This window comes from Podarcis gaigeae (assembly GCF_964106915.1).
Source record: "Podarcis gaigeae genome assembly, chromosome: 2".
Taxonomy (NCBI): Eukaryota; Metazoa; Chordata; class Lepidosauria; order Squamata; family Lacertidae; genus Podarcis; species Podarcis gaigeae.
In genome coordinates, this window is record NC_139679.1 from 2107831 (window position 1) to 2365324 (window position 257494).

The window sequence follows — 257494 nt, forward strand, 5'->3', positions numbered from 1 at the left end:
CCCTAGGTTCACCCAGCTCAGTGGTGTCTAGCATTTCAGGCAGAGTTCTCTCTCAGCCCCACTTGGAGATGTTGAGGCTGGAGCTTAATGCCTTGGGCCTGCAGACCAGATGCTCTACCACTGCTGAGCTACATATGGCCCTTCCACTGGTGCGGAGGGGGAAAATATTGAGATGCTATTGAGCTCTGTTTCAGGCAGCACTGAACACAATACACTAGCCTTATCCAAGATTGGTACTGGCATGGAGTCACTTCCTTCAGGACTTGCTGCAGTCATGCTGTAATGACAACCTGCTGGTCTGAACAAGTTTTCTCTACCTCCTTTCTCCACACTGAACTGAGACAGCCTGCATCATTCAGAAACACAGGATGCTACAAAAATCGGAGTCTTGTGCCACCTTAAAGAAGGGTTTCAGTCTGAGGACTGCATTTGCTCATAGGAAATCTGCCAGGGAGGCAAAAGCAGTCCAAGCAAATGGATATGATTCTTTCCTTGGTGTGGTAGTCTACATTCCAACAAAAGTCAGAGGTTTCTCCATTCACACACACCTGTCTACAGTCAGGCAAATGAGACATTACCATAGTTTATAGATGCATCCCAACCAGCGGAAAAGCACTTGAGGCAGGGCATGGAGCAATCTGGAGAGGGGTGTGGTCTGAGGAGGAGGCATGGCCTGTGGATCTGCATTTGGCCCCCAAACTGGAGGTTCCACACAGCTGCAAATGAAGTTTGTTGCGGTTTGGACTTCTTTGACTTCAGCTTCCTCCATCAAATGCATGAATGGTAATTCTCGGTTGGCAAGTGTGTATACAGATACATGTGTGAAGCAGGGGTGGTGAACCCCTTTTTGGACAGAGGGCTACCCACAACCTTTGCCGACCCTCCAAGGGCAGCATACCAGCAGTGGGTGTGGGTAAATGTCACTGCACACAAAGGCCCCCCTCCTTGACTGATCCAATGTGTTTTGGAGCTCTGGAAAATCAAGGATCCAAAACATGCAAAGCCTCCCTGAGTACAGTACAGAAGGCTTCCCTGCTGCACACAGTTCAGGGGAAGAGGCAGAGGGCAATGGAGACAAGGATGGGGAGGGAGGCTGGCACACTTGCGCATGCTCCCCCATCATCACACATTGACAAGTCCTCCTCAAAATGCGTGAACAGGGCTGGTGGCTCCTCCACAACCTGCAGTAGGGTGACTAGGTAAAAAAAGACCCAGGGCTCCTGCATCTTTAACAGAGGTATAGAAAAGGGGATTTTGGCAGGAATATCCTTGCACAGCATTTTTATTTATAGCTGCCCTAACCAGCCCCAACAGCCATCAGGCGGCTTGCTGATAAACGACTGTTTGTTGAAGCAGATCTGCAGAGTTGAAAGTATGAGAAATGGGCTGAGTGCTCCGTCCCAGGTGTGGTGGTGACAGTAGCAGTGCTGGTGCTGGTGCTGAGGGTGGTGGCTTCTGGAGCTCTGCCCAAAAGGTGGGTAGATTTTCTTACTGAGGCTCTGGAACGCTGCTCTTTTCCGGCAGCAGGTATTGATCCGTGGTGCCTATGGAAGTCAGCACACATCTTGCTAAAAAGGAAGGGTGCTGGGCATGGGTGTAACCAGGATTTATGTTGGGGAGCAGGTTTTGGGGGGTGGGGCAGAACCAAGTTATCTGCAATTCAGTTGGTTAGTTAAGTAATTTTTATTTACTTGATTTAGAGGGGCAGCTCTCTCTCTCTCTCTCTCTCTCTCTCTCTCTCACACACACACACACACACACACACACACCCCTCCTCCTGGCAATGCTCAAGGTGCTGAGTCCTCCATTTTGAAGTCATCTTGTGCTGATCTACCTCACCTCCGGTCATAGCAGGGGCCACCACAAAGAAAGCCTTGTTCCACTGCCTAGTTTCATGGCACGATGAGATGGTTTCTTCCTTCCAGGGACTGAACTTGCCTGATCGAAGCAAGACTGGGAAAGTGAGCTTCCTGGCTAGTGGAATTGGCAAGGGTGATTGGGTCTCCTGGGACTTCCTAGGGCCAGACAGAGCATGCATGTGCAAATGTGCTAAACCGTTGACTCACTGATTACCAGTCTGGAATCAGACTCTCTAAGCAGGGAGAGGTCACAAGGTTTAGGTGAGTGTTTTGTTTGGGGTGGGTTGAGGTATGCCAGACCTTATTAAAGAGTCCTGCTGCTGGCTAAGTGGGAAAAGGAGAGGCTGCTTCAGCCTTTGGAGGAAGGGACGAGAGAGCTGCAACAGGAAGTCAGATGACAAGAGTGCGGAGACATTTAATTACTTCCAGACGTGGCGGTGATGTTGTTACACATATTAGGATGCAGGACTGACTCACGCTCGCAGGGGTATCGGGATCGTTAGGGTGCTGGCTGCAACATGAGCCAGAAAGCCAGAATGTTAAGCACTAAAATTCCCTGATTACTAAGAAAGTCTGAGAAATGGAGCATTTTTGACACCCAGAGGTCAAACTCTCTACATCATCATAGAAGGCGCTCCAACACAAAGCCACTTGCAGGAGGAAATGCTGGTTTATGGGAGTTCCAGGGCCCCTTTCACACACTTCACATTCCTGCTAGCCTTGGAAAGTGGGTTGTTGTTTTTTCTCATTGCACCATTATGAGATTCCAGGGTTCTGGGAAGTTGTAGCTTTGTGAGAGGCAAGCTGGGGTCCCCATGGTTCTTTGGGGAGGTCATGTCTTTGAGTATGAACCTGTGGGTGAAAGGAAGATGCAAAGAGTTGATCTCTATTAACGATTGTGACTGTGGACCCAGGGTGCTATTATTTATTACAGTGGTAATTCAGGTTAAGAATTTAATTTGTTCTGGAGATTCGTTCTTAACCTGAAACTGTTCTTAACCTGAGGTACCACTTTAGCTAATGGGGCCTCCCGCTGCTGCCGCTGCGTGATTTCTGTTCTCATCCTGAAGCAAAGTTCTGAACCCGAGGTACTATTTCTGGGTTAGCAGAGTCTGTAACCTGAAGCATCTGTAACCCAAGGTTCCACTGTATTCTTTCTTACTGAGTTTATATACTGCCCTATACCTGCAGGTCTCAGGGTGGTTCACACAGTGCTACTCTTGATTAGTGCCTAATATGTTCAGCTCTCTTCACACTCACAGGTTAACAAAAACCCTTTGAAAGACACACACACACACCCCACTGTGAAATCAGGAAGCTGGCACTGTGAAGATACACAGCAACACCTGACACCCAGGATTGCAGGTTTTGCTATTTATTAACATTATGTTGTGATTCTTGAAAATCCCACATGTACCACCAGCAGTACAAATGGACAAATAACCTCCATAGTTTATTCATGGTCTAGTAATCCCACCCATTTCTCTATAACCACAATTGCTCAGGCCAGAGGTTTTTGCCTGCCATTTTAGTAGGCATATTTTAACTGGAGATTCTGGGCATTTAACCTGCGACCTTATTTGTGCCAAGCATATGCTCTGTGACTCTTGAATGATGGCTTCTCCCAACTGAGGGGTGTATGTTTGTTACACTTTTAGGGGAACAGACAGATGATTCCATGTCATCAGGGGTTCTCCATTTGTGGAGGGGGACTTCCCCAGGGAGGTTTCTTCATAACTCTTCCCAGTTAGCATCTTCTCTGGGGAGACAGATAAATGCCAGCTAGGGTTGCCACCTTTGTATCTCAGATCTGATCTGAACGATAAGAAGACATTCTATAGGTGCAGTATGACAAGGTTGGACCTCAATTTTCAAGCTACCTGCTCTCAGTCACGCCCATTGAATGCGGCTACACTCGGCCTCTTTCCCTCAACTCCTGTCTTTCCCTCCAGGCTTCACAACATCCCTTCTTTCCAGATACCACCCCATTCTGTTGATAAAAATCACCCCCGGCAATGGGCTGTTTAGTTTTCCAGGAACCTCATCAGCCTAGCTTCCTAGGGGGAAACAATATCTGATGGATTTCTGCTTATGCAGCTATTGACATCCTACAGCTTGTGTGTGCTGCTGCAGGTGGGCAGCAGGGGCTGCTTTGAGTCCAGCAGCACCTGGGGGCTGTTCCGCATACCTAAATCTGCCCCCCTCCCAGATGCTTAGCATCTCCTGTGCCTGCTTTTTTGCTGCAAGAGGCTAACACAGCAGCCCTTCTGGGAACTGATTGCATGTTACCATTCATTCTTTCCTTTTCACATATACCACCCTCTCTCCCCACCCCAACCCCAACTCTCTCTAGGTACATTTGTGCAAGCCCTGATCTCAGGCCATAAGCCCATTTTTCCATCTCAAAAGGTAGCCTTGCAGCAAGATGTAGCTACAGCCCACTTAGTGGTAGATGGGGCTCAAAAGTTAAGTGAGATGTGTTTGATTGGTGCAATCTACTCTGAGGTCACAATGGCCTCAATCCATGAAGTGAACTGCTGGGGAAGGATGCTGTGCTCTTGCCTAGGCTTAGTAGAGGAGATGGCAAGAGACAGTAGGAAGCAAGCTTCTCTTAAGAGCTCTTCTAGGAAAACAGACTTGGGGAAATGGAGGCAGCAAGTCCCTCAGTTTTGCAGCATCCTGCTGAATGATGAAAAGTTGCTCAAGGAAGGTGAGTGTCAAGACTGACTTTTGTGGAATATTGGAGCTGTGTTTTAGATTTTGAAAGATGTGTGAATTGGGTTGCTCATATACAATACAATAATATACAAAACAATACATTAATGTTTGTATTGTGATGAATGCCAGGCTAGGTTCACATCCACACTGCACATCTAAAGCCTGGAACTGTATAGCTAGTAAAATTTGTGACCAAAGGGTTGCCAGCATTATTATTGGCAGTCCCTGTACCTTAAGTAGCAACTCATCGTGCAGATATTTAGCACTTTGTTTTCACACCAGGAACAGCTCTCCTTGCTTTCCCTCTAAGTTCCAGGCTCCTGCTGAACCTTTTAAAATGTTTGCTTAACTTCAGCAGTTAAAGGCAGATGAGCAGGAGCAGTTCAGAAAGCTGACAGCCTTGTTGGTAAGGCTCTCTAAAAAACATTCTTGCTACAAAATCACATGTTATATTGGGTGAAGGATGTTGGCTTGTTTTTGAATCCTGGAAAATATATTAGTCTTATCTGCAAACAAGGGCACCATCATAGCTTTTATTGTGTTTTGAAGTGCTTGAGATTTAGCAAGATCCAAACGCCCTTAATTGGGGGGGGGGGTGTTAAACAATTGCAAAACAACTTTTTAAAAAAGTCTCCCTCTGTTTCTCCATATGTATGTTTATACATCTATAGCATTATCAGAGCAGAATAATTACAAAGTACGTCCTTCCTGCCATTTGCAAAGGGATTTATGCCCTTTGAATGTCTTTCTAGGGACCCATATAACCATACATAACAATAGTCATTTGTCTTGTAGAATCAGGGAACTGTTCAAAGATACAGGTGCTTTGTGTTCTTTGAAACAGGAGGCTAGGGTTGCCAGCTGTTTTAACACCCTCTTCAGCTGTGCCTGTATAGCAGTTGGATCTGCAGGCATGAGCCAGCAATGTTCCAGCTGGCAGTGAAAAGCTTCCCATTCCGGTTTTTGCAGATAATCAAGCTACTTCTAAAGGCAAGAGCAGGTGACCCCCTTCCTTCCTCCTCCTATCTGGGAACGGGAACTGTCTGCCTGCTTCCCACACCTCTCTAAATCAGGAGTGGAGAACCTTTGGCCCTCCAGAGGCTGCTGAACTACAACTCCCACCAGCTCCAGTAAGCATGGTCAGTAGCCAGGGCTACTGCTCTCTATGGTATATGTTCCAGTGGTCACCTCTGGCCTCATCCCTTTTGCAAGCCCCCAGTTTATGTACCACAATTCAGTAGGTAGCTTACAAGCAAGGGCTCGGCAGTTATTCTGCCCCCTGTGAAGCAATTCAAAGAACGTGTCAGTTACATTTAGTGAGGAAGTGTCATTTTCCAGCCTTAAGCCACCCAACAAGGGGAATGATGGGATATTAGCACAGTCGCCATGTAACCCTGGCAAAGAGAGAATGTAGAAAGCTGCCTTGGGCCAGTCAGGCCATTTTCCAAGGACTATCAACTCTGCAGGATCTTGGTGGAGAGGGGTTTCTTCCGCCACCCTCAGTTTCCTGATCCTTCTACCTGGAGATGCCAGAGACTGAGTCTGCGACCAGAGCCGGCCCAAGACGTTTTGGCACCTGAGGCATACCACAAAATGGCGCCCACCTCCTTGTCAGTAGTGAGTGAAGATCTGCATCAGGAACAAGGGTGGCAGGAGGCCAGCAGACCTCCTCTTTGCCCAGAGGCCACTGTAGATGCAACATGGGGAGGACTGTCAAGGAGGCAGCAGATCTGGCCTTGAAAGAGTGTGCCACATCTGTCGCTGTCACATGGCAGCAGGCAATGCATTCCTTGGAGGCCGGATGTCTAGGACATTGTTTGCAAAGTATAATCATCATCATCATCATCATCAGGACTTCTATACCACCCTTTATCATAAGATCTCAGGGCAGTTCACATCATGTGCTCCACCACTGAGTTGCAGTCTCTCAATGAAGGCCTTGCATCCTTTGCAGTCCACTGTGTTCAGAAAAAAATGAGTATGTCTGAAGTATAAATTTGAGTTTGTTTTATAGGCTACTTTAAGATTAATGGCTCACCCAGTGCCACAGTTCCTGGGAATTGTGGTTTGGTGCGGGTTCTCAGAATTCTCACAGAACTACATTCTATGAGTCCCTCAGTTCCCAGGGTTCCCTGGGGAGACAGAATGACCACTGCACCACTTACTGAGCCTGTGCTGCTGATAGATACACACCCACCCACCCCAGAAGCATTTGGTTTCTCTCATTTCCCACCACCATATGGTGACCATTTAGCAGCAGTGAGTAGCTGTGTTAGGCAATAGCAAGGTGTGCTTATCCCAATGAGACTTGGGCCAGAATGGGCCATTGTGGGATCACTAGAAGGGGCAAGCTGAGCTCAATGGAGGAAGCTGGGTCTCACCAGGCCAGGGCAGGTCCTGCTTTTTAGCCTTGAATCATAAACTAACACCACCAAAAGTGTAATGCTCCTGAGCACGTACAGAATATGTTTTTTTCTGGCAGCGGAATAACCATAACCCCATTGGGAGAGGAGGGAGTGAGGCTTTTAGAGCTCAAGTCCTTGTTGAAGGAGGGTGACAGGAGATCACCTCAAGAGGATTTAAGTCATTCCTGTTGTTTTGGGTCCTAGTGGATAGCTGGAGGGGAGCAGGTGGAAAGAACCTCCCAGGAAGCAGAAAGCTATTAAAAATAAAACAATTATTCTTAAAACCTGCAAATTCAAAAATAAATTAGCTCATCAAAAGAATTCTAGATATACATTTTGAGATCAGCTTGTTACAAGCAAAAGCAGTCTGGGCCTGCTTTGAGTCACTGCCTCACTTATGTCTGCAGTTCTTCCCAGAGTAATGGTGGAAAGTCTGGATTCTCCATCCTAGATCTCAGCTGGGCTCTCTTCTCCCCAAGAGGATGGTGATCACATTTGGTCTCGTTTTTGAGCTGGTGATGGAGAATCATACACAGTATATGCCCTGAGTTTCTCTGGAGAAGAGTTCCTCTGTTGCTGCTCTTAGGTGAGGCAGAAGCGTGTTACCTGCTGGCCACCTTCCTGAATGGACCTGGAGAAACAAAACCCACAAAAAGAAATCAGTGGCAAACTCAAACTGACAACTTACAGGGGGTATTTGTATGGGAGAGGAACAAACAGCCTGGCCTACAGTATTTATACTGGATGCAACAAGTACTATCACCATGGCTCCCCCCTGCTAAGCAGAACGGATGAGGCCATCTGGGTGCCTGGGTGTTCGTCTCTCAGCAAGTAGTTCATTGCATGGTAAACAAGTTTCTAGCCTCTACTGCAATGGGAGATGGCAGGATTGAATGCACTCAACCCGGCACATAGAAAACCAGTATGTCAAGAAGGGTAAGCTACAACTCTTACCACAATGTGCTAGATTTCTCTGTGCACGGAGGCATTAAAAAATTCATTTGTGCCCTGGTTCATTTTTGTCAATGCCATTATTGTTGGTCGGTATGCTATATATTGCTCTGAAAGTCCTTTGGGCAGAGCTGTATTAAGAAATGCAATGTATAATAATAAAATTCCCTGTCTCCAGTCTGAAGTGATAACAATCAACTGAACAGGTTAAACTATCAGCTGTTTGTTCAGGGTAGTCTCAGGAGGTTAAGCCCAAACCTTCAAGGATGTTGACATATGGAAGACACTGGCCTGGCCTGAAGGTCTTCCTCCTTTTTGCTTCTGTTGGAAACCTTTAACGTCTAAAAGTTGCACCTTCTGATTGGCTGGGCTGGCTCATATTTAGTGCCTCTCTTTCCCCCAGTCCTCTCCAGGGCCTGTTCTCCAAAGGAAATTAAATGCATAAAACCCCTTTGAGATGAGAGAGCTGATCCTTTTGAACTGCATTTCCTTATTATTTAAATGAAAGCAGCTGAAAACCACCATCCTTCCAGGGATCACAAACCAGATGAGGATTATATATATATATATATATATATATATATATATATATATATATGATATATATATATATCAGCAAGTCTTTGTAACTCTATCTTGCTTTAAAGATTTATCTGCTCCTAACGAGTGCTAAGTACCTACAGTCCAGCTCTTTATGTTACAAGAATACTCCACTCTCCAAGTTACATGTAGCACTAATGCATTGTGTAAAGCTATCATCAAAGGTCCCTACACACCACCACACTCCCACACCGGGTCTGGGGTGGCAGGGCTGCCACTTATGTTAAGTGAAAGAGGCGAAGCTCAGAAGTCGTCCTTGCTTGCCTCCTCTTGAGCTCCTCTTAGGAACCACCATCCTCATGGCCAGACCTATATTATTAGGCAAAGTGAGGAGTCCCTGGCTATTGCTGGACTACAGCTCCCATCAGCCCTGACCACTGGTCCGCTGAGGGTTGGAGTCCAGCAATGGAATACAACAAAGCACATTGAAAACAGCCATAAGAGACAGGTAAAACATCAGAGTAAAAGCATCCTGTTGCAATGTTTGTTTGTTTGTTTGTTTGTTTGTTTGTTTGTTTGTTTGTTTGTTTGTTTGTTTGTTTGTTGCATGTTGGCTAATGGGCCAAAAGTAGAGAAAAGGGAGGATCAGACATTCTGAACCTTTTGGGAGCTGCATGGAGAAAGGATTTCAGCACCTGTGCCTGCCAGGCCTGCCAGAGGGTCCTTCCACAGGGCACTTCATTGTGGACTTGGGGCTGCCAGCACAAGTTTCGTGCAGCATCTACACAGCACCCTCATCCAAATGCCACCCTCTTTTATTTTCCAGTTTAATCTTGGTTAACTGTTTCCACCGAAAATCTGATTAAGTAAAATCTTGCTGGCTGAAGGTAACTAGAAGTGGGGCTAGCCAGATCTCTCTTGGCCCGGACTTGTGGAGCCTGGGATTGTAGCCACAGAGAAGGCCCCCGGCACCATAAATCATCAGCACCTACTTTCAATGCCTGCTCCTCCCCATTTTCCCCTCTTGTGTCCCTCCTGGAATGCCACGAAGGAGGAGGAATGGACCAGCTGATGAGCTGCTAAGGCGGTCAACTTTCAAGCATGCCAGTTGGGGCTGAACTACACATGACAGCCTTGGCTGGGTCTGCAATCCATAACTGACGCCCTAAAAGCACAGTTGAGTGTTTTTCCTGTCATTTTTGTGAAAGGCAACAATGCATTTTTAAATGTTCTTATACTGTCATTGTGCATCTTGTGAGTAACTGAAGCACAATACCGCTTCCCGCCGTTTTTGCAGGGGTGTCTGCATTTGGGAATGAGAACAGCTTCCTGCTTCCTTTCTCTTTCATTTATCTCCATACGTATAGAACACTTCCAGAGGAACTGTTTGTGGAGCCTTCGTCCTGATTTGTTTGCAGGGATGTTATACAAGGGAAGTTACTTCATGAACATTCATTCTGGTTTGCTTGTTTGGGAAGGTTGGATGAAGTTGCATCAAAGCAAGCGTTGCCTCACACTTGCCAGTGCATTTCCGTCCATCAATTTCCTTACCACAAAACTCCCATTTTAGTGGAAGTGGGTTTGTTGAGCAAGACCTCCCAATAAACTATAATTGTGCAACCTGAATTCGCTGGTGTGTGATTGGATCCCTTCTGGAAAGAGTGGCAGTGCCCCCACCCCAATCTCTCTCGCTTTTTCGTCTTTTCCTCCCCCAACAAACTAACATAGGAAAACCTTGTCAGTTTTCACCAGTTTCTCCACCTACACCTTTTCTGCTTTCTACTGAAACTGGCAAGTTTAGGGGAAACAATATGGATTTCCCTGATGCCAGTTTCCCTCAAAGTCTTCCTCTCTGCTTTCTCATGAAATTGATCAGGCTTTCCTCAGTCTTGTCAGCTTCACTGCAGAGCTCTGTGTGTTTGAATGGAAGTGTTGGAGCAGGCTAGAAGGATACCTTTTGGGGTTGTTTCCAAGCTTAGATGCAGACATAGGAGCCAACTCTAGGGGCTGTGGGGCTTTGGCCCTCACAATGAAAGTTTATGGGCATTCCCATTGAAATCATGTGTGTGCACTGCATCATGTGATTGATTATGCAGGGCGGGGCTTACCTGGGCCCCCACAATATTTTATTCTAGTTGGCACCCCTGGATGCAGGACAGTGTGAGCCAAGTTCCCACCCAGGGAAAGGGAATGTGATGACACCTGAAGGCGGGAACAGCATAACTTCTGGAAGGGGCCATGCACATTATCTGATGCAGGGGAGAGGGTATTCCAAAGTGCTTTTAAATGCATTTGTGGCTTTTGGCTGATGCTGCCTCTGTGGGCTTTTCCAAAACTACAAAGCAGTGGCTTTTTTCTCCCTGACAACTAAATTCAGGCACACTTAAAAGTGGTGCCAATAGGCCACCAGTGGCAGCATCATATTTGGAGCGCATCTCCTTTAGCCTTTAGAAGATCTAAAATTGCAGGCAGAGGAGATCCACATGTGTTTCTTCTCTCTTGCATTTTCAAACCAACTCAGCATTTTGACTCAGAAACAAAGTTTAAAATACAGGTTGTAAAAAAGAAGAAAGCAACAAGATCACTAACTAAGAAGGGAAAGGAAGTTGAGGAGAAGTTTGGTTCTCCATAGTCATAGGGAATATTTAAGTTTCTGTCTGTCTGATGTGATCAGAAGCTCTTGCTGTACTTGCAGCAGCTTGAGATGCAGTCGGTTGAGTAAAGCTTTTGACACCGTGAGATAAGCATTTGTCTCTGCTGGTGTCTCTTAGAGACACAGTTACAGTGACCATTTTGAAATGGCCATCCTGCTGCTCATCGCATCAGGGGCCACCGTGGGTGGGCGGTGTCCCATCAGAGCAGTGAACTTGCGCAAGGTTGTTGCTCCGACATTAAGCTGCTTGCGTAAGTAATCCATTCATGTCAGCAGGGGCTTTGAGCAAGCGGGATGCGGGCAGATCGTTGGGATGGATTCACTGCTTAAATGTTTTGCAGAGTTTTCTCAAATCTCTTGGAGCTGAGACGTCGGATGAAATAAATGAGTGTGCACACCATATGATGCCTCTAGTCGTGGAACGCTTGCTCGTCCCTGAATCTAAGGCTGTTGAAACCAGGAAGCAGTTGGGCAGAAATCCTTCTTTTGTTGTTTCCCCAGCTAACTATGTCGTGCTAGCAGGTGTTTAAAAGTTGGCACAGAAGGTGCCCTCTGGGTCTCAGTTGGCAGGGGATTCCATAGCACTGGGCCAATGATGCCAAAGGCTCAGTTTCTTGTTGCTCTCAAGTGAGCGCCACCACTCAGGGAATGGCCAATGATCCTCTTCAAGATGATCTTAGTAATCGAGCTGGGGTACAGGGTTCAGGTGATCCCTAAGGTACCCTAAGTCGGGGCTTTGTAAATTAAAACAAGTAGCTTGAACCTGGCTTGATAGTAAAGGGGCAGCGAGTGCACTTGACACTTGTTTCAGAATGAAAGGAAACAGAACCAAAAGAGTCCAGTGCAGTTAAAATTTCAAAAAAGCAAAAAAACTCCACCTAAAAAAATGCCACTAGCCCCAAAACACTGGATCACAGTGTACACAAGTACAATTATAGTTGATTGGAGCTGTTGCACAACAAATCGATTTTCCCAAAGATGGGAAATTGGTGAGGAAATGCAAAGGATCACACTTGCTTTGCTATAAAAACCACCTAACTTCCCTGAAAAGAAATTCAAAGGAATGCTCATTAAATAGCCAAAAGCTCAATAAACGGGGTTTCTGAAAGCACCTGCTGTAAGCAGCCAGCTCTTTAAAGATGATTCTGAGTCGGCAGAACCTGTTTGCATTGTCTGTCAACTTTGCTAGGTTTTTTTTTTTCTAATTGCTGTTGTTTTCGTTAGTGAGATCCTGCTATTATATCCTGCTCTTATGTATTTTATTTTTTGACTTTTACTATCTTGTTTTGTTGAAATCTTTTACATTTCATATTTTAGCGTTTTATGATTGTTTGCCACTTTAGGTTAAAATGCAATATGTGTGTGTGGGGGGGGGCGGTTTAAAAGCATGTTTCCCCACCAGCACCCTCAGATCTTTTGAATAATTGTTTTGGGGTGGGGGATAAAACCCGTTAAGAGTTTTCTTAATGGGAGGCACATTTCTCCCCATTCCTCCACTACAAATGATATATTGATTGATTGATTTTAATACACATTTTTGCTCTGTTCAACTTGTACGGAGTGAGGGAAAGGAGCTGCAGTTAACAAAGCTGGGGGGGGGGAGCCAGAAAAGGTTGGGTGGTAGTTTTCGGGGGGTAGTTGCTGTGGTTTTCCTTTTGGCCTGGGAGCTCTGCAATGCTGGTGCCCTGGACCAGCCCACCTCAGAGATGAAAAATCTGGACAGAGCCTTTGTCCTTGATGGGCAGTTCTTGGAAAGAGGAACAAATGTGCCCCTCTGACATTAAGGCCTGGAGGGGGGTGTCCAGGGGGAAATGCTTTTCCTGGGGGGGGGGATTGGCAGATGGAAAAATAAAAAAAAATGTTCAATAGTAACAACCTTTCTGCAAATACCAACCTTCAGGGAGGGGGTTGTTGGGGTGGTAGCATGGGGGGGGAGGGGGTTACACACCCATGCCATTTGCCAAGAGCCTGATCACTCCCTTCCCGTGAATGCCATTAAACAAGAAACAGTGTAGACAAGTGAAAATCAATCATGCAGTGGAACACATGGAATAGTTTGGCCTTATGTGTAGCAATAACTCACACCTTCCTGCTTTCAAAAGCGAAATGCTTGGGATGAGAGAACGATGCACCAGCCAAGATTTTTTTAAAAGCTCATCCTGGAAACCCCTCTCCCTTTTAATCTCTTTGCAAGATTTCACAAGGCCAAAGTCCCTTCTCCCCACAAAGAAACCCAAGCCAGCATTTACTGAGATGGATGGACCCTCTTTGAAAACAGGCCTGGCTCTTCCCCTCTCAGTCGTCCACATCATGCTCTTTCTCCGTCAGCCCTGACGTGTTTGGGGGGTTTTGGAGATAAGTCCCAAGAGGGACAGGGCTCAGTGTAGCTCTCCATCCCTTGCTGGTATGGTGGTCACTCAAAGCCCCACCCCAAAAGGACCCTACAGTGGCTGTCTTCCAGTGCCACAGCTCTGATTCAAATCTCTCTGCACCCTCAAAGATCCTGCAGACCATGTCTGCTTTTCATAAGAATAAAATCAGATGGGTATTCTTTCCACTCCACCATAATGCAGTTGTTGAACAAGCGATTCTAACAGTGCAATTTTAGGCATGGATTCTTGGGACACTCTAGTTCTTAAAAAATAATAAAATAAAATAAAATCTAGTCTTGTGGCCCTGAAGGTTGAGCAATGAACAAGGAAGTTCTTGGTTTAAATTGTCTCTTCCATAAACTTACTGGGTTCTCCTAAGCAGTTCATTTATTTTTAATTTTTTATAATAATTTTTATTGGTTTTTCCAAATATTTTCCATCATAACATCAATCTTATAAATAAATAAAAACATTTGGCTATATAAGTCCAGAACTTCCCTCCTCCGCGACTAATGGTTTTCCAACTTAATCTCTAATATGCATTTTATTCTTATTAATATTACTATTAGATCCTAATCTTAAATAAACAATTTGTAAATTGCATTTAGTAATAAATGATAATTTAAGCCTACAAAGCTTCTTGTAACCCTATTAGCGATGTCAGTTGTTTACAGTCATCTTTCAAATACAACATAATTTTGTTCCAGTCTTTCAAGAAATTCTGGTCCTACTGGTTCCAAATTTTCCCAGTCACTTTCGCCAATTCGGCATAGTCCATTAATTTCATCTGCCACTCTTCTTTCAATGGTATCTCTTCCTGTTTCCATCATTGGGCTAATAATTCTCACTGCAGTTGTAGCATATAAGAATAATGTTTGATTCTGCCTGTGTGCTTCTCTACCTACAGTTCCTAAGAGGAAGGCTTCTGGTTCTCCTAAGCAGTTTGAGGATGATGTTACTGGTCAACCGTACATGGTTGTTAGGAAGCATCTAATGCATCTGCGCAGTGGCAGACCTGCATTTTTTGGGCCCTGGAACTTGAGTTGTCATGGGGGCCCCTTAGCAACCAACAAGGTTCTCTTCTTCAATGGGGTTGTTGCATGACAGATCACCACACTTTTACAACATCTGTGCTCCTGACTCTCAAACTCTGGGATTGTTGAAATATATACAACAACAAAAACCAATTTGAGTGGTGCTACTTCATGTGAAGGTTGTTTCTGGGGCTCCTCCAGGCAGAGGCGTAGCATGGGCAAGTCTGGGGCACCATCACCCCAGGCGCAGGGTTTCTTTGGGAGGGGGTATTCCACACAGTGTCATCCAGCTGGAGAGTGGGGGAGAAGGACACAACAGGCACGCACCCTGCCAGCCCCACTGTTTTTGCAAGTCTTGCAAAGTGGTGCTGGGCTTGTAGGGCGCCGTGAGTGCACTCCTCAAAGCAGGGTGGCACTGGCTGGGCAGGCAGTGCAGTGCAGTGCGGCCCCACTTAGCTCCGGTGGGTGGGGATCGTTCCAGCAGTGCGCCCTCCCCCCCACAAGGCAGTTCCCGCACCTGGCACACATGTGCCTGCCCTGGGTGCCAGCAAAGAATGCTCCCCCACTGCCTCTAGGACCAGGGGCCCTGAAGCTTTAAGCTTCATTCGTTTCATAGGAGATCTGTGAAGTGCTCTGAGCACTCTGAAGCACAGCGGGAGGGCTAAATATGATGAGCTGAAGTGGAACAGACATTCAAGTAAAACGTGCCATGTTGAGTTGACATGTATGACCGACAGCCATTCACTCTTCTCTCCCCCCTGCCTCCCTGTCCCAGTAGCCCTGGGAACTGTAGCTTAGAGGGTGTTTGGGATTAGCACAGCACCCTAATGAAACCACAATGGGGCGCAGGGAAGAAACCTTAGTAGCTAAACTGGTATAAAAAGTAGCAGTGTGGACGTGCTACAATCTGGGCTGGGAGATGCTCGCTGTTTGCCAAGCTCCCTGTTCTCCACCCCACTCTGCCACCACCTGCTTTTACACAATCTTTCCAGCAGAGCAGCCATTTTGCTGTGCTTCTCTGCCTATTGTCCAGAGACTATCCCACCCTTAAACTGATCATCTAATCCATTGGTCCTTTTTTCTCTGGGCTTCTTTCAGAATAATTAAAAAAAAATAGTTGGTGCCACACTGAATTTTTTATTGTTAACAAAAACAAACAACCAGCAGTGCGTGATTTATAGCACAGAACCCAACTATTTTATAATAAGATCACAGGACAACCAGAAAGTATAAAACAATGCAGCTACAGAGGAACATGAATCATTCCCAAAATATAATTATAAACAAGCCTCTTGCAATAAGTATGTATACAAACTCAGTGAGAGGAGTGAGCGTGTTTTTGCTGTGTAATCTCATTTACATTTGGGTCTTACTTGAGACAAACAAACTCTCTCCTCAACAGAAAGAGAAAGAAGCCTTTCTCTTTTCCAGTCTTTCATATTTGTCCAAGTTGAACATCCCTGTTCACAACAATATGGAGAACTGTAGAAGAATAGCCAATGCTCTTGCTCTCATTTTGAAAAAGTATCCCGCCACACTTGTCATCCTCTCCTGCCACATCCTTTGAGAATCACTGATCTAATCTCCCACTTCACTAGATATCTGTGCAGCGAATGCTGACCTGAGTGGGGAAGCTTCCGGCCCTCCAGAAGTTGCTAGACAACAGCTCCCAGCATCACCCTCTAATAAGCCTTGGTCTTTCTGACTGGGGCTGATGGGAGGTGGAGTCCTGCAACATCTGGAGAGCAAGATGTTCCCCATCCCTGATGTAGATGGACCATAAGCCCTCTGGGCACAGACTTCACATGTTCCATGCGCTGCACCGACCCACTTCATTGCCCTTTAATATGTTGATTTAAAAAGAGAGAAAAGGTAGCTGTGGCCCTGCCTCTTCCTTCCGTGGCCCTTTTGCTTGCCCCTTCTTGCCTGCCATGAAGAGTGGGGAGCAGGTGCCTGAGGGAGGGAGATGCTGAGTACACAGGCCCTGGGAATGTATCCTAGTTGTGTTTTGCTTCTTGCGTCTGGCTAGCTGCATCAGGAGGCAAGGAGACCTGCTGTGTCACCCAGGCCACATCCCTCCAGAATTAGCAAGCTAGGGCTGCTTGTATCTTAAGTCTAAACTTGCACAATGCATAGGAGGAGAGAGAGAGAGAGAGAGAGAGAGAGAGAGAGAGAGAGAGAAGAGAAGAGAGAGATTAGTATAGAATCCAGCATCCCCCTGTGGCTTGCCTGCCTAAAGATAAGTGATATGTGAATCAGGCCAGATTCTGGCCCCACTGTAAAGACTTGAATTGAGCTATACAGTGGTACCTTGGGTTACAAACTTAATTCGTTCCGAAGGTCCGTTCTAAACGTGAAACTGTTCTTAACCTGGGGAGCGCTTTTGCTAATGGGGTCTCCCGCTGCTGCCGTGCTGCCAGCACATGATTTCTGTTCTCATCCTGGGGCAAAGTTCTTAACCCAAGGACAGATCCTGAAGCTGAGGCTCCAAACTTTGGTCACCTCATGAGAAGAGAAGACTCCCTAGAAAAGACCCTGATGTTGGGAAAGATGGAGGGCACAAGGAGAAGGGGATGACAGAGGACGAGATGGCTGGACAGTGTTCTCAAAGCTACCACTATGAGTTTGACCAAACTGCGGGAGGCAGTGGAAGACAGGAGTGCCTGGCGTGCTCTGTTCCAGGGGGTCACGAAGAGTTGGACACGACTAAACAACAACAACAACACTACGTCTGGGTTAGCTGAGTTTGTAACCCAAGGTACCATTGTAGTTTGCTGGAACATTATCTGTGAAACTTGTTTTGAATGCCTGGGGACAACCTGGGAATTTATTAAGCATAATGACAAAACTTTCTGCCACCTGTGCACCTGGTGCCTTTCTTTCATTAACTGCAGCCTGCCCCACAGACGTAGGAAGCTGCCTTGTATCGCATCAGACCCACTGGTCTATTTAGTTCAGCGCTGTCCACACAGACTGGCAGGGGCTTTCCAGGGTTCCAGCCGAGGGATGAGTGGAATTTCACTTCAGAAGAAATGGGTTTTTGCCTTCAATCAAATGCGAACCCTGGAAAGGAGCCAGTGGTCACTTCCAGACAAAGCGAACGTTGAGTAATCTCTTCAATTTGCTTTCACGGAATTTGTGCAGACGTTATACAACATCACTGCCGAGTGGTTTTTATCTTACCACACAAAGTTCTACTTATTTCTTTACTGGAAATGGATCCGTTATGCAATAGCACTGTTTAGCCATTGTTATTTATTGCAACGTAGCCTTTTTCTTTTATGGTGAGTTATGAAGATGCATTCTTATTGCGCAAAGCAAAGGGCGTTATCGGCATCTGCTTGAATATATGTGTGATCCTGGCAGAAAGTGCTAAAGTCCAAAAGCACCCACTATCCTAGGTTTAACAACAACAGCAACAACACAACCCACTGAGAACCAAACCCAGATCTGAGAGGCTTTGGCTTCATCACACAGGGACAAGCCTATACTTCTCTAGGGTCTGAGTTATATAGCAGCCCCCTCCCCGGTGCTCCGTCATGATTTCTGAGCACCCTCTCATATACATGCTAATTCCTTCTGGGAACATAAATGGGCCATTAGCAGTTTCTGCCCTTTATTTTCATGGAATTCTTGCTTTTCAAAACATTTTTGGTAGCTTTGGGTGGCATGGGTGATATTAAGGATTGACAAATACGTCAGTTTTGTTTTGCCTCAATTTCTCATTTTGCAACCTTAAATTCAGCTTTCCACATTCCGGCAGCCATTCGGTGAAAAAATGGTCAGCATTTTTGTGTGAAGTTCACCTAATATTATTGCAAGCAATTTCACCTAATGTAATGCATTTTTTGTGTGGTGTTTTCACAAATGTATGCATTTATGCACATTTCCCCTGAATATATGAATTTTGTACCCATTATTAGGTTGGGGAACTGCATTGCAAAATTCAGAAAACTGCAAATTTCTTGTGTTTGGATTTAAGGACTGTGAATTAGGTAGTCTCTTATTAAAATGCAAACAATATAGAACTTCTCCCACATCCTAGTGGTATTAATATCTCATGGAATGCCTTACGCCATGTGCTTCTGTCCAGCCACCTTGTTTGTCAGGAGAAACCTTTTGAGCAGAGCCCTGTGCTCTTGATGTCCACTCCAAGATAATCGGAAGCAAGGTGTTGCAGCACCTGCCTTATGAAACACCTTTCCTACTTATATTAGGCAAGCACCAGCCGTGTTAAGCTTCAGACTCTTGCTTTGGTATTTTTCTTTTCGGAGGCTTTCCCTGAAATGTGACCTCAGAGCTATGTACTGTGATTCATTTTATTCTGAATTTCATGATAGGTGTTATGCAGCTAAATTTTGCTCAGGGTAGATCTACTGTAATTAAATGACCTTAAGTTTGTTATGCTCATCAGTTTCAAGGGGGTCTACTCTAAGTGACACTTGGTTGAATAGCACCAATTGTTGATAAGGTATGTCATATTCTCTTATTCAGAATCACTTTGATACATAAACTTGGGTAATAATTAAAGTATGGGAAAGTGAGCATGTGTTTGTGCATGTGCTGGGAGCATGCAGCAGGTGGGGGGAGAGTGTTGCAGGAAAACTTTTACCGTATTTTTCGCTCTATAAGACGCACCAGACCACAAGACGCACCTAGTTTTTGGAGGAGAAAAACAAGAAAAAAAATATTTTGAATCTCAGAAGCCAGAACAGCAAGAGGGATCGCTGCACAGCGAAAGCAGCAATCCCTCTTGCTGTTCTGGCTTCTGGGATAGCTGCACAGCCTGCATTCGCTCCATAAGACACACAGACATTTCCCCTCCCTTTTTCAGAGGGAAAAAGTGAGTCTTATAGAGCGAAAAATACGGTAAGTCAAAATGATATTTGCCAGCCAAAAACTGATATGTGCTTCCTACATGCTTCAATGAAGCATTGGCACCATATGTGATCATGAAGGTTGGGAACTGACTTCCACCTAATCTGGGCCCCTTACTATTTGCTTCCCTTCAGCAAGCAGGCTAAAAGTGGGGATGGAACTGGCCTTTGGGGATGCGTGCTGTAACCTGGCATGCATCTTCTGAGACACTTTCCACACACACATTCCCAATTTCCTTGGGATTGTAGTCCAGTTCTCAGTTTGAGGTTAAGATCCTGTGCACACTTTATTGGCATTAAGCTCCATTGAACACAATGGGACTTAACTTCTGAGTGAGCATGCATACGATTGATTGCACCATAAATAACTAAAGGAGAAGGAAAATCACCCTGTTGGTACACTAGAGCCTATTTGAGGGCAGTTTCTCCAGATTTCACCCCTTGATGATGCAACATACATTCAGTGAATCTCACCCCCTATAGACCCCAACTTGTATTTGTAAGGTTTGCACATTTTGGTTTTGGTTTTAAATCCAGTAGCAACAAATACTATGGTTAATCAAATTAGTATTCATCACAGCTGTTCAAATCTGTTCTAGGAAAGAACCATCATTTGTTGGAAGAGTACCAGCTTTGCCAGCAGAAGATCTCCACTTCAGTCTCTGCCATCTCCACGTAGGGCTGGGGGAAAAACCTCACCTGAGACTCTACTGCAGGGGTGGTGAACCCACAGTCTGCATATGGCCCAGGTATATATAAAGGTTGCAAAGCTACTTCTGGTGGCCTAGCAGCCCTTTCCCAAAATCAGGCACCTCCTTCTCTTTCCCCCAATGTTCTTGCAAAGGTGCACCATCTCCCTCTGGTGCGGCACCATCCTCTTTCCTGTGTGCAAAAATCTTCTAGCAGCAGTGATGCTCCTGTTGCAGTGCTAAGCTAGGTTCCTCTCCTAGCCCAGCCCAGCCCAGCGCAGTGATGAGGAGGACAGATGAGGTCTCTTGCTCTGTAGGGACTATTTTCTGAAGATCAAGAGACAGTGTTTCTGCTCCTCCCTTGATTTTCAGGGAACAGTGAGAGCTGCTAGAGGCAGTACTGAGCTAGATGTCAGGGTTTGGCCTAAAGGTACGTGAGGCAGACACCTGGTGGCAGCTAGGCAGGTCTGGAGAGTAGTTTGGATTTGATATCCCGCTTTATCACTACCCTAAGGAGTCTCAAAGCGGCTAACATTCTCCTTTCCCTTCCTCCCCCACAACAAACACTCTGTGAGGTGAGTGGGGCTGAGAGACTTCAGAGAAGTGTGACTGGCCCAAGGTCACCCAGCAGCTGCATGTGGAGGAGTGGAGACTCGAACCCGGTTCCCCAGATTACGAGTCCACTGCTCTTAACCACTACACCACACTGGCTCTGGGTCTGGGTCTGTTTAGTACCTGAATGGGTGACCACCTGGGAGTCCAATGCAGGACACATTGAGTTCCATGATGAAAAGAGGCTGAGATATAAAGGCAGTAAATTTAAATAGATGGGCCAGTGGTCTGACTCAGTATAAATGTTCTGCATTGCAGGACTTCTCTAATCTTGTTCTGAAACATTCTTCCATCGGTAACTTGATGGAATGCAAGACTTGCTACATTTTGGAGGTGGCAGGGAAATGCTTTGCTTGCTCTTTCATTTTAATAGTGAGCACGGATGGGTTAGATGGCTCTGAATTTAGCTCACCGTGTATTGGTTTTGCTATTTTTGTTGCAATACAGCTTCATCTTTTGTTTTTTAAAACTGAAGTCATTTTGCTCCTTGTGCGCTCACTGCCATGAGTTGTTTGATTGGCAGGTTTAGAAATGGCAACAGTCCAGAGGAAAATAAATTTAGTGGGAAAATAAATGAGCAAAATGCCACTTAAACCAAAGGACCCAGGTGGTTAAATGGGAACCAGGTGGCAGGTGGTTCCACCAACTTTCCTCCTGAAAACATCTGAAACTCAAATGTAGTGCAGTGAATCTAGGGTGAGCCCAGGACCACAAGAAGCTGCCTTCTCCAAAGTCATACCGTTGGCCCATCTAGCTCAGTATTGTCTACACTAATTGGCAGCAGCTCTCCAGGATTTTGGATTGAGGTTTCTCCCAGCCGTACCAGGAAATGCCAGAAACTGAACATAGGACCTTTTGCGTGCAAAGCAGGTGCTACGGCTCTTCTGCTGCATGTGGCACAGCGAAGGAGCCACAGGACAAGTGGAGAAGGGGACACTGGGCATGCACTAATTCGGCAGTGCAGAGAAGAAGTCCTAAAGCATGACCTTCGCAAGTCCCATTGAAGTGAATGGGTGCTTCAGTTGGGGAACCAGGCCTGTGGCATAATTACAGCTACTAGCACAGAAGTCTCCCACAGCTTGTGCAGCTCCAGCCTTTCTAACAGAATTTCAAGAGCAGAAAGAACCTATTTGCAGCATCCAGGAGCACAAAGTGCTCCAAGATTTCTTTGCCTAAAGTCTGATTAGGGGACTTCTCTTTATTTCCCCCTGTGCTTTGGATTTGTGAGAGTTGTTTGCACTGCAGAAAGGAAAAAGAGGAAATGTGTAGGGTAGTAATGCCTCTGGTGTCTGTCCCAATCAGATGCTGCTTACTAGGGTAGCAATACGGATTGATCTGAGCAGGACTGAAGATTGTTCCTTATGCACTCACAGTCTGGCCAATGTTAGCTGCTACTTAAGCCCCATGGATTCTAATGGAAGGACTGAGCACATGGACCCCTGACCATTAGGTCCAGTCGTGGCCGACTCTGGGGTTGCGACGCTCATCTCGCTTTACTGGTCGAGGGAGCCAGCATACAGCTTCCGGGTCATGTGGCCAGCAGGACTAAGCTGCTTCTGGCGCACAGAAACACCGTTTACCTTCCCGCTGGAGCAGTACCTATTTATCTACTTGCACTTTGACGTGCTTTCGAACTGCTAGGTTGGCAGGAGCAGGGACTGAGCAACAGGAGCTCACCCCGTCACGGAGATTTGAACCGCCGACCTTCTGATTGGCAAGTCCTAGGCTCTGTGGTTTAACCCACAGCGCCACCCACGTCCCTATATCATGGGACTCACAGGCTACAAAAATCCAGTACGTGCTGTATATATTTGGAACTTACTGTAAGTACTTTGCGCTGGCTTGCAAGGTGCCCATGATCACTGTCAAGGTACGAAGTGAGAACCAACCTAGAGAAAATGGAAACCTCCATAGGCCATCAGTCTCGGGCTTGCATCAGTTCTAACTGTAGCCCAGCTGAGGGGTGTTGTCCTCCTGACTGAATGACCCCGGAGCTAATGTTACCCAGACTCATCCTGAAGGTTGAGGGGCCAAGGGGAAAGACTCTCAGGTTGGTTAGATTCCCCCCCCCCCCATGCTTCAGCTCTCCTTCCTCCGGCAGCAGACAATATTTTTCCAACATATGGCAGAAAACAAAAACTGAATTCACTGTTGTATAATAAAAGGGGGCTGAGCCAAAGGGGGGGCATCATGAGAGGTTATTGCCCTGTGGGAGAGAGTAGCCACAGGGTCAGAGATCAGGCTAGGTCTGATATACTTTCCTCTTTCCGGGTGATACTCTGCCTGCAGCAATCTCAAAGAGCAATCACCGTTTTCTTCGGCATTAATTGCCCTGTTTTCTTTTCATCCCATCCCAGGGGCTTAAGCCATGGATGGGACATGCTAACCAAGAAGATTGTTCCAGCATGTGCAGAGCTGATCCTGGAGTGTGTGCTTTTGAATGTACACTTTTGCGGGTGATGCCACTGTCCGAGGTAAGATTTGGCATTTCCAGGGTTGCACCTACATGGTTCCGAAATTCCTTTGCAGGGTGTTGGCAGGGTGATGCATCAAATTTGTTCCATTGACCCCATTAGGAGGACAGGGCAAGCTACTTAATTCAATCATTTCTCATTATTTTGAAGAATTGATGCCATTTCCTGTTTTTACAAGCATTGATTTTGATATATATTTCTGCTTGCTAGTTTTCAATTTGAAATCAAATGTTCCCATTTTTATAAAGGTGTTGGTCAGCTGCTTTGGGGAGCAGCTGGTCCAGAAAAGCAGGCTATATACTGAAGAAGTCAACAGAATGATCGGAGGTGGACGGGGTTGTCTTTTAAAATGTCAAGCAGCATTCTGCAGAAACCTCTCCTCACTGGGCAGGGGGGAGCCCAGACCTGCAAAATTGGAATATTGACTGTGGAGTTTGTAGCACAATTCTGTGCAGCTTCACTTGGAAGTAAGCCCCAATGAATTCCATGGGACTTAACTAACCATCAAAATGTGTGCAAGATTGCAGCCTTCATTTTTGAAAGCTTCCATCCTCTGCATGCTTACTTGGAGTTTTGGTAGCCCTAAAGTTCAGTGGAACTTAACTTTTGAGCAGGGGAGTATTTAGGAGGTGGTCTAGAGGGCCCATGTCTCGTGCCTTTTGCAGCAGACCTCGGATCTCCTGCCTCCCCTTTATAAAAAGAAATATATATTCACTTTCCCTATTTCATCCTGGTGAGACCTCTGCTCCTCACCTGCCGTTGCAATTTATCAGAGGCATCTATCCATAGAAATCAGCATATGCAAATATTATGCAGAGTTGCGCCATGGGCCTCTGCCCCGAGTCTTTAAGCAGAGTTGTAAGGACTGGGCCACATGAATCCTGGCCTGCTTTCTTTTTTCATAAGGCATAGGAAGCTGCTCCCACAGAGAGAGAGACGCCTGGTCTATCCAGCTCAAGCTCAGTACTCTTGGTACGGATTGCCAGTGGCTCTCCAAGTTTCTGACAGAATTATTTCCAGCACGACCTGGAGATGCCAGGATTTGTACCTTGGGACCACCTGCATGCAAAGCAGATGCGCCACCACCACTAAGTTCTATCTCTTCCCCTACCCTAAGCTTTCTAGTCCTTATGGTTGCAAGACTATGCTTGCTGAACAAGAGTTCTGGCCACCAGAAGACTCGGCTTCCCTGCTCTGTCACACAGTTATTTGCATCACTTCATGATGTTTAGCAGGTGCGGGGAAATGTATGCAAAGGAAGAATAAAATGTAGGATAAATGATGCAAAAGAAGAGAGGTTGTGAAATTTTGCCCATATCTTATATGGGTCACATAATTATGCTTTCCTTGTTGCAGAATTTTGGGGTACGTTAGTGCAAGTTTCCTTTTTTTGGTCTTGGCATCAGATATCTGTTTGATATGAATAAGTAACCTTATAACATTCTTTAACTCCCTGGGCAACCTTAGTGGCATCCAGGGCCAGATTCTTCAGTTTCTAAATGAGAGAAATCCAGGTTGTGGGGGGGGGGCAGGGGAAGGGATCACAGCTAGTGAAATTCTTCCTTCCTGGAAACCCTTAAAGTCACAGCAGACTTGTCAGGGTGTCAAGCAATGTAGCCAACTAGGGGTGTCTAAAACCTGCCGCAGTACTTCTGTCTCCCCACATGCTGATTTACAATTATTCTGTTTTGCAATGCAGATCCGAATCTTTGTTCTGCAGTGCATTTCATGTGCATCTATTAACTGAGGTAGGCATATCTGTGCATCATGCTTCCTGTTCAAGAGCATAGAAGCCTTTCTCTCTCTGATTTGAATCATTGCTGTACATCCAATGTGCGTTTAGCTTGTTTGCACAACACCCTGAAAAAAGTTTGGGTGGCTGTATGTGGATCTGATGGTAATAATCGCAAACTGGCTCCCTGAATATTCAGTCTATGAATTTACAGCAGGAAATTTGCAGTTTAATGCACCAAAACTGAACCAATCATACCACGCAGCAAAGTGATGCAAGCTGCTTCAGACGGCTGAATTTGGGGTTTTTTTAAACCATGTCCAAAGGAACTCATTGCCCTCTGCAAGAAAAGAATAGATGAAGGCAGTAATTTATGTCCAAATGGTTCAGTGAGACTTTTAAAAATGTTGACCCTAACTGCAGAGGGAAGTGGGGTAGCATTTAAGGTCTACTTGAGGCAGCAAGGAGCGCATAAATATTTGTGGCATAAAAAATGATCAGACAACAGCAAATGTTGCTAGCTTTATCAAGGGTGCAATGAGATTAAGGGCCACTATCTGAATGATAATCTTGGCCATTTGATTGCCCTTTTTACCCATTGCTGTCGTTTTTATTTGTATATATTTTATTTGTATATATTGCTTGTTTTATGTTGCTATGGCCGTTGGCTAATGCGAATAAAGTTTATCTTATCTTATCTTATCTATTTGTGGCATCCTAATTTAAAACCATATCTGCAGTGGTGCAGTTTTAATCCATGTTTGTGGTTACACATATGGAGGCAGGAGATGCTAGCTGTTTACATTTACCATATAATGCCAAAAGTGTGGTTTTATTCTGAGGGAAGTATACATCATTTTCACACATAGAAATAATGATCAGGTGCCATTGTTATCCAGGGCAGGCACATGAACAGGCATCCAGGTGATTGGCTCTTTTTATCAACCTCCATTTCCAAGTCTGTGAAATGGGAACAGCAGAGCTGACTTCTCTTGCAGGAACATGAAAAGGGTGACAGATGGTTTGTGCATAATATACAAAAATCAGGATGCCTTTGCAAGTCATGTTATGAAGTGTGTTTGGGGCTCTTGTGTGCCTATTTGTCTCATTATGAATGTGTAGGTTTTATATTTCTATTAGAAATGGATGAATGTAATGTGTCCCTGGTGAAAAATTTGTTGGCCTGCTTATAAAGGCGATGTGGAATGGGTCTGCCTTCCAAACACAAAATAAAGATAAAACATTGTATACAACATCAGTCGTACTCCAAACTGACTCATTGAAATCAGAAGGCACAATTTAGTCCTCTCGATTCATTTCAGTGGCTCTACTCTAAATATGACTGACGTTGGATTACAACCTACAGCCAAAACAGAAAGCAATTTGTACTTAATTCCCTACAATCCAGCTCTTCATTTAAAAGGATAAAGGCATCTTCTGGGCCTGACCATCTCTGAATTTATCTGGATTTGTGGACAAGCCATTGGCAGGAATCGGTATCTGAATGGTGAAGTGAGACTTTACAAAAATGTTGGTCTCGGTGAGCTCTGCTTAGGCACCAAGAGAGGGGTTGAGAGAGAGACCGTCTTGGGCTGGAACTGCATCAGGCACAGAAAATGATACATATTTGTGGCATTTCTGCTTACATAAATACCATTTATAGAAATAAATGGTTCATGAAATTTGAATACACATGAACATATAGGTTGAGCTTAATCAAACACATAAAAATGCCCAGCTCAAGCATGTCGGTTTCAGCTGAGATCCAGCACCTGCTTGGCATATCCAGCAGTTTGTGGTGGATTTTGCTACTGAAATCCAGGAACTGCTCAATTAGGAGGGACAAATAATCAACAGCCCAGGCCTATTTCTAACAAAACAACAACCCAAGTTGCTGACCCAAGTTTACCTCTCCCCCCCCCCCCATCCCATGCAAAGTGCTGCACAGTCCTAAGCACCGTCTTTCGAATGCAAGTCCTACCAAATGCAGAGGGGCTTGCTTCCAGAGAAGTGTGCTTAGGATGCAGTTCTTGTATCCCTGTTCAATGTCTTTATGAAATGCCATGGGATTTTTTTTAAAGTTTTTTTACAGGGGACAAATGACAGTGTGCACTTTGTTTTATGCTGGTGTCTTAGAGAGAGGAGTCATTTGCCTGTAATGTGGTTATTCCTTACCAGATATCTTCTGGCAAGCAGGTCTGGGGACCAGAAGTGACTGTGGGATGAAAGAAAGGCATGTGTCCATTGGTTGTAGGAATGTGCCACTTTCAACTTCCACGTTGTCTCTGTGTAGTCTAAAAACTGCTCAAATCTAAAGACTGTCAGGGTACCATGTTTTTTCAACCTTCTGACCAGAAAGCCCTTATGCCTAGTTGCAGATATCTGGCAGCTGGTTATGGTTGTTCACTGGTGATTAGAAAGATATTTTGCACATGCCCAAAGTTGTGTTTTCTGTATGTGCACTGCAACTTTTTACAGTTAAAGAGCAGTCTGCAGCTAACCATGCCCTGGTCTTGGAACTCAGCCTAGAGAAGAAGTGCAAGGTAGGAGAAGAGCATGGAGCAGGACATACCTTCCCGGTGGGTCTCAGTGGGATGCTGACATGGACCAGGCCCCTTCCATCCTCCAGACGGAGAAGGCGTAGCTGAGCCTCTCGTGGGCCAGGTAGTTGCAGCTGGAGATCTTGTGGTCGAGCTCATCGCTCTGCAGAACCTGGTAGAGGAAGTCGATGTATCGCGCTGCCAGCTTGAGTGTCTGGATCTTGCTGAGCTTGTCGGAAGGCAGCGTGGGGATGATTTTGCGCAGTTCAGCGAAGGCATCGTTCAGCGACTGGGTGCGCTGGCGCTCCCGCACATTGGCAATCACCCGCTGCGTGTGCATGTCCTCGAAGGTCTGTGGCACAGGGCTGCGCTTGCTGCGCTTCCCCTGGGGCGAGGGGACACTGCACTCCTGCAGGGGAGCCGAGGCCAAGGGTTTGCCTAGTTGGGTCCTCTTGCGCAGGCCTTTTTTGGGGACCCTCTCGCTCTCCTCCTCGCTGGTCACCAAGCTCCCCTCCGGGGAATCTGGGCACATGCTTTCCTCTTTCATCCTTTGCAAATCTCCTTCCCTTCCCTCTCAGTAGACGCGGCAAGGACCTGGATCTAACAGGCCGTGGTGCATCCAAACCAAGGCGACCCGAGGTTCAAATGGGGTAACCTTAAGGGTGGGACCCTTCCAAAAAAAAAAAGCCCCACAGCTTCCAGAGCGGCAAAGGCTTTCTGAGTTGCTCCAACCTTCAAGGATCTGCTTATTCACCCTCCTTTCCCTCCACCCTTCCTAAAGGGCTAAAGAGAGGAGGGGCGTTATGAAAATGTTGTTAATGCCCTTTACGGATAGGGTAAGGCGTTCCAGGGGAGGGGCCGTGCACAGACCAATGCAGCCCTCCACGATAATGCAAACATCAAGAGAGCTTATGGGTTCCAGATTGCCTTCCTTTCCTCTTCTCTTCTCCCCCAACATCCTCCCCCCCCCCCCAGCCCTTAGGCACAGATGCTCTAGCCAGCCGTTTGGATGCCAGAGGATGTTTCCCTCACCCACTGTAATTGACAAGGGTCTGCCAGGGCTGACCCCTGCCCACAACCTTGTCAATGAAGATTGCAGTTGTTGCATTGGGTTGGTGCCTTCGCTACTGATCAAAAGATAAATGGGGCAGCATTTGCTGCTGCTGGGTGGACTCTTTGGGGCTACTTACTGCAGTGCCACAAGCTTATAACGATGCAGGCTATTCTCAGGAGGAACAAATCGATATAGATATATCTGAGAGAGATGGGGTGTTTGCCATCTTGGTCACAGGGAATTAATAGTAGGTAAAGTGGTCCCTTCCCTGTGTCAACTTCTATTTACACAGGAACATACAGATTTTAGAGTTAAAGCAAAAAAGTCTGAAAATGTAGGGTTTTTTTCCATTAGAGACACAAGCATTCCAACCCAACCCTATGCTTTTTTTCTCATAAATGTCCCAGGGTTGTCTCTGGGACTTGTAAACAGACTTACGGTACTCTTTACCAAGCATTCCTCTGCAGGTTTGCAGTCCCCATTTTGTTGAGATATCCCCACGTAAGTGAGCACAGGATTGCAGCCTTGCAGAGGAAATGTAAGAAGGGGTGGAGCCACTGCTGTTTCCAAAACCCGGCCAGCTTGTGTCAAGCAGTGCAGAAGGAGCAGGGACAGTTTTCATTGTCCCCCCCCCCCCAGCTGAGGGACCCAAGGTTTGGGCCACTTCCCTTAGCCTGAAGTGTCTGCCTGGGGACTTTCCACTGGCTACGAGTTGTAAGGGATCCAGCGATCGTCCAGCTTCCTGCAAACCCCCTGCAATGAGACGGGCCTTGGGCAACTCCAGAGAGCTGGCAGATGGGGTGGGTGAAGGTGGGTGTGTTGGAATGGGTACCTTCCCAGAACTGGGGCGTGGGAGAGAACCCAGCAAGCCCTTACTGGGCCATGTCAAAGGATGACTTGGAAGCCTCTGTAACCTTACCAAGTCAGCACCCAGTACTCTGCCCTAGTGCACCTCCACTGCAAGGCAATGCAAAATCACTTTTAATATGCATGTATTTCAATGAATCTCGCTCTCTCTTTGAGATGTAGCAATCCTATATGGGGCTTTGTGGGACAGAATGTTTGGCATTTCAGAACATGACTCAGCACTGGGCAGGCCTCTTGTCTGGTTGCCTCTGGTGAGCATAAACCTAATCCAGGGGACCATGCAATCCAAACTCCATTTGACTCTGTCAAGCCACAGATTTTGTCAAGCCACAGATAATTTAGCAGCTATGCTAATAAATCATTGTAGGTGTATGTCATCAGATGGGCTAACAAAACCTAGTGTGGACTAGTGACTCTGGGGGTTTGTCTTGTTTGGCAAGACTAGTGTGGGACATTGGGATCTTGGAAAGGGGTAAGCCATGACTGTTCAAGTGGTATAGGAGTGGGTGGTGTGGAGATGACTCCAGAAGGAGAAAGCAGGAGCAGCAGGAGAGAGGGAGCTGCCAGTGCCCAGCAGAGGGAGAGACGTATTTTGGCACAGCTCATATTCTCAAGTTCACTTTGCTACATTTCTCCATCCATTTGCATTATTAAAGTTCACCAGCACAATGTGCATTTCTCCTTATCTTTTTGTGCAGTTTTGCTTAAAACAATACATTTTATATTACTTTCAGCAAGATGTGCATCTTAAAACACACTTTCCCCAAGTGTACACAATTTTGTTTGCAATTTTTTGGCTGGAGAAATACATTGCAAAATTCGGAAAAGTGTGAATTCTGAAGGATGTCTCTGTTCACAGTATGTTTTTGTTTGTTTGTTTTGTTTTGTTTGTTTATTAAATATTTATTGGTTTAAAATACAAAGATACAAACATATGTATGTTTGTATGTTCCCAGTATTGTTTTGGAATGTAGGTTATATTCAAATAAGAACCAAATCCTCCCTCCCCATTCAACTATTAATTCCAAATATATCTTTTTAAAAGCGGTTTCGCCCATATGATTGCTCGAAGCAATGTTAATGGTGTCTCTGCGATTTAAATTGTTAAAATATGTAGACCTTTTCCAGTCTTAAGAGGTGCAATGTATGGAAGCTGCATTTTCCTGCCTGAGGTTAGCGAATGATTTATGTTATTTCTGGGACCTTCAAGTTGGGAGGAAGTGCCTTTCGATGGCTGGCATTGCAATGCCTTCAAAGGAAGTGATTGGTGCTGTCAAAGCTGGGGAAGCCTGAGGGATCTGATTTTTGGGAATTCCAGTATGAACTGACCTCCCACCGTAATGTGGGATTAGTATGCCTCCCATACTAATGTGGATAAGTTAATGTTTTAATTATGTTTTCATGCACTGCAAACTGTCCATGAGACCTTTTTATGAAAGGACGGTAAGATATATATATATGTGTGTGTGTGTGTGTGTGTGTGTGTTGTTGTTGTTGTTGTTGTTGTTGTTGTTCTTACTGTGGATCAGAATGCAGTTATCCTTCAGATTTTGTACATCTCCAAATTTTGCACTGCAGTTCTCAGAGTAAAAAATGCATCAAAACACATTTAGGAATACATTCAAGAAACTGAAATTCACTTATTTGTGTTTTTTATGGGTTTTTTGTTTTTTAAGCAAAACAAAACACAGATCAATGTGGAAATGGTATGGAATGAATATATGTAAAAGCAACATGGGGCTGTATCTAACGTTATTCCTACTCAAAGTAGACCCATTGAAATGAATGGACATGACAAATTTTGATCCATTAATTTCAATGCAACCTATGGGATGTGGGTTGCTTGTATGTCCTCTTGTCAGTAGCAGTGGCATGCTTTGACATGCTGGATTTTGGCTGGATTTGTACATCCAAATTTTGCAACATTAATAGTTGGATTGTTGGGTGGGGGGGCAGCGGGGTCTATCAAAGATATTTTATGCATCTTGATCCCTCTTCAGCTCTGGGCATATGTTGTACAATCAAGAAATCGCCTCAGAGAGCATGCAGGCACCATTCACAATTCATAAAATCCCAATCTATCAAGTTCAATGGGACCCAAATGAGTGTCTGGGTGCAAATACAGTGCATAGCCACACCTGCCATAACTGTGTTCCAATTTACTTATCGCAGGGTTGGGGAATCTCAGGCTTCGGAGCCAATTTTGGCTCTCCAGCCCTCTCTTTTTAGTCCTGTGGGCTCTGTCTAAGCTCCAACGCTCTCTTGCCCTGCTCCACATCCTCTTTGAGTGCTTTAGCCTGGTTGGAAAACATCCCTGTGATGATGCCCCTTGCTTCCTTGGATGGAGACAGATGTTGTTGTGCAGAAACCAAACTTCTACCTTCATGTGGATCTGAAATGTACCCAGCTGTCGCAACCTACTTGTGCTCCACCTACTTTTGTAGCTAGCCCTGCCCACCACTGCACTGGCATGGCCAACGATGGTTTACCTGGGAGGGTGTGTGCTTCAGAGTCTGCTTTGCCAAACTGTTCCCTGAAGTACCTCCTTTCAACAGCTTGCCTGGGCTGCCTGCCACCCACACTGCTTGTTGGTTCTCCTACCTGCTGTTTTGATATCATTCTGGAATTACATTGGCCACCTATGGATGGCCATGCAAACTGCAACATGATGACAGGCTTACAGTTCTAATACATAGTAAGATACATGTCTTTAATGGCTTTTTGATGGTTGTTGGCTATTAGTTAGCTAGTAATGTGCACAACCTTAGTGGGAGGTAGAGAGAAACAGCTTGGAAGATATCTGAGGTTTGCAGCTGACTGGAGGCTCCAAGCATATCCTTTGGGAGGAACTGATGTTGCTTTCACTACTATAACTGTTGGCCTGGGTGCTTTATTTCCCCTGTATTATCAGCGTTTCTGCTCATGCAGAAAGTACTACATTTTTAAAGGACATCACAAAACCCCACCATTACTTTCCAATGTGCTCTCCTTGCAAGAAAACTCCTGATCCTATTGCCTCTGGAGCTTCCTCGGTGAACTGAGGATCCATGAAAAATGCCACTTCTTTATTTTCTTTTGACAAATAAAAACTTTATAAATGCCCCTCTCTTTTTTTAACAAAAAGGATTTTGGATACCTTTGGATTTTTGTTTTGTTTTTTACTAAGCATCATACAAATTTAACTAGAATACAAATCAGGAAAACATGTCAGTTTTCAACAGAAGACAGGAAAAATGGGTTATGATTTCAAAACACTTCAGACAGATGGATGAGCATTGGACAACATCAGGAATTTTGTGAGCCAGACACCTTCCCCTTAAATAGCTTTATTGCAACAGTGAGGAAGGTGACAGAGAGATTAATAATCTCTCAAGGGCTGAATGCAGAAGAAAGTTTGGGAAGTGGAAAGGAATTTAGAGAAAAAATGAAGGCTTTTTAATGGGTTCCTATTTTTGGTGTAATGATGAGTTAAACTTGGAATTTGCTCCCACCAACTTGGATGGCTTTTAAAAAAGAGTTGGCAAATTCATGGAGGATAAGGCAAACAATGGCTCCTAGTAGGGCTGGGCAATATATCAATATATCATCCAAAACTGATTTGAAGTCCATATCGTGATATTGGTTTCTTAATTTTTGACCTGGCAATGTATTGTGAATTGTGTGTGTGTGTGTGTGCGCGCGCTATGCAAAAATCACAATGTGGAAAAAGTCATGACAGACACTGTGATATATCAGTATATTGCAATGTTTAGCTGGTCATCTATCACGATGTTGAAAACTGGGTATTGCCTAGCCGTAGCTCCTAGCCCCAATGGCTCCCCATATCTTAGGTTCCCAAAATCCAAAGATCCATCAAAGCTACTCTGTCTCTGTCTTCTTCTTAACTTTTCATTCTCAGAACTACAATTCCCATCATGCTGTATTCTTAGTTCACTCACCATTGAGCCAGTGTGGTGTAGTGGTTAAGAGCGGTGGACTCGTAATCTGGTGAACAGGGTTCACGTCTCCGCTCCTCCACATGCAACTGCTGGGTGACCTTGGACTAGTCACACTTCTATGAAGTCTCTCAGCCCCACTCACCTCACAGGGTGTTTGTTGTGGGGGAGGAGAATGTTAGCCACTTTGAGACTCCTTTGGGTAGTGATAAAGTGGGATATCAAATCCAAACTCTTCTCTTCTCTTCTCACTACACCTTTGAGCAGTCCATGGTTTTTTTGCTCCCACCATCAGCTTCTCTTTCAAAAATAGCAAGTGGACTGTGGCCAGCCAATGCCTTCCCCCCACCCCATCTTAGGGAACACCTATTTGCCCTCATACAGCAACTACTACCCACATCTGCAAAAAAGTTTGTCCTTGCAGATCTATTGCATTAAAGACTCTCATCCAGAAGTGGAAAGTAACAGAGGGAGCGCCTGATTGTGACGTAGGCCAGTGTGATGTGCCTGGAGCCACAACAAGCTTGGCCAGAACCAACTCAAAGCTGCATCCCATAATTTCACCCTCAGCCTTCAGCAGGGGCTTGTGACACACCACAGCCAGAGCAGGAGCAACCCTAGAGTCTGGAGTATATTTCAATGGGGAAACCTATGACCCTCCTGATACTGCTAGACTACAACTCTCATCATCCCTGATGATTTGCCATGCTGGCTGGGGCGAGTTGGAGTCCAACAGTTGAAGGGTCACAGGTTCCCCATCCCTGGTAGCGTGTCAGAGCAGCGTTCCTTCTTGCCTCTCATGTGCTCAGTAGACCAGAGCAGTGGCTTTTGCTATGTGCTAGAGAACCCTGGGCTTCCTCAGACACTCGTCAGGGGGGCTTTTGAATGAAAAGATCACTAATGGTGGAGAAGCTTCCCTGAAATGCATATGGGGGTCTGCTTGAGAGTCAAGCACAGGACTCGTCTCTCTGTTACTATTGTGTTGCCTTCCAGACTCCAGATCCCATCAGCCCCAGTCAGCAATGGTCAACAGTCAGGGATTATGGAAGTTGTAGTCCATCAACATTGGGAACCATGTTTGCCACCCATGGGGCAGAGAAGGGAGAGCTAGGTGGCCTAATGATTCTACTTGGTATGGAGCAGCTTTGTATCTTTAAACTGCCCCCCCACTGCCACTTGCACCAAAAAAATGTTCAGCCTTCGCCCTTCTAAAGACATCCAAATCCATACCTTATGAGTGCAGGCTGTTTCTTTCACCAGAAAGCAGTTCAGAATACAAGAGTGATTTCTAATCAAGAAAATCAGGACATCCAGCAGTACCTGGCAGAGAGTCAGAAAATTATCTCTTAAGTGAACAAAACTGGCTAAATGCCTTGCACCAAGAAATTAAAGAAGACATAAATAGCCACTGCCTGGTGGGTGTGATTGTGGGTGTGCGCATGTGTCCTTGTGTGCGTGCATACATACTGGGGGAGGGGTTGTGGGCAGCAGATTTGGGTTTGCAGGTTTTTCTTATTATTCCTGCCGAAAAGTGGAAACATGTGTGGTGTGAATAAAAATGCAAAGCATCCGCTGGAACATGCTGTTGCTCCGGTAACCCCAGGGAACATGGGCATGCAGGATCCCGGGGAGGCGAGCTGTAAAGTCCCTTTGATCCTGGTGCCTGCAGCCCTGATCGATGATGGCCTCACCGTTCATTTCCTTGTCACTGTGACATCTCCTCTATGGAACTCCCTCCCCCGCTGCTTCTCCTTTTTTGGAAATGGATGGAAACCTAAAAGACGCTGGCTAAAGCCATGGTCCCCACCCCACCCCACCATGAGGCAAGAGCTGAGGAAGCTATGAAAGCTTAGCCTAGGCAGCGCAGGGGGATCCTGTGGTCCTCCCAGATGTTGCTGCACTCCAACGGCCATCAGACCGGACCATTGACTATGCACGCTGGAGCTGATGGGAGTTGGAGTCCAGCAATGTAATGAAGGTGCCTGGTTCCCCATCCCTGGTTCAGAGCGGAGGAAGGAGGGGCCCAAGCCACTGGTGTTCCCTTACCCATTTGCAGAAACGGGGAAGCTGTGGTCACCGGACCATAGCTCCTATAGGGCTGAGGAGAGCTGGAATCCAACAATATTGGAAAGTTCGAAGGTTTCCCAGCCTTGCTGCTCTCCATGAGGACACTGTCTAGGGTGGTCTCACCTAGGTCTCACGTTCGACAAAGATAATAATTTTCAAGTAGGCAGTGACACCTGGAATTTCCAGGATTTTCAGTGAGCAGAGGTTCACTATGACTAGCATGAGCAGAATAAATTAAGAAAGATAAATATGAGTAATTTGCACTGTATTGCAAATCCAACTTTTCCTGGTGCAGAATTTTTAATTTATTTAGGTACGTTGGGAAAATAGGAGCAATCTGAGCAAATAGTATTCCTTTGTATTGATTAACATTGTGCATTAGTTTCAAAAACAAATGCAAAAATCAACCAGAGGGTAGCTGGTGTCATACCTTCCAGATGCTTTGTTGTTGTTTGTTTTTACTTTTTATGTTTTTATTATATAGTTTTGTCTTATTTTATTGAATGGTTTTGTCTTATTTTGATGATATAGTGGTATATAAATATTTTTTGTAAATAAATAGACTATAATGCCCATTAGCTGCAGCTAGCATGGCCAAACACTGAGGATAATGTAGGCCAACCACATGAGAGGACACCCTGTCAGCTGCCCCAGAGGTAAAATAATGTAGAAATATTCATTTCAGAGACTTCCAGGTTAGCGCCATCGGTAATGGCGGAATTCCTCTGACCAGGAGGTATTTGCTCTGTGGGAACCGGGTCTGGCCGCCACGGCAAAGGCGGGGACCCCTCAAAAATCACAGGCGGGTGAAGCCTGTGAACGTGGGATTCAGCGGGCACCTTTTGCGCCTCCCCTACTCGCGGGGAAACCCGATTTCGGGGCTCCGGAGCGAAGTGGGGTGAGCAGCGCGGTGCTGTGAATCGACTGCTTTTTCCATGGAGCGAAGCCGCACAGCCGTTGCCGGAGAGCGCTGGCTTTTTCCTGTGGACAATTGGATTCTAAAAGCAACTACCCATGAGTAAAACAAATTAGAAACTCTTAAAGGAAAAAAAGACTCAATTCGGTAAATAGATCAAAGCAAAAAGGCTGCAAGCTAAAGTCCTGGAAAGCTGATCGGAAAGGACTAATTTCTCAGCACCAAAAAATAGTAAATCCCCCCCTTGGAAGCAGGAGAAGAGGGGGGGGGTTGGACTATATATACCTGCAAGAGAGAGGGAAGGAAGCTAAAATTCCACCGCGCAGAACCTGGGAACGGGCTGCCAATAGGACAATAAGACTGCCGTACTGTGCACTGACTGTGAATAGATCATCCGCTGACAACTAGCTCAGTAAGAGAGATACATTGTTTTTAGCTGTCCCCTTCTGATCTTAAAAAGCAGGAAAAGTAACAGAAAATTGAAACTAACTTTCCTGCTTGAGCTGTGTTTTAAAAGACGTTATTTTGGATTAATATAAGTACAGATTGTAACTGTTTCCCCCTAGAGGAAGTTTCTGAAACTGTTACAAGAGCTGGTTCAGGGGAATTTTCCACTTGTAAGATAAAACTGTGGGACTGTGGGACTGACCTTGGACTTTTTAAGTGTTATGGCAGATGGGAAAGAAAAAGTAGATTCATCACTCCCAGACAAAACAAGAAGATCTGGGAAGTCTTGGCAGCGAAGAGCGTCAGCATCTGGTCCTTCTGCCTCACCTGCAGCTGTACTAACACAATCCAAACCAAGAGGAATGTCATCAGAAGAAGCTCTAGCGATTGCATTAGGTAAGATAAATGAATCTTTGGAGCAGCTCAATAAGAAGGTAGATGCGACAAATGTGAAAGTGGATGCGACAAATGCGAAGGTGGACGCAGCAAATGCTAAAATCGATTTAAATACAGAAAGTATAAATAATTTGGGACAAAAGGTGAATGCCAACATAGAAACTATTCAGAAATTGATACAGGAATCTACTTTGATCCGACAGACTGCAGAGGAAGTCAGGGGAAAAGTTGCTGCCGTGGAAGTTAAGGTAACACAATTGGAAACAAAGAGAGTCCCAGATCTACAGAGGCAACTTGAGGACCACAAGTCGATGCTTTCTATGTTTGAGATTAAGGAAAAACAGACGAATTTGAGGATCAGAGCTGTACCTGAATTGGAGAAGGATAGTTTGATAGACTTTCTCACACAGGAATTTGCAGAGTTTGGGGATTTGGATTTGGAACAAGAAGAATTTAAAATTGTGAGTGCCTTTAGACTGGGAAGAGGAGGGAAGAAGAATAGAGTAAGAGACTTTGATTACCCTCCAATCTAAAGAAGAGAGAGGTAAAATTCTTGGTTGGCACTATCAGAAGACCTTGGTAATGCAGCAGTCAAGAGTGGAAATATTCAAAGATATCCCGAAACATCTTTTGGACCTTAGGTCCAATTATGGAGATCTGGTTGTCCTGCTGAGAAGGAACAGAATCATCTTCAGGTGGGAATTTTCCCAAGGCCTATCCTTCAGTTTTAAATGAAGGAAAATAAAAATAAGATCAGTTGAGGATAAAGAAAAGTTTCTGAGTAATTACGAAGAAGATCTGCAGAAGGAACCTGGAAAAGAGCCAGGAGCATTGGACAGAAGATCACCAGATAGAGGACTAGAGCAAAAAGTATTGGACAGAAGATCACCAATAGTGGACATAGCAACACTATCCTTTGGACGGGACGGCCCAGGGAAAGTGATACCAACACCACCGACAGAACAAGAGCAAGCATTGGGTGCAGTTGGAGGAAAATCAAAGTAACTACACCATGGCACTGCAAGCATTAAGCTGGAATGTTAATAGACTGAACTCCCCGGAAAAAGGGCGAAAAGTCTTTCATTTATTAAAAAAAGAACAATTGGACTTGATTTGTCTACAAGAAACACATGTGATAAGGCTACACAGGAAGGTATTGAGCAATAAAAGATTGGGACATGAATTTATTTCATCAGACAAAGTTAAAAAAAGAGGAGTAGTACTTTGTGCAAAGGAGAGCCTATCACTGAAATTTTTATTTAAAGATGACCAAGGAAGATTTGTTGCAATTGAAATCCAATCACAAGGAGAGAAATTTCTGATAGTAGGCATTTACCCACCAAACGAGGGAAAATCAGATTTTTTTAAAAAGTTACATGAGACTCTGATGGACTATATGGATTACAATATGATTCTGATGGGGGACATGAATGGAGTAGTGTCTACAAATATGGACAAGGCACAGAGACAGGTAGTTACTAAGGATGGTAGACTACCAAAAACTTTTTTCAATATGACTGACAATATGGATTTAGTTGACAGGGATTTAGTTGAGAGGGAACTTTCCAAAATGACATGGACAAGAATTGACTAAATTTGGGTAACTAGAGGGCTGGCTCCGAAGACTAGAAAGGTGGAAATTTGCCCTAAAACTTGCTCCGACCACAATGCTGTGAAGATGGAAATGAAACTAACACCAATTGGTTCCTTCAGATGGAGGATGAATGACACTTTGTTTAGGAACGAAGAAGTGATTAAGAAGGCCCAAAAAACTTTGAGAGACTATTTTGAGATAAATATGGACACCACTGTTGAAAAAAGAGTAATTTGGGACGCAAGCAAAGCGGTTATGAGAGGATTTTTGATACAACAGAATGCAATTAAGAAGAGAGCTCAAAATGAGAAAAAAGACAAGATTTTGGAGAAAATAAAGGAAGGAGAGAAGAAACCGAGAGTGAAACCAAAGTCACAGGAGATTCTGAAAGAGATAAAGTTATATCAAGTACAATATTTCAAAATGATGAACCAGGAAATAGAATAGAAAATTAAACAGATGAGACAAAAGACATTTGAATCGGCAAATAAATGCGGAAAACTGCTGGCTTGGCAAATGAAAAAAAGACAAAAACTCAATACCATTACAAACTTGGAAGTGGAAGGAAAGAATATACAGAATCCAGTGGAGATCAGAAAGTGCTTCCAGAGGTACTTTAAACAATTATATACACAGGAGACGCAGAAAGAAATGGACATTGATCGATTTTTGAAAACAAATGGATTACAAAAAATCTCTCAAGAAAATAAGCTAATGTTGAATTACAAAATAACGGAGCAGGAGGTAGAAGGGGCCATTCAGAACATGCAACTAGGCAAATCTCCAGGACCGGATGGTTTGACTTCAAGATATTATAGATCCCTGAAAGAATGGTTAGTACAACCCTTAAAGGAAGTCTGTAATGAAATATTGGAAGGGAAAAAGACACCAGAGTCGTGGAAGGAAGCTTATATTACACTTATACCGAAAACAGAGTCTGAGAAGACACAGCTCAAGAAATACTGCCCCATATCTTTGCTCAATGTGGATTACAAAATTTTTGCAGATATTTTGGCTAAAAGACTTAAAAAGGTACTAGTAGAAGAAATTCATAAAGATCAAGCGGGCTTTCTCCCAGGTAGACATTTGTCTGACAATACGAGGAATATAATTAACATTTTAGAAAAACTACAAGTGAATATAACACCAAAGCAGTTTTGATATTTGTGGACGCAGAGAAAGCCTTTGACAATATTTCCTGGAGTTTCATGAAGAAGAATTTACAGGGGATGGGGGTTGGTCAAGGTTTTGGGAACGGTATAGGTGCAATTTACTCAGAACAAAAGGCTAAATTAATCTATGAATGTCCCGGACACTGTAGAGCATATTCTCCTTCATTGCCCATTGTACAGTACGCTCCATCAACGCGTGCTGTCCCCTCTTTTGGGTGGTCTGGAACCGCAGCAAGGTGAATGTGTGGGTTTCTACCTATCCGACGTTGACCAAAGGGTAACGGCGGGGGTAGCCGAGTTTTTGGTAGCAGTCCTCCAAGGAGCAGGATAACAAGGAAAACCACTGACTCTATATGTATATATATATATGCATTTAGCAAACTGCTGCCTTTTTATATATATTTCAAGGCTTTTATATGTTATTTTCTCTTTTAAGGTTTTATTTCCATAATGCCTAATAAAGGTTTGATAAAGTAGATAGCATTATCACTTGGAAGTCCTTTCAAGTCACTAAAACTTGCAGGCACTTGCAACCACCAGTTTTGTCCCAGCTATATTTAGTGTGTTCTGTGACTGGTCTTCCAAAAAAGGAGGGGGAAATGAAGTCAATCATATCCCTTCTACTTGTCCCACTTATAATTAGCATCATACACTTGAAAGCATTGACACAGGACAGTGTATTGGATGAATGGACCACGTGCTCGAGAACAGAAATGCAGACCACAGAAGGAAAGATGAGTGTCCCAGTTTTATCCAACAATGCAGTCACTGCAAGTATGTCCTAGAATCGTGGCTTCCAACGCTGACAAACTTTCTGTGCTTTGAAGGGGATTCCAAGTAATAATGTTATAATACGATATCCTGTTTGCAACCTGTAGGCTAAGTTCTGTGAGTTTTAGTGAGCTGATAAGCCACAAGAACTATGCCAACAAAGATTCACTACAATAATCTTTACCCAAAAGTTTTGCAGAGTAATAAGTCTTCCCATTAATCTACTGGTACAACAGGGGACCTTCAGTAGAAGGTCAGATCCTCCAACCTTCAGGTGGAAATAAGATGTGGACCTTTTCCCAGTCAGCCAGGGCAATTAATTGTGAATAATGTAGTGACGGAAGAATTTAAGATAGAGAAAGGAACACGACAAGGTTGCCCAATCTCTCCATTGCTTTTTATATCGGTCCTGGAGGTTCTCTTAAACATGATTAGAAGGGACCAATCGGTTAAAGGTATACAAGTCGGAGCTAAACAGTACAAATTGAAAGCATTTGCTGATGATCTGGTATTGACATTACAGGAGCCAGAATCTAGTACTAAAAGAGTACTGGAACTGATCCAAGAATTTGGACAAGTAGCGGGATTTAAGTTGAATAAGATGAAAACTAAGGTTTTAGAGAAAAATCTAACATTGATTGAGAGAGAGATGTTTCAGAAGGAGACAGGATTAACACTGGTTAAGAAAGTGAAATACCTAGGGGTTAATATGACTGCCAAGAACGTGAATTTATTTAAGGATAATTATGAGAAATGTTGGATGGAAGTGAAAAAGGATTTAGAAATATGGTCAAATCTGAAGCTATCATTGCTAGGTCGAATTGCTGTGATAAAAATGAATGTATTGCCAAGGATGCTATTTTTTGTTTCAAACATTGCAAATTGTGGATAAAATGGAGTGTTTCAAGAAGTGGCAGAGAGATATTTCTAGATTTGTCTGGCAGGGCAAGAAGCCTCGAATAAAATTTCAGATATTAACTGATGCTAAAGAAAGAGGTGGATTTGCCCTGCCAGACTTAAAACTTTATTATGAATCAGCCGCTTTTTGCTGGCTGAGAGAATGGCTGCTTCTTGAAAACACTGACGTGCTGGACTTAGAAGGTTTTAACAATGTATTTGGGTGGCATGCATATTTGTGGTATGATAAGGTCAAAGCACATAAAGCGTTTAAAAACCATATTGTCAGAAAAGCACTGTTTAATATCTGGATAAGATACAAGGACTTGCTTGAAAATAAAACCCCAAGGTGGTTGTCACCAATGGAAGCGAAGGCTCAGAAAAAGCTCAATATGGAGGCCAAATGGCCGAAATATTGGGAAATTTTGGAACAAGAGGGAGACAGATTAAAACTGCAGAGTTTTGAAAAACTAAAAAATAGAGTGCGAGATTGGCTTCATTATTACCAGATAATGGAGGCATATAATTTGGACAAAAAAATTGGCTTCCAGGTGGAAAAATCAAAATTGGAAACAGAACTGCTAGATCCCAAAATTAAGAACTTGTCAAGAATGTATAACTGTTGAAATGGAACACTCAGGATGAAACGGTGAAATCTGCTATGATTAAATGGGCACAAGATGTTGGACATAACATTATGATGGCTGACTGACAGTTATGGACCACAGGTATGAATTCACGGCATGTAATGCCTTTAGAGAGAATATTATGAAAATGATCTACAGGTGGTACATGACACCAGTCAAGCTTGCAAAAATTTATCATTTGCCCGATAATAAATGTTGGAAATGCAAAGAGACTGAAGGTACATTCTTTCACCTTTGGTGGACATGTCCAAGGATTAAGACTTTCTGGGAGATGATCTATAATGAAATGAAAAAGGTATTTAAATATACCTTCCTGAAGAAACCAGAGGCCTTTCTCCTGGGCATGGTCAGCCAATTGGTGCCAAAGAAGGATAGAATTTTCTTTATGTATGCTACAACAGCAGCAAGAATACTTATTGCAAAGTACTGGAAGACACAAGATCTACCCACCCGGGAAGAATGGCAGATGAAGGTGATGGACTACATGGAACTGGCGGAAATGACTGGCAGAATCCAAGACCAGGGAGAAGAGTCGGTGGAGGAAGATTGGAAGAAATTTAAAGACTATTTACAGAAACATTGTAAAATTAATGAATGTTAGAAGGATGTTAGAAGGAAATTATGTGGTTTTAGCAGAAATGTTATAAAGGATTAGGAAAAAACAGACTGTTAATTGGTGAAAGGAGGGAAAGTAAAGTTACATTATATTAAGATAAATTACAGGTCAAAAATTGGAAAAGATAGAAAGGATTTACTGAAATAGTTAACCGAACTAGAATACAAAAATGGGAGGTGTGAGGAAGTCAAGGAAACAAGCAAATGAAAGTTATGGGAAGATTTGCTGTGTTTTTTAATGGATTTTATTTTTCTGTTTTCTTCTTTTTCTCGCCCCCCCCCCCTCTTTTTTCCTTATTGCGATATGTTGTTTTGTTTTTGTTTAATATGGTGTTTTTACTTTTTCTTTTTGTAACCTTTAAAACTCTAGTTACAGATAGGTAGCCGTGTTGGTCTGCCATAGTCAAAACAAAAAAAATTCCTTCCAGTAGCACCTTAAAGACCAACAAAGTCAGTTCTTGGTATGAGCTTTCGTGTGCATGCACACTTCTTCAGATACCATCTGAAGAAGTATCTGAAGAAGTGTGCATGCACACGAAAGCTCATACCAAGAACTGACTTAGTTGGTCTTTAAGGTGCTACTGGAAGGAATTTTTTTTCTTTAAAACTCTAATAAATATTATTTAAAAAAAATAATAGAAATATTCATTTCAATATGAAAGTAATGCAAAAACTGGAACAAAGATGGGTGCTCCATTTTAGTTTTTCATGAATTTCAGATAAAGCTTTGCCAAATATCCCTGGGTTTCATGGGACAATTCATCTTCCATGAAAGTGGGGGAATACTTTTTGAATTTGGGACATGAGTGAATTTTGAGAATTTTACACGAGTGTTGGCCTTTCTTTTGGAAAAGAGGAGGCTAAGAGGAGATAGGATAGCCATCTTCCAATATCTCAAGGGCTGCCACATGGAAGATGGAACAAGCTTGTTTTCTCCTACCCTGGAGGGGAGGACTCAAACCAGTGGCTTCAAGTTACAAGAAAGGAGATTCCAACTCAATAGCAGGAAAAAACTTTCTGACAGTAAGAGCTGTTTGACGGTGGAACGGTCTCCCTTGGGAGGCTGTGGACTTTCCTTTCTTGGAGGTTTATAAGCAGAGGTTGGGGTCCCTTGGGGTCCCTTCCAATTCTACAATTCTGTGAACTTCATTCAACCAAACTGGCTCCTTTCAAGTACTGGGATAAGGTGATGCAGAAACCAGCCCTAAAAGAGTGAGCAGGAGATGCGTGCAAGGACTGCTTTGAACTCCATATGCGTCCAAGGTGCAGATGTGCTGTTCCTCCTTATGAGCATGTAAGGAAGATTTCCTGCCTTGGCTTTTTTCCGGGCTGCCTTCACTTTTTAAAAAGCCACTGAAAACATCTCCAGAGCAAAGTTCCAGATGCACTGCTTTTCTTCCTTGTCTTCTGAACCATTTGTTAAAGGCTGGGCAATGGCAGAGAGAGAAAGAGAGACCTCCCCCCCCCCCCAACGCTTTCTCACCCTGCCGCCCCCCCCCCTCCTTCAACATCAAACAGGGTGAAAGTGGATGTGAATTTCCCTCTGGTAAAATCAGTAAAATCCGCTGCTCCTACAGCAAGGCAGCAGCGGTTCTGACTCCGAGACCCCAAGCAGTTTTTCTGCAAGAGATGGAGGTACGGCAAATCTTTTTAAAATGTGTATGTTCCATGCAACTTCTAAACAAAACAAAGCATGTCTGAGAGAAAAATTCTTGTCCAACCTTGTGCTAGAATTGTACTTGTTTCCTACATCAGAAAATGTGATCCCTGCCCTGCGGCATGAAGCAACAGAGTCCCCTCTTCTCATCCAGCTATCTTGATCTGCTACGTGTGCTGACCAGGTCTAAGTGTGGCAAGGTTGTAGGTAGAGCATGAGGTGCGGAGGAGGGAGGCAAATCCAATGTTGGACGCGAAGCTCACTGGATGAGTCGACATTTCCTAGCGCAGCCTGCCTCGCAGGGTTATTATGAAGTTAAAATGGGGGGAGAGAACGTCTTGCTGCGCTTTGCCAACACCTTCCCAGACCACCTCTCCTATTGCTCAAGGCAGGTGACAATTCCCCCCCCCCAAAACCATAAGCTTTCAAAAGCCAGTTGTCAAACAGGAGGCAATAAAATGGCTAACTCAGCAGAATCAAGTCCACCACAGATAAACACCTGTAATGAACATGCAAAACAAATAAGCCTTGCATTTAACAAAAGCAGAAGAAAACACTCAGGAAGGAGGGGAAAAACCTTGCCATCCCGTGTTGCGGCTGCTGCTACCGAGGCATTTCTGCTTCTCCCAATTGCTGTTCTCATTTCTCCATGAAGGAGGGGCTGGCCCTCAGGGCCAAGCTAGGTGTGGCATGCAAACTCTTGTTCTCAAACTTGACCACCGCTTTGTTTATAGAAAAACAGTTTTCAGGAGGAGGTTGTTAACAGCAGGGAAGTAGCAGAGTTAGGTCATCTTCGTTTACCTCCTCTTGTAAGAATTGCCTCTCTCTTGCTTTTAAAACCTGTATGTTTCTCCTCTTATTCTGGGGCTTTGGAATGGAATAGCAGATGTGACCCTATCCCTTCCTGTGTCTTATTTGGCTTGGTTTGCACAATATAGCAAGCCCAAAGGTGGCTTCTTGGGGCCACACAAATCTGCAGGCTCCCAGATAGTTTCTCATTGCTGCTTTGCTCCTCCCTGGTCCTTTTTGATGCCATCCTAAGTGCTAGACCCATCATCACTACACCTTTAAAGCAATATCAGACCACTTTAAGCAGCCATGGCTTCCCCTAAGAACAGTATTTTGTTAAGGGTGCTGACAATTGTGAGGTGATCCTGATTCCCCTCACAGAACTACAGAGTTCCCTGGGAAGAGGGATTGACTGTTAAGCCACTCTGAGAATTTTAGCCTAACAATTTAGCGCTCATAACAAGCTCCACTTCCAGGGATTCTTTTAGGGAAGCCAAGGCTGTGCAAAGGGCTTTGATGCTGCTTTAAATGTGCAGTGCAATCGGGCTTTAAGTCAAGGTTTGGCTCAGTGTGCAATCCAAACTGTGATTCATGGTGAACAAATCCTGGCTACAGCTCAGAGTGAGGGGAGGATTTGGTTCAGTTCACATTTAAAAGTGAACTAATTTACTTAATCCACATCGGCTGAAACAATGTGCAAACTGAAACACAGCCATCCTTCATAATTCACACTTATCTGAATGTTGCAGTGCAGTGCTCTTGCTGAGTAATATGTTGAAAGGAAGAGATACTCCAGTTAAGTGTGCATGGAAATAACATTTAATTGGTGAAAATAATGTTTAAAAATGCATTACATTAGGGGAAATGGCTTTGCAAAAATGTGTATATTGGGCAAACTTGCATACACAAATGTGCATATTAGGAGAAATTAGCACTAAAATGCTGGTGGATTTTCATTTCATCTCAAGAAGGCACAAACTGATACGCAAATGCAGAGGACAGAACTTAAGCTTGGGGAAAATGAGGAACCAAAATTGACAAATTCACCCATCCGTAGATACAGCTTGTGGTGAGTGAAGAGAAAGCTTAATTATGAGTCCCAGTTGAGGGTCTACTGTATTCTTTCAGGTGTGATAAGTTTTTAACTGCTTTAATGTTGTATTTTACATTGTTGTAACCTGCCCTCTTGGTGAAGGGTGGGTGAGAAATGTAAATAATAAGCGTCAGTATTATTCTCTTAAAATGTCAAATAACCACACACACCCCTTCCTCAGCACTGTGGTTCTAATGAGAATCAAGCACCATCTCACTGCCAACACACACACCCAAGGGCAAACATTTACAGGTGCTATTAAAAAATAAAACCTGGAGATCCAGTTCATGGATCTTCTGTGATACATCTAGTTGCCCGTCTCCAGGGAAGCATGAATGCGCCCCGTGAATTGCTCCACTGTTCATATGCCAAACAGCCACAAGGACTCTACTAAGTAGAGAACGGGCAGTCAAGGAGTGTTGCCTGGATCCCATGGGGGCCTGCAGCTGCTGCCATGACCTCCCCCTTCACCCTCACAGTAGCATATAGGCAAGGAGCTACCTTGGGTCACTACTGGCCACTGCTTTGCTAGCACTGGCCCATAGAAAAGCAAACAGCTCTGATGTTTGCGCAGCTGAAATTGGCGCAAAGGCAACCCAGAGAAGGCAGGACGCCCCTGGAGTGCCAGCCCAGCACTACCTTTTGTTCTCTGGTTTGGTCAGGAGGGCAGGATGGAGGAGGAGGAGACTGGGAGTTGGGGGGGAGAGCTGCCTAGGCTTGTGGGCCACCCCCTCTGTTAGCTTTCTCCAGCATCAGGGGAGAAAGACCAAGCCTGGTTCTAAAGACTAACACACACATTCAGGGGGGGACATATGGCACATGCAGTCCGATTCTAAGACTGAGCCACTTCAGAAAATCCTCCCATGGAAAGCTTGTGTGAGAGGGCAAAATAGTCCAGTCTAGTCTCTGGGTGGGGGTGGGGGGTGGTTTTTTTTAAATGTCCACTAATCCAGTAGGGAGAAATACCAAGTGGGAAAATAGACCATTTATCATTAGACTAGATTTTGGGGGTGGGATCCCTGATTGTTTGGACTGTGCTTAATCTGTTCATTTGCCAATCTGCTGTTTTGAACTAGCAGATGTTGCAGGTGTGGGCAGGTGTGAGGAAGCTTTGGCCCTCCTGATGTTGCTGAACTATAATTCCCATCAACCCTGGCAAGCATAGCCAGTGATTAGTGATGGTGGGACTTGTAGTTCAGCACCTAAGGTTCCCCACATCAGATCTAAGACAAGAGTGGGGAACCCCGGGCCAGGGAACCTAAAGTGGTCCTCCGGCCCTCTCTTTCTGTCCCTCAGGATTCTCCTCAACTATTCCCCCTCCCCAGGCCACACCGGCCCTTGCTTGCCTTGCTCTGCACGTCTCAGAGCTCAATAGTACTTTCTAGCTGGGCAAAAGCACTTTGGGGGGAGCCAAGCAGGACAGTGAGGGGACAGACAGGGTTGCATGTGGCCTAATGAGAGTTTCCAAGGGCCACACAGAGAGGGCTGGAGGGCCACATTGGTTTAGATGAAATTTCTACTATTTCCCTTCAAGCTTTGCTGAGGTAGCCTTGCTCTGCTGCCCCCCCCATGCCAAGTCCTCTGAGTGGGGTGCCTGGGCATCTGCCCCCAAGCCCCTGCAGGGCTGGTTGCTCAGAAAGTCCTTCCGCAAGGCATTTCCTTGCTAGCAGAGATTCCACCCCAGGAGGAAAGAAGCCAGGCCTGCTGCTCTGGCCGCTCTCCCTGCTTTCCTTCTCCCCACCAGGTTGGCCCCTGTTGGCATGTGGGCTGTGGAGGGGGAGGGAGAAGCAAAGAGCGTCAGAGCCTGGGGCTGCAGGGGGGCGATTCCCCTTTGTCTGACAGAGAAAATAAGGTTCCATTTATTATGTGCGAGAGAGAAAGAGGGAGAGAAACATCAAAGGGAGACACTTCAAAGGCAACGTCTCCTTCCCTATTAACGCGTTCCACATTGCGCTCTTGTACGGGATCCAGGCACACGATGCCTTGGGGAGGACAGCCGGCCACAGTGCCCCCTCCCGGAGCCTCAGGCATGCACTGAGACACAGGCAGGAATGGCCGGGGTTTTTCGGGTCGCTCAGCTGCCAGACGTACCTGGGTTGGCTTTCTAGTGTCATGGATGGATACCTGCCATTTTCAAAAGGTTGGTTCTTACTACATTGAACAGGTTATTAATCACCAAATTTATTTAACTTTTTAAAAGAACTTTTATTTTTTCAGATTTCTACTTTTTTAAATAAATAGAAGTGAGGTAAAGAAAATGCTTTCTGTTTTTGTAACCGGACTGTCAGACAACTTTGAAATGGAGTATATGCCACACAAAACCAGAACTAACCATGACAGCGTCTTCAGCATTTAGCCTGCCAGTGCAGTAAAGTCACTTCCAGAAGGGCTGTTTTTAATGAGCGTTCAGATGGATTTGTGGGTGGAGAGGTGACACCACATCAGCTGTCTGATGAGCATTTTGCCCAGTTCCTTTGTGGGATGAAGAGACAGCCCTTGAGTCCAGAGCAAGTGTCATCTCCACACTTCCCGGGGGCAAGTGCATTTCCCCAGTCACTTTCCTCATCACAAAAGCTTCACAATATTTTGGGGTGAGTGAGTTTGTTTCAGAAGAACTCCAGATCAGCTTTAATCATGTCATCTGATTTTTCTGGGATGGGATTGAATCACACCCGAAATAGTGAGAGTCTGAAAGCACCGCAAGGGATATTTGTACTAAGATGTTGCAGAATGGAATCCTTTTGCTCAACACTCTTTGCAGCGCTATTTTTTCTAGAAAAAGAAGTGTGAGAACTCACCACGAACACCTCCCTTGTTCTCTTAGAATGACAACCGCATTCAGCTGAGAGGTGTCGGAACTGAGTTCCACCAAGTTCCAGCTGAAAAAGCCCTGCTTGCCAGCCATGCCCTCTTTTGAGACATTCCATCCCATTCCTCACTCCCCTTCAGTTTTCTCTCTCCCCCCCCCCCCCGCAACAGTCATCAGTATTCTATGTCTGCTAAGCATGCACAGTCCTCATTGGGCACCTTTGGCCAGGAGGTGGGGGGAGGCTGTATATTTTGAGTATTTCTGCAAATCTTGTGGTTCCCTTTGACTACATAAGGTTTAGCACTCCAAAAATGAGTTTGCTATCTGTATATAGGACATATGAGAGAGAATGTTTTCTCTATTCATGGTGATAACCAGCAAAGCTGCTGAATTCACAAAAACATAAAACTGCCTACCAAAACAAGTCCATAGCCGGTCCATCATATGAATCTAGCCTGTTTGTAACTCCTATATGTATAATGTGCCCTGGTTTCGATGAGCCAAAATTTTGCTTTGTTCGTATTTTAAAAAAACAAACAAACAGAGTTATTACGAATTAATTCTCTATTTTGCATCTCTGCCTCCTGCACAGCTAGAATGGAAAAGCAGAAATAGTTGGTGGTATTCACCATATTTGCGCATCTGTGGTCACTTACTTTAACCCTTCAATTTCTCCATGTCTATCCAGTGGTCTGTAAACCAGGCACAAGGAAGTAAGAGGCTGGTCTGTTGTGCAATGTGGTGCTGTACCACAAATGGGCAGAAAAGTAATATGATGCTCAAAGTGCTGTGTTCTGAAGGAACGCTTTGATAATGCGCATGCATGAAAAATTCAGCTACAATTCAAATGCTTGGGAAATCAAGGAGTTTTGCACCTGGTGCTGGTAAGTCACATCTGGTTCTGAATTTCAGCAGGGTTGCTTGGTTCACCTGCCCACCAAAACAAGTTAAACCTTGTTTTGAGACACCAGCATACTATAAAGCACTATAAAGCTAAGTACAAAATAAAGATAGAACGTAAATTAGTGCATATGCATGTACAAACCAAATACTCCTGTTCCTGGTCTTCTGAGAAGACAATGTATGGAGGAAAAGAATTTATACAGAAGTAGCAAGGAAGGAAGTGAGAGCTGGACCATAAAGAAGGCTGATCACCGAAAACTGATGCTTTTGAATTATGGTGCTGGAGGAGACTCTTGAGAGTCCCATGGACTGCAAGAAGATCAAACGTATCCATTCTTAAGGAAATCAGCCCTGAGTGCTCACTGGAAGGACAGATCGTGAAGCTGAGGCTCCAATACTTTGGCCACCTCATGAGAAGAGAAGACTCCCTTGAAAAGACCCTGATGTTGGGAAAGATTGAGGGCACAAGAAGAAGGGGACGACAGAGGGTGAGATGGTTGGATAGTATTCTCGAAGCAACAAACATGAGTCTGACCAAACTGCGGGAGGCAGTGAAAGACAGGAGTGCCTGGCATGCTCTGGTCCAGGGGGTCAGGAGTCGGACACGACTAAACAACTAAACAACAACAAAAGCAAGGAAGGGGGGTGATGGGGAATCATTCTGACCCAGTTCCCAGACACTGACACTACAGTCTTGATACATCTTCCTTGGAAGCAAGTACTGTTGAAATCAATAGGCCTTACATCCAGGTTTGGACTCTGATGGTACATTCCATGGGAGTGTCTCAAACCCTATTGCTTTTTTGCCCATTTATATTGCCTTTGAAGTGTTGGGATTACATCATAAAGGCCAGGAATGGTTACAACTGTGGGGTATGCCATGTATTACTATCCTCATTGGGAGACTGAGACAACAGTGACCTGTTTCAAGCCATACGGTAGAATGGCCACTTACACAATGCCCAAGAGAGGACACAGATTTGTACGGAGTCTGCATGTGCTACTTGGTAGGTATAGATAGATATGCAATCCAAGGTAATAGAAATTCAATGCATCTCACTGCAGAGGGGAAGTCTGGGTGTGGCTGCCTGCTCAGTCTGCTGTCCAGGAGTTGCTAATGGTTGATGGGCAACTTCAAGGTCCCTCCCATCTTAAGATTCTTTATCTTTAGATCAGATTTGGGCTGGAAAGCTCTTCAGAGGGCTCTGCTCTGTACAGTAGCACGCAGGGGCACCCTACAACCCAGAAGGTTCATAGCCAAGTAGAAGTTTGAATCCAGCTCACAGTTGTAGCCACTTGTTGGCATCTGTCTCAAGAAACCATGGAGGGTGAAGTCAAACAATTGCATTTGCAGCCCTGAAGTGACCTCCCTGAGGCACAAGTTTGGACATTGTGTATGAAGGTCCTGGGCTGCCCAGATGTCAAGACCCCCCCTCTCGACCTCGCTGATGTGGTCCAAGGGAAAGCAGAGCAAGATGTTTATCACCAGCTGGGCTGCCGCAGTTGCTGGCAGGAGACTTACAAGGTGCCAACCTTAGGGACTCCACTCCAGATTTGTGTAGGTTTGACTCCTGAGACTTTTCTTCTCCAGAAAATTTCCTGCAAGGCAGCAGAGGTTTGGAATCAGAGTTTTCCTTCTCCTAGATGGGCTCCCTTCCCAGGTAGATGAGCCTCATCTGCCCCTCACTTTCCTCTGCAGCAGATGCAGAAACCATCTTTTTGACCATTGGACCTGCTCTTGGTCTCATCTGCTCAATCTGCCAGAACCTGTTTTGCATGCAAGGCAAGTTCCTAACTCACTGAGGGCTTGAGTCCCATTGGCTCCCCTCACCTGGTTTAGCCGGCCAGTTGAAGGCGTTCCTGGGGTGTGGCCACTACACAGCAGCTATTACACTTCACTACAGCTATTCTCCCTCACAAAGAACAGTGGCACTTAATATTTGTTTTGGACATCTCCAGACTCAGTATTTTGTGGGGAGGATTCAAGCACATACCAGGAAATGTAAGTTTATGCCATGAAAGTGGATGCTTTGTCACCCTAGCATGGCAAATCAGCTTTAAAGGAAACATAGCGTATTTTTCGCCCCATAGGACGCACTTTTCCCTCTCCAAAAATGAAGAGGAAATGTGTGTGCGTCCTATGGGGCGAATGCAGGCTTTTGCTGAAGCCTGGAGAGCGAGAGAGGTCGGTGCGCACTGACCCCTCTCACTCTCCAGGCTTCGCGTAGATCTCCGCAAGCCATGGGAGCCAGCGTCGGGCTCCCACAGCTTGTGGAGAGTTGCCTGCATGCCAAAGGCTGGGTGCGCTGAACTCAGTGCACCCAGACTTCGCACAGCTCTCCGCAAGGCGCAGGAGCCCGGCACTGGGCTCCCACAGCTTGCGGAGAGTTGCCTGTTCTGGGGGCTGGGGTCGGGGGAAGCCCGGGCTTCCCCCGCCCCAGCCCCATGCCTGGGGAGAAAATAATTTTTTCCCCTTTATTTCCCCTCCAAAAAACTAGGTGCGCCTTATGGGACAGTGCGTCCTATAGGACAAAAAATACGGTACTTTATGCAGTCAGGAAAGTAACAGGAAAATGCATTGGAAAGGATGGAATGAATGGAGGCTGTTCATTGTTGTATAACTGTCCCCACAATCAAATCAGAGCAAATGCTCAATAAAAACTGGAGCTTCGTGCAGCCAAATTAGGATGAAATAAATAGGTCATGGGGAAGAGCCCTTTACCTTTGCAAACTGCAACCACAGTTGCATTTCAACTTCATGCAAATGTGACACGTTTAAAAAGAACTTTGTCCGTGTAATAAAATGTATTCAGGAAGCAGGTTTCCACTTGGCATTAAACACTGTATACTTTTCCTTTTGTGCAGGTTGGGCACCAGATTATTGTGGTGAACAAACGAGCTGCTGCTATAGGCTGGTAAGTGCAGGATTCCCCCCAATCCAAAAGCATCTGTAGGTTATGGGCACAATCCTGGCAAAGGTAAACACATTTAAAAGGTGACTGTAGACTCTATCCTTTTTTGCAGGAGGGCATCAAGTACGTACCAGGAAAGTTAGATTTGCTGAATTAAAGTGGGTCAAACACCTTATTGCTCTATGGTTGTAGGGATATCGCGGAGTGGGGAGTGGGGTCCGGAGGGAGCACACTTCCCCACCAGCAGGCAGCCACAATCTGCCTGCACGTGTGACCTTGGGGTGCAGGGAACCCCCCCCCCCGACAAGCCACAGCTGTCTGTACATCGTTCCACCTCTGCCTGACCTTTCGCGATCTCAGCAGTTTGCGGTGTCCTGTCTGTAACCTTTTTCCAGGAGACCTTTCTCTCCTACGTCATACACTGTGCAAGGGGAAAATGACGCTGTGGAACAGGTGCCAAAATAGCTTTGTATTACCCCACGATCTCGGTACGGAAGATGTGTAAAGGTCACAGCCCAAAAATGTATCTGACTAGCTTGCATATTTTGTCTCAATAAAAGGAGGCTCCACAGGAATGGTGGTAGCTCGCTCGCTTCAGACCACCTGTGCGCAGCTCACATCATGATCAACACCTGTCTTGGGCCTTCACTTCAATGGTAATAAATCCACTTGAAAAGAAAAGAAAAGAAAAGAAAAGAAAAGAAAAGAGAAAAGAAAAGGAGACTTTTTGCCTTTGGAAAAGAGATGGAGAAATGTGCAGAAAAGGGCAGAATGAACAAATAGCAAACACCCCACAAATAAATAAGCAGAAATGCTTTTTGTCATATAACTGCCCCATAAACAAATTAGAATGAATACTCAGTAAAGACTGTAATAGTGCAACCATCATGTAAAGCTTTCTGCCAGCAAATCAAGATATGCTGAATAAACAGGTTGTAAATTCCATTAATTTACCAGGAGAGTGTTTTGCAGATGCTTAGCAAGCCCTTCAAACTGTTAAATTCTTACCTTTTTTTTTATTTAACACGTACACACACAAACACACATTGCCTCTTCATTACAGTTTTAAAACTGATTCACAAACTAAACAAAAACAATAATCCAGCTGGACTGGATTAAGCTCTGTTTTCAGCCTGTATCTGTATCCGATCTGCATAAAATGAAACCTTAAGGAAGCAATCCTCTGCAAGACTTTCCTGGGAGTAAGCCACATTGAACATATTAGCATATCTTTCTGAGAAAAGCTGCATAGGACTGCCTGGTAAGAGTGGAAATCCTATGTGTGTTTACTAAGAAGCAACTCCGATCTCCAACTGTGTTTACTCTTAGGTAAGTGTGCATAGGATATCAACCTTAGGTTTTTAAGACATCATTTAAAATATATGCATGAAGCAGGTATAAGCCTTAAGGAATTCCTGATGGGTGAAGAAAAATATGCTGTAGTGTGAAATTCTATTGGAAAAAATATTTTCCTCTTGCAAAAACTGCAATTAGTTTGGAGCACCAATGGACACAGTTCCTCTGTTCAGATCTTGTTGTGGTGCCTGCCCTCTTCTGGCTGTCTACGCATCGTCTGCCTTTTAAAAATAAATACAACCCCTACCTTCAAATCTTGCAAGGCCTTATGTGGAAGAGATTCAATAGAGTCAAAGGGGTAGAGACGTGTGCACAATACACTTCTTTTGTTTCTCATACTGTTGTTTTGGTCAGACAGGTTGTGCAGGTTTTCAATGTCAAATCCTATAAAACTTGTTAACAAGGAGAATCACAGGCCACTTTCACACCATGCAGGGAGGGAGCCTTGAACTTGCCCATCAGCAGGCTGAGCAAGCACACACAGGCCACCAGGTCTTAGCCTTGCCCAGCAAAAACACTTAAGCAAAGTTTATGCAAATCGATGTCCTTATTTGCCCCTTTTTGGGGGCAGTGTGTAAGAGCTTTGTGTTCCTCATTTTCCTAAGGAGTGAGAAGTTCCACATCCACTGGTCATGCTGACTGGGCCTGATGGAGTCCAACCACATCTGGAAGGTGACAAGTTGCACAGCCAGCTAGCCCTTAGCCCTCTTCTAAAATGACTTCTATTGCTACCTGGGTTCTACCATAACCGGTCACTTTTCCATTGAAACTGAGCTGGATAAGCATATCAGCAAGGCAGCGACAGCGATGGCTCACCTCTCTGACAGGGTGTGGGAGAGTGTGATGCTAGCATCCAATACTAAGAGAAAGGTCTACCTGACTGCATGTTTAGCACACTGTTTTATGAAAGTAAGCCATGGGCAACTTGCACCCATCAGGAGCAATACCTCAATGCCTTCCACATGTGCTGTGTCAGGAAGATTTTGGGCATCATGTGGCAGAACAGAGTCTCATACAAAGATGTGCTCTTCCAAGCCTACATTCCGAGCAAGTTCACATTTCTGTCCCAGCCACATCAATGCTGGCTTGCTCATGTCCACAGAATGGAAGGTGGCAGGATGTGCTTTATGAGGAACTGGCCTCAGGCACCAGACCTGTTGGCAGGCCTCCCCTGCGTTACAAAGATGTCTGCAGATGCGACACAAAGGTTGGCAACATCAACCCTGACCTGTGGGAACCCCTTGCAGTGTGTGGTGGCAGACAGGTTGCGCATCCATAGCAGTGACCAGAGGAGGAATGACCACTGGGAGGAGCACAGAGAGAAGAAACTCTATGGTGCATTTGCAGCAGCAAAACTGGATGCCTTCTTCCACCTCAGCTGCAATAAAACATGTCTCTCTCATATTGGTCTTTACAGCCATAGCAGGTGCTATAACTATGCAATTCTTTGTCTTTATCCCCGATGGAGCACTCTTCCATTGTCTCTCGAGACAGACAGATTGCAACAATAAGTTACCTAGAGCACGAATTTCTTGGCTTGGTCCCTGCACCCATCCCAGGGTAGCAGGCAATGAGGGATGAGTCACTTCCCCAGTTCCAGTGGGTTCTCTTGCTCAAAACATTCAAGGAATATCTCCAACTATTCTCTAGTCACTGCAGTTCCATTAAAGAACCTTCAACCACCCACCCATTCCAAGACAGTAACATTCCTTTGCCAATCCCCCCAAAACTATGATCCAGCATCACTTTAAAGTGAATCCACAACAGTAGAAATATTGGGTCTTTGTGAGTAAGGCATCTCTCTCTGCATGTGTGCCTGTGTATTTGTGTGTTCTTGTGTTCCCAAACCTACACTTGCCAAATTAGACGGTGGAAGGATAAAACGGGAAAGGCTAATGGGAGGAGGATTTGCAATGGACATTGAAAGACTTAAACTTTTGCACTGTTTTCCCATGTGCAGTGCCTTTCTCATTCACTTTCCAATTACAGTGGTACCTCGGGTTAAGAACTTAATTCGTTCTGGAGGTCTGTTCTTAACCTGAAACTGTTCTTAACCTGAAACACCTGAAGCACCACTGCGAAGTCACAGCGCGATTTCTGTTCTCATCCTGAAGCATAGTTCTTAACCCGAGGTACTATTTCTGGGTTAGCGGAGTCTGTAACCTGAAGCGTATGTAACCTGAAGCATATGGAACCTGAAGTGTATGGAACCCGAGGGAACACTGTAAATAACACTGAGCATTGTATTTAATGGCAAGCAATTGCAGACTGTTGCAATGAATGACCCCTGCTGGCCAGTGCATTACATTGCACATGTATAAAGCAGTGTGTTTTGGTAGCTGAGCAAATCCTCTTTTCCCGTCAGTCTAATACACTATTAATAAGTAAACTTGGGAACTGAAAATTGTGGCGTTTAAATGTTTCATAGTGGTATATAATTGTGAGGGTGAAGGGTGGGTTAAGGGGTTCATATAGTGATAAGATTTGGGAAGAAAGAAAACAATACATGAAGTTCATCTAGGATCTCTATTGTATATAAACCAGTGGTCCAAGTGAGGATGGGAACGAGTATGGCTGCTTGTCCTTCAGCACCACAGTCTGTTCTAATGTTATTTTGTTTTTATCTTGAATAGTTTTAAAACTTTAAAGTTAGTTGGCTCGGCATTTAATGCTAATTGTTACATAGAGGCAAGGAGCATATCTGTTTTATCTGTTTTACTTCTATGTGGGGTGAAAAGCCATGTATTTCAATTGAAGGCGTATGGGAGATACTCTGCAGTTTGGACAGTTTTAACTTTGCGCGAGCACAGACCCATAGTGCTTCAGTTAAGGCATCCAGAACTCCAGTGCCAAATTTAGTCCAGAAATCTTTGCTTGACTATTGTCCCGCTGTTGAATCCACCCATTTCTGCTCTCCATGCATTGAGGCCCCTTGGCAGGCAATAGTCAGCCACAGTGCTGGGTGGAAGATTCTTTTCCTCCAAGAAGGCCCAGATGTTCAAAAGCAGAGTGAACCGGGTGGGGGGTGGAAGAGAGACAGAATTCAGCTGAGCTCTTCCAAACTCACTCCGGTTGTAATTGGCTCCAGACTGCAGCTGGCTGCTGCAGAATTGCAGGGCCAGGGTGTTTAACCGCAGGGCTACAGAGCCTTGGCACATGTCCTGCTCCAGGAACTCTATCAAAGCCGAGAGGCCGTCCCAGCCCTTTGGATCCAAATTCATCCCAAATGTTCCAATTATCGAGGCCTCCCACCAGCATCTCTTGGCTTCTTGGCTCTGTGACAAAAATCCACAGATGAGGAGAAGCAAACATCCACGCCTCATCCTGTCGACGCGCCAAGACAGAGGCTGAGGCCTTGGAAACTTGACTTGAAACAGGGTCTGGCAGCATCTTCTAAACAAATGTTTCTCTCCCCCTCCCACCCAACACCACTTCCCAAGTATGGTGAAGTTGGACATCAAGGTACACAAGCGGGGTGTGCCAAAGTTGCCTTTTTCTTGACCCTAGCCATGGAGTTGCATGGTGTGCCGTGTTCAGACAGTTTGTATTAACTATACCCCAAATTCCTGACTTGCCTCCCTCCCCCTATTCTTCTAGGAGCCTAGGAGAAACTGCTGGAGGCCTGCATTAAGGACCCTGTCAGGGGACAAAACGTAAACCCTTTGTGCTATTAGAAGTCAGAATGGGTTAATAAGAGTTGAAATGCCAACGCAGGCCCCCCCCCCATTTAGTGGCAATTGAGGTTGGCAGCACAACCTTTGGGGGGGAGGTTTCACCCTTCCCCCTGCACCATTTTCTAATGGAAATAGCCCCCCCCCCCCGTCGGCAGCTAAGCTGTGGCTGCTCAGACATTGCTGGACTCCAACTCCCCTCAGCTGCAGGAAGCACGGCCCGTGGTCAGAGATGGTGGGAGTTGTAGTGCGGCAGCATCTGGCAAGGGGGACAAGCTTCCACATCACTTAGGGAAAGCTTTGGGGTACAGAGAAGGGAAATGGTGGAGGAGGAAAGAGCTAGCTAGTAGACACACCCCGGCACACACCATGAATCACACAAACACCCCTCCCCACTGGTGCTTTTATAAAAAATTAAAGAGTGATGTCCATCTGAGTGGGGGTGCTAGTGTACTCTCACTGTATACAAGTTGTACAAGTGACAATAAAGTATTTCAATTTCAATTATGGATCTCTATTATCCGATTCGGTTTAGCCCTTCACTTCAGCAAGAATGCTATGCCACACTCCTTCTGATCATGCCATTTTATTGCTTTAATGCTTTTGTGTAAGACAGAAGAAGAGTGTTTTTGGTCAGGGTTATGGTTGCCAGCTGCCTCATGGAGAAAGGGGGGCTGAGAAAGAAATGGAAAGACCTCCTCGTGTATCTTTGTGGGACTGCACAAGCGGCCTGCTGGCAGATGATCTATGTCTCTTTCCTTAGCAAAAGAGAACATCTGCAAATACGTTACAACTCTCTAGAGCCTCCATGATTCAGGGGCCCATGCTCCTAGTTTAAACTATTAGGAATAAATAACTCTTGCAGGCCAAAAGGCCGGGCAAACCGCATTAGTTACATTTGCATAGTTCTTCTCTCAGACACCTACCTGCCCTCTCCAGAATCCTTCTGTGCCCACTGCCGCTCCACATGGTGATCTGGTTTCCAATATCTGCCCTCAGTTAAATGGGCAGAAGCTCCTACCATTGTTGCTGGACTCCAACTCCCATCATCCCTGACCATCGGGCATGCTGGCTGGGGCTGATGGGAGCTGGGAGTCCAACAGCCTCTGGAGCGCCATATGTTCCTAACCCTGGCAGGGGGGAGCTTGGAAAATATGGGACTGTCCCACAGGATCAGGTTGATGTAATGGGTGGGATGACCCAATACTGCATGGCACAGTCCAAATTTTGATCTGCCTCCTGCCCCCATTGGCTGCTATTTTCTGGAATTTGAATTTATAACAAACAAACAAACACACACACACGGCCAAACAATATATATAGTAACACTTCTAGTTAGACTTTGCAGACAAACTGCCAAACTGAGCCATCCTTTGTAGTTGGCGTCTTTTTAACAGTGCTCTGATCTGCAGGATTAGCAGGCGATCCCATTCCACTCCATCTTGGGGCAAGTGTGATGCCCGATTTCTGCGTTCAAAGTGCTGTTGAAGGGAGCAGGTTCAGGTTTTTCTCTGCCTACCTGGCAACCCTACATTGGTATTGCTGTTAGCATTGCAGGTGTCAGTACACCCCACAGATGTCTTTGCTACATTGTAATTCAGCTTACTATGGGCTAGGGCTCTTTCAAGGCCCCCTCTGCACTGCCAAACCCTCAGCTGAAAAGCAAGCAATACATTGCTTAAGGATTTGCAGCGCAATCCTAACCATGTTTACTCAGAAGTAAATCCTATGAAATTTAGTGGGGCTTGCTTCCTGGTAAGTGAGTTTAGGATTGCAACCATTGAGAGAAAACTGTTACTCAGACTTAGGCACAGCAATTTGGTACAACAGAAGCAAAATATTAAGCCAATTGTATGCATGCTGCATTGAATTCCACCTGCTGTCCAGTTCTGAATAAGGAACACAATGAACATTTTAGCCCATGGCTCAGGTATGATCCAAGGCTGGGTGCCTGGCTGTGCTTTTCAATACACAATTGTGGGCAATGAGAAGCACAAACAGGATTTGCTTTGCAAATGTCACACATCAGCTTTGGAAAAGAACTTATAATGCCACCACAAAACAGCAAACTTTCCCCATCTTCTCTGCAAGTCTCTCGCAACATCTGCCCTACTGCCCACTGCAACTGAACACTGAAGTCCAGCTTCTTGCGACCTAACTAATGTGGGCTTGCAGCTAACCATGGAGAGAAACCAGACCAGCCTGCCCCAACCCTGTGCCCTCTAGCTGGCTGTAGGGCATCAGGTTGAGGACAGCAGAACTAAAGGACTGGAAGCCCTCCACACCCACACCCCCTTCTTGTCATATCTGAGATTCTAAGCTCTTCAAAGGCTGTTTGAAGTTGTTCTGCTCCAATAAGAAAAAGGAATTTGTGTGAATTTACTGATGCCACGAGTTCCCTGCAGCCAAATCCACTGACGGCTTCAGACAGGTAACCAAGACCATGTGTGTACTAGACCAGTTCTTACCAGGGGGGCAAAAACACACTTCCTTGGCTCAGGAGCTCCCCAGCCACAGGGGTTTCTCCCTCCCTCTGCATCTCTCTCTATCTCACACCCACACCCACACCCACACCCACCCACACCCCTCTTGGCTTCCCTCTGCAATAAATACAGTCAGACACCTTGTATTGTTTCCCCCCTTTATTTTTAACAAAAGTGGCATGTGGACAGTCTTCTCCCAGGCAAGCCATTTGTGCACTGACTCCTCAATATCGCCCGTGCACACACAGAGGGGAGAACAAAACACACGCTGGTAAAAGTTATTTCCAAGGGCGGAAGCAGGGGAACAGAAAGCAGCCTATGAATTGTACTGCAAAAGCAGGGCAACATCACAAGGTCCCATCCCCTAATGAGCCGAGGGCCAAAGTTTCCATGGAGAGCAAAGGACAGAAGGTAGGAATGGCCAATCTCAAGCCCTCCAGATACTGTTGGACTCCAGCTCCCATCATGCCTGGCCAGCGCCCATGCTGGCTGCAGCTGATGTGAGCTGGAGTCCAGCATCTGGAGAGCACCCTGTTGCCTGCCTACACCTGCATGCACTACAGATGGACCACCGACTTCCCCTGCTGGTGTGGCAGATTATTTTTCACCAGTGGCCAAGTCCTCTTTAGCTAGTCACCCGCTCTCTCATTATCCCTGCTTGCCCCTCATTCCATCAAATGGGCCACGAGGCAACAGGATTTGCCCTTTTGCTTCTCCTGCATTTAGGCAGCCACCAATTTTCTTCTGTGCTTCTTAAAAGTTTCTTGTTTTCAGGAGGGGACAATCAGTGGACATCATCACGTGCTCCACATGAGGCTGCCATTGGAGATGGTTCAGAAACGTAAAGCTGGCAAAGAATGCCGCTCACCAGCTGCTGGTTGTGGGCAGGAAGTTGGAGCATCACACTTTGACTTGCTAGCTGCACCGCTTGCTTCTAGGCCCAATTCAAATAGATGGGGATGAGTTCTAAAGTCCTAAATGGTTTGGGTCCGAGTTACCTTTACAAACAGCTGTGCCTGCATTAACCTGCCAGTCTCTTAAGATCTACTTCTGAGGCCGTTGAGATGCCCATTTTAAAAACAATGAAGCTGTTACAAAGTGCAGGAGGCCGCATGAAGAATCCAGAATTCACTGAAAGGTGGGAAGAGTTGCTACATCTGTCTTCCTTGGGTCTCCAGGCATGTCGCATGAGAACTGCTTAGCATTCTTTCATAGGCCCAGATTTAGATCTGCAATAAGCTCACATTCAGTGGGTGAACAACTCCTGCATCTCCAAAGGGGACACTTGGTTCTCATCAAGTTGCTTCCAGGCAAACCAAGAAACCACAAGGGCCAGCCACCACTTAAATACCTGGGAAGCATCCAGTGTGCAGGGTCCACACACTCAGAGTATAAGGATGTAAAAAGTTTATAAAGAGTGGATCCATCCCTTAGTCACATTGTCAAGTTTAAGGTTATGTTAAGAAATCCGGGCCCTAGTTTGGATGAGACCCAGGTTACCAGACACAAGCTGATGGGTACAGCTCTCTATTTGAGAAGAGATGGGAAGCACTCAGCAAGCCCTCTGTGCCCAACAGAAAGATCAGCACTGCAAAGGGGAATGGTGTGAGCCGTGGGGTGGAGAAGAGAAATGGCGCCACAGAATCCGGTACTAGCAAAAGGTTCTGGGTTAAGAATCCTAGAGTTGGAAGAGATCCCAAGGGCCATCGAGTCCAACCCCCTGCCAAGCAGGAAACACCATCAGAGCACTCTGAGCACAGTGGCAAACCCTCACATGTGATCAGATGCAACGATTCAGATCCAAGTGATGCAGAGAGATTCCGAGAACCCATTCCTTCTTACAAGATCACACCCATTGCTTGAGAGCCACCTCTGCTCCTGGCCAGGCTTGATCTTAAAAGGTTAAGTGTTACAATAATAAAATGCAGATGTGATGCTATTTAATGCAACCACCAGTGGCTATCTTGGAATTCCTTCGTTGAAGTCCATTTTCAACTGATGGGGGGGAGGGTTTCAGGGGGCCCCCAGTCACCGCTAGACTTCAGCTCCCATAATTCCTGACCCCATACTGGCTGGGGACTGTTGGGAGCTGAGTCCAAGAGCTTCTGGGGTGAAGGGGTACCCCCGCCACCCCCAATCCTCAGGCATGAAACCTCCTCTTCCACTGACCCATCCACACACCCCCACGTGCAAGAACCAAGTGGCTAATTACGTATTTTGGTTCAAAGATATGTGTGAGTCACAGATGACACACTCAGAACTGACTGGAGCATTAGAGTCTAAATAAATGCTTTGTTTCTGCTTTATAATGTAACAGTTTTAGACAATGGATACAAGGAAGACATTAGCAGCTGACCCTTAAAAGGGGGGCTGGGCTGTGGGGTTTGAAGGGTGTTTTATGTCACTCCCAAATTCCATAAGGCTAACCCTCAACAGCAGGGACATAGCTTCACCTGAACCAGGTATGGGGAACTCGTGGTCCACCCGTTGTTGCTGGACTACAACTCCCAGCATCCCTGCCCACTGGCCATGCTGGCTGAGGCAGTTGGGAGTTGGAGCCCAACAGCAGCTGAAGCACCACAACTTCCCCATCCCTGGTCTGAATCTCACTCTGAAACGTCAAACCCAACAATTTAAAAAGGAGCCAGGAGAAGAACTGGGCAGGAGGACTATTTTGGGCACAAAACTCCCCACGTTCTTCCTGCCTCAAAAGCCATGAGCAACAGCAAGACGACAACGGGGTCAGGGCTTCTGTTCAAAATAGCTTCCTCTTAAAATGGATTTGTGCCTTGCGCTTATGAAAATACTTCTCTCTGTGAAAGGAGTCCCTTGCTTTCTTCACCTCCTTGGGCCTTCGCCACACACCCGACAGGCGGCAACAACACAACGTTTATGGGTGGCGATGGTGGCTCTGCCAGTTTCTTCAGCCTTCATGTTGTTCCCCACCGCTCCAAAGTACAAGAGGGAAATGTATTGGGCCCAGGAGGACTTGGACCAGAACCTTGGGTCTTGCTGTGGACCCTGAACCATCCCTCCAAGCTGGAACAAAACGCTGGTGAAAGTTAAAAACACACACATACGCACGAGACTGAGGGGGCAAGGCAGAGCGACAGGCTAAATGGAATAAGGGAGAGCGCCTACGGAAGCCAGCAGAGGGAGGGAAAGCAGAGGTGGACGCAGGCTCCTGCTCTCGGCCTCCTAGGGGCCGTCCTCCTTGCCAGCACCTTCCTGCCAGGGTCTGTCCAGAGGGGGGGCTCCCCTCCTTCCACGTGCCTCCTCTCCTTGCTGGAGTTTAAAAGTCTGGGTCTTTATTAGAAGTCACTGAGAATGCTGATGTCTGCAAACTCATTCCTGTACCGATGAGAGTACAAGCTGAGGAGGAAGGCCCACTTCCAGGAGATGAAGCTCCAGACACAGGACAGGTAGTAGCTCTTTGGGTCTTTCAGGGCTAAACAGAAGAACAAGCACCATTAATAATGTTAAACAAAAGAGAGAGAGAACACAACCTCCCTTGCTCACTACTGAAGACTCCACTGGATGAGTTGCCACAACCAAAGGAAGCCAATGGAATAAATGCCTCCTATGGGAATCACCAGGCAGGATGGACTTCAGCAGAGATGGGGAACCTGAGACCCTCCTGGTGATGCTTGGCTCCTGCTCCTTTCAGCTCCGGCCGGCACAGACAATAGTCAGGGGTGATGGGAGTTGCAGGAGCAGGAGGGTGCGCAGGATCCCTTTCCCTGCATTTTGGAAGGCCGGCACCTGAAGCTTCAGAAGCAAAAGCAATGCTCCCCTTGGCTCCAAGTTGAAGCTAAAGTGGATCAGTGTGACGTGCCTCCCCCTTCAAGGCAGGTTCCCTAACAAATTCCCCTCCCCAGTACACATGGAAACACTAAGTAATGCGAATGGGAATATATGACCTTCTCTTATGCTCAGTTGGACTCCTGCTAGTCCATCTCTCCCAGTATTGTCTATTCGTAACAGTAGCATCCATGTAAATCAGGCTGGTCCAATGCACAGCCCAAGGGCCACATGTGGCCTTCAACGCATTTTCTGGCGGCCCTCAGCATGCCACCTTCCGAAAGTTGGGCAGGTGAGACGCTGGTCTTTGGGAAGGAGGCACAAGGCTCTGACAGGGTCCTAGAGTCTTCCCTCCACCTTCCCAAAGCCCAGTTAGTGCTTTCCCAGCTTTGGAAATGAGGGAGGGAGGGCTCTAGGACCCTGCCAGAGCCTCGTGCCTCCTTCCCAAAGCCCAGAGCCTCATTTATCCACCTTTGGGTAGGCAGCATGGGGGTGCATGCCCAATTTTGGCCTTGCTCTCCCCAACTCCACAACCAGGCAGTGTGCGGCCTGTGGGTTCAAAATACTCTTGCAGCCCACTTGGTATAAAAAGTTGGGCCATCCTTCTGTAAATTCTTAGCCACAGAGACATTTTGGAGCCCTGCTCCCTAAGATTCTTCTGGCTGGAGATACCCAGCTCAGAACCTGAGACATTCTGCATCCAAAGCAGCAGCTGTGGCTCATCCCTCTATCTTTTGCACATGCCAATTTGCCTTGGACCAAGCCAGTCTACTGACCCATCGAGCTGAGTGCAGCTTGCTGTTTCCAACAGCGAGTCGCCAAAGCCTCAGGCAAAAGGTCCATTCCACCCCCACTGCTGCTGGGTGATCCTTTCAAGTGGAGATGCCAGGGACTGAACCAAGGACCTTCTGTGAGCAAAGCAAGTGTTCTGCCACTGAGGATTATGGATTGCAGAATACAGCATTTTCGGGGAGCAAAATTGTTTTGTTTTTGGGGCCACTCAGAACCTACTCAGCTCTTGCTATAGCCGAACAGCAAATGCTCCCCAACTTACACTGATGCTGTGAGATGGCCAGGGCCAGGAATGTGCAGAAGCCCACCAGAGAGATGATGCCAAAGAGAACGCCGACAAAGAGGAAGAACCTCAAGCCTTTCAGCCACGTCCTCCAGTAATCCTGCACGTACATCACATGTGTGATCAGGGTCCAGAGAGCCAGCACCCCTGGGGGAGCAAAGAAGGAGAAGAATCAAGAGCAATGGCAACACGAACTGCAGGGCAGATCATCCATCTCCACACAGGTCTTAGGCCAGGAGTGGGGAGACTGTGGCTGCTGCTGGACTCCAAATCCCATCAGCCCTTGACCATTGGCTGTGCTGAGGATGATGGGAGTTGGAGTCAAGAAACAGCTGGAGGGCACTACACTGCCATTAAACACAACAGAAAAGTCTGAGCAGGAATTTTTTCCCCCAAAAACCCACCAAACACCTATTGTGGTTCTCTTCCACAACAGGTAGTAGTAATAATAATAACAATAATTTTATTATTTCCCTAGACACTATGGGCGGCTTACAGCACATATAAAAACATAGTAAAATGTGAAACATTAAAAACTTCCCAATGCAGGGCTGCCCTCAGATGTTTTCTAAAAGTTGTGTAATTCTTCATCTCCTTGACATCTGATGGGAAGGCGTTCCACAGGGTGGGTGCCACTACTGAGAAGGCCCTCTGCCTGGTTCCCTGTAGCTTCACTTTTTGCAGTGAGGGAATCAGCAGAAGACCTTCAGAAGAGGACCTCAGTGTCCAGGCTGAACGATGGGGGTGGAGACACTTCTTCAGTTATACTGAGCTGAGGCTGTTTAGGGCTTTACAAGTCAGCACCAACCCTGAATTGTGTTTGGAAACATAATGGGAGCCAGTGAAGATCCTTTAGGACCGGTGTTATATGGTGCCGGCAGTCACTCCCAGTCACCAGTCTAGCTGCCATATTCTGGATTAGTGCACACCTTTAGATCTCACCTCTTCAAATAAAATCAGGGAGAGGACACAGTGGAAGGAATGCCCTCCTGTGGTGAAAAACAGCGCTGCAGACACCCATCAGCACTGGGGGGGGGGGCGGGGGACTGAGTGCAAGATCTGCAGCTGTTTCAGGGATCTACTGAGGGATCAAACACAGGTTTGAAGACAAACCTATGTAAAAGTGCCTGAGCTTTGAGAAGCAGCATGGAGGTGATCACTGTTCCTAGAACCAGGTGTTTTTATCCTTACAAGAGGGGAAATTGAGGGTGGTGGTGGGGGAATCCACTTTTACCAGTTCAGCCAGCCAAAAGAGGTTACTCTGTCTGAAGGGCTTGTATTATGTGCACTGATGTGATTTTGGCATTGCATCTCTGGTGTTCAGACCAGGTGTATTCAGACCAGGGCTGGGGAACCTTTGGCCCTCCAGGTAACGTTGGACTCCAACTCCATCAGTCCAGCAACATCTGGAAAGACAGGGATCCCCCAGCCCTGGCATAATTGTTACACCCACCCCAAGCGGGAAGTCTAGCGTGGAATGTGCCCTTGGAGATGCTGCTGGACTCCAAATCCCATCAGTCCTGCCCAGTGGCTGTGATGGCAACTGTAGTCCAAAGAAACTGGAGAGCACAAGGTTGGCAAGGGCTGTTCTGGAAGAGCCATGGATGTGCAATAAGACAAGATTCCTGCAAGTTTTAAGGGGTGGGGAAACAGGAAGTTCAGCAGTGCTTTGCCAGCTCTGAAGAAGGGGACCTTCCCAGATTGCAGGTGCCGATTTCCACAGAGAGGCTACAGAAACACAGGCTTCTGAACACAAAGACCACCACAGCCAACCACAAATGAACAGCCACACCCTGGGCCAACCCCAACCTCTCTCACCACCAAAGGAACACAAGTGAACAGCAGAGAACCTGCACAAGCAACGCTGACACCAAACCCCACATATATTAAGTAAAATAGAAACATCACCACCCGACCCCACCCCCACTCATCTTTCCCCCCTCCACCTCTTTCCCCCTATTCTTCCTCAACAAATGAAACCAATTTGTAAAAAAAAAAAGTTACCTGGAAAAAAATACGAGAGAGAGAGAGAGACATTGCACACACCTTTGTAAATCAAGAAAATCTTTTTTTTAAAAGTACATTAAAAAATACTATTTGCAACACTGCTGACAAACCAAAAAAAGAAAAGAAAAGAAAAAGAAACAATCTTCTGGTCTACATTTAAAATAATATGGATGGTTTTTTAAAAATGCAGGGTCATTCCAGAGGCTGCTTCTCTCAGCAGGAAGCGTGTGGGTCAGAGGCTCCCCCTCACGTGTCAGGAACTGATTCAGCACCCAAGGCTGCCTCCTTGTGTTAGGGGACACCTGACGCTGCACTTCCCAAAAACCATGACTTTGCAAAGGAATCTTTGGAAAGGAAGTCTTCAGGGTGACTTGGCAGAAAATGCTGGGCAAAATGAGAACTCTGCACAGCAGCCTCCAAAATTGAATCAACCCTGACAAACTAGGCACAGGGTTGAAGGCATTGCTAGTAACAGCATTAAAGACCTTTCCAGTTCTCCAACACTCAGATAAACAGGGTTTAGATTGGGGTTTAGGGTCTTTGTTCAGAGTGGTGGCAACCCTTCCCCTGCAAAACATCTGGAGTGTACAAATGCCTCCTCTGTGTCTTCCTGCTACCTGACTCCTGGGGACAACAAGCAATTGTGAGAAGGCTGTTCAGCTGAGCACGATCTATTTGGTCCAGATCCAGGACAAACAAACCCTTGGCAGGCTCAACAGGGCAGATCCACAATACAGTTGTTTTGAACTTTTTGTGTTTCTTTTGGTCCTTTTCTGCAAGCTGGAATGAGATAAGAGGCATCAGCAACTGCCTGGCTGGAAAGGAGGAGGAAGACATTCAAGGGAGGAACCATTCTGCAACCCAGCGCTGCCCCCTAGCCCTAAAGACAGTGATCCTTTTGGCCCACACCCATGCAGCCTTGCACCCGGACTCATTTCTTGGTAAAGTTTCGGCCTGCATTCCTGAAACAGAACGGAACAAGAAACGTTTGAGATCATTGCTCAAGACAGAAGCAGCCTTGCCTCCTTCACATTTTCATGCACCCTGCCAAAAACAACCTTTAAGATCATGCCTCCTGATAAATCTTTGCCCCTCTAGAAGCTCCAGCTGTCAAAGACACCCCCAATTTGAGCATCAACACTCCAGCAACAGCCTAATTTGAGCCCCAGGGCTCCTGCAATGCCCCCAATTCTCACCATGTGTTCCTGTTGGCAACTGTGGCTGTTAGAAATCACCAAAGCAGCCAGCTGGATTAACAGCTTTGACTGCGTGAAGGCACCCTTTGGCACAGTGGTGGCTAAGAAGTGAGCCTGAAGGCAAAACTGAAAGGAGATTTCACACAGAACCTTCACCAATGTGGCATCAGGTTTGACGAGTAAGTCCTGGGAGTGATGAGATGCACGCAGTCTAACGCTGAAGCGCCATCCGGGAAGCCTCTTCTCCCACCCACACAGGGAGCATTTCTTTGCAGAGAATTTTACATATGAGCATATAAAGCAACCTTCTACTGGAGGCTGTTGGCAATTGGAGTCCAACTGCATCTACAGATTCCCCATTCAGTCTACATTGACTGCTAACAACTCTCCAAGGCCTCATTCCAGGTATTCCACAATGCCTAACATTTCTACAGTTGCACATGCTTGTTATACATTTAGGTCCCAAGTAGACAATATTTTCTGGTTTTACAGAATGCTGCCATCTACCTAAGCAGGTGCTGTTGGGCTCCAAATCTCCTCCGTCCCAGCCAGCCTGACGTGGGGTCGGGGTGACTGGGTGACCTTGGGCTAGTTGCCATCTCTTAGCCTAACCTACCTCACAGAGTTGTTGTGAGATTGAAGTAGAGAAGAGGAGAACCATGTACACCTTGAATTCCTTGGAAGACAAAGGTGCTACATAAATGTAATAATTAATAAAAACACCTGGAAGGCCACAGGATGCCCATCCTTGACCCAATCCCTTGAATAACAGGAACCATCTTGCTACAAAACAAGCAGTGCTCAGGGAACAGGCCAGCTTGAAAGGAGTGTGCCCTGTACACAATGCAATCCCCCACTTTTGCACAGCAGACACCATTGTTTGCTTCTCCCGTCTTTCACATCCACATTGAACTTTTGATCCACTTGTCTGGCAACGTCTCCCTTTGGAGAAGATCTTAATCCAAAGCCTTGCTTTATCCAATCGACTGAACTACCTGCCTGACTTAAAAATAGCAAAAAAAGCTTCTTAAGAATGAATGTCATCGTCCTGCTGCTTCATCCCAAGAATCAGGAGTGCGGCTTCCGCCTTCCAGGGCTCCACTCCCCAATTCAGTGGGGCACTTCCTTGAGATCTGAGGGGAGCTCCCATCGCATAAAGTAGGCATGAGGAAACTGTGGCCTTTCCAGAGGAGACTGGACTCCTAATCCCTGGCCATTATGGAGCTATTCACACCACGTAGGTCTCAAAGCAGTGTACAACAATAAAAAACCACCCCATACAATATACATCATTTAAAACCTCAAGAATATAAAACCTCACAAACTTCACAAACTAAAACAAAATGTAAAACATTTGAGGTGCATTCAGGGTGTGAAGACCTTCTGAAATAAGAGTTTTGATCAGAGTCTGAAACTGGGTGGGGGCAGCGCCTAGTTAGGTAGGATAATGTAAGTCAGCACACAGGTCAAGAGTCTTGGTTCTCATGGTCTTGCACTGCTCCAGGCTGCAGGAAAGGGCTCTGATGCTCCTTTCCAAAATACACTCCTACCCAAAAGTCCTTTTCTATGTGGAAGGAATTTGCTTTGTATGGATCAGCATTCAGTCATGTGAGCTGCCATCGGCTGTCTGAAGGAGCACAGCTCCTGGATTTCCCCCTCAACCACTTACTTAGGTTTTTTTTTATTATTATTATTATTATTTTATTTATTTAGGATTTTCTTGTTTTACAGAAGTGTAATGCCTCGTTTTTTTTTTCCCCCCATGTAACATTTTTACAAATCCGTTTCATTTGTTGAGGCATTAGGGGGAGAAGGAAAAAAAAAAGGAAAAAGAAAGGGGGTAGAGGGAGGGAAGATGCATGTGGGTGGGGTCGGGTGGTGGTGTTTCTATTATGCTTAATGTATGTAGAGTTTGGTGTCAGCATGCTTCTGTTGTTCACTTGTGTTCCTTTGGTGGTGAGAGAGGTTGGGGTTGGCCCGGGTGTGATTGTTTGATTGTGATTGGCTGTGGTGATCTTTGTTTTCGTGTGTGAGTGGGGTGGGTGGGTGTTTTGGATCAGGTTAGCCATATTGATTTGTATGCTGTTGGTGGATTATTGTCGTTGTCCTTTTGGGCAGTGTATGTGATAAAGGGGAGCCATACCGGGGTGAAGGTGTCTTCTTCTGTTTGTCCCCGTGTCAGTTTCAGTTTATTAGTTAATTTTTCCAGTAGGGCTGTTTCCCATACTATTTGGTACCATTGGTCCATGCTTACTCCTGACAGGTCTCTCCAGTGTCTGGTTATGGTGTTTCTGGCTGCTGAAAGTAGGTGGGTTATGAGTTCTTTGTGGTGTAAATGGGCGTTGTTGTCTTGGAAGATGTTTAGTAGGGCCAATTCTGGGGTGATATCTAATACTTGTTTAGTTATTTTACATATTTCTCGTATGGCTGTTGCCCAGAATAGTTGGATTTTGGGGCACTCCCACCACATGTGGAGGTATGTGCCTGTGGAGGTGCACCCTCTCCAGCATTTTGGTGAGGTTCCTGGGCGTATTAGCGCTAGTTTCCTTGGTGTTAGGTACCACCTGTAGGTGAGTTTCAGTGTGAGTTCTTTTCTTTTCGTTGATATGGATTTAAAGGGGAGTTTAGACCACATTCTGGTCCATTGTGTGGGGTTAATCTCATAGCCTATGTCATTCTCCCATTGTTTTTTGATTGCGTCTAGGGGGTTTGTGGGATTTTGGAGTAGTATTTTGTATATTGCGGATACCGTCCCTTTACTGTTTCCCTTTGTTGTTAGGAGGAGGTTTTCGAAGGTTGTCAGGGGCCTAGTTGCTGCTAATTTTACTGTTGGGTTGTTTAAGAGGGCATGTAGTTGGTGTTGTGTTAACCAGGGCATTTGGGTGTCTTCTAGTTTGTCTTGTATTTCTTGTGTTGACAAAGGTTTGTTATTTTTATAAAAGTCTATTAGGCGATATAAGCCTTTGGTTCGCCAGGTTTTTATCTGGAGGTTTTGTGCTGCATGGTGGAATAATGGGTGGTACGCCAGGGGGATTAGTGGGGATGGGGTTGGGGATAGTTTGCCTATTTGTGTTTTCCATGCTTTGAGCATGGTCTGTGTGTACCTGTTGAGTGTTGTGGGAATTTTCTTTAGTTTGTTTGGGAGGAGTGGGTATGCTGTGGTGCAGGTATTTTCAATTGTGTCCCTCTCTAGGTGTACCCATTGTTTTGTCTCATCTTTGAGTATATATGGGATTATATGTCGTATTTGGTTGGCAATGTAATATGCTTCTATGTTGGGGATTCCCCATCCTCCTTCTGAGGTGGGGAGGTGCAGGCATTTGGGGCTTATTCTTGGTTTTTTATGTGAGAAGATAAAAGAGTGTAGTTTTCTCTGCCAACTGCGGAGTTGGGTTGGGGGGATCCAGATTGGGAGGGTTTGGAATAGGTAGGTTAGTTTTGGGAGTGTGATCATTTTGATCATGGCTATTTTTCTGAGAGAGTGAAATTCATGTTATTCCATCTCTTTAGGTCTTTGTTAATTTGTCGCCACAGGGGCTTGTAGTTGTGGAGGTGCAATTTATTGAGGTTTCTGGTTATTTGTACCCCTAGGTATCTGAACTTGGTGTGGCAAAGTTTTATCTTGGTGACCTTCGTGAGTTCTTTTTGGGTGTGAGGAGGGGTGTTGAAGCACATAGCTTCTGACTTTGTGAAGTTTACCTGTAGGCCCGACCCCATTGCAAATGTGTTGAGTTCTCTGATTAGGGAGGTTGCTGTGCTTATGGGGTCTGGTGTTGTGACCATTAGGTCATCTGCAAAGAGCCCTAGTTTATAGGTTCTGCCTTTTATTTCTACTCCCTTGATGTCTGTGGCTGCTCGGATGCGGATTGCTAAGGGTTCCAGAGCCAGGATAAATAAGAAGGGAGACAGTGGGCATCCTTGTTTCGTGCCTCTTTGGATAGCTATAGTATTAGAATCCATATTATTAGTTCTGCATCTTGCTGAGGCTTGGGAGTATATTTGTTTGAGGATTTGTAGGAAGTTGGGGCCAAATTTCATGTTAGTTAGTACTGCTAATATGTATTTCCACTCTAAGCAATCAAAGGCTTTGAGGATGTCTAAGGACATAATTGTCAATGGAACCACTTACTTAGTTGATTAAAAGCAACTAAACTGCTTAATATTCTAAAATTGCTGAGCAGAAGGAAAAACAAAGTGCAACCGTTTCATTAAAACAAGCTTCAGCATATCTGTAAACTACTGCAAGACTGAGCTGTAGAGAACACATATGAACAAAAGAAGAGCCTGCTGGATCAGGCCAGCCCTCTTCTCACTGTTGCCAAGCTGTGGGAAACCAGCAAGCGGGATCTGAGCACAAGAGCCCTCTTCCCTCCTGGGGTTTCTGTTCAGAAGCCTTGCTGCCTCCAACTGTGGAGGCAGAGAGCAAAGAGGTTTATTATGAGGAATCCTGTCTTTGCTGACTCTGGGAATGGATAATATTGAAAAAGGCAGATATAATAGATTTGGAAGGACATGAAAACAGATTTGGATGGCATGCATACTTACAGTATGAGAAAGCTAAGGTGCATAAAGGTTTTCAGAATCATCTAATAAGAAAATCAATCTTTCTGGTATGGGAAAAAGCCCAAAACACCTTGGTGGCTTTCCCCTTTAGAAGTAATATCTTTGAAAAAAGCAGATATGAGAATTAATTGGCTGACATATAGAGAGCTGGTGAAACTAAAAGATTATGAATAGATAAGGGATTTAATAATGGACTGGTTACAGTTTCACCAATTAAATGATATATTTAAGATAAATAAAAAGAAAGGTTTTAGTTGTGAATTATCAAGATTTCAAAAAGATTTGTTAGAAAATAAATCATTATTTAAAATCATTAGTTAAAATGTATAGCTTGGTTTTTAGAGCGGCCCACAAAAAATGAACAGGTCAAGTCAGCAAAGTATTTGGGACTTAATATTCAGATGGCAGATTGGGAAAGGTTATGGAAATCAGATTTGAAATTTACGGCACATTGTACACTGAAAGAAAATTATATGAAAATGATGTACCGGTGGTATTTGACTCCTACTAAGTTAGCAAAGGGATGCAGGTGGCACTGTGGGTTAAAACACAGAGCCTAGGACTTGCCAATTGGAAGGTCGGCAGTTCGAATCCCCGCAACGGGGTGAGCTCCCATTCCTTGGTCCCTGCTCCTGCCAACCTAGCAGTTCGAAAGCACATCAAAGTGCAAGTAGATAAATAGGTACCGCTCCAGCGGGAAGGTAAACAGCATTTCCGTGTGCTGCTCTGGTTTGCCAGAAGCGGCTTAGTCATGCTGGCCACATGACCTGGAAGCTGTACGCCAGCTCCCTCGGCCAGTAAAGCGAGATGACCGCCGCAACCCCAGAGTCGGCCATGACTGTACCTAATGGTCAGGGGTCCCTTTACCTTTACATTTAAGTTATCAAAAATGTATAGGACAAGTTCAAATATCTGCTGGAAATGTAAAGAAAAAGAAGGTACCTTTTATCATATGTGGTGGACTTGTAAGGTAATAAAAGCATTCTGGGAGATGATATATAATGAAATTTTAAAATGCTTAAAATAACTTTTGTTAAGAAACCAGAAGCTTTTTTATTAGGAATTACAGGTACTGACATACCAAAGGAGCAGAAAATACTCTTTATATATGGAACAACGGCCACCCGGATGTTATTATCCCAGAACTGGAAAGAAGACAAAGTCCCTACCAGAGAAGAATGGCAAACCAAGCTGATAGACTTTGCCGAGATGGCAAAGCTGACTGGAAAACTCAGAAATCAAAAGGATAAAAACTTTATAAAAGAGTGGGGAAAATTATGTTATTTAGGAGACCACTGTAAGCAAATGGAAACAAGAGCAAGATTTTGACTCACTTGTAGTGTAAAAATTATTATGGACAATATGGTTTGATACGGATGAATATGCAGTTGTGGATGTTTAAAATGAGACCCTCATGGAGGAGATGGGGGGAAGTCTTGAGATTTGGAGAATCTCTTTATATAGATATGTTTTTACTAGTTTGTGTTCATTTATAGTTTGTATAAATGATTTCATAAAAAAAACTCCAAACCAAAACATGTTTTAACTGGCATGCCTCTGCACTGCCAAACCAACCCAAGCTTGATACAGGGTATAAGATTCCCCGTCTGGGCATAGCTCCCAGCTAAGGCACTCCACAGCCCAGAGGTTCAGCAGGAAGCTTTTACTTACAGCTCACGGTGTCTTAAGACAGAAGACTGCAACCTAGCAAAATTTACTTCCAACTGTCAGAATGCTAGACATGGCAGATGGGGAAAAGCTCATTAATGGGTGGGTTCTCCTGCATTCTCTATGGATTTTGCACAAAGTCACATTCATGTCATACATTTAAAGCACGGTGATTCCACCTTCCCCTCCCAAAAGAGTCTGGGAGCTGTGGTTTTTAAAGGATGCTGTGAGTTGTTCGGAGAGCCCAGCTGCCCTCTCAGAACTACGATTTCCAGAGTGACTTACCAAACAATCCCTCTTCACAGGGAGCGCTGGAAAGTACAGTGATGTCAATGGCATCATTGTGCTTTAAATGTATGTTGTGAACGTGGCTATAGTCACATTGCACACAGACATGCGCAGGCCTGTGGGATTCCCATCCCCAGTGAGGGCCAAAACACCCAGCCAGGATGAAGACACAAACTCCAGGATGGTGTCTAGATTTGCTTCTGGCCTTCTGCCTCCAAAAATCAAGCCTATACCTACCTGCATGCTGAGGTCCAAAAGTAGAGCAGGGGTGGGTGCTATTGGCCAGCAACGCCGTCATCCCTGACCACTGCTGATCAAGGCTGGTGTTCTAACAATATTTGGAGGGCCACGGGTTCTCGACTCAGAACACAACACGTTCTAATAGCTTGTAAGAATTAGTGGCGATATATAAGTAGCTGTTTATATATGACAAATGGTAGAGCTCATGCTTTGCATGCAGGTCTCCAACCTCAGTCTCAGGGTCAAAATAGATTTGAAGGATCTGGGGACTGGAAAAGGCAACAGCCCAACACCCTAAAGATTCGCTGTCAGTAACAATAGACAGTACAGTACAGTACCTTGGTTTACAACCATAATCCGTTCCAGAGGTGCGGTTGTAAACCAAAACAGGCTGTAACCCAAGGTACACTTTCGCCAATGGGGCCTCCCCCCAAAAAATTGGTTGTAATAAAAATAAAAATGGGTTGTAATCCAAAAAAAGGGACACACACTTCCGGGTTTGACATGATTGTAATCCAAAACGGTTATAATCCAAAGCTGTTGCAAACCAAGGTACCACTGTACTGCAGAAGATGGAACAGAGATCTGACTCTATATATACAGTCCTTCAATGGCTGTGCTCACTTCTCTCTGGTCGGGGACAGAGGGTGGCACTTGGGGGAACTGTCATCGTGCCACTCCTTGGTGTGTGGAGTGCCGCAGGGTGCAATACTCTCCCCAATGCTTTTCAACATCTTTATGTGCCCCCTCGCCCAGCTTGTCCGGAGTTTTGGATTGGGCTGCCATCAGTATGCTGATGACACCCAACTCTATCTGTTGATGGACGGCCATCCTGACTCGGCCCCAGACACACTGATCAGATGTTTGGAAGCTGTGGCTGGATGGTTACGTGGGAGCCAGTTGAAGTTAAATCCTTTGAAGACAGAGGTCCTATGGCTGGGACGGGACGATATGGGATGGGGGGGCAACTCCCATCTCTTGCAGGGGTGCAATTAGCGCTAGCACCGTCCGTTAAGAGTTTGGGTGTAATCTTTGACACCTCCCTTTCCATGGAGGCGCAGATTGCAGCTATAACAAAGGCAGCATTTTTTCATCTCCGCCAAGCTAAGCAGTTGGCTCCTTACCTCTCTCGCCCTGACCTAGCCACTGTGATCCACGCGACGGTCACCTCCAGACTTATTGTAACTGACTCTACATGGGGTTGCCCTTGAGACTGACCCAAAAACACCAGCGGGTGCAGAATGCCGCGGCGAGACTCCTTATGGGGTCCTTGCCACGGGAGCACATTCACCCGGTGCTATACCAGCTGCACTGGCTCCCGGTGGAGTACAGGATCAGGTTTAAGGTGCTGGTTTTAACCTTAAAGCCCTTTACAGCCTATGACCCTCGTACCTATGGGACCACCTCTCCTGGTATGTCCCACGGAAGACCTTACGGTCTTCAAACAAAAACATCTTGGAGGTCCCAGGCCACAGGGAGGTTAGACTGGCCTCAAGCAGAGCCAGGGCTTTTTTGGTCGAGGCCCTGATCTGGTGGAATGTTCTGTCACAAGAGACTAGGGCCCTGCAGGACTTGACATCTTTCCACGGGGCCTGCAAGACAGAGTTGTTCCACCAGGCCTTTGGCCAAGGCACAGTCTCACCCCCTCCTTTGGTAATCCTCATAGAACTCTAGCCCAATGGTTGCCATTAATTTCACTCTGAATTGATTTTAGAATGAAGTGATTTTAGAATGTATTTCAATTAATTGATTTATGTAAACTGTGTTATTTTACTGTTGTTAGCTGCTCTGAGCCCAGCTTCAGCTGGGGAGGGCGGGATATAAATAAAAATTTATTATTATTATATAGGAGCTTCATATGTACTTAATAAAGAAATGAATATGGAGAAAAAAAGAAATGAATACGGCTGGCTAAATTTCTCAATCCTTTTAAATGTGTGGGTGGGAGGGGGTGGGGTGGGTGGGTGGGTGTGGGGGGAGGTGTAGTGTTTTTATCTTGTATTTTTATGCTGTGAACCACCCTGAGATCTATGGGTGAAGGGTGGTGTACAAACTGGATAAATAAATAAAATGTAATTAAATGGCAGCTGCCTTTCCCCAAATAAACAAAGTCATCAATCCTTCAGAGACGACTGTCAAGTTTTTTCTATTACAATGCAATTTGTTTTACCGTGCTTCTCATTTAACTTGGTAATATCCTTCCTAACAGGGTAATAATGATCAGGTACTGAAAAACATTTCTAGGCTCCAAAGGCAGCACCTGAGTCATCCCCATCCCTTGCAGGACTGGTTATTCTGGTTCCCATTTTACAGACAGGATAGCCAAGGCCAAGGGATCAGTGTCACCAATGTCACAAAGTCAGAGAAGCTGGGATTTGAACTTGTGCTCCTTCAAGTCCCAAATCTCTCTGGTTTAAAGCGGTTCATCATCAATGCTTTCAGAACCATGTTCAGAAATTCACTGGGGATAAAAGAAAGAAAATGAATATGATTCTCATGAAGGTGATAATGAGAGGGTGACAGTTGCCCTGACAACTACTACAGAAGTACAAAAAGAAAGTAGCCAAAATCCCATCATGCCATGCTGTACCCTGACATGACCTGACAATTATACGAGACACACGGGTTTCTCCATGCTGCCTGCCTACAAGAGACGATTGTGATGCTGGACAAAGGGGAAGAATGTATTCAAAAAGGCATCAGGAAAATACATGCATTGCAAACCACAAACAGGCTGCATGCAACTGCACTTCTACATGCAGGGAGAAGAAGTCATGCTTAGAGTGGCCTTGAGTCCAACAGGTGCCAAGTGCTGAAATTCCGTTCTTTTAAGCCCTGTCTTAAAACTGCTACTTGGTAGTACAAAGCTGCTAACAATTTAATGCCAAAACCAAGCTATTTTTAAACATCAACATATCCATATTTTTGTAGAAGGTTGGATCCTAAATATTAGATGCCCTGGTGGCTCTTTAAAGCCTAACAGCCAGTGAGATGCAGCAGTCTGAGTGTCAAACCAGGACCTGGCATACAAGGGTTCAAATCCCCATTCTGCCCCATTCTTGGGCCAGCCAGCATCTCTCAGCCATACCTACCTCACAGGGTTGTTGCAAGGACAAAATGAGGAGAGGGAGACTCACACACAGCATCTACAGCTTCTTGGAGGAAAGATGCAATATACAGTGGTACCTCGGGTTAAGCACTTAATTTGTTCCGGAGGTCCGTTCTTAATCTGAAACTGTTCTTATCCTGAAGCACCACTTTAGCTAATGGGGCCTCCTGCTGCTGCCGCATGATTTCTGTTCTCATCCTGAAGCAAAGTTCTTAGCCCGAGGTACCACTGTAAATGCAGTAATAAACAAAATAATTGTCTCCCCCTCCACGCACACAAATTATCATACTGCCTTTAGTCTGAAGTACCGTATATGTTAGAGTGCTGTTAATGGTTACAGGGATAAGCTAGGAGCTCTTTGGGCATCAATGGGCCAGTTGCTATCTCTTAGCCTTAGTCTTAGGGTTGCAAAGAATTAAAATGTCACTCTGAGCTGTTGGGGTAAGGTGGATAAGTCTAACTAAGGACTGCAATATCCCAAGAACTGCCTCTCTCCATATAAATAGCATCCGAGTCCCTTCTTCAGATATAATAATAACAATAACAACAACCACAACAATTAAAAAACAGATTAGCTACAACTTGTCACATTTATACTCACAAGGGCAACTGGTAAGTATTACAACTAGAAAAAGCACTTAAAAGAATTCAAGTGACCTTTAGCACCCGGGGAAAGAACTGTAGAGACACTAGGTTGTTGTTTTTAAGGCTCTCCGGTTGGGGCAGCGAAGGGGAAATAAATCCAATGTGGATTGTCCCGCGAGGCCAGTTTGCAAATAACCCTCCTCTGGCTGCTCAGAAAGCTACGGTGGCCGAGAGTCCCCCAGGCCCCCTTCCAGCTGTGGCCCCGCCGTAGAAAAGCGAACCCACAGGCTGTGCTGAGTGCTGCAAACTCGCCGCGGACTCGCGACGAAGCCCCGGCGAGAAGGGGAGGGCGCGGGGAGAAAGAGGCTCCCCGCGGCGGAGCGGACCCTTCCGGGGGGGGGGGGCTTGGAAGGCGAGGCTGCGCGGAGAGAGAGAGCGCGTCTTACCGGAGAGCCCTCCGGCGGCGGCGGTGTAAGGCTGCCGCAGGCTGGGCGCCAGGTTCCACACCAGGAAGACCGACAGCCCCGACACGCTCCCGGCCGCCGAGTAGGCCAGGCGGATGCCCAGCTTCCGCGTCACCGCCATCGCCCAGCCAGCCGAGCGAGCGAGCGAGCGAGCGAGCGAGCGAGAGGGCGAGAAGGCGTGCTGCGCCGGTGCCTGTCCGAGGCCGCCCGCCCGCCTGCCCGCCCGCCTGCCGCTGCCTCCCCGGCTCCGCCTCCCTCGCCGCCCCGCCGGAGACGCCCCCTTCGGCAGCGGCGCCCAGCGGCCGGGGGGAGGCTCGGCTTCGCGGCCAGACGCGCCTCGAACTTGCCCGGAGTCCGGGTCGGGGGGCGGGCGGACGCCCAGCCAAACGCAGCGGGGCAACTTGGCAGGTGGACTCTCCTTCCTTGGAGGTTTTGAACAGAGGCTGGAGGCTCGGCAGTCGTGGATGCTTTAGCTGAGGTTCCAGCATTGCGGGGGGCTGGACTGGATGACCCTCGGGGTCCCCGCCAACTCGACAATTCTGTGATTCTATAGTGGCTCAAAGTGTGAATTGGAACCCAGATCTCTCCTCTTAACTGCTTTGCAATCCTAAGTGGTGGTGGTTGTCTTTTTCAATTCCGCCCTGTATCAAGGGGTCGCCTTCGAACTACAAAATTAAAGACAAAAACCAACATCAGATAAGAGCTAGATTAATAAGACAGAGTGAGAAGCGTCAACTGTGCCCCCCCCCCCCACATAAGTATCCATGCTCCATCAGCTTCAACCAGCATGGCAAAATGATAAGGGACTTGTTGCCTAACAATGTCTGGAGAGTCACGGGATCCCTTTTCCTATCAGATAAAGCCCATCCCGAGACCTTGACCAAGAAGCTGGTTACATCAGATGGATTCACAGTGAGTCAAAAAACTACTTAGAAATGGTTCCCTGGTGGCTTCTCAGCAAATTTGAGGGTGTGTCCAGAAGGGTTGCCAGTGCTGGGTTAAACCTTGTGGAGGCCCCATGGCTATAGTGGGATAATATTGAACTAAGAAAGCTTGGTTGTAATTTTCTTTTGTTGTAAACAAAAATTGCCCTTTTCCCTTGTGGGGTATCCAAGAGCCCATATACTGTAGACTCCTTACACAGGTTCCCTATTGGTAGGAGAAAATAACAGAGGCCAACCAGAGAATATTGAGAAGCAAAGCAGCTAGTAAGCCTGATCTTTATTGATCTGTTGCAACAGGGTGCTCCCCTCACACGCAGGAGAGGAGGAGGACCCAGAAAAATGGTGTGCAAGGCCTTATAAAGACTTTTGAAATTCCCACCCTGTAGATCAAGACCACCCCCAGAAACATCATACATACATCACAGAAGGGGTGTAACCTAAGACCACCCCTCAAATATATCACACCTTCACACAAAAAAAGCTGTCTAAAACAGAACATTTGCATGTTGTTTTTCTCCTGTCGCTGTTTATCTCCTGTCTGGCAGGTTACTTGATTGGATTTCCTGGGTAGCCTGGCCATTCTTTTGTAGTGATAAATACTTAGTTCCCAGGCCATGTCACAGGCTCACATCTTATTCAAACATAGACATAGGCTTCTTAAGACAGGATTTGTGAAGGAAAAGACAATGGGGAGGCTTTTCCACTTTGACCTTGCAGAGAAAACATTTGGTCAGTTTAGGAATCAAAATGGTTCGAGGTTGGTCTTCCTGGGCTGATCTATGTATGTGCGGTTATGAACATTACCATATATCTAAGACCATAAAATTCCTATCACACTTTCAAGATCAAATCCATTTTATTTTGATGCATTGTCGCCTAAAAAGTGTCTCCTCTGCCTATGTGGTTATGGGGCACTGAGGGTTGTGTCCTGGAATCATTCAGCACCTCTATACATTTTGTCATCAATTTTTAGATGAAAGCCTGATGGGAATCATTCTGAATTTGTGGATGGCACAAACTGAGAGGGGTAGCTAGCACTTCAGAAGACTAGAATAAATTTCAGATTGATTTTGATAAGAGCGGAAACAAAGGAAAGGAAATTCAACAGATGCAAAGTGTTGCATCTTGGCAAAAATGACCCAGTGCATGACAGTGTACATATGAAAGGGGACTTGGGGATTGTAGTTGATCACAAGCTGAACATGAGGCAGCAGCGTGATGCAGTTGCAAAAACGGCTAATGTACTCTTTAACGCTGAATCAGAACAAATGGCAAATTGGGTTTTCTGCAGGTTGCTCTTTGCTCTGATTCTGTGATAAAGAGTGTTGGATTGATACTTGTTTTATCGCTAAAGAGTGTTTATTTTCTGGGAGAGGAGTGGGGAAGACTGCGTGGACTGGGGCAACCCAATCAGATGGGTGGGGTACAAATAATAAATTATTATTATTATTATTATTATTATTATTATTATTATTAAAATTACGGGGGGCACATCTTTAAAGTTAAATGTTACAAATATTATGCCTGAATGTATCCTTTCAACTTGACAGCTCAGGGAAGTTACCTAGCTTTAAAAATAATATAAAATCATCTCATTTGCCAGTTAGGACGCCAGAAAGTTCCCAGAGGTGACAATTGCTGGGCTCATTGATAGCCAAGGGAAGCCAGATCTCATCACCTGACTTGCCTCAGGCTCCAGACATGCAAAGGAAGTTCTACTGTACTTTTGGGTGGTGGGTACTTAAGACATATTGTCTATGCTAATCTTATATCTGAGTCTTGCCCTGACATGTTTGCTTATGCTAATCTTGTACCAAGGACTTGTCTGGACATGTTTGCCAAGGTTAACCCCTCCCCTTTTGTGACATGTCAGTGATGTAGCAATGACGTAGCAATGATGCTGTACGAACTGTATTCTGGGATATGGTGGGAAAGTTTTAAAAGTCTTTGTCACCCCATCCTCGGGGTTCAAATTTGCTCTTTGAACCTATTGCGCAATAAACTTTGGTCTACAGCTATTTGCTCCGGTTGACTGGACTCCTTCCTTTATTCCGACGAGCTGGGTGACTGAGCAGCCTCACACCTAGATTTTTCCGTAACATTATTATTATTATTATTATTATTATTATTATTATGCACAGATCAAGCAGAAAACTTCTTGGCCCCTTGCTTTCTAAGCACAGCACAAGGGGAAGTGTGGGGGAGCCCATAATTATCCATAATATGCAGATAAAAGCTGCAGATTTTAAAAACAAGTATGCATAACTACATTATATGTCAAGAAAGAAAAGTTGCTGAACTAAAGTAGCATTCCCTTATCATCAAACACATATCCTGCCTTCTAATTTCAGTTGTGCAGGATTTGCTTGTGCTTAGGGAAAGGTACTTTGTACATTCTCAGAGATACTTTTCTTCAGTGTATTTGTCTTTCATCCTGCTCCTGGTCTGGGCACTGACTCAAATGACACCACTGAGCTTGGAAAACAGGTTTTTATTGCTTCCTCCGAACTCCTCAGCACATGGCAGCATTGACTGTCTTGGGTATGTGCAACATACTTAAACTTACCACATATTGGGTTACACAACTGGGTGTTGCCTGGGCATCAGGAGTTTGTGGGTGCCAGCAGGGTGTGGGGTGCCAGAGGGACTGTGGCCCTGGGCATGGATTTTTGAGGGGGCAAGAAGCGGACACCCCCAGCATGGCCCACTTCTCCTCTCCTGGCATTGGAGGAACCAGCGCTCAGGTAGAGGATCAGCTGAACATGCCCAGGTGTCAACACTTGACCTGAAACTTTAAAGAGATTTAAATTTCAGCATCACCATTCACAAGATTATTCAAAGTTATTTGTGTGCTGAAGCATTTTCCTTTGTATTTCTTTCTTTTTTCTTTTTATTAAAGATTTTTTTGTTTTACAGAAGCATGTGTAATGTCTCTCGTATTTTTTCCATGTAACATTTTTACTAATCAGTTTCATTTGTTGAGACACTGGGGATGGGGAAGGGGTGGAGGGGGGAAGATGGATGGGGTGGGGTCGGGTGGCGATGTTTCTATTTTGCTTAATGTATGTGGGGTTTGGTGTCAGTGTTGCTTGTGCAGGTTCTCTGCTGTTCATTCGTGTTTCTTTGGTCGTGAGAGAGGTTGGGGTTGGCCTAGGGTGTGGTTGTTTGTTTGTGATTGGCTGTGGTTATTTTTGTTTTCGTGTGTGAGTGGGGTGGGTGGGTGTTTTGGATCAGGTTAGCCATATTGATTTGCATGCTGTTGGTGGATTCTTGTTTCCCATACTATTTGGTACCATTGGTCCATGCTTACTCCTGACAGGTCTCTCCAGTGGCTGGTTATGGGGTTTCTGGCTGCTGAAAGTAGGTGGGTTATGAGTTCTTTGTGATTTTCCTTTGTATTTGAGAAAGATGATCAAAGATTATTGTATTACTTATTATTGCAATTTAAATAAATTTAGCAGTTTCAGGTTTTGTGCTTTTCATTTTTTCTACATCCATTTTAGCCTTGCCTGGGGTGCAAAATAGTCTGGCACAGGCACTGAACCCCACACTATGACGATGTCTTTCCCAACGCTTCTTAGGCTTTGGGAGTGCAGACGTGGCAATCCGAGTGAGTATGGGGTTGGCATGAGAATCACTTACCTCATACACACTTTGACAAAGTCTGAGAATCTGCAGCCTAAAGACACCTCTCTGCTCCGTTCCCAACAGAGGAGACAGAGATCTGGCACAGTTCCATCTTAGGAAAAAATGTGTCCCCTCGGTATTGACCACTGAGAAGAGTACCAATGGCTCTCATGAGAAAGCTGGGCTATGAAAATAATCTGCTCTGACATACAGTGAACATTAAAAATGTGAATTCACTGTTTTTCCCACAGTAGCTGGGGTTGACCTATGTTGTTCCTAGTCAATTATTTTATGTTGACACTGATTTATGAAAGTGCCCGTGAGAAAACGAAAGCTGGTTATTGAAATAAAAAAAAGTAGGGGTGGCGAGGAGAGTGACAGAAATTAAGAGATTTTGAAGCCAGCTCAACAATTGAGTTATGCCAAAAAACATGACACTGGCTGGGTTCACACATAATGCTAAGTCATGGTTCACACGAGCAGTGACAGATTTAAGGTGGTGTGGGTGTCCCAGCACATGGGGATGCAAAATTGAGAAGATCCATGATTGAGGCGATCCGTTTGAGGGTGCCAAATTTTGGCCTCATACAGGCAAAATAGTATGAAAGATTACCCCTGACATAAACCCAGGTTTGCATTATAAACTGGCAACAAACCTTGACTTATGAGCATGGTCTGTTCATAGCCAATAAACCATGGGTAAAATGCTGGACTACAGGTACAGATGATCGGATGAAACCATGACCCAAAGTTTTGCATTATGTGTGAATGAGGCCACTGAGTTAGTTTTGTCTTGTTCAACTGAAAATGACTAAATTATTACAGCTTAGTATGAGCAGGGCTCCTAAATAGGTTTGGATTTGAAAGTGTTTTTACACATGAAACTGTGTATATACTTGTTTGTGTATATTGAATTTTGTTACATATACAGTAGAATTATTTTGTATTGTTTTTATAGTTCCTTTTGCTGTGAATTGCTACAAGATATTTCATGTGAAGCAATTCATAAATGGAACCAAATAAATCAACTAATTAGCCTTCAAGAGACAACACAGTTATGCGACACAAGTTGTGTAGGATTGCCCTTGGCAAATCTTGAAATAACGCTTTCCTCCCCCATTCCAATTAGTTATGATCTTACTGGAGTCCAGATCACACAGCAGCCTGCTTGCAAGTAGCAAGTAGGGAGGCAGGCTTCCTGATGATGCCCCCTTTGTACAATTCACGTGTGAGAAGGATGTTCAATTGCACACACTCTGGCAAGCCAGAGCAGCGCACGGAAACCCTGTTTACCTTCCCGCCAGAGCGGTACCATGCTTTCGTTATATAGCAGTTTGCAAATGCAATAATTCCACCCCACAATTAAAAAAACAACAATCATTCTATGTCCTTCAAATCAGCCTGTTGCACACACCCTAATTTCCTAACAGTGAGAGATTTCAGGTTTGGTAGACATTGGTTTCCTTGAAATGAAGATCAACAGTTGGTGGTGTGATGTCTTTGTGATCAATGCTTGTATTTGCACATACATACAGACTGAGCACAAGTTGGAAGGGCTCACAGCACTAACATTCCAACAGATCTTGCTCCCCATTAGGTTTCTATCCCCTGCTCCCCCCCCCAAAGCTGTGTTTGTTCCCAGCCAAGCCAAGACTGGACCCAGGTCTATTGTCCTCTTCAGGCAGAGGAGGGGAAAGGCCTCCCTACTGAAACCCAATGATGAAGGCAGGATCAATAGGATGTTGACTGAATCCTTACTGTGCTACTTACTTACTGTGTAAGTGGTATGAGGGTTGCATTTAGCTTGGTGCAAGTGGTATGGGAATGCTGCCTTTGCAGTTCAGGGAGTTGGTGCCAACCATTAAAGAATAATGCCAGCTCACATGCTCCATTTGTTCATGTGATGGGCAGCCCAGGGACAGCCAGGAAATATAATATCTGAATCAGCCTATTGATTCTCATTAGCAAGCATGAGGCTTTAGAGGTAAGAGGAACTGAAACTGCAAGCAATGGCTTAAGGCATGTTGAGACAAATCAGCATTTTGTAGGGGTGAAATAAATATACACACACATCAAGTGTGCCAAATTTTAAAACTGTTAAAACTGCTTACTAGTGGCGTAGCGTGGGTTGTCAGCACCTGGGGTAATTCGCGCCCCTGCCAGGTAGGGGCAGAGAGCTGCGAGTGCAAGCGCGCCCCCCAGATGTTGCGCCCGGTGCGGCCGGCCCCCCCTGCACCCACCACGCTACGCCACTGCTGCTTACTCATACCTTCCCAACCCCTCCACCAGATATCAATGCAGGAAGTTACTACTACTACTACTACTACTACTACTACTAATTTATTATTTATACCCTGCCCATCTGGCTGGGTTTCCCCAGCCCCTCTGGGCAGCTCCCAACCGAATATTAAAAACACAATACAGCATTAAATATTAAAAACTTCCCTAAACAGGGCTGCATTCAGATGTCTTTTAAAAGTAAGAAAGTTGCTTATTTCCTTGACATCTGATGGGAGGGCGTTCCACAGGGCAGGCGCTACTACCAAGAAGGCCCTCTGCCTGGTTCCCTGTAACCTCACTTCTCACAGCGAGGGAACCACCAGAAGACCCTCAGAGCTGGACCTCAGTGTCTGGGCTGAACGGTGGGGGTGGAGATGCTCCTTCAGGTATACAGGACTGAGGCTGTTTAGGGCTTTCAAGGTCAGCACCAACACTTTGAATTGTGGATGGAAACGTACTGGGAGCCAATGTAGGTCTTTCAAGACCGGTGTTATGTGGTCTCGGCGACTGCCCCCAGTCACCAGTCTAGCTGCCACATTCTGGATTAATTGCAGTTTCTGAGTCAGCTTCAAAGATAGCCCCACGCAGAGTGCATTGCAGTAGTCCAAGTGGGAGATAATCAGAGCAGGCACCACTCTGGCAAGATGGTCCACAGGCACGGAGGGTCTCAGCCTACGTAGCAGATGGAGCTGGTAGACAGCTGCCCTGGACACAGAATTGACCTGTGCCTCCATGGACAGCTGTGAGTCCAGAATGACTCCCAGGCTGTGCACCTGGCAGGCACAGTTACCCCATTCAGGACCAGGGAGTCCTCCACACCAGCCCACCCCTGTCCCCCAAGAAGAGTACTTCTGTCTTGTCAGGATTCAATCTCAATCCGTTAGCCGCCTTCCATCCTCCAACTGCCTCCAGACACTCACACAGGACCTTCACTGCCCTCACTGGTTCCGATTTAAAAGAGAAGTTGAGCTGGGTATCATCCGCATATTGATGAACACCCAGCCCAAACCCCCTGATGATCTCTCCCAGTGGCTTCATGTAGATAGATGTTAAAAAGCATGGGGGAGAGAACGGAACCCTGAGGCACCCCACAAGAGAGAGCCCAGGGGTTTGAACACTCATCCCCCAACACCACTTTCTGGACACGGCCCAGGAGAAAGGAGCGGAACCACTCTATAACAGTGCTCCCAGCCCCCCCCCCCAGACAGTCCAGAGGGATGAAATGATTGATGGTATCAAAGGCCGCTGAGAGATCCAGCAGAACTAGGAAGCAGCATTCACCTTTGTCCCTAGCCTGCCGGAGATCATCGACCAGCACGACCAAGGCAGTTTCAGTCCCATGGTGAGGCCTGAATCCCGACTGGAAAGGATCCAAATGGTCCACATCCTCCAGGCGTGCCTGGAGTTGTTCAGCAACCACCACTCAATCACTTTGCCCAAGAATGGAAGATTTGAGACTGGGCAATAGTTGGCCAGGTCTAAAGATGTTTTTTAAAGAAGCGGTTTAATCTCTTTCAGTGGGAGTGGGAAGGCTCCCTCACAGAGGGAAGCATTCACCACCCCACAGAGCCCGTCGCCCAGCCCTTCCCGGCTTATTTCTATGAGCCAGGACGGACAAGGATCAAGAAGACAGGTGGCTGGTTTCACTTGTCCAAGCAGCCTGTCCGCATCCTCAGAGGTAACAGATTGGAATTGATCCCATATAACATGACTAACCAGGACTCCAGCACTCTCCCACCCCAGCCCTGCTCCCATGGTGGAGTCTACCTCCTTCCAAATCTGAGTGACTTTATCTGCAAAAAAGGAGATCTTGGGGTCCCTGCCAGGCCCCAATGACAAAAGGGGTTCCAATAGAGTGCAAATCACCTGAAAGAGTCTCCTGCTGCTGTTTTCTGCAGATGTAATAGAGGCAGTGAAGAAGGTCCTCTTTGCCTTTGCTATTGTTACTTGATAGGCTTGACGTTGAGCTCTAACCCGTGTCCGCTTTGATTCAGAATGAGTTTTCCACCACCTGCGCTCTAGCAGTCTCAATGATTGTTTCATCACCCTCAGCTCCAGGGAAAACCACAGGGCTATCCAGGCTCCATGCAATCGGAGAGGGTGCTTCAGCGCCAGGCAGTTGAGAGCCCTGGTTAACTCAGCATTCCAGTGGGCCACAGGGAATCAACTGAAAGGCCATCAACATGGGACAAAACATCCCCTACTACTCTCTGGAAACCATTTGGATCCATTAGGTGGCAGGGGCCAACCATCCTAATTGGTCCCACCTCCCTGCAGAGAGGAAGGGTCATGGAGAAGTCCAGTTGATCTTAAGTGATCTGACCATGGTACTTCTTTTGTTTCACCAACATCCATAGAGGTAAACACCATGTCTAAGGCATGTCCGCGGCTATGAGTTGGGCCAAACATTCAGGGACAGTCCCATGGAGGCCATGCTTTCCACGAAGTCTCGAGTGGCCCCTTGTAAGGTCGTGTCGGCATGGATGTTAAAATCCCCTAGGACAACCAAACTAGGTGTCTCCAGAAGCACATCCGCCATGACCTGAAGCAGCTTGGGCGGGGAATCCTTGGTGCAGCAGGGAGGTTGGTACACCAAAAGGAATCCTGTACTGCCCCTATTGCCCAACTTCCAGAACATGCACTCAGAAAACTGGGTCTTCCCAATAGGACTCCTGATGCAAACTAATGACTTCCTAAAAATCACTGCAACCCCCCCTCCCTGCCCACATGACCAGGGTTGCTGTGTGTAAGAGAAACCTGGTGGACAAGCAGCAGCAAGGACAGGCCCATCTGCTTCATCCAACCAAGTCTCTGTTACACATGCCAGGTCTAGTCCTCCATCCATGATCAAGTCATGGATGGCAGTGGTCTTATGAATCATTGACCTGGCATTGCACAGCAGCATCTTCAGGTCATGTGGGTTTCACTTGCTGATTTCAGTATCCTTCCAGTCAGGATCAGACCCGGAGGCAGGGATAGTCTTCAAACAACGACTAAACCTGCCTCCTTGGTAATGACATGGTCTGGTCTTAGTGTAACTCCTCCTCCTGCCTGTGATCACTGAGATTGGATGTCCCAGTGCTTCTGCCCCTGTGGAACCTGCCCCAGTCATTCTGTTGGCTGAGGCCCACTCCCCGGCAGCCCTGACCCTCTCCCCTTAAAAAGCCAAATACAAACTATAAAAACAAAGCAAAAAACAATTATGCTCAACGGGCAACCATGTGTTCAAGTCGGTAAGCAATTTGTTTGCATAACGAGGTCTTCATTGCAGGGTTACAGCCCCCCCCCCCCCAACAAAACAAAACACCCTCAGAAACTGGGAAAACACCCTCAGAAACAGTTTTCTTAACTCTAATTAATAAAAACATAGAATAAGTTGATTCAAAAATTCCAAATGTTGACATTTAAATTGTCAATATGAAATTTCAATTTTCAGTGACAGTATCTAACAGATTCAGAAACTGGCCCTCTCCTTGAGATGTACACACTATTAGTTTCTTTTTTCTCTTTTTTCCTTTTAAAAAATCATTTTCAATTTTATAAGATTTGCACATTGACATTTACCAAAATACAAACTGTACGTTTACAATTCCATGATATTATTTCCTCCAAAGAATCCTGGGAAACTCAGTTACTACAACTGCCAGACCCTTTAGAACCTACAGGTTCCAGGATTATGTGGGGGAAATAATGTACACAAACAGCATTGAACTCTTTCCCTTGGAAACCCTGAGATGGAGGAGGCTACCTATCACGCCCCCCCTTGAGGCCATCACTTGCGACAGGCCCTTAATGGAGTGGCTTGTCCAAAAAATACTGGCAAAGACTGGTAATTCCACAATGTTTCCACAAGGGGTCCTCATTCATTGGCTGTTAACATCCTTCTAAAATTCCTTCTTTCGCTTCCTTTGTTCTGCCAGGTTGAGTTTCATGGTCTGCCCAGTCCTGAGAGAGGGAGACTCCTTTCTTTCATTCCACACCTCAACATACATCAGAATCTTTACCACATCCTTCCTTAATTATATTCTGGATTTCCCCCTAACACAAAAACAGCCCAAAGCCCCAGGCCACTCTTTTCTTGTAGAGAAGGAGCCCTGTCTTCTTCATCGGCCCTTCTCTGCACCTCTTCCAGCTCCAGTGTCTCCTGTGGTGAGATGGGAAATACTGGACTTCTGCACTTTATTCCAGATGTAGCTGCACCATCAATTTGTAGAACGGCATTGCAATATTGGCAGTTTTATTTTCAATTCTTTTCCTGAGATTCCCTGTCTTGGGCTGTATTCAATGTATCTTGAAGTCAGCACTAAGTATGGATTACTGCAGTGGGACTTCCTCCCTCCTTCCCTCCCCCCTCCCCTCCCCTCCATTCTAGGGGTTCCTCCCACCCTCCGCAGCAGAATAGGGTTGGGTACAAGGGAAGGGGGGGGGGGTTGATGAAATCCCATTGTGCAAACAATAGTTGTCCTAATGGGACCAGTTACTTGAAGACTGCCTGTTAGATCTTTTCAATTGTTTCAAATACTGAATTAATGTTTCCCATGAACAGTTCGTTGTGATTTCATATACACACACCCTGGTTAGTCACAGCCTGTTCAGACCCATCAGTGTGCATGTGAAGTTAGGAACTTCTGTGTCAATGGGCATCATTGGCCACTCACTTTCCTCAGATCAGGTGGGGAACCATTTACAAACTTCTGGGGGGCACATGCCTGTGGTGAGCAGGGCCAGAGGCAAGGCTGGAGCAATGAATGTGAAGTTTGTTCTGCAGGATAGTTTCTACACACATCCAGGTGCGCAAGAGGCGTTCTCAGAGTTCAGGGACACATTTCAGCTGGGCTAGAAGACTTGGGGAGGGTGTGGAACTGGGCTGGGGGAGGGTGTGATGGAGGAGGGTGGGTGGCCTTCGGAGGATCCAGGATCCAAAACAGAGCCTTGGAAGGGTACATTTGGCTCCTAGGCCTGAGATTTCTTTCCATGTACACACCATGGAGTCCAATATACCCCAAACAACTATTTTGACTGGATTAGTCTCTAAATAAGCATTGCATTAGATTCTAAAGCACATTAGTTCCATACAGCCCAGTCAAACTCCCTATTCCATCCTATTTCTTGAGATGCTGAACATCCACTTTAAAACATTCCCACAAACATTTATTAAAAAACCAATTGCAGGTTTCTCTTTGCAGGGTCCAAATGTAACTGAGGAGACATTGTTTGCTCTGCCTTGCTGGTCACTTAAACTGCAGGTGGAAGTGAGCCTTTTTATTGCCATCCACCCATAATGGGATGCCAAGTACGTCATCTCTAAGTTTGCACATATATTTGCATAGAAGGAAACTTGCCAACCGTTTCTATGAGCTAAAGATATGCCTTATGATTTCAACTTAAGATTTGGAAAATTGAATCCTGTTTCCAAATGTGTAAGAATGAGCATATAAAATAGAATCAAGGCTGCAGTAGTGTGTATGGCTACAAAAATTCCAGCCAGAGATATTGATTAAAAATATTCTAAACCATCCTTCCAGATCCCAGGGCAATGTGCAAAGTGCATGGTTGACTAGTCATACCAAAATAAAATACAGAAACCTAAGCCCTTCCTCCCTCACCCCACTATAAAATAAAGAAAGAAATTCCACATTCTGTAATTTCAAAACAGTGGTGAGAAGTACACAGTCCAGTGTGTTTTCAGTGAACTGAGATGGCGAGTGCTGATAGAAATGGGGCAAAAATTGATCTAAGGAAGGAAAAAAAGGTTGGTATCAGCATACTTAGGAAGGCTTGCAAAATGGGGAGGGGGGACCTTTCCAGCAATCCCAGTACACCAAACCAACAAATCCAGTAAGTTCTTGTGTTCAGTAACAGTGGGAAAATAAAAATAGTGAATTATGAGGCTGGAGGGACAGAATGCAGTTTTCCTGGAGGAAAGTGCTGCTGGCCAATTGGAACTCTTTAGGGAAACTCCTGTAAATTATTGACTAACGACCCATCCTTATTTGGAAAGCACCCAAGGAATGATATTGGATACCCCTCATCCCATTCATTTTCTAACCTCTCTGCCTATTCTCTGTTTTGAATCCTTGTTGAGATGCCTACATTGCAGGGGTTGGACTAGATGACCCCTGGGATCCCTTTCAGCTCGACATTTCTATAATATGATTCTAGATCTCACTTCTGAATTCATAATTGTGTTCTGACAAGAGGCTAGCCCAATGTTTGGAATCATATTAGTCATGAGATCTTGCCAGAGATCATTCCAAATGCAATTTTGTGACCACCAGTGCTATATTTCATTGTGAATTCTTGAGGAACAATGTGGGAGAGAAATTTGCGAGGACCACAAAATTGCACAAGGCTGGTCAAAACTACCAAGCACATTCTTCAGAAGCCAGAACAGTGGACTACACCGCATTTTTAAATCAATAAAAACAATAAAAATCCCTAAAGTGGGATTTGAGACCCGACGCCTCGGGGACATGCTCAGTGTGTTGTTAGTCACCACACTGGCTCTCACACTCTGTGTTCAAGACTACTGGGTGTTGCAGTGAATCATAGAATCCTAGAGTTGGAAGAGACCACAAGGGCCATCGAGTCCAACCCCCTGCCAAGCAGGAAACCCCATCAGAGCACTCCTGACATATGGTTGTCAAGCCTCTGCTTAAAGACCTCCAAAGAAGGAGGCTCCACCACACTCCTTGGCAGCAAATTCCACTGTCAAACAGCTCTTACTGTCAGGAAGTTCTTCCTAATGTTTAGGTGGAATCTTCTTTCTTGTAGTTTGGATCCATTGCTCCGTGTCCGCTTCTCTGGAGCAGCAGAAAACAACCTTTCTCCCTCCTCGATGTGACATCCTTTTATATATTTGAACATGGCTATCATATCACCCCTTAACCTCCTCTTCTCCAGGCTAAACATGCCCAGCTCCCTTAGCCGTTCCTCATAAGGCATCATCCAGGTTTAGGTTAAGGCATTTAGGTTTCATATGCTCTGCTCTTAGTTGGATATATTATTGAATTTTTTGATATTGTTTACTTGTCTCTGTAGTTCCATAATAATTTGAAAACTAATAAAAATATATTTTTAAAGAAAAGAGTACTTTAAACTTCTTAGAGGTCTTTTGTTTTAGTAAGCAAAATATTAAAATAACTAAATTTGAATTAAAATCAGTTCCAGGGCTGATGATTATTCTCACTTATAAAGTGTCCATGGTGAGAGCAAGTGTGCTATAGCAGAAAGAGAGTACTTTCTTGTGAACATGAACCAGACCTGGGTTCAAATCACTGTTAACCCATAAAGCCAGGTGACCAGGCATAATCTCTCATTCTAAGCCTACCTCACAAGATGGTTGTGAAGGTCTGGGGAGGAGAAAACCCTCCACACCACCCTAAATTCCTTTGAGAGAGAGGATTCAAAATGTGATAAATGAGTAATTAACCCCGTTCCTGGCTGTTCCTACTGCCCGTTCCTGTGATGTTTGCATCCAGGCATCCATTGACCAACTTTGGGTGTTTCTACATCATTTGTCCCTACTAAGGATTGTGTGGACTGCCTGGTATGAAGCGCTGGTGCAGAAAAGCCCCTCTCCGTGTCGGACTGTGCGATCCTTTCCGAAGTTTCCTGCACTTCCCCATCACAGTCCTGAAATCCTCCGCCTCCCGCTTCTCAGGTCTGAGTCACAGTCCTTATCTCCCACATCTACTCTAAGGTCAGGAAGCATGGAAAGCAGAACAGGTCACGCCTGTCCCAAGGGAATGAAACCAAGCCAGATTTATTTCTTGTTGGTGGCATTGGGGATGGGGAAATAGGGTTTTTCCAGTTGAAAGGAAATAGCTGCAAATATTTTCCTTAGGCAATGGCACTGGCAAGGCTGAGGTGGCTGCCCTCGCTCAAGCTGCTTCTGGCATCATTCCTACGGTTGCTGTTTCTATTCCGAGGGGTCCAGGGATGGTTGGGGTCCTCTTCTCCAGAAATCATGGGGCGCCCTGATCCTAGCAGGGCCCCTCCTGCAGCTACGTAGAGTGGGGTTGTGGGGAGCTTAGGCCTGCAAGCCAAATGTGGCCCTCAGGACTCACCCTGCTCACCAGTCCTTCTCCATGCCCTTCCCAAATGCTCTTTTGGAAGCCTTTGGGAACAGCTGCTGCTGCTACAATGCGAAATAAGGTGAGAACCAGTGTGGTGTAGTGGTTGAGAGTGGTAGTCTCGTAATCTGGGGAACCGGGTTTGCATCTCCGCTCCTCCACCTGCAGCTGCTGGGTGACCTTGGGCCAGTCACACTTCTTTGAAGTCTCTCAGCCCCACTCACCTCACAGAGTGTTTGTTGTGGGGGAGGAAGGGAAAGGAGAATGTTAGCCGCTTTGAGACTCCTTAAAGGGAGTGAAAGGCGGGATATCAAATCCAAACTCTTCTTCTTCTTCTGCCAGCTGACCAGAAGAAAAACCTGGCTGGACTTGCTCTTGGCCTTTGGCAGTAGTTGATGTATAGAAATCAGCAGGTAAAACTGCCCATGGCACAGGATCACCTGCTAGTTCATGCTGATCCAAGCTGCACTGTATTCACAGGGGCTTGAAGGAAGGTTGGCATCCCAAAGGCATGCTTTGCGATAAAAGTTCTGTTAGCTCAGTTTGCAAAGGGGTGTTTTTGAAAGCTCAGTTTCCTTCTTGAGTTCTGCTATTTGCCCAGGACACACACAGACACTCACACACAAAAACCACTCAAACGTCAACATATTTATGTGATGTTAGCAGCAAGCCTGCCTGGGCCTGTTGCGGCTCTTAAAAAAGATTAATAATTACTCAGATACAGGTAGCAAACGCCAGTTAAATAACCTGATAAGTGTGAGATAGAGCAGAGCTCAGGTACCTGCATTTGACATGGTGGAAAGAGCTCTGTTTAATGGGGCAATTACAGGAAATCAACTGGGGCTGCTGTTCACATCCCTTCCCCCTCCACCCCAAACCCAGCAGCTTTCATTTATTGCTGGATTAGATGTTTGCAATTGGTATAAAAGATGCAGGGTGGACATAGTGGTCAGGACCTAGCAGCTTCTCATTGCTTTGATTTAACAACATAAGAGAAAAAATTATATATAAATACAGATATCCCTTGCACTTCAGCTGCAGACATCAGCAGGTAAAGCTTTTTTGCAGCAGATAGAAACATTATTGCCACCTAATCATAGCTATCAACCTTTCCTTTTTTTGCAGGAAATTCCCTTATTCCAGCACCGTTTCCCGCTGCTTCCTGCTGCTATCCCGGATTGTTAGATATCCCATAGACTGTCCCCGGGACAGGTGAGGCTGCTGATCCTTATTTTCGAGGCTGCTGATCCCTTATTTTCAAATCTGAAAGTTGACAGCTATGCACTAAATGCCTGCAGATCAAGGAGCAAAGAAAGGCACAGTTACAAGCCCAGCTGAAAAATTGGCACTCCTGTACTAAACAATTTCATACCAACCCTGTAGGTATTGTGTGGAGGGGATTAGAAGCAGTGTGTGGTCCCTGAACAGAAGCTTTATTATCTTCATTGGATGAGTCGAGACAAGTGCATAGAAATGAGAGGGTTTGTCAAAAAGTGTCAGGGAAAGGATGGGGAATTCCAGGTGGAATTGGAGTTGTAAGCTGAAGCTCAGGTGGCACAGGAAAGACTTTCCTGGAGACGCTGGTCTTAAAGAATTGCTTTTAGGAAGAGCAGGGGAGGAGACCACCTTGGTCAGGTGCAAAAAGAGGGCATGGCTCCTGCGGGTTGCAAACGTGCCTACAAATGTAGTTTTGTAGAAGAGGACATTTCAGAAAATGTAGGCACTACACCTGCTGAAATCCCCCTTCTACACAACTACCGTATTTATGCAAATCTCATGCACCATCAAATCTCATGCGCACCTCAATTTTTGAAACCTTGAAACCAAAAAAGTATTTGCTGATGAATGAAAATGCACCATCAAATCTAATGCACACCCTAATTTTCACAAAGTAACATGGCCAAAAAAGCTGTGCATTACATTTGAGTAAATACGGTATCAAAGGTGCAGGAGCCCTGTGCTCTTTTTGCATCTGGCAACCCTATGGCTAGCTGTGAAGATTGTACTATAGTACAAGGCAGAGCTTTGCCAACTTTGCCTTTTGAATACCTGAAGAACTTTGATGGGTCGACAAAAGATCCCTCTGGAGCAGCATCCTGTTCAAAAGAGGGACCGTCCAGATGCTTGTGGGAAGGAGGAGGGCCTGCTGTGTGCCTTCCTCCTGCCCAAGCACCTGAGGAATGGAGGGGTTTTATAATGAACTCTCTTGTTGCGGAACATTAGTGCATGTAGTTTTGTTGCAAACTCACCTTGAATGCAAAAACCTCAGGACAGGGGTATATAAATAAGCATGGCAGTTCCATTTGGTCAGGAATTCTGCCAAGAAACCTCTTTTGTTCCCATGGCACCATTTGGGGGTCTGGCTCAGGGCTAGATTACCAAATAGGCAGACTAAGAACATGCTGGGGGCGCCAGCCAAGCAGGGACACACACACACACAAGATAGATAGATATATTGGAAAGAATTTAACATTTGATTTTTTAAAAAAGCATTGGAGTAGTTTTGTTAGACTCCACTGGACACTCTTCTCCCATTTTTATTTTCTTTTTCCTACTTACTTATTTTGAATTACATGAGGAGGCACCTTGATTCCCCCCCTCCCAGTGCTTAAGTTCTCTAAAGGTCCCTGCTTAGGGCAGGAGACTTTGACTCTCTTGGGCCAGCATTGAAGGAAGGAAGGAAGGAAGGAAGGAAGGAAGGAAGGAAGGAAGGAAGGAAGAGACGGTCTCTTAACTTAGTTAATTGACTCACAGGGCACTGACTACCATGCCAGACTAAGTCATTCTCAAAGCACAGCCTTCATCTTGGATGCCCTGTGGAATCATGTACTGATCCAGTTTACAATCCGATTAACTGTGTAATCCTGACAAATTATAGCCATTGACAGAGTTTACAGGCCACTTTAAACCACGGTTATGATTAACTACGGTTTACTATGCAAGTATCATTAGGCCTGAAAACAAAGGCTGCCTCTTTGAAAGCTGCCTCTACAAAAGGCAATTGTCTTACCTGAGACCAAAGCTTGGATCTGTATTCAATCTGTATTCAAGTGCCAGAGACTGGCCAGGGAAAGGGTGCAGTCAGTGGACTGGGGGACCTAAATGTTTCCCTGGCGCCTCCTTCCCAAAACCTAGGAAGCTTCCGCCTGGCTTAGGGAGGGAGGCATCTGCTCCAATGGGTCCAAGAGCCCCCCCCCACTACCCTTCCAAAGCCCGTGCAGCTTTGGGAAGGAGGCCACAGGGCTCCAGCATCAGGGGCGTTTTACCCACAGAGGCACAGGGCGCCAAGTTCTGGAGGGCGCCAGGGAAGAGGCGGGGGCTGGACGCAGCACCTCCCGGCATCAGCTTGCTGCCCTCACCCACCTCTGCCATGCCATGCCGAAGCAGCACTGCACCCGGAGCCTCCGTTTGCAGTGGCCACCGCGGCACGAAGCGGCCAGCTGAGCCGGGAGGCGCCGTGTCCAGCCTCTGCCTCTTCCCCCCAGAGGAGCCGCCCTCCAGCCACTGCCCGCCTCCAGCCCTGCCGTCCTCCTTAAAAAACTCTGGGAAACGGGGGGGGGGGGGTCCGGAGGGAGCTTTGCACCACAGTGCCGGATATGCTTAAGACGGCCCTGTCCAGCATCCTGTCAGAGGCCTGGTGTGTCCCTTCCAAAGCCTGGGAAGCTTCTGGCCAACTTAGGGAGGGAGGCACAATGCTCATGCCTCATAGGACACCTGGAGGTCAAGAGCACTCCCCCTCCCCGTGCAATCCCTCTCACAAGCTGGCACCTCTAGCCCTAACTGTTCCCCTATGAAAAGTTTCAGCGCACGCCACTGCACCCATAATAAAGGCATGCGTCTGCTGAGCTGGGCTGTGGCCTACAAAAACATACAATACGTTTGTATTCAGGGTGGTTTTATTGGGCAGTTTGGGTTTCATTCTCACGTGTTAAATTAGCACGTAATAGCTTGAAAGCCGATGTCTTCAGTGGCTGCTGCTATGAAACTCTGTTCTTATCTTGTATATATTTGGGCCTGACGAAGAAGTGGCACAGACCTGTGTTGTTACCTCTATTCTAGGGAGGGATGACTCTTTCTGTTATACAGCGAAGTCTACCAAAGTCACAATAACGCTGTTAGGCTCTAAGGTGTCATGAGACATTTAGATTTTGCTGGAGCAAATTAGCAGTTCAGTCTGGTGTGTGTTTCCTTCAAAACAGATTTCACTGTGTTCAGCAGGGGTGGACTAAACGCTCATCATCCCTGACTGCTGATGATGCTTGTCGGAGCTGATGGGAATTGGAGTTTTCAAGCAGCAGGAATTAGTGTCATAGCACCATTTCCTGTGGATCAGCAAGGATATCCTTTCTTGGTTGGGTTGCTTTACAAAATAGACAGTTCTGATGGAATCTCAGCCTGTTTTCCCCAATTTGGATTTTTTTCTACAGCAATAGTACATTTGAAGATAGAAGAGAATGCTGCATCTGACAGCCCCCAAGTGTATTCGAGACAAGTATTTTGGAATCTTCACAAACCTATTCTGTCTTTATTGCCTTTTTATTTCTTCCTCTAGAGTTGTGGGTGCACAGTTGGTTGGCTGACACAAGCAAAGGTCCCGTGAGGAAAGGGCTCTTGTGCTCAGGTCACAATTGCTGGGTTTCTGCAGGCATCTGGCTGGCTGCTGTGAGATCTGAATTCAGCAGGGCTCTTCTTATGTTAAGTTCTATCATGCTGCTGTCACTCTCCTCCCTGGCCCTGATTTGCACCCTACACTGCTTTTTGCCTGGCTGGAATGTGTCCCTGAACTCTGACAATGGCTCTTGCGTGCCTGGGGGGAGGAGGAAGAGAGGGGGTGAGTCTGCAAAGTAACTAGCCTACTGGACAAAGGGAGCATCCACTTTTGTTGCTCTGCCCAATTTTGCCTCTGCACACCTGACTGCCATGTACCTCAGGTTTCTGGAATTCATGGTGAGTGAGAGTGTTGTAATTGTGGGCTGAGGACAACAGCACAAAGAACAAATATATCCATCCCATCTAGCACAGCCCCCCAGTGTGGACAGGAAACACTGAGATAGATTAGAGAGGCCTAAAACTGAAATGCTCCTGTGTGGACGAAGATGCATCAACGCACATATGGAAACAGCAACCCAGGATACTAGGATAGCCTAGTATGGACACAGCCAAAATGAAAGGCACAAGCCAAGGGCCCAAACATCCGGCATTCCGAAGGCAGCCTCTGCATCTCTCTCACACACATGCTCCTTCCTTGAAGCCTTTAAGTAGGCTTCCAAGATTTTACTGGCTATTAGAGACAGCGCTATTATAACTGCCTAATCTCCAGACTCAATCTCCTTGTTCTCATTTATGCCAGTAAAAGCTGCCATGAGCCAGGACTGAATGGCCTTCAGTCTGTGCCTTAGGAAACCTGGCGCTTATGTGTGAAATTGATCAATTTAATATTTCATACAGACCAGCTCATCAAATCTGGTGGCTGACGGGTTGGTGTCTCAAGGTGCAGGGGGTGATATTTTACTGGGTGATTGACCTGTGATGCAAGTGAATATTGGAATAGGACTGGTTCAGTTGAGCAATTGCTTTATAAACCCATATGACTTGTCTCAACGTGGTTAACAACTGAATTAATCAGTGAGGTAAGATTGTGACTTGTTTTTGAATATTGTTGATCTGAATCTGATGACTGATTAATTTTTGCAGCTTTTTGAATTTGATTCAAGATAAGTCTGGTGTGTTTCCTCTGTGTTAAGTAAATAAGGCCCCATGAAGGACTGTGTGTTTCTGAGAGATGGGCTTCAGAGCAGAATAGTTAGTACTGTATTAACTAATTGGTTTAGGATATTGGGGATATTCTTCTACCAAATAAAATCTAGCCCAAAGTTGTACCAACTGTGATGCCACGCTGAATTTTCACTGTCTTAGATTCTCTTAACTAAGTTTTGCATTTTTCAAGATGCAGAATTGTTTTGTTAAGGTGAGAAATCCAATTATCCCCAAATTGATTTAATTATAAATTATCTTTCGTATTCTCCCCACTACGTCTTTGGTCCCTGTCTTGGGCAATTAATTCTGTAGATAAAATCAGTTTGGTCCACTGAATGAGGTAACACCATAGCATAAGCAGTTATGTATAAGGTGTTGCATTAGGTCACGGGACTTCAGTGGATGAAATCATGTACTCAGCACCATGTCAAATGTCATTATTCTTGCCCCTAGATGCGGCAAGGAGGAGGGACCATAGTCAGGGCCATCTTACCCATTAGGGTTAGTGGCACCCTGCGCCATGGTGCCTGCCCATCAGGGGCACCCAGCAGCAGGAGTCCGGGACTGACCAGGAACAGCTGCAAGGACATGCTGGGCAGTGGTGGCGGCTCTTTCTACAGCCGGCCACGCTCTCTCACTTTCTGCCTGGGAGAGGAGGCAGTGGCAGCGGCGTGCAAAGCTATGCAACACCCTTCTCCCACCTGCCCACCCTGCGGCAGTAGCAGGACTGCTGAGGAAGCCCATGCGGCAGGGGTGGGGAGGACGGGGAGGGGGAGGGGAGCCGAGAACATTGCCTCCCACCCCTTCCATTGAGGAAAAAGGTGGAGGAGGGATTCATTCAGATTTGAGGCAGTGGGAGGGGAAAGCTGGGGGGCGCGCACTACCATTAGGACTCAATTCAGAGGTAAGGATGGACTCGAGAGCATGCTCTCCATGCAGTTAGTGGTTAAAAACAAACAAATACCGACAAAAAGTCCTTTAAAGACGGGGGTGGGTTTTAAGGTCCTATTAGATTCAGCAGGGCTTACTGTCAGGTAAGTGCAGTTAGGGCTGCAGCCTCTGTGACCCATATTTTGGGTCCTTTTTAGGTTCAGGATGTCACTGCTTTACACCCACCCCCCACAATATTTGAAAACGTCAGCTTTGTACTTAAACACAAATTGGCCGGGAACTTCATTGTCTGTGTCTTTATCAATTTATTTAAAGAACAACAAACTGGTGAGTGCTTTAACTTTTTGATATGTAGTAATTTGAATCATGAGGATGAATTAGAAGAACTGCTGAGTCTTGAATGAGTCTTGCTTTGAAATGGAGGACATCATTAGATTTTTTTCTGCCTTTTCATTTTATTTTGTTCTAGGGACTTGTCAGAGATAATGTGAAAGCGTGGTGTCAGGTCCCTACCAAAAGGTCAACAACTCTCGGGAACCTTTCCTTTAAAAAGGTTGACAACTCTGGGAAATAGGGGGGAGGGATCTTTGCACCACGGTGCCAGATATGCTTACGATGGCCTTGAGCATAGCTCCGTGGTGAACTGCATGATTTGCATGCAAAAGGTCCCAAGTTCAATCCTTGGCATTTCTAGATATGCCTGGGAAAGACGACAGCCTTGTATCCTGACTGGCCCACTGTAGACAACGCTGAGCTGGATGGATCTGCAGCCTGCCTGACTTAATATGTCTGCTTTTGCTGCACATGTGTATCTCTGTGTTTTAATATATTGAGAATAGGAAGTATGTTTATAGGTATTTTAACATGTCCCCCAAGTGACTGGGTGGCTCCCAACAAATTTGTTTATTAAAAACACAATACAACATCAAACATTAAAAACTTCCCTATATAGGGCTGCCTTCAGATGTCTTCTAAAGGTTGTAGTTATTTATCTCCTTGACATCTGATGGGACTGGTTTCTAAGTCACCTTCACTGGTAGCCCCACACAGAGCACATTGCAGTAATCTAAGTAGGAGAGCCAAAGCATGTGCCACAATGTGCAGGCAGGTAGGATCTCATCTGGTGTACCAGATGGAGCTGGTAGACAGCCGCCCTGACCTGTGCCTCCATGGACAGCTGTAAGTCCAGAATGAAAATGTAATTACAGTGGAACCTCGGGTTGTGAACGTGATCCGTGCAGGAGGCACGTTCGCAACCCACAGCATTTGCAACCTACAGAGCCATGTCTGCACACACACGGGTCGTGATTCAGCGCTTCTGCACATGTGCAAAGCGCAATTTAGTGCTTCTGCGCGGGTGCAAAGGCCGAAACCTGGAAGTGACCCATTCCGGTACTTCCGGGTTCAGTGTGGTGCACAACCCGAAATGGCGTAACCTGAAGCGTCTGTAACCCGAGGTACCCCTGTATGTATTAAGTGACTAATTCAGACTAACATCATCCTAAACAAAGGTGGTCCAACACAAGGGGCACATGCTGCCCTTGAGGATTTTTTTGGTGTCCCCCAGCAACATTTGAGGGTCTCCCACCAGCCCTTCCTCTGCCTTCTCAAAGCCAGGTGAGCTGGGCGCTATGGCTTTTAAAATGTGTTTGTGGGAGCGGGGTTTATTGGTTTGTTTGTTTTTGTATTTTTCTGTTGGGATATTTGGATGAGAGGTGGTATACAAATTTTATAAATAAAAAATAAACATAAAACAAACCAATTCCCCCTCCCACCCCTTGTGACCGATATAGCTCTTCCCTGCCTCCTTGTTCGTGATGTAGTAGCTCTTCCTTCACCCCTTCTTCTTTAGCCCGGAGAGGGGGCACATTTTGTGGTCTGCCTGGGTGCCAAAATATCTTGGGCCGGCCCTTGTAGGAGGGCGTTGGGGCCCGTTTCCTTGCTGCTTTCTGAAGGCTGCCGAGGCGCTGGTCCGGCTGCTTCGAGCTCCTCCAGACTCGCTTTAAGCGAAACGTTGCTGCCTGCCAGGTCCCTTCCCCAGCCCCGGGTGGGGTGGCGCGGGCGGCGGGGCGTGGCGCTCCCGGCCTCCGCGAGCGCCTTTTGCAGCCCAGAGCTTCCGGGCGCCGCGCCAGGCGCTCGCCTGCCTGCCTGCAGCCCCGGCGGCGCGTTGTCGCGCTCTTGCTTGCCGGGCTGGCGGAGAGGGAAGGCGCTGCCGGAGCCCTCGCTCTCCGTCCTGGGCACGGCGGGCGGGCGGGCGAGTGAGTGTGGGACCAGGAAGCCCAGAGCAAGATCCTGGTGGCGGCTTCTGCTCAGCGCCAGCGGGCGGGGGCGCGCGCGTGTCTAAGCGGGCCAGCCGGCCAGGGCTGTTTGCGTAAAGCGCGTACTGTACCGGCTCCGAAAAACCGTCGCTTCCAATGGGTTCCGCGTTGGCTTCCTCGGGGCTTCTCCTGCCCGAGGATGGTTCGGCTCGCCTCTTTTCCCCGTAAGGTCATCCATCCGGGCCCCCAAGAGAGCGCCCCCACTCTGGACAGGCTTCTTCAGGCGGGCCGAGTAGGGGGCATGAAGGTGAGTGCGTGGCGCCCGAGGAAGGTTACCTGTTGGCGACAGGTGGGGTGCGGGCTTGGCAGCGCCTCGGATGGATGTGCGGGCGCCGAGCTATAAGTAGCTGAGTTAAAAGCCTGCGAAAAGCGGCATCAGCAGAGGGGAAGCCGCAAAAACAACCCACCTCGTGAAACCTCCAACCAAGGCTAACGGATGTTTGATAGCCACAAGCTTTTGCGGACCAGAGTCCATGGAAGAACGACGAAACGGCACCACTTTTGCCAGATGCCCGGCGCAGCCACCATCTATATTGGCTGGCAGATGAATGAGCTATGAGAACGGAGGCATGCTAGAGTTGCCAGCTGTGAGCCAGGAAGCTCTGAATTCAGATGTCACCCTTAATATCGCTTAAGTGGTAGCCTTAGGCAAGGAAAACTGCTCTTACCTTCAGTCCCTGGAGTTAAGCATTTTCACCCACCTTGCAGGGTTGTCGTTAGGAGTATAAGACAGTGTCGTCAACGTGCTTTAAGCACCCTGGAGTGCTTTGATATTGCAGTAATACAGAAATACAATTAACAACAATATTACAGTACTGCTGTTGGGGGGGGGCAGAGGAACTCCTAAGAAGCCCAGCCCTCCCATTGCACAGGTAGAATGCAGCATGAGCAAAATGCCTTTTTTATTTTCTCACTGCTTCCTTTGCTCCCCAAGGTGGCATGGAGGGGACAGGGAAGAAGGTGGAATGTCGGGCTTCTGCCTGGTGACGTCTCAGACTTGCCCCAGCTCCCCAAGGGGCTCATGGATCCCATCCCAGAAGAAAGTCTTCTCGAAGTGATTTGGAAAAAGATGCACTTGTTCCGCAGCTACAGCTATCAGATCCAGCTGGAGGGGCAGGTGGGCAGCGCCCCCAGGATCCAGGGGATCCGATGGGTGAGTACCGATGCTCTGCAGCTGGATGCTGCATCTCAACAGGTGGTTTTTGTTGTGACTGGGTAGGCAGGTGGCTCTGAAGGACAGGGAGGCTTCTCCTGACCCCAAGTGAGCATGTGGAGCCAGTCAGGATAAGCTGCCTGTTTGTCATTATGCCCAGAGCTGGTTTTGCAGGCTGCTGTGAGTCAATGTGATAGCAAAACCACTGGCACAAACAGGGCCAGGGTTCAGCGTGTTCTTGGCTCCAGAACCATAACCAGAATCTCTCTCTCTCTCTCTCTCTGTGTGTGTGTGTGTGTGTGTGTGTGCATAACCTTTTAGCACAGGGCTGACAAACACTCTCTCAAGTGTGTCCTGGACCAGTGTTCATAGCACCCAGCCTGTCCACTTTACTTCTTTGGTCGCAATTGTTTTCAGTGCTGCACTCTGCAGAAGTTGTGTGGCCACTGGCTTTGCTCGGTTTGTCTCTTTCCACACACACCCTTTCTAATCGTGGCAATGTAGCAAATGGTTAAAGCCACTAGGCATCCAGTCTGTTTTTTCACATTTGTACCTTGCCTTCTTCCAAGGAGCTCAGTTATTCTGCACTGTATCTCTGACAGGAGATTAAATAATATGCACACGTCTGTATGTCTACTCAGAAGTAAGTCCCATTGAGTTCAAAGGGACTTGCTCCCAAGTAAGTAGGGACAGATGCCAATCCCAAGGAATTTTGTCAAGATGTAAGCCCTGTTGAGGTCTATTCTCTACTGCCCCTTAGGTTTTGGAGTTCTAGAATTCCTACATGGACTGCACATTATTATCATCATCATCATCATCATCATTATTATTATTATTTATTAAGCATTTATTTAGAGTTTCTGAGTATGCAAAGTGCTCTGCATACCAGCTCAGTAATCTTCAAAACCACCATGTAGGCTAGGTCAGTATTACCCATAGATTGCACTAGTCTAGGAATGAGCAGGCTAATGCATGTGGAGAACATAAGACAATCCTGCATATGGGTAGAAGCTGTGCTGTGTGCAGACCTATTCAGAAGCATCAACAGGACAAATGTTTAGAAGGTATAGGAGCAAATGTGTCCTTTGGGTCCTTAAGCCCTGGGATCCCTTGCATTCACACACAAACCATGCTGGATCATTCTCACACAAACTGCTTAACATCTCCAACCCACAAGGAAAATCATTAGAGTTTAGCTGTTTTGAGGTGGATCAAGACTGCTTATCCCTACCTTCATCAAAGGGACGTGAGTGGCGCTGTGGGTAAAACCTCAGCACCTAGGACTTGCCAATCGCATGGTCGGCGGTTTGAATCCCCGTGGCAGGGTGCGCTCCCGTCGTTCGGTCCCAGCGCCTGCCAACCTGGCAGTTCAAAAGCACCCCTGGGTGCAAGTAGATAAATAGGGACCGCTTACTAGCGGGAAGGTAAACGGCGTTCCGTGTGCTGCGCTGGCTCGCCAGATGCAGCTTGTCACGCTGGGCACGTGACTCGGAAGTGTCTGCGGACAGCGCTGGCTCCCGGCCTCTAGAGTGAGATGAGCGCACAACCCTAGAGTCTGTCAAGACTGGCCCGTACAGGCAGGGGTACCTTTACCTTCATCAAGATCTAATTACAGATGAGATTGCTTACTCCCACAGGTATGCACATATGAAATCTGGTACCTTCCACTGAATTTAGATTCCTTTAAAAAGAAATCGTTCATTTATTTTTTTTAGAGTTCTAGCTTTATACTAGTGTAGTATCTATAAATCAGTTGCATGGATTGAACCAGAGAGATAACACATGGTTTTGTTTTTTTAAGCCTGCATCTAATGCCATTGGGCTTCTTTACATCTGCTTGTGTGGAAACATAGTTTGAAATGTAATCTTCACTATAAAATAAAAGCTGGGATTGCCAGGAATCTGAGATGGATCAATGAGTCATGGGGTTCATAAACAGCCTTACCTCTTGCAGTCCTTTGCTTCTGATCATAGAATTACAGAGTTGGAAGGGACCCCGAGGGTCATCTAGCCCAACCTCCTGCAATGCAGGACTCTCAACACATGGTCCCCCATTCAATTTGGAGCCATCCCGGACCCCCTTAGCTTTGGTGGAAGTTTTTAAAATTGTTGTACCACTATGCTCATTGGTTCATTGCCGTGGTACATCTGGAGCAAATGAGATTCCCGCTTATTGCTAACTGGTCTACTCCACCATCCACCCCTTTGAGATGATAGATTCCTTTCCTGGTTCTCTGGAGGAAGCAAGTTATAACAAGCACAAGTCACTTTATTTTCCCTCTTTTATTTTAGTGCTAACAGGCAAGGAGGCCACTCCCTGCCCCCAGGACTCCAGCTTAAATGCTGCTGCTGTTTTTTAAACATACCCTTTCGTCTCTAGAATTTGGGAAGTTAACAACAGACCTCTAGAAGAAATGGGACAGTGACAAAATCTTGTCCCCATGCCCTCTCCCTCTTGGACTCTACTGGGAAGGGACACTGTCTTGGATAACTTTGGGCAAAGCCTTGTCACTTGGCCTCCCCTCTCTCACAGCACTGCCATAAGGCAAAAACTGGAGCTGATTTCCTTGGAGGAAGGGTGGGATACCAATCTCTAACAAGCAGGAAAATAAATGCAGCCAATAGCTTGCATCTGACCAGTATGTGAGAGCACTTGAACTGGCTTTCTGAAAATACGAGTCTTCGATGAGAAGGCAGGGAGTCAATACTCAGCGGTGGAAGACAAGCACTTGGTCTCAGAAGTAGCCCCACACTTGGTTATTATTTCCAAAGCTGTTTTAGCAGACCAAGGTTTTCACCTTGGTATGAAGGCAACCAGGAGAAATGAAATTCCTGTCATTTATATCCCACTTTCCCCCCAAGGAACTTGCTTCTCCACTCTCCTCATTTGATCCCCACAACAACCCTGTGAGGTAGGCAGGGCTGAGAGGCAGTGTCTGACCCAAGGTCACCCAGTGAGCTTCATGGCCAAGTGGGGATTTGAACCCTGGTCTCCCAAGTCCTAGTCCAGCACTGTACCACACTGGCTGTCAATGAAGCCATGCAGCATACGTCAACATATGTAAGCAGACAGATCCTCAAGTCCCTGAGTTCTAGGAAGTTGTTCCAAAACCAAGCAAACAGTCCTCATTCCATACAAGCCTGCTTGGTCACCAGCCCAGTCCACCATGCAATCAAACCCAGAGGAAGGAGGCTCCCCAGGGGAATTCTTGACTGTTCTCTTTGGTCTGAGGAAGGGCGATGGCCTTTTGGGGACAGAAGTAGCCAAACATAGCCAGGAAGAAAACGGCAGGCCCCAGGTTTGGCTGGCTGCCCGTGCAGGCCGGATTTCTGGCGACAGGCAGACTCTCTTCTCCCTGCAGCCACGGGCAGGAAAGTGGGGGAGGTGACAGCCCCTTAGGAAGTTGCTTGGACGCTCAGAGCTGGCGCTGCCTGCCGGAAGAACAGCTGTCCTGATCAACAACACAGGGGCTGCAGTCGTCGGGGAAGAGTGGGGTGGGGATGTAAACAATGGGATACCCCAAGGACACAATTGGGGCTGATGCTGTTTCAACTTGCTTGCAACTTGCTTGTATTAGGAAATCAGAGAGGTGAGGAAGGCAGGGTGCTGGAGCTTGAGGATGCTGCCTTCAGAAGACAGAATCCGGCCGCTCACTGCAGTAAGTGGGAGCAGCAATGAATACAGCTTAAATGCAACTTATCAGCTGTCTAATCCTGGGAATCTGGGAATGTTATTTTGTAAGGGCTAAAGGCAAACATATGGGATAGGAACCAAAGGTAGAAACAACTTCAGATTGTGCTTGTTTCCTACAGCAGCTAAGAGCCAAGTCCCTGGTTCATCTCTTTCCTTTTCCTGGTTCATCTCTTTCCTTTTCCATGAGTGAATGCAGCAGCAAGCCCTTTGGAAGGTCCATAGCTAAGAGCACATGCTTTTCATTCTGAAGGCCCTAGGATCACCTTCCATATCTTGTTAAAGGATTGATGTAGCTGGTGTGGGGAAAGACCCTCTCTGCCACAGACCCCTGGAGAGCTTCTGCCAGTCAGAGTGGACAATACTGGGCTGACCTGTAGTCTGACCTGATGTAAAACAGCTTTCCATGTTCCACAAAGCCTTAGCCCCCCTTTCTGTGCAAAATAATACCAGCCCGCCTTGCAGGAATGTTGTAAAGATTCACCAGCCCTGCTGCTGTGGTTTAGAGTCTGCACAAGGTGATACAGGGCTCAGCTCTGCAGTAGGTTTTCTGGAGGTTGTGAGGGCACAGCTGCTACCTGTTACTTCCACTCCTCCCAAGCAGCAGGTGGTGTGGCTGGGTTTGTATGAGGCAATGCTCCTAGGTGCAAAAATATCTTTATCCACTACCTGACACCTAGATTTTCATATGCAGAGAATTAGGGTGTGTTTATGAAGGAGCCTTCAGTTGTTTTGAGACCTCGTCTCATTACTTGAGTCTGAAATGGTACAGTCTGGTCATCACCCCACCTGTTGTTGATGACCACTAGTCCTCTTTAGTACCATGAGGATAAAAGGAGCCCATCTTTCAGGACAACTGTGTGAGGATGAAGAAGAGCCAAGCTTAAGGAATCCAGATACAAACAAAGAGACAGCTCTTGCACCTTTAATAGTTGTGTTGGAATTTAAGCAGGTGTAGCAGGCATGACAAGCTACACCTGTTGAAATTTCCTCTTCCACACAAATATTAAAGGTTCAGGAGGCCCCTGGCCAGTGCAGCTGAGATGCACATTATATTGGACAGGCTCCCATCTTTGCCTCGTGGGAGTTTAAAGACTCTCTTGCTGACATGGAGAAAAATCTGGATAGCAATCAGATGTGTAGGCAAGGAGGAGCCGGTAGGTCTTGCGCTTTCTGCTTCACTCAATTGATATCCCGTCTCAGCAGCTAACAGTGCAATCCTCTGCATGTTTATTCAGAAAGTGTGCATAGGACAGCTCAGTTGGTGGAGCGTGAGACTCTTAATCTCATGAACATGGGTTTGAGCCCCATGTTGGGCAAAAGATGACTGCATTGCAGAGGGTTGGCCTAGCCTCACGTTCGCTTCCAACACTACAATTCTAGGATTCTACTAGGAATGCAGTCACCAGGAAAGAAGATGAGCAATGGTAAAAGGCAGCCAGCCCAAATGTGCCTGAATGTGTGGTGAGGATCCCTTCCAGCTTTCTCTGCATGCACTGCGTTGGGACCCATGCGTGGATGATGGGCTGCCTTCAGATTGGTTAGTCACAGTTGGGCAGGTGTGTGGTGAGGATACAGGCAGCTTTTTCATGCCAAGTCATCCTGACTGGCAGCAGCAATACAGGGTCACAAGCAGAGGTCTTCCCCAGCTCTGCTCCCAGAAATAATTTTAGCCACAGAATGTCATGTTAGGTATTGATGCCAAGCATGTACTCTGCCACTGAGTTATGGCTCCTGAACTGCACCATGGCAAACCTGTCCCTAGAATTTGCTACTACAGATGGTCTGTGACGTTCTCAGGGTCCCCTAGAGGCCCAGAGGGTGATGTGATCAGCTACTCTGCTGAGTCTAGAGGCCCCTTAATGGTCCTTGCAATACAGTACTGCCACACCTACTGAGTCATAGCGGGCAAAAGGGTTCTCTCTCTCTCTCCATTGTTGTTTGACTAGACATGTGGGATGGCATACACCAACCTTGTAATCAACCTAGGCTAGAACACTGGCATTTAAAACAGTAAACATGTATTTATTTCTAGAATATAGTACCTAGAACAAGTAGCCATTTCATGCAGAATACTAAAAGAGAAGTTCAAATATTCTCACCCAGCTTTCCCTGGCTTGGTGACTTCCAAATGTTGTTGGACTCCAAATCCCATCAGTCCCAGCCAGCCTGGCCTGGGGCAGGCATCCCCAAACTCGGACCTCCAGATGTTTTGGGACTACAATTCCCATCATCCCTGACCGCTGGTCCTGTTAGCTAGGGATGATGGGAGTTGTAGTCCCAAAACATCTGGAAGGCTGCCCTTACCTCACATAACGAACCCTGAAAAAGCTACCTTTACTTAGGCTTTCATTATCCCTTCCATCTCATTCACTGGTCACCTCCAGTACTGACTTTGCAGGAGACAGTGAGCTGCATAGAGGAAATTTAGGTTTGTGCCATTAAAGTGGATTGCAGTGTTCTGATGCAACAAATCCACATTAAAAACAAAAACAAAAACCCACAACAGGCTTTATTGCTGTTAGGAAAGTGACCAGTGGACTGTACTAAAAAGTGTGGGATAAACAACTGATTAATGGGAAGACATGTAGCTACCGTGCAAGCAAACCAAAGCGAGTGCTCATTGTTGCATAACCATCACATAAGTAAACCAAATGCTCAGTGAATACAGGGTATCATCTAACCTAGTGTGTAAGCTTTGTGCAAGTGAAGGAGGGTGAATGCTCAATGGACAGGTCTTTTGGATGAGCTCTCTCTGTCCCTCCCTTCTTCCTTCTCTGTTTCTGCCTCTCTCTTTCCCAGCAGCCTTCAACTGTCTTCTTGAGAGACACGGTCCACCTGTCACTCACTCTAACTCCAGCCCACATTCCATCACGCTCCCCTGCTGTCAAACACCCTTCTGCTCCCTCTTCCGTTACACTGCCCATGTGGGACAGGTTCTTTTGTTTCTCAATGTGCACCCACTCGCACTCTGCACACAGAACACTTGCATGCCAAGGATTAAACTAGCGTAGAACTAGGACCACTAAGAGGGGTCCTGCTGCACTGGGGACAAAGCCCCCCTGACTCACATTCTCTACTTTTTACATGACTATGGGAATCTGCTATCTGGCCAGCCCTTCCATTTCTCTCCCCCACTGCCCAGTCTGTGGTGAAACTGACAGTGCTGGGAAAGGCTTGCCAGTTTTGTAGCTGTCTCATCAGTTTTGTGTGCTCATCAGGAGTGGGGAACCTGGTGCCCTCCAGATGTTTAATTAGTCATTCATTTGACTAAGTGGATCATCTGCAACCTCAGTCTATGGTTTACTGTTGCTGGGCTCCAGCTCCCTTCAGTTCCAACCAGTAGAGCCAATGGTCAGGGATTATGGGAAATTGTAGGCCAACCATATCTGGAGGGAGGCAGGGTTCCTACCCTGTGTGTCCCTACTGGTGTACACATCCCTGCCCTTTTAAAGAGCCATGGCAAATTGAAAAGGCATTTCCCCAATCTGATCTGTTTAGTCAGAGAGGTCACCTGGTAGGCAGGTAATGCAGAAAATGGAGAGGGGTGAAGGTCACACACTGTCCAGAATGTCACAAAACATGCCATGATGGAATTGCATCTGAGTGAGGCTACAGTATATTATGAACCATCATCTAGGGAGGCAAATTGGGGAGTGCCTTGGACCTCACTATTTGAGACGAGCATGGTGACATTTGAAGCTCAAAAAGCTTTATTTGTGAATGGTGGTAATACTTGTAAACTGAAAGGGGGGGAGATTACAGAGTGATAATTAAAGCACCTTTAAGGTGCCCATTTGGCTTTGACCATTGTTGCATCTGAAACCAATGTGCATCTCATGTGGGCTTTGCATTTCAACCTACACAGTCTCACCCATTGTAGTGGCACAGCTGGAATCAGCCCATGCACCATGGCGTATCTTTTACAACAGCCTTTTGTTCTGCTGTTGTTTTCTCACACTTCATAAATGTGCTGACGTAAGTGATTCTGTGTGCTAAAAATGGCTCGTCTCTTGCCTCTTTGAGTCTACATTCCTGGCTAGTGCCAAATTTGCTCCAAAATGTTTACAGATACTCTGAGGGGGAAGGGTCTGTGGTGGAAAGATAAAGATCAGTGTAGTTGCTTCAAGGGAAGCAGCACTTTGGTTAGACTGGGGAAAGGACTAGATGCGTCCTATAGTGGTGGGAATTAAGGAAACATGTTGCAGTGACATTTGGGCTGTGACCATGGTTGTAAAAAGATATTGCTAAAAAGGTCAAATCAGGTGGACAGCATTAGCTTGGGAGAAACCTCTGGTTGGAAAAAGTGGGTCTTTCCATAACTAAAAAGATGGCCAAGTACTGGTGATGTGTTGTCCCAGAAACTAAATAGCCGGACCGTACATCTTTCTCAAAAGGATGATGCCATTCTTCTCCCCTTCCTCTGCCTGTTTGTGCGTGTGGAAAAAACAACAGACTGGCTGTCTCAAAGCTGGTTCTGAAAGTGATAGAGAGAAGCTATGGCTAAAGTGCCCCCCCCCCCATTGTTGGGGAGCAGGGTCTGATGGAGTGTTAGTGTACTGGGATCATCTTCCACGTGACAGCCCTTTATGTATTTGAAGATGGCTGTCTTATCGCCTCTCGGTTTCTTCTTTTCCAGGCTAAACATTCCCAACTGCTTCTCATAAAGCTTGGTTTCTAGACCCTTGAACATCTTGGTTACCTTCCTCTGAACATGTTCCAGCTTGTCAATATCCTCCTTATATTGTGGTGCCCAAAATTGGCCACCATATTCCAGGTGTGGTCTGACCAAGGCAGAAGAGAATGGGACTATTACTTCCCTTGATCTGGACACTATATTTCTGCTGATGCAACCTATGATAGCATTAGGGTTTTTTTGCTGTTTGATCACACTGTTGACTCATGTTAAGCCAGACCCCAATATCCTTTTCACATGTACTGTTAGTAAGCCAGGAGTGAGGAGCTTGGTTTTTGTGTGTTTTTGAATCAGTAGCCAACTAAATTTGGCCACATGTCCAAACAGAGTGATCTGATTCTTAATTCCTTGGCAAGCAGTCGCCTCCTGCTTGGAAACAGGACTGATGGAGTTAATTGCTGACGCTTCATCCCAGGCTTTTCTAACAGTCTGGCTAAGAAACAGGTCAGACTGGTCCTCTTCTGGCCAAGCTTTGCCCCTAGGGTGTCTGGCATGTGTGGCTACAGAGTAAAATGCTACATCTCCAGGATATGGCAGTGAAGAAGGATCTGCTGCTTCCAAAATAGCAGAGCCTGTGTCATCTTTTATAAAACTTGGACCCCTTTCTGCAGCTCCAATGGTCTCAGTAGGCATTCACCTGCCTGACCCCGAGGTAAGGAGAGGGAAAATGGTGCCGTTCTCTGTCTCCCTTGGAATTCTAAATATCTATTTAAAATCCGGCTATTTCCTTGGAAAGAAATACCTCCAGGTAATTTGGCCTAAAGGCACAGCTGGAAAAAAAGTGGGTAACTGATGGTGCATTGATAATTACTGGCTACTTTTGTTTTGCTGCGGAATTACTTGTGAAAGTTCCTCTGCCACCTCATCACACCTGATCAATAATGGTTTGGAAATAAATCAGTGTTGGCTTATCTTGCAGTTTACCATGGTTTTCCCTGCTGGGTGTTTGTTGGTGGCTGCAGTGGTTCTAGAGCAAACACGGTTGGGCCACAGGCCATTTTCAGATGACCTTCACAGCTCCATCCTCATGGCAAATGATTAAGGGGGCAGATGCTGGCTTTTCTTTCTAGCGTGGTAATGAAATGTGACTTAATCTCCACTGAAAATCCAGTGTGAGCCTCATAGAAGTGAAATGCTTCGTTAGCACTGTGGTGTAGTGGTTTGTTTGTGGAATTAGACCAAGAAGACCAGGTTCAAATTCTCATAAAATGTGGGGCTGACAGCACTATATGCCGTGGCCCCGATCTGGTGGAACGCTCTGTCCCAAGAGACTAGGGCCCTGTGGGACTTGACATCTTTCCACAGGGCCTGCAAGACGGAGCTGTTTCACCAGACCTTTGGTCAAGGCACAGTCTGACCCCCTCTTTCTGTAATCCTCATAGAACTCTAGCCCAATGGTTGCCATTAATTCGATTCTGAATTGACTTTATAATGTATTTTAATTAATTGACTGTGATTTTATGTAAATTGTGCTATTTTTACTGTTGTTAGCCACTCTGAGCCCGGCTTTGGCCAGGGAGGACAGGATATAAATTATTATTATTATTAATCTTTAGGTCCTTGGAGAAAACACAGGAAATAATATATAAACTAAAGTGAACACAAGGGTTATCAAACTTGAAATATACCATTGCCTGATTAAGGTGTCCTCCCTTTAGGTTGATTTCAGCAGTGCAAAAATTGCCCTTTTAATTCTGAACTTTTCGGGGTGGCAAGCTTTCAACAGCTAGCATTATAACTGAGAAAAGCTGGTTTTCATTAGTGATTTATATTTAGGCTTTATAATTGTTGTTACCCATTATGAGCCCACAGGACTGAGCAGCTTAGGTGTCTTATCACATGGAACTCCCTGTACCAAAACTGGCTCACTTATGGCAGCAGAAAGTAGCTTCTGTGGCAACAGAACTTGCTGGAAAGCAGCTCTGTGTCATGGACCTGCTGGATGCAGAAAAATGGTGAGAAGCAACAGCTAGGGAACCCCCAGGGGAAGAAGGCTCAGAGCCAGGGGACTGGTGGTGGAATGACAATGTGTGGTCAGAAGAAGAGGAAGAAGACTGGGAGGAGGAGGTGTTGGTAACAGGGTTTAGTGAGCAGGAAGAGGCTGTGGCAGAGAGCAGTCCAGAGGTAGAGGCAGAAGTGGAGGCTGGAGAGAAGGGACAGAGATGAGGCAGGCTGCTGAAGAAGCTAGGGAGTCTTCCCTTCCTGCTGTGACCAGGTCTTATCCCCACTGGTCTCCCAGAACACAGAGAGGAATGAAGAGGGCAGAGCAAAGAAAGACAAGATGAAGGAGCCTCAGGTTGCTCGGAAAGGACCCAGGAGAGGAGCCTTAGAGTCCTTCAAGACTTCAGTTCTTGCAACTGCTTTACTGGGACAAGACCTACTGGGAAGAGTTGCTGGGATCACTAGGCCCGAGCTGTTTTGTTTGAATAAAGAGTTAACTTAGTTGACACTGAGTGTTTTATTTCTGACCTGCTCCCGACTCCAGCTCCTGACACTTTGTTTGTGGCTAAGGACTATTCCATGCCTCCAAAATATATTATTTCTTCTAATAGCAAACTCAGGTAGTGAGTGATGATGAAAATGGAGCCAAAGCAGGGTTTTTGAGAAACAAGAGGAATTTATTAGCATGCCCTGAGCAGCCCAAGGCTTGCAGTAATAAGAAAGAAAACAAACCCCACACTTTTCAGGAAAAACAAGCTAAGGGGCCAACAAACGGCCCAGTGAGGACTGAGCAGGCTCACTACCCACTAACCACAGAACACCCAGTGTATTTTTTGGGGGGCGGGGGGATGTAAAACCTGGCAAGGAGCGTTGTTGGGGAATAGAATGGAATGCATTGCTTGAGCACCTTACAACTAATAGTGTTGCAGAGAAGGGCCAGTCTGGTTGGCAGGAACCTTGCACAGGAGTACTCCATGAGATGGTGAGGCTACACTGCAATCTTATGTTGAAGGTCCCACATGTTGTAAATAATTTTGATCATCTCAGCCTCAAACAGGAGTTAGTTCCTCTGCAGTGCAGATGTTGCCCCCCTAGATGCTGAGGACTAACATAAGCACTAGCATGTGCATGGGTGGATTAATTTATCAGGTAGATATGTGGCATGGGCCAATGTGAAGGTGCTCATAAGCTTTGGAAAGAGCTGGTCCAGCTGCACATCAGTTGGGAGGTTGACTCACCTGTGCTTCTGGGCCTAATCTGCTCACCTTTTCAACATTATCTTGGCAAAGCAGGAGGCGGCACAAGGCCCCTGGCACGAATGCTTGGCACGCCTGCCCTGCTGATGTAACAGCTTCTGAGATTGCAGATTAGGCAGGCTTCTTTAACAGAGCTACTGTGATTACAAGGAGTTGCAGTGATTACAGCAATCAGCCATCTTCATCCTTTTCAGAGTTGGGATCCATGTTTAATGTCACCCTAGAGTGTCAAATGCATTATAGATTTGGGGGGACCCTCCTTAAACCCTAGAAAGCAATAAATGGTAGGATTTTGATTATTTGGAGTATTGAAGGGAAGATTGGAGGTCAGTGGAAAAGCACAGGCTAAGATTTCATTCCAAACCAGGCCCTCGCCTGGGATAGAAACATCAACGGGACAGCGTGGCATCTTTGGGACACCTTAGTCCCCACCCCCTTTTTCTGATGCTCCAAGCAGAGCAAGGAGGCTGGCTCTAGCTTCTGTTTTAATTTCCCACAATCCCCCCAAAGCAACATTACATTGAGGCCATTGTGAGAAAGTGAACTTGAGGTTAGACTGTGCTACTTGGAGCACTGTTGCCTCCAGAGATTCACCCACCAACAGAGGAGACCCGTCAGCTAGTGCACTAGTCTCTTCAAACCTGGAGCTGGCCCTACCTAAGGAATGAGGAGAGATGCAACAGAAAGTGGAGTGCAGGGGAGCAGGTGCACTAGGGGAGACAGCTAACAGCTAACTCCATTCCCAACATCTAACAGAGCAGGCGGACAGGCCACCTGGCCACAGCCTTCTTCACTATGCCAAGATGCATTAAAAAGAAAAGAAAAAAAGACAGCAATTACTGTATCGGCCCGAATATAAGCTGCACTATTTTTTCCTCCCAAATTCTGACCGTGAAAAGTGTGGCTTATATTCACAACCTTATGGGCTTATTTGTGGGTGTGGCTTATATTCAGGCCAATACGGTATGTGAAAACTTGCCTCTGTGCCGCCTATATATTATTCTATGCAAAGATTATGCGAATATGAGTTGGGAATATGTGTCCTTTTTCAGGAGGGAGATGTATTTCCTCTTTTGGGGGTAATATGTGTGGCTGCCAAAGCACCTGTTCTGATGAGATCTCAGCAGGATGGGCCTTTTTCAGGTGCTGGGTGGGTCTGTGGGTAACCAAGCTGACCTCTGGCTGTCTAAAGGTGTAGGGAAGATAAAAGAGGCCTAGGGGGAGCAGGTGGGAATTGGAACCTATGGGGAGGAGCTATGCATATATTTAGCATATTTATTACTAGCTCTTCACCAAAGATGTCGGGGTTGAGTACAACAGTAGTCAACCTTTTCAGACCTGGGATTTAGCTGTAGTCCAAACATGCATTTGGAACCCATTAATTAAGTTTTTGCATCACATCTGCATGGTGCTGCTGCTATGACAATCCACCTTGGATCAGGCCCTGACCCACCAGTTGAAGACCAGTAGATTACAATGGCATAAACACAAAAAAATGCAGTAGATAAACAATTAGAACGACAAACCAACCAATAACAACATTTGCAGAAAGGAAACAATCATTGCACATTCCTAAAAGCCTGGGTGAAAAGGTACGCCTTTGCATGTTTTTTGGAAACCCCCAGTGATGGGGGCCAGGTGTACATCAAGGGGCAAGGAGTTCCAAAGCCTGGGGGTCATCACAACACACTCTGCTTTACGCACTACTTTCCTGTGTTTAAATTGTTATTATTAAATTGTTATTGGGCAGGTGAAAGATATCAGCATGAATTAGGTAAGCTCTTAGGGACGAACCCATTTATTTTTCTGCATGCTTTTTGATGCGCGAGGATATTGCTTCAGGGAAAGGCAGGGTGACTTCTGGGTGTCTCACTTTGGCATTAGCAAGCTCTTCTGATCTCTGGGTGGCAAACAAGGCAATGTGATGAGGCTTCGGCAGAATTTGGGGCCTCCCTGGCTGGCTGCCTGCTGGGCTCGGTTGCTGAAGCCTCTCGGGTGTTTCTTCCCTTACCTGCTGAGTCTGGAGGCATTTCTCCAGCTCCTGACAGATGGCAGCCCTTGTGATATTTGCCGTGTAAACACGCCAAGGGGCGGGGTGCTGTTTGTACTCCACAGCTGGGGAAATGAGGAGTCCTGGAGAACTGGCAAGAGACCTTGGGAAGGGAGGCTGTCTTCCTGAGACTCAGGGCATTTCTGCTGCATGGCCTGCCCACTCCCTCTGATCTCAAATGCGTTGATTTTAGAAAGGTGCTAAAATAGGGCCCGTTGGTGCTGTGGCGGCAGTGCTGGATTTATGTGTAAGCTAAACAAGCTATAGCTTAGGGCCTCACTCTTTTGGGCCCCCCCAAAAAAATTAAAGGGGAAAAAGGTGGATGTATATTTCCAAAATATAAGAGAAGAAACAAATTACCTTGATAAAATACATATTTTGCTTTGTGCAAATGGCTTTAGAGACCTATTAGGTCCATAGATTACCATAAAGCATATATTCAACACAAAAAACAGTGACAATTTGTTGTTGACAAAGGACAGCTGGACATATAAAGGGCCCCATTACCTTCAGTAGCTTAGGGCCTCATCAAACCTCAATCTGGCCCTGTGTGGCGGGCTTAGCCCTGGAGCCCATGTTTGCTGTCTGAACTCTGACCTAGAATAAACACAGGGAAATAAAATAATGTTTTGCAGCAGGGGAGGGGGTGCTTTTCAGCCTAGGGGCCATATTTCTTTATGGAAAGCTTCCTGGGGGCCACATGCTGGTTGTAGGCTGGATCAGAGGTAAAAATGGGAGGAGAAAAGGATGTGTTTTTGACCTTTGTGCAATAGGCCAAATTCCTGTCACGCAAAAGGATTTTTTGCACACACACATCCTCTCAGCATACCTTTCTCCATCCCTGTTAAGACCACTCAAGAGGGACATGGAGCAGAGTCTGTCTCTCTGTGTGGCCTGGGCAGACTCCTGAATGCTGGGAAAGGGGCATGGAGGGCTCCGTTAGCCCTCAAGCTGAGGTTCTCTGTCCTTGTCTTAAGAGCATGCGCAGAGCACCTTCCCATCACCTCTGAGGTTACAGTAGCTGGAAGTGCTCCTACTGCAGTAAGCATCATACTTGACAGATGAGTTTTGCAGATGAGGACAGAGGTACTCTGGTGCTATGCTGGCAGAGCAGTTTGTAGAATCAGAATTGTAGAGTTGGGAAGGCACCCTGCGGTCATCTAGACCAACCCCCTGCAATGCCAGAATTGCTGTTGCAATGCAAGAATCTCAGCTAAGTGAATCACAGTTGCTGTGTCTGATGTCAACCTTGGGGTGGAGAAATTACATAAAAGTAGCAGACATTCTTCCAGTGTCCCTGGAAATATCACCTATGCCAACCAATACAAGGACAGCAGTGTGTGCTTGGAGGGAGCTCACCTCTGAAGGCTGAGCTGGAGGAGCGTCGTATCACATTGCTATGCCCCACAGAGCACAAACAAAGCAGAAAACCAGGCAGTGGCTAAGGGATCTTCCACTAGCATGTTCAGGAGTCGCAGGTTGAAATCTCCATCGCACAGAACATTTTCCCTCCCCCCCTGCAGGAGAGGATCCAAACGTAGGAAGCTGCACCAGGCAAAGGGATTCTGTGGTGCAGTTTGCAAAGTAGGCACAAACATACCAGAGAGGTCACTGGTTCAAATCTACCCTGTCATGCTTGTTTATCCTTTCCTACTAGCTATCACTCACTGAGAAGGGGATGGTCAGTACAGCTGCACAGACGCACATGTGCTCTCAAGGACGGTGGTTCAGATATTCCCTGATACTGGCTGGGGGTGGGGATCAGTGCAGCCCCAGGGAGGATGGTAAGTGGGCAAGCAGTGCGCAGCTCCTGAGTGCCAGAAGTCTCATCACAGGAATGTGCCACCCCAAGCCTAGAAACACACAGACCCAAACTTCTTTCCCACTGGTTGTGGGGCAGGGAGAAGGACATGCACACACATTGCTACAGCTACAAGCACACACATTGCTACAGCCCCGCTCCAGCGGAACCTCACTTTGCAGGAGGAGCCCGGCAGGCTTTACAACTGGGTGGCCACATGAAATGTGCCTTTGGGATGCTGAAGATGTGCTTCTGGTGTCTCTCCTTGTCACAATTGAAATTCAGGAGACACAGTGAGGATTGTTCCGTAACTGAATGAGATAGGGACAAGTAGGTCGTGCATTTGGGGCTTTTCTGGTTGCATTTAGGGGCAGAGTACCCTTTCCTGTGCCTGTATTCTCATCAGAAATGAGCTCTGAGAGTCTTCCTCTGTCTCTCTGGATGTTCCCCTCCATTTTGAATATTGTTTAGTGTTACTCTATCTCAGGCCAGGATAGATGCTTCTTGGGGCTTGCGCTGTATTCTCTGTGCTGGGCAGTTTCTCAAGAAACTATTGGTAACTTGGCAAACCACTCAAAGGCTGAAATATTTCTGTGGGCTCTATCATGATACCACTCCAAATTCCAGAGCTTTCTGGCCAGCAAACACTTGAACTAGAGTTGTGTTTGTGTTCTGTAGCAAATCTGGTTCATTTGTAGGAAGTTCCATCTGTAATGGAACACAGAATCCGCTTCTTGGGCTAGCTGCCTCACATTACCTCATTGTAGGTCTGGCTGTGCTTAAGGCTGGTCCCTGGAAATATGTCTATTAAAGTAAGTAAAAAATAAACCATTTATTTAAATCATTTTTATACTGATTTACATTTCGGGGGGGGATCTCTGTAGATTCTGCATAAAGCTTCAGATATGTTTATTTGAAAGTATAATCTTTATTTATGTACTTATTTAAATCATTTTTCTACCTCTACATGGTTCTAAAAAATATCCAAGTGGTTTTACAGCCTATCTTAAAACATCAAATGGAACATGACAAAATGGAAAAAATATAAAATTTCAGAAGAAAATCAAATGCAATGAGATTCCCATTTAAAGCAGCATGATTAGCAGGTAAACAAAATATTCTCTGAGCAAAAGAGTTACAAGTAGGCCTTTTTTCCAGCTCCACCATTTCTCAGGTGAGCGCTGTTGCCATTCTAAGAGAACAAGGGAGGTCTTCATGGCGAGTTCCAGCACCTCTTTTTCTAGAAAAACAGCACTGGTTACAAGTAAGAATCAAATGCTAAAATGCAGTAAAAAAATCCACATATAAAGCATCACTGGCAACTAAATGAAATTTCTGAGACAAGACTTTTCCACCACAGTAACATCTCCTAAAGGCATCCTTATTAATCTTTTACATATAAAACTCATTCCCACCAACCACACCCAGAGCACAGCTAATCTCCAGCCAACCATTTGTCACAAGGCCAACATCTGACAACTATTTTCTTACTCTGTGTGAGTTTCTGCTGCATGCTGATTTTCAGAAAGGGGTGGAGCTCCCTTCCGCTTCTCCTTGCTGTGGGTCTCAGGATGAGTTTGCACCTGCATGCTCATCACATGACGAGAGCAGTATCACATGATGCCTATCAACTGATGCGTATGTATGTGAAGGGACCACCATCACAGCTCAAACAGATCAAAATAGACAAAACTTTTGTATCCCTTTGGACCTTTAATTTATCTTTAATGGAGGCAGGTTGCATATCCAGGTGTGATACTCATCTGCTACCTTTGCCTCAGGCATCTTAAGTTATCAGTTTGTACACTATCAGCATTCTGAGCCGTTCTCCTTTAGTGAATCTCAACCACCGTGCCGTTATGTTACTTCTCCCAGTTCCCCATCAGGTGTAATCATGTGATGGGGCTCAAATTCATGTGGGAAGTCCTACTCAACATTGTGTGAACAAACTTCCTAGCTCAGGAGTAGCTAACCTGTGGCACCTCCAGATGTTGCTGGACTCCTACTCCCAACAGCCCCAACCAGCATGGGGAATGGTCAGGGATGGTGGGAGATGTGGTCCAGCAATATCTGGAGAGCCACATGTTTCCCACCCCAGAGCCAACTCCCATTAGCATTCTGGCCACAGTTGACTTGGCTACCAAACTCTGCCGTTTTTTGCCCAATGAAGGTCAGACAGACACCTGTTTTCCTTTGTCGAAGGCTTGGGGGCATGGGTTGTGGCACCGCATGGCGTTTCTTCCCTTTGGATGTACTGTGCCTCAGTGGGCGCCTAACATGTGACATCTGGTCAGTCTGGTAACTGTCCCCCCCGCCCCCCCGCACAGGTTCTCTTTTGCAGGGATGAGGAACCACTTCCTTTGCAAGGGAGGACGCCTGCCTGCCCTGCTTCTGCACTGGGCTGCGTACTGGGCTAACACACACAACCGACAGCCCCTTCCTCACTTTGTAAATGGACTAAGGAAATGTCCTTGATCTTTTTGTTTTCCAGACCCCTCTTCCAGACACCGAATCAGCCTTAGTGCCTGGCCGCAGCCTAAAGCAGGTAAGTATCAAACAGCCGTCTTGACAGGGACAAAGGAAGCACAGCCTAAAAGTGGGGGCGGTTACTCCCCTCCCCAAGGGCTAACAGGCTTGTGGTATGATGTGTGTCCTTTCACACAGGTCTGTGTATGTATTTCAGGGATGTGTGCAAGCATTTCTTCTTCTTCTTCTTCTTCTTCTTCTTCTTCTTCTTCTTCTTCTTCTTCTTCTTCTAGATTTCCACCCCACCTTTCTGAGGCTTATGCCACATTCATGGGAGCTTTTGCACACTAAAATCCCATTAGTACATGGTGGTGCAGCAAAAGCCTGAAAAGGTCTTTGCTGACAGTGGAAGCTGGCTGGTGGCAGAAGTATAAGAACCTCAAGGGGCAAGGTGTTACATGATGTAGGTGTAGCTGTAGAAAAGGCCTGTCTGTCCCATGGAATTTGAAGCTACAAATCTCTATTTGCATTTTTTTATATATTTAAAAAAGTTCCTAGTCCTCATGATTGTGAAGATCAGTTTGCAGGTGTGCTGGATGATGCCTGGTGAAATCACAACTGCCAATTCCAGTTGCTGGAAAGCACAGATGGTGATGAGCACAGGCTCTGGGGCTCGTCTTCTGCTCCCTGGCCTCTGACAGGCATCTAGTTGGCCTCTGTGAGAACAGGATGCTGGACGAGATGGGCCAGCAGGCTATTCTTATGTTCTTATGACTGTGAAATCAGAAAGCCCTTTCTTCAAGTCTCAGTTCTTGACAAGGATCTGCCACGTGTCCCTAGGCAAACCACTCTCTCAGACTCAGTCCTGCCCCCACTCTGTTCCCCCATATGCGGGAGGCTAACACCCACCTACTTCAGAAGGTGGTTGTGATTATTGAAACAAGGCCATGTTTGTGAAGTGCTGCAGGCAGTCAAAGGGGATATATAGAAATATAGACACACTAGGTATTTATTATTAATATTAAGGCTAATAATCTTATAGGGACTCCATGCCTCTCTTGTTCTATTTGGCAAGTACTTGAGAGGCCTGGTCGGAAGCCTGTGATCCATGTCTGGCTGAGAGCCAATCATCCTAGCCAAGATGCAAGTTGGAAGAAAATCAGATTTTAAAACCAAATTGACAGAGGAGTTTAAAACGAACCTGTTTCCATGTATTCTCCCTTCAAAACAATCAGCTTTTAAAAGGAAATTCTGTATTCAATGGAAACAAGAACGGCCCATACTGATGATCTCTTAGGACTGAACCTTTGAGCTTCTATGAAACAGTGAGTAGAAGGCTGAAAAGAACCAGAGACAAAAATATCTGACTTTGGAGGTCAAGTGTTTATAAATATGACACAATTGTTCATGTATATTTATTATTCTGCAAACGACAACTTGTTCAACTATGCATAACATCCCTTTCCTCTCCTCCCTGCTTTCCCCCAAATCCAAAATTAGTTTTGGGCTTTCCAGATACTGAGTATCTGGAGACTGAGCCAGAAGGTTCATTATCCCAGTGCCTTTGGTGGGACCCTGAGCGGGGAAGCCTGGCTAGCTCTGTCTCTCATCTTCTGCTGCCAAGCAAATACATTCCCATTTATGCAAAGCTTTGACTCACAGGTTGCCTTGTGAATATAGTGTAATTGGTTTTAACTGGTTGCATTCAGCGTTTTTTATTGTTTTATCTGTCTTTTCAATATTTTTCTTACTCTTGAGTGCTTCCCCAAATGAAGCAAAGGCTGTAATCACCAGGGAGAGGGCCTTTTTAGTAGTGGCACCCCAGTAATGGAGCAGCCTTCCTAGGGAGGCTCACTAGCACCATCTTTGTGGTCTTTTCAGTGCCAGATGAAAGCCTTTCTGTTCACCCAGGCCTTTTAAATAACTATATGGCACAGGTCCCTCCATTTTAAAATTGGTGCTTTAACTTTGGTGGTTTTGGAAGTTTTGTCTTATTTTCTGTAAGCTACTATGATTTCTTCCTATCCTATCCTATCCTACCCTATCCTATCCCACCTTCCTTCCAAAAAGTTGAAGGTGGCATCCATACTTCTCCTCCCCATTTCATCCTCACAACAACCCTGTGAGGTGGGTTAGGCTGAGAGACAGTGTCTGACCCAAGGTCACCCAGTGAGCTTCATGGCCAAGTGGGGATTTGAACCCTGGTCTCCCAGGTCCTTCTCCTGCACAGTAACCACTATGCCACATGTAGTCCTCAAATTTTAACTTCAAGCCAGAGGCATACTTACTGGGTATTATTTATTGATACGGACTTTCCTAAAAAATAATAATGATATTTTTCTCTATGCAACAGTGGCAGTGAGGGTTCTTGTAGCTACAATGTGGAAAAAGTGAAAAAGTTCTCTCAAGACAAGAGTGGGTCCAAAAAATGATTGACTATGCTGAATTCAGCATAGCCTATCTGAAAAATTAAAAAACAAACCAAGGAAAGAATTATGGATTATGAAATTTATATTAATTCTCTATGTAAGGTGCAACTGATGGTATTCTCACTATGGTTTATTTTGTCCTTTTTGTTATGTGTTGAGCAAAAACAAACCAACAGCTTTGCCACACGGGTGCTCTGTGTTGTGGAGCAGCGTAGAAATGCCATGAATAGGGGGCAGGGGACCTTTTCATGCCAAGGGCCACATTCCCTTCTGGGCAACCTTCCAAGGGCCACATGCCAGTGGTGCACAGAGCCAAAAGCAAAGTGGGCAGAGCAATTAATGTGATTCCCCCCTTCATGCAATAGAGAGGTTCCCCACCCATGCTGCAGATAAATAGGTGCATAAATACTTGTATTTAATTGTTCCTGCATTTGTTTTGTTGTGTTTGAAATGGTCACATTTGCCATCCTGGAGCACTGGTTGGTGGAAGGGCTGTTTGCTACAAATGTAGCAAGCAAGCAAGCAAGCAAGCTCTTGCCATATTCTTTCACAGGCTTCATCGAACAAAATTCAGAGAGCAGGGAGGCTCCTCTGTGCACATCTGGTCATCTTGTACCCGGACCTAATCCGCGATCACAAGCACCACCTCCGGCTTTACAGGTGTGCATATACCTGTCCCTCTTAGAAGGAGTCAGGGGCGGCTAGTGAGCTGCAGGGTCTGTGGGCGTGCTGCTTCCTCTAGGGGCGGGGGGCTCTTGCGAGTGAACCAACTAGCTGCCCCTGAAATTTCCCCCAAAGTGAATTTCAAAGTGGGTGCACCACTGTGAGTGCTCCCCCACCCCCAGTAAATGGTAGTGACTCTGCGGCTGGGAAGCTATTGCTGCAGTTCTGCCTTCTACAGCAGAAGGTTGCAGCTTCTAAAAGGATCAGTTAACAAGAGGCAAGAAATACCTTTCTCTGCCTGAGATCTCTCTGCCAGTCAGAGTAGACAACACCATGCTGGTTGGACCAACCTAACGTCCCTATTCATCCTGTACTGAAAGCCCAGCTGGTCCTGGGATAGGAAACTTGGCCTTTCAGATATTGTTGGACCACAACTCTGGTCATCCCTAACCATTGATCATGCTGGCTGGGGTTGATGGGAGTTGGAGTCCGACAACATCTGGAGGCCTGCAGATTCCCCATCCCTGAGTTAGTCGAGCAACCCATTCCCAGAGTGACCAGCTTTGGGAAACCATAAATAGGACCTGATGGCAATAGTTACAGGTAGGTAAGGAAGGCATTCTGCCTCTGAACTTGGAGGCTATACATGACTAAATTGCCACTGGAAAGACCTCCCCCCCCCCCCCATGAATTGCCCTTAAAGACAGTGGCCAATGCCGCATCCTATGGCAATGAGTTCCAGAAATTAACTATGTCTTGTCTTGTCCTTCCCAGACAACCAAAAGATGAAACCCCCAAAACCAAGGAAAGGGGGAGGGGGAGCAGAGGGGAGATCTAGAGCTTTAAAACTGGAAATCCAATCTGAAGTTCAGAACTTGCTCATCTAGCTCTGCTGCAGATTGTGGGAATTCTTCCCATGAACTCTCCACTGTTTGATGTCTCCCTTCCAGGCAGTGCTGTTCTGGGAAGGAGCTGGTGGATGCGCTGCTCAGCGCAGAGTTTTCTGTACAGACACGCAGTCAGGCCCTTGGACTCTGCCAGGTGCTGGTGGACGAAGGAGTCTTGGCTCATGGTGAGACAACCAGAGGAAAGAAGGGGGGCCATGACAGTCTCAGGGTCCCGCTGCTCGTTAGGCACTGCTCATGGTGCTACCTAACCAAGCCGGCCCTGCTGTTTCCCCCAGCGAAACCCAATCTGAACTGCTGAATCGATGCAAACAGCAGTTTGGGTTTTCTGCAGATTGCTCTTTGCTCCGATTCAGCAGAAGAGAGCAGATTTCCACAGGGAAAGCCTTGGGGGGCACCGAATTTTGGCATTGCACAGGGCACTGCTGATATTTGAGACCCCAAGGTCTGCCACTGGAGAAGGGGGCTGGATTGGGTGCTCTCCAAGGACCCCTCACCCTTTGGTTCTTTGTGTGCCCACTGGGCTTACCCAGCAGCTGTAATGCCACTTTGCACTCCTTCGCTGTCCAGATAGCTGCCTGTCACAGGGAGAAAGGGAAAGCTATAAGAGGCGACGCAACTGGGAGCAGATATGCTGGCAGGGGGCTCTTCACATCTTCTGTTGGCTTCTTCTAAGGGCAGGGAAGCTGTGACCTTCCAGTAGCTGATGACTACAGCTCCCATCAGCCCCAGCCAACATAGCCAGCAATCAGGGGTGATGGGAGGTGACGTCCAATAGTTCCTGGAGGACCACAGGTTCCCTCCCCATCCCCTTGTGCTCTCTTATTCTCATCCTGCTTTCACCCGCCTTCCCTGTGCAGTGCGGCAGGAGAGCTATTTCCAGGATCGCGACACCCAGTTCTTTCGCTTCGTGGCCCTGGAGTCAAGCGCTGAAGACCGGGATGGGGAGGAGCTCCTGGAGGCACTGGCATTGCTCACCCAACTGGGCCCTACCGCCTTGCTCACCACCATCTTGCACAAACCGTGAGTGTGAGGACTGAGCTATAGTGTGGCAGGCAGGGAGGAAGTGTGGAAGGTTTAAGGCTTTGCTGCTGATAGAACAGCAAAGCCATTTCTGTTTATTACTGAACGAAAGTGCAGATGGATAGACGATAGATAGAAAGAAATGTATATTTTGTTTCCTTGATTATTTCATTCATTCGCTTTATTTAAATCCTGCCTTTCTAGGGACTCATCCACACTTTTGCTTGACCTGTATTTTGATGCTGTTCTTTGCTGATTAATTCCCCTGGGTCTGAGAGCTTTTCTCATTGTTCGCAGTTATGCTTTACAAAAATCTGATATTACGTGCTGAATTGACGCAGGGTTAAGGAAAATCTCTCTTTGGATTTTATGCACATCTGATAAGATCTGATTCAGCAAGTGATTGGCCCCTGTGAGAACAGGATCCTGGATTACAAAGCCCACTGGCCTGTTCTAGCAGGCTCTTCCTAACTTTAAAAGTGAATTTCTCGCCCTCATGATTGTAGCCAAGCTACCTGGCATCTGGCCTCGTGCCAGAGGATATGATGGAGGTTAAGGACGCCCTGCTGCTGCATGCTCTCTTCCTTGTCCTTCCCCATGATCAGAAGAAGCAAGGGGGTTTATGCCATGAATTTGCGTCCTTCGCTTTGAAGGAGTCAGGGTAACGCGCACTGCACTGTCTTGGGGATGAGAATGCGGTGGTGGGGAGTGCTGTAAAGTGACAGGAGAACCTGAGATATGTGTGCCTTACCTGGACACTCTCCTCCAGCCCTGGCCAGCGCACAGATGAGGAACTTGCACTGATCTTTGAGGAGCTGCTGCACATCAAAGCTGTCGCCCATCTCTCCAGTTCTGTAAGTAACGGTCAGATTCTGCCTCATTTGGCCCATCTTTAATTTGAATGCCATGTGTAATGGATGGCTAGGAAACCAATGGGATGGCCAAACAAATCCTCCCCCCCCCCCCGCCGCCATTAGCTATTCCATTTGATAGGATGAACCTATCTAGCAGATTTGTCCTATTTCCACCTGGTTGCTTCCTTTCATTTGTCAGTCACTTCAGACCTGCCCAACTGCTGCCTGAGCCTGCGTCAGACGGGATCCATCTCCTATACAGATGTAGGGGGTGGAAAATACATGCACGTTAGGGGGGGGGGGTGTTTACTGTTCACTCTACCTATCTTACACTAGATGTAAAAAATTTATGATGCTACTTTTAGAATTGGCACCTGTCAAGTTTTCTAAATATTTCAGTTTGCTTATTTGCTCTGCTCACATACTTCCAACACACACACACACACACACACACACACACACACACAGCCATTGCATCAAGAGTCCCTTTTTCTTCAGTTCTGAACTCAGTATGCTTGAGTGACTTAATGGACTGTATTTGATGGGTGATTTAGAGGAGGGGAGCTGTGTCAATTTGAACATGCAAAGCTTTCTAAGCACAGTCCAGAAATCAAAAACGAAAGAATGGCAGCTGGCTGTTAAGTCCACAAATAAGATTAGGTGGTGAGCAGTTCACCACCACCAGGGGCATCTGGTAACCAGAACTTTGTCATCCAGCATTATTAGCAAAATTTGACAAATATAGCACCGTATGTTGATGTTAAGAAATATGCATCATTACATTTTTTTTGTTGACTATAATTGAGTACACATAAATGAGGTGGGCTTCTCTTTAAGAACCACCAAGATTACAGAGGAGTATAGCTATTAACTAGTATGAATAGTATGTAGTAATCAGAACTGTGCTGACCCAAGTGTGGATGTTTCCTCCCTAGAAGCCTTTATGCATGTGTACCTTCCATGAACTTGCTTCCTGCTTGGCCAACCAGTGGCGGAGCTTCATGCTCTGGCATCAGGGGCGGAGAGCAGGCGGGGGTGTGGCTGGCGTGCATCCTGGGGCATGGCACACTGCCTGCCCCCAGCATGGTGCCCAGCATGGGGGGGAAACCGCAATGGCACCCCACCAGGATCACCCCCCCACCCCCTCTTCCTCTGCCAGTGTGGCCAACACCTTTAATCACCAAAGTTATGTTCTGCCTCGGCTGTTTGTGCAAGTGGTTTTCTAGGGCAAGCTCACTGCTTGTCTCCCTCCTGCCACAGGTGAAGAGGGAACTGGCTGCTGTCCTGCTGTTTGAATCCCATGCAAAGGCTGGAACTGTGTGTGAGTAACTGGCTGGCAATTTAAGCCTAGCTCTTCTCTTGACTTCCTGCAAGCATGCCCATAGCTCAGTCTGAGGGCCATGTTCTCATCTCAGCAACCTTCTTGGGGCCACATGGCAGGGGTGGGTGGTGCCCGAGGCAAAAGTGGTCAGAGCAAGGAATGTCAAATTAACCTTTGTGCAAAGAGCTATTTTCTACACACATACACTTTTCTCCCTTCCACCCAGCTATCAACGTGGATCATCAGAGTTGAAGGACGCATTTCAACCAGGCAAACACTATCAAGGAGCAGTATCTTGCAGCCACTATAAGTTGGCTTGTTTATTTATTTCACAATATTTATACACTTCTTGATTGTAGTTAAACCTCAGCACAGTTTACAAAAAAGAGCAAAACAATAAAATTATCAGTGAAAAGCAACAATTTAAAACCTCCAAAAAATAATTAAAACCAACGATAAGCTAAATACCAGATTAAGATATGTCAGCATTCTACCTGTCTTGATCGGCTTGCCTGTCACGGCACTGAAAAAGAGTCCAGTGAAGGCTCCTGCCTGCTGTCATTAGTGGGATGCTGCCACACTAGGGCATCAATTCCTTACAAATGTGGATTGAGTATTAATTATGTGGCACCTGTAACAGTACCAGTTCTGCAGATGGAAGCAGTCGAGTGGGTGTTCAGGGGGGCAAGACGATCGCATAGGTAAACTGGTCCAAGCTGTTAAGGGATTTATATAGTAATAATAACACTTTGAACTTGGCCTGGTAGCAAATCAGTAACCAGGGCAGGTCTCTGAGCAGAAGTTTTATATCCAGATCAGGCGCAAGGAAAGTCCCACAGAGAGTGCATTGCAGTAGTCTTTGGAATGGGGATGGGTCTTGTGTGTTGTTGCTGTGCCATCATCCCAGTGACTTTTGAGAGGGTCAAATGTGACACACAGCAATCTTCTACCCTGTGCAATTCAGAAGAAAAACTTCCTATCTATTTATCTTCCTCCTTTCCAATTCCCTGTGGCAGCTCTTTTGAAGGCTCCCTTGAGAACCTGTTCTTCTTGCTTTGCCCACTTGTTCCTGTGCCCCCCACCCCACCCTAGCCCAAGCTGATCATTTCCTCCTTTGCCTCTAACACAGTGTTTTTCAACCACTGTTCTGTGGCACACTAGTGTGCCGCGAGATGTTGCCTGGTGTGCTGTGGGAAAAATTGAAAAATTCTTTAAAATAAAGTATTTTATAATTTTTCATATTTCTGTTTACTTACTATTTCATAATAAAGTAATTATAAAATACTTTCTTTGTGTTTATTTGATTCCTATTCAAGAGAATTACTTTATATATAGTCAATATAGGCACAGACTTAATTTTTTTAACATTTTCTAATGGTGGTGTGCCTCGTGATTTTTTTCATGAAACAAGTGTGCCTTTGCCCAAAAAAGGTTGAAAAACACTGCTCTAACATGTTGCCTGTGCTTCTTTCCCTGCCCTGCTGTGACTGCCAGATGTTTCAGACTATAATTCCCATTGGCTCCAGTCAACATGGCCATTCTGGCTATCAGCAGGGGCAGATAGGAGTTGTAGTCCCAAACACATTGGGGAAGGCTGGTCTGTGCCCTTGGGCACTCATTTTGCATGTGTCTCAAAGCATAAGTCCCATAGCACTGATGTGAAGGCTTTCCCCCCTCCAGTGTTCAGCCAAGGGGACAAGGGCACATCCTGGTACATCATCTGGAAGGGATCAGTGAATGTTGTCACACATGACAAGGTTTGTATGTTTAATCTCTGGTAAGGGTCAGCTTGGGGTTAAGTTCGGTGTGTGTGTAGGAAATTTTATATCCACATCTGAACTAAGAGAAATCTATTTACGTAGATTTTTCTTGTCATATATTGATGCTTTTAGATCAGATTACATTTATATACAATATAATGTACTTATATGTCCCAAAGTTTCACGGTAGTATGAACACCTTGCTTGTCATATTTGATATGCTGATCCAGCTCTCCCTCTGTTGTTCTTTTAAAAAATAACTCAGTCAGTCAACATGCCTTTGGGGAAGGACTGTGGTTCATATATCTACCTACAGTGGTACCTCAGGTTACATACGCTTCAGGTTACACACTCCGCTAACCCAGAAATAGTGCTTCAGGTTAAGAACTTTGCTTCAGGATAAGAACAGAAATCGTGCTCCGGCGGCGCAGCAGCAGCAGGAGGCCCCATTAGCTAAAGTGGTGCTTCAGGTTAAGAACAGACCTCCAGAACGAATTAAGTACTTAACCCAAGGTACCACTGTATATACATACATAATTTTATTTCATCATCATCATCATATACTTTTATTGGACTAGCCATAGGCCATGGCATCATTCAAAAAAATAACAAAAGGAAAAACAGCAATAACCATAAAATCATCAGGCACTACACATACAATATAAATCACGGCCACAATTACTAAGATTTTTTTGTTGCATAAAATAGAATAGCAGAAGATTCTCTAGTAAAATGTGCCAAATTAAATATCCAAATCCCCTTTGCAGTTGACTGCTATTTTATCTAGTTCTTTCCTCCTGATCTTCTTAGCTGCCAACGCATAGAATGCTACTTTATAAGTTACAAAGTCACATAATTTTATTTGTATGCCACCTTTCCATGGTTAAAACCATTCTCAAGGCAGCTTGAAACATGGAGAGAAATATGTAATCACAAACATATCAAAAATAGTCATAAACAACAAATAAAACAAACAAAAGTACACAGCCAAGTAGAAATGAATTCCACATAAATCGTAAGATCTAAAATAAAAAATATCAGTAACAGCAACAATCCCCATCCCCCCCCACTGCCCAAACCCCCAAACAATGCCCAGCCTATGAGTCAGCAGCCTCAGCTTTAGCAAGAGCGCATGCGTTGCACTCAAAAAGTCCCGAGTTGAGTCTGGAAAGGACACCTGCATGAAACCCTGAAGAGCCCCTGCCCACCAGGAGTGGCTGCCCTGAGACGTAGATGCTTTGCCAGTCAGAGAACAAAAATAAGCCTATTGCGAGGGGTGGTGGTGACAGCAGCGAGGGGAGGGAAAATAAGGGAGAATTGGTGAGTGGCCTTAGTATTCAGTTGCCCTCAGCAGGGTCCCCCATATTTGCCATGGTAATGTCCCTTGGAGCAGTAACGGACGTGGTGCACTCACTTTTCAGGGCTTAGTGTCCACTCTGCACGAGGGTGATGACTTTGGGCAGCTGGCGCTGGTGAACGATGCCCCCCGTGCAGCCACCATCATCCTCCGTGAAGACAGCTGCCACTTTCTACGTGTGGACAAACGGGACTTCAATCGCATCCTCAAGGTGGGCCAGGAGTTGGGTCACACATGGAGGCTGGGGAGAATGGGGTCTTTGCCCATTCCTAGCTGGTCTTCCTCCGCATGCTTCCATTTTATCAGTGTAATGCAAAACGTATGCAAATAGGAATAGTCTGCAAAGCCTTCTTTTAATTGTGTCCAGCTGTGAAGGAAGCTGACTCCCCCTAGTCATTCACCCAGGCTGAAAAGTAAGCTTCAGATATGATTTACTTACACGTGGTCTTGTATTGGTTCTCAGCTACAGCAGCAGTAAAAACTATGCAGGTAAAATACTTACCGTATTTTTTGCTCTATAAGACTCACTTTTTCCCTCCTAAAAAGTAAGGGGAAATGTGTGTGCGTCTTATGGAGCGAATGCAGGCTGCGCAGCTATCCCAGAAGCCAGAACAGCAAGAGGGATTGCTGCTTTCACTGCGCAGCAATCCCTCTTGCTGTTCTGGCTTCTGAGATTCAGAATATTTTTTTCTTTTTTTCCTCCTCCAAAAACTAGGTGTGTCTTGTGGTCTGGTGCGTCTTATAGAGTGAAAAATACGGTATATTTACAGTAAAAACAGCTTCAGACGTATGCCTGTTACTGGAACAAGCAGAGGGCATGTCTGCCCTCATGACTTGACGAAGGAAGAGAGAGATAGGAGGAAAGAGGAAATTCTGTATGTTCCTTGTCCCCCAGGAGAGGAGGGGGAAATGACATCACACAGAGTCCCCTCTACCCATTACATTTCCATGGTCTGAGTCTTTGCCTATCAGCAATACAGCTCTGTGGTTATTTGCCCCTCAACTTACTAACTAGCAAGAATATGCATTGTTGGATTTGACTGCAATCTCTCACAGCAGATATAGCATAGAACTAGAATCCTAGGCCTCTTTCCCTGCTTTACACCATTATGAAATTAGTTGTGTGGCAGAGTGAGCAGACTGGGCTGAGCACTTTGACTTCAGGTGGAGGAGCTGCACGAGGCTAGTATCTTGATGTGATACCCAGCATGGAATTCAGAAGTGTACAACTCACTGATTTTCTGCCCTAAAGGAGGCCCATTAGGATAGCATCTGAGGATGTCATTGGCCTAGGGCCAATGGCTGTTATTCAGCTCCAGTGTAGACGTGCTCGAAGCATGGTAATGCAACCCAGTTCACTAGCTTATGTTTTCCTGACTAGGATGTTGAAGCCAACACTCTGCGGCTGAAGGAACATGGGAAGGTGGTGCTTGTTCTGGAGAAGAATTTGCAAGGCAGCAGCTCCAGTCACCTTCCTGGGACTCCAGGGAGCAGTAGGTACTGCGGTCTGGCCCCCTTCGCTTCCGTGCTCCCTCCTAGAGACAGAGGTAGCTTCTGTCTGATGCACCCACAAGCTCTTTCTGCTTGTTTTTCTTGCCTTCCCCACAAAACAGGGCTGGGTGTACTTCCTGCTCTTGGAAGTGCTTTGCAGGCAGCTGCAGAAGCAGCTCATCCCAACTGCCATGGTGCTTTTTCTAGAGGATCTTAATGTAGCATTGCTGTTGGATTCCACATGAAATAGAATCAGAGAGAACATTTGGAGTTTTCCTGATGCCAAAACATTGGGGCTCCCCACTCCCCCCACAGGAAGATGTATTTAAATTTCCATCTGCTTCTGTAAGATCCACTGGGCAAGTATGGTAGTTGTCGATAGTGTAGTTCTTCTGCATGCTTCGTTGCTCATGTGCAACCTTAAGACTACAAAATATATGATACTGTACAACTGTGGGCAAAAAATATGGACAGGAGATCATCACTCATTGTTTGTGTGGCAATTGTAGACTACAAAGCCTATTATGTAATGTGTTTGTGAGAAAAATATTCATATGCCAAACCTGGGTTGTTGTTTTCCCCCAAAATCAGCTAATGATATGGGAAGGGGGGGGGCATTTACTGCTTCGGTGCATCGCTTGCTTCTGGTTTCCACCTCATTGTCATGCTATCTGAGAAGTTCATGCTTTCCTCTCCTGTTCAGGTACTCAGTGATGTCTGGGACCCCTGAAAAAATACTTGATTATCTGCTGGAAACCATGCGTCCAGACTCTACGCTCTCTGACCCCATAGGTAAGTCGAGGGCCACTTAAAGAGAAGGGTTAGTTAATACACCGGAGAAAACCCCATGCCAGTCCTTGGTTCATGGGCGACTTTAGAGCTAAGAACTGGGGAAAGAAGTTTGAACAGAGGGGCATCTACACAGGCACATTCCTTTGTATTTGTGGAGTTGTTGTCTCCCTTGAAGTGTACACTGGAAGAATGCGCATGGGACTATTTGTCAGGTTACAGGAGTTTAAATGCAGATCATCTAGAAGATCATCTAGCCCTTGTAATAATGTTTCACCATGCTTCTCTGCCATCTCTGTAGACACCTTCCTTGGAGATTTCCTTCTGACACATAATGTGTTCATGCCAACACCACAGCTGTGCAGAGCTCTGCTCCAACAATATCCTTTGTGGTTTGTTTCTCTGCTGGATCCTACAGCCCTGGTCACCAAGCAGTTCTGTTTGGAAGGCCACTTTAGAGGCCTAGTTTGGTGGGCTGCTGGCAAGCTGTTCCCTGTGCATGCCTGCCTTGCCTCTGGGATGCTAAATAGCAGTGTTGGGGAGGAGACTTTGGGGGCCAGATTTGGCCCAGGCTCTGCTAGCTGCTCATCCTTGCACTAGAGAGATCCCAGATGCATGCTCCATACACCTCTAGTGTCCCGGGTTAAGAATGAAAGTGGCTTCGTCTGAGCAGCATACATTTTAATCAGGGCTGTAAATTCTAGTTGATTAATTGGCTAGGTTAACCAATTAATAAACTTTAGTTTGACTAAAAGGGCATCTCAGATTAAGGGACTTAGCCTAAGACCCCCTAAAACCTAGAGCCAGGCCTGGTCCACCTTGCATATGGCTGTGTTTCTGTGTCTCCTTGACTACTGTTCACCTTTCATTCGGAACCGTCGGAGGGCACCGAACAGGACAAAGCCGCCTACATCCTGGGCAAAAGGCAGAAGATCCTGTGGCTGGTGAACCAGTGGGTGTTGCTCTATGGGCGCCTGCTGCAGGCAGACTCCAGCTCTGTGGCCTTCTTGCAGGTAACAGGATGGGTGCAGGGAGCAGTGCTAGAGGTGCAACACAAAGAGAGGATGAGAGGATAAAAGTTGACTTGGGTTGGTGGGAGGCTGTTGCTTGCTTGGCATGAGACTGCATCTGCAGGAGGCTGCTCTGCTCCTTCTTGCTCTGTAGCAACCAGCCTGGCTGCTTCTGCTCATCAGCTCTGGCCGTTCTCTTGCAGAGCCTGTCTGAGTGTGCAGCCCAGGATGCTCGTCTGGGCCCCCCGCTTAGGGAGCAGATGCAGGATCGCCGGAGGAACCGAGTGTGAGTCTTCTACTCTGCCCCAGTTTGTGTTTGCGAGGATCTGGGTATGTGTGGGGAAGATGAGGCAAAAAAGAATGGCAAAATACCTGGTTTCCTCAGGGCAAGTCTTAATGTCTGTAATGTGATTTGATATGTTATGTGTATCAAAATACACATGTGGATGATTGCAGGGTTAGCTTATTTCTTGATTTAGGAAGCATATTAGAGCAGCCTTCAGATGTGCAGCTACTCAGTCAATCAGACCAAAGTTGGTCTGTAAGAGCTCTTCTTACCTGGTAGGTGCTCACCCCATCAGGTGATTGATGGTGATTTCGGAAGACTCTGTGATGACACAAACACATCTGAAGGGAACTCTGACCTTCTGAGAGGCTCACTTCTGCAGACTCTTTGCCCTTCCATCTGGGTGTGGGGAGAGGGAGGTCTACTAATCACAACGATGGCTATGTTTGACCTCCAGTACAACTCAGTGCCAGCCTCTGGGAAGAAGCAGCAGGAGAGAGGCGTACTGTGTTCGAGTCCTGCTTGTGGGCTTCTCAGCAGCATCTGTGTGGCCACTTTGAGAACTGGAGGCTGGACTAGATGAGCCTTTTGCTCTGAGAGGTGAAGGGGAGAAGCAAGGTCAGATAAAATATGGACAAAATGTGTTCCTTCACCCCCACCCCACCCCCTGGCCTTCCTTCTCTACACTAGGTGAGTTATTTTAAATGGTGGGGGAGGTCTGATGTTTGGTTGCACCTGGGGGGCCCTCAATATCTTACTGGTCTCTTTCATTGCTGTAACTGAGTGGTTGCTGCTTTGCTACAGAGTCTGTTTCTCACACTTCTTGCAAATTCAGTCTGCAAGAGCTGAGCCAACATGAATAGCTGTTGAGATCTGATAATATTCCCTCTGTTTTTTAAAAATATATTTTAGTCGATTTTACATTTAACGTTTGCATTCACATGTACAAATAGGATTCTCTGAATCCCTAGATTTCCCTCCCCCCTCATGGGTTCCATAGTTATTCTTTTCCAACTGCATCGTATAATGTTCTCCATATTCCCTTAAAACTCAGCTGTTAACATAGTTCTTGTTACATTGCAAGTGTTTTTAAAATCCTGCCAATGTTTTTAATTGTTTATAGTGTTATTTTTGAATGTTGAATGTGCTTCGGGTTGAGTGCGTTCAAGTTGCGCTCTGTGGCAACCCGGAAGTAACGGAGTGCGCTACTTCCGGGTTTCACCGCTCGCGACCCATGCACGCACAGACACGCCATCACGCCGTCATGCCGTCGCGTCTTGCATTCCGTTTGGGATGCAAATGGGGCTCCGGAACGGATCCCGTTCGCATCCCGAGGTACCACTGTATTTGGCATCAACCAAACCCCTAAATATTTTACTTTTTTAAAATTAGCAGTTCTGTTTTTTGTTGTAAATGTTTTTTGTATTGTTCTGTCACATTTTTTACCAACATTTTCATTTAGTTTTTATTTAACTTAAAACCTGCTACTTGGCCAAACTCAGAAATTCTATCTTACCAAGTATACCCTTGGTATACCCTTGGTATACTTACCATCGGGCCTTCTACTGTTATCACAAGGCCATCCGCAAATGCTTTCAGTTTATTTGCTTTGCACCCAGCTGTCATTATACCTTTTATTCCTTCATCTGATCTCACACACCTCACTGTTTATTCTAGAATAAACAGTGATGGTGACAGGGTCCCTCTTTCCTCTTTGCACAGGTTAGAAAATGGCAGCAACTGTGCATCTCCGAAGCTTCAGGTAAAGTACAAGTCCTTTGCCAGAGAATCAACAATTCTTCGCTAAAGGGAGCTGCAGTTGCAAACAACGCACAGCAGACGAACATGCTCAATTATTTTCATTTGAAAAGGCGGCTCCCTCCCCTCCACTAATTTGAAATATTTTTGTCAGAAATAAAACAGAACTCAAGTTAGGCGACACTCAAGAAAGGACAGCGGACAGACAAGAGTCATGTTATTCCATTCCATGGCACCAGGGGCAGGAGCAGAGGAATTATCCAAAACTCTCCTCTTTTCAGTTTTAGGCAACTTGTTTGGTTATGTATTTCTCAAAATAATGAGGTCTAGAAATGTGAAAATAAAATCTAGGATGGAGCCATCTCATTTGCCCAGCAGAATAAAAAGCAAGATCCAAAAATTCACAGCCTTGCATGTCAGATGGATTCTGGTCTCTATGTAGCCATCAAATAGGGCCTGTTTCCTTCACCCTCAAGGTTTGGGGTAGCTGCTTGGTAAGCATGTGCCACACCCAAGGAGTGACAGTTCATCACATCTCTGAGTTTGTGTATATTTGAGGCAAGCACAGATAACCCCAAATTTCTTCACCAAGGCATCTTGCCAAGACGGAGAGGGCAGAGACCTCTGGCTGTTCTATGGCTGGAATGGAGCCTCCTGTACAGAGGGAAGCGCCACATCCCATGTGCTGCCCACTTTTGATTCTGCCCCCTTCACCAGGGGAATGTGCCCCTCCCTTCAAGCATTGCTCATTCAGGGCAAGCGACTCTCTGACGGAAAAAGATTTCCTACTCTCCAGGTTATTGCTGGTAGGTTTTAGCCTTATTTACAGGCCTGGGCCTGAAGATGCCTCTGGGTGGAAGAGAATCCCATTGCCCCTTCATGCATCCTTCTGTCTTTCCATCACCCCCAGGTGCGAAGTGCAGTGGACTGGTTTGCCAGCCAGGAGGAACCCTTTCTGAACAGCAGCTATACTATCCGAGCCCAGGACAAAGGTAATTTAGCGTTGCTTCCTCACTCACTCGGTCGCTCGCCAAGCCAGCCTGCCCTTTGCTTTGCCCTTTCGTCTGGACAATTCTCAGAATGCCAGGATGCCGCAGCCAACATGGGAGGTACGTATATCCAGCCCCCAAGGTGGCTACAGTAACATGGCTGGAGAGTTCCAATTGGCTGGATTTATTTTATTTTTATTTATTAAGTTTATATTCTGCCCTTCATCACATATGTCCACATAGGTGATGCAGTCCTGCTATAATTGGCATTACTGATGATTGAACTTGAAAGCTTCTGTGAGCAAAGTGTACAAAGCTTTAGCTCCTGCATTAAAGCTGCTGTCCCCTCCTTTTTCGTCTCTTTCCCCGCTTCTCCTATATAGTCCCGTATGACATATACAGGCCAGACTACTCCTGCCTCACGACGGTGCTTCGGGTGAATGCTTCAGTCCAGGAAGTGCTCACATCCCTGGCAGACTGTCCTGGTTGGAGCAAAGAATGGGTCCTGGTCAAGGTCAATTCCGTGGGAGGTGAGTGAGCCTCTCATGGTCTCTGGTGGCGGACCAGTATTGCATGGTGATGCAGGTGATATGGATCCACTTGCAGCCCCCACAACATGCATGATTTCAGCAGCCCTTTCTCAAGGATGAAACAGAAGTAAACTGTTTTGCAGCACTGGGAAAGAATTCTTGCTGTGTTTAATCCAGAGGTGCTTTTGTGTCCCATGTTGAACTGTGAAGTGGTTATTCAGGCTTAGAGCAGAACTGTGTGCATAGAAGGGGCCAGCTCTGTCATTAGGCAGGGTGAGGCAGCTGATTCAGGCTGCAGATTGTGGAGGGCTGCTGCCCCTGTGTTTGTAGTGCTTACCTGTTGCTGGTCTGCGCTGATTGGCTGTCTCCACTTCACCACCTTCTCACCTTTTCCAGAAGCGCCAGAGATGGGGAAAGAGCCCTGTTTAAATGAGCAGGCAAAGAAGCAGCCAGCCCACTGGGAGGCCATGCTGAATTTATCAGCTTTCAAATTCCCAAAATGAAGAGAGCTAAGAACTTGTAACGTGATTTGGGCGTTCAAGATATTTTGGTTAAATTAACATAATTTAGTTTGACCTGCTAAGTAAAATGTGTGTGAAATTGCCTGGAAATCATTAAAAATGATTGCCAACTACTTGTAGTTATATTATATATTAATATTATTTATTTATTATTGTTATTACTTAGCATTACCTGATATTTTCAGAAGGTGAAATTTAAAATTCTTTGCTTTTCTGAAAACAGCCTATGTGCTTTTTCATCAAACATAGACTTACCGATCACAAAAATAATAGCATATTTGAATCCGTCACACCCAAAAACATGTTTTTAAGATCCCTCACTGAAGAAATTTGCAAAAATTAAGCTTCACCTCCTAAAATGACACACCTTGCCAGCCCACACCATAGGGGGTTTTTTTTTTGTGTGTGTGTGTGTGTATCCCTCCAGACATGATTAATTTCTGTACCTCTTTTAAGTTCTGCTTATACTAAGAGAGAAAAGACTCCAGGGAAGTACTGAATGATAGGAATTTTATGAAGATCAACCAGCCAGAGCCAGGTGCAAAAGACATGTAGCTGGAATTAAAGAACAGGGTGCTTCTGACTACATACATTCTGAGCCTTGGAATTTCTTTGCAGTGCCAGAAATAACTTGAGCTAATAGTCCTGCCATGCAAACTCCACCCCGGTTAGCTTTCTGCATCAGTTTAGGTGTTTTGTTCTTGCATTGTTGAATTGGGAGTCGGAACTCATGGCTGATATGTTACAAATCACTCTGAGGTTTACCCGTGATGGCTCAGGACCAATAAACTGTTTAGGGAAGTTTTTAATGTTTGATGTTTTATCGTGTTTTTAATATTCTGTTGGGAGCCGCCCACAGTGGCTGGGGAAACCCAGCCAGATGGGCAGGGTATGTATGTATGTACGTATGTATGTATGTACCGGTATGTATGTATGTTTGTTTATTTTCTCTTCTGCTCACACCTAGATTTGTCAGTTAGGCTTGGCAATAAGGGTACCTTGAGCAATACTGCTCCCTTGTGGCAATTTGGGGGCACTGCCATGTCTCTTGTTCCTTCTTTCTGGCAGATAAAGAGGTCTTGCCCTTGGAGGCCTTTGCTGTGTTTACATCCCTGGGTCTGAACGAGAGACTCTTTGCTGCCACTGTCCAGGAGCTTCACAGCTTGGTGAGTGTGTTTCCCCTGCAGATTCTCGCAAAGCTCTCACTTTGATTCTCTGGCTCAACCCCCTGGACACAAGTGGTAAAATTATCTTCTGCACAATCCCCATGGATGTAACCATCTGACAAAAGGAACCACGCTTGAATTCTCTGCTGCTCATCAGCTGGTGAATGGTGGGTTAAATCCTGCTTTTTTGGCTGTGCACCCCTGTTCGCAGCAGGGGAACTGGCACACATAGACAAACTGAGCAGTAAGGAGGGTAAATCCTTCTGCTTTGGCTCAGCACATCGGTTTCCTGTGGGAAGGAGGTGGGTGCCACTGCTGCAGACTTGGTGCACTCACCAGCTGATGCCCCTCATCCACCAGAGTGGCATCAGCTAAACTTCAAACAACTCAGGACCATAATACCTCTTGGACCCCCTCTCGCCATGTTAACCAACCTAGACCTTGTGATCATCATTGGAGGCCTTTTTGTGTATGCTTTCTCCATGACAGGTCCAGAAGTTGTGTATATTTGAGAGCAGGCCTTTTTTGTGGTGGCTCCCCATTTGTGGAATGGATTCCCCAGGGAAGCTTGCCTGGCGCCTTCATTACACATCTTTAGGTGCCAGGAGAAGAGGTTTCTCTTCAACCAGGCCTTGGGCTGATTAACATTCTATGGCCTTTTAAATGTGTCTGTGGGAGCAGGGCTATTCACTTGTTTTTGTTTTATGTATTTTGTGTTTTCATTTTGTATTTTTGCTTGTGTGAATCATCCTGGGATCTTTGGATTAAGGGTGGTATACAAATTCAATAAATAAATAAACATACCAGCCTATCAACAGTTGGGCACAGTTTTGGGGGAATGCCTTATAGGCCAAATTGCATGCACACAGGCCTGCATGCGCACAGGTGCCCCTGCAGAGTGGCTTTCACTGATTTCTCCTCCCATTTGCACAGGCCCCTCACCCTGAGCAGCAAGGCCCCATGGCGGGTTCTTCAGAAAACCTGGATTTCATCAGCTCCAAGGACCTGGCCACCCAGTTCACTGAGCATGACTGGAACCTCTTCAAAAGCATCCATCAAGTAAGGAGATCTGTTCCCAGATGAAATCTGTTGTAGTGAGGCACCAGACCCTGAGACTGGGGAGATCTTGCTGTGCACACACACTGCAACCTGCCATTCCTCACCCTCATGTCCATGGCATTCTGCAGAGATTTTGACAGCTGCCCTGCATGTCTAAGGTGGAGGAGAGTGGGTTGCATGTCTTCAAGTGGAGCTGAGCCAAAGCATTATATTTTTAAGGTTGGATTTCAGCGGAGACTCTCCTGGCTGTTGTGTTTTTTAAGGTGGAGCTGATCTACTACATATTTGGACCGCAGAAGTTTCCCAATGCAACCACGGCGAACCTGGAGCGCTTTCTGTGCCGTTTCAATGAGCTGCAGTTCTGGGTCACCACCGAGCTCTGCCTCTGTCCTGATGTTATCAAGAGAGCCCAGCTGCTCCGCAAATTCATCAAGCTGGCTGCACAGTAAGAGTTTGGCTGAAAGGAAAGCAGTTGGCCAGGAATGAGCAGGCATCAGGCTTGCAAATTTGAGGCTGTGTTTTGTTTTCACTAGAACCCCAAGGTCCGGAGCTAAGAGCAAAATAGTGGCTCAGGGGAATAAGTTATTTGTGAGACAGAAATGCTTGGCCCAGAAATTTGTTCTCGGTAACTTTTACACTCTGTTCTCTGAAAATGCCATGGGTGCCAACTTGAACAAAACATGGGCACTTATATGGGCACCTCCCAGTACTTCTGCAGAGTGCACCTTCCTCAGCCATGCACAGCTGGGCACAGGCCTCCCCCCACTTGCCTCTCACTCCCCACCTGCATGCAAGAAGTTTCTGCTTGCTCACCTGTCTCCCACTCATCACCCACTCACCTCTCTTACGGTCCTGCCTCTCCCCAGCTTCCCTGGCATAGACACACCTGGAAATGGCACCAAAAGCCAGGAGTCAAGCTGGGAAAGAGGGCAGTGCTCAGTTTGGAGAGAGGGAGGAAGGTAGCAACTGGCATAAAGCATTGGGGGGCTGCCCCCCTAAATATTTTATTGCGGGGGAGGGGCGAAGGTACCATGGCCCCATAGAGTTTTCACCTTTGGAAAGTGCCATTCCTGATTTTCTCCCAAGATCTCTGGGTTTCAGCAGCCTTATTTCATTGATTTTTGAAAAAGATTTCTGAGCCACGCTTTACCACAATATGACACCAGGCTGGGGTAAGTCACAAGAATGAAAAATAGCGAAACCAGAGCCAGATCCCGACACAGTCAAATATATTGAAAGGGTATGTGAGAGAGAGGTCTTAATGTTATCACTATTGTTAAACTATTGGAAAGCGGAAATCCTTGCTGATCTACTGATCCAAAGATCTACCTGTAGGTTTGAACTAGCTTCTGGCCACTCATGTATGTAGGTCACCTCCTTTTTCTAGGAGAGACCATGGCTTTAAGTACTGTGGGAGCAGTAAAGCCTGCCCTGGCTTTCACATGAGAAGCATCTGGGGGTTCACACAAACTTCCGCTTTGAGCTGAGTGCCTCTTGTGTCTTTGTTTTCAGCCTGAAGGACCAAAAGAACCTGAACTCTTTCTTTGCAGTGATGTTTGGCCTGAGCCATTCCACCGTCAGCCGCCTCTCTAGGACCTGGGAGGTACATTTCTGCCACAGAGGGAAGGGAAACAAACTGAACTAACCATGCATGCTTTGAAACTGCTTATATACCAGCCTTCTCCAACCTGGTACACTTCAGATGCTTTGGACCACAATTTCCATCGCCCCTGACCATTGGCCACAAGGCTGATGAAGCTGGTGGGAGTTGTTATCCAAAACATTTGGAAAGCACCAGGTTGAGAAAGGTCATAACAGCAGCAACAATGAGAAGTAATTTGCTGCCTTTTCAATTGCCAGTCCTTGCCACCATTTTGTAAGGTGCCACCATGGATCTAGCATTCCTTTTGGGGGATGCAGGTGAAGGCTGAAGTGAAGGCAGGGCTGCAAAACAGGTGTTGAAAGGGGGAATGTGATTATGTGAGAAGGAGCCTGGCCTCATCATGGTCACATCACACATGCCTGGATATTGCCTGCATCTCCTAGCCTGATAGCACATCACTTGCACAGATTAACTGAATGTATTCTGTTTGAGATATTGCAAGAAAATACTAAAGTTTTATCTGTGGCATTGGATGTGTCAATTCTGCCCCCCCCCCAATGCAAATCCCTTCTAATCAAAGTACAAACGGTGCATGCATGAACTTGCCCTGACTTTCTGCAGTAATTTGTTGGCCATTTCTGAACACCCTCCTGCCTCTGTCTCTCTCTCCTCCACAGAAGCTCCCACACAAGACGCGAAAGCTGTTCGGCACCATGGAGCGCATGCTGGTGAGTGGTGGTCCTGTTTATCTTTGGACGGTGCTGGAGCCTTGTCACTGTGTCTCTCTCATCTCTGCACCATTCCCCATGTGCAAAGTGCTTTGCTATTCTTTACTGTGTTCAGTCTGCGAGCTAAATCGCTGCTCTTCCCATTTCACAGATGGGGAACTGGGGCTGAAAGAGTGCTCTGCACAGTTGCCTTATAAAGTCTATGGCTGAGATGTGGATGTGAGCCCAGATTTCGCCCTTGGGGCTTTTTGAACAGTCCTCTGTGGCTGTTGGCTCATCCAGCAGGAGACAGGCTTCCCAAAAGAATCCCAAGAAGAGGACTTCTGGTTGGCGCCAGCGCTTAATGGCGGTCCTCCCTTCGAGCTCCGGAGGAGGACTGCTTCATGAGTTCGGGTCTGACCGCTACGGCGAAGCGGGGACCCCTAAAATCACAGGCGCAGAAGCCTGTGAACAAGGAGACTCGGTGGGCACCATTTGCGCCCCCCTTTACTGTAAAGGAGCCTTTTTAAAGGTTCCGGAGTGGCATCGGGGGTGCGTGCGGTGCTGAGAGTCGCTACCCAGCCCGTGAAGTGAAGCCGCGTCGCCATAGGCGGAGAGTGCCGATTCCTTCTTGAAATCTGGACTGAAATTGAATACCCGTAAGTAAGATTGGAAAGCTTACGACTTTAAAATTTATTGTCTGAAATTCGGCTGAAAACGGGAAAGGCAAAATAAAGGAAGTCTTCCTTCCCCGGACTGCATGATATCTAAAGCAACGAAATTCCAAAGCTGCAATTGGAGGAGAACTAAATTTGAACTGTTTAACTTTGACATTGAATTTAAATTCCCCCTTAGCAAGCAGGAGCAAGGGGGAAAAGGAGGCGGATTTGGTTTAACCTGCATGGAAAAATAAAGGGAAGAAAAGTTTTCTGCCGTTCTTGTCTCTGGGAACGGACTGCCTGAGTAAAGCACTGAGAAAGTGAGCTGTCAGATAAAGACTTGCTACAAAGTTGGGACCTTATTTGATACAAGTTTGAGACTTTATTGAAACTACAAATTGTCAGTTTGTATATATTGGAAGATTGCTGCCAAAACTTTGTTTCTGTGGGGACTTTTTGTTTTTTTGTTTTTCTGCCTACTGGATACTTTGAATTACTCCCTCTAGAGGGCTGAGTGGCAACAGCTGTAACATAGACTGTAAAAAAACAAGTCAGTGGATTTTTCCATACAAAAGCTGCTCCTGTGAGAACGACCTTGGGATATGAGTGGCCCAGCAGAAGAGATAGCAACAAGATCTAAAGCCAAGGCTGCACAAAAGAAAAGGGGCTCAATATCAAGCATACTGCCAACAAGTGCAGCTGGGCAGGAAAAAGTCGCAAATATACCTATGGATTCAGTGACACAAGCACTACTTAAAATAAATGAATCTTTAGAAGTTCTGACAAAGCAGAGCTCAGAAAATACCAAACAGTTGGCAGAACTTTCTAAAAAATTGGACTTAAACACCAAAAGTATTACATCCAATAAAGAAACTATAAATAAATTGATTGAAGAAAACGCCACAACTCGAAAAATTGCTGAGGAAGCTAAATCTACTGCAGAAACTGCACAGGAAAAATTAGTACCAGTTTGTAAAAAGCTGGATGAACATGAGGCGGCCTTGTCTTTGTGGGAGATGCAGAGGAAGGAGAGGAATTTCAGATTAAGACTTGTCCCTGAAAGTGAAAAAGACAACCTGGTGGACTTTCTCACAAAAGAATTTTCAGAATTCTGGCAGGTAAACTTAGAAGAAGAGGAATTTAAGATTACAGCTGCCTTCAGATTGGGAAGGAGGCAAAATAGGAAGATTCCAAGGGATTGTCTGATAACCTTAAGATCTAAAGAAGAAAGAGATAAAATATTAAATTTACATTACCAGAGATCTCTAGAGATTGAAGATGCTTTTGTGCAGATTTACAAGGACATCCCTAAATACATTCTGGAGGCAAGAACTCATTATAAGAATCTGGTTTACCTGCTGAAAAAGAACAATCTACCTTTCAGGTGGGAATTCCCACAAGGCTTGTCTTTCAACTACAAAGGGAAGAAAGTTAAAATAAGAACAGTACAAGATAAAGAGCAATTCCTGGAAAGAAACGAGGAGGACTTGCAGAAAGGAGTGGTGGAATTGACCCCGGGAGTAGAGATAAGCAACTTGTCATTTGGACTTAAACCATCGACGGAAGAAGAACAGCCGCAGGGAGCAACTGGAGGAACAACTGATTAAACAACAAGATGGCTCTGCAATTTCTAAGTTGGAATTGTAATGGACTTAACCTTCCCAGAAAAAGACGTGAGGTTTTTCACATTTTGAAGAGAGAACAATTGGACTTGATTTGTTTACAAGAAACTCATGTGACTAGGGCACATAGAAAATTGCTTATAAATAAAAAATTAGGGCAGGAATTCATTTCATCAGATAAAGTGAAGAAAAGAGGAGTTGTGATTTATGCAAAGGAGAAGTTGGCCCCAAAATTAATTTTTAAAGATGAACAAGGGAGATTTTTGGCAATTGAAATACAAGTTCAAGGAGAAAAAATTTTGACAGTTGGAATTTATGCACCAAATGAAGGGAAGGCAGAATTTTTTATGAAATTGCATGAGACTTTAACGGACTATTTGGATTATAATGTAATTATGATGGGAGACATGAATGGCGTGGTCTCTACAAACATGGATAAAGCACAAAGACAGGTGGTCTCTAAGGATGGGAGATTACCAAAGACTTTCTTCGAGATGACTGAGAACATGGATCTGATTGACATCTGGAGAACAAGGAACCCTCTTGAGAGAGAGGGAACCTTTTTCTCCGAAGCAAAAATGACATGGACAAGAATTGACCAAATATGGATTACTAGTGGGATGGCTCCAAAGATAAAAAAGTAGAAATCTGCCCAAAGACTTACTCCGACCATAATGCCGTAAAGATGGAGATGAAATTGACAACAGCTGGTTCCTTTAGATGGAGAATGAATGACACCCTATTTAGAGATGAAGAGATTTACAAAAAGGCCCCAAAAACCTTGAAAGATTACTTTGAGATAAACCTGAAGACAGAGGTGGAGAAAAGAGTAATTTGGGACGCAAGTAAAGCCGTGATGCGAGGTTTCCTAATACAACAGAACTCCTTAAAGAGGAAGAGACAAAATGAGAAGAAAGAAAAGATTTTGGAAAAGATAAAAGAAGGTGAAAAGAAATTGAGATCTAAACCAAAGTCTCATGAGGTCTTGAGAGAAATTAAGTTCTACCAGATGCAGTATATGGATGATGAATCAAGAGATAGAATGGAAAATTAAACAAATGAGACAAAGGACATTTGAATCAGCAGATAAATGTGGAAAACTTCTTGCATGGCAACTGAAGAAGAGACAAAAATTGAATACTGTTACAAGTTTGGAGGTGGAAGGAAAGAACATTTTTAAACCAAATGAGATCAGTAACTGTTTTCAGAGTTATTTCAGAAGACTATACGCACGAGGGCCGGAGAATGAAGGAGAAATAGATGATTTTCTTAAAAAATATGGACTACAAAGAATTTCACAACAAAGTATGATGGTTTTGAATGAGAAAATTACAGAACAAGAAATAGAGGGTGCTATTCAGAATATGAAATTGGGGAAATCTCCAGGACCAGATGGATTGACCTCCAGATATTATAAAGCTTTGAAGGAATGGCTAATACAACCATTGAAGGAGGTCTGCAATGAAATTTTAGAGGGGGAAAAGGCACCCGAATCGTGGAAAGAAGCTTTTATCACGCTTATACCAAAAACTGAGACTGAAAAGAACCAGATCAGGAACTACCGCCCTATATCATTACTTAATGTGGATTATAAAATATTTGCTGATATTTTGGCAAAAAGGTTGAAGAAGGTGTTGGTGGAGGAGATTCACAAGGACCAAGCTGGCTTTCTCCCTGGGAGACATATGTCAGATAATGTAAGAAACATAATTGACATTATAGAGCTGTTAGAAGTTAACATTAATACGAAGGCTGTATTAATATTTGTGGATGCGGAGAAAGCGTTTGACAATATTTCTTGGAGTTTTATGAAGAAGAATCTCCATGGGATGGGGGTAGGCCAAAGGTTTGAAAATGGTATAGGTGCATATTCTGAACAAAAAGCAAAGTTAATTGTAAATAATGTGGTCACTGAAGAACTTCTTATAGAAAAGGGGACACGACAGGGGTGCCCAATATCCCCATTGCTTTTTATATCTGTCTTGGAGGTTTTGTTAAATATGATCAGGAAAGACCAGCTGGTTAAAGGAATTCAGGTCGGATCCAAACAATATAAACTGAGGGCTTTTGCAGATGATTTAGTATTGACCCTACAACAGCCAGATACTAGTACGAAAAGAGTTTTAGAAATAATTCAAGATTTTGGTCAGGTAGCAGGATTCAAGCTGTTGAAGTGGAATACACTAGATGAGACAGTTAAATCAACTATGATAAAGTGGGCACAAGACATTGGTCATGACATTATGTTCGCTGACTGGGAACAGTTATGGACCACCGGGATAAAATTTACGGCATATAATGCCTTAAGAGAAAATATTATGAAAATGATCTATAGGTGGTACATGACCCCAGTCAAGCTTGCAAAAATCTATCATTTGCCCAATAATAAATGCTGGAAATGTAATGAGACTGAAGGTACCTTCTATCACCTTTGGTGGACCTGCCCGAGGATTAAGGCCTTCTGGGAAATGATTTATAATGAAATTAAAAAGGTACTTAAATGTACTTTCCATAAGAAACCAGAGGCATTTCTCCTGGGCATGGTCGGCCAATTGGTGCCAAGGAAGGATAGGACGTTTTTTATGTATGCCACCACAGCAGCGAGGATTCTCCTAGCAAAGTATTGGAAGACACAAGAACTACCCACGCTGGAAGAATGGCAGGCGAAGGTGATTGACTATATGGGACTGGCAGAGATGACTGGCAAGAATTCGTGACCAAGAGAAAGAGACGGTGGAAGAAGATTGGAATAAGTTTAAAGTATATCTTAAGAACTGTTGTAATATTGATGAATGTTAAAATGTCAAGATAAAGGAAAATATGGAATTACAGCTGTAATTGATTGATAGATTAATTACCAGAAGAAATTTAAAAAGACAATGTGATTAATTGACCGGCCTGAAGGGTTGTTGAAGAAACTTTTAAAATAGGGAAGCAGAGAAGGGGAGGGAGGGGGAAGTCCGAGAAGTAAGGTTATGAAAAAAAAAGATTTGAAATTATACATGTTTATATGTTTGTATTTGTTTGTGTGTGCTGATTGTTTTGTTTTTATTTGTGTTGAAAATTAATAAAAAATTATTTAAAAAACAAACAAACAAAAGAATCCCAAGAAGGATACCAACCAGCCCTTCAAGCTGGTGCCCAGTTGTCCTTCTACCTTTAGCAAAAGAGTCAGGCTCTTTTGAGAAGGGATGAAAAGTCAATTCTTGTTTATTCTAAGGTCTTTTTTCTGCTTACAAAATGGAACAATTTCCCCTCTCTGTTCCCTGTGTGCTGTTCTGGGGGTTCTCCTGGTGGGTGGCACAGAGGGCATGGGGGGAGGTGGTGGAAAGTCCCGTTAAGCTAGTGTACAGACATCAGCCAACACACTGGGTTAGGTGAAACCAGCCCTTAGTGTGGATGCAGCTGGGGACTCACATAACTATATGCTCCAGTGCCAAAAATCTGGGAGAAGAGTTCTGTGTGCATAGGTCTCTCTTGGGGGGGGGGCAGGGGCGGGGAAGCATGCTATCTTCTAAGCCTTCACCTGAAATGGTATAGTCCAGAAACAGACTTACTAACTTAATCTGCTGTTGGTGAGAACTAGACTCTACTGTCCTGGACAAGCAAAGGAACACCATTAAAGTGTAGCTTTGGGGTGAGGCGCCGTGCGCCTGATGCACACGCAGTTGCAAACAGTCCCAACGCTAATCTTTCTCCCTTCTTTGCAGGACCCTTCTTGGAATCACCGGGTCTACAGGCTGGCCATGGCGAAACTGACTCCCCCCTTGATTCCCTTTATGCCCCTCCTGCTTAAAGGTATAATAAGCTGCATGCTCCTTACTAAATTTACCTTGGCTGTTGGTTTGCATGCATAAATGCTTTTTGTATCTTGAGACCTTAGGGATCTAAACTCACAAAACATATGAAATTTGAAATAATTAAGAAAAAGCATCTAAGACTGGGGTCTGGCCATGGGAACTCAGGCTTGCCATCCCATCTGGCTCAGGGGATTCTCACACATGGTCAGAAGCAAGCTTTGTGTTTTCAAGCCTGTCTCAGTAACAGTACTTGACCCCTGAGCTATGGCTCCTCTCCTGAATGAATGTGTTGGGTAATGTGGAGGTGTCCTCTAATAACCTTTGCTGCCTTGGGAGGAGTTCTGCTCTTGCTCGTTGCATTACTTTGCAAAGGTGGGGCACAAGACTAGATTCAGGGCCCGACTTGAGGGCACATGATGCAGCCAGCCTGCTGAAGTTGGGAAGATCTGGTAAGTGCCTGGATGGGAGACTGTATGATAGTTCCATGTATGCCACCTTGAGTTGCATCATGTAAGAAAGGCAGAATATACTAAATATATAAGCCCATCAGCTCATCTGCTGAACTTCATTGTCTGTACATACTGTGCAGGGGCACCATCGGAGGGGGAGGGAAGGCCCCCCATTTCAATATTCCGTGGTCCATCAGGCCCCATCAGACCTACCTGCAGCTAGTGGAAGACTGCACCAGCCTGCGTGAGGTTGGGGGCACATGTTTGATGTCACATGTGTGCGCCAGGCCCCTTCAATCTTGAGGGCAGCCCAGTGCCTGGGCTACTGTGTGATGAACAGACTCAGATCTTTGTCTCCCTTCGCAGACCTGACATTCATCCATGAGGGTAACTGCACATTGGTGGAGAATCTTGTCAACTTTGAGAAGCTGGTGAGTGGAGAGACATGGCTGGGGAAACTGGGGTAGTCTTACTGTGGCATGGTAAAGGCAGGAGGAGCCAGTATCAGAGAAAGTTATCATTCCCCTGCTGGAGAGAAGAAGCTACAGTTCCCTTTTAGGTGTTGAGAAATTTCAGTTGTGCATAAGGACACTTTGAACATGCTCTCTTGTCCTCTTTGTCTGCAAATAACTCACTTAGGGGTGAGATGAGGATGAAACGATTGAGCCTAACATTAAACCTGTCTGTTCCATGCAGCGCATGATGGCCAAGGCAGTTCGTCTCGTGCATCGTTGTCGGAGTCACCCCAACCGTGAGTGGGGCAGGGGAGCAGGGGCACAAGACAGGTGTCAGTAGGGATAAGCGGAGAAACATTCCTAACATTCCAGAATGGGAGCTGGATGGACAGATCAGCCTAACCTCATCCCCTGCCATTTTTACTGGCACACAATTATAGGTCTGCCCTGTCTTATTTTGTGTGGAATTTTTTAAAGAAGGTTTTGCATTTATATTGTATGCAGTATTGTTATACACATTATCATGCACAGCACTGTATGCATTTCTCTCCACTGTATGCATTTTTGATATTCTTCAGTGGGCTTTTCCATAAAATGCACATTTTTATCTTCATTTAATCATCATCATCATTTTATTTATATGCCACCTTTCCATTGTTAAAACCATGCTCAAGGCAGCAGGCAACATGACAAGATTTACAGCATTGCAAACATAGCAAAAGTCCCAAACAATAAAGGAAACATATCAAAAAGTATTGAAACAATTTCCACATAAATCCTAATAAGATCTAAAACTAAAGATACAAAAATCAATAGCAATGAAAAACCCCAATGAAACAACCTAAACAAGACCACAGCAGTCAATCAGTCTGCCAGGGCCCCTCCCTCCCAAGCCAGGTGGGGAAAGGCCAGCAATGGAGGGAGAAGAACTTCCAGGACCCACAGCCAATATGGTTTCAGGAGCCTCAGCTTTTGTAGCTGGAGTCAGTTTTCCCTCCCAGGCCAGGTGGGAAAAGGCTAGCAAGGCTGCAGACAGGTCTTCCAGGACTCACAAGATAGATATTTTTGTGCACTGATGCTGCATTGCAAAATCTTGAAACATTGCATTCCAACCCAAAAGTTTTGGACCGTCAAATTGGGCTGGTCTTCTGCATAAAGTGGACCAAGCAAATTCCTCCTCCATCCCTAAGGGTGGACCCTCAGGTCAATGCATTTAAACAGATACAAGTGTTGGAGCAGCTAGAATGGCCTCCTCTTTCAGAGGCAAACCATTGTGCCCTACTGCTTCTTTTGCGCTAAGTTGAATTCTTTTCAGAATTGATTAAACTTTCCAGCTCACCTGGACAGGTTGGATTAGGTGACTCTTGGGGTTCCTTCCAACTCTACAATTCTATGATTATATAATTCTAAGGTCTTGGGGCTTATTGGGGGTTTATTTCAGGGTTGATACAGGTCAGAAGACAGAAAAAGTAGGGGTGGGGTGGGGAGGGAAGGGAAGGGAGGGGAGAGGCCATGAAATTGAATTGAAATGTTGCGAGGGCTCTAGTATTGAAATAAGGCCACTAGCCAAAGGCAGGCAGGTGAGTCATAGATCAAACAGACTGAAAGGATGACAAAAAATTAAATGATAATAAGCAAAACGGATTTTAAGCAGACTTTTTTTTAACCCTTCTCCTCTTCTTCCCCACTCCAGTTCCACTCTCCCCTTTGCGGAGTCGTCCTCAGCACCTCCTGGAAGAAGCCCGGGCACTGCGTGCCTCTACCTGTAAGCAAGGGAGGGGTTTTGTACACAGAGTGCTTCCACACCAACCCCTTTTCTCTGATTCTGCCCTCCTTTGTTCACACACTTTTTATGGGGAAGGCACACAACACCATCGAAATAATTACATTCCAGTGTTTCTTTATTGTCTTGAGGCTCCCCCCCCAAAAAAAACCATTATGGGGGTGAGGTTTGGGGGAGGCAAGAGGGCTACAAAACCCAGGTTCAGTAACAGTCATAGCACTGCTAGAACTTCCAGGGGATCCCTTTTATAAATTGCAAGAGCTCATGCAAAAGGTCCCAGGTTCCATCTCGGTAGAGCTTGGAAAAGACTCCTGTCTGAGTCGGCTGCCAGTCAGTGTGGACAGTAGTGTGCTAGATGGACTTGGCATAAGGAATCTCCTAGCTCTAAATAGAAAACTTCCTTTTTTTGCAGGTTTTGCCCATTTTATTGCTTGCCTGAAGTGTGTGTGTGTATGTGTGTGAAAGAGAGTTTTTCCAATTTTTGTCCTCTTTTCTTTCCATTAAACTGAGATCGCAATATTTTGCTTTAAAGGGATAGTTATTAATGAAGACATTGTGACACCATCCATTTTTATATTTAGTCCCTTTCATAATAATCTCTTAGGTGGAATTTGCTTTTTCACTACCCTTGCTTGCTGAGCTGATGTATTCATTAAGCTGCCCAGCCACAACCCCAATATTTCAATTGTGGGGCAGCCACAAGCCATTTCCTATATGAATGCTATATGATGTAGTATTTCTGATCCAATGTGCCCTTACATTTATACTTCCTTACACATCTGCAATTTCCCAGCCCATCTCAGTCTCCCTTTGGAGTCTACAATTTGATTGGCTTTTTCACACTCCTGATTGTGCAGTGTGATTAGCTGTTCACCACCCTGGATAATATAGCAGGTGCCTGAACAATTCAGGATACCTTCCTGAATAGTTCATTTCCTGTGTGATGTGTGCAGAGCTACATTCAATATCCCCTCATCAAACATGTACTTTGCAGAATAAACTGTCAAAACCCTCAGTCCCCATGTCTCAAGGACCCAATCCAACTACAAAAGGATCTCTCCAAACTAAGGAATGGGTTAGGTAAGATTCCAGGTAAGGAAATGATCCAAATAAAACTTATTTTTAGTTTTGAAGATTTTAATTTCTAACCATGAGGAGGATTAAGATGCCATACAGATCACTGAACACCCCCCCCCCCCGGCAATTAGAAATCTCTGTCACTCACAAGATCCTGAATTTTACCTTGTTAAAATTTATGTCCCTAAATCTATGAATTCTTTCAAAATCCTTCCTTGATATTGGGATCTTTTTCTTTCAGGTTCAGAGCAGTCTCTTAGCACACGAAGCCCAGCTGCTACCTGGGCCTACACCCAGCACCTGAGAGTGATCGACAGCCAGAAGGAACTATTGCGGCTCTCACGAGACCTCGAATCCTGATGCTGCCAGAAGCCGAGGCTAGGACCCGGGATGTGCATATTGTCTGACCTGGGCAAAGGACTACTGAGTTAGCCCTACTTTCAAGATGGGGAGATACCAAGCAGATGGGAGAGCTCTTCCTTCTCTTGGTGGTTCCCTTGCTCTCTGTTCTGCAATCAGGATGTAGGTGCCAGCAATGTCCAGGCCAGAGAAAGGACATGTCAGCTGCTACCGATGATGCTTTTGTAGGCTGCAAGGTTCCTGATCCGAAGAAAGACTGCTCTATGGACCACATGTTGCTGCCTTAAGGAGAAAGAAGCAAAAGCTCCCATATATCACTTATCAGTGTTCAATGGAAATGTGGTTTTTTTCTATTAAAAAGGCATACAGTAAGATTTGCTTGTGTATTTCTGGTGGACTGTGACTTTGTGAATAGCTTTCCCACCTTTTATCCTTGTTCTTTCTACTGACTATAGCACTGTAGCTGAGGTGTCAAAAGACATTTAAGGGGCCATGGTTCTAAGGTTGGCTAGAGAGCCCATCCCAATTGTGCTCCGTCTCTGAGAGCTCGTGCCAATGATGCTTTGGCCTACTACTGTCTTAGCACACAGGAATGGACCAAAATTCAAGGAAACTGATTCACCACACACCGGCATTTTCTTACTTGCACCCTGGGAACATATTGATTTTCATAAATCTTTCTTTGCAGTGTTGCAAAGGATCTTGGGATATCAGCCTATGGGCCGTGCATGCAGTCTGATGCCAGGAGCAGCATTCAAACCTCACAAAGGGACACATTCTTTTCTGGACAGCCTTCTGAAGGCCACCTGTCAGTCGTGGGTCAGTCTAGGGTCAAAAGTAAGCAGAGGAACAATGGTAAATGTTACTTTTGTACAGTAGACTGGTTTTTACACACACGTACACACCCTTTTACGTTCTCTATCCAGACAAGGGGTTTGAAGCAGGTCCTGTGATGGGTGTGGCCTATGGAGAATTCAGAGGGCCACATTGAGGGGCCCTGAGGACTGCGTTCAGTCCCTGCGCCAGAGGGATGTGATGGACTTGTGTGGACAGCAAAATACATAATAGCAACAAACAAACTAACAAAACCTCCCATTTGACACATTTAGAAGGCCACAGATGGTTTAGTCAGCCAAATGCCTGGATGAAAATAAACATTTTTGCCTGGCACCAAAAATATTGTTGCATACCCCCCCCCCCCCCAATCTCAACTCTCAACTCTGCCTTATGTCCTTCTCACTACCTGTGAGTTGAGGGAGGGCCACACCCCACCCACTTTCTGTCTGCTACGGAGCCCCTTCATCCCCCTTAGAGGCTCATCACCCAGGAAGCTAGCCTGGCTTGACTGGCTTTTAAGACTAGCTGGATCCAGGGATAAGAGTGGTCTGGCACCCACAGACTCATAACAACACAGTATGTAATGCAGGTGCCACACCAGCTTCCCTGGGGAAAGCACTCCATAGACAGGACGACACTGCAGGAAAGGCCTGCTCTCGTGTTATCATGTGTCAAGAGGGAAGCATGCAAACTTCATTAGGGATGGTCTGAGGAGGAGCCAGAGCTTCTCTCCCAACCCTCTTCAACCTTTTCAGGCAGCCTGCAGAGCCACTTTTGTTTTACCTCTTTGTGTCTGCAGCTTCCTAATTCCCTGAGGCTGCATCCACACCATACCCTCAAAGCACCCTCTAAAGCATCCTGGGAACTGTAGTTTCTTTGAAGGTGCTGGGACCTGTTGCTTTGTGAGGGTTAAACTACAATTTCCAGGATTCTTTGGGGTGGGGGATGTACTTTGAATGTGCTGTGTACTCAGCCACAGACACCTGGCATCTGCAACTTGATGTTTCAATGACTCCTTCCTCACAAAAGGAGGGCTCCTCTTCAGGGTTCCAGCATGCCATTCCTCCCAAGTCATGTTCCATGTGTCTTTTCCAGCAGTCACTGTACATTACACGACCACTGAGCATGCTCAGTCTTCCTCAGGCTGATGTCTTAAAATATTTTCTATTGGCACTCTCCCAGACATGTTGTTTCACACTGGCCCCCTCTTGTCAACCCTCCTTACCTGAGTTTGCTAGCAGAATAAGTGACAGACAGGCACCACCTACAACTAATCCCTGCTTGAGGGTGGCAGTGGGGGGGTGTTCTATGCATTCTTTTGTGGGGGTGAATGCAATCTAAACCAGCAGGAAGAATGTGGGTGTGTTTCTCAAGAACCGTCTACAGTGTGGGCTGTTGCAAAGATGTGGTGGGAAAGCATAAAAAGGCTCCTCCCTGAATAGAGGAGACTGGCTGGCACTGCTTCCAAATAATCTAGAGGCAGAGGGAGATATCCCAGTAGAAATACTGTGTGGGATCTCTTTCAAAGATGCCTGCAGCCCATTACAGTGCAGGACAAGCAAAGGTCACATGATCCTTGGCCTTGTTTGTGAGATCCTCCACGCTGTTGGCGTCATCTCTTGGCTTGGTTCCCAGTTTTTTCTCCGCTTCGGAGGCTGTTGTGTTTTTTTGAGCAGTCTGGAATGAAAACTGCCAGCCGCACAAAAACCCATGGAGGGGTTCCAAGGAGGAAATTGTCAACCAGATCTCCCTCCCTATGGTGGCCACACCCACCACAGCCAAAGGTTCTGGACCTCGCTTCAGGAGAGCGTTGGAAGAACTGAGGGAGGCTTCTTGGGCAGGCATGGCCTTCTCGGTGGGAGACCCCGTGGAGAGGCTTCAGGAGGAGGTGTCCTGCTCCATCTGCTTGGAGTACCTCAGGGACCCAGTGACCATCGAGTGTGGTCACAACTTCTGCCAGGCTTGCATCTCCAACTACTGTGAGCGGGCAGCGGGGTCTGTGGCCCAGGTGGCTCTCTGCCCGCAGTGCCGGGCTGGTTTCTTGCTGAGCAGCTCGCGGCCCAACAAGCAGCTGGCCAACATCGTGGAGGGCATCGAGCGGCTGGCTCTGCGACCAAGCAGAGACCCCGGCGAGGCCTTGTGTGAGAGGCACGGCAAGAAGCTGCGCCTTTTCTGCCAAGACGACGGCGAGCCCATCTGCCTGGTGTGTGACAAATCCCGAGAGCATCGGGCGCACACGGTCCTGCCCATTGAGGAGGCTGCTCATGACTACAAGGTGAGCCTGTGTCTTGATTTATAACTAGAAATGAGCTAGGGCAAGCAGACCTTCTGGTTTCTCCACGTGTCTGCTGCACCAGTCATGAATGTTGTGGGGAGTATTAGGGGTCTATTCTGAGCTTTGCTGGGCTGTGCACATTCTATACCTTTAAAGCGCATTTGGAGCACATCCCCCCCCCGGGTGTTCTGGGCACTGTAGTTTGTTAAGGGTTGCTAGAAACAACAGTGCCCAGAATTCTCTGAGAGAAAAGATGTGCTCCGAATGTGCTTTAAAGGTATAGCTTGTGCACAGCCGCAGGCTGAGGGAGAACAAAGATATCCAATGCATAAGTAAAAACAACAACACCAAAACCAAAATGTATTTTTGAAATACAACTACAAACAGCTGAACAAAGGAAGAGGCCACAAGAGTTGTTCATCAAAACCATAAAAAACCTGAGTAAAATGGGAATGTCTTTATTTGCCATAAAAACAATAACTTCAGCACCTGACATACCTGTAATGTAGGTGTAGACACACACAAATGCACACACATGGACTTGGGGGCTTGTTGTGCCCCTCTAAACTCAGTTTTCTGACCCCCACCTCAAAGATCCCCCCAAAATTGGTAATAATAGAAATAATAAGCTTTGCTACAACCTGAGATTCTTTTGTTATGGTCAAGGACTTGCCTAATTTGAGTCTGCGCAACACCTCCTCTCCACCTTATGGCTATTACAAAATATAGACTGGGTTTTTTCTTAAATCTTGTATGGCCTGTGCTTGACTTATGAGGTGCCTGGAAGCAGGGGCCCTTTTGGAAAGCCACCTCCACTCTCTCCAATTTTAACCAAGCCCCTGCCTTGCCATACGCTTTTAAAAACAAGTGAGACACAAAACCTCCTCTAGCCCTTGGTATTTAAGCACAGGAGCCAGGGAGATCGGATAGCTTTTCTTCCTACCTCAAACCAATTTCTTCTTTTGCTTAACATCCAGCTTGTGGTTTGACTGGTGGGAATCAGTTTGGGCATGAGAGTTGCCAGCACACTCTTTTTGCAGTTGTCCCTGCTCCTTTTTCCCTTCATAGAATCACAGAATTGTACAGTTGGAAGGGACCCCCAAGGTTCATCTAGTCCAACCCAATGCAATGCTGGAATCTCAACTAGGTCATACATGAGAGATGCCTATCCAAGCCCTGGTTAAAAACATCTAAGGGATGAGAGTCCACACCTTTCGGGGGAGTCTGTTCCATGGTTTGTTCCAATCTGACGTGCCCAGACTCAGCAAGTGAGGTTTTCCTGGTAGGGAGAGTCAAGAGAGGGAAAGAGTCACTTGCTTAATTGCTGTCAGTTGCTGTTAAATTCAGCAGAGAAGGGCTGGGGGGAGAAGAAAGGTGGCAACAAGGGACTTAATAAAGTCCCTTTATTAAAATGGCTTTCACACCCATTCAGTGCTTTGTCTCTTGTATATTCTTCTTGCTTTACCTGCAGCAGCAGTTGAAGACTGCCCTCCCTAGGGGATACTGTAGTCCAGGTGGGGAGGCCCCATCCTGCCCATAGCCTGCTCATGCTCTATCAGAACACTTGTTGTCCCCCAGAGACATTGCTACCTTCCAAGTGTAGTGTCCTGGAGCGAAACTCCTGAGAGCCACCATAGTTGTTTGTGCTTCCTTCCCTAGATTAAGCTCAGGGAAGCTGTGGATGTTCTCAGGAAGGTTCTGGGGGAAGCATCAAAGCTGGAAGCCCAAGAGGCAGAGAAAACAGCTCAGTGGAAGGTAAGTACCTAATCAAAGCTTCATTAAGCGATGCCATAGAGTTAGAGCAGCTAGTCTGTTGGGTGTTGAAGTAGCAAGGCTATTTAAAACAGTGAGCATCTGGTGATCCAGGACAGTAAAGCATAATTCTCCTCAAAAAGGTATTTTAAAATACAACCTGCCCAGCTGAAGCATCTGTGCTACTTCATGTGCCATGGTTGCATTCACACATCACGATACAGCCTTGCTTATTGTAATGTGAATGAGTCTCAGGCTGACATATTCCCCTTCCCTGCATGGCCCAGCTGCAGCTGATCTTTAAGTATGGTTTGCTTAAAACAAGCCTTGTTTCAACAAACCATAGTTAAGATTAGCCATGGTTTAGAGATCAGAAAGAATGCTCATCAGAAGTGCAGACTTTTGATCTTTTCCTTGCAGCTGTGCACAAGTCTGGGGGAAGGATGTAGTTTATCATGTCCAAATAATAAAGGGGTTGATTGTTAAACAGAAATTTGCAAAGATCAAATCCCTCAATTCATCCAGATTTTTGCAGGTCAGAGCAATGTTGTGGGTGGCTGGTGGGGTCAATATGCCACATGGCTCAACATTCATGAATGGCAAAGGAAACTTGTGTTTGTGGCACCTTCAAAAAGCAGCTGATACATTTGTGTCACCTGCATTCCAGTTTCTTGTACTTGTGATGGACACAACATGGAACAGGCATCCATAGTGCATTTTTCAGTAGCCTGGAATTACAGAGATCTGTGCTCTTCAGGGATGCTTTGCTTTGTGGCTCAAGGTGGCATGCAGGAAACCGGGTAGACTGGTGTTGCTACAGACACCTGTATCATGAAAATAAGGGAGAACATGGGATTTTTCCCTCAAGGAAACTTAGCCCAGTGGCAGAACAAATATTTGACACACAGAAGCCTCCTGGCATCTCCAAGCACAGCTGGGGAAATCACCCATCTGAAACGCTAGAGCAGCGGTAGCTAATGTGATACAAATGTTGTTGGACTACAAATCCCATCAGCTCCAGGCAGCATAACCAATGGTGGATGATAATAGAGTTGTCGTCCAACAACATATGGATGGATAGTATCACATAGGACAGGCTCGCTCTGGGGAGACACTGCCAGCCAGTGCTAGGTAGGCTGGACCAAGGAAACATTCTGCATTCCTTGAGCACCAGATGTGAAGGACTTTGTGGCAGCTCCTTGGCTTCTACTATCATCCTGTGGCTAAGTTAAACCACTGCCTGCTCAACAACTTTTTTAAATAGGTCTGTGGGCTGGTTTTTCTATTACTGGCCCTGGCGTGCATGTGGAGAGAAGTACTGGGGAAAGGTCCACTATTTAATTTTCTCTGTGTTTTGCTGCAGCTTTAACTATAGGTGACAAAGCTGTGATGGATGTCTGTGCCACGATTGTTTCCTGCTTCTGAACTATGTAAAGGGCACAAGCATCATTTTCTGTGCATGGGTTTGCCCGTTTTCTCTCCTCGCCCCCTGTGTCTTTCACAACCCGGAATGTGAATCAGCAGGAAGCTCTTCTGTTCCTGGGGTTGGGAAAGACTCACAATTGGCCAATCTGTTGCTTCAGTTCTCTCTCTAAAATAGAATACAATGAGCTGAGAGTCTTCCTGAGAATCTTCACCTTTGATCCTGTGTGTGTGAGGAGGAGCTGGTTGTGGTTACTTCAGGGGGAATGAGAAGGTACTCTGCACTTCCTCAGAGGCACTTGACCCTCATGCATGTCATTGGATCAAGTATAAAGTATGTAACCCAAGTTGTACAAGGAACCAGCACAGGGTGGTGGTGGTGGTGGTGGCGTTGTAAGGTGAGGACAACTTCTAAGCAGCTCAGGTAACTTTTACAAAGGCCCTACTCAGATCCGCCCTATGCTTTCTCAGTCACTGAGGAATGTGGCTATGCAACTGCATAAGAAGGTGTTTGAGAAGTCAGCTCTGAGAAATACTGTTTATGTTGAAAAACAAAAACACTGCATTGCTATAACCAAATGGATTAGAGGTAGGAGATGCCTTAGCCATGCAGGACAGGAAAAGTGTAAGGGACTTGTATGGGCAAGCTTAGAAATTCCAGCTTTTGAATAGACCTCTGTAGTTTTGTTGTTAACAGCAGTTTAATATTCAGGCCTTGGAATGTAAGTGTACATTGAATCGTAGTAGAGTTGAATGGGACCTCAAGGATTCTCTAGACAAATGAATGCTCTGCAAGGCAGGAATCCTGTCCACAGTCACCCCTTGGTAGGCTCAAATCACCAACCTTCTGGTTAACAGCCAGGTGCACTGACCCTTTGTGCCACAAGATACAATATGGTTTTTATGAGGTTAGGGGGCTGGAGAAAGCTGGCCTGGAACATCTCTATGTCTAGCAAATGCAGGCGATATGTTGCCATGGGAACTAAATAGGGAATTGCTTCTTCATACAGAACCATTTTGAGGGATCTTCTGCATAAGAAAACCTCATTAAAAAGTGGGCAGACTTTCTCTCCTCCAGCTATAAATGTGCACTAAAATTACAAAACACCAATAATCTTCCAGCCAAATAGCACAGACGAAAGACATGAAATACTATTACCAGCCTAAATATCAGCCAGGATCATGCAACAAGGCCATAGATATGATAGGGGAGTTTTATTAGGTGTTTGGTGGACCTTAATAAGAATATGGATGGGATTTTATATGTGTTATTTAATAGATTGTTTCCCTTTTAGGTGGGACAGGTGACTTATTTTTAAACAGTTAGCTAAAGAATAATATTCAGCGCAGGCTCCATATTAGCTCCAGTATCAGAGGAAGCATACCAGTCTCTGCTAAGATTGGGGAAGAAACTCAGTTTGGTGCACCTTCCCGATCTTCACTTCTTGAAAGTATATGGAAACTGCAATGCAGCTAACCTTTGAAATTAATAATTCTCCTAATTTTGTGACTCAGTTCTCCAACTAAATAATCTGCACAAACGTTAGGGGGGAAATGTGCATTAAAAATGTGTGTATTCTAACTAACAGATAAAAATGCATTTGTAGAAATGTACACTAAAATACTGATGAATTTCCTTAAAAAACATTTATAATCACAGACTAATACATAAATGTGGAGAACTGAGTTTAGGACTGGAAAAATGAGAAAGAGACAGAGAAATTGAAACTGTCAGATTTGTCTGTCTGCAATCACTAGGGAACAGGAGTGGGAGAATGCTCTTGCTCTCGCACGGGCTTCCCACAGGTATCTGGTTGACCACGTGGGAAGAGAATGCAGAACTGGATGGGTCCCTCTCTGGTCTGATCCAATGGCCAGTTTTGCTTTCTGTGTATGTCCCTGGCAGGAGAAAGTGGAGGAACGCAGAGCGCTCATTGTGTCAGGGTACGAAAGACGCCGCCAGGCAATGGCCGAAGAGGAGCAGCTGCTTTTGAGGCAGCTTCAGGATGAGGCGCAGGAGACGCTGAAGAGGCTGCAGGTGAACTGGGCCTTCCTGCTTGGCCAGTGCACAAGACTACGGGATCTGATCTCAGAAATGGAGCAGAAATGCCAGCAGCCAGCTGCCTCCCTGCTGAAGGTGAGACTACAGAATGGCATCTTCTAAAAAGACCTTGATAAAGCAGATGCAGTTCTGGTACTTCTGGATTTCTTAAGCAATGTTCATAAGTCAGTTTTAGTCCCTGGACATTTACAGGCTTCTCTTTTCTCTCCTCTAGGATGTTAAGGTAGCCTTGACCAGGTCAGTACCCTATAATTTATTATTGTTGTTGTTGTTTAGTTGTTTAGTCATGTCTGACTCTTTGTGACCCCATGGACTAGAGCACGCCAAGCACTCCTGTCTTCCACTGCCTCCAGCAGTTTGGTCAAACTCATGTTAGTAGCTTCAAGAACACTGTCCCACCATCTCGTCCTCTGTCGTCCCCTTCTCCTTGTGCCCTCCATCTTTCCCAACATCAGAGTCTTTCCCAGGGAGTCTTCTCTTCTCATTATAACTATAATTCATATTGCAGCCCACTTACTTAGAAATAAGTCTGGTTGTGTTAATTGGGGCTTACTCCCAAGAATATGAGCATTGGATTGTGACTTGGTCTCATTCATGACACTGTGGGGTCATAAAATGGTGCCTTTGGCTTTGGGGGATAATTACTGACATGTTCTCCTTAGGAGTGAGGATGTATCACTGCAGGAACCCCAGCCCATCTCAATGGATCTACAGGACTTATATGATGTTCCTGGGCTGATGGAGTCACTCCAGAGATACTCAGGTAAGCGAGCAATGGTGCAGAGCTGTGTTAGTCATGTGAGCTTGGCAGCAAAGAGAAAGGTTTCTTCTCACCATGTGGTTGTCATACACAATTTGTAGCTCTTAGTTTGGGGGCCTCTGAACTTCAACTGGGTGGGATTACTCAACTAAAGCTTTAATCACAAATTAAAATGAGCTTCTCCAATCTATTTACTGATGAAACTGGTGACAGCTAAAGACTTATGGACTCTTGAATGACTGTTACTTCAGCTGTACTGGCCCTTCCCTCCTTGCATCTGGGTTTTTTTTGAAACAAAACCATAAAATATGCTTTTCATTCAAGCCTGCAGCCAAAGCTTGTTTCCCCTTTCAGAATGACTCACCAGTTGCTTTGATTTTTTTAACCATAAAGAACCACAAGCAACTGCAACTTTGAGTGCCAGCAACACATCTTTTAAACCTGATGCGCCTATGCATCAGCTCAGCACTTGCCAGAATAACAGGAGTCAGTCACCCAACTGCGTCACACCAAAACTGGTATCGGGGTAAAGGTGTGGTTCCATGAGCAGTGCTTCTGCCATCTACCATTCATAAGCCCCTTGTCATAATTGTCTTGGGTAGAGGTGAATAAATTTCCTGAACACACTTGGCAGGCTAAGACTTATTACCATCATGATTAAAGTGACCTAGGTTACTTCTAGGTAGGGAACTTTGCGGCCAAAAGCTACTTCCAGATTTGAGTGATGTATAGACAGATATGGCAAGTAGCCTTCTTAAGCAATAAAAGACCAGAGAAAGGTCTATCAACAGACAGGATGCTGATTTTATTTGGGCTTCTCCAGGTAACCTGTTTACTGAGCATTCATTTTGCTTGCACAAAACATACCAAGTCAGCCTATACCCAGCTTTAATCATTTGTTCCAGTTTGCTTTTGTGCTGGTTATATGACAATGAGCATTCATCCTTCATTGACAGCCCCTCCACCAGCTCTATTGAGTTAGGTCAGAGCTAACTCAGTTGTGTGTTGCGACACATTCGTGTGTCTGTTGCAGTGTGTATGTGTGTCATGCGAATGCTTCCTACGCTCCTCCTGGGACTGGAAAGGGGTTAGTTTAACCTCCAGTTTGCTAGTAAAACCGAATTACAGTACTGTGTCACGAGATGATGCATGTCTAAAAAGTGTGTCACCAACATGAAAAGTTTGGAAAGCTCTGAGTTAGGTGAACTTGGCTATGGCAAGTCAGCACGGCAATATGGAAGCAACGACAGCTGGAGGGAGCGCGGTTGCTCTTGTACTCATTTGCCTGAGCACCTTCTTCACTTCAAGTTGGAGCCCCAAGCACAAACACATGCACAAAACTTGGGAGAGAATCATGTATGACTTGGTAGTAGAGCACAGGTTTTGCATGCAGAAGATCTTGGGTTCAGTCCTTGACATCTGGAGTTAGGTAAATGGATTCTCAGCAGGGGAAAGGAAAGACTCTTGCCTGATTGACAACCTAGAGGAGGAGCAGCCATTGCAATGCCTTCCAGCTACTCCTGGACTAGAATGGCCATCACTCTGATGCTGGCTGGGGCATCAGTAGCATCTATTTAGGCTGTGCATCCCTTAAAGAGCCAACACCAGTGGAGAAAATCTCTGACTAGGTGTCCAATAGTCTGACCTGGTCTACCTTGTCTGTCTATCCTGCCCCTGCTCTCAATGGGAGCACAAAGCAGCTAACCATACAAAATCACATACGCAGCAGTAAACTTGTAATCAGTTACATCAGAACCAGATATGAAAGCAGAATAAAAACAACATTAGAGAGCAAAGATCATAAAATCATCCAAAAATACCACTTACACCCCAAAGGCCTGGTTACCTGAATGTGGCTAATGTGGGGGACGTCATAATGCCATTTGGAAGGGAGTTCTGTAACCAGGGAGGCCACCACTGAGAAGGCCCCTTTATAAAAGGATGTCACATAGAGGAGGGAAAAAGGTTGTTTTCTGCTGCTCCAGAGAAGCGGACACGGAGCAATGGTTCCAAACTACAAGAAAGAAGATTCCACCTAAACATTAGGAAGAGCTTCCTGACAGTAAGAGCTGTTTGACAGTGGAATTTGCTGCCAAGGAGTGTGGTGGAGTCTCCTTCTTTGGAGGTCTTTAAGCAGAGGCTTGACAACCATATGTCAGGAGTGCTCTGATGGTGTTTCCTGCTTGGCAGGGGGTTGGACTCCATGGCCCTTGTGGTCTCTTCCAACTCTATGATTCTACTTTGCTGTCAGCCCAGGCAGAACAACAAGCAGGGAATCCCTGGCAGGGTAGTTATAATTCAGCATCCTACTATAATGTCACATGTTCTGTATTGGTGCAGTAACATCACATCAGGACTGAACATGTCTCTTTCTGCCTGCAGTACCGGTGACCTTCGACCCGGACACAGCGAATCCCTACCTGCTCCTCTCTGACAACCTGCTCTGTGTGCAAGTAGGGGATCAAAAGCAAGACCTGCCCAAGAGCTTGTCCCGCTTTGAGACGTGCACTTGCCTGCTGGGTTGTCAGCAGTTCACAACTGGGAGACACTACTGGGAAGTGTGTGTGGAGAGCAAGACCAGCTGGACCCTGGGGGTGTGCCGAGAATCTGTGAGCCGCCAAGGAATCTTCACTCCCTCCCCAGCAACTGGCTTCTGGACTGTGTGGCTGAGGAATGGCAATGAGTACGCAGCCCTCACCTCCCCTCTCACGGAACTAGCTCTGAGAGCCAGGCCTGGGGCAATAGGCATCTTCCTGGACTATGATGCAGGGGAGGTTTCCTTCTATAATGCTGATAATGGGTCGCACATCTTTACCTTTGCAGACTCCTTCTCTGGACCCCTCCGGCCGTACTTCTACCCTGGGGTCCAGGCAGGGGGGCTCAACGATGCGCCCCTCATCATCCGACCAGCATCCAGCAAGATATCAGGGAAACCTTACTCTTCCCTCCAGTGAGTGCTAACTGTGGAACTCACTGCCAGGAGATAGAGACAAAGTTATATGTGCCAAAGTATTAGATATACAGCCCAGCAAGGAAGATTTGGAAACTGCAGTTCTTGTCTGGGAAAGATCCACCTAATTTTCCAGACACAAGGCCCAGAAATAATTTTCTTCCAGAATTAGATGTTGCCTTTCCTGAAGAAGGTGGCTTGGCTCACTTTCTCGAGTCCTTTGATGTTGTTTGCTGCATTAAGCGCCTTTCTGCTCCACATCTCATCGCATGTGGAATAAAAAGTGCTTTCCTAATCCTGCAGATGTAGCACAATGTGATCTGCTATGTGTAGGTCTGGTGGATAAAGGGTTGAGGTTCATGGGAAGCAGTTGGGCAGACAGTTCTCTAGTCTGATCCAGCAGAGTTCGCTCCCATTCCCCACAGTCAGATTCACTGCTCAAGAAAAAAGCCCCAGACCTGAGATTAAGCAGGGTTCCTTGCTGAACTTCAAATGCACAACTAAGACTTTCTTATTCCAGCAAGCATTTTAAGGCTCACTTGGTGCTAAAATTTATTGTTTATATTGCCCCATTTTCTGTGGATTGCTTCTCTGTACAGTGCTTAGAAATGTTAACAATTAAGTGGTATACAGATGTTTTAAATAAATAAAAATAAAGTAAATAATACTGAATTTCAAATTTGTGGAAAAGCCGTCCCCCATTTCAGTAAAGTGCAAACACAACTTCTGCAGGCTCCCCCCCAAAAAAGGAGTAAAAATTTAATGCCAAGGGAGCATGGCTGCAGTCTGAATACATCCAAGCATGATGAGGCAAATTATGAACCCCCGTAATTATGAACTTTGGTGACATCACTAGAGGTTGGCAGCCACATGCAGGGTCTGGAGGGACTGAAAGGGCGACTGTGGATAGCTAAATCTAACCCAAGGAAAGATTTGTGTCCTACAGATAAATAAAGGTGAACCATCTCATTACAATGGACTTTGAACTAATACTTTAGGAGGGCCTGATCCTCACACAGCCATGAAACTCCCCTGTGTGCTCTTTGGCCAGTTGCTGCCTCGCAGCCTGACCTACCTTGCAGGGTTGGGGAGGGGTTAAATTAGGCAATGGACACCACCTGGAGCTCCTTGGAGAAAAGGTAGGATATAATTCAGTAATTAAATACTCCTCAAAAAGTGAGCCATTTATTTTTTTCCTTTAGCTGTTTAAATAGCAAAGTCGTCTGGGTGTTTCACAAAACAATATTAAAATGCAATCAGATCACATTACATCAACCATAGATTAAAACCATGTTTTGTTGTTGTTTCGTCGTTTAGTCATGTCCGACTCTTCGTGACCCCCTGGACCAGAGCACGCCAGGCACTTCTGTCTTCCACTGCCTCCCGCAGTTTGGTCAAACTCCTGTTCGTAGCTTCGAGAACACTGTCCAACCATCTCGTCCTCTGTTGTCCCCTTCTCCTTGTGCCCTCCGTCTTTCCCAACATCAGGGTCTTTTCCAGGGAGCCTTCTCTTCTCATGAGGTGGCCAAAGTCTTGGAGCCTCAACTTCACTATCTGTCCTTCCAGTGAGCACTCAGGGCTGATTTCCTTAAGAATGGATAGGTTTGATCTTCTTGCAAATCATGTTATATACCCTAACAAGGAATATTTTTGGTTGTAAGAATGAAACAGTTTAGAATTCAGAACTATCTCTTTTTCAGCTAAGGCTGTCTAGGCAAAAATCTGCTGCAAACCTCAGTTTTATAGCCCTACGTGCCACAAAATGAGGAAGGCAACTCAGTTATTCATTTCTTGGAGCTGGGGGGAAGCTTGCCAGGGTTTAATGGAATTCTTAAAAACGCCATCAGGCAGGCAAATAGCATTTTTCTCATGGTCATTCCTCACCAACATGACCCTCAGAGCAGGCACTTCTGGAAAATCCCCAAAAAGGTGCGGGAGAGGACAACCACTAGCCCAAGTCCTGAAAACAAGAGGCTCTGTATGCTTTGGACTTTGTCTAATCTCTCCCCCAGCCCACACATTCAGACTGCTAAGTTCAGCCTAGCCATTACAGTGGTACCTCAGGTTAAGTACTTAATTTGTTCCAGAGGTCCATTCTTAACTGGTCTTAACCTGAGACACCACTTTAACTAATGGGGCCTCCCTCTGCCACTGCCATGCGATTTCTGTTCTCATCCTGAAGCAAAGTTCTTAACCCAAGGTACTATTTCTGGGTTAGCAGAGTCTGTAACCTGAAGCGTCTGTAACCCGAGATACCACTATAGTTTCAGCTCTCAAAGTGTAGCCAACCCTCCTTTCAAGAGAGGAGAGAGTCACTGCCAAGCATTTCTTATCATTCTTCGCAGCTACTTCCTGACAAAACGCCCAATCCTGGGAAACATTTCCCAGGGCTTATCCACACTTCTTGGCAAGCTGCTCCCACACCTCTGCTGGAAAGCTGCTCTATAGCACTCCAAAAGATTGCTATTTGTTCTGATGGGGGGGGGGTTCCCTTGGAAGGGGAAAGCGCTCGGACCCCTGCTTTCTCAGCATGGCACAGGTGGGAGTGTGTCTCGCTCTGGGACACAAAGAGTGACTTCAGGACCTCCCTCCTGTCTGCCCCATCTGCACCTCTGAAAACTTTGGACAGTACTTTTGTTCCCTTGCAGTCGCTTCGCATCTCACTTCTTCTGGGGCGGCGTTTCATTTTCCACCTCGCCAGTGGCAGCCTGTCCCTGGCGACTGATTGTTAGCTTTTACCTGTTGCTAGGAAACTGCTGATGACCTCACTGTTGACGTCATAATGTGATGTTGGCATCATAAGTCCCTAAGACACCATAGGTTCAAACCATCCTGTATCAAGGAGGATTCTCTGTAGGAGTTTTTGCCTTAACAGCAAAAAGAAACGAGCTTGTAAGCTGCCTAGGGTTTATATGAGAAGGCATATTGAATCAAATCTACTTAAACATTTGTAAGGAGTATAGTTTTGGCGCAGAGTTGTACAGCACCATCAACCACTGATGCAAATGATACTCCTAGCCTAGAGTAATGCATCATTATCCCAGTAGATGGTGTGGGTTTGATAACATTTGTTAAGAAAGTGAATATGATGAAACTTTGGTCCAGGAAACTTCAGTCACGGGCTCAACAGGTACCATAATTCACTCTGTTTCTGATATTTGCCAAATTTTGAGGATGCTGTGCTGTATGGTAAAGGTAAAGGTAAAGGGACCCCTGACCATTAGGTCCAGTCTTGGCCGACTCTGGAGTTGCGGTGCTCATCTCACTTTACTGGCCGAGGGAGCCGGCGTATAGCTTCTGGGTCATGTGGCCAGAATGACTTAGCCAGAATGACTTCTGGTGAACCAGAGCAATGCACAGAAACACCGTTTACCTTCCTGCTGGAGCGGTACCTATTTATCTACTTGCACTTTGATGTGCTTTCGAACTGCTAGATTGGCAGGAGCTGGGACCGAGCAATGGGAGCTCACCCCATTGCAGGGATTCGAACCGCTGACCTTCTGATTGGCAAATCCTAGGCTCTGTGGTTTAACCCACAGCGCCACCCGCGTCCCTATATGCTGTATGGTACTTGTCACCAAATAACAATTCCCAGAGCAGTTTGCACTTTTCGGGAAAGTGTCAATTAAGGAAAAAAAGGCAAACAAAGTTAATGCCCAGTTAGAGAAGAAATGGATAAATCTGCACTTTAAGAAATAGCATAAAAGATTAGCACCTACCTGAAGCATTGGCAAAGGGATACATTGAAAGCTGCATTAGCAATCATTTGTTATTTGGTGCATACATCCACAATTCCAGTTGTGAAGCAGGAGAAAAGCCAGGATCGCCTGCACCAGATGGTTTGTTCCCTTGTTATGTCTTCATTCGATGACCTTTTCCCTGCCCTTTCATCAGTGATGACGGCTTTTAATTAAATAGTTCCATCAGTGCACAAACAAAAGACATTTCCTGTCCTTGAGAAGCTTGCAATTTTAATCTAGAAAAAGGGAGATACCATGTGCTTTTTCCAGTGGCTGACATTTTGCCATTGTAACTCTTTTCATGTTGGATTGTGAAGCGTGTGGCATTTTAACTGGATCTTCACAGATATGTGTGGAACATATATACATATCCCCTTTTATGCTTACATTTGGATTTTCTGATTGTCCTGTGCAAAGATGAGGACTGTCCTCGTAGCTTCTTGAACGGTTCAGACTTACAAATCACGATGATAACCAAATTAAATTGCTAATCGCTGACTTGATTCAGAAGACGGCACAGTCCAGACCATTAACATTAGTTGCAAACTAAAATAACCAGGGGACTCCACAGCTGTCTCTCCAGGATGTCTTCACTCACTGCCTGTCAATTTTTATTTATTTATTTTTTTTGCTGGAAACAGGCTTGTCTACAGGTGAGCATTATTTAGCTGTTAATCCATTCCACCCCTCTTTTGAATTGGACCAGAGCTGTCCACACCCACATTTATGTGAATTTGTATTTGAGGAGCAACTTTGGTTTTGCCCAGTCATAAGAGCAGGCATTCTCTTTTGTGTTTGTCCCTGGCTTCTAATTTGTTGATTATATTATGACAATTAAGTACAGACAGGACATAAATGCAGAGAGCAGCTTTTAGGAAATGTGCAGAAGCACACAGTCAGGCAATTGTAAATTCTCAGCACACAATTTTCTTTAACTTGGCTAGCTGGTTCAGTTTTTTTGGTTTGGTTCAAATCTGAGGGATCAGTACAGGCACACACGGGATGTGAGGGGAGGGATAGTACCTCTGGTGGGGGACATGTCAAGCTTCTTCTGGGGTAGTTTGTCCACCTTTGGTCCCCACTCTGTACTCAGCAGCACTCACATGGCTCCTAGAAGCTGTCAGCATACGACAGTGGGCATACCCATGGAACAGTTTTTACTGGTCAGCTAAATCAGGTGAGGGGGGCTGATGGGTTTCAAACCCCTCAGTGAGTTAGGGACTTCCCCTACATGCAAAGACAAGCGCTGGCAGATTGAGCTGGTGAGATGAATATTGGGTCCAATGGCCAAGAAGGTGGTTTCTAACACAACAGTTTGACTTCACCCCTGAAGGTGCACTCCATTGTTTCTCAAGACAGATTGTCAACAACAACAACATTTATCTAACTATCTATGCTCCTCCTGTTAGAGCTGGAAAAGAAATGAAAGGATCTGTAAATTCTCAACACACACTTTTCAGATTAACATTCCTCTGCAATATCTGTCACAGAATTTTTTAATGTTTGCTTGTACAGTTGCAAAGCTCAGAAAAAGTTCAAAAATTGCAAATTAAGTAAGTTTGCCTTTAAATGCGAGTTACTTCTAATTTCACCCCATCCCTACTTGAGGTATATATCTGCATCGGAAGGATGTAGAGCTGACATTTTATTTGACATTTGTGTCCTTACAACAATCCTGTAAGGTAGATCACTATTATTCTCTTCCCCATATTGCAGATTGTGGGTGATGCTGAAGATAATTTGTCGAAGGCCACTTACAGAATTTGAGGCTGAACAATCAGATTTTAACCAAGGGCTTTATGGAGCATGACTCCACTTCTTAATTGCTACAGTTTCAGAATCACTGTGCTAAAGCAACAGCTGGGGCTCTAGGCTTATAAAGTTCCCCAAAATAAACCCACTGCTAGTAACTATATCTTGAAACACCTCTGTTGTAGAGCTGAATACATATTGCCACAGAAGCTACAAACAGGAATTTCCTGCCTAATGGCTGTGCTAATTTGATTGATATCACACAAGGTGATGCACAGACTCATACCTATGGCAGGAGCATCGCTGACTGACACTCACATGCACCTCTTCCCACCCTGTGTGATGCCATGCTATCTCCCTCCAACCCTCAAAGCTCCTCCTCATTTGCTTTGCATGAACCACCCATATAAAACCATCCTGCGATGAAAGACAGCTTCACTTGGTTGGTTCTCTTCCCTGTGCCTCCTTGAAACTTCACCCTCATCACCATCTCTGCCACTGGGACCATGAAAACCTGGGCATGTCTTCTCCTGGCAGGAGCTTTCTGCAGCCTGGCATCTGGATGTAAGTAGTAGTAGTAGTAGTTTTTTAAAAAAATAGATTGTACCCAGAGAAAGAGATGCTTTATGGTTTGATGCTGCACAGCGCTGAGGAAGAACTGCTTAAGGAACTATTGTATTGTCCACCTCCAGGTGCTGTTGGACTTCAGCTCCCATCAGCCCCAACCACCATGGCCAACGGTCAGGGACTATAGGAGGTGGAGTCCAGCAGGCCACGTGTTCCTCCCACCATGACCGATAGTCTGCACTGACTATCAGTGGTTTCACACAGGGCTATTTCCAAGCTTTACCTTGAAATGCTGGGGATTGAACCTGGGACATTCTACATGCAAAACATGTGTCCTGCCCGTGCCACTGAGTTATGGTCCTTCCCCTTGCAACTGCAGAGCCACCTCTAAGTAAGTCCAAAACTGAGAGGCTCCAATCCTAAACACATTTACTAGCCAACAACTCCAAGAGAGCAGGACTTACTTCCAAGTAAATATGCCTAAGGTTGCAATGAAAAGAGATGGTTGATTACTCTGCATTTGATTGCTATAAGCTCAGTAACTCCCAGGTGGGTCTCAAGCTGATTCTTTTGCCAGGCATTGCACTTAAGGTGACAGCAGATCCCAGGAATGTTCCATTTGTGAGGTTGGGTGAGCAGCACATGCAAGCAACTCATCACTTTATATTGCAGTCATCAAGGGAATGTGTGAACTAGAGCTGTTCCACAAATCCCAGTGCTTTTTTTCTTTAAAAAAATGTTTAGGTACTCATTTTGACTCAAGAAAATCACCATTTTATAGTTCAATTTGGGAAAAATAAATACAGTAAATGGACAAAAGTACAAAGATTCACAAAATGTTTAGGAGTATGCATACCTCTGTGTCCCCCCAGAAAAAAAGCACTGGGTAGCACTCCACTGAAAAGTGGCCATTGAATGTATGCAACTTGAAATGAGCGTACACACAAACACACACGGAATACACAATGCTGATTCCAGTGGGGGTTTTTAGGTGGTACTGGGGAGTTTATTGGGCCAGATGTCCTCAGCGGACATCTCCTTCCTTTGGTCCCTGCTGCCCTTTCACTTGCCTTCTCCCTCTTGAGTGCTTTTGCCTGGCAGCAATGGGCTCTTCCTGATCTGTGAGAATGCCCCTTGTTTGTTTGCTTGCCTCGGTGGAGAGATGTGCGCACAGAAACTTTTGACTTGTGCATGACTGAGATGTAGCCTACTGTACAGAGGTAAGAGTCACATCCATTTGCCTTTGGCTCTAACCACTGCACAGCATGTTGCCCCCAGAAGGTTGTGCATGAAGTGGCTCAATGAAAAAAGTTCCCCACCTCTGGGCTTCTGAAAAAACATCTGCAACATATTTTATGGTGTGCCCTTCTCTTTCCCATCTGGACATACAGCTAAATTGGATTGTAGCTTTAGTATAAGCTGGATTCATGCCAAATTCATTCTCCAGACAGCTTTTTAAAAATAAAAGCTATTATATTATATTTATGAGCATTGACAAATACCTGCTCATTGTAGTGCTCATTAGCCAACCAGGATAAAAGGGAGTATAGTGACAGTTCTGGTAGTAGCACAAAGCTATAGTATTACTGTTCAGGACAGATGATTTGCCAGTGGTCAAGTCTGCCACTAGACAAGAAGCTCTCTTAAACACTATGAGGTAAATACAAGAAAGAATTTTTAAAAAGGTTATGCATTTCTATGATTTGGTAAATATGGCTGTTATTGTGTGCAGGCCATGTTGATATTAGTACTGTGAAAATACTATCCTTGATCATGGTTCCAGTAGTGCATTTCCAAGTTTCTCTCACTGAGGGGAACACAAAAATATTTCATTGCTTCTAGTCCCTGCAGTCCAGCCCCAAAGAGATATTCAGCCTGCACCACTCCTTGTCATTCCACATAGCTAGAAAAGGCTGGTGCATGTGCCGTATGGGTTATTATTGTCACAGAGTTGCTGCCATAATTAGGGGGAATGGACTGAATGAAGTAGAGCCACTTCCCAAGTTCTTTCGGCTTTTCCAAAATTTGTCATTCTTAAATTGCATCATATTGTATTAGAAAAGCACCATGACACTATAGGGAAGGTCCTTGCCTTCGGGGAAGGGCTGTGGCTCAGCAGGAGAGCACGTGCTTTGCATGCAAAATGTTCCAGACTTAATCTCTGGCATCTCTTGGTTGGGTTGGGAAACCCTGGATGTCAGGAGAGCTACTGTCAGTCAGAGCAGAGCGGACAATAATGAGAGAAACAGCCCAAGGATCAGACTTGTATTCCTCTTTGGTCTTCTAAGAACATAGCGCTGCCACATATGGAGCGAGGAGGGGCAAAGCAAGTGGGAGTCTGGTGAGCTGTGGCTGCTGTGGCAAAGCCAATCTGACACTCCCATGCCGTGTCTATGCTGTGCCCACATCAGGCTGTTTCTTATTATTAAAACACTCAGATTCACAGCATAGTTCTAACTTTTTGTGCCAAGTCATCTTAAGCAAACGTCCTGCAAAACTGGAGGAGGGGTTATGTAGCCACAAGACTATAAAACCCAAGCCTGATGATATCTGGGCCTTTTGACTGAAGAGAGAAATGTACCAAGAACAGCACAGCCCGAGATGACCTAAATTTTTCCACCAAGGTGAATTTCTGCCCCACCCCCTTTGAAATGCTGCTCAAAGCAAACAGTACCTAAAACAGAATTGTGCGTGTCAGTTTTGCATATACTAAATGCTTCATTGATTGCAAGGGCACACTAACCTTCCTCTAGAACACTGTTCATGCATCTGGTGGTGCACTATAGTACTCTCAGTATCAAGGCTGACTACTCGTGTGTTGTGTCCTTAAATCCAGAACCAGGAGAAACAAACAGGTGGTTTTGCCAAAGACTATACCTGCACAGGTCTTATGGGCTGGGAGGAACATCCAACATCCACAGCTAATTAGAGCTGATTGATTTCTTGAGAAGGTGTCCTCCTGAGTCTGTAACACTTCAGAATGCTGCTGGGAGGGATTGCTTGTGAATGCTGTTTTTAAAATAATAGAAACACAGTTTTACTAGTTTTCTACTTTCTATTTTCTACTTTCATTGAAGTTCTTTTCATGCCCCCGGAGCATTCAAACATGAGATTTTTCCTACCTGAGTTAAGAAGTGGTACAGACCCAGCAGAACTTTACCAACAATATCAGCCATAGAACATAAATCACATACAGGCTTTATCATGAAGATGGTTCTGGGTTGTTGCCAGATGTTTGCACCATCTTCTTCCTGCCTGGGGGCATGAGCTGTTCATTAAGTTATGGCACCTTCCCTTTAATGCCAGCTTGGCCCTGCAACTGTGGGTGCCATGCAGCATGCATGGCCCTGGCACTGAAATTTATGGGTGCCCGACTCCTTCATGGGGACTTTTGTGGGTGCTCAGGCACTCAGGGTCCCAGGGAGTTGACACCTATGCTTTGACCCAAGAGATTTGGGATCAAATCCCTGGTCAGCCATCCCTGTGCCAGCCAGTTTGTGAGGCTTGGTGAGAACAGCTGGGAGGGGTGGCAGATCTGCCGCCCCCCCCCCGAGCATGCCGCTCCTTGTCTCCTGCGCTTGTCGTGCTCCTCCTCTGCACCCCCCCAGCCTGCTCCTTTCCAGCCTCCATTTTCTCCCCACCACAACAGCCTTCAGCACACCAGGACTTTCCTGGGCCACCTCAGGTGGTGGTGGCAAAGGTGGAGGAGGTGGCATTTTCTGTTTTGCCTCAAGGCTCTCCCCTCTGACCTTTCTGTGGATCAGCTAAGGGAGAGGCAAGGTTGAGCAGGAACAATGCTGGATTCATGGTGGGGGGGGGCAGTTTCCCTGCACAGGGTGCTGTGCTGAGGGGAGCAGAATGGAATAAATATTTAGGAGGAGGTGCCAAATTTTATTTTTATTCAGGGCACCATATTACCAAAGTCCTTCCCTGACAGGAGGTGGCAATGGCTCAAGAGGAGCCTGAGCAGGAGGATGCAGTCCTGTCACTTAGAATCATTGCCTTCGCAGATGGGAACAGATCCACCTGCCCTGAAAGGGCACGTGGTTGCAGTCCTGATGTTCTCACAAGGCGAGTGAGTGCCCTATACTTAATCTTTAGAAGCTCAGTGGGAGGGGCTGGGAAACTTGTTGGGACATCTTTGTCACTTCTGACCAGTTCTGAACTTCCTGTCCTGCTCCTGAACTCCTGAACTCCTGACTCTTGATCATGGTGTCTGTTGCTGAGTCTGTACTGTTACTTTTCTGGATAAATAGCTCTTCCATCCTCAGAGCCACTGTCTCCATATGTTGCGTGTGACAATACTGAGCTAGATGGACCAATGGTATGACTCATTCTACATGACAGGCAAAAAGTTCTTCTCTCCTGATGTTCAGCCAATATCTACCATCCTGCAACTCAAACCCACTAAATTAAGCTTACCAAATTTTTTCCAATAAATCCAGGACACTTTTCAACTTCAATGGATTTTGTATGGGAACTGATTTGTAAATCCGGGGAATGTCCCCAAGAAACGGGGATGTCTGGTAACCTTACACTGAATGCTCTGCCCTTTAGGGCATCAGAGAGCAAGGCTCTGTCCCCATCTAAACAGCAACCCATAAGGTATCTGAAGAGGGCTATCATTCATGTCCCCCCTCAGTTCTCTTCTTCCTAGGTTGGAGCGTTGATCTAGTGTCAGAAAAATCCTCATCTTTGCGGTGGTGAGGGAGGGTGAGGGTACAACAACAGCAACTTTATTATTTATACCCCATCCATCTGGATGGGTTACCCCAGCCACATACAAAACCATAATAAAATGTCAGACATTAAAAACTTCCCAATACAGGGCTCTCTTCAGATTTTTACTAAAAGTTGTGTAGTTCATTATCTCCTTGACATCTGAAGGGAGGGTCAGAGGCGTAGCAAGCCCAGGCGGTACCCAGTGAAGATTTTTTTTGGTCCCCCCCCCCCCACATTGACAGCTCGGGGTAGGCTTGGGAGTCATGGGTAGGTGCCAAATGTCACCTCCTGAGCGATGACACCTGGGGTGGTCTGCCCCCCTTCCTGTGCCTCTGCGACTCCCAAGTACCTCGAGCCATTGGGGGAAGGGGGGAGCTATGCTGCTATCCGGGGGCACTGGCAAAGCTGCACAGCTCGTCCTCTTGGGAGCCACGGCTCCCGTCTGTCTCCCTCCCCGGCTTGCTGTACCAGCGGCAAAGTGGGAGCCACTTACAGCGAGCTGGGGAGGGAGGTAGGTTGGGAGGGGGGCCTGGCTCACCGTAAGTGGCTCCTGCTTTGCCGCTTTATGGCGAGCCAGGGAGGTAGAGAGGGGGAGCCGTGTGTCCCGTCCGTCCCTCCCTGGCTCACTGTAAAGTGGCAAAGCAGGAGCCGCTTACGGTGAGCCGGGGAGGAAGGGAGACTGGGAGGGGCCCCCGCCTCACCATAAGTGGCTCCTGCTGGTGGTGGAGGGATCCCACCACCATCCGCACAACACTCCAGCCTCACCGGTGGCAAACCACTATGTACAGTGCATGTGTGGCGTCACTACGCACAGCGCATACACATGCGTTGTACGTAGCGGTTTTCCACCGGCGCCGCCAAGAGCCATACAGACAGTGGCAGGATCCTCTGCTTGTGGCTGCAGCTGCAAACAGAGGATCCTCCACATGTGGCTGCGGCAGCACGATGGCTGCTCACGGCAAAGCAACTGGGGTGGCAGGGTGAGCACCCCGTGGGGTGCGTTCTTGTCACCCTCCCAGACATGGCACCTGGGGCACACCGCCCCCCTCCACCACTCCCTTGTGACGCCACTGGGGAGGGTGTTCTACAAGGAGGGCACCACTACCGAGAAGGCCCTCTATCTGGTTGCCTGTAACGTCACTTCTCACAGTGAGGGAACCGCCAGAAGACCCTCGGAGGCGGACCTCAGTGTCCAGGCTGAACGATGGGGGTGGAGACACTCCTTAAGGTATCCAGGGCCAAGGCCGATTAGCGTTTTAAAAGTCAGCACCAACACTCTGACTTGTGTTTGGAAATGTACTGGGAGCCGGTGAAGATAATTTAGGACCACTGTTATATGGTCCCGGCGGCCACTCCCAGTCAGCAGTCTAGCTGCTTTATTATGGATTAGTTAGAGTTTCTGAGCCACCTTCAAAGGTAGCCCCAAGCAGAGTGCATTGTAGTAGTCCAAGTGGGAGATAACCAGAGCATGTGCCACTCTGCTGGGATGGCGTGCAGGCAGGTAGGGTCTCAGCCAGCATACTAGATGGAGCTGGTAGACAGCCCCCCTGGACACAGAAGAGGAATGAAAAGGTCTTCCTGCTGTAATGTTGGGTTGTACATAGTGTAGAACAAAGAACTGAATCATCATCATATATTTCTTGAAATGCCTCCAATCCTGTGCAAAAAATCCCATCAGTTTAATGAACTTTGTAGAGGCAAATCTATGGAGAGGGCTGACATTTTAAAATGCATATTTTATGAAGTTAATAAATATGTTCTGGTTTAACCGCTCTTTCTTGATGCTTGCTCTATTGCACAGTTGCTTGGAACAGTTACTTAATGGATGGTAAGAGTTGCCACATTTAGCAAGCTCCTCAATCTGTCACACATTATGATGAACTGATGATTAATTAACCTGAATGAAGTAACAAAAAGCTACTACCAAGGTGATGATGAATAATAAAGAGAGCAAGCAACCCAGGGACTGAAATATGAAATGTAACACCATGAATCACATTTATTCATCTCTAAATAAAATTTGTTTTTGAGTTTTTATCTTTTGTGTTGAAAATTGAAAAGGGGAGCTAATGTATGGCTTATCTGAAAGACCCTATTCACTCATACGAACCTGTCTGGGTTCTGAGATCCTCAGGAGAGGAAGCTCTTCTCTCAGTCCCGCCAGCCTCACAGGCATGCTTGGAAGGGAAGTAGTACAGAGCCTTCTCAGTGGTGGCTGCTCCCAGACTTTGGAAGTCCCTCCCTAGAGAAGCTAGACCGGCTCCTGTCCTTCCGCCGGAAGGTGAAGAGCTTCTTGTTCCAACAAGTTTTGGGAAATTGACTGCTTTTAACAAAATGGCTAGAGCCGTACGGTTATTATTGTAATTATTTTTATAGTTTTGATAGGTGTGTGTGTGTGTGTGTGTGTGTGTGTCTGTGTGTGGATATAGTTTTAATTCTATGTTTAATGATTGTTTTTAGCTGTTCTTATTTTTATCTGTAAGCTGCCTTGAGTTTCTGCTAGGGAAAAAGGTCAGAGACCCTCAAATGTACTGAGGACAAGCTATCAGAATAAGGTTCGCTATTTGACTGCTGATTCAGGACTCTAATCGGTGTTTTATATAATCGACTTTTAATTTTGTTCTGAATATACTGCAGTGTTCTTTTGTTGCAGCGGCTGCAATGGCTGATGCAAATAAAGTCTCATTCATTCATTCATTCATTCATTCACTGAGTACCAGTGGGGATCTTCATGTGGAGATAATCTCGCTCCCCACCCCCAAAACTGAAGGCAGTTAAAAGAGGGGTCACTGCATCACACTTTCATCTCTGGTAAACATGTTTTGCAGGTTTATGAATTATTTCAAAAATTTACAAAACCAATTTTATTAGAAGCAAGAGTGAGTTTTAAAAAGTAGTGTGTTCCATGGAAACAGACGCTTTCTCAAACTACTTTGAACTTTAAAAACCGTGACACAATATCGTATGCCATGTCCGCTTTCAATTTCCACTGATGTTCTGAGGCAGATTTGCACTTTGAAAATCACTGAGGTTTCCACTGGCAATCAAAATGTGCTTTTTATTTCCCCAGTCATTAACAGCAGGTTTGGGGGAATTTTGCTGCCCCCCCCCCCCGTAGATTGAATCTCTTACCATGATCAGGAGATGGCAAAAAGTCTCACTAGTGTCTCCTCTGCTCAAGCTTACAAGCTTCATTATATAAACAAGCATGATTACAGCCATTTGCCTTTGGCAAATAACATGCATTGCGGAACTCTTGCCCTCCTGAGAACAAGAGAACACTCGCACATATTTAGTTTGTGGAGCTGCATGTGAAATCATTTGACTTATATTCTACACAGTGATGGAAATCAGGGTCACATTCAAAGAGTTGCACAGCTTCTAGGGATGTGTGGATCAGTCAATTTGGATTCTCTCTGCTTCTCATTTTTTCATAATTTCACTTTGCCCCTTTGGATCATTTTTGTAATCACAAAAATCAACATTTTATTGTGCAATAATATACACATTTTAAATTTAATTTCTCCTAATATACACATTTTTGCAAGCAATTTCCCCATATAAATGCATTTATTTGTTATTTATATATGTGTTTATGGACACTCCCCTAACATGCACATTTTGGGTTTGGAGAAGTGCATCACAAAATCTGGACAAGTGCATATTTTGAAGGATACTCATGTTTCAGTTCATGCAAATTAGGCAACTGCACATTAAAAGACGAAGCATAATGAACACACACACCATTATACATTATCTCCATCAGAGTTTCTGCATCACTTGCCTTCAAGTCATGTCCTAAGATTCCATATTTTTTTGCACTAAAGGGGTGCCGATTTCATTAAAAAAATATGCTTCTGATTGTAAATAAAAAATATCAAAGCAGTTTTTAAAAAGCCTCAAGGTGGATAGTCAGTGTGATGCCCTCCACAAATTTTGGATTCTCTCTCCCATCTCCCCCGACCATTGGTCCTGCTGGCCAGGGCTGATGCAAGTTGTGGTCCAAAACAGCTAGCCATGTTCCCTACCTCTGTGCTATTACTGGTGGTACTGTGGTTCTCTGCCTATAATATTTATAATCTACTTTAGATGGACAGGAAATAGGAACAAAGGAGGGGGAGGGTTGCCAGCTTCTTTTCTTATCTAGCTCTCCTGGGTGCTCTGCTTTCGTCTCCTGGGGTGGGCGGATCTGCATGCTGTTAAGGCACAGGAGCAGAGCTGGTGAAGAAAAGGAGGTAACCCTGGGAATAACTGGTGCCTGGCCTAGGATAAAATAGAGGTGAGTCAGCTTGTAGGAGGGAAACAGGTAAAGTGAGGTTGACACAATTCTAAGATGCTGCTAAAGTATTGCTACTCACCAATCTCTGCCGAGAAGTAGCAAGAGATTCCAGGTGTCTTGGCACATAACCAGGTTTTGTGTTTCCTTGGGAAAAACATGGGACAACAGACGCTAGTGTTTTTATGAAATATGGTTTATTCATACATAGTTACACCTGAGTTTTATGGAGAAAGAGTTCACAGTATTTACATTTCAAGAGGCGCTTGTCCCTTCCCAGCAGCACAGCATCGGATCCAGAGGCATCTTAATTATGTATAATCATTTATTACATCCGTATGCCGCCTTTCATGCATAGCTCTCAGGGCGGTTCACAGCATAAAAATGCAAGATAAAAACACAAAATACATAATAAAAACAACAAGAACAAACCAAACCAAACACCTCCACCCACACCCCCAAGGAAGGTGGGAGGAACCATAATGAGTGGAGTTCGAGGACTTCCGGGTTAGCGCGATTGGCTAATGGCGGATTCCCTCCGAGCTCCGGAGGGAATCGGCTCTGCTGAAGACGGGTCTCACCGCGCCGGCGACGCGGGGACCCTTAGAAACCGCAGGCGCGGAAGCCTGCGGACTTGGTGACTCAGTGGGCACCTTTAAGCGCCTTCCGCGACCCACGAAGAGCCTTTTTAAAGGCTACAGAGAGGGTACAGAGAGCGGCGTGGTGCTGGGAGTAGACCGCTACTTCAGCGGAGCGTAGCCGCGAGCCATGGCCGGAGAGCGCTAACTTTTTTCCCAAAATTTGGACTGGAAAATAAACAACCCGTGAGTAAAATGGAATTTGGACTTTAAAAATTTTTACCTTTGAATTCGGCACGACCGGGGGATGTGCTAAAGGGAAGTCCGCACCCCCCCCTACCTATGGACGATTTAAAGCAAGAACCGGAGAACTAAGGTGGAGAGATTACTGTTTTTGTGGTGTGAGTTAAAGATATTTCTACGAATCTGACAGAAGAAGTTTTGGTGCTGGAGAGAAAGGGAGGAACTTTGGAAGTTTTTATGTAAACCCCCCCCCCCCCCGAACCCGGGAGCGTCCTGTGTGTGTGCCGGAGGAAAAAGAATAAGGAGTTTGACAGCTGTCAAAGGAGCTGTCAAACGGGCGGTTAAAGTTAAGAACTTTGTTATTTAATAACTCTCTGAACTAAAGGTGTTACATTTGAATAGAGGTGGTTGGAAACAAAGCAGTAATAAACAACGAAGTAACGGATTGTTGGAAAAGGACTATTAAGCAATTGAAATCCCCCTAGGGGGAACCAGAGACATTACAATGGCTGCAGAGGGAAAATTACTGGCAGAAATAGAAAAAATGTTTTTTCTCGTGGGAATCTTGCAAGAGCAGAGTACGGCTATGAACAAAGAACTTATGACCTTGAATTCTAAAACAAACAACTCTGCTGAGTGCACAAAGGATTCGACTGATAAAAAACCTGCAGCTAAACCAGAAAAGGCATCTTCGGAAGGGATGGAGAAGGAAGAAGGAGTGGAGAAAACACAGGTGGAAAATACCAACCAGCAACCTATATTGTCAGAAAATAAAGAAGAAGATCTTCGGATTACAAATCTGCGAAAGATGAGAAAGATGAAGGAGGGAACCCTGGGAGTACCTGGAATACCGGAATTTAAAAGAATAAATATGATTGGGACTTCCTCTTTGAGTATGCGAGATCAGCTGACCTTTTGCAGCAACTGCTTTCAAGTATCATGGATGGAAGAAAATTTGATGTGATTGTGACAGAACTCCTTCGAGACTTGAGGACCAACAAAAAGGGATATCAACAAAATCGGCAGAGAGATACTGGCAGAGACTTAAAGGCCTCGGATGTGAGGAATCCGGGCTAGGATCTGTTTTTGTGGACATTTGCTTGGGAAGGGATGGAAACCGGGGCAGGGAGGGAGGGGAGAATAGAATTTCAAAATTTTATGATTTTTGTATTTGGTCATTAAGATATATAACTAATTAATATATAAAGGGAGATTCGTGGAAGGGAAATTAGGTCGACCTTAGAAAAAGGATTAAATTTTTATAAGAGAAGTGGATAAGTTAAATGTGGATAAGTAAAATGAGCGAATTTTAAATTTTTTAAAAAATAACAATAATATGTTAGGGATGAGAGATAAGACTTGCTGAACCAATTATGGGAATCGGGATGTATGAAGAGGGGGTGGGGGGAAGTCCGGGAAAGAGGGTAAAGAAAGTAAGGGTACAAAAATGTATATGTGTTGTCTTTGTCTTTTTATGTGTGTGTGTCTGTATAAAATGTAAAAACCCAATAAAAATTAAAAAAAAAACAAAACATAATGAGTGGAGTTCATGGCACTCACTCAAAAATGTATCTATTTGGTGACCTTGCTTCTCCCAGCTTCTTGAAGGAAACAGTAATGCAATTATGTTATTGGTAAGAGTGTCTCTAAGTACAGAGTGCCCTTCCCTCATACTCACAACTTTAGCCAGTCCCAGCATAATTAAGGAGCTGAGAAGGGATGATAGCTCAAGGCTGCAGCATATGTTTGTATTCTGAATGCTCTGGGTTCAATCTCTGGCATCTCCAGGTTAAAAATGTGAGGCTGCAGGTGATTTGAAATGTACCCACACCTGAGGTACTGGAGAGCCATCAGAGTAGACAATGCACAAATTATCTGATCTGGCAGCTTCCTTTTTGCATGGATTAAGCTAGCCAGTAGCATCCCCTGTATATTCTAAGGGACCCATCACTTCTTGCAGGATTCTGATAACACAAACAAATGTTTCTGAAACAGTTAGAGGTTGTCCTCCACTAGCCCTCCTAACCCATACAGTGGTACTACACCTCTTTCTGCATATGCCCACTTTCACTTTGACTGCAATCTGCTAATCCACAGATTCCAACCTTAATTTCAGCTTTGTATGGCCCCCCTGATTCCTGCAAAGGGCGATGTAATGAAAAATACAATCCAAAAGATGTTTGCCACTGCAACAGCAAATGTGAACGACACCAGAACTGTTGTGAAGACTACCATAGCCATTGCCATCAAGGTGAGTGAAAACTCTGGACACTAATGTTACTAAAGTTCTCCTATGGTCATTCCCTGCTTAAGCTGTCTTCCTAAAGCCATCTGGTTGACCTTCTCTGTGGGAAACAGATGGTGAACTAGGTAGGCCTTAGGTCTGGTCCAGTTTGGTATGACAGAAACATCCATATAAATAAATGGAAAAGGTTTATACCTGTCTGGTCAGGGGGAAAGGTGGGGTATAAAACAACAACACTTGACTAATGGGTTTTGGTTCTTGATGCTAGCCTATCACCACCACCACCATCCTTACAATTGATTATCCACCCTTCACTCTAAGGTCCCGGGGTGTGTTGCAACAATTAAAACACAATATTTTCTTTTAAAAATATATTACTATCACCAAGATGCCCTTAAGAGTCAAGACACTTCTCAAAAACAGTTCCATTTTGCACTGGTCAAGGGGCCATGATATGGTTTGTGTGCAATCATTTCTCCTTTCTTTTATCAGCTAATGCAGATGGCAAAGAAACAGGCACAGTATTTGATGGTGAGTACTTGAATTGCTTTTTAGATGAGTTGTTTGTGACATGTAGAATAGCAAACCAGGAGCAGGTGGTGAGTTGGTTCGCTGGTGAGAGTTGTTGGTTGCTACTGTGGAGGAACCGAGGTGGCAGCATGCTTCTGAACACCAGTTGCTGGGAACCACAGGAGGGGAAAGTGCTGTCTTGCTCAGGTCCCGCATGCAAGCTTCCCACAGGCACCTGGTGGACCACAGTGAGAACAGCGTTCTGGACTAGATGGGTCATTGGGCTGATCCAGAAGGTTGTCCTTACACTCAAATGTCTGTCTCTCCCACAGGGGAATTCTCCAGTAGTGATGATGCAATCACCAATGAAGAATTGCAACAAACATCTGAGCAGCTTTACCAAAGCGACATTAACAGAGCTGGGGAGGCTGATATCACCCTTAACAAGCAACACTTAGCTTCAAAGAATCAGGAGAACAAGGACCAGTCACCAGAACCGTGAGTTCCACACAGACTTGATGCATGAAGGTGCCCTGTTTTTAAGAGCATTAAGTCTCTGGCTACTGGATCAGGCCAATGGCCCGCCTCTACTCCAGCATCCTGTTCTCACAGTGGTCAACCCAAATGCCCCCAAAGTGAAAACCCCAAGCAAGACCTGAGCACAGCTGTATTCTCCAGTTGCAGCTCATTATTTGGTATTCAAAGGTAGACTGCTCTTGTCTGCCATGTCCACCTTTCCCAGACCACAAAAAGCACTCTGCAGGTGACCCAAGACCATTCAATGGTAGTGTTACACATTTCCAAGGCTGGCACTGAAATAACTTGCGGCGGGAGCTCTGATAAAACCCTATCAAGCTAGACTTAAGCAGCTGCAACTCCAGCGATGGAGCTGAAGCCTGCATGCATTTAATGTTTGTAAAGAGCAGATTAAAAATAATTATTCTCGTTCAATTGAGTGGATGTATCTTGTCTTCCACTGGGGAAGTCTGCCCCCTGGTGGCCGCTTGGTCCTGCAGCGGTTTAAATCAAAACCTCCAGCCTGCAGATGGATGAAAAGAGCGAGAGCGAGCAATCAGGAGAGAGAGAGCTGCAGCTGTGGGGTGCAACTGTTTAAAAGTGCAACTCTAGAGCTCAGCATCTTTCCACTTCCTGCTACAGATTCCTCACTGGCCTTGCAGACAACTTCATTGTCCAGAAAGTAGGAGAAGCAACAAGAGGAACAGCCATTTTAGATCTGGTCCTAACCAATGTTGATGACCTGGTTAGTGGGGTAGAAGTGGAAGGATCATTAGGCGCGAGTGATCATGCTCTTCTGAAGTTTACTATACAGCGGAAAGGAGCAGCCAAGCATACTAGGACTCAATTTCTTGACTTTAAGAAAGCCGACTTCATAAAACTTAGGGAAGTGCTGGGTGAGATCCCATGGACAGTAATACTAAAAGGAAAGGGAGTTCATGATGGCTGGGAGTTTGTTAAGAGGGAGATAGTAAAAGCACAACTTCAGGCAATACCAATGAGACGAAAACATGGAAGGTACCTAAAGAAGCCAGGGTGGCTATCTAAAGAACTTTTAATTGAGTTAAGATTTAAAAAGGATGCGTACAAAAAATGGAAAAGGGGGGAAACCACCAAAGAGGAATTCAAACAAATAGCCAGCATGTGTAGACACAAAGTCGGAAAAGCTAAAGCACAGAATGAACTCAGGCTTCCTAGAGAGGTTAAAAGCAACAAAAAAGCCTTTTATGGGTATGTTCGTAGCAAAAGGAAGAACAAAGAAACAGTGGGGTCACTCAGAGGAGAAGATGGTGAAATGCAAACAGGGGACACAGAAAGGGCTGAACTCCTCAATGCCTTCTTTGTCTCAGTCTTCTCCGATAAAGAAAACAATGCCCAACCTGAAGAATTTGGAGCAAATGATTCAGCAGAGGAAACACAGCCCAGAATAACTAAGGAGATAGTACAAGAATACTTGGCTAGTCTAGATGTATTCAAGTCTCCAGGGCCAGATGAACTGCATCCAAGAGTATTAAAAGTACTGGCAGATGTGATCTCAGAACCACTGGCAGTCATCTTTGAGAATTCCTGGAGAACAGGCGAAGTCCCGGCAGACTGGAGGAGGGCAAATGTTGTCCCTATTTACAAAAAGGGGGAAAGAGAGGACCCAAATAATTACCGCCCAGTCAGTCTGACACCAATACCAGGGAAGATTCTGGAGCAGATCATTAAGCAAACAGTCTGTGATCACCTAGAAAGGAATGCTGTGATCACCAATAGTCAGCATGGATTTCTGAAAAAATAAGTCATGTCAGACTAACCTGATCTCGTTTTTTGACAGAATTACAAGCCTGGTAGATGAAGGGAATGCAGTGGATGTAGCCTACCTTGATTTCAGCAAGGCATTTGACAAGGTGCCCCATGATATTCTTGTAAAGAAGCTGGTAAAATGCGGTCTTGACTATGCTACCACTCAGTGGATTTGTAACTGGCTGACTGACCGAACCCAAAGGGTGCTCATCAATAGTTCCTCTTCACCCTGGAGAAGAGTGACTAGTGGGGTGCCATAGGGTTCTGTCTTGGGCCCGGTCTTATTCAACATCTTTATCAACGACTTGGATGATGGACTCAAGGGCATCCTGATCAAATTTGCAGATGACACCAAACTGGGAGGGGTGGCTAACACCCCAGAGGACAGGATCACACTCCAAAACGACCTTGACAGATTAGAGAACTGGGCCAAAACAAACAAGATGAATTTTAACAGGGAGAAATGTAAAGTTGGGCAAAAATAATGAGAGGCACAAATACAAGATGGGTGACACCTGGCTTGAGAGCAGTACATGCGAAAAGGATCTAGGAGTCTTGGTTGACCACAAACTTGACATGAGCCAACAGTGTGACGCGGCAGCTAAAAAAGCCAATGCAATTCTGGGCTGCATCAATAGGAGTATAGCATCTACATCAAGGGAAGTAATAGTGCCACTGTATTCTGCTCTGGTCAGACCTCACCTGGAGTACTGTGTCCAGTTCTGGGCACCACAGTTCAAGAAGGACACTGACAAATTGGAACGTGTCCAGAGGAGGGCAACCAAAATGGTCAAAGGCCTGGAAACGATGCCTTATGAGGAACGGCTAAGGGAGCTGGGCATGTTTAGCCTGGAGAAGAGGAGGTTAAGGGGTGACATGATAGCCATGTTCAAATATATAAAAGGATGTCACATAGAGGAGGGAGAGAGGTTGTTTTCTGCTGCTCCAGAGAAGCGGACACGGAGCAATGGATCCAAACTACAAGAAAGAAGATTCCACCTAAACATTAGGAAGAGCTTCCTGACAGTAAGAGCTGTTCGACAGTGGAATTTGCTGCCAAGGAGTGTGGTGGAGTCTCCTTCTTTGGAGGTCTTTAAGCAGAGGCTTGACAACCATATGTCAGGAGTGCTCTGATGGTGTTTCCTGCTTGGCAGGGGGTTGGACTCGATGGCCCTTGTGGTCTCTTCCAACTATGATTCTATGATTTGGTATTTTAAAGAAAATAACAGTGCGGGGGAGATCCCGATCGTGTGGGATGCATTTAAAGCTGTAATAAGAGGTCAATATATAATGACAGAGAAGACTATTAAGAAAGCATGGTATTCGGGGAGGCAGGAAAAAATTAAAGAAATTGAAATATTACAACAGCAGCTAAGGCTATTAGAATAAGGAACATACTTATACAAAGCTCTAAAGAAATAAGGAAGAAATTTGCAGCATTTTATCAAAAATTATATAAAGAAGAAAACAAAAATATTAGCTGCAAAAGTTTAGGCATTAAGATAGGGTGCAACACCCTGGCCGATTGACGAAAAAGTCAAGGCCCTCCTGCTTCCCAACATGTTGAAAAAGTATCTCCTCATAGACCTGAGCAGCTCTGCGGAGGCGGCAATCTGACTTCAAGGGTGGACCAAGAAGACTACTGATCTACCAAGGGGTTTATCCAATCTCTGAGGCCTTCACGCCACACGCACCAGTCAGCTGTGGACACGGATGTTGGTCACGCATGGGATGACATTCGTGGGATTGTTGCACAGGGTGTTACTGCACCATACTAATTCACACACATGGGCTGGCCTTTTGCCCTGCAATGGACAAATGCCCCACCACGCAGGAGGGCTTTTGCAGCTCAGACCATCCCATACTCTGCCATCACCAGCAATGCATAGTTCACATCCTCTTGGTAGTACACGGAGTTGGCATTCATCTCCAGCAGCTCATGAAGGACCGCAATCCATCTGTCATCTTCTACCACGGCGCTGGAGCTTCACAAGAAAACAAGGCAAATAAAACACCACCATGACCATAGGAGGAGAGCAAAGTTCTGCAGTGGTGGTGGTGGGGGGGTTGGTAACAATTAAGAGCCAGTCAGTAGACAGCTCAGAGGGAAGAGCGGTGTGCCAATGAGAAGACATGTCATTCTGAGCCACATTCTGGGGGCCATTACCATTAGACCACCAGGTCCATTGAGCTCAGTACTGTATGCACTGACTGGCAGCAGCAAGAGCTCTGCAGGGTTTCAGGCAGGGGATATTGTAAGCGCCAACTTGGAGGTGCCATTAGGAACTGAAGCTGGGGCCTTCTGTATGCACATAAGGTGCTCTGCCCTTAGCCATGGCCCTTTCCCTGAAAGGTGGGGTTCCGTTTGTGCATTTCATGGTATTTATACACCGCTTGATTGTAGAAAACCCTCAAACATCCTAGTCCTCATAGTTTTGAAGAATGGACTGGATTGAATAAGAACCCGGCTCAGTATTGTCTACATTGACGGGGAAGCAGCTTCCCAGTTACCTTTCCATCGTTTCCTGCAGCACAGGAGCCATACATTCCAAGATCTCGTTGACCAACGGCTGGTACTCAAAGATGATCTGGCGGAAGCCATGGAGAAAAGACATTTTGCTCAACCCCCTGTGTTGATTCATTCAGGAAATGGTCTGAGAGCCAATCTTAAGCTTCTTCCTCGGCCTACCAAAAAATAAATTCTTCTTCATCATCACATTATTTTAAACTACTTACACACACCCATCCAGGAAACAAGAGGCATTATCACATTTCAAGGATAAATTGCAGCCAGGCACAATCATTCATGGAGGGTGTGGCCTGGAGGAAGTCCCAAGGGCCACACAGAGAGGCCTCAAGGGCCAGATCTGTACCCCTACTGTCCCAGGCATAAGATTCCCTACTCCTGCTTTTGAAAAAGCGCCATCTTAAAAGAGCCAGGGTCCATCTTTAAGATGCCACAGCAACAAAACAACGATGTCCTGGGAGACCAGGGGCATGCAGGGCTCCTGCTCTCAGCTTGCTAGGGCAGGGTGGAACTGGGGCCACCCCACTCAGGAGCCAAGAGACTAGTAGCTCATGACACGACATTCCTGTCTTGGGAAGGAGTGATACAGTGGCAAGTAGAAGGCTAGCCCCTTAGATCATGAGTAGGCAAACTAAGGCCTGGAGGCCGGATCTGGCCCAATCACCTTCTCAATCCAGCCCTCGGACAGTCCAGGAATCAGTGTGTTTTTACATGAGTAGAATGTGTCCTTTTATTTAAAATGCATCTCTGGGTTGTTTGTGGAGCATAGGAATTCATTCATTTCCCCCCCAAAAAATATAGTCTGAGGGACAGTGGACTGGCCTCCTGATGAAAAAGTTGCTGACCCCTGCTTTAGATGCATGCCTTTACGTGGAGCAGCACAGTCAACAGGTCCAGAGTTTCCTTGCCCTTCCAATCCTAGAAAAGAAGTCTTGATTGCAACTGCCATTGCCCTGTTGATAGAGAATCAGAGCTGTAGCGCCGTTCATAACATAAGAATATTCTTCACAATTATGAGCAGGGCAGTGGAGACAAGCTGCAAGCGGCAACAGCCTATGATTCTATGAAATTAACCCAGAGCAAGAGATCTCACAGCGTTCAAAAAGCTAAAGAGACCCTCTCCTTATCAAGAAGGCCACCTGACTTTTCTTTCCAGGGGCAAGATGGGTCTGCATTTCAGATCCACACCCCCAAGAAAACTACTACTGCTTTTTTTAAGCTACCACATTTCCCGAGGCAAGTTGCAAGGCCCCATGACTGGCAGCAGGTCCACTGTAGCATAGAAAAGCTATTTGCCACATGGCTCCTGGAGCCTGGGGTTACAGGCGCAAAACCAAAATGGCTATCCCCCACTCCTCACCCCGTATGCAGCAGCACTTTCTATTATAATTTTTTGTAGAGAATTTATTTGGCTATTTTTGCTGTTTGTGGCATTGGGAAGCTTGTAACCAGCCACAGAAAAACAGGTTGTACAGAGAGCACAGTGGGACTTACGTTTAGGCATGTATAGGACAGTAAAACCCAATGAACATCTTGGCTGAGTGGGGATTTGAACCTGGGTCTCCCCAGTCCTAGACCTACAGACTCTAACCACTACACCACACTGCTCACACTGGGGGTGAACTTTTTTCACTTTGCAAAGTCACAGCTTCTGAGATAGGTGCTGCTGCTGGTGAAGGGACACTGCCTCACTCTAGTCCATTCATGCCCACACAATGTGATTATTTTCAAAGCTCTGATGTTTTCACTTCTGTCAAGGAAAGCACTTCCATGTAAAACTCATGCAAATCTTTCCCACAAAGTAGGGAATGCTGCACCATTTCTTTCTTTGAAGGGTTGGCCCCACCCCAAATTGCCACTGCAGCTGTCGCTTGTTAACTCAATGAGTAGACTAAGAGGAAGTCCGTGGGAAATGTTAAAAGGGAAAGGCTACCCTTCTGACATAAAAAACGGGGTTTCCCCAAGAAAAGGCACTTTACTTCGTTTTTCACTTCCAGTAAAAAACCCAACAACAGCTGCAATTAATGCTAACCACGGGGTAAAATTTTGAATGGGGCAAGCATTCTAATGACCAAGAGCAGCTGTGGGGAATACTTTGCCCCCTACCCCTGAATGTTACTGAACTACAACACAACTCCAGCCGTTCCTAGCTGTGCCGGGGAGGGCTGATGAAAGATTCTCCATCCCTGGAGTAATGAGCTATCCAATTTCGCCTGCATATTTTTCTTGCACTTAGTAAACAAAGCTAACAAGTTTGAACCTGCCAAGCTAATATTTATTTTCAAGCTGGCTTTGTCATTGTCACTAAATGAATTTATCTTTTCCCGGTCGAAATACGTAAATCCCTTGCCCACCCACACCACTGCCGCCGCCACTGCCAGTAAGGGCAAGAAAATTAACGCAGACCAAGTAAGGTTTATAGGCAGCAAAATACAAATGATCAAACAAAGCCAGCATCTTAGTAAACTGCCACCTGCTTCCAAAACCATTTGCTACAAACATAGGAACGAGCCCACCTCACAAGGCTGTTAGGAAGATTTCACGGGCAGGGAAGCTTTCTGGAAAGAAGCGTCTGAACTGCCCTGAAGTGCTTTGTAAAATGCAACCAAATTATTACTACGTTCAGTTTGGATAACCAGAGCAGCCTTCCCTCCCCACAACACACCACGCTGGAAGAATCCCTTTGCGCGTCCGAAACCTCCAGTCTGCAATTCCAACAACCCTAGTTTGCAATGTACTTTTTTAAAAAAGTGCCTTACAGATTAACAAATTAGCAAGTTTATTAAATTCTGTCTTTTGAGTATCTCAATAAATGAAGCCTTTTTGCTAAAACCAGCAAAAAACAAAACAAAAGTAGCCCATAAAAACATTTATTTCAACCACCTTCCTTTCTGCAAATTCCCAACTCCCATCCCATCCTATTGGACCCACGTCTCCTACCTGCAGGGCATGCCTCCGGGTTAGCAGGAAGTGGAAAGATGCTGAGCTCTTGAGTTGCACTTTTAAAGAGTTGCACCCCACAGCTGCTGCAGCTCTCTCTCTCTCTCCTGATTGCTTGCTCTCCCCACAGTTTCCATCTAAGTGCCCTGAGTGGCCTCCTGCCCTGCCAAGCAGAAACACAGCAAAGTAAATGTAGATGATGCTCAACTGGTTGCATCTCAGCTACAGGAAACAGGTTTTAAAGGAGGGTGGTGGAATCTACCTATTTAACATTCTAGCGCTTAAAACAAAGGTGGGAATACTCATTGAGATTCTCAACTTTAAAATTTGCATGAGGACATCCAAAATCTAAAAATTTCAGTTCATTAATTGCAAGTGGATATTCAACTTACAATTTTTAAGGGGAAACTATTCCTTTTACTGGGCTTTTGTGCATCACTACTTTGGAAGCAAGAGTTGAGTTACAGCCAAAAAACAAGTATACCTTTTTGAATGTCGGGTATCAGGTTTCCTACTTTCTTTAATGCTATAACATACACATGAGTACTGAACATACACACTGATTACTGAAACAAAGGGGGAAAATCTCAAGCAAATTTTCCTAGCCTGCAGCTTAATCCTATCCATTTTTACTTGGAAGTGTCATTGAGGCATTATCCCGGATCAGCATACATAGGATTGCAAAATGACAAATTTCATTTTGGTTGCCTATCTAAAGTTCCACCTGTATCAAAGGCGTTCTCACTGAATCTGCATCTCATCCAATGGTGGATCTCAAGCAGAGGATGGAACCCTTAAGCTGCAATCCTATGCTCACTTTCCTGGGAGAAAGAACTGTGCAAAATACACGGTTAAACCAACAAGACTTTAAGATTTACTTCCTGTAATAAAAATATTTCACCATAAATGTGAAATTTTGCATTTAGATTTTAATATTTCACCAAAGTTCATATCTATCTGAAATTTCATCTTCAATTTCATTTCCTAATGATTGAGTGACAGACCTCAGTGATTGGAGACATTAAGTTACTTCCAATGTTATTGCTGAACTGTATCGGAAGAGGGAAATTCTCATTTCCTTTTAAATTAGACAGGTGCCTCAAAGGCACACCAGGCTAAATTTTCATTTCTCTTCTAGGATTCTTTCCAATGAATAGAAGCAGTACATGGTGCTTGTCCTCTTCCCAGTCTCCTCCCTCTTCTCTATCTGCCCACTCATCCTTGTCGCACCACCACCTGGGCTCTGAGCCTTCTTCACTTTGGGAATCCCCAGCTGGTTTCTCTCACCTTTCCTCTATGTCCAGCCAGTCCGTGACACTCCCCGCATGCTAGATTTGTATGATTAGAAAGTTGTTTCTTTTTAATACAAGACAGCATTCAGTTGTGTGTTCCCTGAAGTAGTACAGTCCAGGCAGAGGGCATTTTAATAGGAAACATTCCATTTCTGTGTGCTTCGGCTCCTAACCTCAGCAGAGTGTTTAGCTGGGGACCCGTAAGAACAAAAAAGACCACCTTCATAGCAGGTATTTTTGCTTGTGTGTGTGCAGGCTCTTCAGCTACGTCAACCAGGAGAAGCTCTTCTCCAAGCCTACTTATGCCAGTTTCATTAAGCTGCTGGATAATTATCATAAAAGTGTAGGGACAGGGGAAGAATTCACTGCTGAGCAACTGAAGGAGCAGGATAACTTCCTGAGTGAGGTCATGAAGACTGAGGTGATGAAAGTGCTTTACAAATTCCTGCACAGCAAACGTAAGTCTTTCTTCATAATAAGGTCTCTGCCAGCATAGCCACTATGGTCCCTCCAGGTGTTGTTGTTTACCACTCCCATCTACCATGGCCCATGCTACCTGGGGCTTATGGGTATTATAGTCCAAATTTCTGGAGTTGGATATGCCTGACCTATGCAACTGAATTTAAGGGCCTTTTTGGTAGTGGCACCTGAGTTATGGGGTTCCCTCCCCAGAGAGGCCCTTTCGAGGTAAAGACATTTTTTCCAAGGCCTTTTAAATTTGTGGAATGTTCTCCCCAGGGAGGCTCACCTGGCTCCTTCGTTATACACCTTTAGGCATCAGGCACAAATGTTCCTCTTCAACCAGGCCTTTGGCTGATTGACATCCTTTTAAATGTGTTTGTGGGAGGAGGTGGGAGGGGAGGGAGATTTCTTGGTTGCAATGGTTTTTATTACGTATTTTGTGTTTTTATCTTGTATTTCTATGTTGTGAACTGCCCCAAGGTCTCTGGATGAAGGGAGATATAAAAAAGAAATAAATAAAAAGAAATAAATAATTCTTAATATATTTTGGAGAGCTTTTTCCTGCTATTTTATGTGGCTGCTGTTTTTATCTAATGTGTGTTTGTGTGCTGCGGTGGGTAGTGGCAGTGCCTGTTGGATGATGAGTGCAACATCATTGCCCAAAACCCTCCTGTACCTATTCTCTCATTTTATATCCCTCTCTTTCCTTGATATTGTAGTTTTTCATTTTTGTGTTGTTGCTGTTTTAAAGCAAATCTCTCTAGTGCTGGGAACCCCAGGATTCTTGGGGTAGAAGTCAGGACAGTTTAAACATTTTAGTGCAAAGTCTGGCTTTCATTCAAACATGACTTTTTCTGCGAGTGTTACATCATTAGTAAACACAGTTGGTACCCATTGCTTCACCCAAGCTATGCAGAACATTAAAGGGGAGATATAGGATTTATTTGGGATATTTTATTTTGGTTCTTTTGAGTGAGAAATTAATGCCTTTTGTCTTTCCCTCCCCATCTCTTTCCTAGATCGTTATGGCACAGAGGCAGAGTTTGTTGCTGACCTAAAGGAGATATGGTTTGGCCTTTATTCCAGGGGCAAGGATGAGCATGACTCCAGTGGCTTTGAACATGTGTTTATAGGTACATTCATAAAAACCAACAAACCTCCACCTTCCACAGTTTCATGCAATTACCCACCTCTACTTATTTGCAACCGTTGTTTGTCCCATCTGATGCTGTTTTGACACCGTTTTTTAAACTTGAGAAAGTTTCTATTTTGAATTATCTAAACAATTAAGAAGCACATGATGATGTCACAACAACATGCAGCCAGTCAGGTCTAGAAACAAGGTGGCACCATTACTAGCCTTCTCTGTGGTTTTGGCTACATGAACATTTGCACAGGAAGACTCAAACTGGCATTAGTATGTACAGTACTAGACCGCAGGGCAGCTTGCACCGCTCCCCTGGGTTCCCTCCAGCTGCACTGCTCCTGCTTACTGCATGGAGAAGAAGCGGGGCAAGGCAGTGGCCAGGTCAGTGTGCTGGCCCACTTGCACTGCACGGACTTCATTGCCACTTCACACCTCTGCAACCAGGTTGGCTGAACAGTGCAGCCCGACCACAACATCTGTTGCTGCATATAGATAAATACATCTTTTCCTTTTGTTGTTCTCATCACCCAGAAGTAAACTTAAAATACCCATATTTAGTGGCAGGAGGATTAATTAGCCATTAATGGAAAATGTTTTTTTTAGGGGAAGTCAAGAAAGGAAAAGTATCTGGATTCCACAACTGGATTCGTTTTTATCTGCTGGAGAAGCAGGGTATAATTGACTATTTCAGCTACAACTATGATGGTCCGGTGAGTATCACTGGGAATGGCTACAGTCTTCCAGACTTTTTGAAGGCATCTTGGAGAATGAAAGTTCCATTAAAAAAAATAATCCATAAATTTTGCATAACAGCTAAAATGAGACACAGACTTCTACCTCAATGACTGCAAACATTTTTTTTTTTACTAATTTTTATTACTTTGTCATAAGTTATGTACAAATTAACACATAACCATGTAAACAATAACAGAACCACACATAGATGAAGCATTTTAGAAATTTATTTTAGTGCCACAGAAAGGAGCAGATGTTGGTGGGGCAGTGCCCAGTTGCCCCAGTAAAGCAGCCTCTGCTGCCTGTTCCTAGTCCAGGGAGCTCTGTGCCTGATATATAGCAATAAACAAAAAAGGGCTTCATTTGAAGGTGCCTCTCCACAAAATACTGCCTTACACTGCCACCTAGGGTTGGGTGACAGAATGAGATGATCCCGAAGAAGCATATTTTTCAGGGGGAATAAAAATGCTGGATGCCAGACTCAGCTGCTGCCTATAGCAAAGCTCAAACCACTCTATTAAGTAAACTGCATTCTGCCCTTTAGCTGAACTCTCTTAGGCTGTGGTCCTGAATTTCACACCTATGGACAACAGGATATCCTCAGGCATCTCCTCTAGTGACCACCAAGGTCCAAGCCTATTATGTTAATTAAAACAAACTCCTTTGGGGGATTTTGTGATAGGGAAGTTTCCTGCTGTTTTTATCTGTAAAATAACACTCTTTGGGGGAAAGTGTTAGGGGTTTTGTGAGGAGGGAGTCCTGAGCACTGGCAATTTTCTTCTGTGAAATGGGCATGTTGTGGTGCCCATGGCAATTCCTTAGATTTACAATGTGTTCCTGTTCTTAGAACACCTATTTCAGAGGGTGCCTCCCCTTTGAAAGGTCACAATTTGTTATGTTCTGAACACCAAGAGAAGGTAAAGAGGAACAGAGCACAGGGAATACATATTCTGACTTAGTTTTTCCAAAATATTATATGGCTGCTTTGCATCTCAAGGCAGCTTACCTCAGAACAGTAAAATGTAGATCCATCCACACCAAAAAGGCTGTCTGTCTCTTGTCTGTGGCCAGCCTGTGCATAAGACCTCTGAGTGCACTCTCAAGGCCTGGGCAGGTTTACCTGGGTACAGTTGGCCATAGGAACAGAGAAAGCAGCCTTCTCATGAGTCCATTTAGTTGGTCCATTTAGCTCAATATTGTCTACATCAACTGGCTGTGGCTCAACAGGGTTTCAGGCAGGGGACAATCCCAGCCCTTCCTGGTGGTGCCAGGTCCTTCAAATAACCTGGTTCCAAAGAGTTGAGGGCTTTTTAGGCTGGAAACAAACAGGTAACCAATGCAGCTGTCACATTACAGATGTTAGCTGCTCAGACCATGTGCCCCCACAAGCATCTAAGTGATTTCCAAATTACCTTTAAAAGCAGTCCGTCCACCCACTTTATCTGCACCTCATGCAGAGCACATTGCAATCATCTAGCCTCATTTACCCATATGATGAACCCCTCAACTCTCACAAAAAAAAGTATACCTGTATTCTTCTGCCAAACATTGGAGGTGTGGCATGCTAGACCACTTAGGTACCACCATCAACACAAATACTCATATCCTCAGAACTGGGGAGTTTTCACAGCTTAACATTGCAAAATTCTCCCCCCCCCCCATGTCTATAAATATCCTCCTTGATAATTTCTGGTGCTTTCATTTTCTGGTTTAGTGGACCTCATACCCAGATGTGTTGGGGCTGCAGTTCAATTGGGATGGATTTTACAAGGAGGTTGGAACAGCCTTTATTGGAAGCAGCCCTGAATTTGAATTTGGACTCTATTCACTGTGTTTCATTGCTAGACCTGGAAAAGTGTGAGTATAACGACATTTACAGGACATAACTATTGTGTCTATAGACCTCTCCAGTGTGTTGTGTTCTTTTTAGAAAAAAGGGAGCCGGTACTCACCATGAAGTACAATGTGTCCCCCAAAACCCCCCATAGTATGCAAGGAAAAGGGAAAGGGAAGGAGGAGGGGAGAACAAGCTCAAGCTCTTAAAGCTGCAGTTCCTAATTCATTACTATAAATGCAAAATAAGTTCTTAAAGATACAGTTCCTAAATCAGCAATATATGATTTTTTGAAAGTGAGAAGGGGAGATTTGTTTTGAGGCTCAGTGGATGTCGCTTTCCAATTTCAGTTCTGTTTCTTTGGTTTTAACAATATAGAAAGGTAGATAGACCACAAGATTTTTTTTAAAAAATAGGTGCCGGTTCTGCATACTGTTAAGTACCACCAGAAAAAAGCACTGGACCTCTCCTCTATAAATTGCTCTTCAGCACAGTTTAGGCCACTTCTGCAGTTCTTTTAGACAGCCCAAGAGACTATAAAGACTTCTTACCATATTGGCCTGAATATAAGCCTCACTTTCCCCTCAAATTCCAACCATGAAAAGATTGTGACTTATATTCACGATCTTACGGTATGCAGCCAGGAGCATGGGGCAAACAGCGCCTACCTTGCGCGTAGACCCCCATCCTCTCCCCCAAGACCAGGAAGGGAGAGAGCGAGGAAGGAAGGGGAAAGGCCACCAGCAAAGCAGCACCGCTCCCCCCCCCCTCCCAGTATGCAGCCAGGAACAGTGAGGAAGGGAGCAGCTTATATTCAGGTATTTTTTTCTCCCCCCCTCCAATTTTAAAGGTGCAGCTTACATTCGGGTGTGGCTTATATTTGGGCCAATATGGTAGTTCACCCAAGAAAGAGTATATTTTCAATGATTTATTCACACACACTTATAAAACAAAACAGCACAAACTATCACTGATCCTAGCATGTAAACCTAGCATCAACAGACAAACAATATAAGCTTGTCATAGCTAAACCTAAAACACACTAGTAGAATTCTTTTAGATAGCCCCAAAATGAGCTTAATTGGGCCAGATAACAGAATCTGTTTTTTTAAGAAAAGCAAAAGAAAAGCCTTTGTAAAGTTCGATGCAAAGTTGTAACCATTGCAACATCCTGAGTGGGTATTGATTAGGACTGTGCAACTAGTCCAGACAGATTCCAGATCCTGAATCCGGCTTTGTCTGGTCTGGGTCACTGCAGATCAGGTCAACTGCCAAAAGGAGGGTTGTTGGGCAAAGAGGGGAGAAGGAGAAGATGCAAGGAAGAGCCTCTGCCTAATGTCTCCTGCCCAGACTGATACCTCAGTCAGTAAAGCACGAGACTCTTAATCTCAGGGTTGTGGGTTCAAGACATTGAGTGAAAGATTCCTGCATTGCAGGGGGTAGGACTAGAGGACTCTCGTGGTCCCTTCCAACTCTACAATGCTATTATTCTTCCTCTTCCTGCACTCCTTAGCACCAACCACATTTTATTAGTTTAAACCCCTTAATTAGACATTAGGACTGTGCAAGTACCCCAATTTAGTTCAAGGCCCAAATCAGTTCCTAATTGGATCAGGGCCTAATTAGGATCACTGATCAAAGTCTGAACTACATTGGGGGTCCTTTGCACGGCTGTACTAATTGTATCTGTGGCATCTAGTGCAAAGCAAGCATGGAGTTTGTCTACTGCCTTTGGAATGGAGAGCCAAATACTTTGTTAGTTCAGATGACAGGTGGTCAAGAGGAGGGTGCAGATAAAATTTGAGAGAGAGGACAAGGCAGGTGGAACAGGAACAGTATTTTATTTCATAAAATGTATATGCCGCTTGATCATAAAAAATAGAGGAAGGAAAAGAAAAGCCTCAAAGTGGTGTGGAACAGGTTCACCCAAACACAATAAGTTGACTTACTGTTTGTAGATGTTGCAGCCGTCTTATGACTGGTTCTGCTCATGTTCAGGTCACACAGTCCAGGACAATCCGTGTCTTAGAAATATGTTGAGTTGTGATCTAGATGTTTTTTTGTAAGGCTGATGATTCCACATGCACCAGTCTGTCAGAAAGGGAAAGGGAAAGGGAAAGCAGTGTGTTGGTGGCAATGCAAAGCTGACTTGAATAAGAACTAGTTTTCTTCCAGTGTGGAACTTCTGATTGGAACTGTGGTCTGGTTCAAAAGAAAGAGCTGGAGGTTTGAGTAGCAAGATTATTAAATGTCAATCTTCTGTTCTTCAGGTGTCAACTGAAAATTGGGGGCCACAACCTGGGGATTCAGACTTATACCTGGGATAAATCCACCTATGGAAATGGGAAAAAGTACATAGCCACAGCTTATGTGGTTTCCCCATGATGCTACAAGATCCTGAGTATGAAAACGTCCTGAATGGCCAGATGCAGCCTGCATGATGCAACCACATTTGTATGGGAGCTGCTCTACATAGCCTTTCATCTTTCAATTGAACATTTTTTTCTGTTTGTTTGCCTAAGTCATATGGAGTGTGCAACAGGTCTTGTGACTGGAACTCATCTGTGACGGTGAGCACCTTTCATGCTCCAAATAATACTCTGCCAGAAGTGACTCCACATTTTGCCTAAAGCACAGTCCAAGGTGGATTCACAAAAAACACCTGGAGAATGTAAATGGAAAGTGAAACAATCATCAACAACAACAACTGGGGGAAAACAAACTTTTCTATCCCACCAACATAAGAACATAAGAGGAGCCTTACTGGAGGTCCATCTCATCCAGCCTCCTGTTCTCACAGTTGCCAACCAGGTGCCAATGGAAAGCCCACAGGGAGGACATGCACTGGGGCACCCTCCACATTTTTGATCCCCAGCAACTGGTATTTGAAGGCATGTCACTTGAGACACTGAAGGCAGTAAACCACTACCTTCTCTAGGAACCACTGGTAGTCGTATCCTTCTATCTAAGGCAAAATTTGGTATAAAATGGAGGTTCCTACCCCCAAGAAATTTCACAGGCAGCCAAACTAGAGTCAAGAATGCTAGCAACATTTCTCAGCAAGGGTGGGTCCAGGGTTGATGGTGTCCTCCAGGCAAATAGTACTCTAGTGAGCCCCCTGATCTGTCACTGGGTCCTCGAAGGCTGATCTAGCTCTTGTGGCAACACTCTAAGCAACACTGAACAGCTTAGGGTGGTTAAGTATCCTCCTTTAAAGACAACATTTGAAAGGTTGACGGAAGACATTCCACTATTTGGAGGAGGTTGTCTGGTCCAATAACCCTAAAAAGGGTGACCTTGAAAGTGACGATCAATAGTTACTACCTGGAGAGTGAACCAAACAGGCAGACACACAGGTCCCCTGGTCACAGCCTTTCCTATTATGGTGTGATGTATTGTATTTTTGTTAGTAATTCTTTCCAAAATTGCAACTTTACATATAAACAAGTGCCTTCAAATTCCGTGGTCTTCCTTTCCTGGTGATGCATAAATTACCCCCTTAAGGTTACTGGGTGTAATCATGTATTACATTTTCCGCAATGCTCCAGACGAGAGTGGGGAACCTCCAAACACACAGGCTGAATTAGGCCAATCAGGCCTCCCCATTAGGATATTTTGGCCAAGCCCCATCCTCCTGCCCTAGATATCAGGTGTGAGGCAGTGAAAGATGCAGCAGGGCCAAAGGGGCTTTGCTTCCAAAGTGTCACACTTCGAGCAAGCCCTGCCCACCAGCTCCACACCCTGCCCCCCCCCCAAACACTGTATCTATTTTATTTTATTTTTATTCTGCCATCGCCACCAAAATTGACTGGTTTGGACCTCTTCCCCTCTGATAAATGGGCTTCCAGTGAGGTCATACTGGGGGTTAGTCACCTCTGGCCTAAGGAGTCAAGTACCTTCTGCTCCATCTTGCCTGCCCAACAGTATTCCATCAGAAAGGCATCCCTTTCAAGTCATCACTAGCAAATCAAAATGTGAGCACTTTAGAGATGTAGTCATTGCCTGTTTGATTTGACTTTGGTAGGTATCAAATCTGAGATCTCAAACTCTCCCAATGGTCCAGTATTAAATGACACAGCATGTTAACTAACAAAACGTTGTCACATCTTAAATGAAGAAATCAGATATAATATCAAATACTCCCATTATATACCCTTAAGCTGAAAATATCCAAACTTGTGAGCATTGCAGCCCGTCAGCAAGCTGTTTGTTCTCTGGAGATAGCCTTAATGAAAGCAGGCTGACCTGCAGCCACTTGGGGGCGCCTGAGGCACACTGTCTCCTGCTATGGACCTTGGCCGAAGGACTCCACATTCTAGGTGTTCTGTATCCACAAGCAAAATGCCTGACAAGTTTGATGGGTAGAGAAAGGCAAAGGTGTTGGGAAGTTCCTTTCTCACAGCCCCGCTCTCACCCCTGGTTCCTGAATTCAGCTCCTTTGCTGTCCGCTCTCCCCACCATCACTGAGGCAATTGCCCATGGCCAGGAAAAGTGAAGATGTGGCACTTCAGAAATTGCTGGACTGTCACCCCTGATCATTGGCCATGCTGGCTAGGGCTGATGGGAGATGGAGTCCAACAACATCTGGAGAGCCATGGTTCCCCATCCATGTTTCAGTAGGAGAGGAGTCACACTTCCTGCCATTTGCTCTCTCCAACACCCCTCAAGTCCTGAGTCCCAAAGACAACGATGTTGTCCATCAATTCCTGTCCTATTGGACTCCTTCTCATTGCCTGAGATCCCATTTCTATTCCATGTGGTAGCTAGTGTCTGGTAGGACCTGTGGGGGAGAAAGCAGCAGTCTTTCGCCCAACGTGGACCAAGTGGCAAAGCCATTTTTTCCAAACCCAGCCCTGCCCGCTGTCTTCCCAAACTGCTTGACTCCTTATTTTAATGCTCCCCCATACTGTGGGTAGCCATGTGTACAACATTACAGAGGACAGTCCACTGTCTCAAGGCATCCTTTTTTAAAGGGATGGAGAACATCTGTGGCCTTACAGATGTTGCGGGACTCCCGACTCTCATCAACTCCCATCACCATTGTCAATGGTCAGGGATGATGATGGGAGTTGTAACTCCAACAATATTAAGGAGGCTGCAGGTCCCCCAAATCTGCTTTGTTTGAAGGGTTGTGCAGTCCATGTCCAGATTAAGAACCTTAATGTGGGGGTAAGTGGGAGCAGGGGGGGCCTTGAAGCCAGCAATCAACATTTAGAACTTGGGCAGCAGGTGGACCAAGCCCACAGGTTGCCTGGCCACAGTCTTCCCCACTATGCTGAGATGTACTGCATTTCTATTGAAGTTACACTAATATTTTTCTAAATTTGCATCTGTATTAGGAGATGGATTTTTCCTGCAACATAATGTCCTCTTTTCATGCATTCTTTTCCTTTTTTGCCAGAACGTAAGTAGCCACACTGCCCAGTCCATTGACCATTGGGGGGCAACGGGAGAACTAAGCTGCCCTCCATGTGCACAGCTGAGTCCATCTAGCTTCTTGGCTGTGCTGCTCTGTCAAGGCTGTCACAGTCAAGCTAATCACAGAGTTAGAGTTAGAAACACACCAGTGCCAGCAAGACTATTCTTGCTCAGGCATGGTCTCCCAGTGCAAACAAGGAAGCTTGTCAAAGAGAGCCCAATGGCCCGCCTGGATGGACAGGACTGATGAAACACCTCTGAGTACTTGACTGCCAGGAAAATGCTCCAATCAGGTTGCTCAGCCAAGGGGTAACTTTACAGAGAGCCAAAAGTTCCTGGTTCCAACACTGGCATTTCCTGACCTGCTAGGATAGTGTGACAGAATGTTACGAGAAAGAGAAAGAGAGAGAATCACAAGGAATGGATTTTATACATCTATTTCTATAACCCTATAAAGAAGGGTGGCGCTGTGGGTTAAAGCCTCAGCACCTAGGACTTGCCGATCGAAAGGTCGGCGGTTCGAATCCCTGCGGCGGGGTGCGCTCCCGCTGCTCGGTCCCAGCGCCTGCCAACCTAGCAGTTCGAAAGCATCTCCGGGTGCAAGTAGATAAATAGGGACCGCTTACCAGCGGGAAGGTAAACGGCGTTTCCGTGTGCAGCTCTGGCTCGCCAGAGCAGCGATGTCACGCTGGCCACGTGACCCGGAAGTGTCTCCGGACAGCGCTGGCCCCTGGCCTCTTAAGTGAGATGGGCGCACAACCCCAGAGTCTGGCAAGACTGGCCCGTACGGGCAGGGGTACCTTTACCTTTTATAAAGAAGAAGAAACCAGGGCTTTGTTTCAGCCAGAACTTGCTGGAACTCAGTTCTAGCACCTCTCAGGTGGGTGCCATTGCCATTATAAGAGAACAAGGGAGGCGTTCGTGGTGAGTTCCAGCACCTCTTTTTCTAAAAGAACAGCACTGCGCACAACCCTTATTTTTGCAGGGAGAAGGGAGCAGGCAGGAATAAAGCATCCCAGAGTCGGTCACGACTGGACCTAACAGTCAGGGTCCCTTTACCTTTACCTCTAATGGCTCTTGGCCAGGTGTGAAATAGGACTAGGAGGAAAGTGGATGGACACCTCCTCCCTCTGTAACTCACCAATATTGTCCAATGACTGGAAACAGGTGGTCTCCAAAACTGTGTTGGAGATAGAAGCCAGATATTTATGGTGAGTTGATCCCAGCAGATAGATTTTCTGCAAGCAAATGGTCTCTACTGTATTCCACCATGCCCATGAACCAGGCTACCAGTCTTCACATGAAATTGGTTTGAACCTAACTTGTCTGCACTAAGCTGTTACTTTAAACCACAGTTTCCCCGAGTTCAGATGTAATAGGAAATGGTAGTTCGTTTAAAGATTTCAGTGTCCTCCCATCACATGCAGAGGGGAGAAAGTGGGAGTGCACAAATCTAAGATTCATTGCAGCTCACCCCCCATGGCTTAGCATTACAACTGAACTTGATCACTGCATTCAATGGGAACTTAAAGGTAAAGGGGCCCCTGAGCATTAGGTCCAGTCGTGACCGACTCTGGGGTTGCGGCGCTCATCTCACTTTATTGGCCAAGGGAGCCGGCGCACAGCTTCTGGGTCATGTGGCCAGCATGACTAAGTGAACCAGAGCAGCACACAGAAACACCGTTTACCTTCCCGCCGGAGCAGTACCTATTTATCTACTTGCACTTTGACGTGCTTTTGAACTGCTAGGTGGGCAGGAGCAGGGACTGAGCAACGGGAGCTCACCCCGTCGCGGGGATTCAAACCGCCAACCTTCTGATTGGCAAGTCCTAGGCTCTGTGGCTTAACCCACAGTGCCACCTGCATCCCTAATGGGAGCTTACCTCCAAATAAATGCACAACAGTCTGTATGATCCCTTGAATGGCAGAACCCATTGTAGCTGGAGGCTAGCCACCACACTGAACCTCCAGTTGCTGTTAAGTTATGAAACTCTTTCCTCCATGTTAATACATGCTAACCATGCCAGAGGACTGGTGCAGACCCAGTGATCTGCAACAGCATTCTTGAGACCTGTTGCTCAGGATGACAAACCCATCTACCAGTCCAAAGTGTTGCCAGCTCGGCATCAGCTCTTTTGCCTGTTGCCCCTTCCTCAGCCAGTGTGAGAAGGAGCAGTAGTTTCAGGAGCGGTGGCAGCAGCAGCAACCCCAGGTCCCAGGGTGGAGATACAGCTTGAACAGGGGCCTAGTGAATGCTGAGCTTCAAGCGGGAGCCGCTGGGAGCTGGGACATCCGTGGCCTGACAGATGGCTCAGCTGCAACAGTTTCTGAGCAAAGGGGCGGGCCTCCCTCCACCATCTGCCAGGGGGTCACAGGTGACACCCAAACATTGTGGTGGGCGGGGTGGGGGATGGAGGAGAGAGAGAGAGAGAGAGAGAGAGAGAGAGAGAGAGAGAGAGAGGGCTTGATTTATAGAAATGCATTTGCTTATTGAAGCCTATGGCTGGCTCCACAGGGCTTCGGCAGGAGAGTTTGTTTATTCCAAGTGACTCTGCAGCCAGTTTACAGCTGTGGCCTGCATAGGCTTCCCTAGTGGAGTGAGAAGGGGAGGGCCATGGACAGCCCCCCCCCCCAGCCAACAGCACTTGAGCTGCCATGAAGGGGTGAACTGGCCAAAAGGGACACAGCACACCACACATAGCACAGTTGGCCAGATTTTATTTGGAATTCTCCCCACTGCTGTTTATCTTGTGGTATTTGGCCTCTGCTGAACATCTCCATCTAATAGGAACCTCAATTTATTCAAGGTTGGGGGCTTCCCAGAGCAGTGAAAGGACCAAGGAGTAGCTTGTTTGTGCTGCTGTACCTCTTAGAAGCTGACTGGGTGCCTTAAGAAAGGACCTGCTGCTGCCAAAATTCATTTTAAAGCACTATTTTTAAATCAAAATCAAATGTAGTTCCAGATAATAAAAAGACATGCTCAAAGAAATCTGGCCATTTTATTGAAACCTACCATTCTTTCAGTAAATCCACTGAACATTAGTTGCAGACTAGGGAATTTTCAGTGTTGTCTCAAGCAATCTCATCTATCTCTATCTCTATCTCTCTCTCTCTCTCTCTCTCTCTCTCTATCTCTATCTCTATATCTCTATCTCTATATCTCTATCATCTAGATCTATGTAGCAGGTGCTTTCTTATGATGTTATAATCCTTTATGTGCTTAACCCTATCCCATAATCTCATCAGTTCCTGAAATACCACCTTTTTGCACCAAGGTCGTATATGTGTACTTGAAAATGACTTTGCATTTGTGCAAGTTTAAGGTTACCATTCCCAATTCAGTGTGACACTGGATAAAAAAGCTGTTCATAGAATCTGTGGTGCAATGTGCCCATGAGCCAAAATGTATGTGTAGAACATAAGATGAGAAGAGCCTGCAGGATCAGTTCAGTTACCCATCTAGTTCTAGTCCAGGTTCTTGATCTTGCAGTGGCCCACAAGATGCCAATGGGAATCCTGAAAGCATGACCTGAGCGCAACAGAGGTCTCGCCGCTTACAGTTTCCAGCACCTGGCATTCAGAGGCACACTTGAGCCATTCAGGGGCAATATCTAAGGACTGAGTTCATAGCAGTTGCAGTACTGCTACATTTGAGAAATAAGCAAATGATGGGAATGTGGCTGGATTCAGGCCAACAATGGACCTAGCAATAGAATTATTCTTTGTGTCTTGAGGATTTATTAATTCAGGCAAATTCCTTCATCCTGGGTATTCACTGCTGATTTATCACAGTTATATATCAACTGAACTGAATTTCCACTAATTGAATAATAATAAATAATAGTAAATGTTATTTATACCCTGCCCTCCCTAGCCAGCACCAGGCTCAGGGCAGCTAACATCTGAATATATAATACATTAAAAACATGGGATCAAACAATCTGTTAAAATACAGCTTAAAATCCAAGTAAGGTCAGAATTTCAGTCCTGATAGTGTCTTCAAACTTTTACAATGATTAATGTGGTCAATAAATTTAGTCCGGTCTCCCTGGAATTTTGTGTCCTCCTGGTTCCTGACTCTGCAAGTCAGTTTTGCCAGTTCAGCATAGTCCACCATTTTCTTCTGCCATTCCGCAATCGTTGGTATATCCTGTAATTTCCACTTTTCGGCTAATAAAGTTCTTGCCGCAACTGTAGCATACAAAAATTGTCTTTGGTCTGCTTTCACAATTTCTTCCCCCATCAACCCAAGAAGAAATGCTTCTGGTTTTTTGGGGAAAGTACCACATATGATAAAAATCTCCATCCTTCTCTTCACATTTCCAACACATTCTATTATTCATTCTGTAGATTTTAGCCAATTTTACCGGCTTCAAATACCATCTGTACATCATTTTCATTACATTTTCTTTTAATGTCACGCAAACTTTAAATTTTTAACCATGCATCATATTCAATATTATACCCAAAATCTATTGCCCAGACCTCCAAGGTGTTATCATTTGCGGACCATAAGGTCCTCCATGGGGCATATGAGGAGAAGCGGTCCCATAAGTACGAGGGTCCTATACCGTATAGGGTTTTAAAGGTTAAAACCAGCACCTTAAACCTGACTCCTGTAGCTGGTATAACACTGAATGAATGTGATCCAGTGATGAATAGGCAGTGAGAAAAGGCTCTTCTTAGCAGATCTGTATTTACGGGGTATCTGAAAGCCATCAAAGAAAAGTTGCTGTGAGCCTTCCTTTGGCAGGGAGTTTCTGCCGGAAAGGAATTCTGCAACTATCAAGGCCCTGCTTTGTGTTGTCACCTGCCATCCCTCAAATCGCTGTCGGCCTTTGAGCAGGGCTTCATTGGACCATCTTAGCATCTGGGCGGAATAAGAGAGCCTGGTGCGCTGCAGCCTCCAGTTGGACTGGCAGTCCATGAGCCCATGGGGAAGGGCTGTGGAGCTCAGGGTCGGAGCACCTGCTTTGCATGCAGAAGGCCCCATGTTAAATCCCCAGCATCTTCAGGTAGGGCTAGGAATAACCCCTGTGTAAAACCCTCGAGAGATGCTGCTGGTCAGTTTAGACAAGAGTGAGCCAGGTGGGGCAATGGTCTGGTTCAGGGTAAGAGAGTTTTCTATGTTCCACACCAGCAGATGAGCTCAACAATCTCCCCCCCCCCCATCACCCAGCAATCTCTATGGCAAACATCCTTATTTTCCCCTGACAAATGTTGGAGATTTTATGGCTGTTTCAGGTGTTTTTTCCTTTGCCAATTTCTTTGGGCCTGGGCCTGAAGATTATAGAGATTATACAGATCCTTTACAGCAGAGCTTTCCAAACTTTTCATGTTGGTGACACATTTTTTAGACATGCATCATCTCACAACACAATAATTCAGTTTTACTAGTAAACTAGAGGTTAAAGTAACCCCTTTCCAGTGTAGGGAGTGTTCACGCGACAAACTTACACACTGCAGCTGAGACACTGATGTGTCACGACACACAGTTAGGAAAGCTCTGTTTTACAGTGTTCCCTGAGAGCAGGAGAGAAAAAGCTCAGCTCTGTCTTATCGTTCACTCTGATTTTCCATTCATCTACTAGGTGTTAACATATTCTGGGCTGAAGGACAGAGAGAGAGAGAGTGAGAGCGAGAGAGAGAGGGAGGGAGGGAGGGAGGGAGGGAAGGAGGGAGGGAGGGAGAAGGCCTTGGGGAAATCCAATTCAGTGGTGGGTGTTGGAATACAAAACAAAACTTCGGTTTAACAAAGACCTGTGCAACGGCCTGGGAAGAAAGGGAGGTGCAGAGGCCGGCGAGCCGATTGTCAGACATCTGTTGCCAACGGAGAGCTGGAGAGATGACGTGGGGCTCCCCAGGCCTGCATCTGACAGGGGGAGCATTATATCTCAGAGGGGCTGCCAGAGCCTCGAGCCCCACCTGAGCACAGCAAAGTCAGGGAATTTAAGATGGGGACGCCAGCCCCTCCCACCAGGGCCCCGTGGGGTCCCCTTTTCGTTTTGTTCAGTTAATGACTGTGCAAGGGAGCATCTGGGTGACGGTTGGCCAGTGGTCCCCGTGGGCTCCTCCCGCTCAAGCTCCAAAACAGCAGAAGGGGCTGCTAATGAGACAATGGCTCAGCGCAAAAGAAGCAATTCTCCTCAAGTTATTTCATCTGAGAGGCACCTTCACCACCTTTGCGTTTCCTTAAGTGGCCCTCCTGATGCTGGTGCCATCCCCAGGAGAGGGAGTTGCCATAGCTGAAAGGTGCCTTAAGGCAGACAGTCTCCTAATTTGTTGCAGGGAGCCTCTCTAAATCAATATTTTTTTATAAAAAAGAAAAACCATTAAAATCCTTTAAGTGTAGCTTAGGGCATCCCCATGAGGCATGACTACAAAGCGGCTGCATGCCATTAAAGGATGACGGACTGTCAGTTTTCTGCTATTATATGTTCACAGTGTAGGACAGGGGTAGTCATTACAGTGCCTTCTAGATATGGTTGGCCTACAATTCCCATCACCTCTGGGGCTCATGGGAGTGGGAGTCCAATAGCATCTGCATGGCACCTGCTTGGCTACTGCAAGAGGTCCCCATTTTGATTGCCTCTGGCCACAGAAAAGCTTGGGGTGACCCAAAAGCCTCTCTCTTCTGTGGGTTGCTGTGCTGAGGCACGGTGCATTCTCTTATAACAGTTTGATCTGAGCTGCTGCAAATCAGGAGATTCCCACTCCCACAACAGTATGGGACCTGTCTGACTTTTGGCTGCTCCATATCTTCCTGCATCTGCTATGTTTGTCAGGTATTCAGCATCCCAAGGATGGAGACTCGTGGGCCATAGCATGGGAACTGGTGGACATGTCATAGAATGTAGCCTAGCCCACTCTTTAACTGAGCAGGACCCAAAGAGGTAGCCCAACAGTAAAGTAGCAGAGCTACAAATGTGAAGGTCCAGGAAAATAGAAATGTTCAAGAAAAATATGTGTGATTCTCTCTCTTTTCAATTTTTTTAAAGGGAGGATTTGAAATAAGGAAAATCCCTTATTTGTAATATTTTCTCTTTCAAAATAAGTGCTCTTTTCAGGAAGATGCTTTAACCTGTGTGAAACCATTGGGAGATCTAGCTCAGCAATGTCTGCACTGACTGGCAGCATCTCTCCAGGGTTTCGGATGTTCCCAGCATTACCTGGGAATGCCGGGGGCTGAACCTGAGAGCTTTTGCAGGAAAAGCCCAACATCTGCTACTGAATTAAGTTGTGCTTTAAAATTATTTTGTTAGTAGAAGAAGAAGCAGAGCTTGGATTTGATATCCCGCTTCATCACTACCCGAAGGAGTCTCAAAGCAGCTCACATTCCCTTCCTCCCCCACAACAAACACTCTGTGAGGTGAGTGGGGCTGAGAGACTTCAGAGAAGTCACTCCTGAGGCACTGAGCATGGACCCCAGAACAAGAGCCCTCACTGGGCCTAAGCCTGAGTCCCTGCATCTCCAAAGAGCAGGCCTTTAAAAGGAGAATGAGCTCTTTGGACTTGGCATGTGATTTGAGTCATCCAAAGAGCTGGATCTGAAGCACAAAACCCCGAAAGGAACTCTGAGCTCAGGAACTGCAGCTTTCCCAGAATGAATGACCCCTGACAGAGAAGTGTGAGGGACTTGATTTTTCCCTGTGCATTGATGCAAAACCCAGATTAGTGAAGAGTTCCAGCAACAATGCTAATAGCAGCCAGGCTAAGTAACAGCTTCATTGGATGATCTGAGCCAAGAACCTTTTATTTCCTAATATTAGAAGCAAAGAACATAAGCACTAAAACAGAGCATATGAGATTGTGCTTGTGTGGGTGAGGATTTACCTTGCATTTATATCTGTGAATTAAAAAAAATCTGTTTCTGAGTAGCTTCGCACTCCCTCTGCTATAATCTGCATTTTAGGTTCTAAGCCACTTTGTATAAAGTTCTCTGTTCCCCAACTCATTGTAATAGGGAAACTAAAAATGGCTGTAACTTGTTCCTGTTTTGGACAAAGTGCATGAAATTTGCGGGCACAGGAGCACCCTCTGCCCTGCTGGTGTGAATTAATTCTGTCAAATTGCAGACAAATAGGTCACAGGGACTTTTATGAGTGAATAAAAAGGAGATTCACTTTCCTTCATAATCTGTTATGAAAGGAGAGAGGGAGTTCATCTCTTTCTTGCTGCAAAATAATTAAGAAGTAGATGAGTGGTGTGCATTCTTGCTTGTACATTTTTTAAAAAAACACTTTGCAGTTAGTTTCACACTGACCTTTTTTCTGTTGGTTGTTTCTGTCTCCACATAGGCCTTACCAGCTTGGACTTTATTAGGTCTTTGATAGGTAGGGTGGGCTCAAGGCATTTTGGCACCTGAGGCGAACCATAATATGGTGCTCCTCTCCCCTCCTTTCCCTCACACCTTGTTCTCTGGTGGGGGAGGGATCAACTCAATTTTACCTGATGGCTGAAGAGGGAATCAAAGGCTATCACAGAGGTGGAGGGAAGGGGCCCACTCTGACTCACGCTGGCTGGGTGTAGAGAGCAGCCTCCGCCATTTCTTCATTGTGGGAGCAGGAGACCAGCAGTGCCTCCTTACTTGTTGAGACACCACTTTAGAGGCACCACTGGGGCAGGAGTGGGGCGTGGGGCTGCTGAAGAGGTGGCAGATCCCACTTGCAAGGAGCATGCTGCAGCCATCGCTGCCATCCTTGGAGGCTGGATCTGTTGCCCCTTTTGCCCCTGCTGCCACAGGCAGTCACCTCACCTTGCCTCAGGAGTGGGCCGGCCCTCCTGTCAGGACTCACAATGTGAGGTTGTCTAGAATGCTGCCTGCAGAGCTCTGAAAGGGTCTTGAATTTTGTTGTTGCAAAGACATTTGCATCCTAAGAACCATAGCAAAGTGATTAGCAATAGAATAATCAGTACTAAGAACATGTAAAAACAACTTCTAGTCCAATGAGGATAGAGAATTTCTTCATGTAAAAGTCTTCCTGGAAATGGAATCTCTTCAGCAGCTGCCAGGAAGATAAGACAGTGTCTGGCTGATACGTAATGAGAGGAAGTTCTAAAGGATATAGGAAAAGGAAGCCCTTCTACATGCAGCAGCATTTCCCTCTGGGCAACTTCCGGGGGGGGGGGGAGGTGTCACATGCCGGGGGTGGGGGGGAACCATAGAGGAAAGTGGATGGAGCAATGGATAACCTTTTTACCTTAGTACAGTAGGCTAGATTCCACACACATACTTGCAGACTGCTCTCTATCCTTCCCCCAGGCAATCAAGAGTCATGATCAGAGTTCAAGGACACATTCCAGCCAGGCAAAGCAAGGCTGGTAAGAGGAAGTGCCTGGGGAAGGGGAGAATCCTAAGGGCCACGTGGAGAGGCCCTTTGGCCACCAGGATGGAAGTCCCCCAGCCTGCATTAGGCACAGATTTTGGGGAGCATGGGTTGGGAAGAGACGCCACCTTGTCCTTCTTCTCAGGCAGTGAAATGTTTTGGGCTGGGTTGGCCCCTGGCATTGCCCTAACCAGCACCCAGGATTTCATAACAAATCCCAGTGGGTGTGGAATTTGGTCTCATCATATTTCCATTGGAATTGTCTATACACTGTTTGCTTGCATCTCTGAATGATGCTCATGCAGGTCTGTCACACAGACTGTCAGGGTGCCAGAACAGCAAGCCTGTTGTTTGAGAACTAGAGCTCTGGATTTGTAGATGCTGCTGGCTCTTGCCTCTGAGTCCAAAGAGAATCCCAACTATTACAGCTACCCCAAAGCGAGGATGAAGAGGGTTAGAGCCTCCTCTGAGCCTGATTTCAGTAAAGCTGACTGCATTAGACACTAATCTCCAAGGCCTTTGGGATGCTCGCTAATCCCTTCCAGTAAGCGATATGGCTCTAACTACCCTGATGGGACTCTGGCCACATCTGGTTGCAGAATACATGGAGAAGAAAGCCCAGTTACATTTGTTTTACCCAACAGGATGAGAAGACCATGTGTTGGTCATAACATTGCAGTATGTGGCTGAAGGAGAAAGTGGTGATGGTGGTCAGTTGAAATGATTGGAAAACAAGGTGATCAAAGGCCATGGGAGAGGAGGCTTCTGTGATTTTGTATAGAGGTACATCGAAAAGGGATTTTGCAGAATTTGCAGACCAGAATTCCCTTCCCTAGGCAAAGGGGGCAGAGCCCAAGGCTGGTCTGAGAGTGTGGATCCAGAGTAAAGAAGTTGGTGGTTTCTGGTGGGTTCAGGGGCAGTTTTTGGCAGGACCAGAGGCCAGGGCCAAAGCCTTTGACTTGCCTAAGACAGGGATAGGGAAGCTGTGGCTTCCCAGATGTTGCTGGACTCCAACTCCTATCATTCCTACCCATTGGTAGTTCTGTCTGGGATGGATGGGAGATGGTGTCCACCCTGAAGACTGGAAAAGAAGGGGAAAGGTGGTGCTGGTGAATCAGCCTTGGGGAAAAACATGGGGGAAGCAGCCACCTTCATTCTGTGCTATGGGCTTCCTTGAATGATCTGGTTGATGGCTATTGGAAAGAGTGATGGACTAGATGGATCGTTGGTATGATGTGAAGCAGCTCTTGTTTTGCTTGTAGCTAGGCTTGGGAACTTATGACCCCCCAGAAGTAGTTGTACTTCAGCTCCCATCATCTGTTAATGTTGGCCATGCTGGCTGAGGCTGATGGAATTTCTGCCTTCCCACCATGTCCTCCACCTTTCTTACATGTCTCCAGATTTTCATAGGGAAGAGGGAGGTGGGGAAAGCCCCACTTAGTGGGCATGACTTTTGTTCCATCCATAGAAGGAAAGTTAAGACTGACTGACTGACTGACTGACTGACTGACTGACTGACTGACTGGTGACAGGTTATCTTTGGTTCCCTTGAAAGGTCTTTATGGTATCCCAGGTATGAAGAGCTTATATATACCAGTGCAAGTTGAGGAAGGATGCAGAAGAAAGCATTGATCCCATAGTTCCAGCTCTCCCTTAGGAGGCCAGGAGATGACACTTTCATGTCAATTTGCCTTGCCCCTGTGAATTAGTGCATCTTTGAACTTTGCAGAGAAACCACCACTATCATTTACAATAATAATTCTGGTCCCAGAGTTTTGGAGTTTCCTAGTACAGAATGTGGAGTCACAGTCCTCCGTGCACCAGAAGCGGTTTAGTCATGCTGGCCACATGATCCGGAAAGCTGTCTGTGGACAAACACCGGGTCCATCAGCCTGAAAGCAAGATGAGCGCTGCAACCCCATTGTCGCCTTTGACAGGACTTAACCATCCAGGGCTCCTTTACCTTACCCTCATTTAAAAAATATAAGTGTGTGTGTGTGTGTGTGTGTGTGTGTGTATGCACGCGCAAAGTGCTGCTGCAAGATGGCAACTCTATCCACAGAGCTTGCCAACCACAAGGGACAAGGGGAGGCAGCTGAGCTCTCCCAGCGTTCAGTCCAGGCCATTTGGTGCAGTGCACGCACAATGTGCATTTCCCTTTCCCGCTGGGTGGGGGGCAGGCAGCAGGTCTCCTGAGCATGGCTGGCAGCTCGTTGAAAGCTGGGCATTAAACAAAGCAACTTGGAGCAAAGGTTAATGAGGAAACTGTTCTTTTTGAACAGAAGAATGTGGGGCAGTTATCCCATATGGACGCAGGAAGCTCTCGCCCAGGAAAGAGACTGGGGTGTGTGTGTAGTTTTAAAATACCAGATTCACTACCCATTGGGTGAATGGATGAAAATCTCCCCCAGGACATGGCACAAACCAAACACAGGAGGAGAAGATGCTTAACGTAAAGAGATTGGGAAAGGACCTTGCAGAGCACACACAAATCTGTAATTCCATTCAAGAGAAAGCTTGTGCAAGGGATATTCTATGGGTCCCTGCAGACAACCTATTTACTGTGCATTCATCCTGATCTTTTTGCGCAAAGCTTATGCAGAAGTTAGATTATACCTGGTCTTTATTGAACATTTGTTCTAACTTGTTTACAGGGAGGTTAGATAGCAGTGAGCATTCGTCTTGTGTTTTTTCTTATTTGCCCGTAGCATGTTTATAAGATTTCATGTTGGTTGTTCATTCATCCTACACTTTTCATGGCATTTACTCATCACTTTTCAAACTGCAAAAAGCCTCAGTGTGGCTATTTTAAAAGTGGATTTGTTGGACTCAGGTGACAGCGCCCTTTAATACCCTTTAAATGCAAAAACATAAAGTCATGGTATGCACGTGAATCGCACCCACAAAATACTAACAGTCTGAAGGTACTCTATTCCATGTCCTACATTAAGTGGTCTGATTCTCTTGACCATTTAACAGGAAGTTCCAAATAATCAAGCCAACAGAGGGGAGGGAGAGTTTGTTTTTAAGGAGTTTGACAAGGAGGGTGGTCCAAGATTCCCCCCCCCCCGCTTGCGGGTTATGGTCTTTAATCTAGTTATTCTAGATCAGCTATTCTAGAGTAAAAAGCATGATTCTGTACACATTGCTCTGGAGGGACAATGCTTTGTGTGCATTTTGTCTGCTGTTTGTGTTATGTCTGATTTTTAAGGAGCAAACAGTTTGACAATGCAGTGGTACCTCGGGTTAAGTATTTAATTCATTCCGGAGGTCCGTTCTTAACCTGAAACTGTTCTTAACCTGAAGCACCACTTTAGCTAATGGGGCCTCCTGCTGCTGCTGTGCTGCCAGACTGAAGCAAAGTTCTTAATCCGAGGTACTATTTCTGGGTTAGTGGAGTCTGTAACCTGAAGCATATGTAACCTGAAGCGTATGTAACCCAAGGTACCACTGTGCCTCTCTTCATGAGTTATAGAGAGCTGTTGCAAGCTGGTCTACAGAACAAATGCTTATGGAATGCTGTTCCTTGGAAGGCCCATCTGACACCAACCACAGTGGCGTCCTCACATTACAATCAATGAGTTTATATACCTGTGCACACAAACATGTAACAGGGACCCTAGTATTGTCTGTACACCTCTGTACACAATAGTTGAGCTGTGGAAATCAATGAGCATGCAGTCATTCATACAAATGCTTGTACCTCTGTAAGTATAACTGGTGAATGAGGCTCTTGTCATTGTTTTGGGTGCCAGGCAAAGGTGCTTATGTTTTCCAGGGCATTTGGTCCACACCATTTATACAACTGTATGGCGCTGTGGGTTAAAGCCTCAGCGCCTAGGACTTGCCGATCGAAAGGTCGGCAGTTCGAATCCCTGCGGCGGGGTGCGCTCCCGCTGCTCGGTCCCAGCGCCTGCCAACCTAGCAGTTCGAAAGCACCTCCGGGTGCAAGTAGATAAATAGGGACCGCTTACTGGCGGGAAGGTAAACAGCGTTTCCGTGTGCGGCTCTGGCTCGCCAGATGCAGCTTTGTCACGCTGGCCACGTGACCCGGAAGTGTCTCCGGACAGCGCTGGCCCCTGGCCTCTTGAGTGAGATGGGCGCACAACCCCAGAGTCTGGCAAGACTGGCCCATACGGGCAGGGGTACCTTTACCTTTACCTTTACCTTTATTGCTGAATCTTTACTTTAATAATTTTATGTGCTTTTCATTATTGTCCTTTTATTTGCTTGTAAATCACTTTGGGGATTTTTAAACCTAATCCTAGTTTGAAGAAACAGTGTTGTTAGTTTGAAGAAACAGGGGGAATTTTCTGCAGCCTGGTCAATACACATTAAGGACCTGAATAAGTTGCATTACGAAGGAGCGTGGGTGGAAGGCTGGGCTCTGCCAATCATGGGTGAATACAAGTGATGGTTTCAGGTAGGGGTGGGGAAGAAATTCACTTCAGTTCACATTGAAAGGTGAGCTTCCCTAAATTGCACTTTGCAAAACGCAGCCATCCTTCAAAATCTTCCCTTGCCCATTTTTTGCAAGGCACTTCTCCAGCCAAGTTACATGTAAACAAATGCACATACTAGTTTAAACTGTGCATGTGAAAGCATATGTTATATAGTATATTAGCGAAAACTGCTTTGCAAAAAAATGTGCGGATTAGCCAAAATTCTATATATTAGGAGAAATACTCATACAAAAATGCTGGTGAATTTTCATGAGTACTTTTATGCTTACCTGGACAGTACAGAGAATGGAACATAAGACCGGACAAGTGAGAAACTGGGAGAAACTGACACCTTGTCCCATCCCTAGTTCCAGGCAGGGGGGTGGAGGAAGCCCAGGGAAGGGGAATCTTGCCATCATACCACTCCTCTTTGCTGGAGCTTCTCTTTATGAGTGACTGGCTCTTTCCACAGCGCTCCTTGCCCCCTCATGCGTGGCCTCCTTATTGGACTGAAAGCAGCCAACTGTTCCCCACGATGGTGGCGGCCTCCATCCTAATCCAATCTATCAGGGAGGTAATGAAGTATAAAAGTGTGGATTCAATTAAAAGGGATTTTGATGTAGGACGGAGCCCGTGGGCAGACAGGGACAGAAGCCTGCTCTGTTTTGAAAGGGGCCATCTGTGCCACCACGTTGTGGCTTTTGTGTTGTCCTGAAAGGGCAACTGCACTTGACAAAGGTGACGGCGACGCATGTAGGCGCCTCTCCCCACCCCACCCCAACACAACACATCTCCCCGCCAGCCACTTTAACTTTTGGATCTGCAGGAAAGGAGAAGTGCATGTCCTTCAGACCCTCCTGTCTGGGAGCCTTGACCTCTTTTTTCTTTTTGCATGTCCTTGCTGACCTGTTCAACGACCTTGTAGAACTTCTCATAGGCATGGATGGAACCTGGTGTTAAGCAATACAGTGCACACTATTGAATCTAACAGGGGTGAAAAAATTCCTCACTGCACAATGGATGGCATGCAATGTGTTCCAGTGGATACCAGTAAGACTTTGGGCAATTGACATTTCTTGCTCCTGTTGCTTTATTGAGTGCTTTTTTTTTAGAAAAATGCAAAGTGTGAACAATCTAAATATTGACATCTGCCTTCTCTGGGTCAGAGCTCAATGGTAGAGGGTCTGCCTTGCATGCAGAAGCTCATAGGTTCCATCCCCACCCAATGGAACACTAAAATTTGGGCGCCCTCCCTCTCCATTCTACATAATTGTTGTGGCACCTCCTGCAATGCCGGCGCTCAGTGCGGCTGAATCAGTCACACTACCTTAGAACTGCCTCTGATGATGTAACACAAAATTAGAGAGTGTTGCCATTGCTATGTCCCTGCCCCTGCTGCCCCACAGAACCTCATGCTCACCTTACCTAGCTATGTCCTGCTGGCTCTGATTGTGGAGATCACAAAATATGGACTTTTCTTTCTCTCACACATGCAATGATGCTGTTGCTCTCTAACCAAAACCACAGGACATTCCAAAATACTAATAAAAATTCACAAAGTGGTCACATCATGCTCACTCTCTTGTGTACATGTACACTCACTGCACACATTCTTGTAAAATGGAGGGAGCACATGGAAACACTAGAGAATAACCATGAGTGTGGTATTCTCCACTAGTTCTACTCAGCGCAGATCCATTTAAATTAAAGGACCTGGCTGATTTACGTAGGTTCACTACTTTCAATGGGTTTACACTGAGTAGGACTTCATTGAACACAAACCAACATGGGAGTGATGTCATGTAAATTCTGCCCTTCAGAAAGTGGGTGGGAAACTATGCTAATGTCACTGTAAATGTTTAGAATTACCACCTCAATCTTGACTAAGCATGGGGGCCAGTCCTAGCATGGTGGGGCTTCTGAAGGGAAGAAATGAAACTCTTGGTGGAGGCAGGAGGTGAGATTGTGCTCCTTCCCATCCAGCGTTCCTGATATGACAGCTGTCATGTGCAGACATGCCCTGCTTTATTATAATGCACAGTTCAGGAGACCTCCCAGCTTAATCCCCCCCAAACAGATAAAACTAACAGAGGAGAGATTTGGAATGATTTGCGAAATCTTGCTGCTCCGGCGAGATTAGGGCTCTGTTTTAATCTTGTACAATGAGGGTTTGGGGGATGGTTTAATGAGAGTTTGAGCAGGAATAATCCTGTCTTTAAACTCGTCCTGCGCAACAATCCTCCCGGAAAAGTTGTAATCGGGCAAGATGTTCTTAAGGCACAGATGCAAGTGGATGGCTGGGGGAAGCGGTGGCTGAAGGAAGAGTCTTATGGCGAGGCAGAGAGATATCCTGAAGGAGGGTTGTCATCAGGGGTCGGCACCAGCAGGAACTGCCTGATCCCCGTGTCCTAGCAAGGATCCCATTGCCAGAGCCTGGCGCCTCCTGCCCCTGCCCCTCCTTCCCTCCCTCTTGCTGCCTGTTGAGCTGCCCTCTTCGAATGAGTGAGCTGTGAGAGATGAGACAGGAGAAGATACAGCAGCCTATTTGTCCTCTCCTCCTGGGATGTGCAGACCCCACAAGTGTCCTGGAAAATCCAGGACATCCTGCTTTTTCCCGCGAGAGCACGGCAGCCACTGTGTTCTTGTATGATTTCACATCAAGAAAGAGTGCTTTCTTTGGGCCCATGATCTCACATGGCACCCCAACACATGTGTTTTGGGGCACTGTGAGAGCATGGTTCTGAAAAAGCATGTGATCTCACATGGGTCATGTGACTTGCATAGGAGCACGGACAGGATGACCCTGGTTTGAGGACTCAACATGTTGGACGGAATGGAAATGGTGTGGTGATTAGGCCCAGAAGGAGAGGTCGGTGCATGGTGGGGAAGTTGCAGGGAAAGACAGACTGAGAGCAGATTTCCTGAGGGGCTGCCAAACCTGGAAACTGTTCTGAAGGTGAATCTCTAGGTGAATATCTTGGTGCTATTTCAAACAATTTAGAGTGAAGCTCAGATTGTATTACAGATTCAGCAACAGCCCTATCCCCCCCTTCCAAAACAGAATTAGCTAAAATCTTCCTGGAGGAGACCCTCATAGGGAGCAATGGGGTCTGCTACTAAGTATGAAGGCGAATTAGGCAAGACCCATCATCACAATCTAGTATTTGGAGCTGTAGAGTGTTCTGGTGTAATGGTAGACACAGCTTAATCTGTACTTTCAACAAGAGGGCCATAGGAAACTGCTTTACACTGGGTCAGTCCAATGACTGGTGCACCTAGCTCACTATTGTCATATTGTCTGCAATGGCTGCCACTGGCTCTCCAGAGTTTCAGGCAGGGTTTTTCCCACCCCACCCCTGGAGATGCTGAGGATTGAACCTGGGGCTTGCACAGCACATGTTCTTACCACCAAGATATAGGAAAGGAAGGAATTTTGGCAGATACTGTAGGGGAGTGAGAAATTCTGCCTACCAAAGTGTCCTCCTCTATCAACAAAACTGAAGGGGTCCTCTTTTGGACTCTAGCAGAACCAGCAGGGTTTAATTTGATGAGACATCAGGGACAAATTGCCTCGTCCAGGCATGAGGAGGGAATGCAAAGAAGTTGGTGTCAGGCCAGCTTTCTATTTTACTGGTTATCAGTAACTTGCAGTGCTGGTTACCTGCCAGAACATGGTTTGACAAGGTCAGCTCATAGGTCATAGAATTGTAGAGGCGAAAGAGACCTTGAGGATCATCTAGTCCAACTCCCTGCAATGTGGGAATCTGTGAGCTCTTTGCCCCCATCACCCATGAAGCCCACTGGGTGACCTTGGACCAGTCTCTCTCTCCCTCTTTCAGCCTAACCCGACTCACAGGGTTGTTGTGTGGATAAAGCAGGGAGAAGATTATGTGTGCCCACTAGTGGGTTGCAACATGAGGACTACCACCATGTGGTAAAAGATTCAGAGATGGGGTGCATGTTGGGTTAAAAGAGGGTCCTGGGGCTGAAAAGGTTGAAGATACTGACATATGCTATCCTGAGATTCTTGAAGGAATGGTGACAATAAAAAGTGTAATAAAGAAATGTGGAGTAACTACTACCAGTTCTTATGAGGAAGACAGTGGCATGCAGGTCAGAATATATTATTTCCTGGCAGACTTCAGTCTCCATAACTCTCAAATTACTTACCCCATCACTAAGTCTGTGGCACTTTTAAGAATCCCTGAACTTGGAGTGTTTGCTGAAGCAGATCTCCCCGCCCCCTGACATAGGGATCTCCTTCTGGTTCCCTAGGGGGCTGAGGACGCGTGTGGGTTTCACCATGAGGCCTGAGCTGTGGATTTCAGCTGACCTCGGTGCTGGCAGTTCAGCCAACCCCAGCCTTTCGAGGCAGCACAATAACCCAAGTGGGGCCTCTGCCCCTCTGTGAGGGAAGCACCATCTGCCGTGAAAACTGACACCAGCTGACAAAGAGGCAGAGAGCGCCGCTGCCACCCCCACAGCGAGTGAAGATTAGGATGTAGACAGGTCACCCTGTTCCTCGATCTTCCTTAGACCTGGAGAGGAAGAATTAAATTGGCTTCTTCCTGGAAACAAGAAAGATGAAGAAGGGAAGTGGAGGAGGAGACCTGGAAGAACTGGGAGAGGTCTGTGTGTGGAGGCTTAGTGTGGAAAAAAAGACCATCCTTCATACTGCATCACACGTGTTTTCAGAAAAATGACGTAAGAACATCATACCCTCCAGCATTGCTCAGATGAACTGAACCTAGGCTCTGCCACTGGCTGGCTAGACCATGGTAGCTTCCCATGTTGTTCCTTTCACCTCCCTCTCTAAACAGTGAATGCCCTGTCACAAGTGTTGGACTGAAAGTAATCAGGAGACAGGTCCACCCCATGGTCATCACAGAGATCCTGAAATCCTGAACTGCTCCAGACATAGTGACTCAGGAGTCAGAGGGATGTTGAAATGTCCCATGTCAATCAACCTTTGGATCCTTAATACCACCTCTGAGGTGCCAGTCAGAATAGACTACCTTTCCACAATCTGGTGCCCTTCACATGTTTTGCGCTCTGATTCTGCTCAGCTCCAGCCAGCATAGCCGGTGGTTGGGGATGATGGGAGTTGTAGTCCAGCAGCATCTAGAGAGCACCAGATTGGGGAGGGCTGGAGCATGATACCTGGCTCAATTGGACAAACAGCAAAAGGAGGCAGCTGCCTTTGTTCCATTTTTACTGTGCATCATTACAAGGAATATGAGAAAGTGGAAGCCAAGCATGTCCTCTTCATTGGCATCTCAGAAGCGCAATCTCAGGAATGTGCATCTTCTAACATGGTCTTACAGGTGTGCAAACCCTGTTCTGCATACAAAAGTGGCGAGGCACAATTAGAAACAGCATTTTGGGAGTGTCCTGGGTGGTGAGAAAGGAAACAGGATATTTTGTAAAAACAACCACCCCAGAATAGAGGGGCAGGCAGTGCCCCTGATCATTGATGGGAGCTCCTGTCTGCCTGCTGTTAGATTTGCTAGCTGTCTTGTTTGTGGCTTGTCTGAGCAGATGCAAGGGAGGGGGAGAGGGAGGAAACCCACTGATTAATCTCCCGGCCTTTGGCCACTGCTAAGCAAACATTCTGTACCTCTCTGAAAACAGATTGAAAATGCTGGCTGATCTGGAGCTTACAGGGGGTTTGCTGAGCATATCGCAGATTTACCCGAATTACCAGCTTGCTTCTCCTGTTCATTGGGGGAGAATTGGGAGTCACGGCTCTGGAGCTAAGAGAGAGAGAGAGAGAGAGAGAGAGAGAGAGAGAATTTACAGTAAATCTAGACCATGTTTCATCAGAAACAAACTTCTATGACTTGGTACAGTGAAGGCCAAGCCACGGGGCATAGTTTGGGTGATTTCCAGTTTTGCACTTTCACAAACAGCCCAAATGAAATATAGCCTAGCAGCTTGACTGTGTAGCAATCATGTTTGTTTGCAACTAATGTGTTCTTTTTCAAAGCTGAAGCTTTGGCATAGCTCTGCTTGTGCAGTTCCATACTGCATCTGAACATGGCTTGGTGTTGCAGCACACAGTTAAAAAAATGGGAAGGCCTGGCTGGGAGGTGGGTGGGTGGAAGGACCATCACGTGGCAGTGAAGCCTAGGCTATTGCAGGGACAGCAGGGATGTTCTTGAACTACACCTCCCATCATCCCTGACCATTGGCCATTCTGACTAGGGCTGATGGGAGTCAGAGTTTCCCAACCCTGATACAGAAGGTCTCAAGTTCAGCTCTTCTTATCTCTGTATGAAAAGGACTTCAGGTAGGACAGTATTTAATCAGTTTCCTCTGATGAGAGTACAAACAGAGCAATGAGAGTAGACCAATGGCCAGATTCAGTATTGTATGAATGATACATGCTACAGCAGTCCAAGAATCAGGAAGTCCCACGACAGCATCACTTGCCCCACTTTCATGCAATGTTTGCGTCTGCCAATTACTATCCCCCTCTAATATGCAGCTGCCTCAAATTTGCAAAGGAAATACTCACACCACCCAATGTTCACTCCCATTGCTACCTAAACTTCCTTATTGTCAGAGAGAGAGAGAGAAGAGACTTGATCATGGTGTGCTGAGAGGGTGTTTCGAGGAATCAGAGCAAGTTAGAATATATGCCACCAAATTTCAGTTTCCAATGTCCCAATTAAAATGCATATTATATTTAAAAGCATGGTTTTAGTAAGCTGACAACCACAACAAAGAAGAAGCACCAGCACCAACATGTGTACAGTATTTGGCAACTGGTAAGTTGATGCCTGTTTGAAACATTTATACTTATAATTATTAATGGTTTTAAAATAAAATCAGATCTCTTAATTCTGTCCTATCCTTTCATTTCAAAGTTAAATGTCTGTAACCCAGATAGGCTGAAAACTTAGAATAATAATTGAAGCTTTGTAGAAGCTATGCAACTTTGACAACGAGCCGTGGCGGATAAAGAGGGGTGGGGGTGGTCCGCCCTGGGTGCCATCTCTGAGGTGGTGACAAGTAACTCCGCAGGGGGGCTCACCCACCATCCTGGGCGCGGCGGCGTGAGCCGACGCCATCGCGGCAATGGGTGTGGAGGATCCTCTGCTCGCGGCTGCAGTGGCGGAGGAGGGATCCCACCGCCATCCATACGGTGCTCGAGCGGCGCCGTCGGCAAACCGCCCATGGTGCATGCACACCGGCATTAGATACTGTGCATGTGAGGCACAGCTATGTACTGCACACACGCAGCGGTGCCACACATGCGCCATATGCACGGTGCATGCACATGTCCCGCCGGGCTGTTTGCCTGCCCCTGACACCCTGCACCGGGTGCCGGGTAGCCTTCCTTCACCCCTGACGGGTCTTAGAAATGACCATATAGCAGAAAGTATACATTTGAGGTGTGAGTGTGTTTGGATGTTTTTTGGATGTTTTGAGAACAAAGGGGTGCAGTTGGAACTGTGGTGCAAGCAATCTGGGCTTTGCTCCTTGCTCTGTTCCTTTGTAGTGAATTATATTCCCAGGAATGTAAAGAGGACAATATCAGAGACATTTTGGTACCTAGAACCTGGATTTTGACAAGGATGCATAGGGAGTTTTGTTCTGTCCCTGATCCCAAGGGCCATCAGATGAGATAACCACATAGTAGAAGTTTCTCCCTATTAGTCGCCACACAGAAGCAGGTGGTTCAGATGGTTTACTGTTGCAGAAGATAAGGCTCAGTAAAACAGTTCTGGATGCAGATATACAGTGGTACCTCAGATTAAGTACTTAATTCATTCCAGAGTCCATACTTAACCTGAAACTGTTCTTAACCTGAAGCACCACTTTAGCTAATGGGGCCTTCTGCTGCTGCTGCGCCGCCGGAGCACGATTTCTGTTCTCATCCTGAAGCAAAGTTCTTACCCTGAAGCAGTATTTCTGGGTTAGCGGAGGCTGTAACCTGAAGTGTATGTAACCTGAAGCATATTTAACCCGAGGTACCACTTGTAGACTTTTGCAGATACAGATATATACAGATACATACAAGCAGTGCTTTTTTTCTTTAAAAATGTTTAGAGGTACTCTCATTTTCCTACTCATATTCAAATACTGTCCCTTAATGAGGCCAAACTTAGATTCACAAAACATTTAGGGGTATGCATCCCCCTGCATCCCCCAGAAAAGGCACTGCATACAAGTACAAAGTATCTTTGTTGCTCTGAATAAGTTCAGCAATTCAAGACTTAACACTGGCAAGTAACACTGACTAGATAACAGACTAGCAGACAGACAAACTGCAGACTCACAGACTGACACACTACTGAACTGACATGCATTAATCACAGATATAGTAGTGGCACTGGACCATTAGCATAGCAACTGACTTGGATGACCTTGCACCTTTGATTTGCTCATCCATGGGTCAGCTAATTAGGGAAATTAACCCCTTCTCATGTCCAGTTACTCCAACACAACTTTCACTGATGGGAGGGACCACGCAGCTGTCAATCACCTGATGTCAATATGACATCAGATTATTTACAGGTGGGTGGTCCTGTCCACCTGTCAAAGTTTTCCCACCCAGATGGGGGAGAGAAAGATATGGCCCACAAGACCATAAAGGTTCCGCATCCCTGCTCTAGGTAATTGGTTCCATTGCCAAACTACTTCTTACCACCCAGACATTTCTTATAAAGTCAACTTAAACCCCATTAGAACTAGTCATAAGAACATAAGAAGAACCCTGCCAACTAAGGCTGAAGCTCCAACTAGTCCAATATACTGTTCTCACAGTGGAACAACCAGATGCCTGTGGTAAGACCATAAGCAGGACCTGAGCATAACAGCACTCTCCCCACCTGCAATTCACAGCAGCTAGTATCAATGCCACATGCTCAAGCAGTCCCAGCCAGCATGGCTTGCCCCACTTTCAGACTTTGTAGGGACACTCTTTTTGACTTGAATGCAAACATAAAGAAGAAATATTATGTGGCACAGTCTTCCCTGGACTTGTATTACTTTGCTTCCTATTGCAACATTGGGCTTTGGCTGAATTTGGGTGAGTGGCAGCTGAGGGTGAAAAGTGATGTCCTGCCATTCATACCCTTCTAAGAACCCAGTGTCTTTCATTATCCCTCTGTTCTTAAATTGTTCATTTCTTGGAAGCTGATGGCCAAAATCTGAAACTGAAGAGATGGGGAGGGCCGTTAAAAAGAAGAAGAATGAAAGATGATCTATCCAAGAATTGACAATTCAATAGTTGGGCTTAGCATAGATGAAATCCTCAGACTTCATTCAGACAGGCACATTAGAGGCTCACTGGCTCATGGAGTTATCAGATTACAAACTATCAGAATTATAGCCTATAAAGCAGGGTTTAAAGGGGCTTAGTAATTATGTGGCTCTATGCTCCCCAACCAGCAGATTGGAGTTGGGAAAAAGAGTGGGGCAGCTGATTTCGGGTGGAGAACCATTATTCTGCATTTGCCTCATGTAAAAGCTCAAACGTCACCAACAATTCCACCAGCGAAAGCAGGGAAAACACTGGTAAACATACATTGGGGCTGTGTACACACCATACAATTGAAGCACGTGGCTTCCCACAAAGAATCCTGCGAACTGCAGTTTATCCCTCACAGAGCTACTATTTCTAGGACCCTTAAGAAACTACAGTTCCTAGAATGGGGGGGGGGGGAGAGTCGCTGCATGAGCCCCATCCCCTCTAGTCCACATCGTTAGCAGATGTGTTCCGTTTGTAGCATTGTTGTCCCAGTGTTATCCCTTTTATATCTAAATTACTTCTTATTCTTCTTGTCAAGACCTCTAAAACCAATATAAAAAGTAATAGTGATAAAGGACAGCCCTGTGTAATTTAATTATTCCATTTCTTGTTTTTTTTTTAAGTGCATGAGTACAAGTGCACACACACACACACACACACATACATGTAGGAGGAGGAGGCAGCTAATAAACATTTCCTCTTCTGGGAGACAGAAAGCCTCACACAGCTGCAAGCTGAGTCCCGGCTGGGCCAGCAGCTGCTCCAAGCTTCTAGAGCATCAGAGTTCAACCATGATGGAGCTGGCACAGTCTCATAACAGTGAGGAAAGATGGGAACTTGGCACATTGTCAGTCACTGCTTCATATTGGATGAAGGGAGCCAACCTAACCCAGAGTCCAGCTGTGCTATGGCTCAGCTTGCCGAGGGAGTCAATGCCACTGGTGCTTTGAGATTGTTCTTCCCACTCCACTGTAGCAGACACACCCGTAAGCAATGCACACCTTGCTGATGGTCGCTACTTAGAAATCTTGCAGCCCCAGAGTGTATGGAGAAGACAAGCGAAGAAGAGGGTTAGAAATTAATTCCCACTGAAAGAATGCAAGAGATTTTTGCTCATTTCAGTCAAGGAAGGAGAGGGAATGTGTCCAACACACCAGAGTCCTTTGGCATCCCTGGAAACAGGGCTGACCTAAGACATTTTGACACCCGTGGTGTACCCCCAAATGGTATCCCCTCCTGCTAGGGAAGAAGGGGTGAGGGAAGAGCTACATCAGGAACCAGGAGTGGGGGAATTAAGATCCACATCAGGATCTGCTGCCCTTGTGGATCTTGCCACTTTGAGGCCATCACCTCATCTTGCTGGCCCTGCCTGAAGTTAAAGGCTGGGGGAAAGGACAAGAAGGTTAATCAAGTACCTATCAGGCAACCCTCCCACACACAAAAATTGATAAGTGCTTTTGATTTCTCATTAAAGAAAGGGGCATTTGAGAGGATCCTGGCTTAGTGAAGCCTTCTCTAACCTGGTGCATCCCTGATGTTGTTGTACTACAATGCCCATCATCCCTGACTGCTAACTATGCTGGCTGGGGCTGCTGGAAATTGGAGTCAAACAACTTTCAGAGGGCACCAGACACCAAGAAAGGGCTGACTTTGTGCTAGATCTGATGCCTTCATTGCTGGCAATCCAGGGTTCAATTTCCATAACTTTCACTTGAAAAAACAAAAAAAAAAATCCTTCCAGTAGCACCTTAAAGACCAACTAAGTCAGTTCTTGGTATGAGCTTTCGTGTGCATGCACACTTCTTCAGAAGGTGCTACTGGAAGGAATTTTTTTTGTTTTGACTATGGCAGACCAACACGGCTACCTATCTGTAACTTTCACTTGAAAAGGATGTCAGCCAGCAGAGCTGGGAACAACCTCAGTCTGGGGTCCCAGAAAGTCACTGCCAGTCAGAGCAGAAAATGGTGAGTCACAGTTGTCTATTCCCTGGTAACTTCAAAGTATTAAATGAGTGCAGTGTGTATTTTATGAGTCACAGGAAACCTTGTTAGGCCAGTTCTTAAATTATTAAATTACTGCACTGGTTGCATATCCATTTCTGGGCATAAGTAAATATGCTTTAATGGCTTGGGATCCGGATACTTTCAGGATCACTTTCTCCCACACAAACCTGCCCAAATTTACAATCAACACCATAATTACTCCTCCTCCTCTGAGTCCTCCACCTTTCCAAAATAGAGTGGGTGTTATTGGAAGGGGCTTGCTGGGCAGGTGCAGAGCTCAGGAGATCCCAGAGGGCAGCCCCTGCCATGCCCTCTCTATGGGTGAGAGGAGACCAGCAGTGCCACCTATTTGCTGAGATGCTGTTGTAGAGGTGGCAGGGGCTGGGGCTACTGAGGGGGCAGCAGATCTGGCCTCCAAGGAGCACACCACAACCATTGCTGCCATTGCGGCAGTGGCAGCAGCAGTGGGCAATGCATTCCTTGGAGGCTGGATCTGCTGCCTCTGTGGATCTTGCTGCCTGAGGTGATCTGCTCACCTTGCCTAATGAGTGGGATGGCCTTGGCCTTGGCCTATCCAAGAGCAAACTTTGGGCTGCCTCTTTCTCATGAATCCTGATGCTTCCCACTGAAATCTCCTTGCTTTGCGCATTGAAATCTGCCATAATAGCCCTATCCTGGTCTGGCAGTCAAGGCATTGTGATTTTTGTTTCTTTCCTGGTTCCGGTTTAACTGCAAGTGAAGTCGTTGCAGTTTGGATCTGGTTCAGGCCAATAAATGTCTAGTAACCAGGTTCAGCACCTGTGAAGAGGCAGAAGCAAGGGTTGTATATATGTGTATTTAAAGCATATATCATAAAGACACCACAGTCATTCCAAAGGAATCAGAACTCTGGATAAGTACCTGAATCTCACACTGCCCTGAAATTGAGGTGGCATGCAACAATATGAAATGTAAATGCTTTTTATAGAGGGAAAAGGCTGGCCTGGAATTGTGGGAACATATGAGATGCAACTGAGATCTTTCTCAAGGTCAGCCCCTGGCTGCTGTTTCTCTGCCCCATTACTCTTGGTTGGCCTCCGCTTCTAGCTGCCTGAGTCCCTTGTATGTGCACTGGGGTAAGCAAGCTGCCTGAGTTCACACACCCCCCTTATGGGGATCAGGTAGATGCTTCTCCTGACTCCCCTTGGGCTCAGCACACTGGAAGTGGCAGCCACAGCCTCTCTCTCTCTCTCTCTCTCTCTCTCTCTCTCTCTCTCTCTCTCCCCTCTCTCTCCCACTCCCACTCCCTCTCTCTCTCCTCCCTCTCCCACTCCCTCTCTCCCTCCATACACACGGCACTGGCAGAAGGCACTCAGCTGTGCTGGATACATGTGCCGCCAGAGAGACTGGATGTGCTGGAGAGTGCTGGGGAGACTTGCTGCTGTTGCCACTGCCTGGGGGATGCCAAGCTGCACTTTACAAGGGATTAGGCAACAGTGAAGAGGCCAAGGGAGGAGCTGGCACTAGTGGAGGAGGAAAATGCTGTTAATAACACTCCAGCTGGAGCCATAACCCAACAGGGAAAGCTGTAGGCAGAGGGGGCTTTAGGGGATTCCTTCTGTCTGTATCTGATTCTATTGATGTTGCCAATGTCCAAGATTTGGGAAAAGTTAACTTTCACCTGTGAACACTGAGCATCCCAGATGATGGATGCTTCTGGAAATGGATGGCCATCTCTCTCTTCCCCCTCCCCCTGGCCCCATTTTGCAGGTGTGCAATTGCAAATGTTGAGAGATCTTTGAGGAACAGGTACAGCACAGCTGTAGAACATGCATTTTACCAGCAGAAGGTCCCAGGTTGAATCCCTGGTATCACAGACTGCCCCACCCCTGTGGCCTAGAAAGAAGTGTTCTTAAATCACATGAGCCTTTTAGTTGAAACAAAATTCACCACTTTTATTTGGACAGAAGAGCCAATTCTGTTTTCTTTACAAAAGGATAAAATATATATACTTTAGTACAAAAAGACCCCCATGAAATAAACCCAACCATCATCACCCTCCTTGTCCTAGAAGCTGTTTATTAACAAGTTCCTTCAGAATACAATGGTTTTCTTGAAATTCTAATCTCTGCAGATAATTCCTCTACAGAAATGGAGGGCTCCTACTTGGTCATAGGTTCTCTAGCTAGAGGCTAGACAATGATGGAACAGGGTGTGGTCAGCCAACAGGAGCCACCCGCACCCCCCAAAAATACACCCCCTCAAACCCAGAAATTTGCTTTAAAATATAAAAATCCCCCCGGATGGGTATGTAGTCCCCCCAAAAGAGGACATGTCCAGGATTTCCTGGATGTATGGCAACTCTAACTCTGGCTTAACTTGAAAGGAAAACTAAACTGAATTGCATAGCCTTGGCAATTGTTATTGCTTATCTTTGGCTGCACCTGCAGCCAATAGTGACAATCCCCACAGAAGTCACCTCTCAAAGAGAACACAAACAGCATATACAGTATATAATTACTTGGTGAAACTGTGGGCTGGAGGCCCCCCTCCCCTGAAAAAAAAGTGGGGAGAGGAATAAGTTAAATAAATAAGAGCTAATAAATATCCATGGAGCAAAGGCACCATGAAATGAAGAGTGATCGAGAGATGTCTCCCAACATACACATTTATCCCCACAATTCTACACCTCCAACTAAAAATACTTTAAAGTCAATTCAATGAAGCAAGCAAGCAAACAAACAAACAAACAAACCATAGGTCATTTAGCATGTTTCACATTTCATGTGAAATGAAAAAGGAAATAACTTAGAAGAATCCGGGTTAATAATAAATAATAGGGACACTTTAGACATGGCTTTTACTTGGGTGGCTGCCTTCTAGAGCAGGGGGTCACAAAGGAGCACAGTGGGTATCCTGTCCCTTTTGATGAGGCTGTGGGTTCCTTTTAATCTTCTTCAGCTGATCACAGGGCTCCAAGCAGAGATGCTAATATTATCTTCACATTTTATAGGAGGCAAATTTCAGTGACAACTTTTAGTGTTGGAAACCCTGGAGTTCCAAGGTAACTACCTAGAACAGTGTTCACATAGGATGCTCACAGACAGCAGTACTTACCGCAGTTGAGTTATATATAACTTTGGTAACACACAAATAAAAATGAATACCAGTATTCATATTGCTTAATAACCACTAGTAACAGGAAAGAAAAATCAGAGTGATGCTAATAAAATTGAAAAAAATACCTTGGCCATGCCACACTCCATATGTTGTTGGACAGTAATGGCCACCATGCCATCTGGCATTGATGGGAATGGGAGTCCAACAACACCTGGAAAGCACCCAGGCGGGGAAGGTTGGCCAAAGCAGAGTGCTTTGATTGGGTAGTCAGGGTTCCCCATACACTCTCCTGACTGGTCCTTCTTGAGCTCTGTCTTCCGACAAGAAGTTAGACGCCTGTTTTTCTTCTAACTTTGGACTTATCCAAACACATTTCCTCCACTCTTTCTGGGTACAGGACTGCGCTTTAAAGTCCAGAGCTTTCCTTGCAAAAACCTGCTCTTTAGCATTTGACCAGAGCATAGGTCAGTTTGGGTTTTCCACAGATTGCTGTTTGCTCCAATTGTGCTTCCAAGAGTAGGTTTTCACAGGGAAAGCTCAGGAGCAAAAAAATTGGGTGCTTGGACACAGAGTTTTAAAGCATAGACTATGCTGGAAAGAGAGGAAGAAAGGGAAGTGTGGATCACACACATGCTCAAGCAAGATTCCACCTGAGTCCCAAGACAGGCTCCACCTCATCTGTGACCTTTGCCTGGCTGGCATCCAGGAGTTTAAATTACATTAAATTAAAGTTCTGCAGTCACTGATCACGGCACATGCAATTTCATTGGAGAAGTGTTGCATTTAAATGGCTGGACTAAAATGAATAATAATAATGTCAACAGCAATGTGACATCAGCATTCTGAATAATACAGAGAGGCAGCCCTGCAAATTGGATTGGGCCCTGGAACCTGAATTGTCCATGTATCGTGCATTAGCTGGGATATATACCAAAATACACCATTGTTTGTTTGCTAGCTGGAGAGAAGAGGTCCTGGAGGCATGTATATCAAGTCCTCACAACCAGCTTTTAGACTTTTGAGTGTTCAGCTAAAGATGGCAGTCAGTGGTAATGGGCTTCATTTGCTTTTGTGAAGTCCAGCAGTTTTTTATATCCCCACATTCTTATGCATGTTTATGCCTTGGTTATTGTAAGAAGAAAGGGTGGTAGAAGATCCAAGAACTGAGCCCTTTGTAGGGCACAAGCAAATGAGCCGTTGTTTTTTTAAAAAATGGTGGTGGGGTGTGAGTCTCTTGCTTGACTGGAAAGATTGAAGATCCACCCATTGAGGTTTAGTTCAGTATTGTGAAAGAATGAATGACTACATTGTATCTTGCAATGGAAGTGATGCAGCTGGTCTGGACTGGAGAAGGCTAGCCTTCCATTTATTGCTGCTATACTGAAGTCATGAATTAGCAATGCCACATTGCACACACAGGCTAGGCAATGGAGGAGCTGGAGATAAATCAGTGTGATATTCATATTGAAAGTGAGACATTGCGTTTTAGGAGCATCCTTGCTATAAGGTGCACTGGTGATTGTGAGCTCCTATATGTGAATCCTCTTAGTGTATGAGAAGATGCTGGCTCATATGTGGCTACTGCTGGAAGGAGCTACTGCCTTGTACATTTTCAGGTGTGTTGTTAGTCTTTCTTTCTCCCTACAGTTTCACCAAAGCCCCTTGGGAAGAAGCCTGAAGCCTGAAGTCTGTATCATTTGCTTGATTCTCCTAGACACTATTTGGGATTTCAGATGGTTGAACATATGGGATTAAGATTTATGATTCAGGGGAGTGAGGATGCTTCCCAAAACTGGAAAGTGTGGTTGCAGAGTCAAAATCAGAAACAGGGGCCTGTGACCTACAATCTGTTGTTGGACTCCAATCCTAGTCAGCCCCAGCTAGCATGGTCAATAGCATAGGAAGATAGGAGCTATAGGCCAAGCACATTTGGTCTAAAGCGATCATGACAGTCTGTAGCCGGGTTTGCCCCATACGTGTGTTTTCATGGTGCTAAGCATAATCCAGACTAAAGCTGTTGGGTTGGAAGAAGGATCTCTTAACTTTATTTCCCCATTAACAAAACCCTGTCGTTCCTAGTGGACACGAAGCAGCAAGTGTTCTTCCTGTCCATCATGGTTTCACACTGGTTGTTTTTTTCACAGGGAGCCGGCAGAATGTCTCTGGTGTCTCCTTCCTGGGTATTGCTCTTTTCTGACTTCTGGGGAACTACAGACTGTCAAGAGAAATGGGAGTCTATTAATTCAGTGAACTTTGCCACTTTCTTTAGGGCTGGCATTGATTTTGTCTTACTACAAAAATCAAGGCCAAAATGGAGGTGCCTTCGGAAGTGAAACATCTGAAAGGCTGATCTAGGTGAGTCTAGAGAATTGTGATAAGTTTAATAAGCATAAAGCAGTGGGGGGAAAGGAATAGGTGTATCACACACCTCTGTTAGAGCTGGTGGTAAGTTTTGCACCAGGGCAGGGGCAACGGTCATAGATTTATATTTCCCTCCTCATAGGAATTTTATTGGGGAGCCATTAATCAAAAAGTGTTGCTGCACTTGTCTTTATTTCATTGTATTACCCACCCCCATCACCCTAAGGTCCCATGTAGATACTACTCTATCCCCTGCTGCAGTCTATTATTTAGAGCAAGCATGGGGAGCCTGTGCCCCTCTAATATCACTGGACTAAAACTCCTATCATCCTTGACCACTGGCCATGCTGTCTGAGGCTGAAGGAAACTGAACTCTAGCATCTGGATGGCCCTGGGTTCCCCATCCTTGATTCAGAGAGGTGAAAGGAAGGGGAAGAGAAAGGTCAGGAAGACAGATGCACTATAATAATAATACTTTGCCTTCCCATTTCTCAGGCTTTTGCATAAGCCCTATACCACACTTTTTATACCAGCTTTGTGCCTGATTTCATGGCAGTGTGTTCTGCAGATTTGTGTGGAAGCACTGAACACTCAGTTTAGGGCAAAATGGCAAATCTAAATGAGAAGAAAGAGAAGACACAACAGTTTCTTTGCCTGTGGTGTGACTCTGACTCTAGTTTGCTTGGCAGAAATAACATTGGCTTAATCGGTCAGCTGCCTGCCTCTCCCCATTGCATTGAGTGGGCTTTCCAACTTTTATTTTATGTACTCATATTAATTTATATATTAACAATCCACCTTTTTTTAAAAAAAGAAACTTTTTAACTGCATTTGCAAGGCTGCTTTGGGAACTGAATATGGTGGTGTAATGGTGATGTCATGGGTGATAGTTAATCAGCACCACCCACTGCCAGCTTCTGCTGCAAACATGCAGAGCCGTTTTCATTCCAGTGTTTGACCCTGGAAAGGGGGGGGGATGTTTGTAGTGGATGCAATGAGGGTACTCCAAATCAGCTCCACTGTTAACTGTAAATGTTGTGTCTGCATCCTAAATGCAAAAACCACGAAGAAACTTGGAGCTGCACTTTAGGAATGGGGACCTGTCTGAAAGCCCATAAACCAACACAACTAAAATATATTTGTGCTCAGAGGAATGCGGTGTGACTGCCCATGAAACTAGTCTGATCATAGTAGAGCAAGTAAACTCCTTTTCACAGTATTAATTCTACTGATGCCACACCATCTCTACAAAGGATCGTATTCCTTTAATCCATGAGGGGATTCATCTTCTTGGGTTATTCACTGAATATTGCATTGAGCTGGGCCCCAACCACATGATGAGGATAGGAGTCATAGCTCATATCTATGGGGATATCATACCTGGGCACTGAGGTTGAGAAATGAGAGCTGTGCCCATGAGTGCTGCTCAAGCTAACAGATGGGTAGTGGGTCATGAAGCTGTATGATTTTTCCAGGTCTGGAGAACCATCTTGCTTTAGGGAGAAATTTCCACTGATGCTCAGGGGAGGTGTCAAGGGGCCCTCATATGCCGGAGATGTGCAGTCTTGGTGGTGGTTGCCAAAGGACGGATCCACAAGGCTTTTGAATGTGGGAGGCTTTAGGTGTACAAGGTGGGCCTCCATGTTTCCGTACGGTGGACTGGGCAGTCCAGGAGACTGGTAAGAAAAACTGTGGCTGGGCATAGCTGAGTCAGAGACAGGACTTTTCTCCTCATGTTTCTCCAAGAACAGGGTTTGAGGTCCCAGCTGCAGGCAGCCAGCCACCAAGTTGCTGGTTGGTTGGGACAAACCTTTACAGAGCATCTCGACAAAACCTTTCCCTTCTGGAGTCTGCCCACTTTCCAGGACCTCTGACAAAGCCCATATATAGTTCCTGGCAAGTCTGAGTGTCTCAATTTTGGACAACTTCTGTGTCTTGGAGTAGCAGGGCATCACCTGCCTAAGGTTATCCAGAGCATCATTGAGCCCATGCATCCGTGTTCGCTCCCGGGCATTAGCCTTCACCCGGCGGGCCCTGAACCTCTCCATTCTTGCCTTGGTCATCTTCTTCTTCTTTGGGCCCCTTCTTTTTGGCTTCCCACCATCTTCCTCCTCCTCCTCCTCCTCCTCAATACTGTCATGCTCTTCATTAAGTCCAGCAAGTATCCCATAGGAGGCTTGCCTGCTATCTTCTTCCTTCATCTCATCTTGGGAGCTTAGGGCTTCATCTATCCATGGTTGAGATGATATGAGCTCGGCCATTTCTTTGGACTTGCTGTAGAGTTTGGTCATCCCTTGACCCTGGAAAAAACAGCAACCACAAATCCAAATGAATTCAGGAATGAGCAGGTCCACAAGATGATTTTATCATTTTATATAAAGAGGTATGACCCAGGAAATTATGTTCTACCATTCTGTTCTAGCCTGTGGTGCTTGTATGCAATGTCCGTCATACACAGTGCAGAACCATTGAAATTAGTGGACAGAAGTAACTTAGGTCAATTAATTTTAATGGGTATACTCTGAATAAAAATTTGATGGAGACAACCTTGTCTATTTAGCATATTGTGCAGCTTAACCCTGACCTTTCTCTAATCTTCCTATAGCTTTTTATCTGGAAGCAGGGGTTGGGAACCTGTGGCCCTCCAGATGTTATTGGACTCTCATCAGTATGCTCTCAGTGTGGCCTACAGTCAGGACTGGTGGCAGTTGTAGTCTCATAACATATGGAGGGCCACAGGCTCACCATCCCTGACATAAACATAGACCTGCACAGCTTGCAAATGCACAAAACCAAAAGAAGCCCACTAGCCTGATGGGTGCTTGATACATCACCCCCTCGTGTTTTTTAACTTTTGGGTAGGAAGCAAAAGCAGAAGGTTTACAAGCCCTGGTGGGGAGACTGTACTGGCTGGTCATTGGCTGCACTGGTCTGAAACAGATGATCAGAATATTTCCTTTAGGGGTGAGAGAAGATTAGATCCACAATTATACCTTGTAACCTTGCAAGCAAATGAAAAAATGCCATAGGCCACATAACAGATTTGTATGGAAAAGCTAATTGGAGTTGTCACCAAATTTTACCAAAAATAAAATCAGATGCTAATTGGGGTGAGGGGCATCTTCATTCACAGAAACATCTGTAAGAACTTGGAGAGGAAGTTAAAATATATTAAATAATAAAATAGGAATCTCTCTGAGTTTTCATAATCTCAACACTCTGCTACTCTGAGCATAGTGAGAAGGTGGGATAAAAATCTATACCTAAAGGTCCTGATTCAACTAAAGTTAATAATCATTCCTTAAATAGAAGATGCAGTCATACCTTGGGTTACAGATGCTTCTGCTTGCGTTTTTTCGGGTTACGGACCGCAGAAACCCAGAAGTACCGGAACGGGTTACTTCCGGGTTTCGGCGGTCACGCATGCGCAGAAGCACTAAATTGCACTTTGCACATGCACAGAAGAGCCGAATCCCAACCCGCAAGTGCGCAGACGTGCCACTGTGGGTTGTGAATGCTGTGGGTTGTGAACGTGCATCCTGCACAGATCATGTTCGCAACCCGAGCGTCCACTGTACATAGAATCCAACAGAACAAATTAGTTGAGATTTAATTTAAACCCAATTGTTTTTAATGGAACTTATTAAGTTTGGTTGGACATTTTTAGTGATGGATTCTTAGCTTCATAATTTATTTATCAGATGTCTGTCCTATCGTCTATCTATCCATCTCTGTTGTTTGAATTTTGAGGCAGAATTTCACATTTCAAATACAGGGACCTACAACAAAATGTTGTGGTGCAGATTGATCCTACTCAGGGTAGGAGTCAGCCTCTGGTGAATAATGAATGCTACGACAACACTACAGAGAAAGAACAGGAAAAAACAACAGCCTGGGTTTCATGATAATCAACTGCTTGTCAGCTTGACGTACTCATTTAATAAAGCTTAATGTGTAAGCAGCTTTGTTGAAAATGTGCCATCCAACTAATCGGTCAACTGGCCGTCGCCTCATCCAGTGTAGCAAATCCTACTTTTAATATGCCTGATGGGACTTGTATAATGGATTAAAGTGTTAATTGTTGTGCAAATGGGTAGTGTGTCCCATAGGCTCCAAGCAGACCCTAATTACGTTTTAGTAAGTAATTAGAATGTAGCAAACCTAGCCTTACCCTGGAACACATGTGGGCCAGATACTTGCATGCACCTGATCTGTGACAATGGGAGGTCCTGTTCCTAGGGGTGCAGTGCAGTGTTGTGGGGCAAACATTGAACTAGCCATGGGGAGATGCAGGTGCAAACCCCCACCCAGCCACAAGGCTTACTGGGTAAATATGGACCAGTCACTGTCTCTTGACAAGAGAGAACAACTTGGGATCCAGCGAGTGAATGCAGCTCCTTTGATGGCTCTCAGGAACTTCAATGAATGTCACCCTTTTTGCTGCCTACACAGAACTGAAAAACAAGCAAGGAGGCTAAGAAACCCTTAGTAAGTCACCGTACATGGCTAGTGTACTCTCTCTGGTTTGGTGGGTCACACAAGGTGTGCAAATCTGCAGGCTGCTGTTGAGCATGGTGGTGGTTGACCTGTTGGGTATAAGTGAGACTGCTCAGGCTTTGGCTGCAAGCTAAACCCTGGGCTGGGTTGTGGTGGGGGCTTAACAGAGCAGGAGGGTCAGCATCACATCTACAGCCCTGCTGCTCATACTGTCCAGGGTAAAAGGCACCAGAGGGAGGGGCAGGCAAATTGCTGTGCTGACCTGAAGCTGGTGCAGTGACTGGGCCTGGGCTGGGCCCGCTGCTGTCACACCCGGGTGAGGGAAATGTCCTTCAGATATGCCTTGAACTGACACACACTACTCTGTCTGAGCTTAAGGACAACTTCTGTTTCCTTCTGCCATTGCCATATAGCTTTGTGAAATGATCTAGAAATGACGAAAGTTTAAATCTCAATGATCATTGGATGAGCTGAAAGTGTAGGCTCCCACTCTCTCACAAAAACTGTCATTGGCAGGCCGGTGAGTGGGGGGTCCTCTAGCACTTTTTTCAGAATTACATGTGAAAGGGCTACAAAAGTGTTTAGTTGTTAGAATGATCCCTGGTTGGCTAGAATTTCTTATATATAGCTGTCATTGCCCTCATTCAAAATGGCTCCCTTTCCATTGTGACACCACTAGCAAAATAATATAGGTAATGCTGTGTAGTGACATCATCACATCCAGTTATGTGATCCAGGATTGACTGAGATTCCTTGAGAAGAAAGGAAATAGGAGGGAAATGGTACTGGAAGCAACAGCACAAGGGATACTAGTGATTGTGACAAACAGCTGTGAACAGGCACAACAAATTGTAGGACTAAAATACAACTTTAAAGGTAAAAAACAAATGACTAGATCTTTCAGCTCAGCTCTAAAATATCCACCATTTTAACTGAGAACAGAGCAAGACACAATGACCAGGTTGGTTGCAACTCATGACAAAAATATATTTCTAAATATATTTGGCAAGTGGGAAAATCAAGAATAAAATATAAAATATTTATGGATGCAAAAGAAAGAGGAGATTTTCCCCTGCCAGATATGAGACCATAGTATGAGGCATCCTGTCTTTGTTGGTTGAAGGAATGGATGACGTTAGAGAATTCACATATTCTAGACTTAGAAGATCACGACAATATTTTTGGTTGGCACACTTATTTATGGTATGAAAAGGTGAAAGTTCATAAAAGATTTACAAATCATATAATTAGGAAAAAATTGTAGAGTATAGGATAAATCCAAGAATTTATTAAAAAACACCACTTTGGTTCTCATCATTGAAAGCTATAGTGGTAAAGAAAAAGAATATGATAGAAGGGTAGAGAACTTACAGAAATTTATTAAAACAAGAGGGAAGAGAGTATAAATTAAAAGAATTTAAGGAACTATAAGGAAAGTTACCAGCATGGATACACTATCATCATTTGAATGAAGAATTTAAGAAAGATAGGATACGAGGGTTTTGGGAACAAATATCACAGTTGGAGAGAGACCTGATGGAATGGAATGTAAAAGTGCTGTCTAAAATATTATTGGAATGGGAGACAAAGGATGAGCAAGTAAAATCCTCAATGATACATTGGGAATAGATATTGGGCATAATATAGACATGGAAGCATGGGAATGATTGTGGAATATGGATATAAAATTTACAGCATGTTATGGTCTAAGAGAAAAATATATGAAAATGATATATCAATGGTATCTAACACAGTACACTGGCAAAAAATGTATAAATCTAAATCAAATAAGTGTTGGAAATGTAAAGAGAAAGAAAGTACTTTTTATCATCTGTGATGGTCTTGTAGTAAGGTTAAAGCTTACTGGAAAATGATATATAATGAAATGAAAGGGATGTTTAAAAGAATGTTTGTAAAAAAAACCCAGAAGCTTTCCTTTTGGGAATTATAGGGACAGAACTACCTAAACTGTATAGAAACTTATTTATGTATGCAACTACAGCGGCAAGAATGTTGCTCACCCAAAAATGGAAAGAAGCAGAAGTCCTAGCAAAGGAAGAATGGATACAAAAACTTATGCAGTAGGCAGAAATGGCGAAACTTACCAGAGGAGTAAGAAACCAAGATAAACTTTTTATAAAAGAATGGAAATAGTTTATTGAATATTTATAGATAAGAACATTGGCAGGCTTATTGTAATAACATGCAGTTTTACAGGAGTATATATTTAAAGTAGATGAATAAATGAGCAAATTAAGTTAATTTGGATATGCAGAAGATATTAAAGTAAATTTTAGGAACTGCAGAAAGAGGGGGAAGGATGTCAAGTTTTGAAATGTTAAAATGATTGTAAAATTAGTGAAATTATAAATCTGAAAAGTATCATTTTTAATGATGATGATGATGATGACACAATGACCAGGATTCAAATAGCCATGCTACATTAGCCCAGTAGGATGCTTGACTACTTGCAATGAACAGCAAAACTCTGTGATGTATCACAAAGTGGTTATCAAAGTCCCCTCAATTTCAGAAGTGATTTACTGCATAGCACGAGAGGATGCTTTTTGACAAACATAAACTCAAATCCTCCTTGATGATGTGATTCTTTGGATTCAGCCAAATGGGTCACAATTTATGCGCATACAGATTTAAGAATAGCATTAAGAGAAATAGAAAGAAACTCTGCTAACTTAACATCTGCTAACCTGAATCTGCTTGGAATAAAAATGTGTATTCTCTTAGTCTCTCTCCCGCACATACAATTCCCATTTATAAATTTTATTTTATAAAGTTTAGGGCTTATGAAAGTGCAAAATAATTTTATTTGACAGGGTAAAACTTTATGCTGTTGCTTCAAAATTCAACACAATTAAATAAGTATTTCTATTTTTTAATAACCTTCTTTACTGAATTTAAAAAACCAAATTTGAACAAGCAACAAATGTATTAGGTTTCTTTTAAGATTAAAACCCACTGCAAATTCTTGCTAAATTTCAAATGTGAACCAAATGTCATCCCATTTATATAGAAAATATAGTTATGCAATTGGTTATTCATGTGCATTTTATTATTATTATTATTACTATTATTATTATTATGGAAACAACCCAATAATTAGGATCTGCTTTCAGATAGGGACTGTACTAGATAATATTCAAGGCACTTCCTGATTTCTCAATAACATGTACCTAAAAGTTTGTGTCTGGAATTCTGGGCCATTCTGCACATTATGGTGACATTTATCACATGCTTTGCCGATAAAATATTGTTGATTAGAGCTTGGTCTTCCACCCCTACCCTGCTGCCCCACTAGGATTAGACCCTGCAAGAAATATATTGATGGAGCAAATCTGTCCAGGTGAAAGAACCCTTACGAGCAAAGCACTCCCCTACCCCTGGTATGATTCCTCTCTCTCTCTTCCCAAAGCAATGGGATGGAAGGGTTGGCACATCTGGTTAATATTCCTCGGCAAGCTGTCTCTCAATGCACTTGGGGAAGTCTCGGGTAAAGCGGAGCCAGAAGGGGCACAGCCAAGGGGCACAGAAAAAAAGATAATGTTTCCGCATTTGAAATAGCCATGGGGCCACCAGATATCTGGTTCCGGCTGCATACACACCATACATTGGAAGCCCCCCTCCCCCAAGAATCCTGGGTACTGTAGTTTGTTAAGGGTGCAGGAAATTGTGGCTCTAGGGGAGTAAAATACAGTTCCCAGGATTCTTTGAGGTTAAAAATCTGCTTTAAATGTATGGTGTGTATACATCCATATTCTACATTAGTTTTTCTTTTTAGGACCTTCCACACACATACACACACTTATATGTATCATTGTTCCACACATTTCATTTATTCTTATCGGCTTCCAAATAAATGGGGCATGTTTGGTTTACTAAACAGAGCAAGGGACCACACAGAGTGGCTGGGGCAACCCAGCCAGATGGGCAGGATATAATAATAATAATAATAATAATAATAATAATAATAATAATTAATAATAATACAGTTGCCAAAAATATACAGGAAGAGGAAAGACAAATGTCAAAGATGTAAAATGACTTGTCCTCCTAAGGCAAACCATTGGTCCATCTATCCCAGTATTACTGACTGATAGCTGCTGTCCAAAGTTTTAGCAAGTGGTACTGGGACCTGAAGCTAGGACTTTCAATGTGCAAAGCCTGATTTCTGTTGCAGAGGTATAGCTATTCTCCAGTCCTTAGAAGCAAAAGCAATGGATTCATGAATTTGCAATAAATTTAAGCAGGATGGGAGGGGCTCTTTAGAGGGATGGAATGGAATAACAAGCTGCTCATGGAACAAACAAGATGCTTTACCTCTCAAAGGGAGATTGCAAATATATATGTCAGCGCAATTGCAATGCATGGAGCTGTACATTAATCAGTGTTAGTCTTATAATTTGCCTAACACTTATTGTGGGTTACATTATGTTTTCACACATGTCTTCAAAACAAGCTTTCAAAGGAAAGCATCAGAATTTGTAGTTTTAGGGATGACCATAACAGCAGCTTCCCCAAAGTCCCCCAGTAAAGGTCATGAGTTGGGATATGAATCTAAATTCCCACAGAATGAATTCCAGAGCTTTCTAATGGGTCACTAGCTCTGGCTTAGATAAACAGTCCTAAACTCATCCGCTTCCCATGGATGAATTAATCTCAAATTCCAAATTATCAAGTCTATGTGGAGAACTATTAATACAAATCAGAACCACCTGTTCTACACTTGTATCACATACATAAAAAGTCACACCTTTTGTCCAGGAATGATACATTTTCTTCTGTTCTCATAGATTCTCATTCAGATTTAATTGCACATTCTTTCCACTCACCCACAAGCACTGAAAAACATGCAGAAACTCACTCATCTATCGTTGTTAATCACCTTGACTGTGCATTGACTGTGCATTAATGCCTAAGCAGACAACCAAAATACACAGTGTGAGCATTCTCTCACCTCCAGGTAGTTTGACTATCTGTACTACCTTACCACATATTAGATGTAGGTGCATGGTTAGAATCTGTGGTTCAAACAGCCACCAGTTCCCACCCCTAAATGGGGTGAACTGAACTGAAAATGTGCCGAGGGAGGTAAATAATATGTACAAAGTGATTTTAATTATGTAGCTTGTAGACTGGAAGACAGCTCGAGCATAATCTTGGGGTAATGCTCAAACTGATTAATTACGCTTTCCTGAACTCTTAACCCTATTTCGTACCAATAATTAACATGAATAAAGACTTTAATCACACCTGGCCTACACAAACTTACTTTTGCACGTGGAATTGAGGGTTCTAGATGGGAACAAATTTGTGAGTTCAGATTCAGACCTGTAGGCCGTAACTTAAGGAAAAGAACATACAATTTCAGTTTTTCACCACCCTTTTAGTCAGAAGGAAATGCCTTTTAAAAAAACAAAAAAGCAGTCTTTGGCAAATGACTCCCAGCCCCTCTTACCGTGCTAAAGGGTAGCCTTTTGACCACCTCCCGCTTGCTCCTTGCTGACAACAGAAGCCAACAAAAGTTTCTTGAGTGTTCAGTGTTCCTCGAACATTCTTCCACAGCGGTAGGACCTTTCAGCACCAGAGGCCGGGGACAGCTCCCTCACCTCCGCTATAGGAAAAGAGCCTCTGTCTTTAGTCCCGGGTTGCCTTCGAGCCTTTCCCGGTCTCTCTTTTCTCCCACCCACTGGCGCAGGCTGGCGCTAGAAAACACAAAATAACAGGCTCTCCTCTGGGTCACGGCTGTCGACCCTATGCCTCTCTGTTCGCTGGGTTTTCAGCGCGGTCTCGGCACTTAGAAGAGGTTCAGGAACTTTCCTCTGCTGCTTCCTCTTCCAGAACCACAAGTTCTCCGGGCAGCTCCTCCTCTTGCTTCTGGAGAACTCCTCGGGATCCCGACACTTTTGAAAAGCTTTCTGGTGTTGGCGATTTCCGCTTGACTGGAACCTCCGGGAGCTCCTCCCACTTGGGGTAGAGAAAAGAGAGTGCAAAGCAGCAAGGACGCCTGCACTGGACGTCTGCAAGGAAAGTTTTCTAGTCTGCTTCCTTTCCCTCCCTTTAGTTTCTGGAACCCCAGCCAGCCCAGCGCTGAATTTCTGAAATAAGAGGTTTAGCATCCCACCTCCCAAAAAGCTACAGAGCTGGACATCAAAGCACCTGCCTTCCCATCTCTGCCATCTCAGATGCAGGGCAGAAGTAGCTGTGGCTTCTTGGGGCATGTGTGCGCATGAAGAGAAAACCTGCACATGTTCCGAGGCCGTTATGTAGATATATTGTGGAGTTAAAGCTTTCTTTCACACCCTCGCTCAGATTAAGCCTTGTTAGCAGAGGAGGAGGAAGGACGATGCTAACACCACTTAAGGCATTTAAAATCCTACTAGGTGGGAAATGATGTTTAGTTTCTAAAATGAGAGGGGATGCCTTGTAAGCCCTGACTGCTGTGGACATTTTATTGCAGCCATTCAGCGCTGAGGACTCTGTACCTGAACACAAGAAGGGCCCTGCTGGATCAGACCAAAGGCACTTCTAGTTTCCCAAAGTGGTTATCCATATGTCTCTGGAAAGTCTTCAAGAAGGACCACTTGTCATTCCCCGCAAGTGGCAACCATGGGCATATTGCCTCTGGCTCTGGAGGTAATATATAGCAGTCATTACTAGGAGACATTGATTGCCTTACTTCCATGCTCATCCATGCTCAAATGTACAAACTTTACCATTATTTCATGCCTAAGAAGGCCAAGCTCAGCTACCAGGGGACAGGCAAAGCCCCAGTGAGCCTTGTCTCAAATTAAGTCCTGCTGTGACAAGGCTAAATGTCATGTTTGGCATGAAACCTATCTTGTCTTATATGCATGCATGCTCACACGTGTTGGTAGTTTCCTAGAGTATGTGATGATAAATGCAAACAGATGACAAAAAACTAAAATTAAATTGATAAAAATACAAAATGTTAAAAATTCCACTCACTTCTGTTCGGAAGAGTGTCTCATGTTCACCCACCTCTATCCAGTTCTAAAATACCTGACACAGTTGAAATATATATTTTAAAAAAATTAAAATGTCCAGTAGCACCTTAGAGACCAACTAAGTTTGATCTTGGTATAAGCTTTTGTGTGTATCTGAAGAAGTGTGCATGCACATGAAAGCTTGTACCAAGAACAAACTTAGTTGGTCTCTAAGGTGCTACTGGACATTTATAAAAAAAATTTATACAGTTCTAAATATTTAGTCTTGCTTACCAATGTTTAACTTTTCAGTGTGTGTGTGCATGAACACACACACAGCAAGAATATACCGTAAGAGAGGTTGGGCAATAGATTTATTCACTGGCTTTAATTGCATAGGGAGATTTACTGCATTTTCATCCTAATTACTGTATCTTAACTTAATTTGTTAAGAGCTTCCTGAAACATCAACTTGAAGACCATTACATGTTTCAGGTGGATGTTCACCATGTCCTGCACCAACACCAGCTATTACGCTTCTCTCTCTCTCTTCCTCACCTCTTGTGAACATGCAGAATAATAGGGATAGAGTTGGCAGGGGTCTTACAGTATAGGTCGTTACCATTGAGGAGTTTCCTCTTTTCAGCTAAAATCAAATACCAGACACTTGTGACATAAACCCATTAATCTCTTCCTGTCCTCTGGGGCAGACCTTTTTTTTGTTATGGCAGAAGCAGGAACACTAGAGATGTGAAGTCCCCCCGCCCCAAGCACTAGAAATATTACCTCTGCCTGGGACTTCCGGGGTGGCCCCTTCAGCAATGGCTGCCTCCATCTGAACTGGAGGGACCAGCTCCGCACGAAACGGGTCGTATCCGCTACGGCGAAGCGGGGACCCTTTCAAAAATCACAGGTGGATGAAGCCTGTGACCATGGGACTCGGCGGGCACCTTTAGTGCCCCCCAACCCGCTAAGGAACCCACCAACGGGCTCCGAAGTGAAGAGGGGGAAGTGGTGCGGTGCTGAGAATCATTGGCTATTTCCGTGGAGCGAAGCCGCATAGCTGTTGCCAGAGAGCACTGCCTTTTTCCTGGAACAATTGGGACTTTAAAACAACAACCCGTGAGTAGTATGGAAATTGGATTCTTTAAATATCTTTAAATTCGGCACTGATCGGGGAAGGTCCAAACAGGAAGTCTGCCTCCCCTTTCTGTAAATATTCTAAAGCAAAGAACCTCCAACTAAGGTCGTGGAGAGCTTTATTTTTTGCAAAAGATTTTAATTCTACTGATTGAGATTACAAGAAAATTTATTTGGAAGCAGGGGAACCTGCGGGAGAAGAACTAAATTTAAAAATTGATGTGCCACCCCCACCCCCCGGACTCGGGAGTGGTCTGTGAGAGCCAGTTGATGAGCAATTGAACAATTTGAGAGCTGTCAAGTTAGCTGTCAAGATTCAAAAAGAGGACTTTGTCTCTGCTGCTTATATTGGTTACCAGCTTATGTTTTAAAAGAAGGAAGGACTGCTACAATTTAACGTATGGAACTTTTGGTTTTGTGCTGAAAGGAGTAAAAAGAAACTTAAATCCCCCTAGAGGGAGTCTTGGGACATTGCATTAAGAACCAGCTGAGAAATTGTTTTTTGACCTTGATATGCTTAAGAATGGCAGTTGGTAAGGAAATCCAGTCTGAACTGAACAGGACTTTCTTTCTCTTGGGAAAGCTGCAAGGTCAAATAGGTGTTTTGACTACAAATGTTACAACTTTGGGCACAAGAGCTAGTACTAGCAATGAACTTGATAAGAACTTGGTACAGGAATTCTACTTAACTGAACAAACAGAGAAAATTGAGAAGGAGAATAATGTTGCCTTTGAAGAGAAAAAAGGGGGGGACTCAACCCTGCAGATGCAAAAGGTGAGCTGCAACTTGAGGCCTGACATGATGGTAACAAGAAGAAACAAATTTCTGAAAATGGAAGCCTGGCCTGAATTGGAAAATGAAAGATGGAGAGACCTCCTTATGTGGAGATCATATGACCCTTGGATTATAAATTTGATTCAGCTGGAAGTTGGAGCTATGGGGACATTTGGAATTCAAAGGAGAATGAAACAAGATGTGGAATACCCTATAGGCCTTATCTTCAAGTACGTAGGCCTGGCTGGAAGAAACGTGGATGCTGCAAGGCGGGAGTCTCCCTGAGATTTGGTCTTGAATATTAAAGACTATCAAAAAGACTGGCAGAGGAGCTATGAGAGAGATTTAAGAGCCTCGGGTTGATGGTCTTATTTTGAGATTTGTTGGGGACTGAAACCGGGAAGGGGGATGGGTGGAATGAAAAATGGGAATTTAAAGTGTACATAATATAAGTTGCTTTTTTGTTTTATTTTTTTGTCTTACTTTTAGGAGAATTGGAAATTCGTTGAAGGGAATTTTCTTTCGACCTTAGGGAAATGTTTTAAGAACAAGTACCGTTATATAGGTTTGGATGAGAGTTAAGTTTGGATAAAGTAAAAAAGTCGTTTTCAAAAATATGGCAAAATTAAGGTTTTTGTTGATAAGATGTTTGAGAAACGAATTGGATAAGGATTTGCTGAACCAACAATTTGAATTGGAATACAAAAAAGGGAGGTATGAGGAGGTCTGGGAAATAAGTTAATGAAAAATAAGTAACGGAAATTTTATGTGTTTTTAATCATTTTTATTTTTGTATGTATATTATTTTTCATTTTTTCTTATTTTTGTATGTATGTTATTTTTTCTTTTTTTCTCTTTGATTTTTATTGTATTACTATTGGAAACTTTAATAAATATTCTTTTAAAAAAAAAAAATATTACCTCTGCCTTCCTCACTAGCATGATCCACACCATTTCAAACCTTTTGTAATAATCCATGAGGACTAGAAACCTTGCAGGTTTTTTAACAGTGGAAGTTGAGGCAATAATTATAAATGACAGAAAATGCTTAGCAACTGCTGAAAAGAAGACCCCACATCTCTTCATCCACCTTTCCCTGTTAACATTTATGTTGCCATTGTGTCATTGATTTCCCTGGCAGACAAATAAGCGCAACAGGTATAAACTACCAAAATAACATGACTTCATATATTTTGCCTTATGAAATAGGGCAGTGAGGAGGAGACGCAGAATTGTCACTCTCAACAGCATCCATGATGGTCGCCATCTTAAGCAGACTTACTTATGAGGACAGGAATGAGGAAACCTTGGCCCTTCAGATGTTCCTGGCTGAGGCTGATGGGAGTTGGAGTCCAGGATCATCTGGAGGACCCCATCCCTGTACTAGGAAGCAAGCCACAATGGGACTTACTTCTGATTAAACAACATGCTCAGAATTGCACTGAAGGGTGAGAATGAAGTCTGTTTTGCCACGGCTGGCTCTCTGCTGAACATCCTTGTGACGGGGCAGCAGAAAGGTGGGATGGGAGCAGCTGACTTGCCATTGCCATTAACTCTCCCTTCTCTGTTATTAGTAGCACCAGCCAGACTCACCAGGCTCCCTGCTGAATGTAATCACTGTACTGGTTTGAGCTCCTAAGAGGGTCTATATGGCATGTGCTTCTCTCTCCCTCTTGCCCTCTTGGAGTCTGGGATTATCAGGACTACTAATTAATTCATTAGCTGATGGGTGGTGTTATGCCCTCTTCATCTCCAGACTGGGATGCTCAGGGAGGGAAGTGTGTGTGTGTGTGTGTGTGTGTGTGTGTGTGTGTGTGTGTAGCAGAGAACAGATTGCGGCCCATCAATCTGCCTGCTTTGCTTGTGCCGCTTCCCCCTCCACCAGCAGATGCTTCCAACAGGTTCAGAGGGTGCCTTTCCTTTGGCAGGAGACAAAAGCAAGAGAGGCAGCAGCCAATGAGAAAATGCTGGCAGTTGGAGGGGTGCATGAATACAAATATTCCTGTTTGTGTGTTTCCCGGATGGTGCATGCAAAGGAGCAAGGATTTGAACTCACAGAATGAGAAGCCCTCATGTCTGCACGAGTGACCCCTGGTGAACCCAGCAGAGAGCGGCCAGCCCATTGTTTCCCCTTCAAAGCAGAGCTTGAGGAGCCCACGTGCCAGGGGGCTAATCCTATTGTCAAGAGGCCCCACATCTGTCAGACTTAATGGGGGGAATCTCCTCTCCCTTAGTCCCTCTCTGGCCAGGAAGCTCGCAGTCAAAGCGCTCTCTTTTCCTGTGGGACCAGGACCCTCCCTGCAGACAGAAAACAGAGTATCAGGGGAAAGTCTATGCTCAGCTATATGCCCTGCAATGCTGATTTCCTGTGTAAAGCATCCTTCCCACAAATGGGATACATTCAAACAGGCAACACAGCCTGCTTTAATACTCCCCATGCAGCTGCAAGGGGGGGGGGTGTTTTCCCATCATAGCCAGCATGATTGGTCCTCTCTCGTGTGAAGGAGCTCTATGTGCATATCTAAGCATGTACATAAAGCCCTAAGTATTTATTACTATTTTTTATTATTACATAGCTTGCTTCCAGGGACCTCAAGGTGAAGTTCATGGTTCTTCCGCTCCTTAGTTATTTATTTAATTATCAATCTCCTTCCACACACATGGCTCAAATTATGGACAAACTGCACCAAAAACCGCTCAAAAGCAACACAGAAAATAACAGCATGGCTGAGTGCAGATTTGAATCCTGGACACCCAGGTCCCAATTTGACACTCTAACCACTTTATTGGGTCCTCCCTTAACATACCAGCCAGCTTTCCTTTAAAAGCTTTTAACAAATGTGCGCATAGGGCTCTGCCATGCTATTTCCCCGGTCCTTGCATTACTTTGCTGCTGTCTCTGCTGCTCTCTCAGGGTCTGGCAGTTAATCCCAGGCGAAAGAGCTTCACCCCAGGCCAGGACCAGGTACTGCAGTATGTTTCCATCCGGGTAACTGTGCAGTTTGCAGTCTCTGCCCCTTCCTGGTGGCAGTCATGAGTGATGAAGATGGGGGAGAACAAAAATATAAAATGTCTTAGAGCTCTGTATGGCTGGGGAGTCTGTTTCCCTGTGGAGTACATGTTCCCATATGTACCTACTACCTACTATCACACAAAGCAACCAAGCCACAAAACTGTTGTCTATCAAGATGATCTTCTTCCAGCAAACACTCAACCCACCCAACTCCACAGTTTTCCATTTTTATTTTTCATAGAATCATAGAGTTGGAAGAGAGCACAAGGGCCATCGAGTCCAACCCCCTGCCAAGCAGGAAACACCATCAGAGCACTCCTGACATATGGTTGTCAAGCCTCTGCTTAAAGACCTCCAAAGAAGGAGACTCCACCACACTCCTTGGCAGCAAATTCCACTGTCAAACAGCTCTTACTGTCAGGAAGTTCTTCCTAATGTTTAGGTGGAATCTTCTTTCTTGTAGTTTGGATCCATTGCTCCGTGTCCGCTTCTCTGGAGCAGCAGAAAACAACCTTTCTCCCTCCTCGATGTGACATCCTTTTATATATTTGAACATGGCTATCATATCACCCCTTAACCTCCTCTTCTCCAGGCTAAACATGCCCAGCTCCCTTAGCCGTTCCTCATAAGGCATCGTAGGACCAGATCTAAAATGGCTGTTCCTCTTGTTGCTTCTCCCACTTTCTGGACAATGAAGTTGTCTGCAAGGCCAGTGAGGAATCTGTTTGACCTTATGTTCTTGGCTGAGTTTGACATCCAACAAATATCCGGGTAATTGAAGTCCCCCATTACTACTATCTCCCTTCCTTTTGCATGCTTGGCCATCTGTTCCAGAAAGGCATCATCTATGTCCTCCGTTTGGCTTGGGGATCTATAGTAAACTCCCACAGTGAGGTCACTGTTATTCTTCTCTCCCTTAATTTTGACCCAAATGCTCTCACTTTGGCTTTGAGGTTCTAAATCTTGGATCTCTTCACAGGTATACACATCCCTGACATATAACGCTACTCCTCCTCCTTTCTTGTCTGGTCTGTTTCTCTGAAATAGATTTTATTTTTATTTTTTAAATAATATTTATTAAATTTTCCAATAAGAACATACAAATACAAAACAACTACAATAAAAACAAACACAAACAAAAAACAACAAGTATAATTTCAAAACTTATTTTCTCAACCTTATTTCCCCGACTTCCTCATACCTCACCGTTTTGTATTCTAGTTTCATTATCCCATCAGCAACTCCATTACCTTATTTCCCAAAAGTTTCTTACTAATTCCATTCCTTTTCTTACTCTAATGTCTCTGAAAACCAATATTTTTAAGTCCATGTCAATCTAGCATTCTTTAATCTTATAATAATTGTTAAGATAGTCCTTAAATTTCTTCCAATCTTCTTCCACTGTCTCTTTCTCCTGGTCTCGGATTTTGCCCGTCATTTCTGCAAGTCCCATGTAGTCTATCATCTTCATCTGCCATTCTTCCAGAGTGGGTAGATCTGATGTCTTCCAATACTTTGCGATAAGGATCCTTGCTGCTGTTGTGGCATACAAAAACAAAGTTCTATCCTTCTTTAGCACCACATGGCTGACCATACCCAGGAGAAAGGCCTCTGGTTTCTTCAGGAAAGTGTATTTAAACATCTTTTTCATTTCATTATATATCATTTCCCAGAAAGCCTTAATCCTTGGGCATGTCCACCAGGGGGACGCAGGTGGCGCTGTGGGTTAAAGCCTCAGCGCCTAGGACTTGCCGATTGAAAGGTCGGCGGTTCGAATCCCTGCGGCAGGGTGCGCTCCCGCTGCTCGGTCCCAGCGCCTGCCAACCTAGCAGTTCGAAAGCACCTCCGGGTGCAAGTAGATAAATAGGGACCGCTTACCAGCGGGAAGGTAAACGGCATTTCCGTGTGCAGCTCTGGCTCGCCAGATGCAGCTTTGTCACGCTGGCCACGTGACCCGGAAGTGTCTCCGGACAGCGCTGGCCCCTGGCCTCTTAAGTGAGATGGGCGCACAACCCCAGAGTCTGTCAAGACTGGCCCGTACGGGCAGGGGTACCTTTACCTTTTTTATGTCCACCAGAGGTGGAAGAATGAGCCTTCATTTTCTTTACACTTCCAACATTTGTTATCTGACAAGTGGTAAATTTTTGCAAGCTTGACTGGGGTCATGTACCACCTATATATCATTTTCATAATATTTTCTCTCAGGGTGTTACACGCCATAAATTTCATGCCGGTGGTCCACAACCTTTCCCAGTCAGCAAACATAATGTTATGGCCAATATCTTGCGCCCACTTAATCATAGCTGATTTAACTGTTTCATCCTGCATATTCCATTTCAGCAGCAAGTTATACATTTTGGATAAATTTTTAGTATTGGATTCTAAGAATTCTGTTTCCAATTTCGATTTCTCCACCTGGAAGCCAATTTTCTTATCCATCTTGTAAACCTCCATTATTTGGTAATAGTGGAGCCAATCTCTCACGTTATCCTTTAATTTCTCAAAACTCTGCAGTTTGAAGTTACTACCCTCCTGTTCTAAAATTTCCCAATATTTCGGCCATATACACTCCATATTAAGTTTTTTCACAGCTTTTGCCTCCATTGGTGAAAGCCACCTTGGAGTTTTGCTCTCCAGTAGGTCTTTATATCTGATCCAAACACTATACAATGCTTTCCTGACAATATGAATTTTAAAACCTTTATGAACCTTAACTTTGTCATACCACAAGTATGCATGCCACCCAAAAAAATTATTGAAACCTTCCAAATCTAAGATGTCAGTGTTCTTGAGGAGCAGCCAATCCTTCAACCAGCAGAAAGCTGCTGATTCATAGTAAAGTTTCAAATCTGGCAGGGCAAATCCCCCCCTTTCCTTTGCATCAGTTAAAATCTTAAATTTTATTCTGGGCTTTTTGCCCTGCCAGATAAATTTAGAAATATCTCGCTGCCATCCCTTAAAACACTCCATCTTATCAACAATTTGCAATGTTTGAAACAAAAATAACATGCTAGGCAATACATTCATCTTGATAGCTGCTATTCGACCAGACAAAGAAAGCTTCAAGTTCGACCAAATTTCTAAATCTTTTTTCACTTGGTTCCAACATTTCTCATAATTGTCTTTAAATAAGTTCATATTTTTAGCTGTCATGTTAATCCCCAAATATTTTACACTCTTAACCACTGTTAAACCTGTTTCATTCTGAAACCTCTCCTTCTCTCTTACTGTTAGATTTTTCTCTAATACCTTAGTCTTTAATTTATTTAATTTAAATCCTGCCACTTGACCAAACTCTTGAATTAATTCCAAAACCCTTTTCGTACTGGATTCCGGCTCTTGCAATGTAAATACCAAATCATCTGCAAATGCTCTCAATTTATATTGTCTCGCTCCGACCTGAACCCCTTTAACCAGCTGGTCCTTTCTTATCATGTTCAGCAAAACCTCCAGGACCGAAATAAAAAGTAGTGGGGAAATTGGGCACCCCTGACGTGTCCCTTTTTCTATCTTAAGTTCTTCTGTAATAATATTGTTTACAATTAGCTTTGCTTTTTGTTCAGAATAAATTGCGCCTATACCGTTTTCGAAACCTTGGCCTACCCCCATCCCATGGAGATTCTTCTTCATAAAGGTCCAAGAAATATTGTCAAAGGCTTTCTCCGCGTCCACAAATATCAAAAGAGCTTTTGTGTTTATATTAACTTCTAACATTTCCAAAATGTCTATTATGTTCCTTACATTATCTGATAAATGTCTTCTCGGGAGGAAGCCCGATTGATCCCTATGAATCTCCCCCATCTCCCCCATGTTCTTTCCATCCACTTCTAAATTTGTCACTGTATTTAGTTTTTGTCTCTTCTTCAATTGCCAAGCCAAAAATTTCCCGCATTTATCAGCAGATTCAAACGTTTTCTGTCTCATTTGTTTAATTTTCCATTCTATTTCTTGGTTCATCAGTTCCATATATTGTGTTTGGTATAATTTAATTTCTCTCAAGATCTCCTGAGACTTTGGTTTTGATCTCAATTTCTTTTCTCCTTCTTTAATTTTTTCTAATATCTTATCCTTTTTCTCATTTTGGCTTTTCTTCTTTATTGCATTTTGTTGTATCAAGAAACCTCTCATAACCGCTTTGCTTGCGTCCCAGATTACTCTTTTTTCCACATTAGTTCTCATGTTAATTTCAAAATAGTCTCTTAGTGTTTTTTGGGCCTTTTTACAAAATTCTTTATCTCTGAATAATGAGTCATTCATCCTCCATCTGAAAGTTCCAGCTGTTATTTGATTCATCTCCATCTTCACGGCGTTATGGTCGGAGCAAGTCTTTGGGCAGATTTCCACTTTTTTTATCTTTGATGCCAGTCCTCTAGTAACCCATATTTGGTCAATTCTAGTCCAGGTCATTTTGGCTTCAGAAAAGAAGGTTCCTTCTCTTTCAAGAGGATTTTTTAATCTCCAAATATCGACTAAGTCCATATTGTCAGTCATTTCAAAAAATGTTTTTGGTAGCCTTCCGTCTTTAGAAATTACTTGTCTTTGTGCTTTGTCCATGTTTGTAGAGACAACTCCATTCATATCTCCCATCAAAAATATATTTGAATCCATATAGTCCAGCAAAATCTCATGCAACTTTTTAAAGAATTCGGATTTGCCTTCATTTGGTGCGTAGATTCCTAGGATCAGAAATTTCTGGCCTTGTACTTGAATTTCAATTGCCAAGTATCTTCCTTGTTCATCTTTAAATATTTGTTTCGGCATCAATCTGTCCTTTGCATATATAACCACTCCTCTTTTTTTCACTCTGTCAGATGAAATAAATTCATGTCCTAATTTTTTATTGATAAGTAGTTTTCTATGTATTCTTGTCACATGTGTCTCTTGCAGGCAAATCAAGTCCAATTGTTGTTTCTGTAGAATATGAAAGACGTTCTTCCTCTTCCGAGGAATGTTAAGTCCATTACAGTTCCAGCTCAATAGTCGCAGGGCCATGATGGGATTATTTACTTACTCCTCCTACTGCTCCCAATTGTTGCTCTTCTTCTGTTGGTGGCTGTAGTCCAAACGATAAATTTGCCAGGTCCAATATTCTTTTCCTGGTATTGTTGGCTCTTCTCCAAGTTCTGCTTCCTTCACTAAATCTTCTTCGTGATCTCTTAAGAATTTGTCTTTGTCACTCAGTGTCCTCAGTCTAACTTTCTTTCCTCGGTATTTGAAAGATAGGCCTTGGGGGAATTCCCACCTAAAGAAGATTTTGCTTTTTTTCAGTAGCACAACCAGATCTTTGTAGTCCTCTCTTGCATCTAGAATGGGCTTTGGGATATCTTTGAAGATCTCCACAAAAGAATCCTCAATTTGCAGTGTATTTTGATAGTGCAAATTTAAAATTTTATCTCTTTCCTCCTTTGATCCCAAAGTAATCAAGCAATCTCTTGGCTTGTTCTTTCTTTGTCTTATTCCAAGTCTGAATGCACTCACAATTTTGACCTCCTCCCCCTTCAGGCCTTCTTGCCAAAAGTCGTTAAATTCTTTTGTAATAAAGTCCACCAAGTTGTCCTGTTCACTTTCTGGGACAAATCTTAATCTTAAGTTACGATCCCTCCTTTGAAGATCTATCATAGCAAAGGATAAATCATGGTCCGCCAGTTTCTTTACAACCGGTGGTATTTTTCCTTGAATTTCAGTTGCAACCTCCTTTGCCTCCTCAGCAATCTTTCGGGTAGTAGCTGATTCCTCTAGGAGTCTCCCAATATTCTGGGCATTAGCAGTAACTTGAGTTCCCAATTCTTTTAGGCTGGAAGTATAAGTATTCAGATCAAGTTTTTTTGAGATCTCAGCTACTTGTTTACTTGTATCAGTCCCTTGTTTCGTTAAAAATTCCAGAGATTCATTTATTTTTCCCAGAGCTTTCGTCAAAGCATCTTCTGCAGACATGACTTTAGGTTTTGTTTGTGAGGCCGCAGCTGCTCCTATCACTGAGGCCCTTCTTGGCTGTGTAGTGCTGTAAGTTTTGCCGGATCTGAGGTTTTTCTCCTGAGCCTGATCTATCTTTCCTTTGCCATCTGCCATGCCACTATCAGGCAGGCCAAGGTCAGTCCCACAATCCTAGTTTTGTTTTTACTAGTAAATTTCCAGTGGCTCAGCTTCTAGTTGCTTAGTTGTTTCTCACAATGTAACAAAGTCTCCTCTAGAGGGGGGAATTCCCAACTTGCATTCACAATTCACAGTTCTTACAACAGATATATTGTCTCAAAGTCCCCCCCATCTCTCTAAAGGGGAAAAAGTCCCCAGTTCCAGCACTTTTTTCTTAAATAGTTCCAAATATGTAACAGTCCAGGTAAAAGTCCTCAACACTGTATCTTTCCCAGTTATTTCAAGGCTCTCACTTTTG

General features: G+C 45.4%; 5 protein-coding genes, 4 long non-coding RNA genes and 1 pseudogene across 18 annotated transcripts; 6 read left to right on the plus strand and 4 right to left on the minus strand.

Annotated features, from left to right (window-relative positions):
* Window positions 1–1290: 1290 nt before the first annotated feature.
* Window positions 1291–52972, plus strand: LOC310840104. Of its 2 annotated transcripts, XR_014561802.1 has the most exons (6): window positions 2604–2690; window positions 3286–4569; window positions 20009–20158; window positions 23068–23184; window positions 44353–44469; window positions 52951–52972. It is a non-coding gene; the product is annotated as an uncharacterized lncRNA (long non-coding RNA). The 2 variants fall into 2 exon arrangements; XR_014561801.1 differs by lacking the exons at window positions 2604–2690; window positions 3286–4569; window positions 44353–44469 and adding an exon at window positions 1291–1961.
* LOC310840121 lies at window positions 2255–4290 on the minus strand. The gene is made up of 2 exons (XR_014561821.1): window positions 4217–4290; window positions 2255–2711 (listed from the first exon to the last, which is right to left on the minus strand). It is a non-coding gene; the product is annotated as an uncharacterized lncRNA (long non-coding RNA).
* LOC310840085 (twist-related protein 2 pseudogene) lies at window positions 5097–28293 on the minus strand (annotated as a pseudogene). The gene is made up of 2 exons (XR_014568571.1): window positions 27489–28293; window positions 5097–7613 (listed from the first exon to the last, which is right to left on the minus strand). The product of XR_014568571.1 is annotated as a twist-related protein 2 pseudogene (transcript).
* On the plus strand, window positions 52968–53942 carry LOC310840110. Its single transcript, XR_014561809.1, has 3 exons — window positions 52968–53000; window positions 53110–53201; window positions 53705–53942. It is a non-coding gene; the product is annotated as an uncharacterized lncRNA (long non-coding RNA).
* A 6706-nt stretch (window positions 53943–60648) lies between these two features.
* SLC48A1 (solute carrier family 48 member 1) lies at window positions 60649–79781 on the minus strand. 2 transcript variants are annotated; one of them, XR_014561787.1, is made up of 4 exons: window positions 79486–79781; window positions 65363–65530; window positions 62266–63955; window positions 60649–62185 (listed from the first exon to the last, which is right to left on the minus strand). XR_014561787.1 is itself a non-coding variant. In XM_083729285.1 (3 exons), exons 1-3 carry the CDS (start codon window positions 79622–79624, stop codon window positions 63819–63821), a joined length of 444 nt encoding a protein of 147 aa, XP_083585411.1. In that variant the 5' UTR covers window positions 79625–79739; the 3' UTR covers window positions 60649–63818. The 2 variants fall into 2 exon arrangements, 1 of the variants encoding a protein (XP_083585411.1); XM_083729285.1 differs by having other exon boundaries at window positions 60649–63955; window positions 79486–79739.
* Window positions 79782–80061: 280 nt separating this feature from the next.
* LOC310834093 lies at window positions 80062–82470 on the plus strand. Its single transcript, XR_014559091.1, has 2 exons — window positions 80062–80114; window positions 82055–82470. It is a non-coding gene; the product is annotated as an uncharacterized lncRNA (long non-coding RNA).
* A 20428-nt stretch (window positions 82471–102898) lies between these two features.
* RAPGEF3 (Rap guanine nucleotide exchange factor 3) lies at window positions 102899–155247 on the plus strand. Of its 3 annotated transcripts, none has more exons than XM_083729188.1 (28): window positions 102899–103642; window positions 104330–104548; window positions 122475–122528; window positions 125432–125538; window positions 126492–126613; window positions 127307–127469; window positions 128239–128323; window positions 129584–129644; window positions 131325–131401; window positions 132826–132972; window positions 134143–134258; window positions 134956–135044; window positions 135343–135421; window positions 135904–136054; window positions 136255–136337; window positions 138060–138099; window positions 139006–139087; window positions 139468–139614; window positions 141204–141301; window positions 142235–142360; window positions 142624–142805; window positions 143873–143963; window positions 144641–144691; window positions 150662–150749; window positions 151567–151631; window positions 151897–151951; window positions 153349–153420; window positions 154757–155247. In XM_083729188.1, the coding sequence occupies exons 1-28, from the start codon at window positions 103535–103537 to the stop codon at window positions 154873–154875; spliced, it is 2877 nt and encodes a 958-aa protein (XP_083585314.1). In that variant the 5' UTR covers window positions 102899–103534; the 3' UTR covers window positions 154876–155247. The 3 variants fall into 3 exon arrangements, with proteins under 3 accessions (XP_083585314.1, XP_083585316.1, XP_083585315.1); XM_083729189.1 differs by lacking the exons at window positions 102899–103642; window positions 104330–104548 and adding exons at window positions 119167–119268; window positions 121142–121201; XM_083729190.1 differs by lacking the exons at window positions 102899–103642; window positions 104330–104548 and adding an exon at window positions 112884–113587.
* Window positions 155248–157053: 1806 nt separating this feature from the next.
* Window positions 157054–167612, plus strand: TRIM58 (tripartite motif containing 58). Of its 2 annotated transcripts, XM_083729206.1 has the most exons (6): window positions 157056–157987; window positions 159647–159742; window positions 163068–163298; window positions 163438–163460; window positions 163886–163986; window positions 166366–167612. In XM_083729206.1, the coding sequence occupies exons 1-6, from the start codon at window positions 157469–157471 to the stop codon at window positions 166935–166937; spliced, it is 1542 nt and encodes a 513-aa protein (XP_083585332.1). In that variant the 5' UTR covers window positions 157056–157468; the 3' UTR covers window positions 166938–167612. The 2 variants fall into 2 exon arrangements, with proteins under 2 accessions (XP_083585333.1, XP_083585332.1); XM_083729207.1 differs by lacking the exon at window positions 163068–163298 and having other exon boundaries at window positions 157054–157987.
* A 2145-nt stretch (window positions 167613–169757) lies between these two features.
* Window positions 169758–202265, plus strand: ENDOU (endonuclease, poly(U) specific). The gene is made up of 9 exons (XM_083729246.1): window positions 169758–172989; window positions 184928–185062; window positions 185549–185587; window positions 185899–186064; window positions 194885–195087; window positions 196111–196224; window positions 196842–196948; window positions 198688–198830; window positions 201078–202265. The coding sequence occupies exons 1-9, from the start codon at window positions 172932–172934 to the stop codon at window positions 201190–201192; spliced, it is 1080 nt and encodes a 359-aa protein (XP_083585372.1). The 5' UTR covers window positions 169758–172931; the 3' UTR covers window positions 201193–202265.
* A 28954-nt stretch (window positions 202266–231219) lies between these two features.
* Window positions 231220–245250, minus strand: NEUROD4 (neuronal differentiation 4). Of its 4 annotated transcripts, XM_083725551.1 has the most exons (3): window positions 244687–245250; window positions 244501–244572; window positions 231220–237016 (listed from the first exon to the last, which is right to left on the minus strand). In XM_083725551.1, exon 3 carries the CDS (start codon window positions 237005–237007, stop codon window positions 236012–236014), a length of 996 nt encoding a protein of 331 aa, XP_083581677.1. In that variant the 5' UTR covers window positions 237008–237016; window positions 244501–244572; window positions 244687–245250; the 3' UTR covers window positions 231220–236011. The 4 variants fall into 4 exon arrangements, with proteins under 4 accessions (XP_083581677.1, XP_083581675.1, XP_083581676.1 ...); XM_083725549.1 differs by lacking the exon at window positions 244501–244572; XM_083725550.1 differs by lacking the exons at window positions 244501–244572; window positions 244687–245250 and adding an exon at window positions 239476–239761.
* Between the last annotated feature and the right edge of the window lie 12244 nt (window positions 245251–257494).

Excerpts from the sequence above, each read along its gene's own strand:
- RAPGEF3 (XM_083729188.1), top strand. The coding sequence starts at position 103,535 with ATGGTTCGGCTCGCCTCTTTTCCCCGTAAGGTCATCCATCCGGGCCCC. Across the intron at positions 131,402-132,825 it reads ATGTTGTCACACATGACAAG|GGCTTAGTGTCCACTCTGCA; the intron begins GTTTGTATGTTT and ends CTCACTTTTCAG. Across the intron at positions 142,361-142,623 it reads TCTTCAAAAGCATCCATCAA|GTGGAGCTGATCTACTACAT; the intron begins GTAAGGAGATCT and ends GTGTTTTTTAAG.
- TRIM58 (XM_083729206.1), top strand. The coding sequence starts at position 157,469 with ATGGTGGCCACACCCACCACAGCCAAAGGTTCTGGACCTCGCTTCAGG. Across the intron at positions 157,988-159,646 it reads AGGCTGCTCATGACTACAAG|ATTAAGCTCAGGGAAGCTGT; the intron begins GTGAGCCTGTGT and ends TTCCTTCCCTAG. Across the intron at positions 163,987-166,365 it reads GTCACTCCAGAGATACTCAG|TACCGGTGACCTTCGACCCG; the intron begins GTAAGCGAGCAA and ends TTCTGCCTGCAG.
- ENDOU (XM_083729246.1), top strand. The coding sequence starts at position 172,932 with ATGAAAACCTGGGCATGTCTTCTCCTGGCAGGAGCTTTCTGCAGCCTG. Across the intron at positions 185,588-185,898 it reads AACAGGCACAGTATTTGATG|GGGAATTCTCCAGTAGTGAT; the intron begins GTGAGTACTTGA and ends TCTCTCCCACAG. Across the intron at positions 198,831-201,077 it reads ATTGCTAGACCTGGAAAAGT|GTGTCAACTGAAAATTGGGG; the intron begins GTGAGTATAACG and ends TCTGTTCTTCAG.
- SLC48A1 (XM_083729285.1), bottom strand. The coding sequence starts at position 79,624 with ATGGCGGTGACGCGGAAGCTGGGCATCCGCCTGGCCTACTCGGCGGCC. Across the intron at positions 65,531-79,485 it reads CGCCGCCGGAGGGCTCTCCG|GGGTGCTGGCTCTCTGGACC; the intron begins GTAAGACGCGCT and ends TTGCTCCCCCAG. Across the intron at positions 63,956-65,362 it reads GGCCATCTCACAGCATCAGT|CCCTGAAAGACCCAAAGAGC; the intron begins GTAAGTTGGGGA and ends TCTTCTGTTTAG.